This window comes from Asterias amurensis, chromosome 12 (assembly GCF_032118995.1).
Source record: "Asterias amurensis chromosome 12, ASM3211899v1".
Taxonomy (NCBI): domain Eukaryota; kingdom Metazoa; phylum Echinodermata; class Asteroidea; order Forcipulatida; family Asteriidae; genus Asterias; species Asterias amurensis.
Window position 1 is genome coordinate 18,447,484 of NC_092659.1, and position 207,943 is coordinate 18,655,426.

A 207,943-nucleotide genomic window follows, 5' to 3' on the forward strand; every position below is an offset into this window, starting at 1 on the left:
GTCATGTTCCTGATCGTCGCGCCTAAAACACAAACTTGTTCCCCGTATCGAGTTCCAAAGTATCACGACCGTGGGGTCGAAGTGTAATAGTCTTGTTACCCAGATCAGGTTCGTAAGGTGTAAAAGGCTAAGTTGTTGTTCGACAGTGGGCCCCCAGGGGACAGGGCTTGTTATAACGGCGCAATTACTCTCCCTGCACCCACAAAAAATAACTCATGGTGGCTGCATCACTGGGTGCAAATAAGTAGGTACTGCCATACCCTGGCAACAACCACCGAATAACACAATATTGCAGACAACAACACAACAACAGTGCCTCGACTATAACCTTTTTTTCGGCCACACTTTTTAAAAAATTTAAAAATTATTGTGTTTCTAAAACAAGTTGCATCAGTCACAAGTGTCGGTGTTTAAAGGGGTTGCGTGTTTTATACCAAAATAAACTAAAGTTAATTTGCAAGACACCTCGCCAATAACTTAATAAGGAATTATATTTCTACGACTGTTTTATGATTGTTTGAATCCCACACGCGCAGCCAACAACTGTTTCATGATTTTTGGAATGCCACATGCGCAGAGAAACACCCCTTTGCAGCAAAGTTATGACAACCATTGGCCCAAAGAAAACAGCGCAGTGAAATGACACACCGTTTACTAACAGAAATATATAGGTCGCAAGGGAATAGGCCAAACAACATTTTTTCAAAAGGAACAATATCTAAGGTCGCGTAGTTCCAATACTTCCTCCGAGGAAATTGCTTCGGTAAGGCAATATTTGTTTAATTTTTCCAAAGTTGACATGATTAGCGTTTAAAGTGATTTAATTTCCGCCAGTGGTATGGAGTTTCTGATATAAGGCTATTTGTTGCTGTGTGGGAACTTGGCTCATTGGGTAGGGCCAACTGTTAGTAGACCATAAGTTTCATACAGAGGGTGTCGTGTCGCGGTATTTACTGTTCATTGTATAGATTGCCATTGTGGAAACAGATTATAAACAAATTTTAACTAGAGCATACTGATCGAAACGTAGAGTTAACCCAACGGTTCTTTTCAGAACCACCCCAACTCATTTAGAGATTGTTATTACATGGTGTTACCGCAAACTCTTCTATATCCTATTTCCACCATGCAAAGTTTCAAATCCTACAAATTTTAACTACTTGATAAAAGTTTCCTGTTGCGCAAAGTGTTTAGAGAAATTCACCAAATTATGCAAATAATAAACTCTTGTTTCTTGGTCTTTCAAAGTATATGTTGTGAAATTGGTCAAGATCAAATAATAATAGTTGTTAAATATAAAATTATGCGAAAGGTAAAAGTATTACAAGACATGTTTTTGAGAAGTCAAAACGTCCGAAGAAATTGAAACACGCATGAACCTTTTCTGTAGACACAACAAACCTAGACAAAGATATCTGTCAGCTACAGCTTAAAGGGAAGGTTTCCGTTTGGCAACAATTACTCTTAAAATAAACGGCTGTAAAAACCATTGGTAAAAGACCGTGGACACTATTGGTAATTGTCAAAGACCAGTCTTCTCACTTGTTGTATCTCAACATATGCATAAAATAACAAACCTGTGAAAATTTCAGCTCAATTGGTCATCGAAGTTGCGAGATAATAATGAAAGAAAAAACACCCTTGTCACACGAAGTTGTGTGCTTTCAGATGCTTGATTTCGAGAGCTCGATATGAGGTCACGTAATCAAGCTCGGGGAAAATTACTTCTTTCCCGAAAACTACGTCACTTCAGAGGGAGCCGTTTCTCGCAATGTTTTATAATATCAACCTCTCCCCATTACTCGTTACCAAGTGAGGTTTTATGCTGATAATTATTTTGAGTAATTACCAATAGTGTCCACTGCCTCTAAGCCTACAGCAGCGTTTGGTAGTATCATGAAGGAAGAACCTCCATGGTAGTATAAAGTAATCTGGGGAGCAATTCACTTCAAAGTATTGTGGTTATGTAAATAACAAATGCCACAAAATTTGAATCTGAGAAGCATTACCGCAAAAACGATTCTCATATTGTGTATTCCTAACAGGGATTATTCTTCATATTTAATTATTCGCTCCGGCGATATCTCAAAAACGTTACCTTCTTTTTAAGTGAATTTTCTCACATGTTAGTAAACCTTTCTATGCCCTACATCAACATTTTTATTGGTATTAAACAAATCAATTAATGGTTAAACAAAACCAAAAGTTTACTTTTCTTTTAAAGACCCCTTTAATTTGATGAGATTTTGATTGACAGAACGTCTCTCTGGATGAAACTTCTGGTTATCATGCGTCACCAGAAGAGTCTGTTGGGACGCACGGTGGCCAACAAGTAAAGGTTTGAACATATTGGGGGGGGGGGGGTGGATTATTGAGGAAACGCGTCTTTTCACTTCAGACGAGACTAAATTGCAAGCATATTGACGGGGGTGTTGCTAGAGGTATCCACTTTCAAGAGAAGCGCCGGGTTTTCATACATTAGCCTAATTGAAAGGGTAAAGTTTCAGGGGCCAATCGGACTTCAAGTTCAGCACATAAAAGAAGAAGAAAAACATCGCAAGACAAAAACTCTTTGAGCAGAAACCGGCAACATGTACGATCTCAGATTCGGTATTCAGCCTTGCTTAGCTAGAAGTTGCCTTGCAGGACATACATTAGCTGATTTGAAAGATATGGTTTCAGGGGCCAACATAAAAAAAAAAAAATCCCCCATTTACATCGAGTATGAAACCGTACACAAAATAATAAAGCCAGCAGAGATAACAGGTTTTCAAACCATTATTTGGTACGCCTTGCAACCTCACTTTAAAAGTGCGTATACGAGAGCCCCCCCCCCCCCCCCCCGGGGTACTAAAATACAGGTACACGTCATGTTATTTGGGTGACCTGTCAAATAACGCTTCGAGTTTCACAGACAGGTCCTGGGCCCTCTCGCTAAGGTAAAGGTCATGAACTCTCCTGCACGTTCGTCAAACATTCAATCACCTCCACAGATCCGCAGTGAACGGCACGCTGTTTGTTTCTTTCCTCACGCGATGAATTCCAGATCGCACTGCCGTCGAATCCTCATATTTCGCGGTTGGCAGAGACTGTTGGATCACGGCTGAAGTTCGGCGTCCCGGTGTTTTTTGTTACTTCTTTTATCGGCAAGCTGTGGTTTATTTCAGGTGGTTTATTTTCTGATTAAGGCTACATCTACAACTCTGCAAATTTGTTGTCTGTGCGGATGATGATGCAACCACTGGGGTGACTACCACATCGTTGTCATCAAGGGACAGAAATACTGATAACTGCTACACAGAATGCACTGTTGATAACAGTTGTGTGCTTTTTCTTTAGCGTGTGCCTGGTGTTAAACCAACTGGTAAAAATCGCTAGCTATCAATCATCAGATATTGAATGATACCCTTTGACGATGAACAATGGTATCAGGTTGCAAGGTGTTGTTTATCTGAAGTGGAATTATTTCCGATGTGATAAAAGGGATTAATTGATAGTTCAACCGCAGTTGGAACCGGAGACTGGAACCGGAGACTGGAACTGTAGGCTGAGGAGGTACTTACTGTTCTAAGGTAGGTCAATGTCTCATATATTATTTGTGTCTCGTAATTTGAACCAATTTTGAAACATGAATGTCATAGAATGTTTTAAAATGTGTGTGATATCCAACTTGTGTATATTCATTGTTTTTAGTGATCCAACACTAATATTCATTTAATTTTGCGACTTCGTTAATTTTTTAACTATTGTTTTTAACTTATACCGAACATCATATCTTTAAATAAAGAACTATGCCGAACGATAATTTAAAAAAAACAAATCTTTGTTTTTTGTCTTGCGACTTGGCTATGCTACTTTAATCTTTGAGAAATGACCCACATTTTCCCTATCTTAAGATGGATGTCTCTGGAACTCAAAAACCTTGAATATAAGCCAAACAGAAAAAAAAAAAACAATTAAATGTTTACTGCCAACCCGTAATGACTAATAAAGAAAAACGGAACGTGCGCGTGTGGCTCTTACGAGCGAGCATTATTTGTGTACATTGGGTTTACGCGATAGTCGTGATGGCCATTCGTCTTTTACGCGCCCCTTGGGGTTTTCAGTCTAAGCACCACTGTACATGGACGGCCAATTAATTTAATGATGTAGCTAATCAATTAGTCTTAGGGTACCACCTGCTTCGCTAACCTGTCAAGGTATTCCCAACTCACATGGAGGTAGTTATATAGTAATTCTAATTTCAGGTACTGAGCTGCCATATCCACCACTGTTTTTGCCGCCGCATACCTACAGTCACAGCTACAAGGTTGTTTAAAGGCAGTGGACACTATTGGTAATTACTCAAAATAACTATTGCCACAAAATCTTTCTTGATTACATGTAACGGGGAGAGATAGATGGTATAAAACAGTGTGAGAAACAGTTCCCTCTGAAGTGACGTAGTTTTCAAGAAAGAAGTAATTTTCCACGAATTTGATTTCGAGACCTCAAGTTTAGAATTTGAGGTCCGAAATCAAGCATCAGAAAGCACACAACTTCGGGTGTTTTCTTCTTTCATTATTATCTCACTACTTTGATGACCGATTGAGCTCAAATTTTCACAGGTTTGTTATTTATGCATATGTTGAGATACACCAACTGTGAAGGCTAGTCTTTGACAGTTACCAATAGTGTCTACTGCCTTTAAAGACACTGAACACTGTTGATAATATTGTCAAATACCAGTCTTCTCACTTGGTGTATCTAAACATAATGCATAACTTGACAAACCTGTGAAAACCTGAGCTCAATTGGTCGTCGAAGTCACGAGATAATATTGAAAGAAAGACACCCTTGTCACACGAAGTTGTGTGCTATGAGATGCTTGATTTCGAGACTTCAAAATCGCATTCTGAGGTCTCGAAATCAAATTCATCGAAAACTACGTTAATTCAGAGCGAGCCGTTTCTCACAATGTTTATACCACCAACTTTCCCACATTTCTCGTAATTAAGTTAGGTTTTATGCTAATAATTGTTTTGAATAATACACCAATAGTGTCTATTGCATTTAATGATGTGTCTGTTTATTTGTTTATTTGTTTGTCAAGGGAACTCGGCAAACTCCCACAATTTGAATATAAACACTAGACTGGCAAAACAGCCAATCTCTCTTCATATAAACATTAGTTTTTACGTATTATGAAAATGAATTGCACAAATCAAGAAATGGTGCTTCAGAAACTAGATATATTAACCCCCTTTCGATGAGCAGGAATATTGAAAGCTACTATGCACAAAGGCTATACATTTTGTTGGAAACATGCATCAAATTGATTGCTCTACGACAGATCGTCCCCGGTGGAATACAGTTGTAAATTATGACTTACGATTTACACTAATTGGTTGTAAGCACAGCGTTAAATTAACTTGCTTTCCTGTACCGTCTTTATTTGGCTGGTAAGAAAAGTACTTTGGCTTTTTAGTTAAACAAAATGTTGACCTCACCGTAGACTACGTTTTAGGGGTGCACAAAATAAAATAGTGTACAATTGACCAACTTATAGGGCAGAGGATCGAGCGGAGATAGAGTGCGCTTTCAGCGAAGAGAATTGTTTTATTATACGTAAACTATTTTATATAAAAACAGAGTTTCAACATTGAGCTATACTCAATGACTTCAATATCAGGAATTATAATCATTAAACTAACATTTTGAAATGGAAGCTGTTTCTGTTGGCATCTAAAATTTAACTAAGATTTAACTAAATTTAATTAATTTGCCCAGAATCTGGGTCACAATTTGCTGAGTTTTTAGTAGATAATTAATTTTCCCGGTCAGTTGCGCCGGTATTATAATAACTCAAGTGCAATGTGACACTGCATTGCTGGTCAGTTTGACCATGGAGATGCATGGTTTGACCATACTCTATTGACCATCCATATCGGCAACGATTGACCCAGTTAAAAGGACTGGACATATTTGGAATTATACAACTTACTTGAAGCAACGGATAGCAGTTTTATATATTAGTTTTTCAGAAGAGTAGTTTCTCTTCAATAAATTATTAGACTTTGTGAATTTTAGATTTCGGGGCTGAAGCCCTTTTCAAGCATCTGAAAGCGCATACTTTTCTGAATGAAGGGAGTTTTTTTTTCTGTCATAATTTTCTTGCAACTTCGATGACCGTTGGAGATGAAATTTTCACATATTTGTTATCTTAAACATCATGTCATAATACCCAAAGTGATAATACTGGGCCCAATTTCATAGAGCTGCTTAAGCAAAATTTTTTGCTTAAGCAAAAATTTCATTGCTTAGTAAAATCAGATAACCGGCCAAGTCTCCACTCAATTGTAATGCTAAGTAAACAACAGCTTAATAGTAGTCATAAGCAATGCATATGGCAGGAAATTTTGGCCAGTAACCTGTGTAAAATAAGCGAGCTATTTTCGTGCTTAAGCAAATTTTTTGCTTAAGCAGCTCTTTGAAATTGGCCCCTGGTCTCTGACAATTACCAAACCGTGTCCAGCGCTTTCATTGCACATCCTTTTCATAAATAGTTCAAGCGCTACATTAAAGAATGTGCCTTTATAAATCCATACATTTTTGTATAACCATAAAACGAGGCACGTCTGACTTTGCCAAAAATGTAACCCCTTCGCCCCAGGAAGTGAATGATGACATTTTTATGATGAACGCGCAACAACTTCAAAAATGATCGAGACATAATTGGCACGATGAGCAAGCATTCTTCCGGGGGTATGGAGTGCCTACAAGGACCCCTTGGCCAACCGGCTCCGCAGAGGACAAAACCCCGGACATGTTTACAAACTGAATATGACACTCTGGAGGTTATAGGGGATGATTTGGGTAACTAGATGGAATGTTTTATTGAACCCTAGGGGGACATGACCCTCCCCCCTTGTTACATCTCGACAAAATGTGGTTAGGAAGGCCTTAGGCTCTCTACCTTGGGAAGGGGCACCTGTGTTGTGTTTCAGGACTCAAATTAATTTGAAACACAGTTTTACAAACAGCAACAACAAAAATATCCGCTGTGGGACCCGGCATTATTGGGACAAATTTCAAGCAATTGAAACGTCAAAGAGTCCAAACAATAGGATAACAACAGAGTTTAAGTTTTCACTGGATTAGCAAAATGTGTGTGTTTGAGCATGGAAGTATATAGAAGTTTAAACCTCCATGGTTTGTGTTCGCTTATGGGAGTGCCCGGGCATGGTCTTCTACACAGTGGGACAGTGGGGAACAAAAGAGAATTCTTTGTTCATCATGTACCCCACAAAGGAGTTCTTTTGAAAAAGTGGGGAATAGAACAGTAGCATGGACCCCACAAATAGGATCTTTTTTTACCAATACCTTTTTGGTTGGATCTGGAACAAAATTACAAGCTTTTTTTAACTGGACGTTACGATATGCACACGTTGGGTTTTAATTTGTCTTTTTTTTTCGATTCGACGTTGATGTCTTTAAAAAGTAAATTTCTTGACTTGGACGATGTTTCAGACCATCAGACCGGCTTCCTTTCCTGTAGGACTTGCGCTCGTTCGAACACGATAACCAGTGAGCTTTGGAGACTGATTCATTTATTTTGCTGTTTAGATAATAACTAATCGTTTAGCTGTCTTTAAAGGCACTGAACACTATTTGTAATTACTCAAAATAATTGTCGTCATGAAAACTTATTACTTGGTAATGGAAACCTGTTGATGATAAAACATTGTGAGAAACAGCTCCCTCTGAAGTAACGTAACTTGAGAAAGAGGTAATTTCTTCTTTGCATTACAGCTAAGACTTCAGGCCTGAAGCCTTTTGGGGGTATCTGAAAGCACACCTTTGTGCATTATTCTCTTTGCAACTTCGATGACCATTGAGTCCAAATTTTCACAAGTTTGTTACTTTTTGCATTTTATTATGTTGAGATACACCAAGTGAGAATACTGACCTTTGCAATTACCAAATAGTGTCCAGTGCCTTTAACATATATAGTCAACGACACGCAGTTGTCTTCTTCAGGATTGACCACAAAAGAAGAAACTAAATGTATGCTGAGTGATCAGGAAAGACTAGACATGCCCTGGTATTCTTGACATGAGCAAAGCAGGATTGTATTTAGGAAATGTTCATTCAGGGGAGATTTGGATGGACGGAAGAATCACCGATTGATCGATTGGAAACATATGTCAGCACAGGATAGTATTAGCTATGGGGAGGTATACCACACTGGTGTCAGTTTCACGTGACGAATACTTTCGGGTCTTGTCTGTAGTTTCACACCGAGTTCGAAATCAATGACAACCACAACGTTGTTTATTTCATTTCTTTAACTTTGGTATAATCAAGCTCAAACTTAGCATGCATCCATTTTGTTACATCCACATAAATAGTTCACACTACGATGACGTAATCAAGCATCACATGACGTCACCATAAAGGTGCAGGTTCATGATCTCATCAAGGTGAAAAGAACTTTATGTATTTAAACTTGGATGTGTTACACAACAAATGAACGACAATCCGAACACATTGTTTTTATTACAACAAAAAAACTTAAGTTTATAGTTTTTATAATTTCTCGAAAATTTCTAATAGCAAACAAATAAATGATAAAATACAGAAAAATTTATAAGTGTGATTTCTACAAGGTTGTTTGTACAAGTTTTTACATCAATCTTTTAAGCTCCTGAGCCTTCAAGATTTTCTTGAAAAAAAGAGTAGGCCCTAAATCAATCGCCAATATAAAATTTGAACGAAATAATCCAGTGTGTCTATCGTGTAGTTCTGTATTTATAGTCATGAAGACATCTGAAAATCTCCAGGATTTTTCTTCTTCTTTTTTTTTTTTTTTTTTTTTGGGGGGGGGGGGGTGCACAAGGCTTTTGTTTCTAGAACGTGCAAGACTCATTTTAACACACCGCGCAACCAAGACCTGAAACGCGAACCTCCCGTCTTGATGCCCCTTCTACCAACAAAAACATAAAGTGCAATTTAAAAACTGAATAATAGTTAATTTTTCAAATCCAAACAGATTAAAAACTGTTTACATGAATGACGACTCAATCATGACGCATTTAAATTCCTTAAAATCGCAATTTTTTGAAGAAAAAAAAACATTGCGGGAAAGCTATAGAAATCGATGCCCGCGAATAACACGTTGGAATTTGAATGAACGATGAAGAAGTCAATTCCCACAAGATGGGTGCTCCACTTTAAATTATAATTGGCTCTTTGGAGTGGCGTTTGATAATGACAAATGAAAATCGCTTAGAAACGAAGGTCGAAGGAGCGAGGTGGATTTTTTTGTTGAGTGTCCCTGTTGGCAGAGCCATCTGTCGATGGGTTCTTAAGGTGAGTACAAACTCATATCGGGCTCTGTTTTTACTGGAACCACAAAATTGTGTCAATATTTACTTCGCAGTCCAAACTGCTTGTTTTTTTTTGTTCCCTCCACTCTAAGTTCATTTGAAGTTAGTGGCGTTTCATTTTGAGGACCAACCGTCGATTTCACCAAACTCGTCCTAAAGTAAGGATTAAGTTTAGGACTATAGGACGAGTTTAAGATCCGTAACCAAAGAAGTTAGGACGCATTGAACCCAACCTTAAAGGCAGTGGACACTATTGGTAACTACTCAAAATAATTATTGGCATAAAAACCTTTCTACGTGACGAGTGATTGGGAGAGGTTGATGGTATAAAACATTGTGAGAAACGGCTCCCTCTGAAGTGCCATAGTTTTCGAGAAAGAAGTAATTTCCCACGAATTTGATTTCGAGACCTCAGATTTAGAACTTGAGGTCTCGAAATCAACCATCTAAACGCACACAACTTCGTGTGACAAGGGTTATTTTTCTTTCATTGTTATCTCGCAACTTCGATGACCGATTGAGCTCAATTGTTCATAGGTTTGTTATTTTATGCATATGTTGAGATACACCAACTGTGATAGCTAGTCTTTGACAATTACCAATAGGCCTTTAAGGACGGGTTACTCGTCCTAACTCGAGATAGGATTAATCTTATAGCGTTTCGTAAAATCGGCTGCTCGGTCTGTGGTAGATCATAAATTTGATCTTGTGGAAATTGATTTCAAGCTTTGTAAATAGCGATAGTGGTTGAACTAATTAATCTCACTGTATCGTTCCTTGCGTGCCTTGTTTTGAATAACTACCAACGTGTACCTTCCCTTTAGTTGAGGAACAATGAAATGTCCACTGAGTGACTGCAACACAGTGCTGTGTGTTTTTTGTGTTGCGGGTTGCATTGAATACTTTGCTTCCATATTTATTTGTACCTTTTTATATTTTTGTTTTGTATTAACCGCTTTTCAAATGTGTGCAACGTCAGACCCATATTCGTAAGAAAAAGAAGAAAACGAAGAACACTGAACAACATACCAACATCAACGACAGCACTATTCGCGTTACAAGTAAGTGCAGTGAAAGCATGGATCCACAAGTTCACTGACTGGCCAAAGTTCGCCAAAGAGACACTTTTTCATTGACATAGATACCAGACACAAATTCACCATTGTACTTTTCCTATCGCTGTTCTGTGATCTCAAACTTATCACTCAGTCGTCTGGGTAAACCGGATTACCATTTTGATAAAAACCCATCCGTTCTATTTGCGACAAATCGGAAGTTGTACAATTCTCTTTTTAACTCACAGTCCTTTCACTATCACATGACGACACATAAGAAATTCTCTGCTATTATTAACTGAAGTCTAAATGGTGTTTGAAACTTTGCATGGTGTAGAGAATAAGAGTAACTATAATACAAATACGAATAGTAGACTTGCGGGTACAATCGTGAGTAAAATCTCCTTTGCGGGAGTGGTGGCTCTGAAAAGAGCCGGTTTGGTCTCGACGTTTCGAACAGTATACTCTGCTTGTCTTCAACAGCAATCTAACTGAAAATTGCCTGATTTTCCTTCATGACACTGTCTAGTTGTTGTTGGTGTGTTTAGCAGACAAGTATCTTTCAAGAGCTTTGTGAAACAATTCACAGGCATATTATTCGTTGTGATTCGAACCCCCGACCTTTGCCATTCTAGAGCAAAAGTCTTCTTGCCAACAACAAGGCCATCGAGATCGTAGCCAGAGCTAGTCCGTTCAAAAAAGATTGCAGCATGTATATACCACAACGATTTAGATGTTAAATTTGCATCAGGGATAAATAATATTGTTTTGGCTTTGGGCATACACCCTCGGCATGAACTGAAAATGGTGAGGAACAGTGACTCCAAATGACTCAAAGTGTATAGTTCCGCTGCCTAGTTAAGTATTGAAAAACATTCCCTATTTTCTTTTGAAATAATATGGACGATTGAAAATGCTGAAAGACTAGTGAAATGTCAAGCTATCCTATGTACAAACCCTGATATACCAGTAGCCTAAACCACGAGGAAAGCAGTTTGAAACAAACTCGGTTCCATTTGTTGACAATGATCGTGACAAGAATGAATAAAACTATATTATAAAGATATGGTTATTGATTATGATTCGGAAACAGTACACGAGCTGTCAACCAGATACTATGCGATCGATATATCGACTATCGATTAAGATGACCGGAAACTAAACCGGATGTAAACAAGTAGACTGGTACCATGTGGCGATGACACCATTCTAGGGCGACAGATGTCTAGTTTGTGCGTGGACACCATTCATTTTAACTGTCACAACACTGTTTACAGCATTGAGAAGGCGCATCAGCTTAAAGCCATTGGACCCTTTCGGTAAACAGTATTGTCCAAGGCCCACACTTCGTGTATCACAACTTCTATATCAAATAACAAACCTGTGGAAATCTAGGCTCAATCGGACATCGGAGTCGGGAGAAAATAACGGGAAAACTTACTCCTGTTTTCGCGCGTTTCGCCGTGTCATGACATGTGTTTATAACAAATCCGTAATTCTCGTTAACGAGAATTTATATTGTGAGACGATAGATTATTAACGCGTTGTAATGCAGGAAGGCGGTATGCGCAGTTGTGATCTTTACGTCACAGTTAGAGACTAAAGCTAACCCACCGATTGGGGGCGTTTAGGTATGCTGGTGGGAAAAAGGTACATCACGGGGGTTTTGAAAGAATAAACAAACATATGTACATGTACTACAAAAAGTAGTATAGTTTACAATGTTTTCTAGATTTTTTTTTTGATTTTTTTAAAGAGCTATCACCAAACTCTAAAGGCATGACAGCCACTTCAAGGTGAGTCATACGGCCGAGCCAAATCAACTGCCACCAGGGGCACGTTGCAACCTACTCATGGGGCTGAAACAGGGTTGCCCCTTCACAGCCCGTAAGGATGTAGTCATTGGCGTGGGTGTCTTCCATGAGCCTGTGGCTGATAGAGCGGAATTCACTACCTTACTTGTTATGAAGCAGTTATGGTTAAGGACACAAGTGCCACGAACGGGATTTGAACCCACCTTCTGCTGTGAAAACACCAGGGCTTGGGTCAGGTGAACCACTGGTATAGGCTATCTCTACCACTGCACGCCAAATGATAGACCATGCAAGTTGACGAAGATACAAAATGCCTCAGCATGAAGCACCAATAAACACAGAAAAGTTTCTGTATAGAACTCTGACGTGATCAGTTTGACACAAAAAAAGGGTCCATGTTTTCAGGATGAAGCAAATACCATAAAACCGGCTTGTGTTTCTTTTGTCATTTAAAACACGCCGCCCATAATGTATTGACTTTACCCTCAAGGTCGCTAAAAGTGAAAAGCGGATTCTGTATTTTCTTTTCTTCCCACAACTACATGTATTCGCTTGAATACATGTGACCATTCACCTTTTGTAACGTACAAATCCGATGCCTGTAAAAACAACCCTACAGGCTTTCTGGTTTGCAGACGTAAGTATAGTGGGTGGCCGTGCAGACTTTCCCCGGTAAAGAACTCTAACCGTGTTTGGATAAAAGCGTAACCTTTCCCGTAAGTTTACTGTTTTTTCTGTAATTTCTGAGTGGTTTAATTATAATGTTCGTTGAAGGGCATGTTGACCTTTTGGAATGAGCCATTTAGGGCTGTCGAAACGTTTGCTATGGAAGTGTACGGTTTGAAGCATTTTGCAAGTATGTACAGGTAGGCCATAGGCCAATAGATTATAATGGCTCTTACAAATTTACCACACAATTGTGTGGTTTTCCTTTTTTCTTTGAGAGCTAACGCTTACACAATGTGGGTTGAAATATTTGGTCCCTGCATGTGCTAAATACTTGTTATTTCATGATAAATCATTTGTAACTCCTTGTGGGGTGAAATAGTTGGTCCCTGCATGTGCTAAATACTTGTTATTTCATGATAAATCATTTGTTACTCGTTGCACTTGTACAATCTATTGGGTAATTCTGCCCATGGAATTGCCATAGCTGTCGACTAACAAATTATCTTGTTCATTGAGGCGAAAAACTTCAAACCATTTTATGTTATGTTACACACAATCTGGTTTGAATTTACTGTACTAATACAAAATGCGTATGTAATAACTCAAGCACCATAGACTGTGGTCACTATCTCTTGTATTAATGTGTTATAATACTTGGGTGTTGGGATTCCGACCAGAGATGGTTGCGATCGGATACATTATTCTCCAAATAGGTTTTAAGACATCCGCGATGCATTGCTGTGACAATCTCACACGTGCTTCTAGTAGGCGTGGGGGGGGGGGCGTGTTAAAATACTCACAGGTTCAACACCTTTGAGACAGCGGGCATTTTAGAGAATAAATTGATTACCCCGACCGTGGAATAACACTTCTCCCGGTTGTTAAAGGTCTCTGACTACATTAAAGGCACTGGACACTATCGGTAATACTCAAAATAGTTGTAAGCATAACAACTTACTTGGTAACGAGTGGATAGCTATTGAAAGTATAACAAATTTTGAGAAACGGCTTAATTTGAAGTTACGTAGTTTTTTTTTAAAGATGCAATTCATCACTCAAATAATAAAAAGACTTCAGCTGAAGTACATTTTGTATTATCTTGTGTTTTTTTTCTTTCATCTTGCAACTTTGATGACCATTTGAGCCAACATTTTCACAGGTTTGTTATGTTATGCATTTATGTTGAGATACACCATTCCTCCATGGATACACCAAGTGAGAATACCAAGTGTGAGACCCTTACCAAAGGTGTCTAGTGCCTTGCAGCATCGTTGACTACACTAAGGTATCCATAGGTGACCTTCAGATTGGCTTTCGAGTCCCGAGTTCACTGGCTGCCGGGGGTTCGTTGAGAGCGCAATGTATAAATGCATGACCCGGGGACGCCTCGGGCATCCTCGTTCACGAAACAACGGAGAGCGTTGCCATCTCAGCTCGCTCTCTCGTCCCTTACCTTCATGGCTCGGCATGGATCAATTCAGAATCGAAATTGGACGGGACTGTGTTATGCTTATTTTGAGTGTGTGTGTGTGTAAAGATGCATGACGTCGTTTGAATAGTAACATTCACCTGAAAGGAACCATGGCGTGAAACGAAAACACAGAGTCGCTACTTTGGCAAGTGCTCGTCTGCTGAGCATGCAGAGATTGAATTCCAACAGAGTCCTATGTATTGAAACGCACTTCGCCACGCGGTGCTTTTACCTTGTCCAGACTAAAGCCGGGTTTTAGAGAAATGACTGTTTCGCGTACATGACTATCTTGACACTATTGGTATGTAAGCCAGTCTTCTCACTTGGTGTATCTCAACATATGCATAAAATAACAAACCTGTGAAAATTTGAGCTCAAATGATCGTCGAAGTTGCGAGATATAATGGAAGAAAAAAAAACCTTGTTCCACGAATTTCTGTGCTTTCAGATGCTTGATTTCGAGACCTCAAAATCTAACTCTCAGATTACGAAATCAAACTCGTGGAAAATCACTTCTTTCTCGAAAACTACGTTACTTCAGCAGAGGGAGCCGTTTCTCACAATGTTTTATACTATCAACAGCTCCCCATTACTCGTTACCAAGTAACTTTTTATGCTAATATTTTGTTTGGAGTAATTACCAATAGTGTCCACTGCCTTTAACGTACATGACTATCTGAACTTCCAAGATATCGCTACAGCTGATAGAACGAGGGTATTTGAAAGTAGCCGGACTTCTTAGCTATCCTCGGCTTGTTCATCACACCTCCCATTTTGGTTTCGCCCCAGCACGAGTCGACCCCTTTTAGCCAGATCACTCAATCAGTTCCACATGCCTATAATTACAGCCTGCTACTTGATGTACTGAGGGAGATGTGGATTAGTCCTCGTTTTTACATCCTCTAACTCTAAGAAGAGACTGAGTAAACGTATATTGCTTTGGCAATCTAGCTCTGGGTATACGACAGTGGCGGGAAACACGATCGGGCTAATGTGGCGATGACGGACACTACTGTAACTAGAAAAATCATTATTTTAAAGGCACTGGGCACTATAATTTCTCAAAATAATTGCTATCGTGAAAACTTACTTGGTAACGAGCGATGGGAGAGCTGTTGGTAGTATAAAACATTGTGAGAAACGGCTCCCTCTGAAGTAACGTAGTTTTTGAGAAAGAGGTAAAGTCTCACTAAAATAATTCAGCTTTCTGAAAGCACACAAATTGTGCACAATTTTGCTTTATTCTCTTACAACTTCGATGATCGTTGAATTCTAAACGTTCACCGATTTGATATTTCGTGCATGTTGGGATATACAAAGTGAGAGTTCTGGTCTTTTACAAAAGGTGTCCAGCGCCTTTTAGATTCGCAGTCATTTGTTTTGCTCTCCTCTGGCTCAAACTAAATGCTATCAGATTTAGTGATATCCGGAGAGTAAGTCCTTTAACGTTTCGCAGTAATTTGTGTATTCCCTTGGCTCAAATTATTATTATGCTATCTGATGTAGTGGTATCCGCAAGGTACGCCATAACGCAATGCAGTTTTGAGCGTCTTATCTCGTTGTGCATGAACGTATACGCAAATGTTTTGTCGTTTATAGATGTTTTGTGAAGTGTTTTTGAGATGGGGCAAGGCACCGAGGGACATGAGACTATTGCCAGTTCTCGTAACCATTTTTTTTTTTTTTTTTTTTTTTGCAATGCCTGTTTTTTCTTCTTCTTCGTTTTTTAATGATTGTAAAGGTGGATAGCAGTCAACAGTAGCGCGTCAATACACCAACATTTCATGCACTTTTTGAATTGTTCTATTGTATACCTACCCCATGTGGTTTTTATAGAGTTTTACCCCATACAGCCGATGAACACGTCAGTCACATTGTCACACATTGAAATGGGCTTAACGCTAGTTTTCCTTTTTACATTGAAAATAATAATTTTTCATGTAGAACTCTGTTATGAGAAGCGTTAGCTCCGATGATGAAAAGGACCGATGTGGTCGACGTTTTGAACATTAGTTTGCTCGTCTTAATGAGAAATATTTCTACATCACAAGCCTATTACACATTGTCAGCCACCCACAGTACTGCACAAAAAGCCTTGTATACAATTTAACATTCTGAAATGGTTCACACCGTTAAAATTAAGTCACGGTCGAAACACAAGAGAGGTGTTTCGATCACATTTTGTCATCGATATTAATTAATATGCATTATAAATAAATTGTTCGCGAAATTTTTTCAAATTTAGGTCGAATAGTTAACATTATTTTTAGTTGCGCCAATGGGCAAGGCATACACACATGTAAAAGAGTCGGCTTCATCATTATGAACATTTTTGATAAACAATAATGCATTTTCATTTTTTGTCAGCACTTCTTCGCAAAGGCCTCTAGCATTTTATATAATTAGTAATATTCATCTAATTAATATCAAGGGTAATTAAAGAGGCACAACGAGCATTATTTTCCGTTGCGCCAATGGAAGGCCTGCACCTATATAGCATCCAGGCACATTATTATGATTTTGTTTTTTTGATAAACATGAGTGATGCATTTTTATTTGTGGTCAGCACTTCTCTGCAAAGGCCCTCTGGCATTTTCTATAATTAGTAATATTCATCTAAAAATATGAAGGGTCCCCGTGTACTCCAAGTCTACGCAATTTAATTTGCAGTTCGTAATATTTATGGGCAGTGGAGGAGAGGGGGAGCAGTGTGCGCTGTACGGAGAAGTAGCTTTGGGGTAGCCACTTCTGACTCTATCAAATCACTCGGTTGAAGAGTGTTGAGACGCCTTGTCTGGCACTGTTAATAATTCGGCGTCAAAGTGGCAGTACGAAGGGTTGACATGGACTGCCAAGCTGTGCACAGTGCATGCCTTTACTTCTAAAAATGAGCGCCGTGTCTGCTTACAAATTAACGGCCCAATTCCTAGAAATTATCCTTCGGATTGCGGACTCGGCACATGCTGTCGCTGCCGCATTTTTTGTTTCATTAGAGGAGAGAGGGTAATGATACCTCAAACGTTCACTTGGTTTAATACAGGCCAATAGCCTTTCGAGGTGGTGATGTTTGAGGGCGCTTTTCATTTCTGATGCATCTCGTTGGGTAGACTGGGCCCAATTTCATAGAGCTGCTAAGCACAACAATTTGCTTAGCATGAAGAGTTTTCCTTCATAAAAACAGGATTTCCAACCAAATTTCCACGTGATTTTCAGGATAAGCAAACAACAGCTGAATACTAGTAACAGGCAATATGCATCAAATTGAAATGTTGTTGGTAATCCTGTTTTTCTTAAGGAAGAAATGTCATGCTAAGAAAATTGTTGTGTTTAGCAGCTCTATGAAATTGGGCCCAGGTCTTTATCTGCACAGGTGTTGGCTTTATGTATAAACATGTACGTATCATTTCACTGCGAATGTCCAGAACCACGAATGTCATCTGAAATGACGCGAGGTCAAAGGTGATTATGGACGTGGGCTCAATGGCAGATCTCTGACGTAATTCACGCAGTGTGACGTCAGATGTTCAGGCTGGGTGAAACCGTAAAATCAACGGATTGAAACGTTGGTTTACCGATGCCTGGCATGTATTTTGAAATTTTCCAATAGCAGATGTGACTCTAAAATGGGAAGGGTATTGGGTTCGAGTCCCGTCCAATATGAAGTATGATTGCGTAATACTCGTAAGTGGTGCTTCATTATGTACAATATTGATGTCATTATCATTGACAATAAATTAACATAAATCCATAGTATACAACTTACAAAGCAGTTACATAATAGTTCAGTATTTAGTATCACCACATTGTGATTTCTAACATGTAAGCGATACCTCGCTCTGATATACCTGGTACATGGTATTGATATCAAGTACATCCATGTTGGGTTACCGATGCTGCATATTCCTAAGGAGTAAGGATGGCCCAATGAATGCTTAAAGGAACACGTTGCCTTGGATCGGACGAGTTGGTCTATAAAAAGCGTTTTGTGACCGTTTGTTATGAAATGTATACGGTTAGAAAGATGTTTTAAAAGTAGAATATAATGATCCACACAAGTATCACTCAAAATTGCACGGTTTTCTTTTTACGTCGCGAACTATCACGGTCGGCCATTTATGGGAGTCAAAATTTTGACTCTCATAAATGGCCGACCGTGTTATTGGACGAGGTAAAAAGAAAACCACGCAATTTCGAGGCATATTTGTGTAGATCATTGTCTTCTACTTTTAAATCATCTTTCTAACCATATGCATTTTATAACAAACGGTCACAAAACGCTTTTCAAAGACCAACTCGACCGATCCAAGGCAACGTGTTCCTTTAATGCCTGCGATGGTGGATAGAGGTTGCTATTTATATTTCAAAATATGTATACAACATACAAAATCAGCACAACGGCTGTTTCACATTGTGGTCATGACTTTGTGTCTTTAAAATGAGACTACGGGAAAGCATTACTTTCAAATTTACTACTGCATGGTAATTTTGATATGGTTTGCAATTGTCTAAATAAAATGTTTATTAGATATTGCATTACATAATATAACTCTATCGGGTAGGAATATTGTAAAAAAGTAAAATTCTACCTAAAATAATATGATACAAGTTTATTTACTTAGTGTTTGGCACTGAGTGTTGTGGAATGATTATCGGCTGCATTGTCGTAGTTGGTTCGCTTTGGTTTAAATCCCTTCGACGTAAATCTCTTGAATGTAGATTTACATATAACTAAACACAGAGTAAATACGATTTATGGGAGATTTATCCCCTTACTAAAGCATTGTGACCCATCCCAGTAAGCAGATTTTATCTTTTGCAAAATTGAAAACCCCACTTCATCGGGACTCTATGCGATTCTAGTCCAGCGCTCAGCAAATGAGTTGCTTGTATTGATTATACGCAAATAAACACGATGTAACGTAGCCATTGTAGTTCGCATTAGCTGGGTTTCCGTCGCATTGTACGGCGTCTGTCAACTCTCTCGGCCCTGGAACCGAAGCTAAGACCCCGGATCAGCTTATAGAGACGATCAATGCCGTCAAAAGCCTTCAAACTACCGGTCTATTTACTAAAGCCGCGACCCCATAGGTGCTTATGTGCTCTGTGCCGTTGGTAATAAAGGCAGGTGATCGATATAGAATGATATACACAACTCGATTGCGGTAGAGTTAATGTTCTGTGTTGAGAATCAGGTAGCAATTATTTTCACAAGGCAGACGGCAAGGGCTATCATTGTGTAAGTGTTTGTTTTTTTCATTTGTATTTGTTTATTTATACATGTGTCGAGAATAACTTCATGTGGGTGTCATTAATAATATTCTGATGACCATTAATTGTTTTCGTTTGGTGGTATTTGATACTGTGTAAACGTAGGTGACTTCAGAGGAAACTGTTATTTAGGAGAGTCGAGCCTTTCATGTGATGTTGATCAATATTTCTGTTTCTTACATAGTCTGTTTGATTTGCCACTAAATTAATTGATGTATTGTGCACAGTAGTTTAATGGCGTTACTTTGCAACCAATGGTGTTACATGTGCATAACTTGTGTCTAATTAAGCTTTGTGTCTGACTTTTTAAAATATTATTTTCAGTGGAATAATTTGTGGGTATTTTCTAATGTTCTATGTTTTAGCAACATAACGATTATTTCATGAATAAATGAAATAGTCGTTGTGTTGAAGGAGTGGTTCAATAATATTGGAGTGTTTTTGGTTCATGCAACAGAGAAACAATGGTTTTCTTCTGCTATTTGGTTGTTTGGTATGCTCGATAGAAATCTATGTCCTTGATGACATATTTTATATTTGTCTTCTTACAAAATTGTCCATTCGTATCTTTTCAGCAACTTATGTTAGCATTTTAATGCATTGAATCGTTTGCGTTACAATGACGCCAAGAATAGAAATACCAAAACAGTTCCGTTTCAATGCCGCTGGCTTGAACAAATATTTACCTTCTCTATGAAAATAATACACATTCGGATGGTATGATGTTTGACCGACCACTAACTACATTAGTTCATGCAGAACCATGTTGTCGCCGCCACTCAAAATTGTTATATTTATTGCACAGACAAGCTGGATGCATTTGTAGTAAGTGAACACAGGCAATGATATCAAAATGATTGATCAGTTTGTTGTGCAAGTTCTCCCCAAAAAGGCTTAAATACACTGGGAAAGTCAGCGTTGCCCGGAGGGCACGTTCCCCTTAAAATGTCCAGCAGCCAATTTTACGAAACGAGAACATTAATCTACGAAACGAGAACATTAATCTTCGAGTTAGGACGAGTAACTCGTCCTAAATTTAGGATGGGTTCAAATCAATTCGTCCAAACGTGGATACTGAACTGAACTCGTCTTAAGTTCTAAGAAGAATCCTAAGTTAGGAAGAGTTTGGTGAAATCGACGGCAGTGCCCACAGTTGCTGTAAGTGTTAAAAATGTCAAAAGAGGATGGTGGCCTCCTCACAGAGCCTACCCCTTCTATAAAGTTACACGCCCTCCTCCCCCACTGACAAACCCATTCCCACTGCCCCAAAAAGGGTATGGCAAACTCGAACGAGTGCACTGTTTTAGGATGCCCAACACCCAAAGGGTTCACCACACACTAAGCTTCCAATATCGATCAACCCCTCCCCCAAACCAGTACCATTCAGGGATTTTCAAGGAGATGTATACATGGACAAAAGAGCTTCTGGAATGGCTCTTTGCTGGGGGAAAAATCCAGCAACAGTTGGAGGGGTAGCACGAAAAAGTAATGGTGCAGTTTGATTTGCAGTTGATTTGCAGCATGTACAATTTGTGCGACATCAGAGTCCAGCTTTCTCCAGAAGATACAGAGCATACTGATCGAAACGACGAGTTGAAAACTACGAATCTTTTCAGAACCACCCCAACTAATTTAGAGATTATCATAAACATGGTGTGACCGCAAACCTTTCTATTTAATATTTCCACCATGCAAAGTCCTACTTAACAATAATTTGTATATTGATTGTTTCTGTTTGTTATATTATGTACACAGATGTCCATCTGCAAGACAGTGATCATGAATTCCGAGATCAGTTTCGCCCTTGTTTTGGGTTTTCTGTCCTTCGTAGCCTCACAAGATGCTGGAACCAACGGCCCAGTAGAAAGGATCTCGACGGGGCAGATCCTCGGTAAACGCATGGACGTACTCGGGAAGACCGTGGACGCTTTCTTGGGCGTGCCGTACGGTAAAGCCCCAGTAGGTGATTTACGCTTCAAAAGCCCACAACCCCGGGAGCCGTGGGACGGTACCTACAATGCAACCACGCACGGATTCGGATGCTTCCAGGTACCAGACGAATCCTACCCGGGTTTCCCTGGGTCGGAGATGTGGAACCCAAACGTCAGACTGGAAGAGGACTGCCTGAATCTTAACGTCTGGGTACCGTACCCAAGACCGATTAACAGCTCAGTATTACTCTGGATATTCGGCGGGTCCTTTATAACTGGAGTAGACTCACTGGATGTTTACGACGGGAAAACGCTGGCAGCAGAAGAGGGGATTATTGTGGTGTCAATGAACTACCGACTTGGACCACTTGGATTCCTCGCAATGGACGACTCAAGCGCACCTGGGAACATGGGGTTGAGAGATCAGGCCCTGTCTATGCAATGGGTACAAGACAATATCCATGTCTTCGGTGGAAACCCCAAGGAGGTGACGCTGTTTGGGGAGAGTGCTGGAGCAGCAAGTATTGGGCTTCATATGGTATCCCCGGAAAGCATGCATCTGTTTAAAAGAGCGGCTCTCGAGAGTGCGTCAGCGACTGTCCCATGGGGGTATGACACCATGGAAGAGGGGATAGAAAGGGGGATGCTGCTAGCTGACGCACTACAGTGTACTGAGGACACCAATGGGGTTACACTCTCCACCTCGCAAGTTATTGACTGCCTGCGCAATAGGGATGTCGTGGAGATCTTGACCTATCAATGGGTTACATCAGACTATCTGGATTTTCCCTTCGTGCCGGTTATTGACGGTACTTTCTTGACTGAACGCCCGGAGTCGGCATTGAGCCGGGGTGCTGTTAAAGACTGCGAGATGCTGATTGGTAGTAACACAAACGAAGGGACATTCTTCCTTATCTACGAAGTGCCCGGTTTCAGCAAGGATACGGAAAGTCTACTGAGCAAAGAGGAGTTTGTTGATGCCTTGAAATATGCTTTTTCACAGGCCAACTCATTCGGGCTGAACGCGCTCATGTTCGAGTACACCCCGTGGCTGTCCCCCGACGACGGAGCACTTCTGAGGGATGCAATTGACATGGCAACTGGGGATTTTAACTTCATTTGTCCCACGTATGAAATGGCCGTCGGGTATGCCAGAGCCAGCAAGCCGGTGTACTATTATAGGTTCACGGAACGGGCGTCGAATAACCCCTGGCCCGAGTGGATGGGTGTCCTCCATGCCGATGAGATTGCTTACATCTTCGGTCTTCCCCTTCACCCTGAGAACGGTTTCAATGAAGAGGAGAAACGACTGAGTAGGATGATGATGGGATACTGGGCGAACTTTGCAAGAACTGGGTAAGTACTGCCGGTGTCTTAGGGTAATCTGTCCACCTGAGATTTTGTCCTCCATAGTGGGAAATTAACGTAGGCTGAAGGGGATGTTTCAAAAGAGGGCGCTATAAGAAGAAGTTTGTACGTGGGGACAGAATCTCCTGTCACACGGTGTTTATACCTTATTGTGGGAATTTGCCGAATTTGCCAAATAACAAACAAACAAACAAACAAGGTTCCACCTAAACAAATCTTTGACATTTTGTAACTTCACACAGGAATCCAAACGGCGCTTTCCCGGCTGACACAGAAGGAAGCTGGCCTCTCTATACCGCTGAGGGCCAGGAATATTTCACGCTGGACAAATCGATCGTGGATGGGGACACCATAGTTGGGCGTGGGCCGTTTGCCCAACGATGTGCATTCTGGAGGCAGTATTTCCCAACACTCATCACACAAACAGGTTGGTGTGGTAAAGTCCACATAATGTAGGGACTGAAACACTATGTTTCTTGTAGCATGGCTCGTTTTTTTTTTAAATCATAATCGTGCACCAAGGCAGCTTGTTTTTTAGATTGTCATTACTGTGACAATGTTTCAATGTTTTATTGACTGGCAATGAGGTAAAGAGTGCACGTCTATTCCCCCAAGGGACTTCGAGTGACCAAAAAGAGGGACATATTTCTCGAGCAATATTATAGTCAAGCTTTTTGCAGAAGATGATCAGAGCATACTGATCGAAACGTCGAGTTTAAACCGACGGTTCTTTTCAGAGCTACACCAACTCATGATATAGAGATGATCATACCATGGTGTTACCGCAAACCTTTCCATATCGTATTTCCACCATGCAAGGTTTAAAAACCTACTTATATTATAATAATTAGTTATTTCTTTCACATATTGTATTGTTTGTTCCACTTTTCCAGGTGACATCAGTGAGGCAGAAAGAAAATGGAAACAGCAATTCGACGATTGGAGCACCAAGTACATGGTCAACTGGAAAGCGGAATTTGACAAATACGTAAACGGAAACCAGTGCGGGGACGATTAGTGAACTTTTTACGTCTCAAGCCTTAAGTGGTGACGTCACGACTAACGTTTGGGTTTAAGGAATATTTCTACCAGTTCACAAAGCGTACCAACAATAGTGTTTTTGCCACGTGTATAGGTCAATGTGCAAACTCAAACCATTCGTCGTTGTCAAAATCACGTCAGTATCGCGGCTTGTCGGTTTAGATACTATAGTTTTCGGGAGAAAATTCCCATACAAACGTAATACCCGTAAACGTAAATCGTAAACAGCTTCTTTGACTGCAAACACCGGTTTGCTTAAAGGACTGCATGTCATGAAAAGATGGCCGAACAGGTTTGTCTCTCTGGTTGATTGTAAAGAAAACAGGAGAGAACTAAAGTAAGTAAGGTTTAAAGCAGTGACACCATGTAAAAATATCTTTGTGGGTAATGGTGGCTCTGCGAAGAGCCGGTTTGCTCTGCTCAAAGTTTCGGTCGAAGTGCTCTAACTGTCTTCAATTCTCGAGACGAGTCTGACTTTTCAGTGAATTTACTGTGTGGTTGATTACGAGTCGTGACGTCATTACTTCACGTCAATGGGAATCCCCATTTTCCATATTGGTTTACCTCCCATGTAAATACATCATGGCATATACTTTGTGAAGCAATACTTTATTATGAATAACCACATTGGAGATTCCGCGTTTTACCTTAACTTAGGTAAAGATTTACATCGTTACTGAAGATCCAAGATATTAATGGTGTGTGAGTATTGTTATATAATGTCTGAGTGGATTTGTACACCCCCCCCCCCCCCCCTTTAAACAAATTATCCCTTTAATATTGATCTATAAAGGTAAATGTTCGATAATCGGTTTATCTCGAGTCTTCTTTTGCTACTAAAAATAAAATTGTCATGATTCCAGTAATTATAATTATTATTTATTTATTTTTATTTTTTCAATATTTGCTCCTAGACTAGTTTTCGATTCGAAACGTTTGCACGAACCAAAAATAAATAAAAAGAAAACATGTGATTGTAGAAATTTGCAGTGTTCACACTCCTCCTCCGTTAGAAATCCTTCTTCTACCTTAGAACTTTTGCTATTGTTTAAACGAACATTATGGTTCGGTTCCTTTTACAAACAAGTCCTTAGTCATTCATATTTGACTTGGAAGGAACAATAGTGTTATGAACTTTCAGGAGCTAAACAAAAAGGATCAATTTTTTTTTTTTTTCTTTTTTACTCCAAATCGTTTTTTTTTTTTTTCAATGCTTAGTTTCATATTTAAGTGTCTGTATGTTTCTTAAGAATTTTTTTTTTAATTATACATTGAAGCCCCCCTCCCATATTTGAGACAGAAAGTAATTTTGTTAAAACGGTATAAGAATTGTTTTTAACAATCTATTTCTGGTAGCTGTAAGTCAAAGATTGTTTAAAACCAACTTGTGTACAAGCCAGGATGTTTTCGTGTTGCGTGTTGTCGATTTCCCTTCAGTAGATTAGTCCATGAAAGAGCTTTAGAAAATTATAGCAACAAATTGTTTTTATATTATATTAAACTTGTATATATTATAACTATATCCATCGGTGTTAAATGGTTTTATATGATACACATTTTACATTTTATATAATCATAAATATAAGAAGAAGGTTTGATTTTGATTTTTTAAACTATTTGAACAAAAAATTATATTAATCGTCAAGGTTTTTTCTTCTTCGGTTTTTCTCCTGAGCTATAATTATGGTTTAATTGTTGATGTTTTTGTTTACTTTTTGATTTACTTTGATTAGCTTGGCAACTTTATAGAAATGATTTGAATATAGTTGAATATAATTGAAAAACGCTATTATTTACATTTCAGAAGTTTTAGTTTTATAATTCTGTTCTACCTCATAATAAGCAAGAAGGATTTATCCGCAAACAAAAACGTAACTTAGTATCATATGGTACGTTATAATAATGGTGACCAAGGCTCTATTTCACAGAGCCGGCTAAGGCAGGAAATATTTTATTTGACCATTTTCTGCTTAGCAAACTGAGCAGGATACCAGTCCTAAAGTGTACACGTGACATGGTATTTTGGTTGGTAACCTCATCCTGGTAGGCATTATTATCATGTGCTAAGCTACGTTTAGTGCTTAAGCAGCTCGATGAAAGTGAGCCCTGTTGCAAAGTTCATAAAGATCACATTGATCTTTTCGCGTTTTCAATCTAAATGTTTGTGTTTTACCCATATAGGCACTGTATATTCAGTACTTACTCGAGTTCTGTGGGGAAAAAAAACATCTAATAAATCTAAATATTGCTAAGCTAGGTATGATGTCACAATTCAAGTCACCACATTAATTTTGAAAACTGGTTTTAAGATGGATCTTTGTGCTTTTTTGAAATCGACACCGAGCAGTAAACAGCAGCAGCTGTAATCTGTTTGGTTGACGGTGCCCAGTTCCTGCTTTGTACTTTTCCCTAATCATGCTAAGCCATTTTAAACCAAAAAACTAGGTTAACAAAAATCACTGGTTCCCACAATCTTATCACAAGGATAAGCAGCGCCGTCAGCGAATACTTTAAGGTTGTGAATAATTATTAATTTGAATAAACCTGAACAGATTAGTTTTACTTTGGGTGTTTTGCAATTACTTAGTTCTCCATAATATATCGGCACAGGAGGGCGCTGTATAAGAAGAAACAACGCACTGAGATCACATACATTATGTTTGTGACAGAGATAGTGGAGTCGTATATGCCTATTGGATTTGGCTTTCCTTTCCAAATAGCCGAAGCCAGAACATTGGTTATAGTTGAAAAAAAGACATAATGTTCTGGAAGCGCGAGCTTCCGAATATTACAGTTAAGCTTGGGTGAAAAGGAAGCTTTAGTCATAAAGACAGGGAAGCTTCAAAAACAGTGGGCTAAACGGTAACACTGTCAGCAAACAGCCGTAAGTTTTCAGGCAAACATTTACATGCAGCGCCACCACTTTAGGAAAGAGTCAGATTTAAATAAATCATATATATTACGAATTTCGTGAAATTTCAGCAAATGAAACCCATTCTTAAATAATGATTATAGCGAAGTGTTTATTTCCGACACGTGTAGCATTTCATGATTTTTTTGATGTTCGTATTAACATTGAATGTTATTTTGTTCGTATACGTAATTTATACATCACATATAATTACACCATGACAACTTATAAGAAAGGATTCAAAAACATCTTATTAACTGTATACATTTTTTAATTTTTCCGAATATTCTGTACATAAAAGCCAATGTATTGACTTTATGACAACAGAAATAACACATTGTCAATAATGATTAATTGTGATATTAATTCGAAAATTGTTATAAAAACAGATAACTTTATCTGTATGACATAAGTTTAGTAAAATATTATACAACATTGTTATCTTTATTAAAAAGATTATTTGTCAGGTTTGTGTAATCAATTGTTTTGCTTGTCTTAAGTTTTATGAACAATTCATTCTAAGCAACAACATACGTGATAAGGGTCTATGTGCGCTTATTCCAGTAAACAAGAATATCAAATAAAAATGGTCATACTTTGCGTCCCCTCGACCGAAGTCGTGTACCTGACTCCTTATAATATATAGGATACACGCTGTATCTAATGTAGTCTGGACCTATGGATGACGACTCAAGGTCAAAGGTAGATTGATTTACAATAATGGGTGCGTTCGTTAAGCTTCCCTGGGTCTACCCCGCGGTGCTCACTCGGGTGAGCCCCTGACAAGAGCTAATCGAACGATCACACTCGCCTTCTCGTGGTGACGTCATGCACCTCAGGTCATCCTAAGTGACCCACTCCACCAGCAGGGCACTGGGGGCTGACCCAGGTTAGCCCGTCAAAGCTATTCGAACGTACCGAGCAGACCGGGGTCGACCCAGGGAAGCTAAACGAACGCACCCAATAAAAACGTTGCTGTCCCTGCAGTTTTACTTGTCCTTTTAAATGAAGACATGCAAGTCATTTACCAATGATTTCGCACATCTCTCCTTTGTGCATTATTGCTTGGCCTCATTTCAAGCTGCTTCTTTACATACGTTCCTCTTCGATGTCTGATTTACTTTTTGTATAGGCAAGGTTGTCGTGTTCGATACGTTCCCCAGCTTCATCGTCTGCTAGTTTCGTCATCTATGAATGTAAGGAGAAAAAGCATTCTTGAAAAGCAGGGTATACTTTTGTTAATTTTTTAAAAAACCGGTATCCTCATGGTGTGTTCCATTATGCATATACAATTTGCTTGTACAGGAGACGTGGGAAAAAAAACTATAGGGGAAACCCACACAATCAGGCAGGGACTGAAGCCCCCAATCCACATGCAAGGCTCTGGTCTGGGCTCAAACCGGGGTCCATAGAGGTTAAAGGCAGTGACAGAAACCACTGAGCCGTCCCGACTGCCAATAATGTTAGTTTAATTATCAAATCCCTCATTTATACTTACAGAGCTGCCACTATTCCGTCTTTCAATTAATCGGAAGAGCCCCATTGCTAAGAATACCACGAGCAGAGTGGAACCAATGCACAAACAAAATGCATGCAGAAGAGTTGCGATGGTCCCAGATAGGTTTATTCCCAGGTCGTAATAACTTATTAGAATATCTGTTGCAGTAACGCCCTACAACATAAAAAAAGACATACACTGTCGTTGATATAACCGTTCTACTTTGATTGAAGAAAGAACAAGTAACCAGTCGCCATGAAGGACGCCCCCTGTTGTTGATTAGCACATTGTCAAAATCTTGTCTTATGAGTCGATTGGGGTGGGGCCGAGGGAGATGTTAAACTCAGTATAATTCCAATTAAACTTAATTTCTTTCGTTCAGTTTTTAAAATTATTGTCCACTTAAACGTCTAGTACTTACGTTTTCGAACCAAAATACTGGCATATACATTGTTTCAACGTCTCCAGTTTGCCTGCAGAAAATATAACCGAGCAGTAAAGCAATGCATCGATCAGATCAACACTGTATTTATATTAATTTCCAGATTTATGTTATCAAAGTGGCGCATTGTATAGGCCAAAGGAAATTAGTCTCTCCTTATTGTGTCTGCATTAAGTGTTGTCCTGCAAGAATAATGTGCATTAATGTGAAGAACACAATTTATAAAAGTAGGATTTGAAACTTCGCGTGGTGGAAGTATAACTAAGAGAGGTTTTCGGTAATAACATGTAGACATCTCCTTTTTTCTCTATTTTTTTCTCTTTTTTTCTCTCCTTTTTTTCTTTCTCTTTTACATTTTGAAAATTAAGACTGGTGAGTATAAAACGAAGACAGTAATATATTTATCAACTTACTTTATTATATCATTTTTCTCCATGTATTGATTGACTTGTATTCTCATGCGTAGCTTGAATGGCATTCCTAACGTCTGGAAATTTAATATCAATATTAACAAAAACAGGAGATTAGCATCGCTTAGCAGAAACAGGTGACCAGCCTAAATTACATTAAGTCTTCATTGTTGTGGCTGGTGCCCCGATCAATTTTTCCTGAATAGCACAGACATTTTTTGGGGCGGTTTTTTTCTGCTTAACAGCTTATGAAGTTGGACCCTGGCCGAAGATAGCCATACAGCTTAAAGGTAGTGGACACAATTGGTAATTACTCAAAATAATTATCATCATAAAACCTTTCTTGATTACGAGAAATGGGGAGAGGTTGACGGTATAAAACATTGTGAGAAACAGCTCCCTCTGAAGTGACGTGGTTTTCGAGAAAGAAGTAATCTTCCACGAATTTGATTTCGAGACCTCAAGTTTAAAATATGAGGTCTCGAAATCAAGCGTCACAAAGCTCACAACTTCGTGGGACAAGGGTATTTTTTTTTCTTTCATTATTATCTCGCAACTTCGACGACCGATTGAGCTGAAATTTTCACATGTTTGTTATTTTATGCATATGTTGAGATACACCAACTGTGAAGACTAGTCTTTGACAATTACAAATAGTGTCCACTGTCTTTAAGTTAAGTTCAGACATTTTTTACTCCAATATTGGCAACAAGAAACAAAATGTATCAACAATGTAAATCAAGCATCACATACAGACTATACAAACAGCAAATTGAAACATCATTATAACATGGTTAAGGACTGTACCAATATGCATTGGAAATGTGATGCATAGTGCTTTTAAAATCATTGCATGTGATAGATACAGACTTAAAGACAGTGGACACTATTGGTAATCGTCAAAGACTAGCCTTTACAGTTGGTGTATCTCAACATATGCATAAAATAACAAACCTGTGAAAATTTGAGCTCAATCGGTCATCGAACTTGCGAGGTAATAATGAAAGAAAAAAACACCCTTGTCACACAAAGTTGTGTACGTTTAGATGGTTGATTTCGAGACCTCAAGTTCTAAATCTGAGGTCTCGAAATCAAATTCGTGGAAACTACTCCACTTCAGAGGGAGCCGTTTCGCACAATATTTCATACTATCCACCTCTCCCCATTACTCGTCACCAAGATAGGTTTAATGCTAGTAATTATTTTGAGTATTTACCAATAGAGTCCACTGCCTTTAAACTGGACCAGGACAGACTGACAATGAGACCAGCCAGATAAATAAATAGTTACTGTGTATTTAGTAAAATGAAATGCTTCCATTGTTAATAATTATGTAATTATGAGCTTGTTGGTTACTGTGTACTTACGGGTTCAATGGAAAATGAATTGCGGTGTTTTTCAGCGTCTGGTTTGAGACCTTTCACCTGTTGTAGGAGACTGGGGTCCCCTTCGAAGAAGTGTGGGTTGGAGACGGCCATTGGTGACCCTGCTCAACCACAAGGGTTATCAAAATATTGGTAAATTTTTACAAAAGAAACAAACCAACACCAAGAGATTAAACGTACTGGACACTATTGTTAACTACTCGAAATATATTTTTTAGCATACAAAACTTGGTAACGAGCAATGGAGAGCTGCTGATAGTATAAAACACATTGTAAGAAATGGCGTCCTCTGAAGTAACGTAGCTTTTTCAGAAAGAGGTAATTTCTCACTCAAATAAAAGACTTCTGCTGAAGTCTTTAATTATGCATCTGTCCCCCTGTTGGAAACTAAAATGGGCTATTAAAGGAAGAGAATTCAAAGAGGGCGCTATCAGAAGAAGTCTGTACACAGTTAGAATCTCCGGAGGGGACAAATTTCCTGCCACACCGGTCAGGTAATCTTTTAGGTCGCCCAAAGACTCGTGTGTTTTAACACGTAAACACATGATGCCAAAGTTTGTCTGAGAGGAGAAGCTGCTGTGTACATGTTATTGCTATAGTCGAATGAACTTGACTTTATAACAGCGATCAAAGTACAATATACTAACCCATTATACAAATGCTTACTACGGTCACCCTTTGTTTGGCTGATAAGAAGTTACAAAACTATTTCGTATTGGCAATCCATTATCTGCCCAAACTACTGTAGTATAGTATTACCAAATTTATAAATTTTGCCTGAAGGTCGTCGCCGAAACTGAAGAGGCAGAATGGGTGTCCCATTTTTGTTTTCTATGGGGGTACTTAGAGTAAAAAGGTAGTTTTCGTTGCATGTTTCAAATAACACCCATCTTTCAGCACACACTAGTCACTATAACATATAAACAAAAACGTATTTATAACACTTTAAAAAAAAATTGTTTTATTACAAATAAACTGATACTTCCATTGTATTGATAAAAACATTTTGTTTAAATCCTCAAAAATAAGTTGTTTGAATTCTTACCAAACCTGCAAGGATCCACTCTCATCAGACCCGTAGGTACACTGTCGCGGTCATTGACCTTGAAGCCCTCATTTTCAGGAAACACACTACTGTTCTGATAAGCCCAGGGGGCAATACCAAACATCTTCAACGGTACACCTTTAAGCTCGTCATCCTTAACGTACGTGTAAGGCATGGATCTGTAGTACGAGAAATTAAGGATTGGTAATAGCGTGGACCAGACAGCGTCCCGAGTCCAGCGGGCGTTGCGACGCGATTCACTGGCGGGACTCTCAGACCATGCTCCCACAAAACTACTTGTCCCCGTACTTTGTGGAATTTTATTTTGCTATCCTATAGACAAATAAGTATCGCCACTTATCATTCTGGAGTCTCCCATTCAACCCATGGGTAAAATAGTATACACTTCGCAAACTGCTTCTAAAACCTGAAGAAAGAAAGAAGAAGGGAAAAAACAACCTTCAAAATGGACAATAATTATATATATATATATTTTTTTAGACTTACCTGCATAGATCCGGATGAAATAAGTTTAACAATTCATCTTCCTTTATATCCTGATGATACATCATTCCATCTGTGGAAAAAATCACAAGTCAATCGAGTTGGTCACAGGGGGAGACTGTGCAAGGACCATTTTTTGCACCAATTTTGGTCCGTTGCTTTTTGCATGGAGGAAAAAACCTCGCGCACTTAGACGGGTATCAATGTTCGAATATATGCGCGATACTTGCATATCCTATGTTGAGTTTTATGTGTGATTCTTCAACGAAGAATGTTGAGGCAAAAAAATTAACGAATGGTTTAGAGACTTGAACTAGAATAAGCAGAAAGTCAAGAAACCAGTCGCGAGTAGTTTTTTATTCTCAATGGAATACTAATCCAGCAAATCAAGCAAAATACAAACCAAAAATGCACGATTTTAAACCATTATTCAGAAACACTACTATATAAAAAATATCATCAATTGGATAAACCTCACCTGTTCCTACAATCTGGTTTGCATAGTCTGACGTCCAATGGTTTAATTCCGGGAGGCCATTAAATTTGTCGACAAGATTGACACTTGATATATTTTCCACACCGGTAAAAACTGTATATTCACCAAATTCGGTGTCGTTCCTCTGAAGACAAAAACGGACAAAGGAAACTGCATCATTTTGATGTTTTAAATAATCAAAGTGGTTATTAACAGCAACAACAACAACATCAACAGCAACAACAGCAACATCAGCAACAGCAGCAACAACAACAGCAGCAACGTCAGCAACAGAACAACAAAAACAACAACAGCACAACAACAACAACAACAACAACAACAACAACAACAACAACAACAACAACAACAACACCAGCCACAACAACAACAAAACAACAACAACATCAACAACAACATCAACAACAACATCAACAACAACATCAACAACAACACCAAGATCAAGTGACAGCAACATCATCAACAGCAACAACAACAATTGCAACAGCTGCAGCAGCAGCAGCACAGCTACAACAGCAATAACAACACAACAGCAACAAACAACAACAACAACAACAGCAACAACAACAACACACATCGTCCTTACCCCAAGAAGAAACCCGAATTCTTCAGAAAACTCTTCAGGCAGTCCAAGATCTGGAAACTTTTCATTCAGCCATTTGAAGAGGGGTTCGTCGTATCCCCATACAAACTGCCGGACACTCAGCTGAATAAAGGGTTCCTCCCCAACGCTCCCAATGATACCTGCAAGGATGACTTGCAGAAATTTCGGTGCATCTCTGAACATGTATACCACAGACTATCAAAGAGGGTAACAAGAGGTTATAAAAAGTCAAGTAAGATTTGATGGTGACATTGGGGGAGGGCAGCAGAGGTGGGTATATGCTGTGCCAAACTTCATATTATATATGCACACAAACATGCTACGTAAAGAAATATCTTTCTCAGTCGAAACTGGTCACAAGCAAAAATTCCATGTCAGTTTAAACTGTTTTTAACTATATACCCCTACTCATTTTGTGCAGAGCAAAGAAGTTTGCTACGCAGTTTGTTTCTGCTTAACAGCTTTATGAAGTCATGCCCTGCGTTACAAATACAACACTGCCTTAAGCGTATTTATACCATGCTTACCCACATAGGAATGTTGGCTGATGTAAACACGTCATGTTCACTACCAACTGACTCCGACGGATCGAAGACATATCGATATTTCTGAAGAAACGTCACCGTATCATTCGAATTAAAGGAGATATTCTCCTTAGGTAGGAATAATCTGTATTCGAAATAAAAAAAATGTAAATAACAGTATTAGAGGACTATTTGGACATTTTGTGGATGCAGATTTGACAGGGGTGCATTTCACAAAATAATATTAATAACAATAATAATAATAATAATGAACACTTATAAAGCGCACAAATCCACAGAAGTGCTCATGGCGCTAAAATACAAACAATAGCATTAATTAATATACAATAACAACAATAAAAGTTAAAATGTAAACCTAAGTTGGGATCAAAAACGTAAAGGTAGTCCTAAAGTTAGGAAGAGTAACTCGTCCTAACTCAAGATAAGACTAGTCTAAACTATTTGTGAAATCGACCCCCTGTAACTGTATCGTTCTCGACAAGGAGCACACACTTAGAACAATTGCGCGTGCTTTGGGTATACGCGCCCGGGGTTTCAGCCGAGAGGACGGATCCTGAAGCCGAAGCCAATGTTTCGAAAATGCCAATGGAAAGTCTGCTGCCACCTAGCGGTTCTAAGTCCCCATTGATAGACGTTAAATAGACAAATGCAACAACGGACGTACGACGTCTACAAAACATTTATACAAACAAATACATGCTGTCACATCGTCTATATAGTTTTACCTGTAAGAATAAGGTCCAATTTCTTTCACTTCTGGTGTACCACCTTTGAGAACCTCATCAGGATTTTGCAGATCGAAGAAGTAGAATCTCTGATAGACCGGAAGGGATGGGTTCTGCCACTCTTGGTATACGAGTGAACTGGGATCAATTATCATCATCTGCAAAAAATTAAAAATAAAATAAAATAAAATAGTCAACAGAATGACAAACAAGCAAGTAAACAAACCAACTCAATTATTTTCAGCTCGACATTTGGTATTGCAAAATGTACGTGACTGTCATAATAAAAATGTCTTCTGAACAAGGCATGTAAAAAACTACTCGACAAAATAATTGTATGAGAGATAATGACATATAATTGAGGCCAATTTATTGTGGAGTCATATTCAAAAGACAAGTCTTGTACAGAAATGCCTTACACACCAACAAAGTTTAGCTGCGCTGAACTAAAACAAAATGCATTGAATAGATACTCAACTTGATATTCCCCCCTAAAACCAAACGACATGTTTTGCTCGACTTTGGTTGGAAAATGAGGACTGCGTCAGTAGCCGATCATAATTATGGATAAACAATACATGCCATATCCGTAGGTATAATGCAAATGGGGGGTAGAAAAAGTTGTGAAGGGTTAGTGAACTGTATACACGTGAATAGCTCAGTGCGAAATCAAGTCTAGGCCTAAACATAAGAGCTAGGCCTAACTAAGGCCTTATCCGATTTGACAGCTACGTCTGGATTGCTGTGTTGCCCAAACACGGATATTGGCGCCCTATATTAATATCCTTTATTATTAATATTACTATTATTATAAATAGACTATTCATTGTATACTGTTTGTATCAATGTTTGAATAACATAATAACAATGTACAGTTCTTACCTTATTAAGAATGAAACCAATGAGCGCTTCGAAAGCAAACGGTAGAGCTACTCCTAAAAGTACTAAGACGCTACCAGCTACAAGACCCTTGACTATTGTCTTAGTTTGTATCGTTGGGGTCTCCGAGGCACCCATGGTGGTTAAAGGTACCAAATCCACTTCGCTTGACTTCAATTGGGACTTCAAAACTGCCTTCTATGAGTGATTATGTATACAATGAAACCAACACAGCTACGACACAACTTCAATTACCGAGTTGTAAAACTGTTTAACATAATAACAGCACTTGATCTTTGCCTTTTGCAAGTTCAGTCACAAGTTGTTCAGGTCGAGATGTCCAAACATTGAACCCAGCACGCGGCTCTCTTATCTTGATTTGGTGGTGTGGGCTTTGGTTTACAATTAATATTTTTTGTTAGCGATCAATTTTTAAGGCTAGTACTAAAAACAGAGGAACAGCAATCAGATTCCCATATAGAGACGCTGGTAATAGGAATATATTTTATTTGGAATAAAACCTGTTGTTTGGTGTCTAGAAATAAGGATCGTACGGCACAAGCGACGAAAAGTGAAAAGTTACAATACATATTACCACAATCCTCTGCCTGATTACACGCTTATCCCCATGGAAGCGTTTAGTGATTATATTAATTCTTGACACGTGGAACTCGCACAATTAAAGGCCGGGTATCCACACCAATGCATTGGTAATTGTAAAAAACCAGTATCATCAGCTGGTGTATCCCAACCTATATATACATACAATAACAATCCTGTGAAAATTTGGGCTCAATATTGGTCGTCGAAGTTTAAAGAATATAATGAAAGAACAAACAAAGTGCTTAAAATAGTTATACTTTGCATATGCAAAACCGTCCGTCGGACATTGATGCACATGCAATAATGTCCCCCGGATAGTATTGCATAGAGGACATAAATGCATGCGACACCAGGGTTGAGACAAAGTTGCAATCAAGTCTGGTTAAAGATTTTAAAATAATGGCTGGAACCTCGTTAACGGTGCCATTGTAGATGTCATATAAAAAAGTACTTTGACCTAAGAGTTAACCTTTGACCCACCGTAAGTGCTGGTACCTTTCCTTCACTGATTATCTCAGGATAGTTGCAAAAAAAATTATTTTGTAGGGCGCCCTCATTGACCCCGACTACTTGAAGTAAAATAGGCTCGATCGTTATTTTCGAGAAATTGCTTTTTGGTTTATTGTATCCAGACTTATGTTTAAATGTTATTTGTTGAGCAACTTCACAAGAACGTAACATACAACCGAGAAGTTATGAAAACATTTGATACTAAAATATCGGTAATAAATACAAGTAGTATGAAATCTAGCACATAAATACAAAATATGTAAGTTGTATTGTTGTTTTTAATATAAACTTTCAAGACTTACGGGGTTGAAGACTGCTTCAGCTAAAATGTAATTCCTCGAAGAAAAGTGTTGTAGAGAACTCCGATGAACTCAACATTGTCAGGTGAAAAGCTTTAGAAAACAATTAATGAAAACATGATAATTAAAAAACAGCACATGTAATAATAAAATTATTAAACAAAAAAAATGAATAGCACGATCAAACCTTGCAACAAGGGACCTCTTTGATTGCAATGCACCGTGCACTATCGACACAAATTTATGTTGTTGGTTATTTTTTAATTTTTTTTATAATAATAAAAACATTTATGTATATCCAGGGCTGTGTGCTTCGTTTTTGAAGATAAGGGCACCAATGTATTTTCACTTTGGCAAAGGGCACCCTATGAGGAAATTGTAACTTTCTACCGGAGCACTTCAAGGGCACCAAGGCAATAGCAAGGGGCAACGGAGGCAATCGACTCCGTTGCCTCCGTGAAGTGTCAGGCCTGTTAGTGTCAATAATGTTGTTGTTTACATGTCTATGTATTGCGTGCCAAGGATAACTTTATTTGTTTGCATATTTAATTAGGTTTCATAATTTGTTTAATCTATTATTACCAATTGACAATCCGATTATGTACACAATGTGATTGACACCCCTCTAGGACAAGTGGCATTGTCCAACTTGGAGTATCAATGTATAACAGCCGAACAGATGTGGTTATAAGTCAATGGAAATGTTGACATGCCAGCATGTGTCGACATCAGTGCACAAACGACAGGGTTTTAGAAAATAATTACTCATAGTTATGTTCCACAAAGTAATAACATAATTATGTATTACCTGGCATATGTTCTTTACAGCTAACGTGTAACAACCACAGGCTGTACAAAAATTATACATGGCATAACTAATTAATATAACTAATCGAGATGTTTGTTTTAAATATCAAACTGACTCCACCTTATAGCTTTCAAAATATATCAAGAACAAACATTAATAATAATATTTATAAGCATAACAAATTCACATTTTCGGTGGTCCAGTTTCTATAAAACAAAAACACGCCTTTCTAGGAATTGCGGAGTTATTTCGACTTATGGCAATCGAATTTAGCAAGTTGCTTAGGATTCGTAGTATTTTTAATTTCAAAATATTTCAGATTTCAATTAATGAGGTCACTTGGGAGATGCAACCTACATCAATTTGGAGTCACGTACACAAAGAACAAAAAATAGCTCAGAATTGAAGAGATCTTGTTGAAAATAATTTTTTTTAAATTAAAACAGCCAGCAATACTGGCAGGAACTGTTTTGGGTCAGAGATTGTGTTAAAAAAAATATATAAAAAATTACGACACAGGAAGATGGAACATAATTGGGAGTTGAAGGCCAGTAAAAATAAAAAAAATAATTGCTGGTGGGGAAGTGGGGAGAGGGTCCTCCTTGACTTCAAGTAATAATATTTTATGGAATATGTTACAATTTAATACTCAGTGGGTGGCATTTGTTGAAGAAGAGAAAGCAGGAAAAAAACAAAGTAGGCCTAGGTGTGACGTTACCAAATAAAAAGTAGGGCCTACTATACGTCAATTTGGTTCACTCTTTCTCAAAGAAGTGATCATACGAGAAAGCTTTATCGAGATAAGCAATGTCAGGTCCCGTTTGAACAGTAAAACAGCCAAAAAGCTAAATTGGGAAAAATTTGAGGGAAAACTTACCAAAAAACATATGCTCTTTCTATTTTGATTTAGAGTGATATAACTTTGAACCTAGGGAAAAGAATAACAGGTACTAAAAGAGAAAAAAATACCCTGTTAAAAAAAAACTAAAACAAACTAGAGGCAACAAAATCTGACAAGATTTGTTGTCCCACATCAAATCAAGTATAACACAAAACAATATCAGTATTTAGTCCAGGGGACTCAAGAAAAATACATAAACTTTTATTTCAGCCTAAATTGGTTCAGGTCAGATGCAGATTTTTAAAATTTTCATGAGACGTAAATATTGTTTAAAAAAATTGGCATGAAGGCCATTTTAGAAACAACTTGCTGGTGGCGCTCCATGGCGACACAACACCGTGACAAAGTGATAACATTTTATAGATCAGTAGGTGGAGCGGTTTTTTAAAACAAATTTTTAAATAGAGGTCGATATTGCTCGGTACCTAGAGCAATTTTTTTTTTCCAGCACGAGTACCAGTTAAAGGAACACGTTGCCTTGGATCGGACGAGTTGGTCTATACAAAGCGTTTTGTAACCTTTTGTTAATGCATATGGTTGGAATGATGTTTTAAAAGTAGAATACAATGATCCACACATATTTGCCTCGATATTGCGTGGTTTTCAAACAATTGACTTCCATAAATGGCCAACTGTGTTAGTCGACGAGGTAAGAGGAAACCCACGCAATTCGAGTGATACTTGTGTGGATAATTATATTCTACTTTTAAAATATCTTTCTAATCGAATGCATTTTACAACAAACGATTACAAACGCTTTTCAAAGATTAACTCGACCGATTCAAGGCAATGTGTTCCTTTATATCAGTTGCAAGTCGACCGACTGCCTTGTGAGAACTTAGCAATGCCTAATGCACTCAGCTCACAAGTCCTGTAGTATTTTGTCTAATGTACATACTTTTTTCTGTAAACAATTCCCTTTTAATTGTTTTTATAATGTATATTCTTGTTGTGTATCTTTTAAACTCAATTCAGCCCTCGGACAGCGATGTTTGAATCTTAAATAAACCAATAATAATAATATAATATTAAAGTCATGTCGACCCGAAAATTGGTCAAGTCGACCCGGAAACGGGCAATTTCGATCCTTAAAATAATTTGGCTACATGTATTCGTTTGTACGATATAGGCATATCATTTGTGTGCACAAATGTGTACCACCCCCACACCCAAGTTGACAAAAGCTGCTTCAATGGAAACTGTATCTAGTTAATTAACTAATAAAAATTAGTCATGCACACTGTCTTGTTTTTACTAATAAAAAAAAAATAAAAAAAACTAAAGCATATAGGTAGCTTTGACTATTTATAATTAGTCATAAAAAAATATATTGATTGCCTAAAACAAATTAGTAACGCTCGGAAATGTACTGGTAAGTGTGCATGAACATTAACTTGAAATGTGACACCTAATTAAAAAACAAAAATTCAACAATAATGCTTTTTCGTAATCATTATAATAAAATGCCCAGGTGAGTCCAGTCAGGTCACGTGACTTCCCATATGACATTATGGCAATGAGTTCCCAACAGTCACGCGACATAAAACGTCAGCCAGGTAGCATAAAATTCAAAACGCACCGGATGTTTCACCAGTTGTAACCGTTGTTGCTATTGTGAGACGTCCTCCGACTCTGTATCAAAAAAGAACAACCTCCAAGCCTTTTTTCGAGTCACCATGAAGTCTTTTACCGTACTGATCTGCTTTGCTGTTGCAGGTAAGCTGAGTATACCCTCAATTAGAATAATTATAACACTTATAAATAGTTCAGATAAAGTTAATTTGGGAAACAAATCTGTCTAAGAAAAAAAATGAAATATTTAAATAGTTCTGGAGTGACATTATAGGAGAGTGTTGGTTTGAGTCGCTGTCTTGACAGTTGTGTCCTGTAAGCAAGACACTTAACCATTTCTTCGTCCAGATTGGACGTAAAGCCGTTGGTCCCGTGTATTGTGTAACACACAAAAAATAACGCAGTGCACTTTTCGAAAAGGGAAGAGGGTTCGCCCCGCTGTTCCTGGTTTGATTGTTGACAGCATATTTCGCCACAGCACCTTGTAAAAAATTACACGATGCATTAAAGGAACAGATCTCATACTTCAAACCGTAGCTCCATATAACTTGCAGGAAAAAATACTGTTCGCTTTGATTCGCCCTTTATAATGGTGTTATAAAGCGTTATAAGAATAATATGATAAAATATATTTAGCAATTCCAATTTAACGTTGAACTTTTTTATTTCTTTTTGTGCAGCCTTCATCCTTATGGAGAACAGTGGAGTCAAAGCCGCTGTAAGTACTAAAATCTTCAGATTTTATTTTATTATTATTTTGTTTTACATAAAATCAAACAAACTGAGAAAAATCAAACAAAAACGAGTAATTTGAATACACAACCGACAGGTTGCTTAAACTTTGTGTATTTCCATTCGGGTCTTTAACAAACTTGGAGATAAGCAAACAATTTGAAAAGGAGCGGTGTTATTTCATTGACCATTTAAAGGCAGTGGACACTATTGGTAATTACTCAAAATTATTTTTAGCATAAATCCTTACTTGGTGACGAGTAATGGGGAGAGGTTGATGGTATAAAACATTGTGAGAAACAGCTCCCTCTGAAGTGACATACTTTTCGAGAAAAAAAAAGTAATTTTTCACGATTTTGAATTCGAGACCTAAGATTTAGAATTGTTAGGTCTCGAAATCAACCATCTAAACGCACACAACTTCTCGTGACAAGTGTGTTTTTTCACAGGTTTATTTTATGCATATGTTGAGATACAATAAGTGAGAAGTCTGGTCTTTGATAATTACCAGTCAAGTGTCTTTAAACTAGTAATTACTATTTCAATAATGTTGAAATTCGCAAATTCTAGAATAAAAAAATTATTGCGATCTATCCTCTATTTCATTATGACTTACTTATATCCCACATAGTTATAAATTAGCAAAATAACTCCTATTTTAAAGGAACGATACAGAATTGGTAAGAAACAAAAATCGTGAAGATCACAGATTTACATAAAACTTACACGGTCTAATGATGATGATAGTAGAAAACATCCCTTGATTTTTGTCTGAAATGTCATAATTCGCGTTTGGAGTTTATCGCTCAGTGAGCGTTTTATTCAATATGTTGGCATCGATGCAATGCAAAATTTGTAATCGGTTTTTCACTATTCTCTCGTGACCCAGATGGCCGATCGATCTTCTACAGGTTTGTCAGTTTATGTATAATGGTGAATTACATAAAGTGCTTACACTGCAAGCAACTGTTTTGTTAGCAAAAACCAAATCTGTAATGTTCCTTTAACATAAGTTTGCAGATGCTATACATTAGTTTTTACTTTTCCTTTCGTTATATCTATTTTTATTTTTTATTTTTACAAGGCGCCTGATTGCAGCGATGTAGACACCGCCGATTGTCCTGCCTTCAATCCTGACGACTTTGTGTGCGCAGACGGGACTACATACATCAACCTGTGCTCCGTATGCAAAGCTATTGCTGATGGCAAGGAATTTAGTGACGTCAAAGATGGTGCGTGCTAACGTTGGCGCATAGACTGGCTACTAGTCATGTTAAAGGATGCTTCCTCTGTGTCTTTTGTATACAGTTACTAAAGTACTACAACTGTATACGAAACTTGTGACTTTAGCCTACAGTTCAAAGGTCGTTAGTTCAAGTTCCACTCTATTCATTTTGTTTTCTTCAAGACCCGAACATTAAAAAAAAATAAAAACACTACTGGATCTTTTTCATTTTCATTTTTATTTATCTTTACGTAAATTATTAAATTATTTTAAATCATTTTTGGTGGGGGGTAATAATCAGTTCCTCTATGTTTTTACCGAACCCAACATAAATCCCATACATAAAATCAAAATAGAGATCATCATATCAACTGATTCTGACGAACCCGACTGTTGAAAGAACATTTTCCTGCAGTGATTGTAACCCAGGAAAATTTACCATAAGCAGACAAAAAATTTGGTTTTGTGGAGTGGGTTTTTTTTGCAAAAAAGAAATACGTAGATTTCCCTGTGATGAATCAATCAGTTAATTGGTTAATAACTTTAATATCTGGCAGTAACTTGCTTGACTATTAGCATCATGACCGAACACAATAGTACTTTTCAATTTCACACACAATTTAATTTACTATTTCAAGACACATTTAAATATTTGTTAAATAATACTGCACTCCAAGATTGTCTTTAGTTAAATCGAGTTTTTCGGTATAACCAACGCTTTTAAATTACTTATGTAATACCAAGTAACTGTTTACGTCAACATCCCTCAGAAATAAATAACGTCAAACAAATTAATCATCAAAGTGCCATGTTTTATTTAGTTGTTGTTGAAAAAAAAATCGGGGGGGGGGGTCTTCCTTCGTCTTCTTTGTTGTTTCCGTTGATGTGTTTACCTTTGTGTTTCTATGGTTTGTCTTTTGATTAATAGCATTGATTAAGAAAACAGTTAATGTATTAACCTGAACTGACTCGTTTAGTATGTAAAAACGTGTCATGCTTAAACCGAGACGAAAATTATTTTCGTGACATTGTTTTACTCATTTTTCAAAAACTACAGCACCTCAGTAGTCATTTCAAGGGAAGCTTTCTACTATCATTATCTCCAAACTGTGTTAATTTAATGTTGTCTTTGGACATTGTGTTTTATGTTGGGGAAAAAAGTTCATAGACCCTTTAATTAAATTACTACCCTTATAATTATTGTATGAAGACTGAAATTGGATGGTAAAAAGCAAGGCCATTATTTATGGGGAAACAAGCAATTAAAATAATATACCTGAAAAAGGGCATCTCGTTAACAAGTATTGCTGGTGTGTCCTTACCAAAATAAGGGGTTTGATTAAAATGTGAATACCATTGATGGCTTGTTATCATTAATAGTCCCTTACAAAAAAATTCCTAACTGTAGACGAAATACCTATAAAACCCTATAGGATTACTCGTTTGGGGTGAAACACGGATACTTTCATCTCGATTTAGAGTAAATTTCGTTCCAACTTCACTCAAAAAGAGTGACACAATGACTTTCACTCTTAAAAGAGCAGCGAAATTGACACCACTTGGGAGATGGAGAGTGACATTATTTGTCACTCTTTTTCATTTAAGGCACTGTACACGTTTGGTAATTACTCAACAATTATTAGCATAAAACCGTACATGGTAACGAGCAACGGAGAGCTTTCGATAGTACAAAACATTTTGAGAAATGACTCGATCCCTCTGAAGTAACGTAGTTTGTATTTTTTTTTTTTTTTTTGGGGGGGGGGGGGGGGGGAGAAAGAGGTATCGCACTAAATTAATTGTAAAATAATTCCTATCTGAAAGCTCAGTGAGAAGACCGGTCTTGGTCATTGATCACTCTTGGGCAATATTATCAAACGTGTTCAGTGCATATAAGAGAGTATAAGGCAAAGAGTTCGGAAGAACACACATCACTAATTTGACTTTCTAAGTATGGAATTTTTTTACAAGGTGTTTGCTCATGACAGTGTGGGAGTTTCATTCCCACTTTGAAACTCCCACTTTGACATTGACTAGTCTACCAGCTTCTTCAACTAAAGCTGGTCGTGCGACTGTTGCTGTACTTTCCTAAATTATTACATGGAATAGTAAATTCTCAAGCAAGGTCAATTGTTTTTCGCACGCAATAAGTGTAAGGAATCCAGGGACCTGTTAAATGGTGGACACCCCTTGGTATAGTTTGTTTAGTTTGGGTTTTTTTACGGGTTGATCAAAGCGGATGTTGGATCAATTATAAACGCACCGTCAACTATAAAAACTCGTTAAATATAACGATTGCCTTAAAAAACTTTCTGGTGTCAATATCCAAGGACTTTGCGCTTTTATTTTACTAGCAAAAGCGATAATCACGAAAACGCCCTCTGTTGTCCATAGAGACAGAGTCCCAGCTTCTCAGATCCAGTGATTCCATTAGATACACTGTATAGTATAGATAAACGTGCACAGTTACTCGAGCTTTCCATCCTGTCAGTGCATGCACGCTCGCTTATACGTGTCCGCCGGACGGTTTTTGCATAGCCCCGGACACGATTGCATATGCAAAAGTGTCCGGAGCGGACAGTATTGCATGGCGGACACAATTGCATCTGACACCGGTCTCTGGCGTTATTCTCGAGCCTCGAAGTGTGACGTCAGATGTTCAGGCTAGGGCAGGTAGTACAAATCACGGCTCGAAATACGCATACCCCACCATACTGCTTCATTCGATACTATAATTATTTCATCTCGAATGAAAAAGTGGTGGCGTGTTACGGAAACATTTCCAGAAGGTGTGGCAGTAGCCCTGGTAGGACGTCAGTCGTGCCACTGCACTCACCTCCTGATTATAAAACTTCTTTACAATGCAAACACAAATTTGACTAAAATTTTCTTTATTTTTTAACTGATTTGAGAAGTTGAAATTTTGTAATGCATTCTTAGTGAACCCTTACTACACTTTCAACGAGTTCACAAATCTAGCAAACTAAATAAATAACCCCAGTTGTCTCATGTCTATACGCCACTAGAGGGCGGTAGAGATCAACGCAACAAAGGTGTTTTTAAGCAAGTCCGTTCAGTACACGTGGATGTGGGAGACTTAAATTTATTTTTCTTTTTTTCCCACAAAATATTAACATCAAGTGAGATAATCAACAATTGTCAATACGGCCTCCATGGAGCTCCGCCTACAAGGAACATGTGAGTAAAATTTCAGCTTCCTCAATAAGGTAAACTATTGAAGTGCTAACTTTTTTGAAATTGTGCGGGACCTTTATACCCACCAGGACTCCGTCGCGTTGTATGGAGGAGTCCATGATTATGTCTCCCATCATGGGGAATAGCGCCCTCTGTTGAACCATCCACCTTCAGCCCATGTTACTTTCCCATTATGGGAACCGTCTCCGATGGACATTTTCCTGGGACACCGAAATTTATCTGATATTAAACTAACGTAAACTCTACTTACCCCAACCCCTTTGCTGTGCGTGGCAAACATCTCCAATCTAATTCTACGTATAGCCTCAGAATGCACCACTCATCTAGCAGACACAGCAAGTGTTGTATATGAACCTCGCACCACGTTCGATAGAAATCCAGAGAGTGGTTCTTGGGGGAGTCCAAACGGTACCTTTTGTTAATCGGCACCAAAAGTTGAATAGGAGAGTGCGCTAAATGCTCAATAAAGGGTCTTTATAGATGTACACCTGACCATTCAGCAACATAAAAGAAAGAATTCACTACTTACTGACATCGCTGGTGGACTGTCTGGCCGCTCTCACAGGTTGACTGTCTGACATGACATGCCAGAATGAAAGACATGCCCTACCAAACAGGCTAATGGCTAAACTGACAGACTGATATAGAGCTACTAAGCACACAAATTTGCTTAGCATGAAATTTTTGCCTTAATAAAAACGGGGTTAATTACCAACCAAATTTCCACGTGATTTTTAGGATAGGCAAACAACAGCTGAATACCAGTTACAAGCATTATGCAACATATGGAAATTTGGTTGGTTGGTTATCCCATTATTATCCTGTTTTTATCAAGGAAAAAAATAATGCTAAGCAAAATGTTGTGCTCAGCAGTTCTATGGAATTGTGCACAGACTGGCTGATGTGGCCTCGATCGGCTGTAAAAAGGAGACACGTGACGAGATTACACCAATCACATGTCAAGAGTCTCTGTGTTTGGTTTTTTAATTTATTTGACACAATTTTTGCACAACATCTCTCTGTTGTACGAGGAAACTAATCCATTAATTACAATACAAAGAACAAGTGTTTACTTCAACAAATCATGACTTTGTTTTGTCTTAGCAAAATGATACATGCTGCTTCCGGATATTCAAATGAGTTTCGTTCGGTATATGTACCTTTGTTTCATTTACCACACTTTTTCACAAAACTATCATGATAAAGGTTTTGTTATACTTTAAACTTACACCATCAACGACACCACTAGCTTGTTTATACATTTTTTACTTTAATAGCAATAAATTTAAATCAGAATTTCCGTCTAAAAAAATACATTACACAATTCGTTGTTTTCAAAGTTCCTTTGCTTTGACTTTTACTTTTTATAAACAATGAAATTTGTACAAGAGCGTTTTGTTATCATGTGGCGGCAATACGCTTACGTAGGTTTGTGAGTTTCAAAGGCTTTAAAAGATAATAATAATAATAATCATGCGACCTTATATCTTGATGACTTAATTAGTTTTCAATCTCTTTAGTATTGTTTGTTTAAAATTATTATATTGACAAAATAGTTCAACTAGACTACTGAAGTATCAAATCGTAATATTATTTCAAAAACTTGCAGTGATCACTATTAATACATTGCACGAGCAGTCCTCCAGAAAGCTACACATTGTAATTGGAAAAAGAATCTGCAAGTGTGTCAACAAACTACACGACAGACTAATGCTCTTTTGTGTACGAGTAAATGGCGAATTCTCTGGGTGCGTTCGTTTAGCTTCCCCGGGTCGACCCCGGTGTGTGGCATTTCTTTACCAGGACAAACGTGTGCACATAATAACCCACATTCGTCCTGGAAACAAAACCCGCCACACACCGGGGTCGACCCAGGGAAACTAAACGAACGCACCTATTATAAACAGCGGACTAGTCTGCGTTGTTAAAAAACAGCTGGTCAACGGCTTTGCCCTGACTAAACTACGTGTCACAAGCGTTGTTTCTTATTAATATTGGTCAGTAAAAATGGGAATTTAATGAATTCATGCGCAGAGTTATTTGAAAAATAATGCTTAGCCAGTTACTAACTGGTTGTGTTAACTAACTTGCTGTTATTTAAACTACGACAAAAATTATACTTACAAATCACATTATGATTTTATCTTGACTGATAAATACACAAAACGGACTCGTTAGCCTTCAAAATTCGTTCCGGTGTATATTTGACTCGTATCGACTAGTCAACTGGGCGAAGTTTCATTGAGCATGTCTTCACGGTTTTGTCATTGTTCCAACCATCCCAGTGCATGCCATCGAGGGTTTCTGTCCCTCCTACATAGTACCGACCGTTTAGGGTAGACACGAAACAGTCGTTGTACCACCACGCCCCATGGTACTTTGTAGCACAACCGATGTTGTCGTTGTCATTTTGTTTATCTTTTGTTGAAAACATCATTCCATTATGCACTAGCCGTGGATTTGGACCATTAAGGAGCGAGTCCCCTGCAGTGCTGTTCTCGTTGTAAGAATCCACGTTGAGCCGAAAGTTTTCTCCAGAAATACGGAAACCTTCATATTCCGACCAGGCTGTCTCATTCAACCAGTTTCCGAAGTCGATTCTCAGCTGCCACATTCCTCCAAACTCAGTCAGATTACGGAGGTTGTCGTTCCCGAGCCAGAACTCACCGTCTAAGTCACCAAAACCAACACGATATTCGACCCAGTTGCGGTAGAAGTCAACGCTACCGTCTTGACGCCTCTGGATGACGATCCATCCTCCGCCGTCAGTCTCCATGTCACAGTACACCTTCAAACCATCACTAAAGCCAGCGGGAAATATTGTAAAGATACCATTCTCTGTATGACCTGCTTCAAGAAGCTTCTTGCAATTGCTGTAACGATGCTCGACCGGGGTTGGTGTATCGGGTAGTGTAGAGGGTTTGGGATCAGGCAGAGAGAGGAGAGGCGTGTCTACATCGGCATCAAAGTACACACTCCCATAGTGTGTCATGAAGAGGTCAGGATACCGAGCCCTGGTAGCATTATTCTGATCACACAAGTGAGTGTCAATGTGGTAATTGACCGATAGGCACTGAGGATCAGCATGGCAATAACTCACACATTGAACATGAGATCGTGTACCAGTCTGCCGGTAGGAAACTTGCCGTAATTCTTTATTTTCGGCAGATAGAAACTCTCGTCCTTGGTGAGACGAACAAGCGATACCAAGAGCATTTATTTCAGACACAGCGAAAAGGAAGAGAACTGTTAGAACCAAAGTTGCCATTTTGTGAGTGCAAACGAAAAACCCTTCTTTTCCTTAGTGGCGTTGTTGGATCTGCTTAAATGATGACTGCACAACCGGTGCACAAACGTGATTTATATTTCAATGGATAACAAGTGACTCAATTATTAAAGGAGTTGTCTGAACATAAATAAATTTGCTTAATTTTATGTACAAATAAAATACAAAGACAAGATTTTACAGTGCTATCTGGGACCGCTTAGTAAAACCTCGGGCACCTCGATTGACCCATACAAATTCTGCCATTTTCAATAATCATGTCTACATCACCAACAAGATCAACGCGCCATCTTCGAAATATTGTACTAGCAGCAGCAGCTGCAGTCCTTTCATAGACGTATAATAACCATTTATCCCATTTGATGTGATTCTTCTTCATAACTAAAGAATGATTTCCAATCGCAAAACGAAATGTCAACTTTGACTTTCCGATTCGCAAAGACAGCATTTACTGAAATATACCATCGGTGTTTTTTGGCGCCAAACTCGAAAGGGATAGTTTCTTTAAGACGGCCCCAAGGTCCCGGTGATGACAATCGACGCAATCGGTGAGCTGTGTCACGTGACTCATAGTGGATATACAAGGAAACAAGCCAAGCAATTAGCGAAGCAATATTCCCCGGAAAACATGAACAATAGGTTTTTCCCAGATCGTTGACCAAGGTCGCCGATGAGGCCTGCCATAGATGTTTTATTTGTTGGTGAATGGAATGAGATTATAATGTTGTCTCCCTAAATTCGGAAATTATAATAGCGGTTTTGAGGCAGACAGAGAGACAGCCGGGTGATGTGTCACCTTACCACTCGGAACGGAAACAAAACTCAGTGAAACAAGTTTCCGGTCAGAACAGTTATTTTAATACTCGTATTTCATTGTGATGTAATACAGTATACAAGAAAGGTGGATATGTACATTTGAAATTGTAAATGACGCGGGGTTTTTTCTTAAGGAACACGTTGCCTTGGATCGGTCGAGTTGGTCTTTGAAAAGCGTTTTGTGACCGTTTATTATAAAATGCACATGGTTAGAAAGATGATGTAAAAGTAGAATACAATGATCTACACAAATCTGCCTCAAAATTTCGTGGTTTTCTTTTTACCTCGTCCAATAACACGGTCGGTCATTATGGGAGTCAAAATTTTGACTCCCATAAATGGCCGACCGTGACAGTTCGCGACGTAAAAAGAAAGCCGTGCAGTTTTGAGAGATACTTGTGTGGGTCATTATATTATACTTTTAAAACATCTTTCTAACCATATACATTTCATAACAAACGGTTTCAAACGCTTTGTATAGACCCACTCGCGACGTAAAAAGAAAACCGTGCAATTTTGAGAGATACTTGTGTGGATCATTATATTCTACTTTTAAAACATCTTTCTAACCATATACATTTCATAACAAACGGTTTCAAACGCTTTTTATAGACCAACTCGTCCGATCCAAGGCAACGTGTTCCTTTAAGTAAAGCCCGGTTCATACTTCCTGCGAATTCGAATGCGATTCGAATTTTGACGTCACAAATTCGCAAAGAATACTTCGAATCAGTTGAAATGTTCTCAACTCTTGCGAAACAATCACAATGTGTCGTAGTAATGTGACGTCAAAATTGGTATCGCATTTGCAGGAAGTATGTACCGTGCTTTATACCCATTGAAAAACACTTGGTAATTGTTGGGTGTTTTCAAAAGGTATAGAAACGTCTTTTTGTTCCTTCTGTTTTCTCACTTTTTTTGACAATTTTTTTTAACACTATATTATACAAAGAACATTCTGGTAAAAGGTAAATATTGATATTAAAGTGCCTGCTATACTCACTACTCAGCTGCTCGAAAGCTTATAATTAATTTGTGCATCATGCAACATTTATTATGTAAACAAGTTCAAAGTGAAACAACTTTACAAATTTGAAAGACTGTCTTTCGTCTAAAGCAAAAATATTATGAACTTCAAGTAAATGTGACTAGGTAATTGGTTGCACAAATCCAAGAACAACTATTATTTTCACACAAAATGCGGCAGTATTTTTACAGCAGCAGAAATGTTTCGAGTAAATAATACTTTTTGTCTTGGATTTATAAAACAAAAGCCTTTCGATTTTTTTTTTTAAGATATTAAAACTAGACCACCCTAAAACCGAAACTCACCAAATCTTAAGGCACAACTCACCAAGTAAACTTGAATAAACAATATAAGTTATTAAAGCCATTGGACACTTTTGGTAAACAGTATTGTCCAAGGACCAACACTTCGTGTATCACAACTTCTATATCAAATAACAAACCTGTGAAAATTTAGGCTCAATCAGTCATCGGAGAAGGGAGAAAATAACGGGAAAACCAACTCTTGTTTCCGCACCTTTCGCCGTGTCATGACATGATTGTGTTTAAAATAAATCCGTAATTCTCGATATCGAGAATTGATATTGTTTTATGTTTTCTCAAAAAGTAAAGCATTTCGTGGAATAATTTCAAGAGAAGTATTTCACCATTACCTTATGTAAACCCTGTAAGTTATTTGTAAATCTGTTCCGAATGTGTCCAATGGCTTAAAACTGATGCCTTACATTTTGAACAATTTCACAATTTAACGTAAATTAGCAACAAGCTTTTAATGTGGACACAAAAATAGGAGTGCGATGTTGGGTTGTACTTCGAATTTCTTACCCCAAAGCAAATAAATCCCTGATTATGTTTGTAATGACAATAAAATATTAAATATTCTGCGGGGATATAATTATGATAATTATTTTGTATTTTGAGCATTGGTCATGATGTTGAAAAGGTGAGTCTTTAAAAAAACAAAGTTAACTACAATGCTTTTTTAAGGCTCAATCATAATATAACTAGAATCAAAATTACAACAGCGGAGAAGTTCCAAAACGGTACACCAACTCAATTTATAAATCAAAAAGTGTCAAGAATTCTTACAACTCTTTAACTCGTCTGATTGGCACAAATAACAGGTTCACAAAAACAACTGTGTTTTTTTACAAACTGTCTTAAAACGTGGGTTATATTCATCTTGAGCAACTACGCAACAAAAAACAGCTGAACCTGCATACTGAAAAAAACATCAAAATAGATAGCATTGAATTTTATGGTTTTATAATTGTGATATTGAGTTTTTTTATTGACTGCTTAGTCTTTAAGTTATTTTAAATGATTGTATTTGATTTATGCTAATAGTAAAACATGAGATGAGCTCTTAATAAAAAAATACATATTTCCACATCTTTGAATAGATACTAGCCTCTCCTCTGATCGCATTTTACCAGTAAACTTTATATCCTAGTTCACGATGAGAATAGCGAACCGCTCTCGTTCATAACTTTAACTTTAAGATATAAGACGGATTTTAATGTCACAAGTCTTCAGTGACTCGTTACTGTTCCAAGTGTTCCATGTTACATAATCCCACAGCGCAACATCCTCTCGGGTTGTCCTACGTGGGTAGTACCTACCGTTCAGATTACACTGGATGCAGCTGTTGTAACACCACGCCCCATGGTATTTTACGGCACAACTACCACTAACCCAGTTGTCATCGTCTTTGTCTTTCGTGGAGAACATCATGCCATTATATTTGTACAGCTCTTTTATGTCGTTAAGTATAGCATCCCCCGCAGTGCTTCTGTCGTTGTACGAATCCACGTTAAGCAGAAAGTTCTCTCCAGAAATACGGAAACCGTCATATTCCGAACAGACTGTCTTATTTAGTCAGTTTCCCAAGTCAAATCTTATCTGCCAGATTCCTAATGATTTATTTCAGTCAGACCGCGGAGGTTGTCGTTCCCGAGCCAAAACTCAACGTCCAAGTCGCCAAAACCAACACGATAGTCGACCCAGTTGCGGTATTTCATCTTGACTGATGAATACACAAAACGGACTCGTTAGCCTTCAAAGTTCGTTTTAATGTACGTTTGACTCGTATCGACTAGTCAACTGGGCGAAGTTTCATTGAGCATGTCTTCACGGTTGTGTCATTGTTCCAACCATCCCAGTGCATGCCATCGAGGGTTTCTGTCCCTACTACATAGTACCGACCATTAAGGGTAGACACGAAACAGTCGTTGTACCACCACGCCCCATGGTACTTTGTAGCACAACCGATGTTGTCGTTGTCATTTTGTTTATCTTTTGTTGAAAACATCATTCCATTATGCACGAGCCATGGCTTTGGATCATTAGGGAGCGAGTCCCCTGCAGTGCTGTTCTCGTTGTAAGAATCCACGTTGAGCCGAAAGTTTTCTCCAGATATACGGAAACCTTCATATTCCGACCAGGCTGTCTCATTCAACCAGTTTCCAAAGTCGAACCTCAGCTGCCACATTCCTCCAAACTCAGTCAGATTACGGAGGTTGTCGTTCCCGAGCCAGAACTCACCGTCCAAGTCGCCAAAACCAACACGATAGTCGACCCAGTTGCGGTAGAAGTCCACGCTACCGTCTTGACGCCTCTGGATGACGATCCACCCCCCGCCATCAGTCTCCATGTCACAGTACACCCTCAGACCATCACTACAGCCAGCAGGAAATATTGTGAAGATACCATTCTCGGTATGACCTGCTTCAAGAAGCTTCTGGCAACTGCTGTTACTTGGTGTCGCGGGTGGTAATCACTGCAAAATGAACTTCAATTTGTAATTTTGTTTGGACAAACTGTCTGAAAAGTAGGCCAAAGTTAACTTTGTAAAAAGGCGAACAACGAGACAAGAGCCATTTTACAGCCGACTAATATTGGTTGGCAACATAATACGCGCTGACCATAGCAAATAGTTCTTAACAAGTTTTGCTTTTAAGAAATAAGACGGATTTTCATCTCACAAGTCTTCAGAGAATCTTTATTGTTCCATGTGTTCCATTTAATATAATCCCGTTCACTATCGTCATTGGTTATCCTACGTGAGTAGTACCTACTGTTTAGATTACACTTGAAGCAGTCGTTGTACCACCACGCCCCATGGTATCTTACGGCACAACCATCTTCGTCATTATCATTTTGCTTGTCTTTCGTGGAGAACATCATGCCATCGTGTTTGTACGACGCGTAGACATGTAGGGTAGCGTCCCCTGCAGTGCTGTTCTCGTTGTAAGAATCCACGTTGAGCCGAAAGTTTTCTCCAGAAATACGAAAACCTTCATATTCCGACCAGGCTGTCTCATCTAACCAGTTTTCGAAGTCAAACCTTATCTGCCAGATTCCTACTGATTTATTTTCAGTCAGACCGCGGAGGTTGTCGTTCCCGAGCCAGAACTCACCGTCCAAGTCACCAAAACCAACACGATAGTCGACCCAGTTGCGGTAGAAGTCCACGCTACCGTCTTGACGCCTCTGTATGACGATCCATCCCCCGCCATCCGTCTCCATGTCACAGTACACCCTCAGACCATCACTAAAGCCAGCGGGAAATATTGTGAAGATACCATTCTCTGTATGACCTGCTTTAAGAAGCCTCTTGCAATTGCTGTAACGATGCTCGACTGGGGTTGGTGTATCGGGTAGTGTGGAGGGTTTGGGATCAGGCAGAGAGAGGAGAGGCGTGTCTACATCGGCATCAAAGTACACACTCCCATAGTGTGTCATGAAGAGGTCAGGATACCGAGCCCTGGTAGCATTATTCTGATCACACAAGTGAGTGTCAATGTGGTAATTGACCGATAGGCACTGAGGATCAGCATGGCAATAACTCACACATTGAACATGAGATCGTGTATCAGTCTGCCGGTAGGAAACTTGCCGCAATTCTTTATTTTCGGCAGATAGAAACTCTCTTTCTAATTGATGACCACACGACAGTATTTCTGAAGCTGTAATTGTTGTGCCCAAATAAAGAAACACAATAGATGCTACGAATAATAAAACAAGTTTTGGGGAGCAAAGTCTTGCCTCCTCCATGGTTACCGATGTTCATCCGCCCAAGCTCAGTTGAAAGCATGCATGGACACCAGTCAAGTTCTGTCCCATGCGATGCGGGCAAAGGCCAGGCCCGCCTCGGTTATGCTTTAAAAACGGACGGCGTCTTCCGTGCAGTGTCGTGGGAGACGGAGCTCCGCTAGCACCCAATAGCAGTCCCCTACAAAGGCATCCGACTCCGTACTTTACAACTGCATGTACATCCTAGTTATGTATTCTCAAGCAAACATCTGTTTTTGAATTGGTTTAAAGCATAATATTTTTTGAAGAAATCTGGTAAAAATGCAAGAGTCATCAAGCAAACACCGACAATTTGATAGTCGAAGATAATATCACAGCGATTTTATTATGGTGTCACTGATCTCAGATGCGAAGCAATGGAAATGGCGTTCTTGTCGCAGAGCGCAGAGCTAGAGTCCAACGGTAGCGTGGCTCTGATTGGCTGATTAGATGTAGGTTGAAACAGCAACCCCTATCCTTTGAAATTGTTTTTCTACATCATTTGAGAAACTCAACGGAATAATTAGTTTAGCGCGTGTTTAATATTGCTTCCCAGTAGGTGTACGCTCTATTTAAGACGTTGATTGACAAGACCTTCGGCCGCCCTCCGTGAACGTGGTCTTGACCGAACGCCTTTATACCGTATAATCAATACAGTTTGTTTGCAGTCCTGTCAATTTGGAGCCGTCAACTCGTGTATTTATAGCACCCCGTTCCAATTGACCGCGTCATGTGCATCGGAGCACAGCAAAATAATTACCCGCCGCTTTTGAGATTCCTCAGAAACGGGTCAAATAATTGTTTGCAAATTTCACGTAATTATCGCAAGTATCGCTGAAGGACTATGATATTAATTTTGTTTTTTCTATACTCGTTTTTTTTTTTTTTTTAGAAACTTGTGTTTGTGTCTCTGCCATTATTATGCCTGCACATCACGCGTCAAGAACCCGACTGACAACACTAAGCCAACAATTCTGATGAGCCGCTGTTGCTCATAAAAGGTTGGGTTTTTTTAACTTAAATTCCATTCAAAGGAAATGGACACCATTGGCAATCACTCATCAAAATAGTTATAAGCAATATAACTTACTTGGTAAAAAGCAATGGAGAACTGTTGATAATACAAAACATTGTGAGAAACGGCTCTCTCCCTGTGAGTAACGTAGTATTTTTGAGAAAGATGTAATTTGTCACCCAAAACAATACAAGACTTCGGGCCATTTGAGTCTTAGGCATCATTCTGAAAGCACAAAGATTTTGTTCAACAAGGGATGTCTTTTATTTCATTAACCTCTTGCAACTTCGATGACCTGTTAAAAGATTTCTGTTTTGGGGAAGCACCTTGTGATAATACTGCGGCCGATTTCACGAAACGCTAGGATTAATTCTATCTCGAGTTAGGACGAGTAACTCGTACTTAGGATCAATCTTAAGGTCTGCATGCTACATTGCAGGGTTGGGACTCGTCCTAAGTCCTAAGATTAATCTTAAGTTAGGAAGAGTTTGGTGAAATCGACGGCTGGTCTTTGACAAAGACCAGCCGTGTACAGCACCTATGGCAGAAGAATATGTTGCCCCCCCCCCCCATAAGGAAAAAGCCCGGTTCATACTTCCTGCGAATGCGAATGCGAAGCGAATGTTGACGTCACAAAAATCGCAACGAATATTCGCAGAAATTGCCCTCCGGGCAACTCACTTGCGAATATCGCTGCGAAAGGATCGTTGTGACGTCAAATGCACGTCAAATTTGCTTCGCATTCGCATGAAGTATGGACCGGGCTAAACTCTGTACAAACTTCTTTTGATAGCGCCCTCTTTTGAATCATCCTCTTAAGCCCATATTAATTTTCCTTTAGGGGGACCGGAGAATTAACAAATAAAGCAGACAATGCCATAAGCCTTTTTGATGTATGGTGGCCACGTGCACTGTTTGGTTTGAGTGTATAGACGATGTGACCTCTGACGTCACACGAAAACCATTACATGATTCGCGCGCATACCGCCGGGCAAAACCTTTGTGTTTTGGCAGCCAGCTAGAAAGTGTACGCAATCTTACTATGACTACGCAACTCCGTGCCCGGCGAAACATGACGTATATAGTGTTTTGTCAACAGAGGGCGGTTTGAATGTAAACATAGGTCACATGGTCTATACACACAATTTACCAAAACTTTAAAGTACTGTAGCTTTGTGTCCGCCATATCTCAAAGAGGCTTATTCGTTTTGTTGAACTTGACACACGGTATAGTATTGTTGGGGCACATGGCTCATTTTTTTTCTGCAAATATTTCTTTGCGAGGATCAAACCATTATAACTATGAAGCATTTACTTAATAATTATAATTTATAAATAATGAATTTGTCCATCAATGGTAGGCCTTTATATGTTAATTGAAACTGTTTTATTTTACGAGTAAACAGACGAATAAAATTATTCGGTTGATTAAGGACAAAAAACAATACTTGTTAACGAGATGCCTTTTTCAGGTTTAATTTATTTTAACTGCTTGTTAGTAATGGCCCTGTATTTTACTATCCAATTTCAGTTTTCATACAAGATAAGGGTAGTCATTTTGGCTGTTAGCCAAACACCGATGTGTGTTAGCACTGTATACTCTAGCCCTGGCGGAAACACACCAAGTGAGAAGACTGGTCTTGGACAATTAATGTTCATTATTTTAAAGCAATATCACGACCTTTGCGGGGGTCAAAATCAGTTGAAATGATAATCATTTTATTTGGATGTAATTTGTGTTTCGGCTTTCAGTTGGGTTCAGTAAAATATTAGAGGAAATGATTAATATCCCCCACCAAAAATAATTTAAATAATAATGAACTAAATAAAAATAATAATTATCAAGTAATAAACTACAAGGGAAACTGACTGTTAATTATTATCATTATTATTACTAAAATTAAATGCATTTTGTAATGCCGTGTTAAGTATTGACAGTGGAAATAAAAATTATGGGGAATTGAATGATATTTTGTTTAGTGTATACTTACGACGGCTTTGACGCCACTGAACTTCATTAGGACGAAATCTGCAAAGAAAAAACATTTCAACGTTTAATTGGACTTAATAATTATAATTTATTATATTTACTATTCCTATATGACTTTATAACACCATTATAAGGGGCGTATCAAAGCGAACAGTATTTTTCCTGCAAGTTATATGGAGCTATGATTTGAGGTATGAGACCTATTCCTTTAATGCATCATTTAATGGTTTACCGGGGACTGATGGCATAATATGCTGTCAATCAAACCAGGAACAGCGGGGCAAACCCCCTTCTCTTTCGATAAAGTGCACTGGGTTCTTTCACGTGCGTTACAAATCACACCGGACCAACGGCATTACGTCCTATCTGAAGGACGAAGCAATGGTTAGTGTCTAGACTGTCAAGACACACCAAAACTATTTTAATTGTTTTGTTTTCCTTAGAAATAGTGATTTTGTTCACATACACTTTATCTGAACTATTTATAACAATAAAGTGTTCTAATTGTTTTAATGGGGGTACATTCAGCTTACCTGCAACAGCAAAGCAGATCAGTACGGTAAACGACTTCATGGTGATTTGAAAATAGGCTTGGAGGTTTTTCTTTTCGATACAGTCGGGGGACGTCTCACAAAAGCAACGACAGTTACAACCTTACTGGCGAAACGTCTTGTGCGTTGTGAGCCGTGTGGGTCACGTGACTGTGGGGGACTCGTATAATAGAAAGTCACGTGAACTGACTGGAGAAAACTTTTATTCTTAAAATTATTTTGAGTAATTACTAATAGTGTCCACTGCCTTTAAATGATTAAGGAGGAAAAGAACAACTTGATATAAAGGAATTACATGTAAGTTTCTGAACCAGACGGTACCGGCATTTTGAGAAACCGAATACTTTTAATTTTATTCTTTTATTTCGTGCCGAAATACCTCCACTATTATTTTTATTTTTTATTGCGTTCTTTAAGTTTTTTTTATATTAATTTATTCATCGCTTCATGCTGTTTTCATTTATTTCTTGTTTGCATACCATGGACGACTGAACTTTATAGTAATGTTCTCTTTTATTGCAAAGTATTTTCATTTTTTCACCCATTTTTTAATTGGTTTAATCTATTTTAATATTTTTTTCCTGGTACGATGGCGACACTCCCCATCGCATAAAATAAAAGAACTACGCACAAGTTTTGCTTTCTTTGCTAACAAAGTTGCTGGCAGTTTAAAGGACTCGATAAAGGAATTACATGTAAGTTATTGAACCAGACGGTACCTGTATTGTGTCCGCCATGCAATACTATCCGCTCCGGACACTTTTGCATAATGCATCTTGTCCGGGGCTATGCAAAAACCGTCCGGTGGCTGTACATGATGTGCACGCGTAAGCGTGCGTGCATACACTGATCCGATGCAGCATGAATATTCACGTATTTTATGATTGCAGCGAATACCTAACGGCCACACATTTCCCATGTTATTCATGACATGCACTTATAGCTTGCAAAAAAAAATGGCGAACGTGTTCCGTTGACCAAGAGCGTAAATTAAATTTACTGCAAGGACGGTTTTGCACGGGACAGACACAACTGCATTTGCAGATGTGTTCGGCCAGACACAATTGTATTATGCAGCAGCGTCTGGGCGGACACGATTGCATAATGCAAAACCGTCCGCGGGACATAATTGCATATGCAATAATGTCCTCCGGATAGTATTACATTTGAGGACATAATTGCATATGCCATATTGTCCTCTGGATAGTATTGCATAGAGGAAATTATTGCATATGCAATTATGTCCTCTGGACAGTATTGCATAGAGGACATTATTGCTTATGCAATACTGTCCTGCATAGAGGACATAATTGCATGCGACACCGGTATTTTGAGAAACCGTATATTATTATTCATTTATTTTTTATTTCGTGCTAAAATACCTTCATTATTATTATTTTGTTTTTTGCGTTCTTTTAATTTTATTTTGTATTAATTTTATTCATGCTGTATTTTTCATTTATTCCTCGTTTTTATATCATGGACGACTAAACTTTATTGTACTGTAATTTTTTATTGCAGAGTATTTTCATTTTTCCCCTGTTAATGGTATTAACTTTTTCGTTTGTTTTTATCTTGATACGATGGCGATACGGGAAATCGTTTCCTCGGGGGAACTAAAAAAAAAAAAAAAAAAAAAAAATTCCCAAAGTATATGTTGTTTTGATATCCGAAATGAAATGGAAGGAAGGAATTGATGTTCATTTTATCATTATCAACTTGTGAATTGATTGAAGATGTGGTGCTTGTAATACAGGACCAACGAGGTCATTACACAATATTATAAATGTTAAAAAATCTTAAAACTTTTACTACACGTTATTTAATTGTATCTATCAAAGTGTTCCACTTAAAGTGGAAGTAAAACAATGCTTTCAACAGATACTGGTAACTGACAAGTCAAACAGAAATCTCATTTCAGACTGTATAAGAATTAGGACTCGTTCTAACTTAGGAGATAATATTACTGACTTTTGCTAGTCCTACGTTATAGACTAGTATAACTCGTCCAAACTTGAGATAAAACACCTTGACGGGAGGCTACGACTTTTTTTATAAACAAAATAAAAAATAATGCCCAACAGTTGGTGGCGTGCTTTCAAATAACAGATGGCATAAAAACTAAACAGACCAGCACACGCACACAAATTTTGTCGAGTCGCCACTATGAGTTAACTTTTTGAGCGGTAAATGTTTCAAAATGAGTGGAAAACCTGTAATTCACATCGACGTAGTGAGTGACATCATATGTCCATGGTGTTGGGTCGGGAAACGGAGACTTGAAACTGCTATAAATCAATACAAAGGTCGGTATGTATGTACACAATTAGTAATCTATTCTAATTAATTACAATCCTAAAAACTCATTTGGTAACGAGTAATAACGGGGAGAGGTTGATGGATAACTTTCCGTATGGCGCCACCACTTTTTCACTCATTTTTACAAAAAGAGATATCTCATTGAGGTAAATTAGATACTATATTATTTTACATCGAATGAAAAAGTGGTGGCGCCATACGGAAACTTTTCCGAGGAGGCAACCTGGCTGTGTTACACTACCTGTCATCTTGATCATTCATATATTATTATTTGCAAGAAGTTTTAATCAGGTATATATATGTTCCAATCTCTCCACAGATAAATATGACTTTGTCGTTCGTTGGGAGCCTTTTCTACTCCGACCAGGAACCCCGGAGGATGGCACCCCCAAGCCACCTGGATTCCCTAGTGCCAGGTAAGAAGGATGCCACAAAGGTTCAAAGAAAACACTGCTTTACAGATTTCTATGGCATACTTCAAGGTAATCTCTGAAACCGAAAGTTTAAGGGTACTATGTCGTCATGATCAAAGTAGGCCAGTGGGTGTATGGAATTATGAACTTTCACCCAGTTACTACAAGTGCGCCCTCCCTCAGGCCCCACCAACATCAAAGAGACCATGCACGCACCTGCTGTACCGACCACACAACCCCTTTAAAATAAACTCTGCCGAAAAAAAACAAAAGAGAAAATAGAATTAGCTGACATTGCAAACTGCTTTAGGACCTTTGCTATAGGCCTAACAGCAAAAATTAGTTAATGGACTGACGTTTCGACCCTAGCAGAGTCTTTCTCAAAGGCTAAATGACAACACAACACACATGAACAGGAAACTATGGAGTCTTTCTTGAAGGCCAAATGACAACACAACAAACATGAACGGGTAACTGATGTTTGTTTGTTGTGTTGTCATTTGTCCTTCGAGTAAGACTCTGCTAGAGTCAAAACTTAAGCCATCAAGTTGATTTTTTAAATCTTGAAAAGGCGTAATTCCTTTGGTTGCAGTGCGCTTCAGCGCATTCGGGAAGCCGGGAAGGCTGTAGGCATTGACTTTACTTTAAAGAGTGACAGAATACCGAGAACAGTTCTTGCTCATACTCTCCTGGAGTTTGCGAAGGAGACCGACGGAGGCAACAAACAGAATGATCTACAGGAGGCCATCTTTAAGGTAAACCAAAAATATTTTTTTTTAAATATTTTTGTTTATTTCAAAGGGTGTCATGGCCGAGTGGTTTAGAGCATCAAATTCAAGTTCTGGTGGCTAAGTCATTGGGTTGCTGGTTCGAATCCCAGTCATGACACTTGGGTCCTTGAGCATGAACTGCTTTTCAATAATTCATTCTCTTTACCAAGGGAGTATAAATAGCTAACCCACAAGGATAAAAGCTGATATTGTGTTTGAAAAAGCTCTCGGATCGCAATGGCAGCCTGGGTCTGTATACTCCCCAGGGAGACGAGAAAGATGACAGGAATGTTATTGGCCCGGCATCCAGGGCACTAATGTAAAGTACATTGATACGTTGTTGTAAAATACGCTAAATAAGAACTTATTTCTATCATCACTAACACTTAGCTTTGCACCTCTTCATGTAGGGGTTCTTTACTGATGGTCTTTTACCAGATGAAGAAAACCTTTTGATGTTTGCTCAAGCCGTGGGTCTAGATACCGAGAAGGCTAGAACCTTCATCCGAGATGACGCTCATCAGAAAGAGACGTTCAACAGAGCGGTCAACTGGTCACAGCAAGGGGTGACAGGTGAGGTTTTATTCAGTAGGGCTCAGTGTGTATGTCTCATGACCTGGACCGAATTTTGTAGAGCTGCTTAACGGCACTGGACACTATGGTAGTCACTGTTAGCATAAAAACTTACTTGGGTACTGAGCAATGAGCAACAGAGAGTTGTTGATGGTAATAAAGCATTGTTTAAAAAAACATTCCAGTGAAGTAGCAGAGTTTTTTTTGAGAAAGAGTTAATTTCTCACTCAAATAATATTATTTAAAAACTTTAGGCTTGAAGCATTTTTATCTAAAGTATCTAAATGCACAAACAATTGTGCAACAAGGGTGCTTTTTTTTATTTCATTATTCTCTTGTCACTTCGATGACCAATTAATTACATTAATTGAGTCCAATTTTGCAAAGAGTTGTTATTTTATGCATGTTGGTATACACCAAGTAAGAATACTGGTCTCGGACAACTATCAGCGTCTTTAAAGGAACACGTTGCCTTGGATCGGTCGAGTTGGTCTTTGAAAAGCGTTCTATAACCGTTTGTTATAAAATCGGTATGGTTAGAAAGATGTTGTAAAAGTAGAATACAATGATCTACACAAATATGCCTCGAAATTGCGTGGTTTTCGTGTTAGCTCGTCGACAAACACGGTCGGCCATTTATGGGGGTCAAAAACTTGACTCCCATAAATGGCCGACCGTGTTAGTCCGCGACGTAAAATGAAAACCGTACAATGTTGAGTGCTACTTGTGTGGATCATTGTATTCTACTTTTAAAACATCTTTCTAACCATATGCATTTCATAACAAACGGTTTCAAACGCTTTTCATAGACCAACTCGTCCGATCCAAGGCAACGTGTTCCTTTAAGCAGAGAATTATGCTGGACAATATTCTGCCACAATTTTGTGAAAGTAAAAAACCACCAGGGTTTACTGTCACCAAGAATTAAAAATAATTTTTGTTTTATGTTTTAGGTGTTCCGATGTTCTTCATGAATGGACACGCGACATTCTCAGGAGCTCAGGATATCGGTATTTTCAGTCAAGCTTTTGACCATGCAGTGACCAAGAATTCAACGCAAAAATCTGAGTTCCCTGCAAATATGTAGACAGCTTTTTTCCTTGTTTCTTAATTTCAGTTTCGGGTGACAGACACTTTGTATAATACTTAAGAGGTTCATTGCCTTCAAATCATTCATAATTGTGATGTAAGAATTACTCCTCAAATTATTTTGTAATGCATTAAAGACACTAGACACTGTTGGTAATTGTCAAAGACCAGTCTTCTCACTTGGTGTATCTCAACATATGCATAAAATAATAAACCTGTGAACATTTGAGCTCGATTTGTCATCGGAGTTGTGAGATAACTATGAAATAAAAAACACCCTTGTCACACGAAGTTGTGTGCTTTCAGATGCTTGATTTCGAGACCTCAAATTCTAAACTTGTGGTCTCGAAATCAAATTCGTGGCAAATTACTTCTTTCTCGAAAAATACGTCACTTCAGAGGGAGCCGTTTCTCACACTGTTTTATACTATCAACCTCTCCCCATTACTCGTTACCAAGTGAGGTTTTATGCTAAAAATTATTTTGAGTAATTACCAATAGTGTCCACTGCCTTTAAAACACAATGGAGTAAAATATAATTTTTATTCTGGAAACTTTATCAGTAAATTATGAGGGTGATCATTTTGTGGACACAGCAAATCGACATTTCTTTTGTTGATAAACAAATAGTCTTGATTGGCATGGACGGCCAAATTAGTAAAACACTCATTCGCATTAACAGATGGTTAACCAAATTCAACACTTTCTGCAAACTTTCAATTGGTAAAATACATCTCATCATAAGCTTTTAATAAAACCAACGTAATTTTTGAATAGGTTGGTAACATTGTTACAAACAATGGCGATTTTTTTCATTTGCATTTATGTCTTTCCTTAGTTTCCCAACCTGGGTTGGCAAAAACTCGGGCTGTGACGTGGCAAAAGAAAGGTGTATAATGGTTTAAAGAAATTGTAGAATTTACAAACAAAAACCAACACAATTTCAAGGGATATTATGTAAATCATCTTATCATCCCATAGTTTTGATTGTAATTTTATAAAAGTTAACAAATTGTTGGTGTATTTATAATAAAAGTTATAATAAAAGAGTATTTTTGTTGTTGAGATATTTTCATAGATATAAAAAAAACAAAAGACTAAACTTTTGCGACAATGGTGTTCTATTCTTCCATTATTCTACCCTCGCAACTTCGACGACCATTTTTTTAACAGCGGAAAGGTTGATGTTATTTTCTTATCACTGTAAAAATAAACTTTTAGATAAACGAACTTAAAAATCTAAACTTGGGTGCAAGAGCTCATTAAACAAATAGGTTCCTATTTAATTTATATCACTGTGATGTAATAATGTGCAAGAAATATTTACATGTACCGAGTATGCTGTACTAAAATAAAATGAAGCTTGATTTAATAATACAAAATAATTACACCAGCAACAAATATACATCAGCATTTAATGCTACCGAAAGCAGTTAATTCTAAAGTCAGCAGTAATTGGTAAAGACAGCGATTCACTAAACTATTGTGTAGTGACCGAAACTACTGAGATTTGTGTGTTTTTTTTTGTTGTTTTTTTCATTTATTTTGATGTTTCTGAAACACTAGATTATTCTGCAGCTCTCCATTCCGTATCTGACATTCTTCTCCGTCTGAAATAGAAACACTTCGGGCAATATGGCGGCCTGGCTGAACGAGCCAACTCTTCACCGTCTGTCAGCGTTTCCGGTAGCGCCCTCTTGTGGGTCTCTGGAAGGACGAGAACGATCACAGCCGCAATCAACGAGAGAGCTCCAAAGATATTCAGAGGTATGAAGGGACTCACATCTTTCTGTGTGGAGAAAAGGTAAGATGTCAAAACTACAATCTTGAAACTTTTTAATTGCCAAATGAAGTACCCAAGTGTTGCAAACTTCAACAACATGTACCACATTGCATTTCTATACCCAACCTAATGTGCTGTGTTCTTGACGTAATGGCGTTTTAAAAATGCCGTATGTATGTAGCCTGACCATCTGACGTCACATCTGACGTCGAGGCTCGTGACTAAGGCCAGAGAGTAGCCTCAAAATTTAGGTCAATCTCCGTCCATTTGCATTTTTCACCTAGATTCATATGCAGACGACCGCAAGTGCAGCTGCCAATCGGACCAATCAAAAAACGCAGATAAAGAAAGCTTACGTCACTGCACGTTTATCCAATGAAATCATTGGAACCAATGAAACTGAAAAGCAAGTAACCGTCTTATCCTTGTGGATAAAGACAGGGGCCTAGTGTAGCCTAAATTTAACCACCTGCATTTCTCTTAAAGTAAACATCTCATGAAAAAACACGTGGTGGCGCTCTGTTACTTACTAAGGTATTGAATACATGGATTTGAGGTTGGTATATACTTACCAGGTAAAGCACGAAGGGTGCCAAGATGCCTCCTATCCTTGCGGCAAATGAACAGAACCCAAAGGCGCCATTTCTGGAGAAGGGGGTGGATAAGAACATCAGCAATAATAATAATATCCACTGGCGTTTAAAAGTGTATACATGTCTGTTTGTGTCATCTTCTTCCTCTGTTGTTCTACCTTGAATAATCAAAATCACCTCACCGTCCAGTTAAGTTTTACGTGGTACTTTTTTGCGCGTAAAGCTCAAAGGTCAACAACAACAAAAATGGGGCGTGGGTTGCCTCTGAAAATTATTGAAATTAGCATGAATTGAGCCCTCTGTTGGCAGATTCGTTTTACCTTATAGTCGTTGGAAAGATCTCTGCACCATATACAAAGTCAACACAGAAACTGATGGTCACGCCCAGTTTGCCGATCAAGGCAAATGTGGTGATGACAGCCGTCATATCAAAACCGCCAGCTAAAAAGGAAAGACACAATAATGGGTTTACCAACCTCGTTCCCAGGGGCGATCGATCTCACCGCGGCATGTTTTTACCAGCATGCCTTGCTCGAAAATTAGTGTCGAGAGGTATCGATTCGGCGCGCTGCCCATGGTAGCGAGGCTGTGGGTTTACACAATGTATAACTATCTTAGCGTCAAGGGGACGCTTGGTGGCAGCAGACTTACAAGGGGTGGATTTCAAAAAGAGCTAAGACTAGTCTTATCTCTAGTTTAACAAAAATCTACTCGGGTAGAAAGGAGTACCATGTGAGGACACATCATATAGATATGGGTCAATCATCACTGACAAAGTATGCCATACTGGTTCTGTACGAACATTACACAAAACAAGTTTTATATATTATTATATATTTGTTGTGTGGCAATAGAACGGGCTACTATTGAAAAGGGACATACGTCTTCATTTTTTTCCCGATTGAAATGCAGCAATTGTAGTTAAGTGTCTTGCCTACCGGGGTCACGAGTGTCAAGACCGGAGCTCGAACCCACATTCTGCTGATCAGAACACCAGAGCTTCAGTCTGGTGCTTGTCCGGCCACTTGGCGTCAGCAAAACATTACAAGTACACGTGCAATTAAATTGTTTTCTGAAATCGTATACAAATATATGTCTCACCGGTTGTAACTGGAATACATGCGCATAAGACTCCGCTAACACCCGCGATAAAATGGGCGAGGCTGAGAGAAGGACGTCTTCCCCACCTTTAAAAAGTAAGAAAATAATGATACAACGGGGATTGCAAGGTAAAAGTTGAATATATTGTGTCGCCTTCCGTTGCCGTTGATGGCGTCACATCAAGTCAAACTTAGAGTGGCCAGACAGTCCACTATCCATTTGTAGATATGATGGACGTTGCAATAGCACTATTTTGTTTGGGTTAAATGGTCTGTCAGTGTGTAGAGCCAAACTAAATAACAGAGCACCACTTATATTAGTGTCCGCCATTATCTATACTAAAAAAAAACAATAAAAAAAACTTAAGATAATATTGACCAAAGACTTGTCTGCCTGTCGCCTGAATGACAAGGTCATGTTATCGTTTATATTTATTATATAAGACGGTCTACACTCAAATCGTATTGACCACCAACATTGGAAGGCCTTGACTTTGTCACCACACACAAACTCTACCAACAGGCTTTCCAAAAACTGTTTTTTTTAATTTTTTATAAACTATTACCACTTCTTTCCATTAAGTATCAGTTTACTTTTTGCATTGGAAAGTGAATTCATTTATCAGTGATATCGTTATTAATTTGATAGCTTTGTTATCAATGGTAAACTTTGCAGTGAGGTCAGTCCGTATGTTTGAACTTCAGAAGGCCTCTTTAAATTCGTCCTCACGGTTGGCGGTTGATAATGGCCGTTTTTAAACCACGTATTAAGCGTGGCTCAGGCTTCGTCGGGTAATTGAAAACGTGCGCTTTGCTTATTGGCTTCACTCGGGCGGCCTCAGCACTGGCATAGGTCCAAGTCGTAGTTTCGAAAAGGCCCCTTAAAAACGATTTTTTTTTTTTTCTTTTTTTTTTTTTTTTTTAAGTAAATGGCTACGGACGGTTGTTCTGTGTTATCTAACAACACAATTGCAACCGGACAGATTATGAGATAGAGATATGGGCAGAGGTTGAACGGTTGGGACGCAAACGGGCAAGCACTGTCTAACCATTTTCTTCCTCCATGGTCTAACTTAACTGAATGTGATTCAGAGTTGGTAGCTGTACTTATAAAAATGGTCGGCAACTTGTGTAATGTTTTATAGATTATTTAGGGAAGTTGTATGACTCCTTTGTTCTTAATCTGATTCAGAATCTTCCCGTGGGCCATGTGATAACTCATGTAGGTCAGATGTCACAAGAAATATATTTAATATTTTAATATCTTATGGATTAGCCTATTAAAGGCTCGAAGAGTTGAGCTGTTGACGAAAAAGCTGTTAGGGTTGTTTAAACGAATTTGTTGTAGTTTTCTGTTTCTTTTTAGTTTTTTTTAGGGGGGTAGGGTTGGGGTTGCATGGAACAACAGCATTTTGTCTGAATTAGAAAGGGATTGCTTATACTCATTGATAAGGAAGTCAACGAGCTATATTTGACCCTTTCATTGCTTCAAATAAAATTGATACCTTTCGACTTTTCGGTCAGTACACCTTTCAAAGTTGTTGTTGAGTCACACTTTTATTGACCGAACCACTTCAGGCCATTGCAGTGGAAACTTTTTGTGTAAAACGAAAAAAAACCTCTCTTTACATCCCAGATATCCCGCTGAACAACTCTATAAATGACCTTGAGACCTTTGCCAAATCCTCAAGTTTTCTCTGTTTCGTTTTTATCCCTTTTTGAGCCCATCCAAAGTATAATATTCATCAAGGCGTTAAATCGGTGACCATAAAGTTTGTGTTCACCAACAAAAGATTAATACTCCCTTGTCTGGAAGTACCACGCGGTTACACGCTCACAATACACGGTCCCACAAGTGCCCTTTTTTCCCCCTCCGAATAAGGAAAAAATCCGGCAACTTTTGGTGGACAAAACTTGTCTATTGTAACGTATTCAGAATATTATTTTTGTTACCTAAGTGTTCACCTCTCCCCTCTTTGTCCGTGGTGATTTAAGGGTACAACACACCCCGGTGTGCCGCTGTTGTGACCACTATTTACAAAGTTGCTCGCCCACTGAGAATTCTGTTTAATATTTTCCCTTGCGTCCCGTTAATCTCGTGAAAGGTAACTAATTGCTCAACATGTTCAGAGGTCAGTGACATAAACATCAGTCCCGAATACACTTATGAAAAATGAAGCTTACTTGCCAATGAAAAATTAAACTTACTTGCCAGTCGATTTGATCAACAGTGCTTCTAAATGTTGTCGTGGGAAAGGACGTAGCGTATTACGAATTGAATTTTGTATTATGCTTAAAACATTCACTGTTATTTTCATTCAATTCTAAATCGTTTTGGTTACTGTAGTTTTAACGAGTAAGAAACAAGAATAATCGTCTTGAAAGATGAGGAAAACAAACTTTTCCAGAAACTTAATACAAAGCAGGCTTCTCTTGTACTCCCATGTGAAGAGAAGCATTTATGGACTTGCAATTTTGCATTTTATTTTCGTTAAAGTTTCGATCGCTTTTGTTGCTGTATTTTTACTGAGTAAAGAAACGAGATGAGGGAAAAAAAATGAAATGACTTTTACTTTCACTAAAATGATTTTGTTGTATACATCTGTACAGCAGGCTTTTCGTGGTACTCCCATGTGAAGAGAAGCATTTATGGTAAACATTATTTCAATAGAACAGGTACCATCGTTTTGGAGTGGGTTTAAAAATATTCGATCAGATTTGTTCTGCTGAGTGCTTCTTTAAATCGTTTTTTTTTTACCCACATCCGTTGCTTGATGTGAACTTTAAATTGACTTTTTTATTAATTTGAAGAGACAAAACGTCTGTAACTACAAATTATTGACTTATAAAAGTTTGTCCAGAGCCAATATGGCGCATAGCTAGGGTGTTGTTTAGGTAATATCAGGCAACTGTATATGTTTCTATTCCCCCTGAACATGGTGCCAGTCCATCGCGGGTTATCCCCCACCCCGCCCCCTGCTCTCACTGGTGCCCATTTGTACTCCTATGTCGGGAGAAGCCATTATGATTAAGTGCCTTGCTCAAGGACAAGTGTCGCAACTGACCTCGGAATGATTCGAACCCATATTCTCTAAATAACAGAACTTGACACTACCATATTTACCGCTCGGCCAAAATAGCCTATAGTGCACCCTTTAATGTTGCAATACAATATATGATTCATTCATAAACGTCCTTTGCGTGACAGGTAGAGAAAAACCCATTGATGGGTCGTTTACTGGCAGTTCATTCCAACACCAGATGAACTTAAATAACCTATGAACACCGGGCAAAAGTTCAACATTTATGAAGCGGACTTTCCTGAACGGTTCAAATACTTGTCAAGGATCAACCCCTGAACGAATCAAGGCACGTAGTTGGGAGGGGTTTCTCACGCACGGAGCAATCACATTCAAACCAATCGTGGAAGGAGATATACCAGACAATGTCAGATACAGCTAGAAAGATAAAATATAGGATTTCAACCCAACAGTGACCTGGAAAATCAGTCAATTTTAAAATGCCCTGCTTTTTTGGTGTTTCAGTTGACATAACGTAGAGTCAAATTGACCTGCAATCAAACCGCCATTTGTCGTTATCCTCTTGTAAGTTTGTGATAATCGCCTTTTGAAACCAGTTCACCGGAATGCCTTCTGGGCAAGATTAACATCAAACAATAAAGTGACTTGAACTGAAGTCTAGCAGTCACCCGAACGTTGGTGTAATAATAATAGGTCGGTGGTCCCAATCTTTCTTTAGATGTTTGTCAATTCTGATTCTGGACCCGGTCACGGACTTAAGGTAGCCGATTCTATTGACCCTGAGCACGCGTTGGAACGCACATCAGCAAAATGCACATCGCTCTAAAAAGTATTTAGTGTAAATAATATTTCAACCCTAAAATCAGCAAGCTAGCTAAATCTATCACTCGAGTATTATGTTCAAGTTCTTGTACCATCCATCGTATCAGTTCAAAACAGTTTTCTGAAGAAAAAAAACATTTCATGTGTTAACCGGCCCCCTAGAACTGTATTTGTTACAAAACCCTTGAACATATATAATTATTCTCTCTTCATTATACTCTCTTTTTTATATATAAACAAAATGCTAAAAATATGATTTTTTTTCTCCTTCGGCCTTTTTCTTTGTTCACATTTGTTTATGTTACAAGTTTAGCCTTGCGCTGCGATACTACGAGCCTTGCGCTGCGATTCTACTGCGAGTAACAAATTGAGTAACAAAACCATTGATTAATTATATATATATATTTATCTTTCTTTAAACACAAGATATTTATTTATAACAATTATTTATAATTATTTATAGTAATTTGTCGCTGAATGTATGAAGTTGAAAAAAGTGTGTATAATATCTTACCATTCTAGCATGAAGTAACTAACCACATAGCCTGGAATCTCCACTAGACCAAGAAGGAAGAAGTTTAGATACTTATCCCCAGCTAGATTGGAACTGTTGAGTGACATCCCATAATAAACCATGCTGCTCACCATCCTGTCAAAAAGGGGGTTATTCAGAGTTTGGATTCACGCATTTTGTTTTACGGCATGCTTTGAGAGAACAATCGAAATTTGTGGTAGAAATTGTTGTTTGAGTTATTAATTAGGATTTGAAACTGTGCATGGTGGAAATAAGACTTGTAAAGGTTTGCGATAACGCCATGTAATGATAATCTCTATTTGAGTTGGGGTGGTTCTGAAAAGAACCGTTGGTTTCAACTCGACTTTCGATCAGTATTCTCTGATCATCTTCTGGAGAAAGCCGGACTCTGATGCTGTAATGCTACTTAAGTCCTCATATGGGTATGTTCGTTTAGCTTCCCTGGGTCGACCCCGGTGTGTGGCGTTTTCTTTTTCCACGATGAACGTCACACACCGGGGTCGACCCAGGGAAGCTAAACGAACGCGCCCACTGTTGTTTTGAGGAACTACACATACGACAGAACCATACACGCAAATAACGTGATAAATATGAAACGAGAAGAATGCTCAGTTTTAAATTTGGGAGAAAACCACAAAGGGGGGAAACCACGCAATCATGTTAAGACTGAAACCCCATTCCACATGCAAGGCTCCGGTCTGAGGTGGGATTCGAACCGGGGTCCACAGAGGTGAAAGGCAATGTGTGTTCAGCCGGTCTTTTCAATCCATGTAAAATCAATTGCATATTTGGTATTTTTTACGAATCTGTGGATCCTTACCAACTAAACAGCATGACGAAAGTATTTCGTACGGTTAGCGGTGTGTTCCGTAAGTCTGCCAGTCTGAAGCCTCTACCAGGCGGCAGAGGGCGCTCACCGGTCACTATCTTGACCTCGTTGGTGTTTCGGTCGCCATTTTGGCTGGTGTCGTTTTTGTTGTCATCTGTGGAGGGACTCTGCGCTGTGAGTGCGAACATGGGCTTGCTTGAGTCATCTTTTTCCAAGAAACTGTCCGGTGCGTCCAGTTTGTTTAATCTGGCGATTCGGTGCAGAATCTTCTCGGCAGATTCCACCCGGTCTTTGGAAACCAACCAACGAACCGACTCGAAGGAAACCCTTGTCAAGAAAAAATCGAACAATAATGTTTTCTTTTGAAGACATTTCATGAATTTATGACACTATCATGTTCAGAAAGATAACGCTAAGAGCTATGTGAAAAGTGATTTATATACGGTTTGAAGGGGGAGAGTAGAGTTTCGGTTGCGGTGAACCGACGAGGGAGGAAATCGTTCTGTTTTTCATAATGCCACATGCAAGTTTAAATAGAGGTCTTTTTGAGCTGCTTTAGAACACTTGGTGGCAGCAGTCTTACAAGATAAATTGTTATTGTTTACGTAGTTCTGAAGATGTACACATTACCGAGAACAATGAACTTACTGATAGTAGCGCACATATCCGCCACAGTGCCGCTAAGGCGCTTTAACATGCAGTACTTTCTGCAATGTATGTGGGACTACGTTTGAATTTACCGGGTATGTATGCTGCCACCCAGCGTCCTAAAAAGTCCAACATTGCGGCTTGCTTACCACCATAGCAGCGGCACTACAACCAGGCTCGGTAACGAGATAGCAATCTGCATGTGACGCCAGTTTCTAAAGAAGTAGGCGATGGGCGTGAGGAGTGTCACTCCTATACCCCAAAACACGCCGTTGATGCACCCTGCAAAGGTTCTCTTCTCCGGTGAAAACATCTCGATGATTAGCACAAACTGGATTATATTTAGTCCCTTGAGAAAAAAAAGTAAAATCATGGTCATATCCATGTCATGTAGCAAATGAAAAAATGGTAAAGAACGTAAATTTTTCCTCACGAAAAAAAAAAATCTTTAAAACAAGAACACCAACCTGCTCAAACATCCCAACGAAGAACCACATCCCGACAAACCCGGTGTAGGTCCAGACGAAGGCAAGACCGAAACCGAATATTCCTTCCAGCAAACTGGCCGCCGTGAGGACCGTTTTACGGCCCAACATGTCCGACAGGGTCCCGGCGAGCAAGGAACCCACGAGGACTCCGGCCATGAAGATAGACTGGGCCGTCTTTGGAAGTAGGGCTCGTCCGCAGATAAGATTCAGCTAAGAAAATAATTCAAGAATTCGTGTGTAGTGTTGAAATGTTAAGTTTCCGAAAGAAATGTAAAATACTACTTCAGCATCTAGAATAAAGTTGAATCTGAATCTGAAACTGAATCGTCAGCGTGTGGCGGTTCGAGTCCCAATCTGGACACTTTGGGCAAGAATGGTCTAAAAGAATGCCCAAATGAACAGGGATATTGTGTAAAAGCACCTTTAAAAAGTCTTATTACATAAAATATTAACATACAGTCAACGCCGCTTCATACGATGGTGATCGGCCATGTTTAATACTTAAAGGTTTTGTTAGTGTACAAAATAAAAAATAAATTTTATTGAAAAAAAAAAAACAGCTTGAAGTTTAACTTAAAAAAAATGTAATGGCCTGGGTTTGTTTTCCATGAAACTGGAAATTTGCTGCTGTTTTCGGTAAAAGTTGTTTTTCTTTAGGATATCAAAGCATAATCTAAACAAAGGATAGAAACGAAGTGGCTTAAAATGTGCATGCCAACCTCCCTTCGTCACCACCGCCGCACCCGACCTCATGTTGAGCCATTGTAAGAAGTCTAGGTCCAATATACAAAATGGACACGTCCCGAGGAAATACTAAAGGGCCCATATCACACGAAGCAATTAACAGGCAGACCAGTCCCGGGCAATCTCCGCGAAGGCAGAGCACATTTAAATATTCAAACAACTTTCTTTCAAAACTTAAGACAAACTTTTAACACTTGTTTTCCTGTGCCAGAAAGCTCCTTTTACATTGTGTGCACAACCACAATCATAGCTACACATTTTGTTCGTGTCCATTTTACGAACGACAGTTTGAAAGCCACTGATGTTGCAGTTATCTCTGTTTATTTATCAATGAACAACTTGTTGTGTCAATGATTAACAAAATGAGTCTGTCGAACACAACACAAGATCTGCAAAGTAATACTCAAAATGTCTATGCGTTGTTCAATTGGTGGATGTTTTCACTTGGTTGCATACATGTTGTCTGTAATAAAAATTTGAACCCCTTTTCAGCCTTCGAGAATAACTCAGCTGGGGTCGAAACGTCAGTACAGGCCATTAACTATTTTTTTTTGCAAAGTTGCAGCTCTTGACTATGCCTTTAAACATGTATCCCCTGTGAATAGTTGCACCTTGTTCCAGTAGTGGTATGTGTGATGTCGGCCAGCATCCAAGCTTCTATTCAAAAATGGAACAGAGGTCTAGTTCCTCACTCATACACCACTGATGTGCAAACACTGATCTTTTAACCCCACGCTAGGTGCTTAGTTCTCTACCTGTTTCCTTATTCGCGCTGGAAGCACAAGTTCAAATCGATCATTCAGCCATGTGTTATACATCAATACATAGAGAGATTCGTGTGAATGTTGTGTGATGTGTTGAGGCCAAAGTCTAGTGCATGCGAATCAAGTTTTGGTGGCCTTTATGTAGTAATCGGAGTGCGGGTTCGAATTCCGGTCACAACTCTTGTACACTTACTTGATGAGCAAGAAACTTACCCATATATTGCTTCTCTTAACACAGGAGTATATGGGTGCTTGTGAAGGCTGAGAGAGAGTAACCCTTAGCGCTAATTAACAGCTTGGCTCCCCAAATCTGATAAAAGTTTGGGTCAGGATTTAAACTGATATTTCTTTTAGATTCCAGGGGGCCTGGTCCATTTCTTGGCCAAGCAGAACACAGTAAAAAATAAAATTCATATTTTGAAATCAGACAAAAGTTATATTTCATTACATAGTACCTAGCCGATACTTCATATATCTCATATTTTAATTTATATTTTTTTTTAGAAGATCTGTAAACTGGTTTCAGCAAATTTTTATCAAAAGTTTAAAACTCAAATAGCGCTCCAAAATAGAACTAACTTACATCACTGACCGCTGTTGTCTCTCCATATTTCATCAAATAGGTCCACTCTGTGCAAGTTGTTTGGTTGGATACCAGCGAACCATTCTTCATCATTTCATCATTAACAACGTAACACTCCTCAACGGCTGTTTCATTATCTCTTCCAGTTTCCGAGAAGTTTGCAGAGTAAGACAAAAGGGATCCATTAGCAGGAGCTCCAGGGCTCGTACACTGGTAACCAAATGGCTCATCCGTTGTGAACACCATAGCCATCATCTGCCAAGCCGGGAACCATGTCCCCATGATGCTTACGACGACGAAGACTAAGGTTTGGTAGCGACCGAAGTTGCCAAGGTAACGGAATGCTTCATCTACATCCATGGTGAGTAGTTAAGCAGTGAGTAAACTTGTGAGCTATAATTATTAAGTATGACAAAGAGAAGTCGATATCATTGCACATTAAAAGTACTGGACATCATCATGTCAGTTTTAAGGCCGTTGTCCAGTCTATTCTGGGTTGGCCTGCTTTCTCCCTAGACTGTAGTTTTTGAAAAATGAGTAAAGAATGTCACGATAATAATGTTTGTCTCGGGAGACGAAAATTGGTTTACCATGGATGGCCTACAATGTATTTACGCGTAGCCTACATGCGCACGCGACTCTCCTGAAAATATTTTTGTGATTTTCACTTTTGTTCCCCTAAACTTTACGACTAATGAAGCTGAAACGTTTACAGGTGAATTATATTACAAGCATCCTAATTTAAAGTGAGTAAGGATTCAATTTCCTGGCCAACAAACTCATGATGTACAAAAGTTATCAAAACCCTTTTACAAAAGATCAGACTCACCTTTCATTGGGATCGCTTCACTGGGATCAAACAATGGAATCCCCTATTATTGTGTCCACTATCCACCATTTTTTTAAATAGGCCAATTGTGTGTCTCATTCCGCATGGTTGGCGCCTAAAGGATTTTTGGTGAGAACCGATTTAAGGGCACACCGACAACCACTAGTTTTTCCCCCTTTTTTATTTAGATATGGTGGACACTTTTCTACCCATACACCGATGTGTGTTGTTAGCACTGTTAGTGTTAGCACTGAGTATATTATACAGTGCTTACACACTTCGGTGTATGGGTAAACAAAAACTTTATCCCGGATGCAAATTTCACATCTATTATACAACAACCTGGCATAGTAAACTACAACATGCATGGCCTCCATATTTGACAGCTTGATTTATTTGTTATACGCCAGATGCATTGTGATATATTTTTTTCAAGATGGCGCATGTGCATGTTCCATACATGAGATGAAACGAAATGCATTTAAAGTAGGATTTGAAACTTTGCATTGTGGAGATACGACAGTATACTGTTTTGCAGTAACACCGTGTTGTGATAACCTCTAAAATGTGTTGGGGGGTTCTGAATCGATCACTCGGTTCAACAGTTGCATATTGCAAGTTAACGAACAACACTGTAGCCTAGACACAATAATGGCGGACTAAATGCTCAGACAGCTTGATACTTTCGCTGCACAGTTATTGACTTGAGCACTTATATTTACGTTTAGGCTTAGCTTATGTTTGTATTAGGGTTCTTTAAGTGACAGGTACTTGTACTAACTTAACCGGTTCATTTCAGAGCCAACACTCATCCGTAAAGAGATTTTCCACACCATGCAAAGCTTCAAACAATACTTACTTATACTCTTGTTAGTAACGTTTAAGTGGCACAAGCTCAGCGCGGATTAGGGCCGGCCACTTATGAACAACCACCGGTTGAGTAACGGATTGGGGCTTTTTCCCAGATAAATCACGTAATAAGATTAATACCAATGTCATTTCGCCCACTCATGTCATCGTCTTCTTGAATGTGATTTTTTGTGTTTCTTTGAAAAGTTTTACACAAATCATGTACAGTTTGATATTATTTTCTCATGAATCTGGGCTGAATTAAGTTGTAATCTTTGTGTCTGTATTTGTGAAGTGCTACGCAAGTACAGGTTTGTAGATTTTTTTTATCACGCTGTCACAATGTCGGACATGTTCATTGTACGTCAATACCAGTAATGCATAACAAATATTCTCAGTACAAAAAAAGGAACTATATTATTTTTTCTTCCAGCCTCAGTTTTGTTTTTGAATGGAAAAATAAAGACAGCCGCACCGTAATCTTTATCGAAAACTCCGTAATGGTGGATTTGGCACCTGTTCCAACATCCCCACGTTCAGACACCCCCAAATGGGTTTTCGTAATCCTAAACCCTAACCCTAAACCTAACCCTAACCCTTTTAGCTGGGAGCCAAATATAGTACAGAATATGACTTGTACTTTCATGTGTAAAAGGTCATGGGTTATTTACCGTACACTGTATAACTAATGTGTAATAACATTGATTTATGGCCCCGGGTGTTGTTTTAACATTAAACAAGCTACAGAGATGCATTGATGGAGGGCAGACCGCCAAATGGGGAGAAAGTTGGTAAATTACTGGACTTTTTTTGGCGGTCTTAATTGCTAAATAGTTGACATAATGTAAACGTTGCGGTAAGAGAGTTCACAATGAGAAATCACTTTTGCGTATTGCGTATAATGTTTGTTCTTAAAAGAATTTGTGGTTTACGACATACCTCTCTTAGTTACTTCCACTATAAACAGTTACAAGACCAACTTAAAAGTTACGGGATTAAAGTACCACGCTGCATCTGTTCAAAAACGTTATCCGACATAAATGTTACGTAAGCTGCGTAAGCTGTGACGTAATGACGTTATCTGTGATTTATTCACGGAAGAATGTTGTCAACAAATACATCTTGTTTTTCATCGTCTCAAATTTCCTAAAATAAAAAACGCATGTTTTACCATCTCTACCTTTTAATTAATAACTCTGTTCAGTTTAGAGGAATGCAACCACTTTCCAACTGTTGTCGGGTTTGTTTTACTAGTTTGTTTTTACGTCAGCATTTTGGGTCAAACCTCAAGCTTAAGATCTGTCTCTTCAACTGATGTAGAGAAAATGCCTGATCTGCTTCTGAGACATGATCTCGAATGGTAAGAAAAGTTGTAAGAAAGTTTGGTCTTTTCTTGGGTTAGCTGGCTAAGTTTGCCGTACTACAGGCCTCTGAATTTGTGATTTAATACTTTCCTCACATGATCGAAAGCCAATCAATACTGGAAAAGAGGCCAAACATAATGATTTAAAACAAAAAAAACATGTCAAAGTCCAAACATCTGCTCGTTTCGTTACCAGCCCACCGAACAAAATATAGATACCACCATTGCGTCATTTATTCTCACACATATCCAAAAGCTCTAACTTCACAGTGAGTTTTGAAGAAAATATATAATATCTACTCACCCGCTTAAATGATGCGTTCAGTTCGATCCCTGAGAAACTTTCAACGATCTTTAAATAATTTTCCGAAACATACACCGCAAGAACTATCCTGATCGACCCTGAATCCCACCACCACTGAAAAGGAACCAGGAGAATAATTATTTGGGTATGACACTGGAAAAAGTAGTGACACCTCAATCCTACAGTGGTGCCTGGATGGGGAATGAAGTAGCAGCCGTGATGCACAGTGTGTTTGTTCAACCCTGGCAATGAGAGTATTTCGGGCTGCTGGAGTATAGTCCTATACCCAGACGCCGAGGCAAGCTGTGTTTTTGTTTGTGCGGCGAGGGTGGTGACTTTCATTGTCCGGGTACGGGTGTCGGTGACACAGTGGACCAAACGCATTATGCCGCTTCGGAAAACTTCGGTTTGGGGTCCCTTTTATACGAAAACACGGCTTCGGCTCTAGATTCGGCCCAGGCTAGCTTGGCGCTCGCAGTTGTTTTGACAATTGCGCGTGGTTTGCGTACGTGCTCAGGGCTTCAGACGAGAGGACGGAGCCTGAAGCCGAACCCAAAGCCGAAACCGTGGTTTCGTAAAGGACCCTACCGATAAATCTACTCTGCGGTAGTCGAGTATAATATAGCAAGACAGTTCTTCCAAGAACACACTCTAATGACAAGCAGATACACACAAACGGGTGATAACTCACCATGCAATGCATCAAATCATAGTCCTGTTGATATGCAGACAGTGTATTTTGATTTTGACCAGCCGTTTACCAGCCGTCAGATTAAGAATGTTAACATGTTGTCGTACCCTTCGCTTATACAAATAGAGCCCGTCTTAAGTTGTCATCAGGTATTAACGGAGGTATCTCTGGTTGATGCATCTGTTCTCGATTATGGAAGGTCGTTGGTTCAATTCTCACCTTGGGTCAGCAGTTCAAGAACTGTTCACCCATAATCCCGGCACCAAATGGCAGTAAAGAGCTTAGCAATGTCTTTGCAGCAGAAGTTTACAGGAATTGGGCAAACAAGTCCACTGACGTCAAAGTTCGTATGGCATTCGCTGAAAGTGTGAACCGGGCTTTACCCTTGCCATTTTGAGAAGGGATTTACTCCGGCGTTTATGGCAGCGGACTGCAGTACCTTGTAAACCCGTATAATGGGCTATAAATGCCAGTCTCATAATTCAAAAGCCTTTCTAAAAAAAAATTATGTGCTTCTTTACGTTTTTCTAAGTCATCATCGACACGACTAGGCCAAACCATAATGCTGAACTCGTGAACTCGGCTGGTAAAATTCCTTGGGCACATACTTCGAATGACAAACGATTTAACCTGTGACTGCCCAATTAATTATTATTACTGGGAAAATGAAACAAGACTAAGGCAATGTACGAACTGCCACACTTCATTTTTACGAAAGGTGTAATCATTTTCACTAAAGCACTTTATGTACACACGCCTCAACTAGTTACTTTCCCCAAAAGGGCTTTAAAAAAACATGACGTGTTTACAGTAAATGATACCTCATTATGGTCACATTTTTAACGATTGTTTATGACAACAATATCTTTAGATATCCAAGTGTGCAAAGCAAGGGAACATTATTTGCTTGCATTCTGAACTCATTGTGGTGTTCATGTAATTGGCCTACAGTCGATTAAGCAGTAAAAATAGGCGCACAGGAGCAAAATATAATCCTGCGCTTTGCATGAAATTTACACGATGGTTGTGGAGTTTTCTCACACTATAGAACACACTGCACGAATTACTCACGAGCACATGCATTGGGGCGATGCATCAACCTTTTGGGATAGGATTTGAAACTTCGCATGGTGGAAATACGATAACTTAGAAAGGTTTGCGGTAACACCATGTAATGATAATCTCTATTTCAGTTTAGGTGGTTCTGAAAAGAACCGTTGGTTCCAACTCGACGTTTCGATCAGTATACTCGTATCGTCTTCTGGAGAAAACAAAAGAAGAAGACGATACGATCATACTGATGGAAACGCCGTGTTTAAACCACTGGTTCCCTTCGGAACAACCCCAACTCATTATTAGAGACTATCTCTACATGGTGATACCGACAACATTTATATGCCCTTTATTTAAGGTTTGATTGGAGAGCTTCGTTTTGTCCTTTGGTCAAGGTCTTCGTGAATTGGGCAGCTTCGTATAACAGCGACCCCAAGCGACTTGAACGGCAGACCACGGGCGTGAGTCGAGTGGCGAGTGGCTGCTGCGCCACTCGGTGCGTAGTCTCCCGTTTCCTTCGCTTGGGTTGGAATAGCGGCTTTATTAAGCTGTCCAAGCCGCGAAGGCCCTGACAAAAGGCTTGTTCAAAGCCTGAGTTTTTGCCAACCAAGTTTGGACAACTATGGGAAGTCATAATGCAAAGCAAAATATAGATACAGCAGCTTGTAACAACGAAACACGGTGTTGACCTTGTTGGAAACAAAAGCAACACATTATTATGAGATGTATTATTTTATTGAAAGTTTGCAGCAGTTGAAATTGGGTCACGACATCTGTCAACACGATTGAATGGTTTGCTGAACGCAGTTTGTTTGTTCAATATTAGAAAGGTCCTTAGAACTGTTTGGTTTAGGTTATAGACAAATTTACTCAAACCAAGTGGTATCATTGTGTTGACCCATCAAGTGATGGTTTACTCTGCAAGTGGACTGTGTGGTTTTGGTCAATGTTTATAGACACATTTACTCAACCTAAGCATGACATAGTAATGTGTCAACCATATTCTACCTTTAGCTTAGTTATATCATGGAGGAATACATTTATTCCTCCATGGTTATATTGATACCAAAGGTTGCTTTTAGCCTTGGGCAAACTTGCATAAAATAAAGTAGAACAAAATGTTAAAATGTATCAAAGTTGCCAATTGAGTAATCTCTTCTATACAAAAACAAATAATGTGAGCTTTATGAAGAAATTGATATTAAATAAAACTCGCATTTCTCTACTAAGCCTACCAGCACATGATATTAATTATTTGCATAATTAATTTTCGTCAGGTATACTTTCAAGAAAAAAAGACAGCTTTTTCACAATTTTGTTGTTGTCACAATTTCTTTTTGTTATTTGTTCCTTATTTTCAGAAAGAATTCATTTCTAAATGCCCTAATTATTCGTCAAAACTGCTGTCAAAATGTTGGGCCATGGAACATTATGAAAGGACGATTTGTGGATGGACATTAACTTTAGGTCAAAAGCTGGTTAAAATAGCTGACCAAGTGGTCAGTTTTTTTTTCAAACCAATTGTGAGGTCTCTTGGCAGCAGTCTCTTGCTTGCTGAAAGATGTCATCACCAAACAGGGTTGTGTGTATCCTAAATATCCCAGTAAAACAAAGCAAAGAGTAACAAAACCAAAATGGCAAATCATGATCGTTCCATCTTCGTGATCTACATGTAGTACTTTGGTAAAAGTTTGGATTTAAATGCCTATCATCTTTATTGTACCAATCTAAGGTCACCAAAGCTAAGCATTGGAACAATACTTTGTTACAAAATGTGTTTGGTCTGGGTCATAGGTCAAACTGAGTTGGTTATGGGTGACATATCAGCTGTGATTTCCTCTGTTTGAGGGGTGGGCATAGGGCCAAAGATTGGCAGAAGTTTAGAAGTATGCATCTGGCTCCTTATTGAAGTTACGCTCTGGTTGCGATGACTGTAACCATCAATTAGGAACCAGTCAGGGACCAGACAGTTACATTCATTCCATCTGCATCATAGCTCTGGATTGGAACCAACTGCATAGTTTGGAGTATGGCCAACCAAACCCTGATTCCTGGAAGAGTTCGTCTTAGACTTTATGAATACAGCTGTCGGTTTCACAAAACTCTTACTAACTTAGGATTAATCTTAGGACTCTCAGCAGGACGAGTTAAATTCTGTAACCATAGACATTAGGACGCATTGAACCCATCCTAAATTAGAATGACGTTCTCGTGTTAACTCGAGATATAATTAATCCTAGCATTTCATTCCATAGGCATTCATTTTAAAATAAAGTTCCCACAAAAGCAAATTCGACTTCACGTTTTAATGTCCATGCGATTGACGGAAAACTGACAAAATTTAGATAAAATGCTGATTAAATTTGCATTAGCTGTAAATGTCTGACACGTTTTCAAAGTGAGGAATCATTTGAAATAATCCTAAAGAGTCAAGCCCGTTATACACGAATTCTATAATAAATAATACTCTAATTATTTTACTTCGCTTACCAGCACAATTATAAATTGCGTGATTAATTTTTGCCGGATACTTTCAAGATAAAAAGGCAGCTTTTAACAGTTTTCTTTTAGTGCCCTGTTCGTTATTGGGCATTATCACTTTACTAAGCTTACCAGCACATCATTATACTAATTATTTGCCTAATTAGTTTAAGTCGGAAATACTTCAGTTTTCTTCTGTTCACCAAAAGGCCTTTCTCTTCATAACCGGGCCTTATTTGCAAAAAGAATTCATTTCTAAATAAGCTTACCATCACATGTAATTATTTGCATAACTAATTTCTGTTGCCAGCTTTTTAATTTTTTATGTTTTTCACCAACAGGCCTAAAATTCTCTTTATCATAAATTGCAGAAAAACCTGAATTTTCTACTTTTTTAACCAAAAGGTCTATCTAAAATTGGGCATTATTTGTAGCAAGAAATCATTTCTAAATGCTTTACTAAGCTTACCATCACATTGTGTGTAATTATTTGCTTAACTAATTTCCGTTGGCAGCTTTTTTACATATTTCTTTTTTCTTCACCAGAAGGCCTAAAATTCTCTTTATTATGGGGCCTTAATTGCAGAAAAAGTTCATTTCTAAATGCCTGAAATATTTGTCAAAATTGTGGAGGATGCAATATCAATACAATAAGTTTAGGTCAAGTAACTGACTAAATGTTTTTCTATATTTAAACAATTGTGTCTCTCTGCACCAGTCGCTGGGTCGCTGAAAGGTGTCATCAGGCAGCTGCGATGTGTGTATCCCAAATATCACAGTAAAACACAGCAAAGAGTAAACAAAATGCAATTTTACTCATTAATTTGAGGATTAACTACAACATGACTTTCGTTGTCTTACTCTAAACACAAAGTCATGCATTTTGTCATACAAAGTCATGCATTTTGTCATAAAGTTGTGATGAACTTATACTTTGCGACCACTAACAAGTCATAGAAGAGTTTGCGGTAACACCATGTAATGACTATCTCTAAATGAGTTGGGGTGGTTCTGAAAAGAACCGTTGGTTTAACTCGACGTTTCGATCAGTATGCTCTGATCGTCTTCTGGATCAGAGCATACTCACTACTCACTAACAAGTCATCGCGAGATTGTGATCGCTATTTAAGTTGTTTTGCAATGAGTAACTTCGTCGCAAAGATCAAGTGAAATCGTCTTCCAAAACTCATTGCGATTGATTTTGGAAAATTTAGTGATGGATTTTCTCAAAACCAGTGGCGTAACCAGAGGGGGGGCAGGGGGGGCCGGCGCCCCCCCGCTCGGAACCCTTGCCCCCCCCCCCCCTCTTGCCCCCCCATATGAAATCAGAGATAAGTATATTCTTATAGGTCTTATATATAAATCGTTTAAGGCTGCATAAAATGCTGCCGTAAAACGGAAAACTTTTATTCATTATCAGTAGGCCCTATGTGGACTATAACATGAAAAATGCGTGGAAACGCGCGCGCGATCGTATTGGCGGTAAATGTTTGTTGTGGTTTTGCGGTTACAGAGAGTGCAGGATGTGACAAAGTTCTGTTAAATACGTGGTGGTCTGAACGCAGACCAATAGCTCCGTAAACACAAAGTCAGATCATGGAGGTAGAAATTTCTACCTCCATGGTCAGATGCACTACAGAGAAATTTACTACAGCACAAAAATGGCCAGCGAAAAAGGTTGCTTAGACCATTTCTTCTCCTTTGAAGCAAGCGGTGCAATTGAGAGGTAGGCCTATTATTTTTAAATATCCGTTTCGTAACTAAAATGTGATAAGAACACCCACAATTTCGATCCTGTATTTTTGGCTTACACTTGTTACAATAAGGCCGAGTAAAAAAAGAAACATGTTTAGTGTCTGGGTTTCTCAAAAATAAGGAAGGAGGAGGGGCTTTTTATTTTTTATTTCAAGGTGGTCGCCATGAATGTCAAATATCAACTGGTTTTTTTCTGCTGCTTAAATACACAAAACATTAATGAAACAGTTTAGTCAAGGTATTCAGACAAGACATTCAGATTTTTTTTTTTTTTTTGCTGAGATCATTTAAAATAACCCTTTTTCAAAAAAAAAAAGAAAAAAAAATGTGCATAAAAAAACTTAAGAAAAAAAAGAGGTGTCCTGTAAAAAGGAAGCGGGCGGGGACGCTAAACATTTCTATTTTTCTATTTTTACTTGGCCTAATATTATTATGTTTTGGGTATTTACACACCAACAAAGCCTAGTTGAGAATACCGTGTACAACTCTAAATTGGTACTTGTTGACCACAGTTGGTAATTTAATCCTTTTATACAGTCAAAAAGTTTTATCTTATACAAAATGACATGTTCTCTAAGATTTTGTTGTTTTCGCAATCTTTTGTTACATGCTGACTATAGACTGTTTTAGAACTGCATTGGTGTGTATCAACTATATATCAGTTAACATATTTAATACTAATCTTGCACTTCTTTGGCCCCCCCCAAATTTAATCTTTGCCCCCACTTGCCCCACCAAATGAAAATGTCTAGTTACGCCACTGCTCAAAACGTTGTTTAATATCAATCAGCTCTCCATTGTCAGCACTTATTTACTTTTTGATACACTTTAAAAATATTATGTTTTCCATAAAATGTGCATAAGGCAAGAGTTTTAATATATGGATTGCACATGACGTCATTAACCGCCATCTTTGATGAGAACCTAGGGGAAAAGTGCATCCCTTTACGCGCTGTACGTGCATGCACGACTCTAGCCAATGATTGCCTTTCACGTGTGCATGTTTCATCAACGATGGTGGCCAATGCAAGAGAGTCATTGATCTGCCATTGATGGTATAATGCTGTTGTAATAACCAAAGTCCAAAATGAAAAGCGGAATTCAGATTGAAAAACTACCCAGGCCCACTCGTTGTTGGCAGCAATATTGAACTAGTGTAAAAACAAACGAACATCGTATATGTGGCTACTATAGATTATAACATAGGTCACGTCGTATCTTTGAAAGGAATCACAGATTGAAATGAGGTTTTTTCGACCTTGTGATCCTCAACGTATACGGGCTTGGACATTATACTTGCCTACATTATTGTGTAGACATGGTAGACGACATAGCGCCCTCTCGTGCCCGTGGTCTTTCTGTTTTATTGGACTTCGAACCCATAAAATCACTTAACATTTTTGGTGGCATAAAATAAATTGAAAGCACACATCTCAGATAACAACCTTTTAGAATGAAACTAAACTCGTGTCTTCTTCATCCGGGTAGTTTGCTTCAAATAGTTCCTCCAGTGGCCGCTGGTTCCCCTCGTTTGCATACGTCACATGCCTTTGTATTACTAACTGATGGTTGCCTACCAGCTAACCTCTGCCAGCATGAACGACTAGGCTTCGTACCACCTGACAAAACAAAACATTTTAAAAAGGAGATAATAATGTGTTTGTCTTGTTTTTAGGGGGTTTATTATTGACATGTTTTTTTTTTTTTTTATAAACACACACCATAGCCCAAAAAACACACCGTAGCCCAACAGCCAACCTTTAAAGGTTGTAATATTTTTAAGGAGCTGTCAATCATAATTTAAACTTTCGCCAACTGCACGCAGTTTTCAAAATGTTTTTTTTTTCCTAACATTTTTCTCGTGACGTCATCACAGCTTGTACAGACTATTGTATTGTTTTTATTTTTGAGGATGTTGCATAGAGTCGTCACTGTACCAGCTTTTATTATAATTTCAGTGTTAGAAAAGTTTCCATAGAGTTAGATAGTTCAGTTGTTAGAGCACCGATTTAGAGGAGGTCGTTGGTTCAAATCCCAACTATAGTAATTGTTTTGTTCAACCCTAAATCAACTTGCCAACTAAAAAGATTCAAGCGACTCACGGATTATGTAATTGCACGATTCCTTGCATTGTTTCTTCCATTTAGCACCACTCCGAACAACCTGCACCGTGTGCTGTGACGTCACGATGATCGAGTGCGCGTTCGGTACGCGCAGGTTCCGGCTGATGATAGTCTTCGATTCAGTCGTCGTTCCTCCTCCCGCCGTAGTGGCAGCATTCTTCTCGTGAGGTGAGTCCACCTCAGCAGAGAAAAATGACCCGATCATCTTGATGGTGTGGTGGGGTGCTAAGGCCGTGAAACCCTCAGTCATGTCCCGCATCTGTTCGAAGTTCAACCCGCCACCCACTGCCCCTTGTGACATGAGCTTCACCTCGGTTGAGAACTTTAGTTGCTGCCATTTCTCGTAAGTCGTTCGGACGTAGATCTTCTCTGATGATGTGTTGGCAACGTAAATCTTCTGATCGAAGACCATTTTGTGACTTGAATAGAGACTATGTTGATTTTACACCGTGAACCTGTCTACAAAATCCCTAGAAGTATAGGAAGGTTCTTTCAACTCTTTGTTGCAGACCTGTGTAAACTAAAACAGTGCAACAAGTCAACACATAATCCGTGAAAATCACTTCCTCATTATTATATATTGCGAAAGTCAAAGTAGGCATGTGGTTACGGCCATATGCAGCGTCATGTCCTTCTTTGCTTGCTCGGTTGTCACAATACACGAGTGGGCAAAATCATGGTCACTGATTCTTCCTCTGTTCGATACATAAGGTAATCATTCCCCAATCAGTGTTCTGTACGACACTCACTTAAAACACATGCAGTCACCAAAAGCAACTTCTCCTGAAGACGGGCGAAGCCAACTGTTCGAAACGTCGAGACCACATCGGCCCTTTTCAGGCAACACTCCTCATAAAAGATATTGTTCACATGGTTGTATATAGCCGCAAGTTTACTATTTTATTCGTATACATTGTAGGCTTTGAACTCATTATGGGGTGGTATGGTGGATAGGAATTCCAAAAGGTCTTCTATATCCGGTTATGAAGCGACCTAATATCAATACGGGAAGTGGTTGACCTTGTCTATGTCCACACTCTGATACAACAGTTTCACCAGTCCAGTCTAGATCTCGCGTATATTATTTGAACTACCAGGACCAAAGTTGTGCGATTTTATTTTCTGAATAATGAAGCTTAACACTGGCTAGTTTGTGCAAAAATCCCACACCGGAAAAACTGCCCCCCCCCCCCCATACACCCCATCGGTTTGTAAACTTATATTTTTAAAGTGCCCTCTTTTGAATCTTCAGCCCATAATTTCCCATGTGTGACAGAATTTAAGACTAAAAGCGTAATCTTGGTTAAAAAAACTTCAGAGTTTTTCACTGCTTGTCGTCTTCAAGATGTTTGAATAATTATTGTACTTTTACACCACTGCCGTTGCGAGAGCGCCGCGCCTCTGACACACATGGCAGGCAGCCGGCGATGAGGGCGCACTTTGAAGTTATGACGTTGCCGGGGATCGAGCTACCTTTGACCCCGCGCTTAGCAACAACGAACAATCCCGTCGTAACATCATGTCAACAGCTATCACGGTATCGGGACGGAGAGTTTAGCTTCAAGCGGCAAAACACATCAATTTATTTCGTTATCAGCAAAAGAGAGATACATTTTTTACGGTTTTAGATATAAGACGACAGCCGGTACAATGTCGCTGCCATTCCTACCCGGAAACAGCTTTGACAGGAAGGTAAATACAGTTTGCATTCAGGTTTTTAGGTTTTCTGATTACTCTGAAATTTAAAAACTCTCTATTCAATCTGTGCGGTGTAAAGACAGTGCATGACAGTTTGTGACACTGCACGAGTTGCGCTACTCATGAGAACTTCTTGAAAATGGGGGCACTTTGATTTTGAACTTTTGAAAGTGGAATTTAGAAATTGGTCATTTGTTTTTATATAGTTTCCTGTCCATGTTCGTGCCTTTTGTTTGATTTGTACTTTTATATTTGCAGATTGTCATTGTCAAAAATATTAGTTTATTATAATAATTATTAATATTATTAATTATAATAAACAAAACAAAAATTAAATTAAATAGGGCCTATTTTATTATTAAATAATAAAAATATTTGTTTGTGTCGAAAACTGCATGTAACATTGCTATTTATAATTTGCTTATATAATTTTATTTATAAAAATGTCATGAGCATGATGAGTGTTTGTCCTACTTTGAATCATTCCTTGATAATTATTTGGTTTTAAATGTGTTTTTATGAACTTGCTCCACTCAAAAGTCCAAGACCAAAGTTGTTGTTTACTTCAATAAACACCAAAGGGAGTTACATTGTTGTGTTTCTCTCATTCACACACACACTATAACTAGCCCATCATACCCGTAACAAATAGCTGGGATCTACCCACCAGTTGGAACACAATACAGACTTTGTTTTTGTACGAATTCGAAGTGGCCGACAAAAGTCTTGCAAACGCAAGTCATGTTTGACATAATCTTTTACAATTTTGTCTTATTTAATCATTTATTTTTGTTTATTTTCCCCCAACTTTAGCTTGGACAAGAGAAATTCCACAAGTCGCACCAATTTGATCAAAGTAACAATGTCTCCATGTGGGTTGGAGAAACCAAGTCGGGTATCGGTGGTGAAAGGCTACTCGGACAGAAAGCCAAAGCTCAGCACAGTAAGATTCCACAAGGACAGGGAAACGCTGCACCGGCTTGGGTTGCATTCGACAGACAGGTAAAATATTCTTGATGAGCTAAATCATTGTATTGTTTACAAAAAAGAAATAACTAGAAGAAGTTGTTCTATAAGAATAAAACCCAATGATACTAGAACAGTTAAAGTAACAAACACCGGTAACTGTGGATGAAAGTACCACCTGGGAGGATAAAACAGAAATGTCAAGTTTAAAAATAGGAGGAACAGGAAAACAGGTACGAAGAGTCCTGACACCGAAGCGACAACACTATCTAGGAATTTTATTTATTTTTCCATATATTTACTAGGGTTGCAATTTTTTTTTTTTTTTTTCCTCTCAGGTTCTACGTTTTGATGCATTCTTCCAAGAAGCAGTGCATGAGAAGTCCGAGGAACAATACCGCATCCGCAAATGCAAGATCTACTTGTATCTTGAAGATGACTCCATACAAGTGATTGAACCTCAGGTCAGCAACAGCGGCATACCTCAAGGTAAATTAAGAACCCTAACCATCTAAAACCCATCAAATCCAACTTTGTTTTTGTTTGATTCTATTTGGCTGAGGGCTGCACCAATAAAAACATTATACAGTTTGGGCGTTGAGTTAATGAATGGTGTTTGACTTTAGACTGCACTTGTAAACTGGTTATGCTTTACATTGGATCAGGTATACCATCATAATCAAAGTCCAACTGCTTGGGTTTTGTGAGTTACTGTATGGTGATGGACTGAGGACTAGGAAACTGATAATGCAACATGGGATCAGGCAATAGACCACAATATAAATCAGAGTCAAACAGTTTGGATGTTGAGTAACTAAACTGTATGGTGGACTGAGGATTGCACTAGTAAACTTATCATGCTTCTACATAGGATCATAATCAGAGTCCAACAGTTTGGCTGTTGAGTTACCATAGTAATGAACAATATTAGATTGAGAATGGTATTTCAATACTGTACGTTTTTGCTTTTTGTACTAATTTTTTTCCGTCTTGAAATTTCTTTCAATTAGGTACACTCATTAGACGACACAGGATTCCCCTCCCACCTCCAAACGACGACCAGTTCTACACCATGGAACACTTTAACATCGGTACAGAAATCATGCTGTATGGACGCACCTTCAAGATCACTGGGTGTGACCAGTTCACTTATAACTTCCTGAGAAAGACGGGTGTCCGTGTGAATCCACCAGAAACCAAAACTCCAGATGACCCTTATACCAACTTTAGAAAAGGGGTAAGACTACATTTATGAGTTTTTGGACGGGAACAAATTAAAGCGCCTCTTAAATACCCCAATGCACCCACAGCAGTTGCTGTGGTGCACTGTGCTTTTGCTTTGGTGCCCTCTCTGCAAGTTTCCACATACAAACTTTTTTCCCCATATAATAGAAGTGTCTCTTACCACATAAAAATTGGTGTGCCCTTTCAAGAGCAAAGTTCAAGGCCTGCCTTCGATTTCACCAAATCTTTCTATCTTATGATCAATCTTGGGACTTAGGGTAAGTTAAGTAACAATAGACATTTGAACCCATTGAACCCATCCTAATTTAGGACGAGTTATCGAGATAGGATTAATCCTCATGTTTCGTGAAATCGGCTGCAGGGGCAAACTCCAAAGTTAAACTTCAATCCTTTTTAATCATTACAGATTGACGAATCTCAGCAGCCTCTCCGTCCTTACGAGAAAGTGGACACTCTCAAGCAGTTCTTGGATCACGACCGCCACGTTCTACGCTTCTACTGCTACTGGAATGACAAGGACAACATGTTCGGCGATTCTCGCGAGATGATTCTTCATTACTTTCTGGCCGACGACACCATGGAAGTTAAGGAAGTCATCCCGGCTAACTCCGGGCGTGACGCAACGCCGATGTTCTTGCGCAGAGCTCGTCTGCCGATGAGTGGACCGGAGCCGTTGAGGCAGCCTGGTGAGGTGACGGGACGTACGGTGCTCAACGTCTTCGGACCCATGGGTCATGGAGGACGATACATCTTGGACAGTCTTAAGGTAAATTTTTTTAATCTTGGGCCAATTTCGATTTCGGTGCTAAGCGTATATTTCATGGGTTAGCAGGGAATTTTCGCATTTGTGTACTCCACATTACTAGACATACTTAACTTACACAGCAAGCGCATTAAGTCTGCATCTGCACAGTAAGCGGAGTTGGGCTGTAAGCAGAGCCATGAAATTGTGCCCAGATCTAAGACCCCTGAAGAACCAGCATGATACTGATCATTCAAAGTGTGGTTTATTTTGCAGTTAGAAAACATTTTGATTGAGTTTTGTTCTAAATTGTATGTAAATCATTGAACACAAACCAAAAGAACCATGATGTTACTTTCGTTAAAGTTGATCTTTAACATATTCATACTTGCTTCGTTTTCAGACTGGTGCAGTCCACACAGAGTACTACAAAGAAAATGATCTTAAGATTGGGACTGAGATCAACATGTGGGGTCGCAAACTGACTCTCTGTGACTGCGATGACTTCACTAAGGAATACTACCGCTCCAAGTATGGCGTCAGTAAGTATTGTTGTGCTTTAAATGGGATTGATTTGTTGTTATCATGTAACAAAATCAATCACTATTACCAAGGCCCCTCATGGCTGAGCAGATAAGATCACCGGACTCAAGCTCTGATGTTTCTGCCTAGCAGAGTGTGGGTTTGAGTCCTTTGAATGGGGCGTAAAGCCGTTGGTCCCATGTGTTGTGTAATGCAAACAAAACTGCACTCTTTGAAAAAAGAAGGGGGTGCATCCCGGTGTTCCTGATTGATTGGCTGCATATTGCGCCACAGCACCTTGTAAACCAACATGGTGCCATGTAAGGGATTTGGTGTCGCACTTCAAAATTAGCTCCGTATACCTTGCAGGAAACACTGAAAGTTGAAGCACCTTGAGTGTTACTAAAATAAATGGCAAATGTGAGTGCTATTAATATTGTGAACTCAAAATTTCAGAAAAATAATTTATTATTTTTTTTTTTTTTCAGCCGCATTCACACCACTGAATTACAGGGGTGAGCCTTCACCAGGGATGAAGCGCGAGTGGCCGCCATACACTGGGTTCGGCTCTGAGGAAGATTCCTTATGTTCATGCATGGGACTCCTACCCAAGCCGCCAAGACGAGACTTCATCAAGTTCATGGAAAAGGACAGGCATGGACTTGACAGCAATGTTCTGCGTTTCGTCTGCCGACTTGACACTACCAAGCCAATTGATATTGACCGAAGGTTCATTATGTCGTACTTCCTTTCTGATGACACTATTTCTGTCTTTGAGCCTCCAGTTCGCAATTCGGGTAAGTTTACAAAGTTGTTTGGTGATGTTATTTGTGTTTGTTAAATCTTATAACCATTTTATAGTTGGTTTTGTAAGTGGTGTTATACCTTGCCCTCTGGTGACCTCTGGGACCCCAGTTCTAAACCCACTGGGGCACTATGTGGAGTAGGTTTTCAGTCCCTGCCTGACTGCGGTGTTTTCACTGGAATAATTTTCAGGGGTTTCCTCCCACATCTAAAACTGAAACTTCTTCCTTGTCTTCTCTCCATTGGATTCGTGGCTAGGGCAGTGATTAAGCTCGCTTTTCTGAGAGATCTTGGCTTCAGAACCAAAATAAATTCAAATGAAATTAAATGAAACCCGCACATCAATTGTAGATCTAGCAATGGTTACTCGATACTTTCTCAAGTCCCAAAGCAAATTTAACATCTATTACAATATTTTGTGACTTGATCTAAAAGTGCAATCATTTAAAAGTGGATTGAGTCTCGTATGTTGGATTTCAATATTGGTGTTTTGTTTAAATCCAGGCATAATCGGTGGCAAGTTCTTGGAGCGTAACCGTATCAAGAAACCGAACCAGGAACGCTTCGGCACGGAGCTCTCCGAGTATTACCTCGCCAAAGAGCTGTACGTTGGTAGTCGAGTCAACTTCCACAATCACATGTTTATCTTGATTGACGCTGATGAGTATGCATTCCGCTACATGGAGAAACACGCTGGAGAGGTGAGTCTTATATTGTTGTGGCTGGCTGAAGAGCAAAGATTGTAGTGTAAAAGATATGAAGGAAAAAAAGTTAAATTATAAACTAGCAATTTTTCGATTTTCCTTTTCTTTTCTTTTCTTTTGTTAACGGATATAAAAAGAGGCAGAGATAGGACATATTATGCTCACATTCATACATATAGTATGCCTTAAATTCAATTTTCCAATCAGGAAAAGTGCCGTCAATTGTCCAAGAAATTGTCTTACATAAAAATACTAACTTTTTCAAGTTTGACTGAAACTTCCAACTCAAAGAGACTGGGCTTTGCTAGACTGAACACCGAACTGTTTTATTATGTCATTAATAACCCTAATTTGAGTTGTTTTGTGTTTGATTTCTAACAGATGCCCGTTTCTGACATCAATCTGATCGTCCAGAAGTTGGGCCAGATTGCATCACGGAACATGGAACAAATTAAAGAGTTCTTCAAGAGAAATGACCCAGAGGGAACTGGTAAACTGGAGTACGACTTGTTCAGGTAAGTTACATAAATAAAAATAAAAAAGGCTACCCTATTACTGCATACAGATTTATTGGTTGAATTTTCATACACTCTCTTCAAGTAAATATACCCCTTGCATTTGACGCACCATTGACCCACCCAGCCCCCTAACTGAGTTCAGTAAAGACCTATCATTGGCCGATTGTTGTACGCGATGCTTGCATGTTTCATTTGTTTGTCAGCGATGACCGCCAATTTAAGGGGTACATGTTTACCAACATGACCGCCGGTGCTGGGCTTCATTCTCTTAACAAGCTTAGCAAAGTCCAACAAGTGTTCATAATTCTATAAAATCGACTCTTGTTATAAAAATGTTGATAGTACTTGCCATGTTTACCTCTTTACAACAGAAAGTTTGCTATACGAGGACATCAAACTAAAGAAACACAAAGTAGAAATCAGATACGCGACTTAAGAATTTGCACTTTATAAGCAGAACCTCTTCATAACAGGGCTCTTTAATAACAATGATTGACTGTACTAAGCTGAACTAAGCTATTAGTATCCTTGAAGTCAAAATAAATCTATTTCCTAACTTTTTTCAATAGAAACCTAATGGTGCAACTTGGCGGTTCAAACCTGAGTGAGCATGAGATCATGACGGTGGCTCGTTACTACAGTGACAGCCAGGATGAGAAGATGCCCCTCGAAGGCTTGGTGTCCGTCGTCCAAGAACAACTTCGTCGAAGCAACTTTGAGAACTTTGCTAAGCTGGTCGAGGGCTTGTCGTCATACGATACAGACAGGTCTGGATTTGTGGATGTTGAGCTCGTAAGAAAGACTTGCCGGGCCTTCCATCTGCCTTTGCCCGACGACTTGGTCAGAGCTTTGCTGTTCAGGTGAGGTTTTTCTCCTATATGTTCCTTGTGCTCTGACTTTCAGCAGTTTAGATGATCAGTCTGTTTTTTTTTTGTTTTTTTCTCATCAAAAACTGAGAACAGATATTTTTGCCTGAGGCAGTATTTTCTTATTCCTTTAAATTTCAAGCTGTTTTAGTCAGACAGATATCTAAGTGTGTTTTGTGGCATCTCGTGGCGGAGCGGTCTAGTTCACCGAACCCAAGTTCTGGTGTTGTCCGTCAGCAGCAGATCGAGTTTGGGTTTGATTCTTGGTCATGACACTTGTGTCCTTGAATTGAGCAAGGCACTGATTGGGACTTGAACCCACACTCTGCTGATGAGAAACACCAGAATTTGAGTCCGGTGCTCTTATCCGCGCTGCCGCGACACACCACTTCATTGCAAAATGCGGAAATAAGAAGAAGGGTGTAAATCTCAGCTTTATTAGATTAACTGAACTCTCTGAAAGGTGTGGATGCCTTTGGGTGTCCCGTGGGTTTTATGGCAACCAAAACATACAAGCCTGAACACACATGGTTACTTGAGCTGTGTATTTAACCTCCATTGTTGTGTGTCTACTGATCATGTTTAAGTGTACTTGCCAAATTAAACTTTACACAAACAGGATGGTTCATTAGTCGCGGGTTTATGTGACTGAATATCCGTTTTCGTTTCCTCTTTTCAGAATGGAGAAGAATGCCGAAGGCAAAGTCAATTATGTGATGTTTGTTGGGTTCCTTAACTGGAGAGATAATGCGGTTACCCTACCCCAGTACGCCCCTCCCCCGACCAAGATTGACGAGGCTTGGACGGGATCGGAGAAGAGGGACAGTGTACTACGAGTGAACTACGCTGCACTGTTGAACACATTATTCCCGGATCAGTCTTAGAGTGAGTGAACGTGGGCATGTTTGGTGGTATTTATAAAGTGGGGAATTTAAACAAGGGGGGGGGGTGTTGGAAATAGGTTTATGTAACAATAAGGCTAATGCAATCAGGATTTGTTTGATAGGTCTTCTCTGATTTCTAAACTTGTATTTGTGCCGAGTTTTTGGCTTGAATTCAGTGGGCCCTTCAGTGGAATCTGGAATCCTGACCAATGATTGGTGAAGAACTGTCATGCATATTTTAAGAAAGCACCAGACTACTTATGAATATTCATAACAAATCCCGACTGAATTGAAACTTTTTGACACCAGTAAATCCTACATTTGCAAAGATGGGGACCATGGCATATGACAGTCAGTGTAACATTACAGTGTAACAATAAGTCAAATACATATTATCGAATTTGAAATTCGGTTTATTGGGGAATTTTGTCTTCTTTTTCGCCCTTTAAATTTTGAAATTTTACAAGATAAATAAAACATCCTTGTATTCCATTTGTATATACAGTTCAAAAAGTTTAGAGTTTTTTGTAAAGTAAGCAGAAAGTCTTCATTTCATTAAATATTATTGTCCATAAGAACTATTGCAAAAAGTTAACGTCATTAAAACAGCAATTATAACTTGTGAACACTTTTAAAGCCGTTACAAAACGCTTGTTATCCTTGAACATGAAGTTTCCAAAAGTATTTTATGAAAAGATAAAGTAAACTTTGTAACTCTTAATATTTAAACAGCGGTGGACGGAATGTGTACATAGAATATCAATTGGCAACAGGCCATTTGGAATGCATTAAAAATCAAACTAAAACAGTGGAAAGCACAGTAAAGTCAAGGCATCTCACGGTACACCAACAGCCTGGTATCATCTACATGATAGCGCCCTCTCTAGTTTCGTCCTGTTCAAGGTGCACCTCTATTGTGTAAAGCTTTTATACTCAAACTTGGGTGCTGCCAGAAACTTCACTGCTGTATTTTGTTCCGTATTAATAGATATTAATAGATTGCAGGTCATTTAATGCCACTACATGTACATGTATATGAAAGAATGTAACAGTTTTTAGAAGTCTCAATATCCTGTTTCCCAACTGATTCCGTCCAGAATTTTGAATAAAAGCACTGAGTTTCTATACATAACATAATCCAAAATGCAATTCTTTTTTTTGTTTTATTTGTGAGTTAAAAGAGGTAGAGTTGTTAATAAATTTATGATTTTTCGATTGTGTAATTTTTCATTTCCATCCAAATAAATTCTGCTTTATCTAAACAACAAAAGATTTGTAGAGATGCTCATTTTCCATCTAGTTTTAACTATTCAGGACTGCAAAGACAATTTTAGATAACGTTGACGATAATTTGGATGAATGCACAGGGTTTTTTTTTCAGGATAACTTGGCACCTAAGAGTCTATTAAACCTTCAGAAAAAAAAAATCTACTCTTTCATTTGTCTAAAAAATATTACAACTCACTGCACTGTTTTCATTGTACAACATTTTACCCATCGATGTTTTGATATCAGTTGTGAAAATATTCACAACCCCGTCAACGCCTCCACTTGTACAAACAGTTGGTTGATAAAGTAACTCCTTTTAACCATAAATCAGTTCTCAAGTTGGGTGAGTAAGCACTCCTGTTTTTCTCTCAGCTTTGCCCGCTCATCTTCCACCGTCTTTCTTTCTTCTTCAAACATCGCTCTGCAGGACGAAATTAATTGAATCAAAACATCAAATATGATCTTATTCGAGTGATCTTAAATATTTATGAAGCTATCTTTGCCTCTTGTTAAGGGGTGCTTGGAATAATTATACTCTGTGTGTTGAAACTCATTTAAAAGTATCGTTTTTTTCTTTATTCACATTTGAAACAATTTCAGTCAAGATGTTTATTTGCAGAATTTGCACTGACTAAAGGGTAGTCAGATTGGCTCAGTGGTTTCTGCTGTGGTGCCCTTTGCAATGTTCCAATACAAGTATACTTTATCCTAGTAGAACTATGTACCCTTATTATCAGAAGAAAAATGGCATGTCCCTTCAAGAATGAAACTCAAGGCCTGTTTGATTTGTGGAGTTTTGGGTTTGAGGTTTTATGGGTACATTGTATTCAAGAAATGTATGGGTACATGAATTGCAACTATGGTAGAAGGTGTAGTAATTGGAAGAGACAGTGGTGAGATAAATCTTGACGTCTTAAAAACACATTTGGCTTTTGGAAATATGGCGGGAATAGGGTTGCACAGTTTGTTGGTGTTGGTGTACATGTACTGTATACATGTACAGACAAATTGACCAAAACTTAACAGTGTCATAGTATTGTGCCCACTATATCTCAAAATGGCTTTTGTTTAGGGCCCAATTTTACAGAGCTGCTAAGCACAACAATTTGCTTAGCATGAAATTTCTTCCTTGATAAAAACAGGATTCCCAACCAAGTTCCCATTAGTTGTGTATTGCTTATTACTGATTCAGCTGTTGTTTTGTTATTCTGAAAAACACTTGGAAATTTGGTTGGTAATCCTGTTTTTATCAAAGGCAAACATTTCATGCTGAGCAAATTTTTGTGCTTAGCAGCTCTATGATATTGGGCCCTGTTCTTCAGATGAATGTTTGTGCAACTGCTTGTGCTGAGGTGTATGGGATTATTATAAAGTTCAATGTCTTCTCACTACCTCAAGAAAAGCTTACTAATCTTACTTACAGCGTTAGATACTGGAGTTCCAGAGGTATCTCTGAGAGTTCAGTTGCTCTGTCCTGCTTCCTGGCGACAATCTCTAAGGCTTCAAACACTCCTTGGAGCTTCTCCACTTGAGAGTCTGTCTGATTGACTGCAATAAAAAAACAATAGTGGGGATCAGGTTGGATGGAATTGTTTGTTATTATTATTAACTGCCTTTCACCTCTGTGGACCCTGGTTCAAATCTAACCTGAGACCAACAAGCCTTGCTTGTGGATTGGAGTTTATTTCCACCAAGGAATCTGATTGATTGACTGAAATGAAAACAATATTGGGGCCAGGTTGGCTCAGTGGTTTCTTTCTCTGCCTTTTGCTTCTGTTGATCCTGGTTCGATTCCCACCTTCGACCAGAACGTTGCCTTGTGGATTTGGTTTTTCTTTCCCATCTGTTTCTCTATTGGGGTTTCATCTCACATCTAAAACTGAACAATCCTTCACAGTCTTCACTAAATTCATCTAGCTATCAGTGCTATCTGCGCTAATGAATATTATGACAGGTCCCAAATTGAGTTCCTACCTTTCTGAGTGATATCTTTTTGATCTGCTTTTACCATCCCTGTCTCTGCTTGAAGTGAATGATCAAGCTGGTCAAATCAACAAAACAAACAATAAAAAACAAATTACCTTACTAATAACTACATGCTATGTTTAATTTCAGTTGTTTAACTTTTGATCCAACAAAGTATCACTCTTGGTTATAAATTATCCTCATAATTCAATTACCATGAGATTTTTTTAAGGACTTGAGTAAAAAAAAGGAAGTTTTTGTTGTATTGTTTTATTTATGGATTTGTAAAGATTTGAGATTTCAGTTCAGATTTCGTTTTGTAACTCAGAGTTTCTGTTGAACATTCAAGGATTTTCAGCTTTGGTTGAGTCTGATGTATAACATTTATCACAGTAAATAAGTTAAATTATGCTTCATAGGTGTACTTACATAAAAGTCTTTTCCATTGTGAAACATTTCAGCCAGACCGGCCAGTTTCTCTTTAAACTTTTCACTGAGAAAAAAAAAAAGGTTTATAATATTTACTTAATTTTCACCCCTCTATTTTGTTCAGCCTTCACAAAGCCATGAAAAGTAAAATTAGAAACACACAGAGGCAACAATAGAGGGCCCCTTTTAATACAATAAGCTTAACCACTCCCCTGTGAGTTAATTTTGAAGAATGTTACTATCCTCCAAACCTTTTATAAACTCCCATATACATTATACTTATGAGTTGCTGAAACCCTTACGTTTCTTCAAGTTGTCGAGCTTCTTCATTCTTGAAAGCTGTTTTGATGTGAGCAATTCTGTTCTCTACCTCCTGGTTAGCATTATGCTGACTGAAATCAAAGACAAAATAATCCTGAAGCCTTTCATTCAGTAAAGAACTTAAATGTCCTGGGCTGGATTCCACAAAGCACTTAGATCATTTTTTATCTTAGGATGAGTTGTCAATATTACCATAGTGAATTTTGTTACAGCCATCTTTGCTTAGCAATTAAGACAGGGGCCCAATTTCATAGAGCTGCTAAGCACGAAAATTTGCTTAGTATGAAATTTCTTTTTTGATAAAAATAGGGTTACCAACAAAATTTCTATTTGTTGCATATTGCTTGTTACTGGTAATAAGCTGTTGTTTGCTTATCCTGAAAATCATGTGGAAATTTGGTTGGTAATCCTGTTTTAACCAAGGAAGAAATTTCATGCTACGCAAATTTGTGTGCTTAGCAGCTCTATGAAATTGGGCCCTGGACCAAGACCAGAACTCAAACCCTCTGCAGCTTATCAGAAACACGAGAGCTTGTGTTCGATGCTCTTTTAAAAACTACTCTGCAGACCATACCATCAACTTTGTTTTTGCAAAAAAAAAGAAAAAAGGGAAACTACACCAAGTATGCAAAATTGTTGATCATTTTTAAGCTATATAACACAAAACAAACAGAAATCAGCTGACTGCAGCTCTTAATGGTTTATGGTGGAAGTGAAGAGCAACCTACCATTCGATAGCAGCTTGAGATTGAAGTACCTTAAATTGGGTCACCTTTAAGGTGTCCGTCATCTTCTGATTTGTCTCTTGTGCAGCGTTGTACTTGCTCAAAGCTATAAAGAAGAGAAACAAATTTTTAGTTCCAACTCATTATACAAAAAAATTGTAAAGCCCCTTTAAACTGTTTGATTTAAGTCTTTGCACATTAAAATTAATTACCATCAGTGTGCAGTGCCTTTAAGAACATGAATCATAAGACGCCCCCATAAGATTCGGAATCAGACAGTGAAATAACTAGCATTGATTAACAATAATTTATAACATTCATGTTTACCACAGGTGCTGACTCACTAGGTAAAACTCACCTGCCTCATAAGGGATTTAAAGGGAAGATACAGCCATTGAATCAATCTTTCCAATTTTCTGTCTTCAAAACAAGTGATGTTTTTTAATCATAAAAGAGGGATGGGTCAGTCAGGTTTGCTCAGTGGTTTCTGTCCCTGCTTTTAAACTCTTGCATGTGGATTTATTGGGGTTTTCCCAAGAGAGGTTTTCCTCCCATATCTAAACTTAAATGTCTTCCCTGTCTTCTTAAGTTTGTGTGATGTTTCCAAAGGACACTTTGCAGACCAGATAATTCAGATGTAGAGTTAACACAAAGAAAACTTATACTTTTCTGATCCATAAATTAAATTGAGATACCTGCTTCGTATTTGCTTTCCAGAGATCTCCTCCTTGCTCTTGCTTCGGACAGCTTTCGCTCATTCCTTAACTTTTCTGTTGGATAGATAAGGGTGTTACTGTTATCAAAACTAAGTCACTTGTGGGACTCGAACCATCCAGCTTTTGCATAATATAAACAATGCAAGACCCTCTCTACTCCACAATTTCTTCATGATCATAAAAATGAAATAGTTCAACATTCAAAACTGCTTATTTATACATGTTCATGGCTTACCACAAACACAGCCTTGAGCTTAGAATTAGAAGAAAAGGGTTACCCCAAACTTAGTCTTCAATCAACATTGACAGACCTTATTATTTGTTTATTATTTTGCTGTTGTTTGAAGTTATTCAATTTTCCTGGGCATGCTGGGAGTGGCCCGAACCGAGATTATGATGGGCGTATCCTGGTAAAAAGGGGGGAAAATACAGTACCTTGCTGGAGATCTTTTATACTATTCTTGATGACATCAAAGTGAAAACCTGGCCCCACATCTGCCATGATGAGCTAACAAGAAAAGGGCAAAATAGTTATTTAGTTGGCAAAACAAATACAGAAGAAAGTTGAAAATCGCTGATTTGTATTGTCCGGAAACTGAACAATGTCAATGACGGCAACTTTTTTTCAGCTTACAAACGTTACTTGAAGCCAATCTCGTTAAAGTATAGGGATATAAAATAAAGGCAACATTTCAATTGAGGATACTAATTTTATAAAATATTTATTGTGAACATTATCACCTGATAAAAGCAAATTGAGAAAATAAAACTTTTGAGTTCGGTTTTTCAGTGTGAGCAGACGACGTTGACAAATCTTGCGCTTTGATTTAGTGCTTGACGACCGTAAATCGCTGGTAGTACGCGCATCAAAACAGTGTCAATTTGTTGGGGTTACCAGCTTTTTAAGTCTCAGCTGTGGTTTCAAAAGAGGGCGCTGTTGTAAAGGAGTCATTTTGATAGATTTTAAAAAGAAGTTGCAGACGATAACAACAATAATGTGTTCGATTCCAGTGAGAAGAACGGAGATTATTTGGTGTGCTGTGGGTTGGGCATCTTAAAACAATTAGTGCAGCTCAACACCAACTCACACTGCACAGAGAACAGCCAGGCACAAATTCAGGTAGGTCTTCTCAGAAGTCAGTTGACACGAGAGAACGAACCACGTGTGTTAAAAAATAAAGTCAATGAACTGTATACAACTATCATTACGTTATGACCCCACCTACCTACGTACATTAAAGCCAGTGGACATTATTGCTATACCAACATGATTGTTAGCATAAAAACTTACTTGGTAGCAATGGAAAGCTGTTGGTAGTATAAAATATTGTGGGAAATGGCTCCCTGTTAAAAGGTAAAAACAATGAACTATTATAATTATTCATTATCATATGACCCCACCTACGTACATTGAGCATTTGCCATAGTCGACTCTATTGACATGTTAGCATAAAAAATTACCTGGTAACAAGCAATGGGGAGCTGTTGATATTATACAACATTGTGGGAAACGGCTCCCTCTGACGTAGTTTTCGAGAAAGATTTTTTTTTCACGAATTGGATTTCGAGACCTCAGAACTAGGTTTTGAAGGTTTTCAGTGTCTTTAAAACAATCTTGCACTAACCAGTAAAAATAATAGATGATTGATATAATTATTGCAATTTATAAGGGTCCAGTAGGTACGTACAGCCATGCATGGAAACTGGAGTGTTTAAATATAACAGCCACACTGTGATTTGAAGAAGTGCAAGTGCACAGTGCTTCTAAAACTGAAAACCTAAATAGTGTATTGCATTGAATCTTTTGACATGGGTTTAGGTTCAGGTTCATGTTTATGTCCATTGTACTATATAGACAGTACAAATAACATAAAGGAAAACTACTTTCAGAACTTAATAATACAATGGGGTCGAGGTCAGACAAGAAGCCTAAACTTGACAAGGCTGGGCCTCTTCAAAGGCCTCGGGTCCATTATGCAAAAGCAGCACATTATACTATAGTGCTACACAATGTCCATGGTTTTTCTAATGGCGAACTTTTGCCCCATTGTATGGCCGGACAACAAACTCAAATTTCATGACGTCAGTGTGGAACTTTACTGGGCCAATAGGGCATTAACACCACGACAGGCGATACCCCCCTTGAACTTCCAGCCCCGTTTTTACAACAATGAATAATAAACTGCGTACCGGGTATGAATATTTCACAAGAGATTTGAATGTTCCTCTGCTGCATGTTTGATGAATCAGAATTGATGTTCAGAGATTTATGTTTGAATTAATTACTAATGCATTGTCAGTTGCAGCTGCTCTGCTCATAAATATTCATAGAAAAATAATGATCGGGCTACTTTGAAGTATGTGCAATTATTTCATACACATCGGCGTCAGGAGTTCAGATGCGAACTACACATTTTTTTTTCAGAGTGCGTGAAATAAAGACGTAATTTATTCACGCTGGGTTATGACGTAATGGACTCATTCAGTAGACAAAGATGGACGTAAATCACGGATACATTGCAATGATAGATCGAGCATTAATGTTGAAAAAGTATAGCCATACAATTAATGGTTCGTGTGTGAATTGCCTTATTTTTACGACGGACAAACTTTCTATTAGGCCAATAGGGCACTTTAACAGCCAGATGGGCAATACCCTGTAAAACGTCCAGTCCCATTTACAAACAATGAATAATAGACAACATACCGACTATATCACCATGCCAACGGATGGGAGATATGCTGACGTAAATTTCTCCAAATTTCCTTACAATTTTGAAAAAATATAGATAAAGCAAGAAATTGCCTTTTCCTCACCCGTGGCGATGTGTCTCCCAGACGGCCCATCCTCACTGACTCAAACGGTTCAAGGATGATCGAGCACGGAGAACGAGACTCACAAAATATTCTCATAAAAACTAAAAATGTGGCTACTTTCCATCAAAGTCTCGGTCGTTCCCACGGTCACACGGCACTGTTTGCTACCCCTGTGGGATTCTCTCAAGTGTTTCTGGTCAGTTAAACACCTACATTGGTCTCAAGGGTACCCTTCTCTCAGAGGTACCATGATACCACTTGAGATGTGAATAGGGGTCAGGTAAGAAGGTTCCTTGAGAATCCACACCAACTTACTACGGAGGGAAGGTTGCGATTTTTTTCGAAACACACAGAAAAACACCAGGCCCGAATTCCATAAAGCTGTTTAGTAGACAATTCTGCGTAGTAAATCGTTTTGGCTCGCAAGAAATGACTGGGGTACAAGTCGCACTATGGTTACTGCGTGGTTCTGGCTGGTAAATGTTCATTTTTCGTTTTAGCAAAAAAATGTTGATGCTTGCAGGCTTTATGGAATTAAAATACATCAATTTGAATGGCACATAAAAACTCTCTCCAAAGTGCCAATCAAACATTATAATACAAATGTGTATGCTTTACTCTTCATAAAACAAAAGACAAAAGTGTCAGGGCCATTAACTAGAAAAACAACTGACCGTTTTGTCCCTCCCCCTGTATATTTGTCAAAACAATTATTGTGCGGTTTCAGAGAGAATTAAGGCCGTCAATCACCGTCTATATGCACCCGGCTAATTTTAACGTTGAGTACGGCTTACGTTTGTGAACTGTTTTCACAACCTAAAAAGGCGCGAACCCCATTCCATAAGTCGGTCAAATTTTCAATAAAGATTCTTTTGTCATTAATTGTGCTTTTTGTTTTTCCAGCCCCAGGGTAAGTGGAATGAAGGCCTAATAGGTCATGGTTAGCTTAACATTGACAAATTATTGAAATCCATTTCCCTTTAGCTTTAATGTGGTGGAAGTTCATTGCGTAGCTGGAAATACAAAACGGCATTAGCAGTTTAAACAAAATATATACAACAGTTTCTGCCTATTTAACTCACCTCATTGCTGCAGGTTCAAATTTGTAGGGAAAGCTAAGTTATTGGCATGCCAGACTGTTATTATAACTCTCAAGTGAAAAGGTGAATCATAATTAGCTGTAATGAAAGACGAGGATAAATAAATAAATTGTGGTGGTGGTTTCTGGTACAGGATGGCCGGCCGTGGAGGTTCCCCTAGTTTGGTAGATATGTTTTATCAATGAATAAAATTTATATGACGGTTCCATCTATTTTATCAATAACGTAACACTTAAGGTTCTGGAGAAATAACAACGAATGTTATAAACCGATTGTCCCCAACACATTTTGTTTTTAATTAGGGGGCGCTAAAACAAAATTATTTTCTGTCACCCTATGATCTTAATATTGAATCTCTCTTGAGTATCTATAGTGACGACACCCACGGTGTCAATTTTAACACCCAAGTTTTTGAAGAGTATCATCTTCTATGAATGAGTACACAACCCCAAACTACGAGACCTAACCAACGGCTCTTGTTAGAAGAAACACTTCCAAAATAAGTAAAATTTGAAACTTTGCATGGTGGAAATACGATATGGAAAGGTTTGCGGTAACACCATGTAATGACTATCTCGAATGAGTTGGGGTGGTTCTGAAAAGAACCGTTGGTTTCAACTCGACGTTTCGATCAGTATGCTCTGATCGTCTTCTGGAGAAAAGTAGTACTAACAAAATAGATCAAAAAAGATTGTTCTCGAAACATTGAAAATAAATATATTTTATTGTTGTACCGTCTCTTTATAACACCACTCCGGTCAGCAAATGCAAGCCTAGGAGAAACTTGAGCTCGGCAATATAAATATTTAAGACGTTTATTCCTTGGATGATAACTTCAACTGATAAAAGTTGTTTTCGAGGCGGAAACTGAAGCGTAGAGCACCTGTTCTGATAAACATATAAGTGGTAATCGCAGGTAAATCAAATTCGATTCCTGACGGATATAGAATGCTACAGAAAACAGGTTTGTTTTATTGCAATTTATCTTTAAAGGCACTTGACACTTATTACTCAAAATGATTAAAACGTACTTTTTTTAAGAAAGAGGTAATTTCTTACACAATTATGACAATAAAATACTACAGCTAAGGCATTTTATTATGCATCTGAAAGCACACAACGTTGTGCAATGAGGGTGTTTTTCCTTCCATTATTGTTCTGCAGCTTTGAGGACCAATTGAGCCCAAATTATCACAGGTTTGTTATATATGTGTTCGGATACACTAAGTGAGAATACTGGTCTTTGACAATATTATTACCCAACGTGTCCAGTGCCTTTAGTTTGTTTTGATGCCACCTTCATTATTTATTCATTCCAAAAGACATTTGAAACTTTTTGGATCTGAGGCGGGAAACTGGACCCGACAGATTCATCCGAATGGAAAGGTGATTAAAGAAGTTTTTATTTCACTATAAATACTATCGGTATAAAAATAGTCGGTATATCAATTAAAGTAGGTCATAAAAGTGACCCATAAAAATGTCGTCACGGTGCATATGCGAGACCAAAATAGCGAAATTAATTAGTTTTATATTTATGTCGGTGACTTTTTTTATGTGAATGACAGAGTAAAGTAGACCAATACTGGCTGTACAGACAACATTTCTTGAAGAAACTTAACCCTTCAAGGCTTCGACTATGTAATGGGCAGAGGGGGGGGGGGGCGGTCTTCTTTTTTATAATAAATAAAATAAATCTGCGAATATTTGGGCTCAATTGGTCGTCGAAGTTGCAAGAAAACAATGAAAGAAAAAACACCATTGTGGCACGAATTTATATGCTTTCAGATGCATTGGAAAGGCTTCAGGCCTGAAGTCTTTCACAGATTCAAATATTTGAGTGAGAAATAATTACCTCTTTCTCGAAAAATACGTTACACTACAGAGGGAGCCGTTTCTCACAATGTTTTATACTACCAACAGCTCTCCGTTGCTTCTGCCAAATGTAAGATGCTATATATTTTGAGTTGTCACCATGAAGAGTGTCCAGTGCCGTTTATAAAGGTCATCGAATATTGAGCTTTCTTTTCATTCACTGACGTCACAAGGTCTGGTTCCACAACCCACACTGATTTCAGCCACATTATAATTATGATTTCAATCCAAATTGATGAAAATATCTTTGCAGTTTGATTCAATGGGGTTGTTGCGCATGAAAGCATCGCATTCATTGTGTGACGTTGGGGCCACCTTTATAGTCAATATAAAATTACCACGAAGTGGTAAATGCTTTGCACTTTACTCCGGGAGCAATTAGAAGTAAAATTAGCCAAGACTTTCCCGCCTGGCTGGTTCCTTAAAGTAATACCGAGGTTCCCTTCGTTCTAAACGACACTTTGTCCCTCCATGGTTGTGTGATATACTCGGCTATTTTCGATCTATTATCAGTGGTCATTGGTCTTGATTTGGCTCCCAACTCTTTTCCCCTCTCTCATTCCAAAGTGTTGAACAAGTTCAATTATGGAATAAGCTGACAGCAATGGGAGTGTAGAGAGCTTCAACAGTGCAACCTGGTGTACTTTCTTTGCTGTTAGAGACACACACATAATGTACATGGGATTTATCCAATATTATTAAGAGAATAAACCCTGTTTTGAGCAGTCAGTACAATGCACTTTCCATAAATTGTCGTTTTACGTCAACTTATGTATTCACCAACAGGCATTTTAGTAAGCTATTCGTAAAACACTTAGTTTCACGATCGTGAACAACATTTTTATTTTTCTCCAGAGGGCGTTTAGACCTTTAGGGTGTTTTTTTTTTACTAAACTAATTCAAAGACGTGAACTTATGAATATAGAGCTCCGCTTTAAGGTGCATTACCAATAATAATGTATTAATTTAAGAGACCTTTTTGGTTTATTTTTTTCGTTACATCAGGTTATGAATTGCTTCTTTGTGTAAGTGACACATTTTGTAATGTAAACATTCTATTTTTCAGCTCCAAGCATATTTGTGTTGTTAAAGTTATTAATTTCTTTGCAATAGAGGGATCCAAGAGGGATTCCCGAGGGATCCTCAAAACCGAGGGATCCTAAAAAAAATTTTTATATTGAGCCCCTAGCTCATGCAGACTGGCATTGCCGAGGTAAAACAATAACAACCTTGCATATCTCTTGGCCAATGATGATATGTCTTTGTTTGACTCCAGTGAGGGCGCTGTCTATGCGTGTGACGTCATGAAGATTACATTGCACATTGTGGTTCCTGGATTTACGACGATTTCATTCCCATTATTAACGGAAACTTGTCTTCTTTTTGTGGAAGGTGGTTTTTTTCTGCTTCTGAAAACTCAACACACCTTTGAAGAAACATCGACCAGTTATTTGCAGTGTATCGTTTTGTCTGAAGTATTTTTATTCTCCACTAATAATTTGATCTTTGAAAGCTGAACAAAAACAAATCAGCCTAAATTACCCACAGAGGAAGTAGCACAAGAATCAGCCAGCTAGTAGCAGTGTTTACAAACGTATACCATTTCGTCAATACACACCTAAACTCTCATCCTTTTTTAGCCGTTCATACAAGACCGTGTAACCTAAACCACCCGAATGGATAAATCATCACCGTAGCGCGCCACCCTTGTGGCCCGAAGTTGGCTCACTTTGCGCCTCGAAAGGCGTCTATGGTGACATCGACTCGGTGTCCGGTGTAGTTTCACGACACGGTAGCGCACCGCTGTCTTGCCAGGCATGTTCAAGTGCTGGACATAACAAGCTGGCGTGGCTTTGAAGAGGGTAAATTAAATTCGCACCCTTTTAGTTTTTGTTTTTGTTTTTCAGAGGAGGAAAAGAAGAGGTTTCTGTACTCAGTATAATGTTTGCGAGCCTAAGTATTGATTTAGCGTGCCGCGAGTGTGGAGACAGGCGGTGTTGGGAATCAAACTTACCGGTGTGTTTTTGTCGAGAGAGAGGGAGGAAGATGACGTTTTGGGGTAAACCTGTTACTTGCGTCAATAACAGTAACATTAGAAGCGATTTGCACCATTTTATCAAGTCGTTCTCATTGTAGTAGAAAAAAGAGATGCGATGCCTCCTCAGTTCATCTTTAATGAGTTAAGTAAACACAAGAGGGCGCCTTATTCTACTCAAGCCACCCCGATAAGCGCACGCAGGGTGTCAGACTAGAGTGCACAATGGCTTGTACTACATTTAGACAGAAATGGCTCCCAGCCAGTAAGCACGTGACCAATAAAGACAACTGGTCCATCCATGTTGCGACTCGCGACTCTCTCAGTACACAGTTCAGCTCAGGTATGTCTCTACCCAACGCATAGACTGGTGTCTTGTTTTAAGCCTCAGGGATAAACTTAAGTATGACGTCTGGAAGTAGGATCACTTCTCGTCGTGACGTCACATAATTATTTAAGAACCGTGTAGAACGTTCGTCCAAGATGAACTCGGTTTGATGAGTGAACATTTTTCCTCTGATTTGCCTTAGGTCTATGTTCTCTGCATTTTTGTGTTTCGCAAACTATGAATGTATTCTCGGAATTACGTTTATTTTGGTGCTGTGTCAAACATTGTTGTTGATGTTGTTTTCATATGTAAAGGTTAGTCGATGTCTCATACATCATATTGAATATGTGTTTTGTCAACGTACAGTATCTTGATTCATAGACAGTATTATATAAAATGGTTATACAACAACAAAACTGTCAACGTTTTAAATTCCATACCTCGTCTTTAAAGAAATACATCGGGATTGAGCTACACTTAAACTGCAGAGGTGTGATTTCCACACTCCATCAAAATTCCCCAAATCTTGTTATAGGACTAATTTTCCTGTTCCCCAGAGTAGACCTTCTGATAATCCCGTCTCGGGGAAATGATTTTTCGCTGCTCTCTTTCAATTTAATCGGAAGATGCCTTTTTGGTTGGACCCCGTGAGAGCGCAGATCTGAAAATAGTGCATATTCGCACTGGAGTCGAATACTCGTGTGGCTTTAATACAATTAAAGTTATATCTCACTTCCAATCTTTGTCGCACGCTGGTGAGGATTTTTTACGCGGGAAAAAATTATCGAGCAGGTGTTTGACTTTGCTCTTAAAAGCTTCTTTAATTGACCCTTTGCATATGACGTCACACTCTCAAAACAGCGCCCTCCCTGAGGCAAAATTAGCCAGTCGCTGGACAATAGACTGCAGGTCTCGGAACTAGAAAACACGTTGCACGAAGGACCTGTTTTTCTGAAATCAAACGGCGTATCACTTTTGTGCGTTATGTAATAGTTTTCCTTCTGGCTGTGGTGTGACGTACATGCATTAAATGAAATCATTGGTTGAGAGTGGTGCGCAGCACGTACACGCTAGCACTTTACCACTGTTGTTATAAAAGATGGCGGCGTCGATTTTTTTTAATTTTACATAAGAGAGATAGGCCCTAAATGCATTGTGGTCAATGACGTCATACGTTTCTTTCACACTTGTTTCTTTCACGAGTAACAAAACCTTCCCCAATAAACTGTTCACGTTTATCTTGGAATAAAAATGACTGTTATCAACAATTCCCTTAAAGTACTTTCTATGCTATTATATGGAAGCCAATGTCGGGTGGAGATATTTTCATTTGTTGAAGATGCCGTAATTGGGGCGAATCTAAAGCATGCGTTGATTGTTATTAATGTAAACGTCATATTGAAGGAAGAATTACTGAATGAACTAGACCACGTGGAGGACAGACGCTTTTAAACTGATTAATGTTTGACACTAAATCCCTTGATCTTTCGCCGACTATCAAAATATGCGTGCAGTGCACGTATGTTACATTTAGTATCATTCAATCAGAGTTTATAAACGCGTCTTGCTTTCAACATGAACAGATTTTCGATCAATGTCTAAAGAGAGACAAAATGTCACAAGTGGTATCAGGTTGGCTCAGTGGTTTGTTTCCCTGCCTTTCACATACCTCTGTGGACCCCGGTTCGAATCCCACTTCAGACCGGCGCTTGGTGTGGATTGTGGTTTCAGTCTCTACATGACTGTGTGGGGTTTCCCCGTTGTGGTTTTTCTCCCACGTCCAAAAACCGAGCATTTCCTCTCGTTTTCTATTCGGCCTGTTATTGGCGCTTATGAATGTGTTACCAATAAACAAATGCAATGTATAAGTTTGGCCTACTACACCTGGGCCCAATTTCCTAGAGCTGCTAAGCACAAAAATTGGCTTAGCATGAAATTTCATCCTTGATAAAAACGGGATTACCAACCAAATTTCAAATTGCTAAGCAATTTTTTTTACTAAGCAGCGCTATGAAATTGGGCCCTGGTGTCATAACCACACTACGTCTTAGGTTGGGCTATACTTGTGTCAGTTTCTCTGTGGTATACCGAGTGGTGGACATTCAATTTAAGAATGCATGTGCTTTTACATGACAGCAATTTTCACAATACAATTTGACGCATGTATGGTGCGCGGCTGAGCTGTCTAAAGGTCTGTGGACTCAAGTTCTGTGATTACTAATTACATATGTTCGAATCCTGGCCTGGTTATTCGAGACACTTGTGATTACGTTGTGTCGGTTAAATCCTTCAAAGGAACACGGTGCCTTGGATCGGACGAGTTGGTCTATAAAAAGCGTTCGAAACCGTTTGTTATGAAATGCATGTGGTTAGAAAGATGTTTTAAAAGTAGAATATAATGATCCACACAAATTTCACTAAAAACTGCACGTCGGTTTTCCTTTAACGTCGCCAACTAACACGGTCGGCCATTTATGGGAGTCAAAAATCCATAAATGGCCGAATCGTGTTGGTCGACAAGGTAAAAAGTAAACCACGCAATTTCGAGGCATGTTTGTGTAGATCATTGTATTCTACTTTTACAACATCTTTCTACCCATGTGCATTTTATAACAAATGGTTTCAGAACGCTTTTCAAAGACCAACTCGACCGATCCAATAATAATTATCTCAACATAATATTGAATTATAGTTTCACGCTTTAAAAAAGAGCAGTCATAGCCGTTGTTCTCGCTAAAGTTGTTTTTATTATATCTATGAAGCAAATATTAAAATACAATTTTTGTTAAAACTAATTTTTGTGTCTTTCTTTTTTACAGACTGCCCACGCGATCAGGGTTGAAAGCTACTCAATATTTATACCAACAACAAAGGAGAGACAATAATAGCGGTCTCGAAAAGGATGGAGGTAGGATTCACTTTCTTTATGCTCTAAATTTGATCATAAAACGGTTGGAAAATGTGCAGCTATGCAAAGGAAACTCCCGCTGCTTCAGCCCCCGGGTTTTGCTTTGTCGGTGAAACATTACATGATTAGAGGTTGTCCATGTTGAGACTAACAAACCAGTTTGAAACAAAAGGGACAATAGGCCTTTGTTTGCTACCACAGAGGAGTGATAATATGGAAATATTGACTGCTATGAGGGGCATAGTTAAAATTATAGGCCCAAGGTGATGTCAAAAGCATGACTATGCCCGAAGCGAAGCTGAGGGCATTCGCTCTGGGCATAGTCATGGTTTTGACATCACCGAGGGCCTATAATTTTAACTGTTGCCCGATTACTAAGCAGTAAATATTTCTGTTATATACCGAATAAAGATTCTTCTAATCAACAACACTCTGACTAAAGGTCGTCAGTGAAGAAAGGTCGCGCCGTGACACGGAACGCTAGTCGTACATTCTACATATCATAGTTGCGTTATTTTTTAGAGCGGGCATAGTCGCGGGCATAGTCAATTGACTATTGAAAATGCCCCGGGCATAGTGACTATGACGTCATCTTGGTAGAAAAAGGGGGCATAGCTATTTCCATGACTCCATTTTTAACCAATCAGATTAGAGGATTCTCTACATGAGGTATTTAATGTTTTTTAGAGCGCCATGTGCGTCACCGAGTGACAGATGCGAGCGCAATTATAAGAAGCAACTATTATTATTATTAAAAACAAAGAAGCCTCATAGTAGATCCACTTGCCTCTGCATCTCTCCTTTGCCAGGAGTGTCTTTCAGACAGACATGTCACATTATAAATGGCCACTTATTATTAAAAAAGATATAATAGAAGTTTCCTTCTAATTGCCACGTATTAGAAAACCACGACAGTTTCCGCGAATATCATTGATGTAAACATGATGTGCGTGTGGTCGCTCCTCGACAAGTGTTATCCAAGGTGGGAATGCCGCTTCAGTTTTCTTAAAGTGAAATACGTAAACATTCCTCTACAAAATAGTGTCACTGGCCTGCAAGACATTGAGTGGGGGTACTGAATATTTCTGTATGATCTTCAATCGCAGTCTAATGATGAGGTTCTAATGCACTGATTTCAATTTGCTGTATGGAAACAACTTGAAAACCCCTTAACGGATGCTTCACCATACATGTATTACACACCTCGCTAAACTTATCTCGTCTGGTCTCGATGGCAATAGAAGCATACAACCTTGGGTTGAAGTCAAGCTCAAGGGAACGATCATGATATCTATATTTTAAAGGGATGGCGTTTGGTATCACTCTTAAAGATTAACGGCAATACAAACTTTTGGTTTGGAAGCCTCCAGCAGCTTAGTTTAAAGCACATCGAGAATCATGTCACTTCTAAGTAACATGGTTAATATGTAGAAGGATACCATTTGTTATGCCCTGAGAAGCGTCACTGCAGAGACGCTTCTCATCATGTGTTGTGTATTCCTGTTAGGCGTGGACATAATCGCTCCGGTTTTTTGGCGATTTCCCCAAAACGCAACCACTTTACCAAGAAATAATTAAAAAAAAAAATATTCACATGTTATTAAAATCTATGGTTATAAAGTATTAAAACAATCGAAGGGTTCTTAAAAAAAAACTCACTTTCCCTTTAATGTTTCATCTCATCTTTATTTTTATTTTGTTATTAAATATTTGTGATATTGAACATCAGAGGAAGTATTGGGCGTCAGGATGGTTGGTCCGGGGGTAAAGTGACGTAGCAATCAAAACATAGAAACTCTGGGAAAGAGCCAGCAACGATATTTGCTCGCTCCCGGCATTTAAAAAAATTCACACATTCTTCCTTCGGGGATGTGTATTTGCAGCTAAGATAAATTACCAAGTGCATCAATGTAAACAAGCCTCAACGGGTTTAGCCTCAACGGGCAGCCATTTTGGGTATATAAACGCCAAGGCACAGCCAATGTCTCTCATTCAAACGTTGTTCTAACATTTGATGAAGAACACTCCTATGGAATAAACCCTTCACGAAATAGTGTCATTCCCTCCGTATGCCATTTAACTTATTGCTCTGATGAAGTTCATATATCCCACGCCAAGATTGAAAGAAAAAAAAATTGGCATTCCACTTTTCACGATCCAAGTCACAAATGATGTATTTGCATGTTTATTTCTACATGATACAACAAGTCACGCACAGCGGGTGACATTGCAATGTCAATGAAGATGGATTACACCATAATAACCAGCTTGAGTCTTACCCCTTTTTCGGCATTCAGTTAAAGTGAGAAATGATTGAGCCGCCACGCACCATCAAATTGATAGGGTGTTCAATTTAAAAGGGGAATTTGCAACCGTCATTAGTTTTTCCAAATTGTGGCGTCTTTTTTAGATTTGACCTTTCGCTAAACTGGGTCTTCTCCTCGCAGTCATTTCTTAAAGTGGAGACTACGAAAGTCCGTTAATTCATCGATTATCATTAATGTTTGTTGTTGGTTAAAGATCAGGTTCGTTTAACGGGGTCTTTCCCGTTGCTTTAACTTAGTGGACCCCGACTCGCATTCCGCATCAGACCAGGGCAAGTTTTCATAAAGCTGTTTAAGCACCAAAAGTATAACAAATTAATTATGCTTTTAAAATTCATTTTAGTTTTTACTCATAATTAAACAATTATGCTGGTGGCCAGCACAAATTCCATGAGGTTTACATTGATGCAGCTGGTGCCGAACTAATTTTTGTTAGTTAAGGAGACGGTTGTTAAGCAAAATTGAAAGCTGGACATTTTCTTTCTTTGGGCTTACGAGTTGCAGTCACTAGTCAACTAGTTTGGTGATCCGTTTGTTGCATTATATTACCAACAGATTGAAATAAAAGTTACACTTATACTACAAAAAAAGCAGTTAACTTATAATTACTCAGAAGTTAATCTTCCCCCGCACGGCCCCTCTGCCCCGCCCACCCCTCCCCCACAATATTGATGATACTCATGCTCAATCTAAGATTCAAAATCCAATCAGCAATTCTCGACTACTTGGCGGGATCTAGACATGAACACGTTGTCAATTACCGCCAAGTTCACAAATCTCGCGAGACTGTGCACGTCGCTATTTACACGCACACACTCTCAGTCACCATGAGGAGATATAACCAAACAAAAATTAAAAAGAGTGAGTTACGGTCCTTTTTTTTCTTAGAATGAGCGACGCCAAACTCGCAGCTTAATTTAATTTAAGTCTTGACCGCTCGTTATTACCTCTGTTCACACCTTTAAGGAGAGTATCTGCTTGGGAAATAGTGGGTGAAAAACCTGCCCAGACTGGTAAATGTACTGATCAATTTGAATCTAGCATCATGCCTCTGAAGAAGGCCCGGTGTGGATCGAACGCTAGGGCCATCTACCCTACTCATTATATATATAGAAAATAACAATCAAATATTGAAATGAAGAAAAGGTTTCAGACATCATTTCATTTATTTTTTATTCTATTATTAAAATAACTCTCTAGAGAACCTGTTTTTTTTTTTGGTTTTTTTTTTTTATCTTCGGACTTTTTAACATCTTGGACAGGAGTTGTCCATGGAAGTACACGTTTAAGAACGGTCATCCAAAAATGAAAAGGAGTTGTCCAGGGAAGTACACAAGTTTAAGAACGGTCATCAAAAGATGTGTTTTCCACAGTTGGTGTCTTTATCAAGTTGATTTGAAAAAAATAGATTTGAAATCCTGATTGTTTATTCACATTACTACTACAAATGCACGCCATCACCATGGGTATATTTAAACTGGTGCGCAGTCTATCAAAATATCGATAACGGCTTTTGTATCTTGGTATTCCGTCTGTTGACCGACCATTCAAAGGTGAAACGCGACGAAAGGAAGCCAAAAAAAACATGAGAAAAACCGCATAATTGAACAGCTCCAGATTAATTTGTGCACAGTTTTTATCGAGACAAGGGGATGTACGTACGTGAGTTTTGAAACCTGTCCATGAGACAAGCTTCTCCTGCCAGGTGATGCAACCTTTCTCCCGCACCCGACCTCCGGAAAATACTCCACGCGTCCATGGAGGAAGAATCCTCCACGACGCGTCTTAGCTACCATTTTCAACCCCTACATGATTTCCTGCGTGCACTACCGTCTCTCGTCGTCATCACCCCCTTAGCCTTGAGTAATACTCAAGGCGGGTCTCTTAATCGTCAAGGAAGGAAGGTTAATAACCCATGAAGAATGAGATTCTTCCTGACCTTGGTCAGACCAAAAGACATTCCGAATGGAAAAAACAAAATGGCAGGTGTTTGAACACTAGGGGAACTTCCGGTCGAATGCCTGAAATAGAGCAGTGACGTACTGATGTCACAAGGTCAGAAATGATGGTCGTCCAAATCACAGTGATCAATGGTTGTGAAATGGAATACATCAAAGTATGAATGCGTAAACATGGATGGTCTTGAAAATACATCTGGTTCCTTGCCGAAATTGGTCACGGTTTAATCGTCTCGAAACCAATAGTTTATTGTTTTGATGACGTCATGTGGATTAGGTCAATAATGTAAAATATCTCAGACCATGTGGTGGTCCAAATCACAGTGATCAATAATTATGTAAATGGAATAGGCATACATAAAAGCATGAATGTGTAATGGAAGGTCTCAATAAATACACTGTCTAGCTATATGGTTCCTTGCTGAAATTGGTCACGGTTTAATCGTCTCGATACACATATTTTATTGTTTTGATGACGTCATGTGAATTAGGCCAATAACATAAATTTTTGCAGACCATGTGCCATGTCAAATCAAGTCGAATCAAATTGTGAGGATTGCAGTATAACAACGGCTAGATTCAAAGTTTTAATGACGTCGTTTGAATTAGGCCAATAACGTAAATTTTCGCATGTGCCATGTGTCTTGTGGTGTGTAGACTTGAAATCAAGTCGTATTGGAATCTCACAAATAATTGTGAGGATTGCAGAATAACAACGGCTTGATTCCAAGTCTACGTGGTGTGTAAAAGCGAATGCGAATCGGACGGCCAATACCACAAATGAAATCTTTACCGAACAACGACAGTCAGGTTTCACTCAGCACTTCTCATAAAGCTCTGTGTCGCTAGTGCTTTATTCTACATTATTTAGATATAGTCAAACTCGACCTTCAATATAGCGCTTGAAATGTGTATTTTTCTGCATTATGTAGACATAGGCCACCTCGACTTCCAATATGGCGCTTTATCAATGGTGCATTATTCTTCTATTCATTATTTAGATTACTCCAGCTTCTAGATTGCGCTTATTACATTCCTTGTGCATTTTCTACAATATTCAGATACACCCGACCTTGAAGTTGATAATTATTTACATATAAGACGCCTTGATTGTCATCTTGACTTTTGACGCTATTTCCATTCGAGAGGAAACGCATTTATTCCTGCAAATGGGTCAAAGTAAGAGCCAAACAATTGATTAATATATCTGTGATTAATAAACGCGGTCTCCACTAAACTTTTCCTGTATTATAGGTTGATAACTCCGGGCTATCGCTGTGTTATTTCGCGGCGGCCGTTCAATCAAACGCACTCTCCGGGTCGGTGATAAATCGTGATTAAGCCAGAGCACAATTTATTTACATTCAGTATCCAAGTTTTTAAATCAAGAAATTAATGAACGCGTGTTCCCAATAAAACCATTTTTATAAGACCTTCCACTTTGGAACTTGGGGTTATGTTGTAAATGTTACAGGGAGGTTTAACGTCTGACACAGTATACATGACACATTTCTTGGATTTGGATGAGCTGTGGCATAACCGAAGATTGTGGGTGGTGTCGATTGTATGAGTAGTACAATAAAATGAGCCTTTTGAAGAAAGACTCTGCAATAGAATTAAAACAAGGCACAATTTTTTTTTTTTTTTTTTTTTTTGCGAGTTTACTTTTCCGCAGCGATACACGTAAAAAAATCTATTCTTATTTCTGGAATATTTTACGTTCTCAACGTAACCATGTGTAAATACGTATTCGGTTTACACACCACTAAAACGTAGCGTTATAGTTCGCGATTCTAAATTGGTCAGCCCTTTTCGACAGATATTGCTGCTTTTAACAAAAAACAAAAACATGATTAAAGAACCTTCCACATTCTGTACGTAACCATGGCCAATGCATAAAATACATGTAACATGTAAAATAGTTTGGTTCCCGGAAACAATTAACTTTGGGTTCTAATTAACTTCTCTTGTCATCAGCAATGATGTTTCTGCAACACACTAAACGAAAGCTTTCTCGACTCTATAACAACGGTTGTTCAAACATTAAATGTAACATTGTCTTGTCAAATCATCCACAAATCGGACATATAATCACAAATAAAGCGCTTATTTTCTGAAGTATAACCCCAATCCAAGACCCGTTGCCCAAGGGCCGAGACGATCATCTTGAATGTTACACCGCATAGTCAAACATCACCAGAGTGGTACTCCAACACAGCTCGGGAAATTGCCACTTGGAGTGTGTCTAAAAATGTGCCACAAAATCGATCCTGAATCTATTCCCTGTACATTCACACTCTCAAAATAGAGATTGATGTTTCATTTGTGGAAGGATGTGGAGCGGAAACCACTGATGGTAATTTAATATACTCGTAGTATCACTATAAGATGTCAGTTTGATAAAAACGGAACTTATCTTTACTTGTCTTGTAAAGCTCTTGCTACTTCAATCTTACACTTTCTGCTATTCTTTAATCTGCCATCAAACTTTTAAAGGGTGTCAATACTTACACTTTGAAGAAGCAGTTCTCTGCTCACGATCAAAAAAAGAATAAAGGGATGTCAAATTAGCATTTTTTGCAACATCCATCTTATACATTCTGCTCTTCTTTGTACTCTGCAATCTTTTGAAGGGTGTAAGAACTTACCATTTTATAGGAGTTGTTTTCTGCCCACGACCAAAACGAGACGAATAATAAAGGGATGCCACATTTCAAGGTGTACACTTCTGGTATTTTGGGTGTAACTTGACAGCTCACTGTGTCGACTTTGTCACCTAACATCACAATGCCGGACGGCTACTTCAAGATGAGGGTTACACTTAAGCGATCTGAGCTATCGACCCAAGTCAACTGCCAAGAGGGACACCTTGCCACCTACTCATGGGCTGAAATAGGATTACCCCCTTCACTGTCTATAAATAAGGATGTTGGCAAGGGTATCATCACTCTGCCACCTACTCCTGGGCTGAAACGGGGTTACCCCCTTCACTGTCTATAAATAAGGATGTTGGCAAGGGTATCATCACTTTGCCACCTACTCCTGGGCTGAAATAGGATTACCCCCTTCACTGTCTATAAGTAAGGATGTTGGCAAGGGTATCATCACTTTGCCTCCTACTCCTGAATTAGGGTTACCCCCTTCACTGTCTATAAATAAGGATGTTGGCAAGGGTATCATCACTCTGCCACCTACTCATGGGCTGAAATAGGATTACCCCCTTCACAGTCTATAAATAAGGATGTTGGCAAGGGTATCATCACTTTGCCACCTACTCCTGGGCTGAAATAGGATTACCCCCTTCACTGTCTATAAGTAAGGATGTTGGCAAGGGTATCATCACTTTGCCTCCTACTCCTGAATTAGGGTTACCCCCTTCACAGTCTATAAATAATAAGGATGTTGGCAAGGGTATCATCACGTTGCCACCTACTCCTGGGCTGAAACAGGGTTACCCCCTTCACTGTCTATAAATAAGGATGCTGGCAAGGGTATCATCACTTTGCCTCCTACTCCTGAATTAGGGTTATTCCCTTCACTGTCTCTAAATAACGATGTTGGCAAGGGTATCGTCACTTTGCCACCTACACATGGGCTGTTACGGGGTTACCCCTTCACTGTCTATAAAATAACGATGTTGGCAAGTGTATCATCACTTTGCCACCTACACATGGGCTGTTACGGGGTTACCCCTTCACTGTCTATAAAATAACGATGTTGGCAAGTGTATTATCCACTGGCTTGTAGAGCAGAACACACCACTTTCCTTACTTTTAACGAAGCAGTTATGGAAAGTGTCTTGCTCAAGAGCGCAAGTGTCATTAAATGGATTCAAACCCACACTCTGCTGCTGGCAACACCAGAGCTTGGTTCTAGTGGACTTTACCCCACGGACACGGCACTCCTTTAAGAAGTTCTCACGTAAACTGAAATGCTCCTTATCGATATCTTGCTTCATCTGCACAAAGCTTGAACCCCATAGAGAAATTCAGATGTCATTTTACAAATTGTATTGTGATGTTTTCAAGCATTCTTTAAGTTGATTTCGTACTCGAGTAATCCACTGAGGAATTTTTTGAAAAGTCTTCACAAAAACACTTTTTAAGTCCTTCGGATATACCAGAAAGAATACAAAATCTTGTTTACATAATGTAGTTGAAATAGTTCTTTTGATATTATATTTGAATTACTTCTTGAAGAAAAAAAATGTGTTATGATCAGGAAGAATTAACATTAAAATTACTGAAATCCCTTCTTTTAAAAATCCTTCAGAGAACCATTTCCGCGATATTATATTATGAAGCCTTCGCAGGTGAAATTTGACAGTCAATTTAAGTAGACTTGATCGGGTCACTATCAAACTGCAGTCGAATCCGGGATTTGAGCCAAATTGGCGCTGCCGGCACGACCTATCGGCCGTCGATTGCAAGGTGTCTCCGGCAGGCCTTAAGGGGCTGGCTCCGGTGATTTATAACTAACCACCCAGAAAAAAAGTTCATGTACTTGTGAACACACCTTCAGCCTCTCGGGAACACTTAACCCAATAAAGTTTGCTGGATACCATTATGTCAAGGCTCGATGTCACCAGAGTAGTCTTAAGTGTGAATCCATTTTATCTGCTAAGCAACATGTGATGCCGCAGTTCAAATCACTATGTCGATATACTGGCAACTCATTCTAAGATGGATCAGTTTGTGAGGTTGCAGTAGCACCATGTGTAAATCTCTTTTGAGTAGTGTTGAGAAGAACTGTTGGTTGACTGTTGAACGTTTCAATCAGTATACTCTGATCATCTCTGTCCGTCTCTATGCTCTGATCGAAACGAATTTCTGTTTCTATTTATTTATTGTCATCAGTTGTATTTATGTAGCCCGCATTGCGATGGTGCTACTTTATGTATTTTACCTGTGCAATTTTTAACAATATTTTTTAACTTGTAATGCCACTTAATTCAGCTTTGTGCTGCCAGTTGGTTTTTCAATAAATGAATGAATAAATGAATGAATGAACGAATAAATGAACGTCTTCATGAGAAAGGGCGATCTTTAATATTGAACGGGTAATACCCCCTGACTTAACAAGGGCTTATCCGACACCACCACTCAATACGCACCCGCCTAGAGGCAGAATAAGACTAGTGGATGCAAATCGAACCAGTTTTTTCTATCTATATAAGATGGAAGCTAGAGGCAGTTTCGGTTGAAATAGAAAATGGAAACACGCAAGCACTCGATTTGCCGCTGTCTATTCTAGTTTTACGTTACGTCCTGCGATTCGAAGAAAAGTCCATTCTTCGACGGAATAATTTCCATCAGAAATAATTGAGTTTTCTTTTTAGGTGGAAACAAACGTGTTACTTTGACATTATAGTTGAATTCAAAAGACCTGGGGAAACAAAACTAGAAGTATTTTAGCAAAGAGAGGATATTTATTTATGAAAGAAACGTTGCTTCGGGTAGATGTAAATATTTTAGAATAAAAGAGACACAGGATCTGTGAGAACATCTTAACAGTATGCGTCTTAATGCGTCAAAAATGGTGGCGTTATGGCCGAGTATAGACAGACACGAACGTCATGTTGTTAAAGGCACTGGGCATGTTAGTTGTGGAAATAACTCAATAATTGCTCAAACAGAGAGCTATTGACGCTGTGAGAAAACTACTCCCCCTGAAGTAACGTTAGTTTTTGAGAACGAGGTACTTTCTCACTCAAATAATATTTGAATCTGAGAAAGACTTTACCTTTCTCATGCGTCTGGAAGCACACATTATGTGCAACTAGGGTGTCTTTTCTTGTCAAGACTTTCTTGCAACTTCGATGACCAAGTGAGACAAACCTTTCATAGCTTTGTTTTGTTTGTTGGAATACACCAAGTAAGAACCCTGGATGTTGACAATAAACAAACATGCCCAGTGTCTATAAGGTGTTATAAATTCCCGGTCATGATTCTGTTACTTGCATTGTCCTCAGATGACCTTAAGTGTCCCACAGAGTCATAGGCTGTGTTCTTTTGAGGGTTTGTTCCACGGGTGATGAAATATAAATTGTTATAGATGAACAGATACGCGTAGCAGTGACAGCCGTGTAGATTTTATATGTCAATAATTCATTATTGGAGTCGCATTAGATTGAAACCTCTCAAAGAACTCATCCTTGGAAATATCCCTGTATTTCAGGCAATAAAGCCACAAAGCCGTAAACTTTGCCAGAGTTTGGGTGAAACAGTTACATTTACAACATAGACCCCTAAGCACTGCGTACCAACCTAACTACGGTGAAAGCACGCAGGGTGCTTACCACTGGGAACAAAATAAGTCCACATAAGGTAAAACTATGTGGACTTGTACACGTCCACACAGGGTTTTCACTAGTGAAAGAAATGAGTGTCCACAGACCCATGACTGCATCACAGAACTTTGAATGTTGTAGATGTTATTCTAATCTGGGCCCAATTTCCAAAATCAAAAATCAAACTGGACACCAGTATACAACAATGTTAACTTAACGTATTTGTGGCCGGTAACCTGTTGTTATTTTGCAATACTTTTCTGTGCTTATCAAGTTTTTGTGCTCACTGGCTTAATGGAATTTGGCCCTGGTGTAGAAAAAAAATCACTAAGCTTGCTTAGCTTCATCATACACCAGTCTGATGCAAAACGGTTCTTATTAATAGCAATTTTTTTGTGTACTTCTAGTCAACGGCTCACTGGACTGTGGACACTCTTGGTAATTGTCAAAGACCAGTCTTCTCACTTGGTATATCTCAACATATGCATAAAATAACAAACCTGTGAAAATTTCAGCCCAATTGGTCGTTGAAGCTGCGAGATAACTGTGAAAGAAAAAGCAACCTTTTCACACGAAGTTGTGTGCGTTCAGATGCTTGATTTCGAGACCTGAAATTCTAAATCTGAGGTCTCGAAATCAAACTCGTGGTAAATTACCTCTTTCTCGAAAACTACGTCACTTCAGAGGGAGCCGTTTCTGACATTGTTTTATGACTAGCTCTCCATTATACTTGTTAACAATTAAGGTTGTATGATAATAATTATTTTGAGTAATTACCAATAGTGTTCACTGCCGTTAATATTATTAAATCAATCACCCTAAGAACTCTGACGTAGGAGTATTAGCATGCATTCACACAGAGAAGGAAACAGGCGTGCAAATAACACACTTAAACATCTTACACAAGCAGTTTAGATAAATAACGTGCCATATTTCTTTTTATTTATTTCCCTTCTTGCTCAACAATAATCTAATGCTTAGAGACTAGTATAATACTTAAAGGTGATACTTTGTTGTAAATCTAGTCAACTCTAATAATAAACCTGGTCTTTGATAACCGCTGGTGTTGGAGAAAATGCTTAGCTAAAAGGTTTGGCAGATGTTATCAGATTATGCTTGTTATTTTGACTTACAATGTCGTGTAGTAGACAACACTGGTTGGATTATATTACAAGGGATAATCAAGTTTGTACATAACAATTTTGGTTTTGAAAATCCCATGATGTGGGTGTAATTTAATATATACAGAGTTGTATGACTTTAACAAGAGAAACAATTAACCAAACATCGTATAAGGATCACGTTCAATGTGATATGGTACATTTTTCGTTCTGATGAAAAGCGCGGTCAATCCGAACTTTAAAAAGAGGGTTGACAAAAATACATTTTAAAGAATTTTTACATGAGATTTCCACAGAGGAAACTGGTACCCGGTATATTGGTAAATGATTTTTGGATGAGTTGGTAACCAACAATGTGTACCATACCTCAAAATTGGGTGATTCAAATCGAGGTCTTCCTCTAGAATACAAGTTTTAGATCAAAATTGTCTATTCTCTGTTTGCTGTTGGATGGCAACTTACTATACACGCTGTCCTCCATTTACCAATCTCCAATCTAATAATTCGAGACATTGTTTGTCACAACATCATTTACGTAAAGTTATCAAAACCAATTTGGTAATTAACTGTGTTCTCTTAAAGGGAAGGTACACGTTTGGTAATGTCTCAAAACAAATATTATTTTAAAAACTGACTTGGTTAGCAGCATTGGAGGAAACGTAGTTTTTGAGAAAGAGGTAGTATCTCACTTAAGTAATAAAAGACTTCTAGCTAGAAGTATTTTATTCCCATCTGAAAGCACACAAATTCGTCAAACAAGAGTGTTTTTCTTTCAAGTCATTTTCTCCCAACTTCGATGACCAATTAAGCCCAAATTTTCACAGGCTTGTTATTTCATGCTTATGATGGTATACACCAAGTGAGGACACTTTGACAATTACCAAAGGTGTCCAGTGCCTTTAATGGGGTGGATATAGCAATTTGTTGTACTCTCTTGAGTATCATCCCAATATAATCTTAAAGCTTTAACATGTCTGTAATATAAGCTAAGCAATTAAGTAAATACAGTATTATATTCAGAAACACAATATTTGCAATCTTTTTTATTTTATTCGAATTGACACTACATAAACCCAGTGTGTGAAATCTTTTGCGAAAACCAGCACTAAATCAAGAGTCACTATCAAATTACGTCCCTCGGGAGTCCAACAATCAAACCATAAATTGAAGGCAACACCTCATTTATACTTTTATTACTCTCTGTGCTGGCAATATTTAAAAAAAAAAAATTAAATGAATGCTCATTTACAAAATTACCTCGCTGTTGGTTTAACCACAGGGCCCAGGGAACACATGTTAAGTTCCAAGTGTTGGTAGTTGACAATCTCTTGTTGACATTTTGCATCTTAATTCAGAAAATGTTAAGTCAACATTCATTCAGTCAGCGGTCATCGACTCCTCTCACTCAATTAAGTGCGATCTTTTTGAATAAACATTTTTATTTTAAAGAACCGGCGTTTCGGGAGAAAGCCTTGAAATTTCCCCGTCTTGTCAATTTCGTTTTCCATAAAATAAACAAAAAAACCTTGAATATTTTTTGACAGCTTCATTTAGAAAGGACTCTTTTTTTCAAAGGTGGTCAGTTCTGGGGCGAAACGTTGTTAAGTATAAATCTTCTGACAAAACTTACTTTTCAAACTGTCAAAGCTTATTCAGGGTTAGAGAGAAATGCAACAAGAATAATTTATGTACTTTCCAAAGGCTCATCCGCTTGTTAATTTTTAAAATGCCAAATACAATTAAATAACTCGATAAAAGTTCCCTTCGGCTATCAAAACTGTTTATACACTTTAAGTCACCTTTTCACCCTTAAAGGAACACGTTGCCTTGGATCGGTCGAGTTGGTCTTTGAAAAGCGTTTGTAACCGTTTTTTATAAAATGCATATGGGTAGAAAGATGTTGTAAAAGTAGAATACAATGATCCACACAAACATGCCTCGAAATTGCGTGGTTTTCCTTTTACCTCGTCGACTAACACGTCGGCCATTTATGGGGGTCAAAATTTTGACTCGCATAAATGGCCGACCATGTTAGTTCGCACAGTAGAAGGAAAACCACGCAATTTCGAGGCAAACTTGTGTGGATCATTGTATTCTACTTTTATAACATCTTTCCGACCATATGCATTTTATAAAAAACGGTTACAAACGCTTTTGTTTTGACCAACTCGTCCGATCCAAGGCAACGTGTTCCTTTAAACCTGAACTGGAAAAGTTATACCAGGGGGGAACAGAAATTGGTAAGAGGAAAAGGCAACGATATCCACCGATTGCGAAAGGAGTCAAAATGTCAAAAAGTTTGCTTGGTTTATTTTGTTGAATGTTTGCGACAATAGTCCATAAATTTCAAACGAGCTCCAAATCATCTCTCAAGTTCGTTTTTAAACTTTGCCAAAAAACGACACCATATAGACTAATTAATTCTGACATTTTTTATAAACTTCTCTGGTTCTGTCAGTCAAACTAATATATAACTATGTCGTATACTATTTATATTGGTATAATCAAAGTTGTCCGGTAAATTAGTTTAATCTATTTCGCCTCCACTTTGTCCATGAAACTACATTGCTACAATTGACTGTAATTACCAACAACGATTTTTTCTGTATGCAATGTCATTACTTTAACAAGGAGAAATGGGTCTTATTACCCTCCAGACATTGTAAAGCCAACCCCATTAAAACCCTTTAGCCATAAGAGCTAGTCAATTAAGTTGATGTAGCTTTGTTGTCATTTTAACAAGCAATTAAACGTTGTGCCGCCTCAAAAACTCCCTTTGTTATCCTTTATACTTATCATATACATCTGGAACAACATAATTCCCGTCCATCTTCAAAAGTACCGTATGTAAGAATAAAATTCTACTACCCACGTTAAATTCACGGTCCTTTCCGATGAAAAACACTACTGGAGTAGACCTATAACTACTTAGAGTAATGTTTTGTTTATCGCAAGAGTTCTTTCTAAAACATGGCATTCTGAAGCAAGCTATTTTGTTGTTTTTGTTGGTATAGACTTTATGCATTGATGTCACTTATCGCCATCTTAGAGGTATGCGCACGTTTGTACCTGCAGGGTATGGGATTAAATTGACACTGTTTTTACCTCTACGCAAGAGGAAGCCATACTCCAGTTACGTCATGTGCAAATAAGGTCCAAAGCAAAGAACTATGAACGGCCATATTGGATTTGTTCACAAACAAGTCATTCAAAATTACAAGAATTTATCTAAAAGCTCGGCTTTGGTTTCGGTATTTGCTTTGACTGGATTAATAATGCAGCCCAAGTCACTGGTTCCGTGCACAGAACAGATTCATGCGTACTTAGTGAACACCACCCACTCAGAGCACAGCACATTGGTGGAACCGGGTACCTTGAAGCAGCACATGCGCACCTTAAAGCAGCACACGCGCAGTACTCCAAATTAACTTGACATTTGAAATATACAAAGATTTGTCTTCATAAAGCAAAGTATGATAGTAAAGTTAAGTTTGATATTGGACATTTGACATTCAAATGGGTTTGTACAGCGAATGTCCACCTTGGTATTTCGGTATTGGACATTGGACGTTCACAGAGGTTTGTACAGCGCATGTCTACCTTGGTATTTCGATATTGGACATTGGATGTTCACATAGGTTTGTACAGCGAATGTCTACCTTGGTATTTCGATATTGGACATTGCACATTCAAATAGGTCTGTGCGGCGAATGCCCTTGCTATATCGATATTGGACAAAAGACATTCACATAAGTTTGTACAGAATGTCTATTTTTACAAACCTAGGCCATGTGATTGTCCAATGGCCAATATCAAACTAACTTTACAGCCAATAAGTCTACACACTTATGTATAAAATTGAGTATGGTTTAATGCTAGAAGAAACCCGGCGTGCTCAGAGCGAATACCACTATATCAGCGTTGCTACTTTTTAATCTAGTTTAGCTATTGCAGCTGAAGCTGGAGGTGGGTTTGTAGTATATTACATGAGAGCGTGTATTTAAATATTGCTGTGTGCTTTATAGTTTAAATCGAAAGTGCTCTATCAACAATGATATAACTACAGCTTGTACTATATTATCTTCAATATAGTTGTCTCTCTGTTTAAAATTTACACTGTACCTTATTGATATACACAAGGTGGTCGTCAAAGTCCTTCGTCGTCAGCGTTTACTCATTAAAATTTTGTATTTTTAACTGATCACTTGTAAGCTAATTATAACGTCTCTCAATGAAAACACTACACATCTCCATCTTTTTAGAAATCAATTTGTAAAAAGTTGGACATCTGTGACGTGAGCCTGGCATTCGGAGTCATTTTAATGCATTTTTGTTTTATTATTATCATTATTATTAAATTTGTCTTGGTATGATTGTTTTACCGTGTCCTAGACGGGATGTATTACCATCACTCCTGGGAGGGAAGCTGGTTGTCTGCGGGGGATAAATCTCTCGAGCCCGGCAGATGAAATTGTCGGCTCTCCCGGTACGCATTCTTTCCCTCGTAATATTGTCGAACCTGCGAAGTAGAAAATCAAAAAAAAGTACAATACAATGAGCTGATATTTGAAGATGGGTTTTTTGTCAATAACGAGAATTGGAAGTTTGGGAGGGACGCGTTTATAAACGGAAAGTGCAACCGTGGTGTTGTCACGGCATTGTCACTACCTTGTGGCTCCCAAGGGAGACCATAGAATGGCCAAGTTTATGCTTTTGAATATTAACACTTTGTGTGGCAGAAATGTACTTATTTAAGGAAGATTACCACACCCACACCTTGTATGAGTTCTGTGGAATTCAAATACAATGAACCATCAAATATTTGACTCTGTGATGGCAGTTAAAAGGTAGACTTGACTCGAGTCCAATCCCGTGCCATCCACAGAAAACTATTGTTTTGTGATGCTTTCTTAATCCCCAAACCTGTTCCACATTTTGACGGCAAGCGCGCACTGCTTAAGGACCTCTCACACGAGAATGGGACTTGAATCTAGTCTATTTACAGGGGCAGTTGGGTTGCCCAAACATCTGAAGTCACCCACTGTTAAATGACCCACCATACCTGATTTCTAGAAGCTCAAATGCATCTTTACCCTAGGGGAGAATCTGTCATTGTATTTCAAATAAAACAAATATAGCGCCAACTGTATTTAAACATTGGAAAAGTTAAAGAAAGAAAAAGGTTCGAAGCAAAATAAATCAGAATCAACTCCCAATAAATAAATCAGATACCACTCCAACAGCGTTATTCCCTGATGGAATTCCTTACCTGGTTGACATTCATTTGTTCCTCTGTCCTACAATCTGGACTGTTATAAAAGGAATATCAATCCCAACCTTCAGCTCCCCTGAGTTATTTTCATCTTAAATGTTTTCTTCGTGTAGCCCCTTACCATGAGTGGCTTTCTGCCTTGTAATGGGGGCAAACTTGCATTTGACACAAATAGAGAGAATACATTCTTAAAAAGAGGTCATGACAAATACAAGCTAGTCTTAATGTCCAGCACCCAAAATTACTTTCGAGCTCAAAATGAAAGTTCAATAAGGGCTGTGGAAGTATTAGTGGAATTGGTCTAAACTCCATGTTTATGTAACGGAGTGACCCCTAGGAAGTGAAGGTTTAAAAGCTGCTTTCCGTCCCTTAAGACCAGTGGCGATCTTAGTGTCCAAATATAACTGACCCACGGCAAGATCTTTTTTAAAGACTATTTTTAAACAGGCAATTATTGAAGACCCAAAGCGCTGAGATTTCTTAAGATCGAGATTCAAATTACCTATTTAATATTCAGAAACAGTGTGTGATATCAATAGTTAGTCCCTCGATGACGTCACAGAATAGCTAATAAAATATGCATTTTTCCATTATCGCAAAATGTATCAAATTGTTAGGAAGAGTTTTATTACGGATGTAGGCATTGGTCGTTTAAAGAGGAAGAAGACCCACTGACTAGTTTTCAAGTCACACATTAGCATGAGGGGAACAAGTACTTGATGCTTGAAAGGAAAATACATCTGTATAGTCATTTCGTTTTAAAGTTAAACCGTGTAACATTTAATATATTATGTTAAGTACCGGTAACCTTTGTTTAGAAAAACAGTGCCCTTTAACACTTCGGGCTTTTCTGGAAGACAATATACTACACTGGACATTATAGGATATGTTGAATATTGTGTCTCAATTTCCACATTACTTCAAGAGTTTGTAAAAATGAGATGTGCCCCTTTCCTAAAATCTTGTAAGATGTTATTTGTTTTCCATTGAGCTGTGTACAAATCGTGCCTGCAGGAAGTCCAGGCTCCCTTGCTCTTTTGTAAACATGTGATGTCACGGGTCTTCAAGATGACCTAGAAAAGGCTTACTGTTTTAATTTTATTTATATTTCTGAAAAAGTGAACTCATTACATTCTACTTTATTTCTGAAATGGATGTTGCAGATATTTTATTTACAAAACACCCACTAATGATTGTGAATTTTAATCTTGGTTTCTAAACTGTACATGTATCAACAGTCATAGATTGTTCCAACTCTGTTTTACATTATTCAACTTGAGGGGAGGGTAAAAAAATCAGCTCAATCTCATCAATCAACGTTCAATTACAGATTCATTTATTCCGACAAGGGAGTTTGGGTATCGCGAGTGGAAATTAATCTAATCAATGAAAATAGTTCAGTCTTTATTTTTAAGTGGTTTAAGATTGAGGTGTCTCATTTTCTGTTAAATAGACTGACAGTCACACGTGTTGGTTATTATTAAACATGTCTCGGTTTGAAAAGAAGAGATGAAGACGTCTTGTGTTGGATTCTCCCTTCGTCTTGGGTCTTGTTCAACGTTTAAACTATGGGTGTTCGTAATGGGATTTTTAACGAGCCTCATCCACCCACGATGGGTGAAGATGCAATATTATGGGTCTACTCTGTTGTCTTGCAAACTGCCAAAATTACTCTATTTTATATGAACTGTGAACATTCATCTTTTTCTTCTTCGTCATTTTCTTCTCACTTAGTTTGGAGGTGTGATTGGGTGCGGTCTTTTCTGCTGAAAGACACCCCACATTATTTTTTACCCTATTTATGGGATTTTTTTTTCTGACTGCTCCTACAGTTGATTGTGTTCGCTATATCTTGTGTATACACACATTACAAGTGACTTCAATCTTTTTTATTATAGAAGTCATTGAAAAGTAAACACAGTAAATAATAAAAATACACCCACATAAAACCTTAAACATTTTCATGATTTTTGGCCTTCGCTGGTGTTTTGTTTACTGTATTGTTGTTTGTCTATAGAACTTCAAATAAATGTGTGATGTGGGATCGGTGTGGTATTTTTTCTAATGAGCTTGTCTTCAAAATGCAGAATCAGCTTTTACTTGAAGGAGGTTAAGTTCATCTCATCCTCCGGGGGATAAATGTTTAACACTCTACCTCACAATGAAGTATTTACCAATTAGTTTAAGTCCATTTAGAGAAGCCAATCTGGCCAGAAAATGCTATGTTTAATTCAAAGGTATAATCGGCAACTCCGACCACCGTTGACTCCTAAAGGTTGACTGGAACGAGAAAAACAGGTGTATATCTCCTAGGCCTATGTGTTTAGGTATATCGCCGAGGTGTCCGGTCACCAATGAATTACCAATGAAATCTAAACCATCCTCCTTGGGAAAAGTAGTGGCCAGTACGACTTGGAGGCTAGCTACAAAGGACAATATTCAGTTACTCATTATGGGCGAGTTACGGATGTATAACGTTACCAGTGAGATGCAGTGAGAATCAGGCGTTAAAAGGGGCAAGGTTTAGGCGGGAATTCATGGTCGTTCAGTGGACTCCTTGGATACATGTCTCCTGCTATGAGTATTGAGGGAATGTATTATGAACATAGGCAGCTATTGCTTTATTTGGTTCAAGGGTCAAGGTTCAAGGACGTCACTTGCATGGAACACCCTCAGTCATATTTTACTTCTAAATGAAGACAACTTTTCGTGACAACCCAACGCCTTTAAGTCATTTTCATTTACAAAGAGCTAGTAACAAGTTTGACTTAAATGTGTGAAATCCTACTATCCAAAAAGGAGTGAGAAAGAGTGAATGTTGATCGTGTGAGTACTATGGCAATGAGACCTTAAAGAACGAAAGTTCATATCGACCAATTATAGTTCACATTGTAGTTTAATGACTACTTGTGTCGTAACATAATCACGAGACGAAACGCATTAGGCCTCAAAACGGCTCCTTGTAGAACAAGGTCTGTCCGTCAAAATCCACTTTACTGTTAATCGTAACAAGAAAAGGGTGTAAAATTATAACTTTGACCTTTTTTGAGAACTCTGAAGCTGGGTCCAGTGTTATCAATTAGGACAAGAGCATGATCGGGTTGCCATAAAGTCGGCCGAATCGGAGTATTTGATTTGCCGTATGTGTTGAATCTCTTAGGATTCTGTGTGTCGGGCACACACACCTTACAGTCCGGTTTGCGGAGTCCTGCGTTCGCTGTTCTATTATACCCTTTCCAAAAGAGCTCCCTTGTGGGATCCATGTTGAACAAATAATTCCCTTATGGGGTCCATTGTTCAGTTGTCTAAAAGTCACCACAAGGGCGCTCCTTTAAGCTCACTGCCCTATCCGTGCCAAACAGTATTATTTTTATTTTTTTTACATTCAAGGGAGGGTAATCCTATTGGTACAAGACAAACTATCATAAATTCCTATGTAAAAACCGCTACTAAAATGAACTAGGGGAAAGCAACGGCACGTACCATATTTGAACGGATGAGTTTCACTTTGGTAAACCAGATAAAAACAGTAAGCAAACAAACATATATATGTTTAGGAAGTGTTGCCTAAAAAATGATCTAGTTATATAGACACACTGCCAGTGTTATGATTGGAGGAAATCGGTGCCATTGCTTGTTGACGTTTGTATGTTTAACGAACAAGCGCTGGTCCCAACCTCAACATCGTATCGAATTTATGTACAGTTAGTCTTTATGAATCAAACGAGATTTGCTCGGAGGCGAATCACGATTGTATATGAACTGAATAATTAGCTACAGCTGTAGAAACACACGAGGGGTGAGTTAAAAATTGAAACCAAATCGTGGGCCTTCTTTACACCGCGAGGGTTGTGGTGTGCTTTTGTGGTTCGTACCGTCGGCTTTAGATTACCCCAACTCGCCTCCAGCACACGATCTCAAGTGGTCTGGGAAAGATGAAATAACTATTTCAAGCACGCGTTTTGGTTTCTGTTGCGTATAGTAACGCTGGGTAAAATGAAGACATCGCGTCGTGTCCTCAGCTTCGGTGAATATCGGTGTATTGGGGCGGTTTCAAACAAGATGCGATATTAGGTAGTGAGGGTTCGTGAGCTTGGTTGCTACATCGTGGTTAGGTTGTGTTTGCATTTGGCGTTTTACACGTGCAGGGTTCGACAAAGAGGCCGGATACTCAAGCACCCCGTCATGGTTTAGATTACCGGTGTATTTGTTTTAATTTCTAGGCCCTAGTGTCTAAAGATACGGAGAGGTGATGGGCTACACCTTCCTCGAAGAGAAAACAAGTTGTTAAGAAAGAAGAAGTGTGGGTCTTCAGTTTATGCATTAGGGGTTGATGGCGTATACGTTTGCATAATGACACATTTTAGTGCAATAGCCTTTCTTAATTTACACACGTACTTCCAGGTCATCTCAAACACGACTAAACGACTTCTAGCAGATTGACGTTGTAATCAAAATTGTTTTTGAAGAGTACATGGAGTTATCAAAATCGGGAAAAAATAGAAGGCTTAGCTTTCTGTTGAGAATTTATTGTGTAATTCACTTTGCGGTGTTGGCCTTAAATGCGTTTAATATACGGACTTTTCACGTAAAATACTAAGGGTTTAATAAATAATTAATTAGTTTATCTATGTATTGGTATTCAAAGACAAAACGACCGTAATCTGTAGCTCAAAGGGTTTTCTAGCAATAATACAAATCTAATTCAGGTAAAAATACGCACAGAATTACATTGGTGTTATTTTAACATCATAAGACGTCAATTTTGATTGTCCCTTTGGTATCTATTTAGTGACAACATCTATGGTGTCGTGTTTATTTATTTTTCATTTTTTTACAATCAGTTGGTTCTTTTAAAGTGTGAAACTGCGCCTTTATATGCCGTCTTCTTTGGAACGCTTCGTTGATGCGTTCCCGTATGACGTCATAAGTGACGTCACACTGTAATTTGATTTTACTCTCGTGTAAACAATGACTGACTCTCTCGAACAAGAATCACGCGCATGGGTAAATAATTGAGCTTTTCGCCGTACAACACCGATTACCCGCCCAGCAAGCATTATTCCAAGCCTTCGTCCACGCGCCATTACAGATCCAGAGGGTGTGACATCTCACTTTAATTCAATTGTCTACGTGACCGGATTCCGAATGGCAAAACCACCTTGCAGCTTGCGGACTTTCCAAAATGGCGCCGGTTTTTTGTTGAATCAGGTGCCAGTTCACGTTAGCCGTAATGTGATGGCACGCAGCCAAACAAACAAGCAGACAAACGAGCGGAACAATAATCGAAACGGCTAGAAAGAAGGGGACAAAAAGGTGCTGATTGCAACCCTCAACGTATGACATGGCGTGGAAATAACATTATCGTTTGATTAGTGAGATGTGGATTACGTTTCTAAATGCTGTGCCTTTGTAAAGAATAACTATGCGTTAACTTTAAGTAGATGTTCTAACTGCAATTTGAAAAAAATATTTTCAAAACGAGACAGAATACTTGAGATGGATTGGAACCCACGATACTTGCCATTTTAGAGCAACTTAAACCAAACCATCGATGCAAATTGAACATACTGATTTTCACAGAATCCTAATCATTATCAGACATAAACAATAAAATTATGATGATGTGCCTGTCTGCTGCATGAAGTCACTGCCCACAGTACCGATTTAGTTTCCGGTACCCAGTTTCCCCTTGTGGTTTGTTACTTGATTTTGCAACAAGTAATCACAAGAAACTGAAAATCGATGTAACTAATTTTCGTTAGGCGCCACATGACTATTACGTTAGGCGGAATAAATCTGCGAATTAGCCATCGATGGATGCGTTTATCTGCTTTCAGACAAAACGTTGATGTCCTGTCAATACACGTTTCCATAGTTATGCTTAATTACCCTTTCGCCAGCGTAATATCTACATCTTTCATCAGAATTAGTGTCCAATTTACATGGCGATCTTAAAATTAAGCCAGTAACACCACACACGAATCTGAATGTTGTTTTCTTTAGTCATAAATCTTACCTCGATTAAACCGTCTTGATGATGCATCGGTGTAGAGAATTTTGAGACAAAGTGGCCGCTAAAGAGACGCCCTCATCTTGCATCTTTCTTAAGAGGGGGGGGGGGACACTCTTCATTTTAACTTCAATTTTAAAAGTATTGGAAGTGAGCAATTTGGACATCGATACTATTCAGGATCCTTGTTCACCGTGACCTAGTGACATTATGACCGTTGTATTTTACCTGGATACGGCTCTGTCCTTTGACAAAACGCTGTACGAAACCAAAAACCTGATAACCGACTTTGGATGTCACGATATACTCCACACTGCACTCTATCCCATAGCTGATAGACCATAGGGGCGAACGATGGCGTTCACTCCTCCACAACTATCGATGTTCAGCGATTCTCAACAACTGCTCCCAGCAGTCTAGTCATGTCCACTCTAGTCATGTCAACTCCTTCACAATGTCTTAGGATGTGACCCCTTTTTCCGGTTCCCCCGAAACCACTTCCAAGTTACTTTCCTAGTCAATGTTTCTTATCACAATGTTGGAATTCCTTCTTCTATTTTTTTATATCAGCGATAAATCAATTTGCGCAGACTCTCTTTTGTTGCGTTTCTTTCTTTTTGACCCAATGTGGTGAAAGACGAAGGGTAAAGAAAACGCCATGTCCTAGACTATGGGAAGCCAAGCGGGTCCTTTCTAAAAGATAAAACACTGACAAGAATAAGAAGAACGTGTATTTGCAATTAAATGTTGAAGGATTTTGGACTGAAGTGCCTTAAGCATGCACTTAAGCATTTTCGAAGATATCCAAATCTTGTTGAACTTTCGTTGCTTGGAGTATCGTTCAATTAAAAGGTTAGGGGCTAGATACTATACGCACTTGTATTTGTGACAGTGCATTTTATTTATTATATGTTTCGTTTGAATATCAATCATCGAGTATATTGCTATGGGGTCTAGATCCTTGACGCTATACATAGCAAGTAGATGTTATCAGTGTTTACTAAATTGATTTGAGGGGACTCAAGTAAAATTGACAAACTGTGACATTTAATACGACATAATTGTATTTTTCCATATTCAGATCTCACTTTTCATAAGTAAAAATGTAAAATGCATATGAATTGTTCGCGTGACGTCGCAGACTTTAAAACAAGTCCACATTATCTTTTTTTTTTTTTTCATTTTTAGGAAACTGTCTCTCACCCATCTGGAGCACCTATCTGGACCCAACCATAGCTTGAATGATCGATGAAATGAATGATTCGGCGGTGCGTTTGCTACCAAAGGTAGGCCTAACTTTAAACTATTCTGCTCCTTTTTGGGTCACAATTTCATCCTGTCTTGGTTTGGGAAGATCTTTCCCAGGGCAGGCCAAAGCAAGCACCCAGGCGGTTAAACTAATTGTACCTGGCAGCGAAAAGAAAATCGGCCAAGGTTCTCAAGGTTAGTACACTACGACGGTATCAAGTAAAAGATTTTAGTCCCCAGATATAGGAGACATAATCCATTATGAATGCACACATCACTAATAATGCATTACAATTGATCGCTCTCCCCGACTCGAGCCCTCAGGCCAGAATAATTTTCAATAAAGTCGAGTTATTCAACGCACGAGATCATTCCAATGGTAGTAAGTGTTACCACGGCCATCTTTAATTAATTGCATCTGCCACAAATTATAACACCGACAAACAGGTGTTCAATAAAGCAAATGTTAATCCCTGATCACGGATCCTTGCTCTAGTTAAAGTGTTCTTAGTTGAGACATTCTTATCTGGGGATCGTGCGGAGTAGAATCGTCTAAACGCGTGACAAATGGAACTGTTGCGCACTCTGACTGGCGCTACGGGCATGCACCGAAGACCCTTCTCGCGTCGGGTTCAAAAGGCACGGTTTTCCGTTCTACATTTATAAAGCGGAAATTGTGCTCTCGTTAGGGTTTTCCGTGCCCTTCGGTTACTACTGGCCTATTAACGATTATGCATAGACGCCTCGTAATTCGGGGAACACCTCCTTGTTTACCATGTCTTTCTTCGACCTAGCAAGTACAGTGAGCATATATTTCTTTCGAACACTCTGAAAAGTCAGAGGTCAGAATTGAAACGGATTCCGTATTTCATGAAGGGGGGGCTGACCCTCCTCTGGGTTAGGCTGGGTCCGCAACGTAGTCACCAAATTGTATGCTTCTCTGATGCTGCGTCATTTTGACCCTCTCTGGTTCAATTTGTCACAGACTCATGTTTATACAGACACACAGTTGACCAGGTCCCATGGAACCTGAACCTGTGGCAATTCTGAGCGAGAAAGGGTGTGGGGGGGGGGGGGGTTAGAGTGCAGGACCAAGATGTAACTTGCATTGCATAGAATGCACAAAACAAGTATTCCCATCACAAACACACCGTTGCATATTTCAGTTGAGGCGCAATAGACTCCTTGTAAAATCTAAGTTCATTTTCATTTTCATTTTCATGATGGACACATAGATTGATGGTGATCTTAAGAACAAGTAGTGGATAGTAGTTCTATACAATGATGTATTTTACCAAAAAGGGAGAATTCTGTAATTTCTATAACTACAAGAGGATGATCATTTAAAATTTAACGCAAACGTAGCTTTTGCTCCCGTTTTCGTCTCTACTGTTATTGAAAAAAAACATCATAAAACATAAAACAATGATGTCAATCTTTCAGTGAAGTGTTCACTTTGGTTCGCTCTCACAACCACCTGCCAAAACATTTTCAAACTCTAATTTAATATCATAAAGTTTGATTGATGAAAAAAAGTAGACATTCCTTCATTAAATCTGATTTGTTTATTTGTATTGATTTTTCTTGGTGTCGCTGTTGATACGCCGGTAGCTGTGTTGTTTCAGAGATCCCAAGTGGGTCAAAGGGGTTTTCATATCCTACGGGGGTGTCTCATCATCACTAACCAACCCACGTCAAAATCCTCTCCATCTTAAGGCCACGTCAAAGCTAAAACTTGTTTGTTGTGATCCGAAACTGACCAACATCAGGAAGGGTAATTACCGGTGCTTTACCTACGGGTTGTATACACAAAAGAGAACCAGTACGCATCTTTTCAAGCCTTTGAGGTTAATTGGTTATAGTTGAGATGCACTCATAACAGGCGTCCTGTAAACATTTCTGTTTACTACTAGTTGACAAGACCTAGTACTTCTGTCTAACGTCCAGTTCTAAGGCCATTTGAACACATTGTCGTTCACTCAACTGAGAGTTTCACTTACAAGAATAAAGAGTCAATATAAAACGTGACTTTGGTCCTGATATGGGTCCTGTAAACCATTCAATCCAATATGAGCATGCTCCCACTACCTTCTTACGAGACCTAAATGTTACTATTCCATTCGTGCATGCCATTTGTTAACAGTAACATAAAAACAGTTTGAAACGGGAGAATTTCATTCCTTGATAACTCGTTAAAAGTACACTAAACAAGTTGTTGTTTTTGATGGCCCTAATCTCTGGACAGCACTCTGCTCCAATCCGACTTTGGAGAGAGGGACATTATTTATCTTTTCGAGGGCGGATTGATCACGCTCTCAAAACTATAAGAATTTATCTTTACAGCCACGCATCTGTTCTGTACCTACGGAGGGTATCATTCAGGCCACCGGGAACAATTTAGTTCAATTTCTATGGCCACTCAGCAAATAGCTGCAAAAAGGTGTTTCTACCTCTCTTCGTTTCCGCAAGAAACAAATCTTTATGATATTAAAGTGGTATCAAACTGGCTCCAGGGGAAGTAATACTAATACTAATAATTTTATATTGTAACTGATTGCGGGCCTGCTAAAGGGTTTATTGGTGTCCATAGAGACGGAGAACCGTAACCAATATAAAGGAAGAATTTTTGATATCGTAATAACAATGAAAATCATCGCTATATCGAGATGTTTTGGGGAAAAAACCGTTTCTTGCTTTGATTTCCCAACAGAGAAAGACTGTTCTAAACTAGCCACGTTTAGAAATCTGGTGTTAATACAGCGCATTGTTGATGGGGTGTATAGTTTGTTGGTCTCTCGTGGTGAGATATATTTTTATAGGTATGTGTGAACCCTCAGTGACTCTTCATTTTATATTCAGCGAGGGCTGTATAAAAAAAAAAAATGAAGTGGAGAATATTTATAACTGGAGATCAGCTTCGACACGGCGGTCCCACAAAGAGCTGTGAACGTTTTAATTATGTGGATTTAAGAATAAATTAAGGAAGTGTTTTTGGAAATCACCGGAAAGGTTGAGTGATATACTATTATCGCTGGCGATTAAGAATCGCTTTACAATATTTAACGATATTCTGTGAATCAATTCTTGACGGATTTTGGTGACAGTCTCACTGGCGCCGGTAGTCGCTGTGGTTGGCCTTGCTTTTTAGGTGATGGTGTGATTTTCTTTGTGTGGTTTTATTGAAAGTTTTCTTCTGGTGCGGGGTGCAATGTTGCTTTTGGTGTTTTATGCCCGCGGTACATCGAGGACATCAGGTTTTTGATTATGTGTAGTGTGTAGGAGTTTGTTGTGCCCCAATGAAGGTTGTGGCATTGAGGAGGGTGTTTGAGTAAAATGAGGAGGCGCAGGGGGAGAAGGTGGTGGATGGGGCACGTATTAGAGGAGGTGCCTGTGGCTTTTTTTTTTTTTTTGGGGGGGGGGGCGCTTTTGATTCCGAATCATGCGAACCTGCCTTTGACCCACATGGACCTTATGCGGGTCATCTCTGACCTGTGCCATTTAAGACTAGTGATACTCGACTGACTATTACTTTATATCCACACTTCCGCTTTGCCTTGACTTTTTATCTAAAGAATGACCTCCTGTGTACTTAAAAAGGAAACACTAATATGCAACATTATCCCAATTTGATATAATTAGTGTAGCAATGGAGGTTGATTAGCCCGCACTGTTTATTGTTCTTATACATTTTGATTTTTCCTTACTCTAGCCGAGAGTAGCGAGCAAGCAAATCGATTCTTTCAAAGGTTGAGTATGAGGGGGGAGTCAACGCAAATTGATCTAAAAATCCCACTCAATTTTAACACCACAGTTGTTTGCAGTTCATGGGACTCTAGAGTGGACAGTTCCATGGTATAGAGGGAAATTTAAACAACTGATTGAGTATAGATGTTTAAGTCACATAACCCCAAATCATTTTGTCAGAGCGTCAACTTTACATTCATATTTTTAAATATTATTTAAATTTGGTACACAACCCGTGAGTCAGATATGTCGAGAACAGTTAACTTTGAATCAAGGCCGGGTTAAACACAGACACAACCCTATGTTATATTGCTCCAAGACTATCAGACAAGACTTTCACAATGAACAAAGCTCTCAGAAGTATGTTAATCTCAAATGAATGTATGCCAACCCTCTCCCTAGGGGAGATGTAGCTCTACATTTGTACCTTGTTTAATTATATGGAGGAAATGTTTTGAAGCAAGCGCGTATAATGGCATATTGATCCATACAGCTGTCCATGGACCATGATTTTCTTATCACTCATAAATAATTTTTAAGTTCACTGCCGTTACCTTAAGTTGCTTTAACCGGCAAGGTCTCACCAGAAAACAAACGGCCCTGTTCAATATATATTTTCCGTCAAAGCTACTCAAATTGGGGTGCGCCATTTTGAAGCTCTTCAACCTTAAAACTCACATAATATTAAGACAAAACCACACTTTCTCAAATGAACAATAAGACCAGTTCGGAGCCCACATTTTCTAAAATGTTGCTCTTGTATGAAACGATCAGTTGGTGTTTGTCGATGAATGAAATCACGGGAAGCATTAACTCCCACTCTCGCCCACATGGTTTTGTCTATAAACTTTTTATCTATCAGAGTGGCCGGTACTCAATGCATGGGCGCTCGCTCGCTCGCTTGCGTGCATTCCACTGTCTGTACGGTTTTTATTCTAGTCGTCACTGTAGATACAACCTGGTCTGCTGTACTGATACCATGTGAGAAATCTATCAGGTTTTTTAATCTATCCAGCTGAGTCACTGTTAAATTAAACTCATGCAGATAATGTGGATCTCGCCCTGTCTCTTAAAGAATGTGTTTTTATGACAACTTTTTTGTCAATGTCACAATGAGGCAATTTACTGACAACCACTTCACTACAAGATGGGGTGTTGAAATTTACACCATGCTAGTTGTCGGCGATACCATAACTTACTACAACACAATATTTATGAGTTTGACCCAAATAATATGCTCGTTTTTAAATAACGTTCTTTGTTTGTAATATTATGTAACGTAACTTGTTTCGAATGATATAGCGACGATGCGGATAATTACTCGTTTAAAACGGTCGTTACTGCCGCTGTAAACGTTTTGTATTGTTCGTAAACCCCAAACATGAAAGTCCGCATTGCGGTTCGCAGCTCCTTGTATCAAACGCCTTGAAGAAAAAACTGACATTGAACTACCGTTATGTAAAAAAAAAGAGCCAAATTGAATCGATATCTCTCCGGTCAAAGAGAGCAGTGTTCCTCCAAGGCCGTCGACAGCTACGCGGCACCCGACGGATCGATGCGTGATCCTTGTACCCAGGTACTGGGGCAAATAGATCTGAGAGACCCACGGCCTCCGTCGGTGTGGATCGATGGGGCGACACGTTACCGGTGAATGTCGTTACTTGCGTCTCGTACGTGATGAGGTTCGCAACTTGCGTCCCTCAAGGGACAGCTGCGTCTAGCTAAACGGCTGCGCCTGTCTTGGGAAAGAAAAGATCTTCTTTATCAGCTGGGATCGAGTTGCTAAGCTGAGACAACAAAATAATACGCAGATAAAGGTTACCACACAAAAAATGCGATGTATATGGTGCGCGTGGTTTGCAAAGCTTGTTGCGGGTAGCTAAATTGCTTAGCAATAACCGTTGGCAAGCAACCGAGCGGTTGCGCCTGGCCTGATAACACAGGATTTTTTTTTTTTTTTTTTTTGAAGTTAAAAACAATTACTTTGTCAAAATTGCCTTACAAAAAAGTTCAATGCTCGCATCATTTTTCGAACAACCTCACAACACAACCAATAGGTGCTAAAAGTTCAGTACACTTATTAACCCATGTTCGAAATCAATGTCCACTTTAAAGGTGTTTGAACAAAACAGTTGCATGTAAATGGCCTGCTTTGTTAGCAGACGGTTTCGCACACGACATAATAGGCGCCAAATTTACGCGGGAATTGAACAAGTGTCCTCACTCCGATTCCTGAGTAAATTTCAAGAGGGGGATATTAAAGACTGTGTACGCAATGACGTGCTGAATATTCCTCGCTTGCCTCGCTCCACCGCGGTTCCCATCTACCTTTACCGATCCGTAATTCAAAGGTTTTAATTTGACGTTATCCATTCACGCATTATGTTACAACCAAGCGCAGTCACTGTTGTTGCGGTTGTCGCCACTTCGCGGTCGTACAACACTAGTTTTACTGAGGCAGAACTTTGCACAGGAGTGCCTTGACTTTAAAATTTTCACTCAGATTTTGTTACCAAACCATGGGAGGAAAAAGATAAACTTCCTCTCGAGAAGTGACGGTTAGTTTACTGTGTACTTCCGAAGAGACGGCGCCTTAGCTCTACGTTTTATACGTATGAATATGCTGTATTTGATCTTAAAACACGACTCGCTTACTCAAATAACTCCTTCAATGATTACCAAGCGAATTTTATATGCAACTGTCACCTCTTGATTGCCCTAGAGAATCGGAAATTATCGGAATTTGTCGGAAATTTACGAAACCCTGTAAGAAAAAGATAAACACTTCTCGAGAAGTGATGGTTTAGCTTACTGTGTACTTCCGAAGAAGCGGCGCCTGAGATATTTCGTCACGCGCACTGTGTTTGGTCTTAAACACGATTCGCTTACTCAAATAACTCCTTCACTGTTTACTAAGCTATTTTTATTAGCAGCGGTCACCTCTTGAGTGCCCAAGATAATTTGAATTTGTAAATTTCAATGCTGTGCGTGGGTAAAAATGCAAATTCAAAGAAATGGTTGGGAAAGCCCATCTTATGAAAAGAAACTTGATAAGCAATAATTGTTGAGCCAACCAGTGCAAGTTAATTGCAACTGTTACCCTTTTTAAACTGACATTTAAAAATCGCCTTCATTGATGTTGCTGTGTGGAAGTAAAATAGAGCGACAACCCTTGCTTATGACGTCACAAGCCCAAACAGCGCCCTCATCGGGTTTAAAAAACGACTTTTCATTGGTTGAGAGTTCTGCGTGGCGCGTGCACGTGTGCACGTTTCCAATGTTTGAACTTAGTGATGGCCGCACGTGCAAGATGTCCAATGTGACCGGTTGTAGGAAAACGAAAAACCCTCCCTAAAGGATGAAATGCGAGCTACAACATCTCAACAACAATAGTTGTACTAAAGTTTCAGCACCCTAATTGTATCTTACAACTTGAAGGACTTAATAACGTACGTGGTTTCTGTCCCACTACCATCCTCTTATAGTCACTGACTGTACCTTTTGTCATTGGGTTCATTCACCTGCTACTTTCTTGTTTATTTGGCTTATCCCTTTCATTGCATCTGATGAAGTAAATTTGTTATTGCCACGGAAGCTCATGACGTTTTTCATAGTTAGTTTATAAGTGCTACCACTGCCTAACTTGTTCAAGTTTAAACACAATTATATTTCTTTTGGACTTTCTCTTCGTTTCTTACCTTTTGCAAGTCGTCCATTAATTTGTTGATGCTGTTGACCATCGCGTCGGCCTGGTCATCCAGTCGGTCAAAGTAAGCCGCAGACACCAAATCATCTTCAACGGTGCTACGGCGACGTCTCCTACGCCACCCCGGCATCTGGAATCCTACATTTTCCTTTTTGGTCCTCGCTGGTATCCCGTATCGTATCATCTCATCCTCCCGAGCGCCCTCACCGGCCTTCACCTCTTCAAACTTGGTCAACGTGGACAGGAACCCGTGCATTTTCTCAACCACATCCACAGCGTCTCCGTAGAGGAGTTTGGATCCCGAGCCCTTCCGAGGGGAATTTGTGTTCGTGGATAGTCTGGACTCTGCCGCAGGTGCCGCAAGAGAGAAGGCACACGCCACCAGACTTAAAAGTAGCGCATAAAGTACTGTTCTCATTGCCATGGTTGTTTCCCACCGGACGACTGACCAGAAAAACAAGCAAACCCCGACGGGTCGATGGAGGGGGTCTATAAGGGTTGATCACCCGCTGAGGGGAAACGAAAACCCAGCCCGAGTGTATGTTTCTTTAAACTGACTCTACGACGAAGAAATAAGTGCAGCTGTTTCTTTTGGCTTAACCAGCGTGCTCGTTTCGACCGGGGTGAAACCTGCACCGCTTATTTCTTGTCTTGCGTCCTTTTGGTGATCGACTATTTATACCGTGTGTAGGTTTATTGAGAGCGGCACTGCTGTGATCCTGTTATAAATAAACAACAGGGACAAGGAAATGGAAAATCAATTAATTAGAATTTAAAAACGAGAGGGAGTGAGAGCATCTGTATTTTACGTTTCAATTACAGTTCATAAAATTATTATCTTTCGTTTGTCTGGTCGTATTAGCAATTGGATGCTCTCTTTTCACATTGGTGAGAAAGGTCACGTGGTGTAACATCTGTTTCTAACATTCGAGAAATTAGATTATAGTAGGATGTATTTTACAGTTCAATTACAGTTCTCTTTCGTTCGTCTGGTCGTATTGGCAATTGGATGCTCTCTTTTACATTGGTGACAAAGGTCACGTGGTATCATTTGTTTCTAACATTCGAGAAATTAGATTATAGTATGTTGTTTTTACTTGGTATTTTTTCTAAGGTAATATAATTTATTGTGTGTCTTCGGTTTCTTTCAAAGTTAGTCTTGATATCTAAAAACAATACACGGTTGTGTATTCCGCTACAGTTGGTAATGAATAGTACGCTATATCTCAGTTAATGCTTCAGACAAAGTGTGGACCAGAGAACAAAAAGAGGTCTACGTAGTGCAGGAACTTCAAACACTATGTGGACTTACACACGTTTTACAGTGTTGAAGAAGAAGATATTCAGTGTACAGGGCCCAATTTCATAGAGCTGCTTAAGCGCAAAATTTTGCTTAAGCAAAAAAATCCTTGCTTCGTAAAATCAGATTACCGGCCAAGACTCCACTCAATAATTGTTGTGCTAAGTAAACAACAGCTCAATACCAGTCATAAGCAATGTATATGGCATGACATTTTGGCCAGTAACATGTGTAAAATTAGCGAGTTATTTTCGTGCTTTAGCAGCTCTATGAAATTGGCCCCAGAACAAAGGAATTTTCACACAAAGACTGCAACATAGAGATGTCTGTTGGTTGTTCTAGCAAGCCTTGCAAAAAAGTGTCTTGAAACATTCAGTGAACTTGGACACACACTAACACAAACTTTCCGATCAAAAACAACTCTGGGTTTTTATCTAAAAAAGTCTCAAAAAAGAGACAAAACTTCATAATTCCCTCGTTCTGAAATCTCAAATTTCCCCTTTTTAAGGTCGACACAAGGGCTAATGTTAGTGGTTCATTGTCACACAGATCTCTCCCGCCTAATTGCGTTTCGTACACGTGGGGGACAAGCGAACAAGGAGACAAAAGAAAATGTCAGAAAACATCCTGATTAGAAGAGCGCAGTCCTCATGGGATAACACCTGGTTTTCGGTTGACTCTTTCCTGCGATGTCCATCTCTCTGCCATTTAAGTCAACGGGTGAGATTTTAAACTTTCCATATATATTTTGAAGTTAATTCATTCGAGAGTAAACAACAATACCAAACCAGTCTCAGGGGGAAACTTGCTGAAACATTGTTTTCGGTTCGACTCTCTCTACGATGTTCATCTCAGCCATTAAAGTCAAAGGCTTTAGATGAAACTTTCCGTTTTTATTTTGAAGTAAGTTCATTCGAGAGTAAACAACTATACCCCTGCTCTAATGTGGTCTTTTCTGCAACATTGTTTTCGGTGCCATTTAAGTTAAAGGTTGGGATTTCACCTTCCAGTTGTATTTTGAAATAAGTTCATTGAAGAGTTAACAACTACACCAATCCAGGCTATAATGGGGTCCTTGCTGCAACATCGTTTTCGGATCGACTCTTTATACCATGTTTGTGCCGTTTTGTGCCATTTCTTATTCCATGTAATATTTTGAAACTAGTTCATTCAAGAGTAAACATTTGTATACCAAGCCAGGCTCTAAATGGGTCCTTGCTTGCAAGACATAGTCCGATCCCTTTACCAGGAGAGCGAATTGTACAGTCGTGTCAGCACTGGGGACAATACTAAGGTATCCACGATCGGTAAACCGGCTTTCTAAAAATTTATAATGTAACAGGTTACATGGTTTCTAAGACTATCCCGTCAAACTTGAAACTTTAATCTTAGTAAATCCAATCACTAATATTTAGATTCGTTGAAATTGAAATGTAAATGTACGTCAAAATAGTGCTGAAATAATGTCTGCAAATTAAATTGAAATCGTGTTGAGTAACTCTGTGAAACACCTGAGACAGGGTGAGTTCCAGATGGATTTCATCTGACGAAACACCTCATCTTATTGTGTATGGATTTGATTTTGCACGAAATGCCATTAATCAAGTGTGATATCAAATTGGAAGTAATGAAGTGTTGGTTATTGATGAGGTAGACAGCTAAGACTAATGTTCTGAGGAATCTGAAAGGGTCAAAAAGTAGGAGGGTTAACTGTGTACTATATAGATTAAATCTCTATGGTCCCAATTACAAGCTGGGTTATCAATCAGTGTCGATGTATTCAACTCATGGTGTTATATTGTAGGTTAGGTCATCATTCAAAACCCACGGTGGGTGGTTTGGATAGGTTGGACAGTAGGAGGGTTGACCTTGTACTCTGTCGGCTCATTCACTACCTATGAGATCATTACCATGATGTCATATGGCATAGTGCCTTTATCCTACATACCTGACGATTGCTATTGGACATTCAGTAAGATAATACTTTATTGTTAAATGAGTGCCACCGTGCGTTAAATAGACAATCCAAGTTTCGTGGGTAGTGGAGAATTTAAACTCGGAGTTATGTGTTTCCACGTTTGATCGGAAACAAAATCGGGTGCTAGCGTTAGAAAACGCGTCTGGCATTTCTAGTAGACTGGCTCCTCAGAGCTAATCGGCGCGTTCTTCAACCATCACGAACTCATGACTCATATATTTGAGTCAGAAAATTGTCATTTGGCAATCAAAACCTATATTAATTTTGCTTATTTAAAATATACATAGTTATGTATGTACAAACGATCCATTAACAAACATTTACCACCGCGTTTGCATATAAACCTTATCCCTGAAATATTTGGTGAAATTATTTTCACTCTTCGATAGCTAATGTGACAGCACCCAGGGTGTCAATTTTAAACACCCCAGTGTTTGCTGTTTGTACAAATGTCACTCGTCAATTGTCTGAGATTGGTAGACGACAGAATGCACATCACTTCTAATTGGCTCAGGCCTTATAGTCCAATTTTTTAAAACGACATAATTGGTTTATTTTTCTCTCCACAAAAAAAGTGATCCGCACTCCAAAAAGATCACCTCTGATTTAATTCGAAACGGTGAGTAAGAGAACAAATGTTGTCCTACAACTCGTCTTACATTCTAATATGATCAACAATACATAGAGAGAAGCCCCTAAGAGCAACTCAGGTTGGAATTTTTAATCTAAGCGTGGCATCTGCTCATCACACACTAGTGTGTACATTCTCTAATGGAATTGAAGTGTATGCACTAAAGGCAATGTCTTCACTTAGTAACGGTAGAATTTATACTGGTTAATCCGAACACACTTCAGTTGATGCGGCTTCAGGCTACACTAGCCTTATAAGAAAAAGTGGACTTAGATGCGTCTATGTCACGAGCATCTAGTTGTTCTAATTAAGAAAATAGTCTTAACATTTGTGAACTTGTTTGTTTTAATACTATGGTGTTTGTCGAGAGCTGCTGAGAAGTTTGCAGTGTTGCTGACAAAACATAATGCGGTTATAATAAACTAAATGAAGTTGTACGAAACAATGGTGAGGTTCTGGGAAATGCAATTAATAAACCCATAAAATATTACACTAATGTTGATCATTGTATTTTTATAGTGCTAAGAATATAATCCGTATGTATCTTTTTTAATTCCAAAGACTGGGGATGCTCTAATAGCTTTTTCCTTATGATGCACTTTCATCAGAAGAACGTAATGTAAACGACACTTGTCTTAATACTAACGTCATCGTCACGTCGGTACTTGTTAGTTATGTAAAGAAAATGTGATTTGCGATAAGACTCTGTTTGGTTTTTTTACGTTAAGCTCAAACACGAACCCGTAATTCACAGCCGTTTTAAACCGTTGTTAACAATTGACAGCTCTTTTAGTTTAAAATCATGTTTTCAAATTAAATTTACGAGAAAGCGAGTGAAAGGATGAACTTCACATTTATGTTAACAGTTGCAATCCCAATCTTATGAATTCCTCTTAACGAACGTTTCGGAAACAGTAGAATTTAAATGATCAATGTTGTTATAACTATAACTCTAACCCTAAGCCCATTCATCTGACGTGCTGTTTCACAAGCATTCGAGCAGCTATACTGCTTTGATCGGTTTGTATCCATCAACGTGTTCATTATTCAGAATTACATCATTTCATACCACCATCTAAAAGAAATGTTCGCAATACCTAGGTTTAGAGCTTTTAAAACCACCGAGTGTGGATTTTCTCTATAATGGCGCTTACCTCGTCTTATTCTGGAGAAATCTTTAACATTTGAGTTTTCGACTGGTGTTTAAAGGCACCGTACTTGTTTGGTAATTGCCAAAGACCAGTGTTCTCACTTGGTGTATCCCATCATAAGCATAAAATAACAAGTCTGTGAAAATTTAGGCTCTATCGGTCATCGAAGTTGCGAGAAAATGATGAAAGAAAAAAAACACCCTTGTAGGACGAATTTGTGTGCTTTCAGATAGGAATAGAAGACTTCTAGCTAGAAGTATTTTATTATTTTAGTGATAAATTACCTCTTTCTCAAAAACTACGTTACTTCAGAGGGAGTCGTTTTCCCACAATGTTTTATACTATCAACAGCTCTCCAATGCTCGTTACCAAGTCAGTTTTTAAATTAATATTTTTTTTGAGTAATTGCCAAACGTGTACCTTCCCTTTTAAACACCCCTCATGATTCATTTTAAGTTCTTGACTTAGTTAGGTGAGGTTTGCCATAACACCATTTGAACATCTCTCTTTTGAGTAGTGTTACTTTTTTAAAGAACCAGTACTTGACAACTTAATGTTCCGATCAGTTTGCTCTAATCGTCTTCAGACAAATATACAAAATACTCTAAATCTTTACCTAATCCAAACCTGGAGAAATCTTTAATATAAAACATTTGCAGTTTCGACCCGTATTTAAAACACCTAAAAACGATTCCTTTTTTGCAGTTTCTTCACTAGAACATACCCAAAATATTTAAGCACCGAGCTAACACCATGTGAAAATCACTCTTTTGGGTTGTGTTAGTTTTAGACAACTCAACGTTTCGCTCAGTATTCGCTGTTCGTCTTCAGGAGAATACTATAAAAAATCTCAAATATTTACACATCGAGTACCATGCACTTACCTGTTTGCGAACTCCCTTGTTGCCTTCTTGAAGCCGACACGTCCCGTAGTCCTGTGTTAGATATTATGCGACTCGTTACAGAAAGCATTCCCATTTACCCATTCTCCACAGAGGTAGATAGCTCTTCCTTCTATTTGCCCCTCCAGTGCGAGACTTCACTCCTCTCATCCAATGAAATCATTCCGGTGGTAATACGTCGGGATACTGCGCGTAGCACTCCTAAACGTGGGTGTATATGCGCAGGTGGTAGTATGCGCATGAGCGAGTCTAGTGATTGAACGTGGTTAATTTATTTTTATTTTATTTTTTATTTTTTATTTTTTTTTTGGGGGGGGGGATATGCAAAGGAAGGCTGCCATATTTATATTCCGTTTCCCGTGGCACCTTTAGTGTATGTTCTGTATTTGTTTCTTATATATAATTTGTGGACCTGTGCTCGGGTGTCGTCGATTACTCTGTTCAATTTATTTGTGAGCAAGATTGCAATAAAGGGCAGCCCGGAAAATGTTTGTCATTCAAAATTGGCATTGCATGGCGATTGACTTGATGCTTTAAGCAGCGGGGGCTCAACCTGACATGCTGCGACAAGCCGGTGATTTGTTTCTATATTGGAACGTGTACAAAACACAGATGATCGCAGTTTCGGCTGCTTATTCCCGCCAAAATTTTAGAATGAACGAGACTATGAAACGTGTTTCGTTTCTCACAGCATCTTTCGACCATCGCAGTAAAGTTGCGTCGATGGGCAATGACACGTTGCGTAAAACACTAACCGCAATAGTAGCAAATATTACCTATGAACTAGTTTTTTTACTATTATTTTTGTTCTCCTTCTTTTGAATGTGTATGTGTGTTTTAACGCTACATCTGAAGAGTGGACCTAAGAACAAAAAAAGTCCACATAATGTATCGACCTGGACACTATTTGGATGGTTCCACACAGTGTTATTTAAAACGTTGAAAATAACACTATAGGGTGTATTTTACAGATCTTAGATGATTAGATGACAGCCTACGGTTTCATTAAAAATTAAAGGCTGGAGAGACAACTTGAAGCATTATGTAGATTCACACATGTCCACACAGTGTTATTCGCAGTTATCAGGTAGTGAGACTTCCTCTTTTCAGCTGATTTCCTCTTTTGGGGTTTCGATTTTCCTTCTTTTTTTTTCTTAACTTACTGTGTACAAAAGTATAGAAAAATTGTATTTTCCTCTTATCTGCTTGCTTGGCTTTCTCTTTTCCTCTTTTTTTTTCATGGCTAGTTACTCACATGCCTGAGTTATGAAGACGTAACATTAAAAAATAACACCCAGGTGTTTTTACAGAAGGTTTCATAGGAAGATTGCATTCTAAGATATTATTAAAGACTGGAGATACAACCACTTGACTCTTCGCCTCCGATGGCCTTTAGTGAAAGAGTTATCGATTATGAAGAATCATCCCCCAAGTGGCGCAATATTATGCACAATCAAAGACGAATTTGCATCAAAGGAAACAGTCATACATTTATTTCACAATTGGTTACTATCGGTAATTTTCCCCCGCCAATCATACTACAATCTCATCAAAGGAACACTCTGCCTTGGATCGGACGAGTTGGTCTATAAAAAGCGTTTATAACCGTTTGTTATAAATTGCATGGTTGGAAAGATGTTTTAAAAGTAGAATACAATGATCCAAACAAATTTGCATCGAAATTGCGTGGTTTTCATTTTACTTTGCGAACTAACACGGTCGGCCATTTATGGGATTCAACAATTTGACTCCCATAAATGGCCGACGTGTTCGTCGACGAGGTAAAGGGAAAACCGTGCAACTTCGAAGCGTGTTTGTGTGGATCATTGTATTCTACTTTTAAAGCATCTTTCCAAAACATATGCATTTTATAACAAACGGTTATAAACGCTTTTCAAAGACCAACTCGACCGATCCAAGGCAACGTGTTCCTTTAACAAACGTGTCAATTTTTTTGACAATATAATAAATTTACTTTTTATTAAAAAAGGGAAGTCGTTGCGGCATACTGCGTGTCAAAATGCATTAAGATGCCTGTGCGTCAAAAGGATGAATCCGAACTCAATTGTTTGTGGGAAGACATTCGTTCCGCCTGGCCAACCACAGCTAACTTAACCATCAACGTTCTTCTATTATTTGTTTCTGTTTTATTATAAAACAGAAGAGATTGTGACTATTTTACCCCACGGTATTGTCTTTTGTCGTTAGTGGATGAAATTTGTTTTGTAATTTTTGCTGTCTATAATAGAAAACAAACGACCTTTCTACAATGAAAAATTCATAACATTTACAATCCATCATTTACGGGAAATATTGAGCTTGTGCTATTAATGTATTTTGGCTGGCCAATCGTTAGGGGGCATTAATTGCTTTAATTTTAAAAAGGTGTAGTTTAAAGAAATGCAATAAGAGTTATTTACATCTATTTTAATTTGATTTAAAAAAAATTACTCTTTGGTATATATATATTTTTTTTTTCTTCAGAAAGTAGATACGACGGTTGCCATTAAATGTGACCTACACCTCAACACTGATAAAGGGCACACTGTTTGCAAAATGCTTTGCAGACAAACGACACAACAATTACCCTTTCAAAATCTGCTTTCAAATTTAAGTTGAGTAATTATTCTTTGGAATCGAAATGGCATACTTTTACATTTGATTGATCTCTATTCCATGTTTCATATCAACCATGTTTAAATTTTTTAGTTCTTAGAAATTGCTTTTGAGCAGGTGTGTTTTAGATAAAGGATCCCTCTTTATTACAACATCCATCTCATACTTCAGCCCCTTAGGCTATTGGTTTCAAGAGATAGTCTTCTGACAAGACGTTTGTCGTTTGATTTAATTAATAAGATGTTGTTTTGATGTCAAAACAATCATACATCACAAGAAACTGGTTCACAGTCACATTACCTACATTTGAAATTAGTGTAGTGCCCGTATTCGGCACTTACAAAACAATGTTTTTAGCTTAACAGTTTCACCAAATTCTGGTCAGGGGTCATGGATTTGAGTTTAGTTCTAGCAGCCAATGGCACGTCTTCATTGCCCTTTATAGTGCGGGCGCTGTTTAAGCTTGCGTTGTCATACTGAAGGGGTCCTTTGGTTCTCGGAAGAGTATATTTTGCATGACTCGACTGTCGATACTATACAGCCTCACCTACTCAGAAAGATACATAATTATCAATTTGTGTAGCCTTGCTCAAGGCAGTCGCATTATTCGCTTCGAAAAGACGCCGCTGTAAACCCACCCGTATACCCTGTGCGTGGTGCGTGCGATCACACCGCATGACCTACCCGTATACACACTGTCACATCGTACGACTACTGTGCACACAAGTCATCCGCACTCGTACCACTAACCGCATGCGGAGGCCGTGTCGGGTGGGTTTTTATACTGCGGCGGTCTTTTTTCGGAGTGAATATTTCAACTGCCTTGAGCAAGGCTACAATTTGTGTAGTTCTGTCCTACCCCCACCACCCCCCCCCCCCCTGCCATGTCTCGGTGTATCGTTTGATTCAATTTCGTGCAGAAAAAGTGATACCCGGTACATTTTATCTGGTTGACCTACTTCAAAACCGTAAACCCCATGTGACAGTTTATTTAACCTTATCCCTAGCCCCATGTTCCACTGCAATGTTTAGATTTTGGTCCAACAACCACTGACTCCCTGTTCTGCTGCCAAGTCACTTGATCGTTGAAAAACCAATTACTACATTCCTTGCTTTGATTAATAGTGACATAAGTCAACATTTCCCGATGGGTCTAGCCTTTCCTAAGTGCACTGACGAAAACATTGTTGTCTGTCATGGTAGCAGAGAACCGGAAGTTACATTGGAATGACGGGACTGAACTTCCGGTTCTACGGTCCAATTTGACACGATTCGCGCCATCATAAAGGGCGGGAAGGGAACGGACAACCCCCCTAAATACTCGAGACGTTTCCGATCGGCGTCTTTGGAACATGATTAAAGTGTAATGGCAATAAGTGATCTCTGGGAACACCTCTCTCTCTTTCTCTATCTCTCTCTCTCTCTCATTCTGAATTATCTCTTTTGGAATCACGTACAAAAATCACCTTCATAGTTTTTTTTTTAACAAGATCTAGTAATAAAGAAGTAATATTTGAACACAACCAATACCTATCTATTTGCTAAAGATTGGTGGTGAGTTTTGAGTATGTGCGATGAACATTCTAAACGTTGTTTTTGATTTTTGTTTGTTGATTTTTTTTCATGTTTATTATTATTATTACTTTTATTGATTATCGTGGCCTCTTAATTTATCTTGATTTTCAATAAACTCTATTCAAAACTGCTCACTGTTTTAATAATTAGAAGCAAACTCACTGAATACACAATTTGCTGAAACCATGCATCGTTATTTTTGAACATATTTATCTGCTTTTGTGTCTGATAATAATTGTTGATGATGCAATACAAGTCAGAAGTAATAAACTGAATGTACACGTTTCCTTTAATCCGCGACAGACAATTCCCAAAACTTAAGGTTTACTGAACGCATCACACCGTTGCATCTCAATTACACTTGACTCCGAGAAACTCCAGGATGAGTCAAGCAGTCCGGTCGATATGGGCCAACCGTTAATATTGAACTAACGTCGGGGTAACTCTAGAGGAGGAGAGGCGCAAAAATAGGAACACGGAGGGGGAAAAAAACAAAACAAAAGGAAAAATAAAGAGAGAAAACGCTGCGCTAGTAAAATCAAAGCTGAACCGGCTTAGTTTTGTGCATCTCTGATGTTCACCCACTTTTGTTGTTGGGAGGGAGGTGTATTTAAATGTCCTTTTAATATTCATTTGCCAGCAGAAAAAGAACAAGTTTTAAAACACTGACGAATTACAAGTCAACAATCAAATTCAATCTTTTATTGAAGAATTTACAAATGAACGCAAAAAACATTGTTTTTGTTGTTGGACAAGAGTTTTTTTTTATTCATGTTTTTCATTTCATTTGGCAGCAATGACGAAAAAACAATAATTTAATCGAATGATCTACAAGAGCAAACACCACAATATTCTAAGAAGAGTATCAAATTGTATTAAAGCGCCGAGCAAAGTGTTGTCTTTGAGCTGGCAAGACACAAATCTTAGTACTGTAACTGTTAACATATTCCTTAATGCAATTCCTCCTGCCTTGTACAAAATAAGTAAACGACTCTCGGCAGTCTTTTGTCTCCATTATTATTATATTGTATGTGTATATAAAACCATTTTTTTAAGTTCGAAGGTTGTACTCATTTTTTTTCTGTCAGTGATTAAAACAAAATGTTCAGACGGACCTTTTTTTCATTTGTCATTTTTGTCATCGGTTGAACACTTATTATATTGACCCATAGTTGCTTGGTTGATAATTAACGCTCGGAAAAAAACACAAGTTTGTAAATGTTTCACTCCGAACCACTCTAATGTTATGCCTAGTGTTGTAACACTAACCAGTGGTTTCTTTTATTTTTTATGATCGGGTTTTGCACCATTCTGTGTCGTGCATAAATTAAATAAATTAACTAAAGTTTACATTAATTTTTCTTTTTAATTTTCCCGAAAGTTTATCACTTCTCAGAAACTGAACAGTTTAATTAATTTAATTCAATCTCCGAAATCCAATTCAACACGATACATCAATTTCATTAAATTTAATGATTTCATCAAAGATCAATAAATATTTATTAAAATATCCCTGTACCGGTCAATTAGACTAAACACTTCTTTTGAGGTATCAAAGGATTTTACGATCTGAATTCATTATAACAAGTGAGAACCGTCTGTAGAATGTATGTGTCTCATACATATAACATACAAAGCAATTATACGAACACCTAGGAATGGTATAGTAGTATGTGTTTAAAGGTACTGTATACGTTTGCGTATTGGATTTAATGTTAAAAACTTACGTGGTTTTAGAAGTACACAGCTTTAATGAGTGTTTGAGAAATATTTCACTTTGACCAGTGTTTATGGAAAAAGTATTATTTCACTTTGTTTAATTTACCCCCCCCCCCCCCAACATTTGAATAAGAAGCCATACGGTTACGCTTCGAAGGTTATGTATATTCTGGAATTATGGATTATCTTTCATACGGGGACGTATTATTCACTCCGGGTTTTCGGCGTTATCTCAAAAACTCTGCCAAAACAACCATTCATTTGTAAGGGTCCTCGTATAAATATATCTACAATAATAGCATTGAAATATTCGAAGGGTCCCCAAAACATAGGTGTAAATCCCTTTAAGCGTACATGAATCCCTGCCTGCTCTTCTCCATTATTTGTAGAATTCCACAAATCGCCATCAGAATGGATCGTGAATAAAAAATTAGCCGCGGCTAACTCCTATTTTATCTGATTTCTTTCCTCGATTTTCTCGCCCTTTATCCGCGTGAAAATGGGCTGTTAGAGCAACGCAGCACTTAGTGATACAGCACTTTTAGTTTGGACGAGTCAATTTTACTCCGACTATCTGGTTTTCTAGAAAATTGAGTCAAATTAACTGGGACCTTCTTTCATCTTCAGGACGGTTGGAGAAAATTGTTCAGATTCTGAGATGTTTTCTTGGCCTTCAAATTCCACAAGATTTGCTTTTCAGTTCAACATTCATTTTCAATCATTTAATATAAAGAGCACACAATGAAAAATAATTGAAATAAAATGCAATGGTATTCTTACAAGATGCAGCACCTTGTAGTTTGAAGTTTTCCTCTGACCTTCTCGTGTTCAAGTAAATTAAATCAACTTAAAGGCACTGGACACCTGGTAATTGTGAAAGACCAGTCTTCTCACTTGGTGTATTTTAACATTATGCATAAAATAACAAACATGTGCAATTTGAACTCAATTGGTCGTCGAATGTGCGAGAGAATAATGGAGAAAAAAAAAACCTTCAAATATTTTAGTTAGAAATTACTTCTTTCTCAAAAACTACGTCACTTCAGAGGGAGCCGTTTCCCACGATGTTTTATACTACCAACCTCTCCCCATTACTCGTTATCAAGTAAGTTTTTATGCTATCAATTATTTTGAGTAATTACCAATATTGTCCAGTGCCTTTACTAGACTAGGACTTTCATGACCAGGTAGGTTGGAGAAAACATCGTCAGATTCTGAGATGTTTTCTTGGCCTAAAAATGCCGTTTTATATCACCCATTTCAGTTTTAATTTTGTTTCACATACATTTCAATCTTTAATATCTAAACAACTCACAATGCTATTCTGGTCCACCCACCAATAACATTCAGTTCTTTTGAACAACAAGGTTTGTTTTTTCGAAGGCACTGTAAATATGTGTCGTTGTTTGCTATAAATGATGATTAATTATTTTGGAAAAATCTGAGACAGAATAATTTTCATTACTCATGATTCTTGGTCATAATGTCAAGTTTATAGTTTGTTTGAATAAGCTTCGGGGTTAAATTCAAGCCTTTAATTCCTGTAAGTTATTATTTTTCGGTCTATCAGGACGAAGTATTATGCATACAAGTTCTTTCAAAATATGTCCGTACGGTGTATGCATATTGGTTAAACAAACAATAGCCATGTAATTTGAAGTTAGTTTTGGACTATAATCTAATTAACTTCATTGTTCCTCCTGATTATCGAGAAAAAAACTCTACCTTGTCAAAAGTACCTCTACAGCTTTCCACTTCCGCTTTCCAATTATAAAACATTCCATTTGCTAAGTCTTATACAGCTCATGTTTTGTCCTTACATAAAAACACATTGCTATTCGAGTGTAATTTGATTCGAAAAACATTTTGTAACGAGAAACAAAAGATGAAGTGTGAGTTAGGAATATGCATCACACTGATCTAAAAGCTTTTGGCATATGTGCAATTAGTGTTTAGATGTAAAAGAGCCACATTAGGGAACCATGGACACATGCTACCGGCTTACAACTACTGCTTCTGTGGACTGCAAAGTTACGCCAATAGGTACCCGACCTTACTAGACGTGTATAACGTGTAATGCGTTCCTGCTATTGAATTACCCTTAACGCTAAATACAACGCTACTTCTCATTGGACTTTGTAACCCTGACAATGCAATGTCTATCTCACCAAGACCTATTTTCGCGCAATGTCCTTGATGGAATCCAGTTAAGTTTACTCCATCAACCTATTTTCATTATACTACAAAGATTGAGGAAGATTCTCAATATCTAAATGGAAGATCCGGCAATATCTAAATAGAAGATCTACTGATATACTTGTGCATGATTTAATAATGTCCCATGTTGATATCTGGAACTCATTGTTGTGTGGCCTTCCGAAAAGGAATTACATCTAGTTCAGAGAATTCAAAATAAAGCTGCTAGGTTGATAGTGAGTGCTCATTCAAGAGATTCCATCAATCCCCTTCTAAAGAATCTACACTGGTTGCTGTTTGAAAACGGCTTTTCAAGATTCGTTTCACGTGTTTTAGAGCACTGATTAATCTTGCTCCATCTTATGTCCTATAACTCTGTAAAATTAAAACGGGGCCCGATTTCAAAGAGCTGCGGAGCACAACGCACAAACCATTCCCGGCCAAAAATCAACTTCACCTTTACAATGTATTACTTCTTGCTAAACTACGCTTAGCAGAAGTTTGTCAAGCAATATTTCTGATCCATGAAATTCTAGTACATGCTGGTTTGTACGATGAATGAGCGAGCTAGAAGATTGACACAAATCATCATCCCAGTTAGTGCAAATCCTTAACCTTGTCTCCGGAGACGTAATTACGTTTCGAGTGCTTTCAATGCATCGGTTTATAACCGCAATTCAACATCTGTGGTCTCATTTTTTATGGTAGAATGGGAGAGAGTTTGTTTGTTCAGAATGACGATATGCCACAATCAAGTTGAGCAGCAGAAACTGCAGAAACCTCCCGAGTTACGAAAGCTTATGTGTGGGAAACAAAGCGCGTGCTGCGCATAATTATTTTGGGAACACTTCGTGTGTGAACTTGGTGATAAAAACACGACTAATGCATCAACTCATTCTCAAGTTCAAATAAATCAGATTACTACAATTGTTGCGCAGATGGTGTAGGTTAGTAAGACAACTCGACCTCCAATGTGAACCAACGAGTTATGACGTCACTTAAAAACCAGCGTATAGATAAACCGCATTGCTTACGCCACTGGTTTGAGTTGATGTTTCTTAAAGCAAAGTCCCCCTCCCCCCCCCCGTATCTTCACAGCAGGAGGTCACGCAGCTCAAGTCTCCTCTCTTGTAGCCTTTCGTTCCTGTGTTATTCTTTCAAATCGACGTCCATTCTCCTATGCAGAGCGTTGTTTGCACCTGATATGGCAATTGAATTACGGCTGATAAGTTTGTATTTATGTGAGTCAAGGTTATGGGGTACTTGTGACGTAGTGTGACCAACTTGGTCTACTTAATTCTGTTTGTGTTTGGTTAGACTCTGTGGAAATAAATCTTGTTCAGTCGTCAATAGATTCGATTTAGAACAAGTTCGACATCATGAGGTTGTTATTTTAGCTTAAAGTCCCATCCGATAGAAGTGCAAAACAATATTGTGGAAAAGTGTTGTACTCAAGAAGACAAGTGTCACGACCGGGACTCGAACCCACACTCTTTATAGCTTGAGTAAGGTGTTGTTGAACATTCGGCTACGACAAGCCACCGTGTTCGACGGTCCTTACTCAACCGTGTTCAACGGTCCCTGCTCTTGCCTTGTCGACCATAAGTCGACAGCAAGCCCGGAATAAGTTTACTCCAGCGACAAACAAATCCTTCTGTTCATTTTGTGATTTGTTTTCAATTAAAACACCTGACACTGGTTGCTGCACTTTATTTTAGAACAACAAATATTTAACAGCATAATTACTGACGCACAAGATGTTAAAAAAAGTGTAATTGCTCAACAATCGAACGCCACAAAGCAGTCTCCTTCTAGATTTCTCCAACAAATATTGCTGATTTTTGTTTTATTTCAATGTTTATTAAACACCTTAAGATTTAATGCCCAACTCGGGGGCTTTTTATCTGGGTTTGAGTCACTTAAAACTGCGGCAACATCAAAGGCTACTTTGCTCTTAATATTGCCAACATATTATATGACATGTGCTAAGTAATGGCATAATCCTTGGTTGTGAATATAAAACACACGGTCGCCTTTTTTTTGTTTTTTATTTCACACTTTCACATATCTGTCTTGGAACTACTTGTGAACTTAAAAATACTCTTTGCGAAGAAAATATTTTGACCTGTATTTCAGAAAACTCAAAAACTGCGAAGGATTTTTTAAGAATTAAGAAGTGAATTTGTGGATATGTGAAGGTTACTCGCTTATAGAATGCCAATTTATGAATTGTTTCTTTATCTAGACCAATGGAAGGCTACTGAAAAACGTTCTGTCTTTGTTCTGTTTCACAATTATCCTTGGAAAATACCAAAACTGTAAGTGTTCCTGTTATTCTTTTCTTTCATCTGCAGCAGGGGTTTTTGAGAGGTTTTTATTTAGCTGGTAAAATTGTCTGATTCCAAAGAAATAAATGGGGAAAAAAATGTATTTCGCAGACGTTGATTTTGCTGCGATTTGCCGGACAGCGACCGTTGTGACAGCCAAGTTGGCCCAGTGGTTTCTGTCACTGCCTTTTACCTATGTGTGGACTCCGGTTCGGGCCCAAACTGGTACTTTGCATGAGGAATTGTTTTTTTAGTCCTTACATGACTGTGTAGGTTTCCCTATTGGGATTTCCTCCCACGTCCTAAACTAAAATGTCTTCAATGTCTTCGCTACAAAAAAAGTTGGTGTGATGTTTCGCCGACAGTAATTCAGATTCAGATGACCTTTAAAAGCTTTAACATGTCCGTAGAAACAAGACTTTAAATTCGGACTTAAGACTATAAGACACCCCTCCCCGATATTCGGTTAAAGACAACATGTTTTTTATAAAACATGATAAAGTGAAGACTTAATTTCTCCAAACATAATCGTATAGAAAATGTAATTAACTTTTCAATTTATGGGAAGTCTCGGAAATGGATAAAACTGATAATTCTTTAGGCCCCATATAAATATGTTGAATGGCTTTTACAAATAGTTGCCGCAGGGTCAATGCCTCTGGCTATCGTAAACACAGATTAATGTTGTCTGTCAGTTTAAACCGTCCTTTATTTTGAAGCTTTTAGAGTCGAGATTGCGACAATTTTAACACTTTCCGAGGACGGAATGTTTCAAAGACTTCTCTGGAAAATCCATCAGTTTCTTTAGCCCCGTGGATTTTGTTTATTAGAGTTGGCTGGAAATATAATGAATAAATTATCGAACAAGTTGTCGGCGTGCATGGAAAACGGGGTATAGCTTCTATGTTTTTTAAGTTTGTTTTGTGTGGTTTTTCCTTTGACTTGTTCAACTTTGTGTTGTTTGCGCGGGTTTTAGAAAGCATGAGGAAATAAGTGTCAGGTGACCCGAATGCTATGATGATGGACCTGTGCGGTTATTTTACATTAATTGATGATGGAATATTGTTGTACTTCTAAGATCACTTTGGGGGCATTTATTTTTTTTTTTAACCATTTTAAGGGCTCAAAATCTTTTTATGTTTAGTTTACCCTTACACCGATGTGTGGTATAGCACTGTACAGTCAGAACTTTCCCGAATTCTGTGAAAAAAACTCTAAGAACCCAATTTTCGAACCCAATTTTTTCCCAAAACAGGATTGTGCTATAACCTCAACATTGGACTATAGAAGTCATTGTTAGGTTGGACTTTCTATAATTAAATTGATAGGTTCAAAATGGTGTCAAAACATCCTTGAAAATGTATGTCTCTTGGCTATCTGGGAAAAGAAAACATTTCCGACCCTATATATATTAATGCAGTTTAAAACAACAACGACAACATTCCTTTCCTTGAAACAGCAACCCACGTTCAAGAGCAAGGAAGCTTGTTCCAATTATTTCTAAGACATGTTAAAAGTCTGGAAACAAAACACGCCATCCTTAATTAACTGACACTTCGTAGGTGTCTGTTTTTCACATTCGAGGCATCTGGCGTGGCTTCCCCCTTTATCTTATCACTGGCGATATCAAAGCAGAAAGCTTCACGGCAACCTTAAATTGATATCTAGATTCGAAATCTAACCCTAATAGGGATATGTCATGCACCTTGTTTTGCATGAAATATGGACGTAGGTTTCTTGCGTTCTGTTCAATGGTTATCCAATTGAACGTGAATAAATTGACGATACATCATCTGGGAAAGCAACCCCTGTAAACGAAATTGGATCTTGCCATCTAGGATCGGGGTTTTCAGGATCAAGCTTTGTGGCCCGAGTGATGGGATACTATCAATCATATATTAGTCGGTTATGTTTCAGTAGGTTTCGACAAAAATCCTTCAGACCAATCTTGTGTTTATATGTGACCAGGTTCGTGCGTTAAAGCATTGTTAAAGACACATCATTTGCGGAAGGGTTCTGTGTTCAAAAACAACTTCAGCAATCATCTCATCCAGCCACAAAGCGCCGTTTGAATCTCAACTCAATTCGAACAAATCCAACAAAATGGGAAAATGCAAAACTGGCTTCATTGATACAAAGTGTATTTCTCTGAAGAGATTGTTTCAATCTGAGCCCCGGACTATCAATCACGCTTGTCCCCTATTCTCACGGGTCGGGCCCCCGACTCATCTCTCACACAACCTCTTCCTTACGACTGAAAGCTTCATTAACTGATATCCCTGTTTTTATCCTAAGGGCCTCGAACAGCTCCGAGGTTGATTTTGAAGTTAAGGAAGCTTTACAGGCCAGGGTTATTAGTGAGTCTTAGTTCTCTCTTCGGAAAAACGCGGGAAAAGGAAATCAATTTGGTTGCTACCTCGTTCCCAGCCTTGGGGTTGGATCGTCGCGTCTCTGTGTACTATATTTGACCTAGGGTCTTGTCTAATATGGTGTCCCCAAATACATGTTTCTTATTCTCGAGAGGATTAGCAAATAAGGGATCATGTTGAATTCTTTCTTTCTGTATTATTGACACATTTAATTTGCTTAAAATTTGCATTTCTAACTCGCCCAAAACGAATTACTCTGTAGCACCTAAACGTCTCAAGGCCAAAGTGTAACAAGGGATGCTGCGCCTAAATGTTACCAGTCTCTTTATCCCGAGCTATATTAAGCTACATGGTTTGAGTACTGAATTAAAATCATGTTTGGGTCCAGTGTTAAAAGGTACATACACGTTTGTTACTTATTCAAAACTTGAAATTAGCATAACAACTTACTTGATACCGAGCAACGTAGAGTTGTTGGTAGTATACACATTGTTTGAAACGGCTCTCTCTGAACTAACGTAGTTTTTCAGAAAGAGGAATTTCTCACTAAAATAATTGAATCTGAGAATCTGAAGCCTTTCTCGGGCATCTGAAATCACACAAATTTGTGCAACAATAGTGGGTTTTTTCTGTCATACTTCAATAACCAATATAGAGCCCAAGTTGTCTTAGATTCTTTATTGTAAACACACCATCAATGTGAGAATACTGGTCATTGACAATCACCAAAAATGCCCAAAGCCTTTTGATGAAGGTTTCATCTTCAGTTATTATTTATTGATTGATTTTTTTTATCACTAACAATGTTGCCAAATTATTCGTTTACTAAAAACTGGAGCGTGAAATTAATTAATCCTTCCAGACAACAGCTTTGTAATAATACCATTTTCTGGCCCTGTTTTATATGCATCATGTTCCCCAATCTATAACCACTGCCTTATTAACTCATTTTGCCCAAATGACTGTATTCATAATGTTGCTATAGCTTCATTGGGTAAAAGAACCCCCTGGTTATTTGTATTCCTTCGGTGGTCTGCGTCAAATGAATCTGAAGCAGGTTTCAATATTAACTTTCAACGGGTTCAACACCCCTGCAACTCTTATATCTCGTGGTTCCGTCGTCTAGCTCCAAGTGTTGAATAACGTGTTCTGGCAATGTCAAAAAGGACCCGTCTATGTTTTCATACAAGCCTATATTGGTAACCTGTCGTATCTCCTAATGTGCAACAATGATGCCTATAGTTTGTTCTCGTTATCTCAAAAGAGACCCGTCTATTTCCTACGAGCCTATATTGGTCGCCTTGGTTTTGATGAAGAAGAGAAAACAAAAGCGCTTCAATATATCCGGGAAAACTGAGTTCATTTTCATATTTTAAAATTAAATTTCTTCGGCCCACTACTCTCACATCCTCTGGTATAAATCAGTGAAATAAATATATTTTGTTTTGTGTTGAATGGTTTTCCTTGACGTATACTGAGCAGGGCTTACGCACACATCGGTGTATGGGTGAAACCAAATAATATTCTTTATCCCAGATACAAATTTGACATTGATGTTGATCTGTTTTCCCAATTTGTTGCTCAAATTGCTGCTCATTCTGTTCTCAGAATTCCTGCAAAGAAAATGCACAAAACTCTGGGGAAATCAGCTGTGGGGTGACTGAACAAGCGTCGAACTTGGAAGTAAATTAGCTTGATGGATTTTATTTGATTAAAAAGTAAAAACTTCACTTTGATCGGAGATTAAATTTATAAAATACCATAAAAAACTACGTGTATAAAAACCCTTTCGACCTTGCCCAAAATTTGTGCATATCTGAAGATTTTTTTTTTCGGTTGCTCCCACGCTTGTTTTTCAGGTGGCAGTAAATCATGTGAAAACTGTTCACTCTAAAACATCTTTCATCCGAATTGACCCTGATCCGGGTCCCGTGGGCCGGACCCCCTTTCTGTGTCAGAATTGACCCGGTTCCGGCCAACGTTGGGACTGATCCAGGTCAGTTTGACTCGGAAATTTGTCAAACTTTCACGTAGTCCTAGTTAAAATCCCAATGTTGTTACCATTTTTGGGGTCAGCCTGACACTCTACGCTGGTTTGAATTGAATACATTTCGTTGATCAGCGCTTTGCGCCTGCCGCGTGCGAGACAGTCATTAACCAAGTGCGTATTGCACTCGAAAGCACTCGAAACATCACGGCAATTTCAACTCAGTCTATACCGAGGACATTTAAACCAATTGGCATGATAAAGATCATTCAGATTGATGAAAGGTTTCTCAAGATGTCTGTGCCGCTTCAGAACATTCGTAGAAATAAAAGTCTTCCTCAGTGTCTAGACATGGGTTTAAGAAATCTGAAAAGTAAGTAAGCTGATTGAAATCTGCCGAGCTAAGAAACAAATCCAACAAACTTTAGCTTTCTTATAATGTGACAAATTGCTTCTTGGTAACATGCAGAGGGTATGCCTATACAAAGGGTAACATTGCTGCAGCGGGTACAGAAGCTGATATTGAATTCTGCAGAGGGTACAGAATGTAAACAAGGTAAGCATTCAAACTCTACAGATACAAAGGGTTGATATTGAAACTCTGCAGAGGGTAAACAGAGGGTAATTAGTAAAATTCTGCAGAGGGAAACAAAAGCTATCATTCAAACTATGCAATACAGAGGGTAAATATAATGAACCTCTGCAGAGCATACAGAGGGTAATTAGTAAAACTCTGCCGAGGGACAGAAGGTAAACATATGGCAACTCTAGGTACAGACAATATTTAATGAAACTCTGTAGAGGGTACAGAGTGAAACAAAAGCTATCATTCAAACTCTGCAATACAGAGGGTATTATAATGAACCTCTGCAGAGCATACAGAGGGTAATAAGTAAAACTCTGCAGAGGGACAGAAGGTAAACATGGCAACTCTAGGTACAGACAATATTTATTTTTAACTCTGTAGAGGGTACAGAGTGAAACAAAAGCTATCATTCAAACTCTGCAACACAGAGGGTATTATAATGAACCTCTGCAGAGCATACAGAGGGTAATAAGTAAAACTCTGCAGAGGGACAGAATGTAAAAATAAAAACTTTGGGTGCAGAAGATATTATGAAAACTCTGTAGAGGGTACAGAAGATATATATTTGCAGAGGGTACAAACTCTACAGAGGGTACAGAGTGTAGATATTGAAACTGCAGAAGATACAACAGGGTTAATATTGAAACTCTGCATAAACGGTGTAGAGGGTATAGATTAAAAAATTCTAAACATTTTATGTAACAATGGTATGTTATTTGAATTTAATTATGTTTACAAGCCTGCATTGATTAATAATTTTTCCAATTGAGGCTTAACATGCCAAATGGAAATAACATTGAAACGATGTATTGTTTACTACCCCATTAATATTCCTCCAAGAGAATATGTGTACTTTGAAGAACTAAAACCACAAATGAACATCACACTACTGCATGAAAAGAAACATCTCCTGAATTTTTTTTATCAGATTTAACATACTTCCCGTTTGACCATCGGTATGCAGAATTATTAAATTATCTAGAAGTGTTATTAAATTAAATCCTTAGCTAAATACAACCACAAAGGACGCAGAGTGAATGGGAAACGTGTCATGTCGCAGGTACGGCAGATTTCACTGAAATAGTGCGTCTACATGCCGGTTTACAATACTTTTAACAAATATAACCACTGTTTGTTTTAGTATCTGTAATTCTTTCATGCCTTAAGAGGCTGTGTTGTGATAAAGTGGTTAGACTGCATGACTTGCAGTAACAACGTTGTGGGTTCGATTCCTATACAAGATACTTGCTAATTTTACAATGACTATAGAATAAGTATTGTCGTCTATGTTAAATCAACTTCTCGTTTTTGTGCAATTCATACGTTAAACCAATGTTTGCTTGGGAAATATTGGCTGTTGCCAGCTTGATGTTATACCCTTGGGGATTTTGTCGAGTTCCCTTGACGGGAAGATCATCTATAGACAAACAAGCATTGTGTAACTGACTGGTGTGAAGTGAGTGGTACAGAAATTCTGTGCCCATTCCTTGTCTGTGTTAATTACAATGAGTAACAAAACAGATTGCATTGATGATCGTACAAGAATAAACATGAATTACCTACAACCTTGCAAACCAGCTTTATATATAATTATCAAGTGAAAAAATAAATCTTTCAAATTGTTTATAAACGCAAAAGGAAAATCATAAAACAAAGCAATGGGCACTGAACTACACTCACACACAATGTAATTCGAAAATAAGTCTTGGGTATCAATTGAAACACGTGGTTGGTTTGTCGAGAGAGAATGATGTCACGAAATAAAACATGCTTCCGAAAGAACACACCTGAAGTTTATTTCAATATTTATTTTCTATTTTGGTGTTGCCCGCAGTGAGATATTTGAAATACAATCTGCAATTTTAATGAGTGGCTATAATGACGTGGTTTATAATGTCTCAGCGTTAGAAGACGCTCAGGTGGTGTAATTAGGGATATGTGGCCAAGTTAACACCACGTGGTATACACGCCATAAAGGGTGAAGTTTGGAGATATCAACGCAATGTGGCCCTTGTTTGTTTTAGGTCAGAATAAACTTAGGAAAGGGGGCTAAGCTTGTTGTACGTACTCTGTAGTGTTGTATTATTTAGTCGAAAATCTGCCACTGTAAGTGTAAGGCAAGACGTAAGGCTACATGGACGAATGCAGTCACAATTTTTAGAATGGCGTTTTCATACCGGTTACACATAACAGCAATTGTTTCAATTATTTCAGTTTTGCATCCCCCAGATGCGATAGATGTTTTAAAGAGAAATCATTTTTGGTGAACGATGTGGCATCATTTCCTTTACTTAAACTCAGTATTCTTTCACCAAGAAGACCAAGTTAAACGAACAAAATAATTTTTAAATATGACTAAACTATCTTCAATCCGGACTCCAAGGCAAACCAGTGAATTACGCTTACGTTACGCTTACGTTACGCTTACGTTACGCAATTTGTTTTCACTACCGTACAAGAGCTGTCTTCTCGCTTGCAGGAAGCATATATGCATCAAGCTGAGCGCTCTATTTTGTAAACACTGAAATCCAGCCAGAGCGTTGTTTTGCCACCCTATACTACCTCAAGCCATGCGACTTATTTCATTTTCCAATAAAGATAAGAATTTCAGACGAAATCTGATAATTCTCATGATGTCTTCGACTCAAGAGGAAAAGTGGGTCCGGGTAGTTTTTTATTATTGTGAACATTTTGATTCATTTTACCAACCCTCTTGGCACTCGAGGCTGGAGGGTCAAGGATGTGAGAACAATCTAATTTATTTGAAGCGGTTTTAGGTGAGTATGCAGCCATTGATGTACATGTGTTTTGCGTCTTCCGAATTGTCCCGTTGCCTTGGAATTTGAGCTGTAAAAAGCCACTACCTGTATATCGTGAAATTAATTTACGGTTAGAAAGATGGTTTAACAGTTAGACCCACAAAAATGTACCTCGAAATTGTGTGGTTTTACCTGTCACTAAGGTTCGTGAACTACACGGTCCGCCATTTATTTTCCCGCAGTTTTGACTCTACAAAATGGTAGACTGTGTTAATAGTTCGTGCAGTACCTGTATAAAGCCAGCAGAGAAAAGTGGAAAAATGTTATGCTTGCAGCAAATAACTATTGTCGAATTATACATTGTCGCCACTTCACAACTACGTCATGAACGCGATTACGTCATTCAACGCTTGCTTATATTAACACAAGTAAATTTATTTGTTAAACCTTTCTCGATTTCTGTCTAATTCATCTTGCAATTACGTTTCCCTAAGTGCGTTGAAGCTTTTTGCTTGTGGTTTTTAATGTTATACGTACGTTCGTGCACCCCCCCCCCCCCTTGTGGTATTGTCTTTACTGTTACTCGGCCTTCTTTGTTCATATAACTATCTTACGGCCATAATGCATTTAAACAAGAACTTATTCCCCCAAAAAGAGCTCCTCTCATTTTTAAAAGGATTATGCGCGACTCGTTTGCTACTGGCAATGGTTTTTATTTAACGCTGTCGGCTGTACACTCGGCCTTAAACAGAAACTTGCAATATTCATTTTGTTGGAGAAAGCACGGGGAGCTTTTGTCAGATTCGTTGAAGGCGCGCCGCGTTTTAACGGGTTAATAGAAAGCCTACCTTACCGGGCACGATTTGGTGCCGTAATACAATTTCACTCTTTGTGGCGTTCGGACGGAAGCCAAAACAGTACGCAGAAGCATTACAACCATAGTATGTTTCCATGTGTCCCATTTTGTGTGCGTTGAATTGGACTATACCGTCATTTCGCCGTGAGGCATGAAACGGTATGTTATAGGATTTGGAACCAATTTTGTGAGTGATTTTATTACAGATAGATGTTGGCATAATCGTGTTTTGTAATATTTTGTCGCCAACTTAGTTCTGAAGAACTATGTTCAACATTGTCATGCAGCGGTAAATGTATTGGCCGTACTGAGTAAAACAAACACATGAAGGAGGAAGAGGACATTAGTCCAGCGAACGCGGTGCGGCTATTTCCAGCTTTTCCTAAACTACGGTTAATTTTGCCCTACGTAAACAAATTCCGTAACAGTTACGGGTACCAAATGAAATATCAACTATCCATATGCGATATAAAACAAAACAAAAAAACCCGGTTATTATAAGGTATGGGTTTTTGTTTACGTGTGATACCCTAATGACCGTAAGTATGTGGTTTATCAGTTAATTACATAGGGGTAATACAAGATACCAATGCGTTACCGGCCGGATATCAATGGTGCACCAAGCAATAGTATAGCATGGCCCTTTAGAAAGTCGTAATTGAACATTAACAAGATGTCTGGTAGGGTCGTGTCACATGAGGCAATTTACAGCCAACCATGTCCAGGCAAGAAGATAATTCATTCACATTTTTATATGTTCACATAATAACTTTGTCGTCCCATGATCTTGTTTAAAAAGGTGTTCGTGTGCTACCAAAGTGGTCCCGTAGCATGCACTGCATATTGTACATGCCTCCAAGTTGCCTGCAAGAAGTTGCCTCGTGTAAAGAAGGCCCCAATTCTAAACCGAGAAGGTCTTTGGTTTTAGAAAGATAAGTCTCCGGCAGGAGAGTCAAAGGTATACCGCGTTCGTGACATCTTCAACACCTAAGACGACCGACCTCCAATTACCTTCTCTAGGACGGCACATCTAAAAGGTAACCAAACACCTTTGATATTTTGGCGGGAATGCCGAATGTTACTTTCAGACCGGATGCAGGGAGAACATAATTGTCCGGATCACAAAAAGGACCGGGTAAGGAGATAAGATAATGTATTGATGAAGTCTGGAACTGGATATAACTGGTTGGATGGAAATAATCGACCTCAATAGAGCATTATGTAAAAAATAAATAGACTGACATGATAACATAGTCAATAAGACAATTGAAATGTCATCAAATTATATAATGATTGGAAAATGATGTTTCCAAAATAATCAGTGTGCCAGACTAATAGTTATGTAATAACAATAACAAACATTATAAACTTGGGTAAACAATACCACAAAATTAATAGATAATGTAAATAATGAAACAATATTTATAAAGATTAAATAATTAGTAATACCAACGAGCCGGATTACGCATTTTTTTTTTTTTTTTTGGGGGGGGGGCAGACGTTTTGTTGATCTTTTTGTAATAATTATAAAGGCCATTAAGTTATTTGTTGGTAATTAATGTGTTAGTACTGTTTGTTTAAAAGGGATACAGGGGCGTCCATTTATATCTAAAAACAATACCCAGTATTGTCGCTTGCTGTTGTTCACAGTAACAGGTTGATTGGGCTTACGTGGCTGACCGGATTAATATAAAGACGTAGAGTAGTTATCCAAAGAAAATATTCTCCCTTTGTGGTGGGATTTTTTTTAAACGGCTTCAAAAATGAACCCAAAACGTAAACATCAAGCTTCTCTAACTGTTGAAATGAAATTCTCGAAACCGATGACGTTGGTTACACCTGATGCATTTGACACTAAACACCGTAATGACTAAACATCATCAGTAGGCTCTTGGTGGTCGTGTTTCCCTGGTCGGCGCCACTAGGGTGCGAAAGAAACCATAAACCTATGAATTATAGTCGGGTTCCGTTGTTTTGAAAAACATGGAGCAGTCAGAAAAAAAGTTATATGTTTGGGTTTGAGAAGTTATCATTAACGTGACACAGTGAGTTTCGAAGTTTTGTGTGTGTGTATTATTTATGCAACAACTGTACGTAGTATCCTCGTTTTAAAACCAATGCACATAATTGGTGACGTAATTCCTTCATAAGGCACACCTTCTTTACATATTGTACTACCAGAACTCATATAATTATAAGCCGATTGGGAAGGCACCGAGCTTTGCTTTGTTTAGTTTTCTAAACAAACTGTGTTGTTCTGATTTTTTATGTTTGATTCGGGGAAGGTAAGTTTGCACACAAACTCGGCTGTGATGCCAGATTTAGTAGCAATAAGTCTGGGTGTGCGACCAGAGTGTGCGCGTGTATGACGTGATCACCAAGCAAGATAGAGGCGTGGTAACTATATTAATGCGGCGTTGTGTAGGCCCCTACTTGTAAATGATTGGTAGATCATTCTGCCGTGGGCATTGTAACAACATTACCCGCTGCTCGCACCCAGCTATAGTAAGCACCTAATCTTATCACAAAACAGGTCAGACGATGATCGGTTTTGACAGCATTTTTATAACTAAAAAATAACATGTTTTAACCGTCATATTGAAAACATTGGGCTGGCTACATTTTGAGATCGTGTTTTTGTCTCCCCTCGCCGGGTGCGGAGGAGTGAATATGGCGGGAGCTTTGGCGGTGGTGGGCGGGAGTGTTAAATCTTGATACCACTGAAAGAAGAACCAATAACATTATTCCCGTTTGCAAAAGTTGTAAACATTAACAAGAAGTCATTAACAATAAAATAAAAGAATAGTCTTATGGAAAGCCTACAAGATTCCGCGCTTGCAGACATGGGCATGCTCATAGTGCTAAATACTCGATTAAAACTTATAACACCCAGTAAGTCTGCTGCCACCAACCGTTGTGTGAGAATTTTCCGACCACCCATGAATTCGTAGTTGAGGGGTATTATTTTTTGTATTATAAAAGCCTCGAGTCTTTGGGAACATTTGAAGCCATTAAATCTTCATTGTCATAAAAATCGTGTTCTTCTGAAACCATTTTGAGCAAGTTTATAGATGTAAAGTGGAATAACATGACCTTTTACAACTAGGAGGAATTCTGTCATGTTCGATGAATATTAATTTACAAATCCATTTTGCTTACACGCCCGTCGTACACGCCACAATCGACCTTGCCCTTGGCTTTCAAGAATATAAGCCAGATGGATGGCAGGCAGGTGTCCCATCCCATGCCCATGTGTCTGCCGGAAGATTCTGTCCAACTCATTTGAAATTTACGTGGGCTGGAGGAGGATGTTTTAAAAGAGGGCGTCATCAGAAGAAATTTATACACGCAGTTCGCCATTATGGGGAGGGGGCGCCGAAACTCCGGGGCAGAATATCCTGCTACTCGATAGTGGATAGTTGACTGAGCTCGGTTTTCTAAATCGCTACAGCGCGCCCTCTCACGGCATGATTTAACGAACTTGACTGCTTCGCACTGACCACTTGATCACTGCCGTTTCGGGCAAAGACTGGCAAAGAGACAGAATTGATCTCAGTAACAGAAATGTGCTAAATAAAACGTCTAGAGTCGGTCCCCAAACAAATCTCATACACGCTCCAGAGAAATGTTAATGTTGCTGTCATTATTACCTACGAGCCCAGTATTTACATAGTATGCTGAATACACACACGCCTTCTAACATAGCGGGATGATAATTACTGCATTAAAAAATAAACAGAGTCATCTGTTCGCCTGCACTTTAATTTCATTACCTTTGAGGGTCAATCGTGATTTATATTTTCATTGGGAAAAATACATTTTTAAATCGCTCTATTTCAGGTTGACCCCCCCCCCCACCTTTCTATAATTGTTAGAAAGATTGTTCCCCATTGTCAGTGGCTGTATGGGAAGGAAAATTGATAAAAGGCGCAAGAAAGATTTTGCAGAACAGCAGTCGATTCCGAACCGGTTCATCGACTTAGTCAGCTATAGAGGGCGTTTGCTGATTGTTTTTGCACGACTTTTCGTTTCCCAAATTAATTGTATGTGTATATGAAAAGGAAATGTATCACACATGTTTTAATGTTTATACCCCATATCTTTTGTAAATGAACATGCCCGATTTATTGTGGCAGGATGATCATGAGCATGGATTGACCGATATATGTCCACACTGTGACGTCACCTTTCGAGATTTTAGGTTTGATCGTGTGAGGGTGCTGTTGCAGTTGAACAAGACCATTATTATTATTTATTTTTTGCACCGTTGTTCCAAAAACTCAACTGAAATCAAAACATTGGCCTTCTACACACTGCTTTCAGCTTCGCAGAAAATATATTTGTAGATTTTCACTTATTGTACCTAATGTTTACCAAAACAAATCGGTAAAAATACATAAATTTAGTCTATGATACTTTGTATACAGTGGGTGACTACGTGTCGCTGATTGGGTACACTTTTTGGAATTTTCTGTATCGAGGTTTTTCATTAAAAAAAACACATTAATATTCGTGAAATATCGCCCGTTCTGTTGCATTCAGTGGCGTGAAATTCTTTCACCTGGGGTGTTGCGGCGCCCCCCCCCCCCAAGTTTTAATATTGAAGGTGCATTGGGTCATGTTTATTTGTTCGAGTTTTCCTTCTTTTTGTATAAAGGGCACGACATAATATTGGTAGTCTTGTTTTGTCACGGGGGAACCGGGGGGGTCATTGTAAAAATCTGGGGCGGGCCGCTGGCTTCGCCGCATTATGTAAGACGTAAGATGGTTGAACTAATGAATAAACTGGCCCACTCCCATTTGACAGTGCTTGAACCAATGACTGTCCCTAGTGACGTGTTTTAACTGTTCCCCAGCCACACACACCCGCCCCCCCCCCCCCCCCACCTCTTAGCCCCACTCATCCAAGATCCATTCCCGTCATACACTTCCAAAACCCGCGCGCAATGTTTCCCACGCGCGAATAAAAACACCGTGACAATTTTTTGCGGAAAAATAAAGTGGTACCACGCGGGTTAAATTCCTGGTTGAGGTTTTACGCACGTCAACCAGTGACTTCAAGGAAACTGGCGCTGCTTTGTAACATTGCGTTCTATTGGTCAACATAAAGTTGTTTTTGGCGGCTTCAATATTTTAGTTTTGAGAAAGTTTGGGAAGACAAACTTTAAATAATATCTTCATTCTATCATTTATAACGTTTTTATTTCAAATCATTAAAAATAAAAACAATTTTACTGTATGTAATTTGCAAGTTATAATTTTACGTTTCGGTTGTCAAATTTTATTTCGACCAATCAAAACTGACGTTTTAGGGGGCCTTATCCAGACGAACGTGACGTCATTGTCTCGCCGGCATTTTGGAAGTGGTGCCGTATCTGCAATCTTTCGACAATTTCTTTGTGTTTTTGCCAATAAAAATGTCTATCGAACAACAATTTGAGGGGCCGGTGACCCACAGAATCAAGAGTTTCAAAAATAAAGGAAGAGACACAGAGGTAAGTTCATAAACAAATGTATTTTTAGTTTTAATTGTGACTTGGAATCGTTTGACATTTTCAGTGTGCAGTGAATGATGATGCGATGACTAACATTTAACAAACGTAGCACACCGTTTTACATGCATGTTTTCGTATGACGCAGTGTGCTATTTTGTCATTCGGTTGATGCATAATAATGTAGTGAATCTTTTCTTTGTGTGAATGATGTCGCAAATTCACATGACTCATGTTATAATGTATGGTAATTTGTGTGGCTGTAAACTTGACTCAATAAACTTCCTTGTTTTCAACAAGTCAAGAATTGACTTGTGAATAAAAACAGTAAATTAAAATAAAAATATGTTTGCTACGTTAACTTTTATCATTAAAGAAGAGATAAAATAAGTTTACAATATATCCCCATTGTTCCTAAACATAAATGTTGAAGTACAACTACAAATTACAAGAAGTTTTATCTTTTGAACTAACGTCTGTGTTGTTTTCAATTTCATGAAATCGAAAAGATTGTCTGACTTGCTGACCTAAAATTAAAATTAAGTCCTTTCATTTTCAAAGTTTCATTATCAACAGACCCTTGTACGATACTTATATAATATGTGCCATGGATATTGAATCTGCCAGTAACTGTGATGCATTGTTTTGTTTATTTCAAATGTGACATATACTCTATTCTTATATTTCATGTGCCAGTTCTTAAGATTATTAAGATTTTTTAAGTTGCTGGGTTCGAAATAAACAACACAATTTGGCACCAGGGCAGATTCAACAGGAAACAGGTCATCTTGTGTACGCATGCCAAATAGTACGCCTGCATACTCGTGAATTATCTTACGAGTCGGTCGGTGTACGAGTTGGTCGGTGTACGGGTTGGTCGGCATACAAGTTGGTGCGTACGATCAAGTTGACCAGCATTTGATTCAACATATAAGGAAGGCCTGATTTTGATTTCATGTTGACATCGCTGGCATGTCAGCCAGCTTTTATTTCATTTCACTTGGCAACTTGACCAGCAGTAGTCATGACAAGAATATCAAATATTGCACTCGGCCCTCAGCAGAGATTAGAAAATCACCATTGTTTGAAGTTTTTTTTTATTTATTTTTTGCATGGAGAGGGGGAGATTTTTTTTTTTTTTTTTTTTTTGTGGGGGGGGCATTGAATTGAGAATAAGAAAACAATAATGGGCTTGGCCTATTGTTTATTTAAATGTGTACAATTTTTTCATTAATGATGTAATTATGTTTATTTGATTACATTTTATTTAGTTAGAAAAAGCCATGGCTTGATTTTGATTTGAAATAACATAAACAATGTTTGAAACATATTTAACACAAATACTGCAGCCTAGTTTGTTTTTATGTTTTTACTACTAATTTAACAGAATTTGTCGAGTATTGAACATTGAATGACACTTTTAAAAAGTTAAAACAGTTGCATCAACTTGAGTGGTCCCGTTTTATTAAAATCAGGAAAACATTCAGTGTTTGTCAGGCAATTTGTGATTAGAGTGGGTTTCAACCTCGGACCTCCTGATTAGTTACCGGTGCTCTACCAACAGCTAACGTTAATGTTGGCAGTCTCTCTATTTTATCAATATTTTCGTTGGGTGGGGGTGTCAGCCAAGTTTTGTACATAACCATTCCACTCCATTGAATCAAACATTTTTCTTTGACTTTTCCTTTATTCACAGGAGATGAGAAGGAGGAGAAATGAGGTGACAGTTGAATTACGGAAAAACAAGAGAGACGAAAGTTTGTTGAAGAGAAGAAATGTTCCCATCCTTGAAGGAGAATCAGACGAAGAACCTGTGGTAAGAATTTTGTATATTTCGTCATCACAGTTCATTGCTTATTACAAAGTGCAAAAAAATAGTTAATGGCCTAATGTTACGACCCTAGCAGAGTTGTTCTCGAAGGCTTAGGGTGTCAGGGTGTCTTTTGGACAACCTGTTTTAAATTTGGAAACCCTGTTTTATCTGTACTTTACATGTAAATGTACTGCAGCCGATTTCACGAAACGCTAAGATTAATCCTAACTCAAGTTAGGACGAGTAACCCGTCCTAACTTAGGATGGGTTCAATGCATCCTACGTATTTGGATACGGAACTGAATTCGTCCCAAGTCCTAAGATTAATCCTAAGTTAGGAAGAGTTTAGTGAAATCGACGGCATGTAAGTGACCAAATTGGACACCAAGTTGTTAAGTTTCCAGCAAATTTGGACACCCTCGTACCAAATCCTGACTAAGACCTTGCTTACCCTGCGTACTTTGATGTTATTAGTGAATGACATTGTTTTCTTTTGCAGAGCCAAATCTCTTACTTAGAACTCGTGCAAAAAGCAGCCAGTAACCAACCCGCTGTACAACTCCCTGCCGTTCAGTCAGCCCGTAAGCTACTGTCCAGTGACCGTAACCCTCCGATAGATGACCTTATAGCATCCGGAATACTGCCAGTGCTGGTCGAATGTTTAGATAGTTCAAGGTATTGTAATGTAACATTCAAGATAATATTAGTTATAATAATAGTGGCTTCTTATATAGTGTTCATATACATCACTCAGCGACAGGAAGATAAAGAAGGTTAAAAATATAGTTTTCAAATATCATGTTCCGTTTGAATTGGGGAAGTGGGAGAAATTCCATCCTCTATAGTTTCGATGAGTAGTAGAAATGGAAATAGAACTGTGACTCGTTGCTTTACTGATATGAAATTGCTATTATAAATTGATTTTTCTCCTTTTCTCTGTTTCCAGTTCCGCATTGCAATTTGAAGCGGCATGGGCTCTAACGAACATAGCCTCGGGTACGTCAAAACAGACGATGGCAGTCGTTGAGGCGTGCGCCGTACCGAAATTTGTTAATTTGTTAAATTCCGATCAACCCAATGTCTGTGAGCAAGCAGTGTGGGCGCTAGGAAACATCATTGGTAAGTTCACCCCCCCCCTCCAAATCCCCCTCTTGATTGGCAGAAATACTAGTGTACCCCCATACCCTATATACTCCTTGCAAAGTTTTCTTCATTAAAATGGTGGAGTTTTCTTAGTCGCAAACAAGCCACTGTTGGTAGGATTCTTGTATGGTTAAGATGATAATTCATTAGTTAGGATGAAGAACAACCATTTAAGCCCTCATTTAACCAATTCAAGTTTGATTTGTATGATGTCCGGTACAATGGTTTATAGTCAAAAGCTTAATAGTAACAGCTGACCAGATACAAGTTAAAACACATGAGGACCAGTCAGAATTCACTCCAAGTGGTCTGGCTGGCTAGTTCAGTTTGAAACCGTTCCATTCAGTTCATTTGAAGTAAGGACCAATGAAAAGTGTAATGATGAGCTAACTGGTCCTGCCGGCCAAACACTAAATAAAGTCACTAAAACACTTGCAAATTACTCCTTGTTTGCCAAACTCTATCAGGTTTAACAGATGTTTGATTCTTAATTTCTCCAATCGTAGGTGACGGACCCGCCTGCCGGGATTTCTGCATCAAAGAGGGCGTAGTGCGACCCTTACTTAGCTTCATCCAGCCCAATATCCCACTCTCCTTCCTTCGCAATGTCACCTGGGTCATAGTCAATCTGTGTCGAAACAAGGAGCCACCACCAAGGGAAGAGACCATCCGAGAACTATTGCCAGCACTCAGTGCTCTTATCCATCATACAGACACAAATGTAAGTTAATATTTTCTTCTTTATTGTTAATTTTACACTGATACTTTTGACAGAGATGTTCTCTGGTCGATCAGTTTTGTTTCAGGGAGTTTTTCGAGGTTGCAACAGAGGCAATGGCGTCTGTGTAATTAAAGGCCTGAAATACTTTGCAGTTGGGTGGATTATGAGGTTTCGTTTAACAAATGTATGTACAAAAAGATAATCAAATGGAATAAATAAACAAATATTTGTTATAAATAAACAATTTTTTTTCTCTATAGATCCTTGTAGACACAGTATGGGCATTGTCATATCTAACGGACGGCGGAAACGATCAGATTCAACTTGTCATCACGTCCGGAGTTGTCCCCTTTCTTGTACCTCTCCTCAGCCATAAAGAGGTCAAAGTTCAGGTAAGTCCTTACAAAGAGTTCCTCAAATCTGTGGGAAGATAATATTTTTGTTATTGACAAGAAAATAGTGCTTGAAGTGATTATGAGTTACCACATTGATTGAATGACGAGATGTGTCATTGCCTCGTGATTAAGAACACCGGACTCGAGCTCTAGTGTTTCTGATCAGCATAGTGTGGGTTTGAGTCCCGGTCACGATCCTTGAGCAGTAAACTCTGTCTATCGGTTGGGACATTACGCTGGAGGTCCCATGTACTACAAATGGTAATGCTCTTAAAAGAACACAGCACTTGTTGTGGAAGAGTAGGTGGTTAACCAGTGTTTCAGGTTGTCATAGCATGCACCCTTGTGTACAGGTTTCCTCAGGTTTTTGAGTTGCAGTGATTAAGTTCACTTATAAGGCAACCTTGTTTCGTTCCCATAAATGAACTATAATAACAATACAAACAAATTCAAATATATCATTTACTTCACATTTATTTCATATTCCTAAGTTTAACTCTTTTTCAGAGTGATAATATCTAAAGAGATGATTTGTTTTCTTTTCCCCCGACTACAGACAGCAGCATTGAGGGCAGTAGGGAACATCGTTACTGGAACCGACGAGCAAACCCAAGTCGTACTCAGCTGCAAAGCATTATCACACTTCCCCAAGCTACTCACACACCCCAAAGAAAAAATCAACAAGGTAAGGTAGACCACATCACATAATCATTCCATTGAAGACAGACAGGAATCTTGGTTTATCTTCTTTCAGATATTGTTCCTCGATAATCAACCAATATTAACAAAGTGGTTCTGGGAATCTGTGTTGTTGCGATACTTGGTATGAGGGTTTCATATTTGAACTGTTCCTGTGCTTGTACACTTGCAGGTATTTGGTTTATATTGGTACCCATGTCAGTCATTGAACTTCACTCTAGGTTCGAATCTGGGTTGTGTCCTTAAAGCAAGAAAAAGTAACCATCATTGCTTTGTTTTCTGGATGGGACTAAAGGATTGTACTAGGATTGGTAGTGCACTTAAAAGAACACAAAACACTTGTTGTAGAAGAGTAGGAGTTAACCCTGGTGTTTCTGGTTCACATATCAAGGTTACAGGTTTCCTCATGCTTTCATAGTCAAGCGAAGCTATTAAAATGTTATTTTTGTTATGATTCACAGGAAGCCGTGTGGTTCTTATCGAACATCACAGCTGGTAATCAGCAGCAAGTACAAGCCGTCATCGAGTATAATCTACTCCCAGAAATAATTAGGCATTTAGATGGGGTAAGTTGTTATGGATCATCCACAGTTTTCAAGTTATTCAAGTTGTAGAAAATGTACTACTTTTTACCAGTGTTGTTGAATTGAGTCGCTGACTTGGACTGGAGTTGTACTCAAGACGTCAGATCTCATAGTCGTAAGCTAAAAATGAGCGGGGCACCAGTTGCAACATTATTAACTTTATGGAATCTGACTGGTAACCAGTTTCTGTTTAGCAAGATTTTTCTGTGCTTAGCAAGTTTTTATGCTTAAATGCTTTATGAAATTGGGCCCTGACATACCTTGTGAAATTGTACCCTGTCTCTAACCTTTGTATCTGTCCCTCGTTTGCTAACAGTCGGATTTCCAGACGCAAAAGGAAGCAGCCTGGGCAATCAGCAACCTGACGATAAGCGGCACCAAGCCCCAGGTCATGGCGCTAGTCCATCACAACGTCATCAAGCCACTGTGTAACCTGCTTCTAGTCAAGGATCCCCAAGTGGTGCAAGTTTGTCTGGACGGAGTTTACAATATCCTTAAAGCATCGGGAGATAGCTATCAAGAAGTGGCCACAATGATCGAGATGTGCGGAGGTAAGATATAACGGACTTTGAATTTTACTTTTGAAGGGGCACAGCAGTTTTTAATCTGGTAAGGGGCACTTCTATACGGAAAATGTAAGTTTGTATTGGAACCTTTCAAAGGGCACCACAGCAAATTCACAAGGCAAGAAGCACGGGGCACCAAGGCGATTGCTGTGGGTGTCGTGGCCTGACTTATAGAGGGGTTCAAGTTTACAGCTACAGCTGAGGCTACGGCTAGATTTCCACTCATCAATACATCCTTAGCAACAGTCGCAGCCGTAGCTGTAGAGCTTCAGCTACGGCTGCGACTGTTGCTAAGGATGTATTGTACTTCAACCAAATTGACAGCTCTGTCAATTTGGCTTCAGCCTAACTCTCAATATCAGACCTGGAGTTCAGACCAGCTTCAACCTTCAACCCACAAAATTATTTTGTTGTATATCGGTGTCACAATGAAACTGAACCAAGTAAAACGTCAAAAGTTGTTAAAAATTGTGATTTGTTTATTTATTTACTTATTTGTATGTATTATTCTTTTGCAGGACTTGATAAGATTGAGAAACTTCAGAGCAATGAAAATGATGAAGTTTACAAACTTGCATATGACATCATTGATCAATACTTTTCAGACGACGTAAGTATAAATATTTTAAGTCTTAAGATTAAAGACAGGACCGAATTTCTGAAAAACCCTGTGGAGAATCTTAAATTCAGCAATGACTCTTACCCCTGACAAATACTTTTGAAGTGACTAATGTAAAATTAAGATCTCTAATCTGAAGTGCCTGCTTAAATTTCGCTAATGTTAAAAAGAAAGAAATGGAAAAAGAGATATCTAAGCTCAGCTGTAATCGGTTTTGTCAACTGTTCTGAGCCACAATTCCATTGTTCCAGTGTGGAGATTCTACCAGAGTAGAATACTTGGACACCAAAATACATTAATTCAATATTCCCTGTAAGAAAAGTCGTTATAAAATTTGCGATGAATTTAGGACTAACACGGCAAGAGCATCACGAAAGCGGTCGGGGGAAAATCTTTCTGTTTTTTAAATTTGTGTTTCTTTTATTCCAACAGATTGATGAAGATGATCCCGCTCTAGCTCCCCAGGTAGTCCAAGGCGGCTACGAGTTCGACGCCAACACCAACATCCCTGGAGATGACTTCAAATTTTAACCCCCCCCCTTCCTCCGTCCCTACCATGACCAGCGTAACACCCAAGACCATTACCCAGCACCACCATTCCCCCCCCCATCCCTCAAGCTCCTCAGACACCCATCATCCTTCTTGCAAAGGTAGAAATAGATGTTCAACTTGCCTACAGCCGGACGATGAACGACTCCCGAGGTCAAAGGTCATCTTCAAAGGTCAGAGGTCAGACAGGTTGAACTTGCAAGTGTAACTATTAATAGGGTGAGATGAGTTAATGTTTTAGCTGGGTGAAATTGTGACTAACATGCTCTTACTTTTTCCTCTTCTGGAATTGAAGTCACTCATTTTTTCCAGAAGTAGTAAATAATTGTAATTTTAATGAGAGTTGTAAAGGTGGGCATTTGTCATTTGCCGCAACCTTGTTGTTTTAATATGCCTTGGCCATACTTAAAATTAAAGCACTACAGAATTGATTACTTATCGGATTTAGCAACTTAGTACAAACAAGCGGGAAACTAGTCGTGAATCGTTAAACATAACCTGATATTTTGCCTGGTAACCTGTTAATTCTTAGCAAGTTGTTTTCTGTGGATAGCAAACAATTTGTGAATAAGTAGCTCTTTAAAAGTTTCCAACATTGCACAAAGTTTGACAAACTTATGCCACATCCTGCCCCCCCCCCAAAAAAAAAAAAAAAAAAAAAATCCAAAATGCCCACCTGCCTTCCCAAACTTGCACAATATCCAGAGTATTTAGCTAGAATTGTTTACCCCCCAATCCCACAAAATTCCCCATCCTTGTTCGCTGGATTGAAATTTTCAAAATTAAGGTCGAAACTATTTTGTTAACCTGAAAGCCATGAGGAAAGGATTTTGTCAGAATTCACGAGTATGGTTAAGATTTTCAAGATTTTTGAGTTAAACTAAAGTTTCCATTTTTGACACTTGGCTAAAAAAACAAGACTTTTTCAATTCCACAGTTTGTTTAAATCTGTATATCAACTCAATCTAAGTTGAACAGAATAATAAACACATGGTAATGGTCAGAGTGTTCATTCTGAACTTTGCAAATCAATTCTTCATATTTTAATAATCAAAGGATTTTTGTACAAGTTTTGGGGTAACATTTGTACATAATACCCATAGAATCTTCTTGGTTTTTGATTCTTTTTGTATTGAGAGGGGGCTTGTACATCAGCATTTGTACATATATCATATTGCTGCCTAGACTTAACTACCATTTGGCTTTTATGCAAAATGCAATGTACTAGGAGTTCTTTCTTGAAAACAATAACCAGGGCCCAATTTCATGGCTCTGCTTACCGTAAGCACAGAAGAAGCAGGGAATTCTGCGCGTGCGTACTGCACATTACTAGGCATCTTGCGCTTACAAGGCTAGCGCAGAAATTCAGCGCTTGCACGTAAGCGGGGAATCGTGATCGTAAGCGCAGAATTCGGCGGTGAGCAGAGCCATGAAATTGGGCCCAGCACTGAGCCAGAGAAATAAAGTTCCAGGGTAGAGCATAGTTTCAAATGTACATCTAGGAAGCTTTGTGTCATCATGAAATCTGGTTTCTTGTTCGGCAGTGATTTACAAAGTGTTCAGATGTCAGTTTAGAAAAAGATTTCTAAACCTTTTACATGTAGAACAGACATCAGCAAATGCGGTTTGTCATCTGTTGTACCACAACTCGAAAAAACTTGTAACCAGAGAGTCGGTTCGGAAAATAAATCTTTAAAAAAACTAAAAAAACAGAAACAAACTACACGTAGATGTGATCTGTAGCTGCAGCATACAATCAAATAAACTTGGATCAGAGAAAGGCAAAGGTTTTTTTTTAGAGCATTGTGAGAAGTAGAACATTAATTTGCTTGGTGGTTAAAGGACCTTTGCTGAAGTTGCTTGGTAAAATCTTTGAAAGAAAAACATTCAGCAAAGTTCTTCCAAACAAAAAGAAGGGCTAATTTTCAGAGTGATGCCACTAAACTTTGATTAATGCAGATGGAATGTGTTTGGACTTGTATAAAGAGAAAGAACCAACTATTTTCTTGTGATAAAGTATTGTTAAAGTGGAAAGACTAATTTATTCGGTAAGCTTGTATAAAAAAATAAGTAATCGCTCTTCATCGTCATCGACAGGTGGTATATGAAATTGATTCTAATTGCACTTATGTATTGACATTGAAACCCCATCTTCAATGATAAAAGATAGTTTGGAGACTATTCTTCTGTCTTTGCTTAAAATGTTAAAAATGTTAAAAATTTATAAATCGAGAATGGGACTGATTGGAAAAAAAAATCAAAATTACTTGAAAAAAATTCTGTATAATTCTTGGCTGAAGACATCTCTTTTATTGCAAGAAATTGTTTGATGAACCTGGGTAGACTCTTGACATAGAATCTGAATATGCTATAAGGTCCATCTATGTTCCAGTGAATTACGCACCTTGAATATGATAGCACTAACTTGCCTGTAGTTCTACACGCTCAAACTTTGTCACCCAGATTATCAAGTGCTAAGTTGTGGTACCTTTTTAGCGGTGACATGGAACATTAGAACACTTGCTAAGCTCCACTGAGTCAATATGGTACTTCATAACACCTTGTTGGAACTAAGTTTTTAAACTTTGTCCCACTTCCCACGTATTTAAATGTGCATTTGATGTACCTGATTTTAACCCAACCCCCTTTTTCAGCAGGCTTGACTTTTTCTTCTACTACATTTGTAGCACGGTACCTGCCATACATGTAGCTCTCAAGTTTTCTTTATTAAAGACTATGCTTTTTAAATGAAAACAATTTATGTGATTTTTACTGCCTACAAAATGGACCTTAATTAGTTCTCCGAAAAATCCCTCCTCATTTTATTGTTATGAATATGCATATCCATGGTGTGAAATTGTATTTCAGAAAGAAAGCACGAACCATTTATTTATTCAATGATTGTAAACAACTTAAGAGTGAAAACTCTATATAAGTCAAACTTCACCCCAAAAGCTCTTGGTAATTAACCCTACTCAGAAACATTTTTCATGATTCAATGAGCTGCATTAACTGTTCCCTTTAAAAGAGTGCCTATGAATATTCAAATATGTTAAATATGCATTCAAACTAATGAATATTAATGAGACGTTGAATTGAGTATTAACCATTACATTAGTATTACCATGCCTGGTTTCATAGAGCTGCATAAGCAGGAATTGTTGCTTAACAGTTCTCTGTTAAGCAAAATTGAGCAGCTTACCAGTCACAATTGAGGCATGTGACTTAATATTTTGGCTGGTACCTTATCGTACTAGGCATAATTTGGTTGTGCCTAGCTACTTGATGTGTATAAGCAGCTATATGAAATTTGGCCCTGGTGTTTAATGATACCCCTTAGGTGACTAACTAAATGTATATGATCCCTTACCATGTCTGTGACACCCTGAGGGAGATTTATAGGGAACCAGTAAATTTCTACCAGCCTGTTAATTAAAAATCTCGAACAAGCTTTAAAGCCATTATACACTTTCGGTAAACAGTATTGTCCAAGTCCCACACTTCGTGTATCACAACTTATATATAAAATAACAATCCTGTGGAAATTTAGGCTCAATCGGACATCGGAGTCGGGAGAAAATAACGGGGAAAACCCACTCCTGTTTTCGCGCGTTTCGCTGTGTCATGACATGTGTTTATAACAAATCCGTAATTCTCGTTAACGAGAATTTATATTGTTTTACCGTTTTCTCAAAAAGTAAAGCATTTCATGGACTAATATTTCAAGAGAAGTCTTTCACCATTACCTTCTGTAAACCCTGTAAATTATTTGTAAATCTGTGAACTTTTTTTTTTTTTCTGTACCGAAAGGGTCCAATGGCTTTAATGAGCAAAGTTCTCATTCAAGAACTGTTCATTGCATGTTGCATGATTGTCTCAAAAACAAAGACATAACAAAACTGAAATCGAAACAACAAGTTTTTAAATCGATGTTAAACAGTCACTTGTTCCTCTGGAATTTACCTCCCAGTTGAGAAAAAAAAAAAGTTGTCCTACCTCAAAAATGATTTAAAAACCGGTTAATAATATTTATGCATAATTTGCGATGAATTCTACTCTGTGTACAGACAAAATGGAGAAAGGAAACTGCAATTGGGGTTTTCCTGATGAAATATAAGGAGTTTACTTTTTTTTAAACTAAATACACTTGGGATTGATTTAGATCTTTGAATCGAATAAACGGTTCAAGAATATCATATTTTTTAGTAACTTCTTCTTCTTTTCATCGTGAATACCAGCACTCTATACCCTATTACTGTTTTTTTAAAGTAATTTTTAATTTTATTTACAATCTTATCCAATTGATTTAAAGCTGGTATTAAACACTAAGTATTTGTATTTGTTTTTAATGGAGAACTTACAATTTAAAATTACAAACATTGTTTTATGTTTTTATTTATTTATTTTTTAAATTACTGTGTTATACAACAACCCTCTATCACTCAAATTTAGCTGCAGTACACAATGCTAGGATATATGAAACTTCTAAACCGCAAAACATATCCCGTCATTGTTTTTATTTGTGTTGCCCCATTAACTGCACCTTTATTTAATTGCACTGGTTGTAACTTGTAGTTATGCTGCTTACTTAACATTTGATTACGCCACTTCAGTCTGATCTTCTGGTAGTGGTAAAACCCTTTCTGTTTATTAACAAATGTTCCGCCCTCGGTCTTTATTTATTAAAGTCCAACAGCATCTGTTTAGTGTGATTGGTGCTGTACGCCAAAATGTTTTCCTAGAGTGCTTTCCAGGCCCGACGCTTCACTTTTAAAAAGGGCAGGGGCACCAAAGCATTCTTGGAACATTGGAAGGGACACCAAGGCAATAACCCTGGACAACAGAGCAATTGCCTTGTGAAATATCAGTCCTGCCATCATTAAGTACTGTGTTGCTGTCCAGTATAGAGCTTCATTGTATATTGAATTTAACAATGGCGGCTTTGGGTTCCACATAATTGTATTAAATCATTTTTTAACAGTTACTCTGAACTTGTGCGCTACAAAAACAATTTGTTCAAAGTCAAACAGTGAGCTGGCAAAACTATGTTGTCGTGGTTCTAATCGTGAATTTAATATCAGTTGAGTTTATGGCTCACAGCTTTAAATGATTTTGAATTAAATTTTTTAAATTGCGTTAGGACCTTTTCTTTATAATTGCATTCTGATAACTTGTTCTAAAGCTTTCGAAGGATGTCATTTCTACGTGTTAATGTTGATGCTTTTTCAAACTGTTATTTTTTACCATTATTATTAAGTTATTTGGCAGTGTCACAGCATTTGATTTACAGAAAATTTAAATCTATTTCTGGTGTTTTTATTTATTTTTTTAAAAACGAAAAGTGTTGCTAAGTTTATTGTATCTAAACTAGCGGTTGAGTTATTTGGCTAGAGTCTGTCTTGATGGCAAATTAATTTTTTCATTTTTTTTTTGATTAATTAATTGTACATAGGCCATATCTCAGCAGAGTTCTCATGTCATTATTAATATTCATATAATATCCCTACTGTTGCTTAGTAAGAGTGTAGCTAGTCAACAACCCCCGCCCACAAAATCAAAGGAAAGCGTTTTTTACTCCAAAAATGAATTTTCTTGTCTTTATTTTTTTACTTCTATAGGGAAAAAAACACTATGGTGTGTAGCGTTTTGAGTTTGCGTGCCATATAGAAATTTGCCAAAATTCAAGAAAAGAATGCATTCGGTCGAATTGTGACTTTAGGTCAAAATTTTTAAAAACCGCTTTGTGATGATTTTGTGGGAGTTGGTTGCCATTATGATTATGTGTATATATAAAAAAAAACAAGACGGTCCATGGCATACAACCGAACCTGCTTCAGAGACACCAACCAAAAAGTGTATTAATAAAAAAATCAGGGTTGCTGCTTTTTATCTGTTAAAAACAAAGCTCAACCCAAGCTGTTTTGATACGTTGTATAAAAAGTACTATTGTATAAAAAAATGATATATGTGGAAGACAGAAACAAAATTTAATATTATTCTGGCTTGTGGCATGCTATATATGCAAAGCGCAGGAAGCTGAGTTCTGGATGCCATTGGCTAGCTTGAAACTGAATTTGCATAAACTATGCATATTCATTATAGTGGGAGGATTTAATTGCCTTTGGTTATTTGAATACATGTAATGGTGTTTTACTTCCGAAGAAGAAAAAAATGCCTTCTTTCCCCGAAATTTTATGAGCAATATTTTTACTTTTTATTTATAAATTGACTTGTTTCTGATGAATAATTATAATGTTTATAGAAACAAACATGGCCACTTGGGGGGTGGCTTCATTTTAAAAGAGCTGAAAGTCGACAAGATTTGAAGCTTTGCCAGAAAAAACAAAGTATCGTTAGAAAAGTGAAACTGCACTGTTAAAATTGCTGGTTTGTGTTGTGAACTGTCTTGATTCTGAGGAGAGGGGGGGGGGGGGGGGCTGAGAGGTTCGGACCTTTTCTTTAGCCCCACCCGCAATCAAAAGCGACTAGCAATCGCACTCATTTTGGATGAATTCTTTGGACTCTCTCATGCGCAGGAAACGCTCTACACGAAATATATAAGCAAAGCAACTGGCCTAATGTTGGTGGCTTGTTTACTGTTTGGGCTTTCTGGTGGGGTACCTCATGGAGCTCTCTTTTTATAGCTCCATGGGTACCTTGAGACATGTGTAGTGACTATCCATAAGATCCCGCAATCCTAAACTCATCAAAATCCAACTCTGCTTGGTTTTTACTGATTCTGTTGGCCAAAGAAACCTGCTTTACTTGGGCTCGGGCATACCAACATAATCAGAGTCCAACAGTTTTGGTGTTGAGGTACTGAATGGTGTTTGGCTGATGTTCTGCACGAGTAAACTGATTTTACTTTACATGGGATTAGGCATACCACCAAATTCAGCCTCTAACAGTTTGGGTGTTGAGTTACTTTGTAGTTTTGTACTGAGTTTTAACCAGTAAACTCATGCTGTAAAATGTTGGATTTTGAGTGAAAAGATCCTAGTAAATCACTTAAAGGAATAAATGTAAAAATTATTATTGAGTTATCTCATAAAAAGAGCATGAACTCTCCTCAGAATAAGACCAGTTTTTACAACCTTTATTTAGATTGTGGTGGATACCATTTGGCATGTATTGAAGTGGCCTAGGTGCTGTTATTTATGTGATTTAACCTGTAATGCAAACTATGTACAAAACGTAACTCTGAAAAAAAATACAATAAAATCGTTAACAAAAAAAATATCAACTAATTACAAAAAAATGTAAAACTTGTCAATAATCCCAAAGGATTCATCAATTGAACTCAATTGTACGGCAGGATTTCAGGTCAGTCAGTCATAAAAAATCCGAAAACAGGCTTTACATTTTGAATTAATTTGACAGTTATGCATATTCAAAACTTGAGTTGTTTTGTATTTAATATTGTCTCACCAAATGGCCCAATAAAAGGAAATTTTTCGGTCTAATGATAAAACCTTTTTTGTGTCTTGAGAATTTGATTTATTTAGTTTTTGTGTTGTGTTGTTAGTTTTCTTTTTTTCTGTTTTGCTTTTGACCATCGGAGTAGTTATTATTTTTTACTTTTGTTTGTTTGGGGTTTTTGTTTGTTTGACAATTTAATTGCACCATGTAATGGTTTACAAGGTGCTGTGGCGCAATATATACTGCCAGTCCAGCTAGGAACACCAGGGGTGAACCCCTTTGCTTTTTGGAACACCGGGGGTGAACCCCTTCTCTGAACCCCTTCTCTTTTTGGAACACCGGGGGCGAACCCCTTCTCTTTTTGGAACACCGGGGGTGAACCCCTTTTCTTTTTGATAAGTGCTTTAAACAACACGCAGGACCAACGGCTTTACCTCCCAAGGACGAAGCAATGGTGAAGTGTAACGGCTTAGGCTTCAAACCCACACTGCTGATAAGAAACACCAGAGTTTGAATTCAGTGCTCTTATCGGCTAGGCCACAACACTTCCACTTATTTTGTCAATTCCTGCCCAGTTCTGCTCATAGTAAAGTTCTTCAAGTAGTACATACGGGGAGGCCTAGAGTTGAAGTTGATTAAACAAAGACACTACTAAAAGATTACAATTCGTTTTTTGTTTATGTCTGAAGAATCATAACCCAGCCACATTAATTTTTTATGTCTGAAGAATCATAACCCAGCCAAAATAATTTTGTAAAATTGTTACATGGATAGCGCCCTCTGTTGCCACCTAAATATTATGTCACTGGTGCGCTGCTCTGTTAATGTGCAACTCTCGCGTAAATTGTAGGGGACAATGAAAGGTCATCCGAATACCGTAACCACAGCAAATTTGCAAACAAGGTACAAGCTTCACGGACGACAGCAATAAAAGGTAATTTTCTTTTGTGAAACATTGTGTTGAAAATGTTATTAATTTATCACATTCATGTATATTGTTTACAAGAAACGGCAAATAACGATCCTTTCTGTAATTTGTACTCATTTTTCTGGTTTCAAAAGTCATTAGAATTGCAACTTCGACCACCGAAATTTAGTTTGACAGCAACAGCGGTGACCGAAGACCAACCTAATACAGGAGAGTTTCCCCAACGGTGTTGTCAGCACTATTGACCGGTGGAGGTCTAGCCAACATGAGTGTCCGGAGTGTCCTCGGTGAGATGGAGTGGGACGGAGGGATGAAGGTCCCTGTCGCGAATCAAGAGAATAAACAACTTGAGGAACAGGTAAACCTTAGCTAGATTGGCAGGCATGGCAGGGGGTTGGCTTTTTAAAAATGTTTTGGAGTGTTCATCTATTTTATTTTTAATAGTTGATAAGAAAATTAAGATGTTGACAAGATTTTTAATTAGGCCTATGTTTTTATTTATTGTTTGTTTTTAATCATGTCAATCAACTTCCATGCCTTCCTACATCTTGTTCAAGGTGCAGATTTTGTTATTGTGAACACTTGTTACCGTCTACGACTCGGCGCTCAAACTAGGAACCACTCAAACTTCATACATGCCTTTACTTAGATTTAAAAAGTGTGCCAAGTCGCAGGCAGAAATAAGTGTTCAAGAATCAAAGTTTACCTTTGGAACAAAATGGAGTACTTTACTTTGATTGTAGTTTGTGTTTAACAAATGTATTTCAATTTTGTTTTGAGAGACAACCATTTCTCTCCTTCATTTCCATTCGTCTGTCATTGATTTTTGAGTTTGATAGATTAAGTTTTTAAACCCAAAAGATGATAATCTATGTTTGTTATGTGAGGGAAATTTATCGATTACTGAGAGTTTTTCCTTTATTGCTCGTATTTACCACTAGGTGTCCTGGCATATTTGAAACCAAGAGTACACACAATCGGAAGCAATTGGTAAACTTTCATGTTTGCAGATGTGCATGATGATTTCTTACTTTATAACTGTTTTGGTTTTTGTTTTTCCAATAGGTCCAAAGAAAACAACAAGAGATCGTCAGGTTTCAGTCTGAGCTGTCGGAGCATGAGGACCGGGTATTTGCGATGTCTGAGCATATGAAGAATGTACAACAAGAGCTGAATCAGACACAGGTAACAAACTAACAAACCTTCCTACTGTTGCCCCGTTATTGGCCTTGGTGCCCCTTCAAAAGTTTCCTCTAAACCTTTGATTGTCGCCTGGTTTATACATCCTGCGAAAGCGATACAAATTTTGACCTCGCAAATTCGCAAGGAATAGTTTGGAAGACTCGAACACAGCTCAACTCCTGCGAAATGTTCGCAGCCGAAACGGAGCTTTGACATTTAAATTCCATTCCTGGAGATCAATGCATTCTTAAAAAAATAAAAAAATTAAAACACAGTTCCTTCCCGCACCCTAAACAGTACTAGATTGTTGCAAAGAAACATCAGTTTTAAACTCTGCTGTGATTCTGTAGTGAGCTTGATTTAACTTCGTTTCGGTGTTCCTTGATTTTGGAGTATGTCTTTTGTGGCTTTTGTGCCTTTAATTTATACTTTTAAAATATTGTATCTAGTATTGTAATTCAAATTCTATTCGGCCTCTGGTCATTACTTTTGAAAATGTTTTTAATAAACCATTAATAATTTATCTTGTAGGCCTTGAATCGAGCCCGGGGTAATGAGTTGGATACAGAGAATCACATGGCACTCGTTGCGTCACGGGAAGCCGGACGTCTTAAACAGGAAATTCAACGTCTTGAGAATGATCTGGCTGACATCAAAGAGCGTCGAAACATTCATGAGGTAAACTATCTTGAATTTCCTTCCTTCTTTTTATTCTTGAGATATCTCCAACTCCTTGCCACAGTAATCTGGATTTTTTTTCATTAAAACAAATATGCTGTCATTTTTTGTATGCAACTTTCATACTCATTGTTTGAAACCTTGGCTCAATTTCATAGAGCTGCTTAGAGACACTGGACACTATTGGTAATTGTCAAAGACCAGTCTTATCACTTGGTGTATCTCAACTATGCATAAAATAACAAACCTGTGAATAGTTGAGCTCAATCGGTCGTCGAAATTGCCTGATAACAATGAAGAAAAAAAAACACCCTTGTCACACAAAGTTGTGTGCTTTTAGATGCTTGATTTTGAGACCTCAAATTCTAATTCTGAGGTCTCGAAATCAGTTTCGTGGAAAATTGCTTCTTTCTCAAAACTACGTTACTTCAGAGGGAGCTGTTTCTCACAATGTTTTATACGATCAACAGCTCCCCTTTACTCGTTACCAAGTAAGGTTTTATGCCAATAATTATTTTGAGTAGTTACCAATAGTGTCCACTGCCTTTAAGTACAAACAGAATTATGCTTACCAGCACAAGGTTAGCAGCCTAACTGCCATGTCACAAGTATAGCTTTTTAAGCAATATTTTCCGCTAAGCAGCTCTATGAAACTGTGTCATATTTATTCTAAAAAGAAAAATTTCCCTCTTTATTTTTTGTTTTCCATGCAATTTATCAAAAGCACAGAGGCTGTTAGACAATGTCCCCACAGTCTTCAGTTCTTTTGAAGTTGCCGCAAAAACTGGAAGAAAAAGAAAATATAGTTTAAAAACAATCAATTCAATTTTGGTTTCCGTTTTATAGAACATCATCTTCAAGAATACCCAATCCTTGGAGGAGTTGAAGTCACAACTGAATTGGGACCAGCAGGCGTTGGAAGCATGGCTTGAAGAGTCTGCAAGGAAAGATGAAGACGCAATGACGCTGGCTAAGTACACCAAAATGGATGACGCTAAAATCAAGGTATGATTGTTTAGATGATCTTCCCGTGAAGGGAACGCGGCAAACTCCCACAAGGGGATATATAACCAAGCTAGCAACAGCCAATCTCTCTTATACAAACACTGGTTTATCACCTATGATGATGAATTGAACAACTAAAACATTTTGATTCAGTAACTAGACGACAATACTTTTTGTAATCGTTGTGAATTCAGCTTGGTAGGATTCGAACCTACAACCTTGTGTTTGCAATGCCTGTAGTCTAACCACTGGACCACAGTTGACAGGTTGAGAAGTCCTCAAACCTCTCGAATGACAAGAACATTGCAAGTTCTGCTGTTAAATCACGCACAAAAGACTCTTTGTTTAAAAACATATCTCACTGCCGTCAAGTTTATGTTTAGGGAGGCCTCCAGTAAAGGGCTGGATAGCAAAGTTGTTAAGAGCGCTGGTACAATATCCTGTAGGTCATAGTCCAAGTCCCGCTCCAGTAAATTGTTCTTTGTTCAAAATCAAACTATTTAAAACTTACGCAGTCAGTTTATCTTGTGGTTTAGGACTTGAAGTTACATCTGGAACATCAATAATAGTTTGAACGATATATGTTTGTGTAGGTTCAAGACAAGCAAAGGCTAATTTTATTGAGAAACATTTGAATTATAAATTTAATTTTATATGATTTGACAGGAACTTTCACTGCGCATGGAACGAATGACAGATGAGAGTCACAAGAAGAGAAAACATTTGGAGCATGAGATGACGGAGACACTCACGGCTCAGGTAAGAAACTCATTTAGTAGTTTTGAGTTTGTTAATTTTGGTTTTGGTACTTTCCCGAGTTCTTTGCAAAAAAATCATAGGCATATTACGCAGGTAGGATTCAAACCCAAGACCTTTGCAATTCTAGATTCATACCAACTATGTTTTAGCAGCGGGTACTGCAAGGATTTAATAGATGTTAAATTTGTAGCAAGGATAAAGAATATTCTACGGCCCTTTGCCACTGCTTTGGATTCGGCTTCAGGCTCCGTCCTCTCGTCTGAAGCCCTGAGCGCAACGCAAAGAACGCGCAATTGTCAACCCAACTGCATGGCCAAGCTAGCCTTAGCCAAATTTGGAGCCGAAGACAAGGTTTCGAAAAGGGCCCTTTGAAGCTGTCCAACCCCTGACAAAAGGCTAGATTTATTGTGGATCTAAGAGGATTAGATGAATTGGGTTTTAAAGTTCTTCATTTGTGATTTCTTAGTTGGAGTTGGACAAGACAGCTGAGGAGTTTCGCAAAGCTCATAACGATCGTCAAGAATTGATCAGTCAGTGGGAATCAACCATTGAACAGATGCAACGGAGAGATAAAGAAATGGACATGCTCGCTAACGTAAGTTCATCTGTATTTTTTAGTTATTCTTAGGCCAATTCTTAAAGCACAAAATTTAGGTGGCAGACTTGTGCGTTAACCATTGGTTTGCACAAAATACATTATTAATTTTCATACAGTTAGTAAGCACTGGAAGGTTAGCGAGCCTTTTATTGTGCTTAAGGTAAGCAATGTTGAAATAGAAATCTAACAGTAAGGTTTTGATCCCTTTTGAAGATCAGGTTTTTGCCATGACATGAATCCCTACTCACTGTGAATAAAGATATGTCATATAATTTACCTGTAGAAGTTTCAGCTTCATTAGTCGTCAGATTTTTGAGAGAAAAAAAGTGGAAATCACACAGTAAATGTTTTCAGGAGAGTCGTGTTAATCCGTTGTTCATGCTAAACTGTTTTTCATCTCACTGAGACAACAATTATTTTTGTGAAATTATTTAACTAGTTTGTCAAAAACTACAGCACCTCAGCAAGTATACGAGAAGCTTTCTACCATAGTTATCTTTAAACCATGTAAGTTTAATGTAAACCTGTGGAGGTTTGTGTTAAGTGTCGTATCAAAAGTACCAAACCACTTTCAGCAGCTCTATGAAACTGGTTTTCTAATTGCTTAATATTTTCTAATTGGTTCAGGAGCTGTCCGAGGTGAAGGCAGAAGTCTTCAATAATGAGAGCAACGTCAAGGAAAAGCAGCAGTTCTTGGATAATGAAGTTGAGAATAACCGAGAGCAGCAGAAGAAGCTTGGGGCCACGGACCGAGCCGCCGCTAAACTCCGACTGGACTACAGAGATGCTGAGACCCAGCGAATCCAGTTCCAAGATGAGGTATGTGAATGGAAGATGCTTGATGCTTTCTTAAAGATGCTACGTCAGATTTTTGGCCCCAAACATAAAAAAATAGAGTGAATGGTATTTCAAAGAGTATCACCCGCTCTAACGAAAAAAGTTTAACTTTTACTTTTAATGGTCAGGAACCATGACAAAATTTTAAAACGTTTCTTATAAAACACATAAGAATTGGTCGCATGATATATTGTCGGGATCCCGACAAAAACTAATTTTGAGCACTTTATTTCACTGCTACTAATAATTGGCCGACTTTTTCGAGCAATGCTCAAATGAAAGCTTGTAACTTTCTCGACCCCCATCAAAATACCTATTGAATTTTAAATCAAAAGTTTGGGGTCAAATCGGCAAAAAATCTGACATAGCATCTTTAAGTCATGTAGTAATATGCCTAATAATAATAACTAGTTCTTATATAGCGCATTTTACAATAACCAAACCAATACGCTTTACATAGGGACCCAGGTCATTAGGCCAAAAACTTCCCTGTAATCTTTCTCAGCTCCCTGGGAAGTATACAGCCATGAGTTGCCTTGGTCCTCCAAAGATGTTTTCATACACAATATCAACCTCTACCCTCGCAGGTACCCATTTATACCCCTGGGTGAGGAGAAGCAATTATAGTAAAGTATCTTGCTCAAGGACACAAGTGTCATGACCGGGACCCGAACCCACACTCCGATGATTAAACCACCAGAACTTGAATTCCATGCTCTAAACCACAATATTTTCTTATAGTTACTTTCCATTGAGCATCATGTGGAAATATCGTAATGTTATGATGAATTTTCATTTCAGCTTGAAACATTGAAGTTCACCGTCGCCAGAACAGCAACAGATTTAGAGGGAATGAGACGGCAAGTTGGCGACTTAAAAAGGGATGTGGAAGACAAGAAAAACAGGTGATTTTTTATTTATTATCAACTGATTCACAACAGAAGGAAAGTATCAGCTCCATTTGCTATTGGAACTTTGAATGATTCCTTACTTGATTTACCATCAAGAAATTACACAAACGTGCAATCTTTTATTTGCAGAGTTGAGAACGCCAAAGCTAATCGTCAAGACCTGATGATCAAGCTTGAGAAGATATCTGACGCTTCCCTAACGGCCGAGGAACGAGCTGCCATGATGGACAAAGCCCTCTTGGACGAAGAAGAGAACCTACACCTTCTAGATCAGGAGCTGAAGAGGTTGAGAGATCTCCAGTATAAGAAAGCCCAGGAGTTGTTTGAAGGAAAGACCATGGAGAAGAACACAATGGCTGAGATTCAGGGATCGAGGGCGGCGAGTCGGAACCTGAGCAGTAGGATTAATAAACTGGATCATGACTCGCTGAAACAGCAAGAGATTATCTACAATCAGGTAACTATCTGAACTACATCGTTCCCTTTCCTGACAAAGTATTATTGGTTTGACCACAAATGTTGCTACATCGGGGTTAACCCCACATTGCCTGCTACTATTAAGTTCGAAGGGCCCCATCATCATATCGTCAACAACAGTTTTGAACGATATTTGTTCATTAATTTTGGTTTTTACCCATACACCGATGTGTGTTAGCACTGTATACTCAGTACTTTCCCGAGTCCTGTGAAAAAATATGTAAGACACTGCTCTAGAATTGCAAGGGTCGTGGGTTCGAATCCCACCCGAGTAACATGCCTGTGATATTTTTTTCACAGGACTCGGGGAAAGTACTGAGTATAGTGCTAACACACATCGGTGTATGGGTAAAAAAAAAATATTAATATTCTTTATCCCCGATGCAAATTTAACATCTATTAGATATTTTGTTTGTTTAGTATTTGTTTTTAAATTTGTTCTTCTTTAAATTATGCTAACATCTTAATTTATGAATAATTTTGAGTTGAATGATACACTCTAACTGAATTGAAGTGAGTTCAACACACTTCTTTAACATGTTTCATAACTTTTTAGAAACCCGTAAGAGATTCCAAGAGCAGGTTTTTGTCTTTAGAACCATAGAAAAAACTAAAGAGAACTGTACTTGGGGTTTTATCTGTTGTAAGAAATTGTTTTTGGTGTATTTTGAATAGTGATATTATGAAATTAAGTCATCTGATTTATTTGTTATTTTGCCTTTTTTTTTCTTTTTTTTTTTAGGATTTTACTGTGCAGCAGTTGGAGAGACGTATTGCTCGTATCCAGGGTGAGCGAAGTACAGAGGAGATGGATCAACTGAACGCTAAGATCAAGGAACTGACAGCCGTCTTAGAAGAGAGGAATAACACGTATCAATTGGTCAACACTCAGCTGAAACGACTCCAGGTAATAATACTCACTCACTTACTCACTCTGTTGACCCAAGTTACTTGAGAGGAGCGTGATGATACACACGCCACACATCACATTCACTCATGTAGCCAGTGAGATCATCCGTAGTCACCATCCCTTTATCTTCCTTCATTGTCTTCACCATGTTCTTGACTGGTCTCCCTCTGTTTGGTTGTCCATGTTTTGGCTCCAAAAGGAGTAGAAGTTCTCAAATAGGTCCTCAAAGCAACTGACTGTCGAAGGCTCAGGAATAGGCAATGAGCATAGTGTGTGCGTCTCACTCTGCGAAGTTAAAAACTAAAAATGCACAGTGCAGAGTTCTTGAAGAGCTGTCATGTTTGCAGGACTTGTGCCTGCTCTTGAAGAGGGACAGCGTTTCCCCTTTAGTTTAAGGGGCACTTCTATGAGGACGAATTTAAATTTGTATTTGAACTTTGCAAAAGGTACAACACGAAGAGCAATTGCAGTGGATACCTTGGGTTTTACGAGGCCTGTCTTTATAACAGTGATCTGTTTTTAATCATTTTTTCTTTTCTTCAAAAGGCCATTGTAACACAAGCGATTGTTGTAATTTCCAATTTGATCTTGAGTGTTTTTGAGTAAACTGATGTAAATTGTATGTTCTCTACAGGATGATATCCGACGTGTCAAGAGAGATCTTGACAAGAGCGGGACGGAGAAAGCTGACCTGACCAGTAAGATGGAAGAACTGAACCTCCACAACGACAGCTCACAACGAGAGCTCAAACGCATCATCTATAACAAACAGGTAAGTAACAGACAATGTTTTCAGGAAGTGATTATTATTACTTGTAAGCATAAAAACTTACTAAGCGCAGAAAAATATTGCTTAACAGGAACTGTTAAGTCACAGCAGGGTATTATCAGGAAGTGATTATTTCTACTCAGTAAACCTGACCCAGTTTCATTAAGCCTTTAAGCAAAAAAAACTTGCTTAGCACAGACAAAAGGTTGCTTGACAGAAACTGGTTCCCAGCCAAAACTCCTTAAAGTTTACATTATTGCAACTGCAGGTGCCCCACTCAGTTGTTGCTTAGCAAATAATTGTTCACCTTTGTGGAGCACTGTTTCGAATCCCACCTCAGACCAGAGCCTTGCATGTAGATTGGGTTGTCAGTCCCTACCTGATTGCATAGGTTAACCCCATTTAAAGGAACACGTTGCCTTGGATCGGTCGAGTTGGTCTTTGAAAAGCGTTTGTAACTGTTTTTTTTTTAATGCATATGGGTAGAAAGATGTTGTAAAAGTAGAATACAATGATGCACACAAACATGCCTCGAAATTGCGTGGTTTTCCTTTTACCTTGTCGACTAGCACGGTCGGCCATTTATAAGAGTCAAATTTTTGACTCCCATAAATGGCCGACCGTGTTAGTTCGCGCAGTAAAAGTAAAACCACGCAATTTCGAGGCAAACTTGTGCGGATCATTGTATTCTACTTTTAAAACATCTTTCTAACCATATGCATTTTATTAAAAAACGGTTACAAACGCTTTTTATAGACCAACTCGTCCATTCCAAGGCAACGAGTTCCTTTAAGGTTTCCCTTCCATGTCTAAAACTGAACGTTTCTTCTTGTTTCCTAATCCCTGTAACATTATTGGCGCTTGAGCTGTTGGCTGTATTATTAAAAGAACAAATCAAACTATGTTATGACGTCCTGCGCAAGTAAAATCTTAATTTTGTTTCTATTTCTTATTGACAGGATCAAATGGTTGAGGAGAATATTCTGAAGTTGGAGATCAAACGACTGAGGGATCAGTTGAACTCCAGAGCCGACGACGTCTTCTCTCTGGAGAAACGCAGACTTCAACTGGAAACCGTAAGAACAATAAATCTTAATAGATTTCTAACGATTTGTTTTCATGAAAGGCAACTCAGACCTGACTTTTAAAAACATAACATCAGCAGTTCACAGACTCTTTAATCAATATAGATTGAAGCTTTTATCCTTTGGTTTGTTTTGCATATCAAAAGCTTTACATCCCATCCAAAGGACGAAGCAATAATGGTTAAGTGTCTTGCTTGGAATACAAGTGTCAAGACTGGGACTCAAACTCACACTGTGCCCTTTGCACCCTCCCTTGCTCTTTTTATTCAATGAATACTACCCCAATCTGTCTGTTCCTGTTTAGGCGATGAGAGAGCGCCACCATGAGATCTCGATCCATAAGGAGATGCTCCAAGCGCAGCTCAAGGGAGCTGAGGAAGAGAGAAGCACAGTTAGCTCAGAGCTTCATGAACGCATCACCAAGATCGACAAGCTACGCAAAAGGTTCGTAGACGAGGGATTGTTATGAGGGATTGTGCGCTTATGGTCAATGTAACTACTCTTTTTAGATGCAGTTCAGCGCAGAATTCTGTGTTAGCAGAATGAGCCCTGTTGTTTTGAGCTTATGGCATGATCATTGACATGATTGAGGTTTTAACATTTTGCTGGTCATTTGGAGGCGTGTGATTTCTCAGGTTTTTTCCTAGTTTCAGGATTCTCTCGAAATCTTCTTGAGCCTTCAAATTGTTTTAATCTTGTTATTCTTAGGTATGAAATCTTGATGGTTTCTATGGCACCACCAGAGGGTGAAGAGGACCGTTCTCAAGCTTACTACGTCATCAGGGTAAGTGGTAACCAACCAGTCAAAAATTTTCTTCATTGCCCAGGGGCCTTACAAAATCAATTGAACAGTTCAAACTTGAGCTTAAATATTTGATAGGGCTAGCGGAAGAAAGTTTTACGAATTGAAAGAAAATGTAGCTCCTTTGTTCCTCAAATTGTAATTTTTTTTTTTTTTTTTAAAGAACAAAACACTCAGATAAGAATTAACTACAGGTATACATAGTTAACTTGTTGGTACAAACAGAGCTGCGTTTTGGCGGCTGTAAGCAATAACTGTTTCGGTCATTGATTATCAATGGCCAAGTCAACCGAAACAGTTATTGGTTACGAACATCAAAATGCACCCCATGTGTACAATCTCGTTTGGACGAGTGCTTAGAGCCAGTTCGGTCTTGAAGTTTCAAACAGTACACTCCGCTCATCTTCAGGAGAAAAGTAAAACCCACAAGCGTCTTTATTTAGTCTCTTATTTTGTGGACTTTACATCTTTGACATCACAGGCAGCACAGGAGAAGGAAGAGCTTCAACGCAGAGGAGACGAGCTAGACGCTAAGATCCGTAAAGCTGAGAAGGAGATTAAAGCGTTGGAGAACACTCTGAGGTTGATGAACGGTCGCAATGAGCAGTATCGGAAAAGCTTCAACAGGGTTACCGAAACAAGTCAGTACAAACTTTTACAAATCAATGTGGTGATATTGTTTCTTCTGTAAGATGATTTCACTACATGGTATCATAGTGCAGGCTGGCATCGTGCATCTTTCTTTCCAAATCAAAGTGGATGATATTAAATGGTCAAACAGTAGGCGGGTTGACTGTGTACTGTGTAGATGGATGATATAATATTGCAGGCTGGCATGGTTTATTTATCCTTCAAAACTGCAGTAAACTTGGGTGCGATCCCTGGCTATACGGTACTTACAGGTTACTTCTTACTAGCACCCCTAAAAAATAATGATGAAATAGTGAGACCGGTTACATAGGGGTAGATTAGATCAGTTGGTAGAGAGCATGTTTTTCGTTCAATTAATTTTGGTTGATGTTCTCGAACTGTGATGGCTTTCCATAGGGTTCTGTCATGAGTTGCCGACCTGTTAAATTTCATTTGTTCAACCCCAAATTAAGTTACACACCCAATCAGTTTCTCATGTGGTTATTACTTGATAGTAAGGAGATAATAATAAGATGATTTTATTTTCTTTAGGTGAGGAATATGAAGAGAAACAACGTCTCGATGAGCAGCTGAGGGCCGCGATGGATAAATACAAATATAAGAGACGTCAGATCCGAGAGCTACAAGATGATCTACAGACTATGAGTAACACGATGCAGAACCTAACGAGAGATAAAGAGGCTTATGAAGAAATGATTGATGAGAAAGAGGTAGGTGTCCTGACTTCTTGGTATAGATCTCGTGCATTGATGCATCACGGCACCATCTTAAAGCTATTGGACACTTTCGGAACAGAAAAAAAATTAAAAGTTCACAGATTTACAAATAACTTACAGGGTTTACAGAAGGTAGTGGTGAAAGACTTCTCTTGAAATATTATTCCATGAAATGCTTTACTTTTTGAGAAAACATTAAAACAATATCATTTCTCGATCCGAATTACGGATTTATTTTAAACACATGTCTTGATACGGCGAAACGTGTGGAAACAAGGGTGGGTTTTCCCGTTATTTTCTCCCGACTCCGATGATCAATTGAGCCTAAATTTTCACAGGTTTGTTATTTTATATATAAGTTGTGATACACGAAGTGTGGACCTTTGGACAATACTGTTTACCGAACGTGTCCAATGGCTTTAATAATAAATAGTACTTACTGACGTCTTATATAGTGCTCCGTGGGGCTCAAGGCACTTTAACATTCAGTATTTTCCTGCAAGGTATGTGGGACTACATTTGAGTTATGTGAGACCTGCTCCTTTTATATACATGTATCACCATGTAATTGTTTACAAGGTGCTGTGTTGCAATATGGAGCCAATCAAACCAGGAACACCCAGGAGAACCCCTTCTTTTTTTTATACAGTGCACTGGGTTCTTTTACGTGCGTTACATAACACACAGGACCAACAGCCTATGTCCCATTCGAAGGACGAAGCAATTATGGTAAAGTGTCTGGCTTAAGGACACAGGCGTCATGACCGGGACTCGAACCCACACTCTGCTGATCGGAAACACCAGAGCTTCTTAGAGTCCAGTGTTCTTATCAGCTAGGCCATGACATGCTGAAATCTGTTCAGGCAGACAGATGTTTTAACTCAATTTCTGTGTTTCAATGTTAACAGAATAAGCAGCATCAGATGATCAGAGAGCACGATGAGCAGAAAGCCAAGATTGATAGAGTGTCTAAGCAGATAGCACGCTATGCTAGAGAAGTCAGGACAGCTAAGAAGATTAAAGGAGAATCACATGAAGAGGTACGACAAACATTTAAAATTCCAACCTGCGTTTTGTCTTGCTTTGGTTCTGTACACCCAAGCCACCTTTAGCATGAAACCAAGCATACCAATCAGGGCTTAATATCATGGCTCTGCTTACAATCACAAAGAATTGGCGCTTATGGAAGTAAGGATACTTTACGGGTAAACAGGGAATGTTTGCCTGTGTGCTTGTGTACTCAACGTTACTACTAGAGGCAATATGCAACTAGTCCAGAAATGTGAGCGTCAGCGCAGATTTCATCAGTAAGCAGAGCATCGAAAATGTGCCCTGATCTCTTCTAGAAATCGACCTAGGTCACTTAAAGGTTTTCCTCCGATCAAACACGTTTTCTTCTTGTCCAATTCAAATCGTTTTTTATTTCATGATATATAAACAGAAAGATTTCTCACTGCGTGAGCTGAGAGACTTCAATAAGAACCTCGCTAAGCAGATTGGTGATGTCATCCACACCCAGCCAGACGTCATACCGACCACCCATATGCTCTTCTCTCAGGTTAGTGTTTCTCAAAAGAAGGAATCAAACAAATATTAGGCAGGCGGAACTCAGGGGTAGCCTCAAGGTTTTCCAGGGTTCAAATTCCATCAAAGTTTAACCACAATCGGTAAGCTTATGAGTTTGTATTAGTAACCATACTTTACTGCTTGTGTAATTCTGCACTGCTGGATAGCATTTCTGGAGGAGTGGTGCCGGCATAAACTTCATAATCAGTGAGCTGGAAACTAAACCTTTTAGGACGATTACACAAAAGTTGTCTAAACGAAACAGTCTTGAAAGTAGAGGTTGCTATAAGCTTTAACTAGGGAAATATCAAAACTTGAAAAAGGGCCCAAAATTGAAAAAACTTCAAGGGGTTAGTCCAGTCATTTTGTCAAATTTCAGCTAAATTTTGAGTTTTGATTTTATGCTCTAAAATGATGCAGTAGGCTCTACTGATGCCTTTTTATGCAACTTGGACCTTCAACCAAATTTCTTCTTCGTCTTTAACCATGATGATTTTTGTTTGTCCTCAGGCTGGTCTTCAAGTGCCTCCAGCGCCAACGGGAAGTGCTAGGGGTCATTCTAGACCGGGTTCAGCTTACAGTGCAAGGAGTAGCGCTAGTCTTAGCTCAAGGTACGAACTATTGACATTAATCACTCAAATTGTTACATTTACTGTTCCACTTGTTTGATGAACCTTTGCCTCATGCGTTTCAAATCAACAGTTATAATTTTGAATTGTGGTGTGTCGTTGTCGAGTGGTTAAGACCACAGGACTCAGGCTTCTGTTCATGTTTCTGATCATCAGAGTGTGGGTTCGAGTCCCGGTCTTGCCACTTGTGTCCATGAGGAAGACACTTAAATATTGCTGCGTGCTTCCGATGGGATGTCAAGTCGTAGTGTGTGTACATGCACCTAAAATATTTGAGTTACACTTATCGCTAAGAGAACGGGTTCGCCCTGGTGTTTCTGGCAGTGGCTGCTGAATGCACCGCAGCTATACATGTGCTATATAACACTATACTTATTATTAAACAGTATTCTTGTCGATTTTTCTTTCTTTGTGTAGAACTGCATCATCTGTACGCAGCACCGCATCCAGCCGAGCTAGCAGCACTGCAGCCCTTCGTACAGTGGATCTTGGTGGTCTAGGTATCTCAGGCAGTGGGGCTAGAACACCCAAATCAGCACCCCGCTCACCGATACAATCACCCCAACAGGGGACCCCAGGGAGGGTTGGATCACGACCGCCCAGCGGAGGGAGTCAGGCTAGCGTAAGGAGTGGACGTGGTAGCAAGCACTAGTCAAGACGGACCAGAGTGGGAGGGCAAAGGGCACTGTGTGAGTACGACTTATGTTCAACTACTCACACCCCGATAGTGTTAACCAGAGGAGTGTTCATTTAGACACACTGTTTTATCTGTCGTTTACATGTAAATGTATTATAAGTGAACCATTTGGACACCCTTTTACCAAATCCTGGCGGAAACCTTGCCCCCATCCCCCTACATCTTCAGCAATGTACTTAAGTTTAGTGGTCTTGTGATAACGAGTTTCTAGACAGTTTTTAGTGATGGGTAACGCAGGGCCGATACTTCTCGAAGAAAACAAAGGCAATTGCCCCTGGTCATTGCCTTGGTGCCCTTTATCAAAAAGAAAATGCCTTGGTTCCCTTGCCCTCTCAACAACAAAGCATACATGTCTGGTTACATGAAGTATGTATGCATGGTCTCAGTGAGTGTAATCATGCACCAGACTAATCAACAATCAGTGGATCAAAATAAACCTAAAAGAGTCTATCTTTGTCAACCCCTGGAAAGCTCATTAATATTCACTACATAATTCAAAGACACTCGACAATACTTTATTATTGTTCAATAAGTTTTTACAAGTTTTTATTGATGGTCAACCATACATTCATCATCCGATGAAGAAAGTTGCACAAAGCTTTACTGAGCAAAACAAGTAAAAATTACTTTAACCCCCCCCCAAACCATGTTCCTTTTCAATAAATTTAATTTATATTTGTAAATAGAGAGTTGAGATGAGTATTCGTAAGATATATTTGTACAGTTTTTTTGTAGTGCACTTCAACAAAAAAGGTCCAACACTATCGACCACTTGCAGAAAATATTCAGATTTTGTCAACGGTCAAAAGCGTTTCTGTGTGTAGGGAATTTGCGACAAGATTCCAAGTCAACAGAGTTTTTATTTACCACTGTTGACACGTTCCGTTGTTGGCGTGGACAAAATTCTCGACTAAACAACCCCCTGACTGGCTATTGACATTACAGATTGTCTATAAATTGATGCCCTGTGTGTAAAGATTGGACAATTTTATTCCTGCTCACACATTATTTGTCTCGGATTGTATTGACTTGACTACTTGTAACTGCCGCTGAGACACACAAATCAGTGCATAGTCAATCCTTATTTGATATTGACTTTTGAAATTGTCTTACAGTCTGCATTTGCACAGCGTCTGTTTTACGTGCAAAATTTGTGACGGACAAAATCGGTACAGCACGGTAAACCTGAAATGGTAGCCTTTTATATTTGTACAATGACAAATTTGGAGCACTGATGGAATTTACTAGAAGTGTACATTGTGTATATATATTTAGTGAATAAAATTAATTAGTGGTTGGTACAATGTTGATGGAGAATAAGTTTTTTTATTTATTTTTTTGTTTTTATTTAAGAAATAAGCTTTATTTAGGGAAATATTGGAACTTGAAAAAAGGGCCAAAATTGAAAAAAACGTCAAGGGGTAAGTCCAGGCATTTTGTAAATTTTGGGCCAAATTTTGAGTTTTTATTTTATGCTCTAAAAAGATGCAGTATTCTCTACTGATGCCTTTTTATGCAACTTGTACCGAGAAATAAGCTTTATTTAGGGAAAACATTGGTACTTGAAAAAAGGGCCAAAATTGGAAAAAACGTCAAGGGGTAAGTCCAGGCATTTTGTCAATTTTGGGCAAATTTTTGAGTTTTTATTTTATGATCTAAAAAGATGCAGTAGGCTCTACTGATGCCTTTTTATGCAACTTGGACTGAGAAATAAGCTTTATTTAGGGAAATATTGGTACTTGAAAAAAGGGCCAAAATTGAAAAAAACGTCAAGGGGTAAGTCCAGGCATTTTGTCAATTTTGGGCAAAATTTTGAGTTTTTATTTTATGCTCTAAAAAGATGCAGTAGGCTCTACTGATGCCTTTTTATGCAACTTGGACCGAGAAATAAGCTTTATTTAGGGAAATATTGGTACTTGAAAAAAGGGCCAAAATTGAAAAAAACGTCAAGGGGTAAGTCCAGGCATTTTGTCAATTTTGGGCCAAATTTTGAGTTTTTATTTCATGCTCTAAAAACATGCAGTAGGCTCTACTGATGCCTTTTTATGCAACTTGGACCGAGAAATAAGCTTTATTTAGGGAAATATTGGTACTTGAAAAAAGGGCCAAAATTGAAAAAAAACGTCAAGGGGTAAGTCCAGGCATTTTGTCAATTTTGGGCCAAATTTTGAGTTTTTATTTTATGCTCTAAAAAGATGCAGTAGGCTCTACTGATGCCTTTTTATGCAACTTTGACCGAGAAATAAGCTTTATTTAGGGAAATATTGGTACTTGAAAAAAGGGCCAAAATTGAAAAAAACGTCAAGGGGTAAGTCCAGGTATTTTGTCAATTTTGGGCAAATTTTTGAGTTTTTATTTTATGATCTAAAAAGATGCAGTAGGCTCTACTGATGCCTTTTTATGCAACTTGGACCGAGAAATAAGCTTTATTTAGGGAAATATTGGTACTTGAAAAAAGGGCCAAAATTGAAAAAAACGTCAAGGGGTAAGTCCAGGCATTTTGTCAATTTTAGGCCAAATTTTGAGTTTTTATTTTATGCTCTAAAAAGATGCAGTAGGCTCTACTGATGCCTTTTTATGCAACTTTGACCGAGAAATAAGCTTAATTTAGGGAAATATTGGTACTTGAAAAAAGGGCCAAAATTGAAAAAAACGTCAAGGGGTAAGTCCAGGCATTTTGTCAATTTTAGGCCAAATTTTGAGTTTTTATTTTACGCTCTAAATAGATGCAGTAGGCTCTACTGATGCCTTTTTATGCAACTTTGACCGAGAAACAAGCTTTATTTAGGGAAATATTGGTACTTGAAAAAAGGGCCAAAATTGAAAAAAAACGTCAAGGGGTAAGTCCAGGCAATTTGTAAATTTTGGGCCAAATTTTGAGTTTTTATTTTATGATCTAAAAAGATGCAGTAGGCTCTACTGATGCCTTTTTATGCAACTTGGACCGAGAAATAAGCTTTATTTAGGGAAATATTGGTACTTGAAAAAAGGGCCAAAATTGAAAAAAACGTCAAGGGGTAAGTCCAGGCATTTTGTCAATTTTGGGCCAAATTTTGAGTTTTTATTTTATGCTCTAAAAACATGCAGTAGGCTCTACTGATGCCTTTTTATGCAACTTGGACCGAGAAATAAGCTTTATTTAGGGAAATATTGGTACTTGAAAAAAGGGCCAAAATTGAAAAAAACGTCAAGGGGTAAGTCCAGGCATTTTGTCAATTTTGGGCCAAATTTTGAGTTTTTATTTCATGCTCTAAAAACATGCAGTAGGCTCTACTGATGCCTTTTTATGCAACTTGGACCGAGAAATAAGCTTTATTTAGGGAAATATTGGTACTTGAAAAAAGGGCCAAAATTGAAAAAAAACGTCAAGGGGTAAGTCCAGGCATTTTGTCAATTTTGGGCCAAATTTTGAGTTTTTATTTTATGCTCTAAAAAGATGCAGTAGGCTCTACTGATGCCTTTTTATGCAACTTTGACCGAGAAATAAGCTTTATTTAGGGAAATATTGGTACTTGAAAAAAGGGCCAAAATTGAAAAAAACGTCAAGGGGTAAGTCCAGGTATTTTGTCAATTTTGGGCAAATTTTTGAGTTTTTATTTTATGATCTAAAAAGATGCAGTAGGCTCTACTGATGCCTTTTTATGCAACTTGGACCGAGAAATAAGCTTTATTTAGGGAAATATTGGTACTTGAAAAAAGGGCCAAAATTGAAAAAAACGTCAAGGGGTAAGTCCAGGCATTTTGTCAATTTTAGGCCAAATTTTGAGTTTTTATTTTATGCTCTAAAAAGATGCAGTAGGCTCTACTGATGCCTTTTTATGCAACTTTGACCGAGAAATAAGCTTAATTTAGGGAAATATTGGTACTTGAAAAAAGGGCCAAAATTGAAAAAAACGTCAAGGGGTAAGTCCAGGCATTTTGTCAATTTTAGGCCAAATTTTGAGTTTTTATTTTACGCTCTAAATAGATGCAGTAGGCTCTACTGATGCCTTTTTATGCAACTTTGACCGAGAAACAAGCTTTATTTAGGGAAATATTGGTACTTGAAAAAAGGGCCAAAATTGAAAAAAAACGTCAAGGGGTAAGT

At 38.5% G+C, this 207,943-nt stretch overlaps 13 protein-coding genes, 1 long non-coding RNA gene and 1 pseudogene across 17 annotated transcripts; 7 read left to right on the forward strand and 8 right to left on the reverse strand.

The window, feature by feature from the left end:
* Positions 1 to 3,016: 3,016 nt before the first annotated feature.
* Positions 3,017 to 26,547, forward strand: LOC139945106 (cholinesterase-like). 3 transcript variants are annotated; one of them, XM_071942375.1, is made up of 4 exons: positions 3,017 to 3,572; positions 21,401 to 22,932; positions 23,187 to 23,371; positions 23,838 to 26,547. In XM_071942375.1, the coding sequence occupies exons 2-4, from the start codon at positions 21,401 to 21,403 to the stop codon at positions 23,960 to 23,962; spliced, it is 1,842 nt and encodes a 613-aa protein (XP_071798476.1). In that variant the 5' UTR covers positions 3,017 to 3,572; the 3' UTR covers positions 23,963 to 26,547. The 3 variants fall into 3 exon arrangements, with proteins under 3 accessions (XP_071798476.1, XP_071798474.1, XP_071798475.1); XM_071942373.1 differs by lacking the exon at positions 3,017 to 3,572 and adding an exon at positions 12,844 to 12,953; XM_071942374.1 differs by lacking the exon at positions 3,017 to 3,572 and adding an exon at positions 19,537 to 19,613.
* A 154-nt stretch (positions 26,548 to 26,701) lies between these two features.
* On the reverse strand, positions 26,702 to 35,671 carry LOC139945107 (scavenger receptor class B member 1-like). Its single transcript, XM_071942376.1, has 12 exons — positions 35,430 to 35,671; positions 34,548 to 34,705; positions 33,805 to 33,946; positions 33,260 to 33,472; positions 32,659 to 32,800; positions 32,184 to 32,253; positions 31,677 to 31,855; positions 30,614 to 30,732; positions 29,250 to 29,323; positions 28,816 to 28,867; positions 28,395 to 28,568; positions 26,702 to 28,084 (listed from the first exon to the last, which is right to left on the reverse strand). Exons 1-12 carry the CDS (start codon positions 35,562 to 35,564, stop codon positions 27,986 to 27,988), a joined length of 1,557 nt encoding a protein of 518 aa, XP_071798477.1. The 5' UTR covers positions 35,565 to 35,671; the 3' UTR covers positions 26,702 to 27,985.
* A 4,440-nt stretch (positions 35,672 to 40,111) lies between these two features.
* On the forward strand, positions 40,112 to 42,871 carry LOC139945134 (uncharacterized). Its single transcript, XM_071942411.1, has 3 exons — positions 40,112 to 40,263; positions 40,800 to 40,837; positions 41,936 to 42,871. The coding sequence occupies exons 1-3, from the start codon at positions 40,224 to 40,226 to the stop codon at positions 42,092 to 42,094; spliced, it is 237 nt and encodes a 78-aa protein (XP_071798512.1). The 5' UTR covers positions 40,112 to 40,223; the 3' UTR covers positions 42,095 to 42,871.
* A 2,274-nt stretch (positions 42,872 to 45,145) lies between these two features.
* Positions 45,146 to 64,582, forward strand: LOC139945601 (uncharacterized protein YwbO-like). Of its 2 annotated transcripts, none has more exons than XM_071943009.1 (5): positions 45,146 to 45,274; positions 60,689 to 60,785; positions 61,375 to 61,537; positions 61,963 to 62,125; positions 63,079 to 64,582. In XM_071943009.1, the coding sequence occupies exons 1-5, from the start codon at positions 45,250 to 45,252 to the stop codon at positions 63,210 to 63,212; spliced, it is 582 nt and encodes a 193-aa protein (XP_071799110.1). In that variant the 5' UTR covers positions 45,146 to 45,249; the 3' UTR covers positions 63,213 to 64,582. The 2 variants fall into 2 exon arrangements, with proteins under 2 accessions (XP_071799110.1, XP_071799109.1); XM_071943008.1 differs by lacking the exon at positions 45,146 to 45,274 and adding an exon at positions 60,172 to 60,356.
* On the reverse strand, positions 47,227 to 48,577 carry LOC139945448 (ficolin-3-like). Its single transcript, XM_071942802.1, has one exon. The coding sequence runs from the start codon at positions 48,558 to 48,560 to the stop codon at positions 47,511 to 47,513; it is 1,050 nt and encodes a 349-aa protein (XP_071798903.1). The 5' UTR covers positions 48,561 to 48,577; the 3' UTR covers positions 47,227 to 47,510.
* LOC139945331 (ficolin-1 pseudogene) lies at positions 52,334 to 53,073 on the reverse strand (annotated as a pseudogene).
* LOC139945332 (ficolin-2-like) lies at positions 53,376 to 58,072 on the reverse strand. Its single transcript, XM_071942683.1, has 3 exons — positions 58,033 to 58,072; positions 57,497 to 57,538; positions 53,376 to 54,388 (listed from the first exon to the last, which is right to left on the reverse strand). The coding sequence occupies exons 1-3, from the start codon at positions 58,070 to 58,072 to the stop codon at positions 53,376 to 53,378; spliced, it is 1,095 nt and encodes a 364-aa protein (XP_071798784.1).
* Positions 64,583 to 64,731: 149 nt separating the features above from the next.
* LOC139945597 (organic cation transporter protein-like) lies at positions 64,732 to 78,918 on the reverse strand. The gene is made up of 10 exons (XM_071943006.1): positions 78,490 to 78,918; positions 75,145 to 75,537; positions 73,033 to 73,263; positions 72,715 to 72,914; positions 71,909 to 72,244; positions 71,068 to 71,202; positions 66,692 to 66,777; positions 65,911 to 66,031; positions 65,570 to 65,642; positions 64,732 to 65,003 (listed from the first exon to the last, which is right to left on the reverse strand). The coding sequence occupies exons 2-10, from the start codon at positions 75,502 to 75,504 to the stop codon at positions 64,782 to 64,784; spliced, it is 1,764 nt and encodes a 587-aa protein (XP_071799107.1). The 5' UTR covers positions 75,505 to 75,537; positions 78,490 to 78,918; the 3' UTR covers positions 64,732 to 64,781.
* A 5,153-nt stretch (positions 78,919 to 84,071) lies between these two features.
* Positions 84,072 to 87,540, reverse strand: LOC139945602 (uncharacterized). Its single transcript, XM_071943011.1, has 2 exons — positions 86,572 to 87,540; positions 84,072 to 86,088 (listed from the first exon to the last, which is right to left on the reverse strand). Exons 1-2 carry the CDS (start codon positions 87,002 to 87,004, stop codon positions 85,964 to 85,966), a joined length of 558 nt encoding a protein of 185 aa, XP_071799112.1. The 5' UTR covers positions 87,005 to 87,540; the 3' UTR covers positions 84,072 to 85,963.
* A 549-nt stretch (positions 87,541 to 88,089) lies between these two features.
* Positions 88,090 to 97,091, forward strand: LOC139945596 (EF-hand domain-containing family member C2-like). The gene is made up of 11 exons (XM_071943005.1): positions 88,090 to 88,284; positions 89,104 to 89,292; positions 89,595 to 89,745; positions 90,267 to 90,493; positions 90,908 to 91,267; positions 91,647 to 91,785; positions 92,254 to 92,562; positions 93,074 to 93,270; positions 93,655 to 93,788; positions 94,361 to 94,651; positions 95,337 to 97,091. The coding sequence occupies exons 1-11, from the start codon at positions 88,243 to 88,245 to the stop codon at positions 95,539 to 95,541; spliced, it is 2,244 nt and encodes a 747-aa protein (XP_071799106.1). The 5' UTR covers positions 88,090 to 88,242; the 3' UTR covers positions 95,542 to 97,091.
* Positions 96,456 to 101,831, reverse strand: LOC139945600 (uncharacterized). The gene is made up of 9 exons (XM_071943007.1): positions 101,708 to 101,831; positions 101,402 to 101,474; positions 100,946 to 101,020; positions 100,254 to 100,356; positions 99,507 to 99,596; positions 99,205 to 99,268; positions 98,785 to 98,851; positions 98,232 to 98,358; positions 96,456 to 97,231 (listed from the first exon to the last, which is right to left on the reverse strand). Exons 2-9 carry the CDS (start codon positions 101,466 to 101,468, stop codon positions 97,138 to 97,140), a joined length of 687 nt encoding a protein of 228 aa, XP_071799108.1. The 5' UTR covers positions 101,469 to 101,474; positions 101,708 to 101,831; the 3' UTR covers positions 96,456 to 97,137.
* Positions 101,832 to 101,947: 116 nt separating this feature from the next.
* Positions 101,948 to 170,036, forward strand: LOC139945604 (uncharacterized). Its single transcript, XR_011787093.1, has 5 exons — positions 101,948 to 102,086; positions 111,941 to 112,029; positions 136,195 to 136,292; positions 145,554 to 145,724; positions 169,456 to 170,036. It is a non-coding gene; the product is annotated as an uncharacterized lncRNA (long non-coding RNA).
* On the reverse strand, positions 125,643 to 149,737 carry LOC139945603 (uncharacterized). The gene is made up of 3 exons (XM_071943012.1): positions 149,649 to 149,737; positions 143,697 to 144,423; positions 125,643 to 128,240 (listed from the first exon to the last, which is right to left on the reverse strand). The coding sequence occupies exons 2-3, from the start codon at positions 144,126 to 144,128 to the stop codon at positions 128,130 to 128,132; spliced, it is 543 nt and encodes a 180-aa protein (XP_071799113.1). The 5' UTR covers positions 144,129 to 144,423; positions 149,649 to 149,737; the 3' UTR covers positions 125,643 to 128,129.
* Positions 170,037 to 173,998: 3,962 nt separating the features above from the next.
* LOC139944818 (importin subunit alpha-4-like) lies at positions 173,999 to 187,869 on the forward strand. The gene is made up of 11 exons (XM_071941931.1): positions 173,999 to 174,151; positions 175,845 to 175,964; positions 176,461 to 176,636; positions 176,908 to 177,080; positions 177,611 to 177,825; positions 178,086 to 178,217; positions 178,777 to 178,905; positions 179,381 to 179,485; positions 179,820 to 180,054; positions 180,588 to 180,679; positions 181,121 to 187,869. The coding sequence occupies exons 1-11, from the start codon at positions 174,074 to 174,076 to the stop codon at positions 181,217 to 181,219; spliced, it is 1,554 nt and encodes a 517-aa protein (XP_071798032.1). The 5' UTR covers positions 173,999 to 174,073; the 3' UTR covers positions 181,220 to 187,869.
* A 1,654-nt stretch (positions 187,870 to 189,523) lies between these two features.
* LOC139945241 (coiled-coil domain-containing protein 39-like) lies at positions 189,524 to 205,178 on the forward strand. Its single transcript, XM_071942553.1, has 21 exons — positions 189,524 to 189,590; positions 189,719 to 189,942; positions 190,650 to 190,769; positions 191,298 to 191,444; positions 192,291 to 192,449; positions 193,116 to 193,208; positions 193,675 to 193,803; positions 194,434 to 194,625; positions 195,445 to 195,548; positions 195,684 to 196,011; positions 196,774 to 196,938; positions 197,576 to 197,713; positions 198,670 to 198,786; positions 199,100 to 199,239; positions 199,504 to 199,579; positions 200,079 to 200,238; positions 200,780 to 200,958; positions 201,873 to 202,004; positions 202,406 to 202,522; positions 203,041 to 203,141; positions 203,577 to 205,178. Exons 2-21 carry the CDS (start codon positions 189,850 to 189,852, stop codon positions 203,809 to 203,811), a joined length of 2,925 nt encoding a protein of 974 aa, XP_071798654.1. The 5' UTR covers positions 189,524 to 189,590; positions 189,719 to 189,849; the 3' UTR covers positions 203,812 to 205,178.
* Positions 205,179 to 207,943: the final 2,765 nt, after the last annotated feature.

Excerpts from the sequence above, each read along its gene's own strand:
- LOC139944818 (XM_071941931.1), top strand. The coding sequence starts at position 174,074 with ATGTCTATCGAACAACAATTTGAGGGGCCGGTGACCCACAGAATCAAG. Across the intron at positions 177,081-177,610 it reads GGCGCTAGGAAACATCATTG|GTGACGGACCCGCCTGCCGG; the intron begins GTAAGTTCACCC and ends CTCCAATCGTAG. Across the intron at positions 178,906-179,380 it reads CCAAAGAAAAAATCAACAAG|GAAGCCGTGTGGTTCTTATC; the intron begins GTAAGGTAGACC and ends TATGATTCACAG.
- LOC139945603 (XM_071943012.1), bottom strand. The coding sequence starts at position 144,128 with ATGGCAATGAGAACAGTACTTTATGCGCTACTTTTAAGTCTGGTGGCG. Across the intron at positions 128,241-143,696 it reads TAATGGACGACTTGCAAAAG|GTTCGACAATATTACGAGGG; the intron begins GTAAGAAACGAA and ends TCTACTTCGCAG.
- LOC139945332 (XM_071942683.1), bottom strand. The coding sequence starts at position 58,072 with ATGAAGTCGTTTACCGTACTGATCTGCTTTGCTGTTGCAG. Across the intron at positions 57,539-58,032 it reads GATCTGCTTTGCTGTTGCAG|ATTTCGTCCTAATGAAGTTC; the intron begins GTAAGCTGAATG and ends TTTTCTTTGCAG. Across the intron at positions 54,389-57,496 it reads TGGCGTCAAAGCCGTCGTAA|CTTCAGAAATACTGTCGTGT; the intron begins GTATACACTAAA and ends CAACAATTACAG.
- LOC139945601 (XM_071943008.1), top strand. The coding sequence starts at position 60,251 with ATGAGTGGAAAACCTGTAATTCACATCGACGTAGTGAGTGACATCATA. Across the intron at positions 60,786-61,374 it reads CCTGGATTCCCTAGTGCCAG|TGCGCTTCAGCGCATTCGGG; the intron begins GTAAGAAGGATG and ends CTTTGGTTGCAG. Across the intron at positions 61,538-61,962 it reads TACAGGAGGCCATCTTTAAG|GGGTTCTTTACTGATGGTCT; the intron begins GTAAACCAAAAA and ends CTCTTCATGTAG.
- LOC139945241 (XM_071942553.1), top strand. The coding sequence starts at position 189,850 with ATGAGTGTCCGGAGTGTCCTCGGTGAGATGGAGTGGGACGGAGGGATG. Across the intron at positions 189,943-190,649 it reads ATAAACAACTTGAGGAACAG|GTCCAAAGAAAACAACAAGA; the intron begins GTAAACCTTAGC and ends TTTTTCCAATAG. Across the intron at positions 194,626-195,444 it reads GAATCCAGTTCCAAGATGAG|CTTGAAACATTGAAGTTCAC; the intron begins GTATGTGAATGG and ends TTTTCATTTCAG.
- LOC139945448 (XM_071942802.1), bottom strand. The coding sequence starts at position 48,560 with ATGGCAACTTTGGTTCTAACAGTTCTCTTCCTTTTCGCTGTGTCTGAA.
- LOC139945106 (XM_071942375.1), top strand. The coding sequence starts at position 21,401 with ATGTCCATCTGCAAGACAGTGATCATGAATTCCGAGATCAGTTTCGCC. Across the intron at positions 22,933-23,186 it reads GCGAACTTTGCAAGAACTGG|GAATCCAAACGGCGCTTTCC; the intron begins GTAAGTACTGCC and ends AACTTCACACAG. Across the intron at positions 23,372-23,837 it reads AACACTCATCACACAAACAG|GTGACATCAGTGAGGCAGAA; the intron begins GTTGGTGTGGTA and ends CCACTTTTCCAG.
- LOC139945596 (XM_071943005.1), top strand. The coding sequence starts at position 88,243 with ATGTCGCTGCCATTCCTACCCGGAAACAGCTTTGACAGGAAG. Across the intron at positions 89,746-90,266 it reads CAACAGCGGCATACCTCAAG|GTACACTCATTAGACGACAC; the intron begins GTAAATTAAGAA and ends TCTTTCAATTAG. Across the intron at positions 91,786-92,253 it reads CCGCTCCAAGTATGGCGTCA|CCGCATTCACACCACTGAAT; the intron begins GTAAGTATTGTT and ends TTTTTTTTTCAG.
- LOC139945107 (XM_071942376.1), bottom strand. The coding sequence starts at position 35,564 with ATGGGTGCCTCGGAGACCCCAACGATACAAACTAAGACAATAGTCAAG. Across the intron at positions 34,706-35,429 it reads TTGGTTTCATTCTTAATAAG|ATGATGATAATTGATCCCAG; the intron begins GTAAGAACTGTA and ends AATTTTTTGCAG. Across the intron at positions 32,801-33,259 it reads AATTCGGGTTTCTTCTTGGG|AGGAACGACACCGAATTTGG; the intron begins GTAAGGACGATG and ends TTTTGTCTTCAG.
- LOC139945134 (XM_071942411.1), top strand. The coding sequence starts at position 40,224 with ATGAAGTCTTTTACCGTACTGATCTGCTTTGCTGTTGCAG. Across the intron at positions 40,264-40,799 it reads GATCTGCTTTGCTGTTGCAG|CCTTCATCCTTATGGAGAAC; the intron begins GTAAGCTGAGTA and ends CTTTTTGTGCAG. Across the intron at positions 40,838-41,935 it reads ACAGTGGAGTCAAAGCCGCT|GCGCCTGATTGCAGCGATGT; the intron begins GTAAGTACTAAA and ends TATTTTTACAAG.
- LOC139945602 (XM_071943011.1), bottom strand. The coding sequence starts at position 87,004 with ATGGTCTTCGATCAGAAGATTTACGTTGCCAACACATCATCAGAGAAG. Across the intron at positions 86,089-86,571 it reads ATCGTGCAATTACATAATCC|GTGGTACGAAGCCTAGTCGT; the intron begins GTGAGTCGCTTG and ends TTGTTTTGTCAG.
- LOC139945597 (XM_071943006.1), bottom strand. The coding sequence starts at position 75,504 with ATGGATGTAGATGAAGCATTCCGTTACCTTGGCAACTTCGGTCGCTAC. Across the intron at positions 73,264-75,144 it reads AGACAACAGCGGTCAGTGAT|CTGAATCTTATCTGCGGACG; the intron begins GTAAGTTAGTTC and ends TTATTTTCTTAG. Across the intron at positions 65,004-65,569 it reads CACCCTTCGTGCTTTACCTG|AAAGATGTGAGTCCCTTCAT; the intron begins GTAAGTATATAC and ends TTCTCCACACAG.
- LOC139945600 (XM_071943007.1), bottom strand. The coding sequence starts at position 101,468 with ATGGCAGATGTGGGGCCAGGTTTTCACTTTGATGTCATCAAGAATAGT. Across the intron at positions 101,021-101,401 it reads TATAAAAGATCTCCAGCAAG|AAAAGTTAAGGAATGAGCGA; the intron begins GTACTGTATTTT and ends TCTATCCAACAG. Across the intron at positions 99,597-100,253 it reads TCTCAAGCTGCTATCGAATG|TCAGCATAATGCTAACCAGG; the intron begins GTAGGTTGCTCT and ends CTTTGATTTCAG.